Below are 288,358 nucleotides of genomic sequence, written 5' to 3'. Positions count from 1 at the left end.
TTGAAGTGTTTTGTCAAGAGGATTATTTGCTTGTTCTATTTTGGGCCGAAGTAAAACCAAATAAAACAATCTCAACTTGTCCAAGTTGTATTTTTAAGTTATCATGCCATGATTTTACTCGTCCGGGCCCACGTTGGAATTGATTTTCCTCCATGCGGCCCCTGAGCTAAAATTACTTTGACACCCCCTTGACTTAAACAATCTTCTTTCCAAATGAATTTACAATGTTTCAACCAAAAATTAATCAAAAAGTTATTATGGCAACTACGGCCTTTGGCCTCTACGTATGGTAGATCGTACCGGGCTTTTACTGATGTGCTAAAAGTTATTTTTTGTTTAGAATCGACATATAATATTAACTGTTCTTTGTTAATGCGCATTATAAATATTTTATAAAGTGTAATGATAAATGGTCTCTATTTATTTAGCGCTTTACTATACCTGGAATCATAGGCGCCAATCTACATTTCTGCCAGTTGGTGCTCGGTGTGTGTGTATTAGTGTTGTCCCGATACCAATATTTTGATACCGGTACCAAAAGTATTTCGGTACTTTTCTAAATAAAGGGGACCACAAACAATGTCATTATTGGCTTTATTTTAACAAAAAATCTTAGGGTACATTAAACATATGTTTCTTATTGCAGTTTTGTCCTTAAATAAAATAGTGAACATACTAGACAACTTGTCTTTTAGTAGTAAGTAAACAAACAAAGGCTCCCAATTAGTCTGCTGACGTATGCAGTAACATATTGTGTCATTTATCATTCAATTATTTTGTCAAAATTATGAGGGACAAGTGGTATAAAATGAATTATTAATCTACTTGTTCATTTACTGTTAATATCTGCTTAGTTTCAACATGTTCTATCTACACTTCTGTTAAAATGTAATAATCACTTATTCTTCTGTTGTTTGATACTTTACATTAGTTGTTGTTTAGTGTGGTTTATATGGCACATGTTTATGACAGTGTTGGCATTGTTCATACTGCCACCCTTAGTGTGACATGTATGGCTGTTGAGTAAGTATGCCCTTAATTCGTTCGTGGGCAGTGTGTTCAAAGTCAAGATGAATGTGTCATTAGTTTGTTATCGGGCAAAATAAAGCCTTGGTAAGAGTTTGTTAATTATAGACTATTTGATCTGTGACTATTTTATTATGTGAAACGAACCAAATTTGGCCCGCCGTGTAATTTCACTTGGCCCTTGAGGCGATATCAAATTAACACTAAAGCTGGCCCGCCGATCCTCCCGGGAGTCTTCCAAACGCCAGCCAGCCAAACGAGTGCTGGCCCAGTCACATAACATGTGCGGCTTCTGCACGCACACACATTAAAATGCAACGCATACTTCATCAACAGCGATACAGGTTACACTGAGGGTAGCCGAATAAAAAACTTCAACATTGTTAGAAATATACGCCACACTGTGAATCCGCACCAAACCAGAACCCTTTGCAGCACTAACTCTTCCGGGACGCTACAAGGTGTGTGTGTGTGGGGGGGAGGATTGGTGGTAGCGGGGGTGTATATTGTAGCGTCCCGGAAGAGTTAGTGCTGCAAAACATTCTAGGTATTTGTTCTGTTGTGTTTATGTTGTGTTACGGTGCGGATGTTCTCCCGAAATGTGTTTGTCATTCTTGTTTGGTGTGGATTCACAGTGTGGCGTATGTTTCTAACAGTGTTAAAGTTGTTTATACGGCCACCCTCAGTGTAACCTGTATCGCTGTTGATCAAGTATGCGTTGCATTCGCTCGTGTGTGCGTACAGGAGCCGCACATATCTTGTGACTGGGTCTGAACGATGTTAGAATGGATGAAAAGCGGACATGACGATAGCTCGTAGAGTACGTTAAAGGTTAATTTGTTCAACCTTGGCCCGCGGCTTTGTTCAGTTTTAAATTTTGGCCCACTCTGTATTTGAGTTTGACTTTTCAAGTTTGTTGTGAGGTCGTTCCATTCCTTTATCGCTTTATATGAAAAGGCTGATCGGTTTCCTCCCACCTCCAAAGACATGCACCTGAGGATAGGTTGATTGGCAACACTAAATTGGCCCTAGTGTGTGAATGTGAGTGTGAATGTTGTCTGTCTATCTGTGTTGGCCCTGTGATGAAGTAGCGATTTGTCCAGGGTGTACCCCGCATTCTGCCCGAATGCAGCTGAGATAGGCTCCAGCGACCCCCCGCAAACCCGAAAGGGACAAGCGGTAGAAAATGGATGGATGGGGCACGGTGGAAGAGGGGTTAGTGCATCTGCCTCACAATACGAAGGTCCTGAGTAGTTCTGAGTTCAATCCCGGGCTCAGGATCTTTCTGTGTGGAGTTTGCATGATCTCCTCATGACTGCGTGGGTTCCCTCCGGGTACTCCGGCTTCCTCCCACCTCCAAAGACATGCACCTGGGGATAGGTTGATTGGCAACACTAAATTGGCCCTAGTGTGTGAATCTGAGTGTGAAAGTTGTCTGTCTATCTGTGTTGGCCCTGCGATGAGGTGGCGACTTGTCCAGGGTGTACCCCGCCTTCCGCCCGATTGTAGCTGAGATAGGCTCCAGCGACCCCCCGCGACCCAAAAGGGACAAGCGGTAGAAAATGGATGGATGGATGGATTGTGCAAAAGAGGTTTTACACCTGGGTACGCTACACTGCCCCCTGGTGGAGGCTTGTGTGTTTATAGTTGTCACAGCAGATGTAAACTGGACAAAGTGCTTAAGTGGCGCTGGTGCAGTTTTATTTAGGATTCGATGGGCCATTCGTATTGATGCTAATCTTTGAATGTTAGCAAAATTGAACAATCTATATTTTTGGAGAACTAAACAGTGATGGTGGGGTTGTGGTTTTTGTCAAGGATTTGGAGCGATTGTTGCGACTTGTCCAGGGTGTACACCGCCTTCCGCCCGAATGCAGCTGAGATAGGCTCCAGCACCCCCCGTGACCCCAAAAGGGACAAGCGGTAGAAAATGGATTGATGGATGGTTTGTGCAAGGATTCCATTGGCCGAGGTGTCATTTTGCTTGCATGGGACCAACATCCATCCATCCATCCATCCATCCATTTTCTACCGCTTGTCCCTTTTGGGGTCGCGGGGGGTGCTGGAGCCTATCATTATACAATAATAAAAACGAGACATAATCATTGCATTAAAATAAGTTTGAGCTGCCTCCAGTGTTAACAAATTCCTGATACATTTGAAAAATGTTATGTTGTACTTAAGTCTCTGGCCCATCTGTTTGATATGTTTTTTAAAAGCCAAGTGTTGGGTCCAAAATGACACCCAGGTAACGATATTCACTAACATTTTGTATTATTTCCTTATTAACAGTTATATTTGGAAAATATAATTATTTATATTTGTTTACAAAATACATTGTTGCCGTTTTCTTAATGTTTAATGTAAGACTAGAGTCATGTAGCCATCTGGCCATCTTCTCCATGGCTGCTGTAAGTTTTTTGGCAACCATTTCAGCGTCCTTTCCCCCAACTACAAATAACCGTGTCATCGGCATACATCTGGATATTTACATCCTCACGTACAGATGGCAGGTCGTTTATATAAATGGAGAAAAGAAGAGGGCCGATGTTACTCAGTGTATTCTTCCATCCATCCATAGTCTACCAGAGAGAACAAGTCCACACCTTATGTCAAAAATGATTTACGACCTAGCTGTCAAAAATGATTTACGACCTAGGTGTCAAAAGGTCAAATGATTAATGACCTTAGGGTCAAAAGGTCAAATGATTAATGACCTTGGGGTCAAAGGTCAAAGGGGGTGGGGTTATGGAAAGGTCAGAGGGAGGGGGGAGGAGGGGGGAATACACCTTGTGTCAGAAATGATTAATGACCGGGATACACCTTGTGTCAGAAATGATTGATGACCCTAGAAGAGGAGGTGGGGTTATGGAAAGGTCAGAGGGAGGGGGGTATGAGGAGTCCCACGAGTCCCGCAGCCGGCCTTGTGAACCCCGACAAAGACATGGGAGGAGTGGGGGAGAAAAGTTGGAAAAGTGGTCAAAAGTCCTCAAAATGTTCAAAAATCACACGCGTAATAAACACCAGGTGCTCTCATTTTCTCACACATACGCACACACACACAAAGTCTCACCTTGATACACTTTTGTGCGTGAAAATAACAAGATACATGCTGAAAAACATATTTAAAAGCTGGAAAAACTCTGGTAGAGCACACTCTTCAGAGGGTTTTGAGAATGAGGGGTAATTATTTTTTTTTTTTACTGATTGTAATATATCTGTTTAGAGTTTATATAATAACAAGTATTTATTCTAAATAAAAGCAGTTAAACACCGCGTCGAAATTCACGCTCAGCCGAGGGACGTTCTCGGGGAAGCTTCATCCATTTTGCGTAAGTACTGGTTATTTTTTACATTGTTTTATTACCTCTGTTTTACAACGTTATTGGTTTATTTTATTAGACGATGATCTAGTCGACGCAGAAGTAAGAGACAACGAGCTTTGTTTGATTCATCTTACAAAGTTGAAAAACGACTCTAGCGGTGAGTTTAAACTATTGATTTGTTTGATATTATTTGTAATCATTATTTTGTTTTATAGAGGGGATGTGGGAAGATTCTAAAGAGATCTCTTTTTCACAATCACAGTTTGGTGAGTCAAATGATTTTCAATTTACAAGAAAAAACATACATTATACAATATATATATATATATATATATATATATATATATATATATATATATATATATATATATATATATATATATATTTACTTACAGATGTTTCTTTTACGCCTCTGGCACGTTGGTCGGTCTTAACCGAACGTTCGACGGCATCACACCTCCCGCCAAAACGTTCCGAAGAAGTCTACATCGAAGACCAGCTTGCGGAGGAGGAGGAGGAGGAGGAAGTTTTAAGACAAAAGAGTCCTGCCATTGAAGAATTGTTCCCGGACAAAATTGTCGAAAAAGACGTCGAATGTCCCTCCGTTGAAGACTTGCTTACGGAGGATGCGGAGGATTTTTTCCCGGTAAAGAGTCCAGAGGAGGCCGCCGACGAAGTCGTTGAAGGCTCGCTTGCTGTGGATGAGAAGGTTTTTCTCCCGTCAAAGATTCCAGAGGAGGCCGCCGTCGAAGGCTTGCTCAGGGACAACATCATCGAAAAAGACGGCGAAAGTCCTACATGCTCCCGCTGTAAGTTATTTTTGTTTTCTGTATGTTTTTCCTAAATGCGTCGGAGTTTTGAGGAGCTCCTCACACTAGAACGTTGTCAGCCCAAATGAATTTCGCGCTCAGAGAAGTAGGCGGGGTTTGATTCCGGTTGGTGTGGGTTTGTTTCCGGGTGCGATTGTGAGAGTGTTGAGTGAAAACGACAGCGCCACATGCGGTTAAAGTCGATCATGTTTTTTATTTTTTTTATTTTTTTTATTTTTACAGGCGGTAAGAAGAAGCGGAAGAGGAAGAGTCGACAGCCGAGCAGACTGGAGCAAAAAAGACAACGGATCAGACAACACTACAAGATACTGGCTCGTACCTTTGAGATGTTGTCTGACATTGTTTAATACATGTTTGATTGATATAACTGCTTTATAATTTTTTTTTTTTTTTTTTTTTTTTTTAGAGAAATAGAATGGCCGACGAAAAAATTGTAGTTTCGCCCGAATTAGTGGAGGATGACGGAGAAATAGAAAACGAAAACGTTCCTATTCATCATTTAGAATCAAATAAAGGGGTAGAACGTGATTCACAGTTTTTCAATCCTTTACAACAAGCGCTAGGTCATGTAGAATCAAATAACCAAGCAGAATGTGATTCGGACTTTTTTCATTCTTCACACACTGCAATTTATCATTCAAACTGGAAATCAAACTATAACCCGTCTTTGCAAGATACTCATAACGGATTAAATTTAAACACAAACACAGACGCACACACGCAACCGCAGCAACAGGGAGATTTGGAGGGGGAAGGGGTACAGCCATAGGGTGAAATGGCGGGGGTGCAGCAGCAGCGGACAACTCATGACCATCCAAATTTAAATGAGACCCAGAGAGGTGAGGGTTTAAATGTCTTGAGACGCGAAGTGATTAACAATGTTGAGTTAAAAAGTGTTTTATCTTTTCCTCAAAACACCGGTGTAACAGATTACGCCACATTTTACCGTCGAGTCATGGGGAACCTTGAAAACTTGACAAATAGGGTCGTTGAGGAGGCTAGACCCAACGACATCGTTCAATTAGAGTTTATCGGTGACAGGGCGCGAAAACACGCTTCATTTACGTTTCAAAACGATGCCGGGGAAGTAATGAATGCTTTTCAAAACGTGCTAGACCTGCTGGTACAATCAAACGCAGAAATTATGAACGACGACGAAATACAGGTAGTAGTTCAAGTGATACATAATCCTAGAGGCGGTGTTAGAAGAAAAGCCGAAACCCTTTTGGAACATGAACTCAACAAAAAGAAAGCTCACTATCTGTATAAACCAAACAACGCGAATAATCATCTCTGTTTTGCCATCAGCCTAGCCCATCTGATTCATCCCGAATTTACGGATAGTCAGGCTGTGCTGGAGGCTAAACAAATAGAGAAAAGCGGGCTTAGACGATCAAACCCCCGTCACTTTCAGTCATATTCATGCGTTTGAAAAAGTCGTGCGACGTAAAATTGTCATACTGTACAGAGAAGAGGATCAACGCCCCTTCTCGCTGTTTGAGACAGATTCCCCTAAATCAGATAATCCGTTGTATTTGTATTTATCTCAAAATCATTACAACGGTATCATCAACATTAAAGGATTTTTGTCAAAACCGTACGTTTGCCACTACTGCTACAGAGGGTACTTCAAAGCCAACAGACACAAATGCGACGGTCATTGCGTGGTCTGTACAATTCCCGACTGTGTAAAAATAACGACAAAATCAGTCTTTTGCCAGGATTGCAACATGTGGGCACGTACACCTACATGTCTACTCAAACATAGGGAAAAACAGTCGGTAATGGGTAAACTACTCAGCATTTGCGATCGGCGGAAAAAATGCCTTGAATGCTGGCTATATTACGAAGTACCCGTTTCTACAGGTATCGACAATCACAAGTGTCCCAAGTCAAAATGTCGAATATGTAAAGTGGAGTTACCCCGCAGTGACACAGAGGCAGCAGGAACAGGACATCTTTGCTATATACAAAAACTACCAAGCGATGTAAAGCACAATGATAACATCATATTTTACGATTTTGAGACGTTTGTTGGTGCCAACAGTACACACATTCCCTTTCTAGTCTGTACAAAGACGTTGCAAGGAGAAGAGTGGTGTGCTTTTGGTACGGACTGCGTTACAGTTTTCCTCACACTTTTTAGGAAAGCTTGTTATCGTCAATCTACATTTATCGCCCACAATTCGAGAGGATTTGACGGATACTTGATTCTGAGTGGTATGGTACAGTTGGGCATAGCACCCTCTATCATTATGCAGGGGAGTAAAGTTCTCTGTTTTGAAGACCGTGATTTTAGGCTAAAATACATTGACTCGGTTTCCTTTCTTACCATGCCACTCAGTGCCATGCCTAAAGCGTTGGGACTCAATGATTGCTGGTCCAAGGGGTATTTTCCTCACAAATTTAGTTCGGAGGAACATTTAAGCTATGTAGGAAAATACCCCCCAATCAGCAATTACGGAGTAGAAGGCATGACGGCCGACGAGCGGGACAAGTTTGAGACGTGGTATCGTAAAAAGAGCAGAGAGGTCTTTGATTTTCAAAAACAAGCGGTACATTACTGCAAAAACGACGTCGACGTTCTTCGTGCAGGATGCATCAAATTTAGAGCTGAGTTTATGCATGAGACGCATGTTGATCCTTTTAGCCGTATCACCATAGCGTCAGCCTGCATGAAGGTGTTTGTGACTAATTTCCTCGAACCAGACTCTCTAGCCATACCTTCCCCGGATAACTACCAAGGGACGTGTAAAAAATACTCGCACGCCAGCATCCAATGGTTAGAATGGGAGGCGCATCGTCGTGGAATTTTTATACAGCATGCTTTAAACAAAGGAGAAAAACAGATGGGGTCATACTTTGTAGACGGATTTGCTGTAATCGGCGACAAACCGTTTGTCTGGGAATTTCAGGGATGTTTTTATCACGGATGCCCGACGTGTTTTGAACCCAGTGCCGTATGTCCTTTGACAAACACTCGTTATGAAGAGTTGCACAGGGTTGCCGAGGAAAAAATGGAGGCGTTAAAGCGCGACCACAAGGCCAACATCATTATCATCAGAGAGCACGAGTGGAATGAGATGAAAAAATCACAACCCAGGGTGATAAACTTTCTCAAAACTCACAATTTCCCCGAACCTCTCATCCCACGAGATGCTCTTTTTGGGGGTAGGACGAGTGCCTTCAGCTTGAGGCACACGGCAGGTGAGAAGCAGCGTGTATTGTATGAGGATGTCACCTCTCTCTACCCGTACGTCAACAGCGCATTTCCTTACCCATTGGGTCATCCCGTCATCATCCACACGGATTTTGAGGACGTTCAAAACTATTTTGGTCTGGTCAGAGCTATCGTTCACCCTCCTCGAGGTCTCTATTTTCCAGTGCTACCCTACAGAACGGCCAAAGGCAAACTAGTGTTTACACTTTGTCGCACATGCGCCGAAAACAATAACCAACAGGGACCTTGTGAGCATGATGAGGAAGGTAGGGCGCTGACGGGAGTCTGGGTCATGGTTGAATTCAACAAAGCTCTGCAGTTGGGGTACAGAGTCGATAAGATTACGGAGGTATGGCACTTTGAAAAGCAGAGCGGTAGCGTCTTTACGGGTTACGTTCAAACTTTTCTAAAGGGGAAGCAAGAAGCTTCGGGGTATCCTAAAGAAGCCGTCGATGCAGAAAGCAGGGAAAAGTACATTTGCGAATATCGTGAAAATCAGGGAATACTGTTGGATGCTGCAAAAATCGAGGTCAACCCCGCCAAGAGACAGATGTCAAAACTCTTTTTAAACAGTCTTTGGGGAAAGTTTGCGGAGAGGCACAATAGAACTCAGACCACCTTGGTGAAAAAAAGTGAAGAATTTTACAACTTTGTATTTTCAGGAAAATATACGGTTGAATATTTCTCCTTTCTCAGCGATAAGATTGCTATGGTACAGTGGAGATACGGTAAAAACAGCGTGGTGCTTCCCGGTAACACAAACAATGTATTTATCGCCGCTTTTACCACCGCTTACGCACGCTTGAAAATGTATGGTTACCTAGAGAAGCTGCAAGAGAGAGTTCTTTACACAGACACCGATAGTTTAATCTACACGGTAAACGAGGGGGAAGCTTCTCTGGAGACGGGCTCCTATCTAGGGGATTTGACGGATGAGTTGGGGGGCGACAGCATTCAAGAATTTGCCTCTGCCGGTCCAAAGAGTTATGCCTACCAAACCCTACGGGGTAAAAAAAACTGTGCTGCGTGCCAAGGGAATTACTCAAAACAGAGAGTGTTGCGAGAGGGTCAACTTTGACAGCGTCAAAGATTTGGTAGAGGGATATCTACAGGGAGAGAAAACCGGTGAGATATACACGCCTCATCATCAAATTGCTCGTGATAAAAGGGGCTTCCTTTTAAAAAACACTTCATTCGAAAATAAGTTTAGAGTAGTGTATGACAAAAGACGTCTCTTTCCCGACGGGAAAACTTTACCATTTGGGTATGAGAGAGGGGAAAAAAATGGACAAAATGGAACAAGTAGACTTTGATCCTAGATTTTATACACCTTTTTCATGCTTGGTTGTAGGGCCTAGCGGTTGTGGAAAGACTTTTTTTGTAAAATGTATATTGGAAAATTGTGAACACGTCATGAACTCTGTACCCGATAATATTGTGTGGATTTATACTTCTTTTCAACCCATCTATGCAGAACTAAAAAAGATGAATAAAAAAAATAAAATTTGTGAAAGGACTGCCTGATTCTTTTGAAGATGAAAACTTGTTTCCGGACGATCAAACTCATCTGGTCATTTTGGATGATGTTATTTTCCAAGCCTCCAATCATCCAGAAGTGGTTAAAATTTTCACTCAGTATAGACATCATAGAAATATGAGCGTTATGATGCTGACCCAGAATGTTTTTCATCAAGGTAAATTTTCACGCACAATTAGCTTAAACTGTAATTATATGATACTGTTTAAGAACCCGAGGGACAGATTGCAGATTAACGTGTTGGCTCAACAAATGTTCCCCTCGCAAAAAAGTTTTTTCTTGGAAAGTTTTGCGGATGCAACTTTGGACGCTCATGGGTATTTAGTGGTTGACCTGACACATTTTTGTCCAGAACAATACAGACTGAGGTCGGGTTTGCTTCCGCATCAGTGGCCCGTTGTGTACGTGCCGAAAACATAATTTGAAAATGTCAAAGCGTGTAAAAAGGAACGGACCTATGTTAAAAGCTCTGTACCATGCCTCGCCTCAAAAACGTCGAGACATTCTGAGTTATGGCTCTCCAGACTTTATCCAGACGCTGTGTGAAATTGCTTTAAATATTTTGAAGGGTAATGTGCCCTTATCTCAGTCTCAATTTGCTAAACTTAAAAAACAAAAGAAAATCATCAGACTGCTGGCCGATAAAAGGACCGGACTGAAACGCAAACGCCAGACTCTGATGAAACAGTCGGGCGGTTTTCTTTTACCTTTGCTCTCTACAATCGTGCCTTTTATAGGGAGTCTTATCGGAGGATTGACCGGAAAAGGTTGAAGATGAAAAAGGCTCAAAAAATGTTTCTCCTATCCCCCCAACAATTAAATCGTCTGAATCGATCTGAGCAGACCATCAGACACTCGGCGGGGGATGATCTGGACGCTAAAATGAGAGACGTCTTAAACGAACCGGGAATGAATCCTCATGAAAGAATAAAAATATACGACACCCTGATGCAGAGATATCTTAGTTTGGTGAAGCAGGGGCAACGTGAGGAAAAAAAGATGACTGTGACTTTACACAAGGATTCGACAGACGACCCGTGGAATGTCTCTGAAAAGATGGATAAACCAAGGAACACAGCCGGGGAGTCGGAGGATGTCACGATGATCCAAGTTATAAAAAACCTCCCCCAACGCGATCGTAACAACGCCGAGTACATTATGAAAAAATTATCCGAGAATGGCATGGGGTGGACCATCAAAGGAGAGTTTGTTCAAAACGGAATGCCGTTACTAGGAACTCATATGATCGATTTGCTAAAACATCTGATGCAACGGATCAAAAGACCGCAGAACCGCCCGCCCGAGGGATGGAGAAATTTTTTAACAGTGTTGACGGAGCTAAACGTCCCCGCATCATCTATTCATAACCCCGTAGCACGAGATCAATACAGACGTCTAAAAGCGGGGGTAGAGTTTGAACCGGCATGGAATGAAGAGGAGAAACGGGTTGCTGTGAAAAAATAAACATTTCTATCCCCTGAGAGGAAAAGAAGAAGTAAAAAAGTGACATTGTCCCCGCATTGGCTAAACCTTGAATGATGTGACAAAACTTTTGTTTCAATAAAATGTTTTTATTCATCAAACGCATTGTGTACAGCATTTTCATTTCATTTCAACGATTCAAAAACGTTTCTAAACAACAGACAGCTTGTGCGTTGCAACTACTACTATTATTCTTATTCCAACTTGTACAACGTTGCAATTTTTTAACCAAGGTATGTGCTTCTAGATCATTTTTTACTACATCATCGTCTTATAAAGACAAAACTTGTTCAAAAGACAGTCCGCAAAATCGATGGTACAGATAAACACAGTGTTGACCACATACTACGGACAAAGGGTGTTGAAGCTGAAGGTTGTGGTACAATATCCGCTCAGAACGATTTTCCAAAAAGCTCAAAATGCTCCGAGGATAGTAGTCAAAATCGGGAGAAAATCCATAAGAATCAAAAAAAGTGGAGGTCCCATCTTCCTCCAGAGTCAACGATAACCAGTGCTCCCCCGGCCGATGTCCTTCGTGGGTGTTGACGATAAAGTAGGAGGGTGGGGTGAAGGAGCGAGTCAGCGAGACGAGTTGATCAGAGGCCCATACACCACAGAAAACATCCCCCAACATATGTTGCAGAAGCTTCTCCAATTGATGGTTATTCATTTCCGTCATCAATAATAATCCACCAGCACTTGTCGTTTGGAATCAATTTCCAAAATAGAGTCGTAGCACGCATAAACCACAAGAGTGACCGTGTTGGGTAAGGGCACTCTGAATCTCATTTCCAGTCTTAAAGTTCCGTTAGAAACCCTGGACAGTGCGTCGCTGTCCTCCCCCGGATTGAGATTGAACACAAACAACGAATACCCTCGTTCAAAATCTTGTCTGTTGATGCATAGAGGTAAATCCTTCAGATGCCTCCCTGTAGCGGTAAACATGTTGTAAAACTCTCTGACCGAAGCCCCCTGGTTAAATTGAGGTTGGAAAGCTTTGGAGGGAATTTGTTTTCCCGCTTGACAGAGGGACGTATTCTGCATTAAAATGCTGGAAATTAAAGGGGGAGAGATCTCTTCTTCCGGTGAAAGCTTCGTGGTTCACCATGCCCAGAACAATGTATTTAGGCATCGTCCCCAAAAACAAATTTTCTTGGGTGCATACTCTGGAATTTTCGGGGATAGAGTACGTTTTCACGCTGACCCGTGACAAAGGGTAGAGGGCGTTTCCTTTGAGCAGGGCGGAGGCATGACCCAATCGTACGGCCGGAGAAACGGTGACCTTTTTTGTGAAGAGAGAGGCGCCCAGCACTTTCAGACGAAAAGTACCGTCCGCAGCCCCCATGAGACAAAAGGCGTCGCTGGCACGCGTGAGTTTGATTCTCACATCCACCGAGTTGAGATGGAGTCTCTCACTGAAAAGAATGTCGGCGTGAAGCGGACCCAGTAGATGAACCTCTTTAGATTCGGCCGTGAAAGCGCTTCTGATGTTAAGTCCTTTGTTGGGCCCATTCACGCCGACTATAGAGTCTATAGAGTCGGCGGTGTCTTTGTAAAATAACCCGGCTGAAAATTGACTTTTGAGGGTGGCTTCAGAATAGTTTAGTAGTGTTTCAATTATTGCTCTGTAGGGGTGAGTGGCACTGGATTGAGAAATCAGTCTATCCCCTAGCATAATATCGCATTGGCTAAAGATGGTGTTTAGAGGATAATTGATGAGACCCACGTTTGCATCGAGGGGGATATTTGTTCCATCGGCGCGGGTGATTTTAACCCGCAGGTAAAGTAATGTGTCGTTCAGATCCAAGTACTTTTCACCTTCTCCCGGGATGAAAAATTCAATAGGGCCCCCGTCGGTGATGGCGGACAGAGGCAGGACTTCTGTGTAGGTTTTATCGTCGATGGACATTTGAGTCATAGGAGCTGAAAATAAATCCAGCTCGGCCATCGTGCATTCGGACGAATTTTGATGTAAAGGAGCCATCTTTTTTTAAAATATATCGCTCGAGACGTCGTTGGTCCTTCTCTTTGTAAACCTTTTGCCGACTGATTTTTTTTCCCCTAGGCGTCTGCGTTTTTTATCAATCCTGGAGACACGTCGCCCCGGCGGTCTCTTTCTAGGTTGTCTAGCCAGGACCATTATTCCTCCTGATCCGTCTTGTACTCCTCGACCCATTTTTCCAACGGTATGGCTGAACACGTCGGAAGCGATATTTTTCGCCGCTGTTTTAAGATGAGGTTTGGCCAGGGCAAAACCTCTTTTCACAAGAGGGGATACAAAACGAAACAGCCTCGAAAATACGGAGCCTATCCCACGCCCGTACATCACAGGTGAACCTGCGAAACCGGGGAGGGAACCCCCCACTTGGCTTTCATAATATCCCACTAAACGTAGAGGGTTGTGCAGGGATTGACTCATTCTCGATGTTGGTGGTTTTTTACTTTCTGACGGGTCTAAAGTGAAGCTTCACGATAGTCTTGCCAAAGGTGAAGTCGACGTATTTGTTTTGATCGGATTTAACCTCCACCCTGATGTTTTCAATGTGATTTTTGGAGACGGGTAAATAGTAGGCAGGGTTAAAATACTTGGTGACAATGTCCCCGTAAGCTCCTTGTACACTCACGATTCTCAAGAGAGGAGCATAAGCGTCGCCTACTATCTGAGGACGCACCACGTCACTGTAACAGTAAAGGTGGTAGAAACCGGCATTTATATCCAATGGATAGGGGGCCCATCCATGGTCAAACTTGATCCACTTTCCAGGTCGCACTCCCATGATGTAAGCCAGGGGAGGAGGAAAACGAAAATGAGTTTGACCCCCTGATAGATAGGAGATTCGCTTTTTAACGTCATCAAAGGCTATCCACACACCAGGGTCAATTTTTTGTAAAGAATCATTCAGCTCATTTATGAATCGTGTAACATTCTCGTAACATCCTCCTCTCATTTCTTGACGGAAAACTATCCCCTCTTGAGGGTTGCTTACAGGACCCTTGTTAGAACCCTCATCCGCTTCCGTGTTTAAGGTAGAAGAATGAAAAACTTGCGAGTTGTCCTGTGATGAGGTGTCAACTTGTCCAGGGTGTACCCCGGCTTCCGGCCGTTTGAAGGTGAGATAGGTTCCAGCGTTCCCACGTTCCTGAAGGGAATAAGCTTTCTCCTCTTGGGGATTGCTTACAGGACCCTTGTTAGAATCCTTATCCGCTTCCGTGTTTAAGGTAAAAGAATGAAAAACTTGTGAGTTCACCGCAGGCTGGGGGTTCTTTTTCCATTCATAAAATACTCCGTTACAAACATTATACCAGGAGCGAGGGTATGAAATCTCTGTTAAGGCCACCTCCCATGAGCCTGCTAAATCTATATGTTGAGTCAAATCTATCTGGTAATGGGAACTTTTGTTTTTTTTAAACACGTTGAGGCTGGCGTTGGAGGGTAGGGTAAGGTAAAAACACTCGTAGGAATGATCCATAATGCTCGTTGATCTTTTGTCCTCGAGACTGGGAGGCTCGTCACGGCATTAGATTGTTTTATACATTTGTAAGGAGGTCGTCGTCCACCCAACTGTTGAATTTTTCGGGCCAGTTTTTCCAGCGCACTAGAACTTGTTTTTTTCCGCCAACCGTCCGTCGTTTTAAAATTTCCTCCACGTGATAGAGCTTGTTCTCACTCTCTTTTACTTTTTGCAACTCAGCTTCGTAAAAAGAACCTTCTATTATTTCTCCGTCAAAATCTTTCAGTTTGTATGCGGGGGGAGAGCGAGGGAGACGTTGGGTTATTGTAAACACCTCGTTTGTAAAACTCTGTTCATATTTTTTATCAAACACTCCTCTCACTTTGGATATTCTCACCGTATCTCCCGTGGCAAATTTGTATTTGTGTTTGGACGCTGTGGTTGAGCCGTAGAGATTCTCAAACACTTGAGGGGTATTTTTTAAAGTCACATCATCCGGTTTCATTTTAATACTGCTGTGATATCCCTGGTTGTAGCTTTTTAACAAGTCTTGTAAGACGTCTAGGTAGCGCCTAGTATTGTTGGCTGTAAAATATCTCCACATTCGTCCTTTCAAAGTACGATTAAATCTTTCAACCACCGAGGCTTTGAGATCGCTGGCTGTAGAAAAATGTACAATATTGTGTTTCTTCATCAGAGCTTGAAAACTTTTGTTGAAAAATTATTTTCCCGCGTCAGTTTGTAGTTTACGAGGGATCTGCCTTTCCTCCAACACTGATTGAAACGCTTTAACCACGTCATCGGCGGTCTTTCTCTTCAAAACCCTCGCATAGGCCTACTTGGAAAATACATCGATGACCGTTATTAAATAATTAAAACCGTCGTTATATTCAGCCAAGGCTTGCATGTCGCAGAGGTCGGCTTGAAATTGGTCTAAAGGTCGAGGTACAAAGACTCTGTTTCTTGGAAATTTGATGCGAGCCGGTTGATGGAGTGTATAGGCACCCTGCCCCATTAAATATTCTTGAACTTTTTCTCTTTTGACACATTGCCCCGTTTCATCCTGTACAGCTCTACGGAGTCGATCTACCCCTCCAAAACTACCCGGGTGTGCGGGTGTATAGTACGCTTTTTCCATAGCTTTCTTCATTGTGAAAAGACACAGAGAAATGACCTCGGTTTGATTGGTACACATTTCTTTTATTCATTCATGAGAAACAATACAGTGTATCTAAAACAATTTGTTTTTATTCATGAGAAACAATACATAAAAACAACACAGTGTATCTAAAACAATTTGTTTTTATTCATGAAAAACAACACCGTGTATCTAAAACATTTTGTTTTTATTCATGAAAAACAACACGATGTATCTAAAACATTTTTCTATAAACTATAAACTATAATCAAGGTTTGATGAAAAACAGGTATACCGTAGGTAAATTTAATCGCATTGTGTAGTTTTTGTAGTTCAAACAAAACATTGACGGGGATGTCACGTCGCAGACGATACATTGTCATATCAACAAACAGAGCATATAAAACAAACACATGACAAGGTGAGGGTTGAAAAGACTTTTCTTTAGACCATTCAGCCAAAATGATTTCAAAAATGTCAAAGTCCAAAGCATGAGAGACAACGGCTTTCTTGATAGTTTCCCATGCGGGCTGAGAGCGGGCATAGTCAAGAATGATTTGTAGTTTTTGAGGTCTGTCTCGTTTTAGAATAAATGCTTCTATCACATCCGTCAATGGGTAAATAACAGCGTGGTTCTCGACAAAGTATACAAGTTTCCCCCAATAATTACCCATCTTTTTTTTTTTTAATTCTTCCAACACTCTTGTCACCATATCCAAATGTCCCAAAATCGTTTCATCATCCGTCACCATCTCGTTGTACATGTCATCTATGGACCCCCAGATATCTTTCTCAGATTCCAGTTGAGACAGCAGAGAGTCGGCGTAGGCTTCAACCCTTGAATCCTCGACCTTAATACGACGAAGCATCAGCAAGCGTTGAATGGCCTGAATGAATTTAGGCGTACGCAGACTCTTGACGATTTCGGAGTAGTTGTACAGCAGAAAGTTCTGTTCGTAGGGTTCCAGGCATGGATGTTGTCTCTGGCTCGGATGGTTCACCCAGCAGCCGTAGCACTCGTTCTGCCTGAACCTGCAAATGGCCTGGCTGAGGAGATGAAACACGGCCGTTTTCACCGTGCTGGCGAAAAACAACAACAGACCCCCATCGATTTCATCGCCGATGTGCAATGTGGGCTCCAAGAGTGACGGGGATGGTGGCTGGGATGTTGGCGGAGTTATGTTTACGAAACAATTCTCCTTTTCCTCCTCCTCCGCATCATTGTCTGGCAAAGACTGTGTAGCGTCGCTGGTTTTCATCCCCCGTCTGCCGAGGCATCTGCTGAAGCGACACGGCGGGACTGAAGGCGTCTCTTCGTCGTACGCATCCTCCGTCGTCTCAGGAGGGTTAAAAATCTCAGCCATGGCTGCATCCATGGTTGCTTCATCAGTCTGTTATAATTGGTCCTGTGGTATAAAACAGGTCTTTATGCGTCTAATTGTAATCTTGTTTGCCATTTTCTTGTTTGAGAGGTCCTTGCGTTCAGAAAGGGAACCGATGTGGCTTGGTCAAAAATTGCAGGAATGGTTTGTTTTTAAAGGGTACAAAAAAAAGGAACCGATGTGGATTGGTCAAAAAAATTGTTGGGGTGGGTTGTTTTCAAAGGGGGTGGAGTCCGATAAAAAAAAAAGTTTCAACCAATCAGACTATCGGAAGGGTTGTTTTCAAATGGTATTGGTTGAGGTTTCGGCGGGAGTATTCCCTTGAAGGTTATTGGTTGAAACTGAAGCGGTGGAGGTCCTTTCGTACTCCGTCGGGGGTGTGGTCTCAAAGCCCAACCTTCTTCTCGTTGTCACCATACATTTCCAATTCCGACTGCTTCGAAACAAGACATCTATCTTCTCCTTCATTTCCCCCATACACTCTCGCCATGCCGCTATGGGCACGACCACCACCGGTGTAAACACCCCGCATTCGGAGTTGAAAGACTCCAGGGAAAAGACGTCTGGCTCGGTCAACTGGGGCGTATAGGAACCGCTGATTTTAAGAGCACGGAGACTGGCGCGGAAAAACCAACGACCTGAGGCCGAAGATTTCGTCTCCCAAGTAGCGCTAAACAGAATTCTTCTCTCACTCAACTCATCCATCGTCGGGTAAGTAAACAAGCTTCCTTTTACCCGTTTTTCCATCGGAGAAGGATCATGCCAAAGGACATCGGGCATTGTCAGACTTAACACATCCCAAACAACGGTTGATAGCGAAGAAGCAATCGAAAAAGGGCTTTCGTCTCTTCTCTCTTTCAGCTGAAACAAGCAAATATCTCCTGTTTGGTATCTGAAAACATATCCAAAAGATCCAACCATTCCGTAAGCATCCAAGCACCATTTCTCACGCAAAGACTCGGTTGGAGGAATTTGAGTGCGTTTCAAAAAAACTCTACTTTTGCGAGGAGCGGCCAGGTAAGTTTTATTATTTTTATAAATGGAAACTGGAGTTTCACTAATCACTGCTGCTGAAACAAAGGGCTTCTCCATCTTTTCCATTTCCTCTTGGCGCTCGTACTAACAAATACTTTGTTATAACCAAACCCATTCACATATATATGTGTGTGTGTGTGTGTGTGTGTGTGTGTGTGTGTGTGTGTGTGTGTGTGTGTGTGTGTGTGTGTGTGTGTGTGTGTGTGTGTGTGTGTGTGTGTGTGTGTGTGTGTGTGTGTGAAAATGAGAGCACATGCTGTTTATTTCGCGTGTGATTTTTGAACATTTTGAGGACTTTTGACCACTTTTCTCCCCCACTCCTCTCATGACTTTGTCGGGGTTCACAAGGCCGGCTGCGGGACTCGTGGGACTCCTCATACCCCCCCCCCCTCTGACCTTTCCATAACCCCACCTCCTCTTCTAGGGTCATCAATCATTTCTGACACAAGGTGTATCCCGGTCATTAATCATTTCTGACACAAGGTGTATTCCCCCCTCCTCCCCCCTCCCTCTGACCTTTCCATAACCCCACCCTCCCTTTGACCTTTGACCCCAAGGTCATTAATCATTTGACCTTTTGACCCTAAGGTCATTAATCATTTGACCTTTTGACACCTAGGTCGTAAATCATTTTTGACAGCTAGGTCGTAAATCATTTTTGACATAAGGTGTGGACTTGTTCTCTCTTCTACCGCTTGTCCCTCTCAAGGTCGCGGGGGGTGCTGGAGCCTATCACAGCTGCAATCGGGCGGAAGATAGTGTACACCCTGGACAAGTCGCCAGCTCATCACAGCTAGGGCCGACACAGATAGACAGACAACATTCACACACTAGAGCCTTGCCTGGCAAAAAGTGATTCCATATAATATTTTGATACTGACACATAGTTTCTGTGCAAATGTTACTAGATTACCTTTAGTAGAGTAACATAGTCTATATCAATGCTTGTTGAAATACCCTTTAAAAGGCTGAACTTAACCCCAAACGACAACTCGATGCTTAGTGCACTAATTCAACATAATGCATCTACGTCCCCCCTTATATTATGACTTCATTCTTGTTACATGTACAGGAGGAGACGGCACAGACAGGAGGGGCGTCGTTTAAACTATATTTATTTATACATATGCACAAATATATATATATATATATATATATAAATTACAAACAAAGTGTGTGTATTAATCCAAGATGTGTATGGTGTGCGACTATGTGTAGGAATTAAATGAGTGTTACCGGGAGTGTTGAGCGAGAGGTGCGGAAGTCCAAGAGGGGACAAGACAAGCTCGGAGGTCCGTGAGCAGGCGGGAAGTCGGGGGCTATAGCGAGGTGTCAAAGGTCCGTGTCCAGGCGGGAGGTCGAGATCCAAGAGGCAGTCAGGAAAGCAGAGGGAACAAGGGGAGACGAGACACACACCTCGTCACGCGGGAACGGAGGTCTGCTGTTGGAGCGACAAGGAGGACATGAGACAATAAACACGACGGGGGAGAAAACACAGAGAGAGCAGGTTTGCATAGAGTATGATATACGGCTTACTGTACAGGACAAGTAGCTACGTTCTGGCGCGGGATAGCAGATTGTGCAGGCTTATGAAGGCAGATCCTCTGATCAGTGACAGGTGCGCTGATTGCTGGCGATTGATTGCAGCTGCTTGCTGCAGCCGGACTGACACGCGCCCGGCGCGCTCCCGCAAATGTGCCCCGCGCAGCGCATACATGAATGTGCACTGGTGTCCGCTCTGGTCATGACAATTCTAGTAAAATCACAGCTTTCCTCAAAAGAAAAATTATGTTTGCTTTATATATTATGACATTATTCTTCCATGGGAGCACCTCTGTTTCCATACACCCAACTTTCTGTTTTTGATGAAAATTTCCGCCAAACGTTTGACCCAGTTTTTGCGTGCCGCCTGGGTTATTGTCCGTTTGTGCGTGTATCATTCTACAGAAGGGGTGTCAAACTCATTTTAGCTCAGGGGCCGCATGGAGGAAAATCTGTGCACACGCGGGCCGGACTATTAAAATCATGGCATTAAAACTAAAAAATAAAGACAACTTCAGATTATTTTCTTTGCCTTACTTTGGCCAAAAATAGAACAAACACACTCTGAAAATATTACAATAAAAATATAGAAAACAATATGTGCAGCGGTAAAGTTTAGATCCATGAAGGAAAGAAGAAAGTGAATGAATGTTTATGACTGAATACATTTTACATATGCATAAAAATGTGTTTTCTTTTGTATAATTTTTTTTATTATGAATTAATGTTTATGACAACCTTTTTCCAAAACACAATATTAAATGTGAGATATAACAGGATAATTTATAATTTGTTTTCAAAACGCTTACAAAAAAGTGGGACCCTAAATATTTACTGCGAGACTCCATTTTTATGACTTGATGGGGTCTCTTGGAGAATTGACACTCCTGTTCTACAGACTCTGGTTATGGAAGTATTATTGTAGCAAAATGATATACAAAAATGTATTTCAATCAGTGCGAGTGTAATGCACGTGTACTAATTTGTGTGTCTGTATATCAATGTGTTTTAGATCGACGGATCTGAATACACACATTTGGATTGATACACGGACATACAATTTAGTACACACGCACACGAATTGGATTACACGCGCACAGATTGAGATACATGTTTGCAAATAATTTTGCTACAATAATACTTCAATATTCGGTGCTCAGCCAAAGAATCTCACGTGTTGGTGAGTCCAATTTCATTTGTAACCGTTTATGTTATGAAACACTACTGTGATATCATGCGCTCCACTATGTACAGTATTTTTCAACCATTTTATTGTAATTTAAGTATTAAAATACAAACATAAAGCCAATACAGCTGGTATTCCGACACGTGAAGTGAAAACCAGTGGTGGTCAACCAAGCCAAGATGGCTGTTGTACAGGAAGCAGCGCGCAAACTATCTGAGTAAAAAAGAGGCCTAAGTCTTCCTGCAAAAAGCAGATGCAAGTAAAAAAAAATCAAACTATGGAATGGAATAGATCCCTTTACTTTATCAAAAAAGATTTGTCAGGTGATATCAAGGATTTTACGTTGGATGCGTTCCCAGATATGTCAAACTATTGCGCTCCAGATGTCATTCTACACGACAAAACAGATGGAAACTTGGAAAAACATGGAGGTCTACAACTTCTTTGTGTGCTGCTGGGTCAAGGAAATTGTTATCAAGACTCTCCCAGATAAATATGCATCCATGTTTGTTGCTGTTGCACGCGCCGCTTACGAGTAGCGTGTTTTCCCCGTCTTTATCAAACTATAACCACAGCTGTCAACATGGTGTATGTGCTGAAATGTTCATTTATAATTGCTGCCTTTAGTAAACGCTTAACTCTTTTAGGTTTTGCTCGTATTTGATTGATCGCTTTTAGAAAGGCCGAGTTGGTGTTTTTCATGCGTACTGTCACGGCCCGGGCGCATGCCAATGCCCATTCCTCAAGGAGCCCAGCGGAGCACACCTCGGGACACGCCCACGGCCGCTCCTCTCCTGCACGCGTCACGCAGCCGGCAGCTGCATTCAATATGCAATCAGCGCACCTGTCGGTGATGATCTGGCTGGGCTTCTTAAGCCAAGGCAGACCTGCGTTCCTGGCCAGAACGTAACCATCCGTTCCCGTACAGTGAGCAATCTGATGCTTGATGCAATCTTGCTCTCTCTCTCTCTCTCTCTCTCTCTCTCTCTCTCTCTCTCTCTCTCTCTCTCTCTCTCTCTCTCTCTCTCTCTCTCTCGGCCTCTTTAGAAAGGCAGAGTTGGTGTTTTTCATGCGTACTGTCACGGCCCGGGCGCATGCCAATGCCCATTCCTCAAGGAGCCCAGCGGAGCACACCTCGGGACACGCCCACGGCCGCTCCTCTCCTGCACGCGTCACGCAGCCGGCAGCTGCATTCAATATGCAATCAGCGCACCTGTCGGTGATGATCTGGCTGGGCTTCTTAAGCCAATGCAGACCTGCGTTCCTGGCCAGAACGTAACCATCCGTTCCCGTACAGTGAGCAAGCTGATGCTTGATGCAATCTTGCTCTCTCTCTCTCTCTCTCTCTCTCTCTCTCTCTCTCTCTCTCTCTCTCTCTCCCCCTCTCTCTTTCTGTGTGCGTTTCTCCCGTCGTGTCTGATTTGCTCCCGTATCTTCCTTGTCCTTCCAGCTTCTGCCCTTGTTCCTGTGTTGGCGAGCTGTGCGTCTCGTCATTTTCTTGTTCCCTTGCTTCCCGGACTGCCCTTTTGGATTCTCGACCTCCTGCTTGGACATGGACCTTCGACGCCCCGCTTAGCCCCGACTTTCTGCCTGCCCACGACTGCCTTCATTCCTTGTCCCTCCTTTCGTTCAACACTACGTAACACACCACAGCTAATCACACACATAGCCTCACACACACACCTTGGATCTAGTCACACTCCATTTCCCCCTGTTTAATGTATAGTATTGTTCATTTTATATATATATATATATATATATATATATATATATACATACATACATACATATATATTGTCGGAGGCAGATATTTACATATATCCGAATTTAAGTTGTACTTCTTCCATTTCTTTGTCATATTTGAAAACAGCTCGTGTTTTCCACTTCTTCTCTTGATGCTCTGTCAGCAAGCAAACTGTGTGTGTTAACCTTGAGTTCTTTGGAATGTATTATGGCTAGGGAGACGTTGTGCTTGTGTTATGGCTAGGAAGGGGGAAGGAAGAGAGGTTTTTGGCGTTGGGAAGACAGACCATTTTTGGGAGGCGCAATAGAATGTTCGAGGGTTAGACTGGTCTCAATCAAAATGTATATTGGCAAAGCTTTGAGAATATACAACAAAATACCTATTCTGTCTCTGGTGGTTTTTCAACTCAGCTTTAAGTGTCGGAAAGAACTTGGGAGCGAATTGTGACTTGAATTCCCTGGGAGGAACAACTGGTCCAAAACGCAACAATTTGGGGGCCCGTCCGGGCGACACGCTGAGAATTGGACACCTCTTGCACTCTTCTGGACAGACTCAATTGTTGGCCAAACATAAAACAAGGTAAGCAGAGCCTTTTTCTAAAATCTGCTTTAGGAGTCTGTCTTGAAGTATGTAAGTCAAACACTGTTTGTACCCCAGACACAGAGTGGACATTTTGATAAATTGGTTGCATTTTGCCTTGTCCGTCATTGCATATGGTGGCCAACTCATGTCATTGCGTCTTAAATCTTTCACCTGTGACTAGAATGGTTGGAGGTTCAAGTCCTTTCATATGTTATATTCTTGGGTTAGAGTCCGTTTGAACAATACGATAAAGATGGAGGTTCAAGTCCTTTCGTATGTTATATTATTGGGTTAGAGTCCGTTTGAATAATACGATAAAGATGGAGGTTCAAGTCCTTTCGTATGTTATATTCTTGGGTTAGAGTCCGTTTGAATAATACGATAAAGATAGATAACCGTGACGGGCTGCTTCACTGACGAGTAAGCAAATAGTCGGGTGTGGCTCGCCCTGGGGGTTTGGTCTCCCCTAAAAGAGTTCTGGGTTCAAGTCCTTTTGTATGATACAATAAAGAGCACAGGTGAAGATTGAGAAAAAATAGACGAGATGGCCACGGAATGTGATGGCGGTGGGGGGGGGGGGGGGGGGGGAGTGTGATGAATGTACTGTTGTCAACAATGAAATTAGTAGGTAGAGTTTAAAAGGAGAACGTTTCATGAAAGGTTTAGGAGGGAGTTTACAACACTCGAAAAGTTGTGAACTTAAACGTTTGTAAATAAAGAAAAGTAACTGGAAGTTTTATGGTAAAGTGAAACGCAGAGAAAGAGCTTTCGTGCAGCTTTTTCCTTGTGTGTGTGTATGTTGCTGGTTGCGTGGGAGAGTGTGTGTGTGTGTGTGTGTGTGTGTGTGTGTGTGTGTGTGTGTGTGTGTGTGTGTGTGTGTGTGTGTGTGTGTGTGTGTGTGTGTGTACGTGTGCTTGTGTGTGTGCACGCGTGCTTGTGTGTGTGTGTGTGTTGCTATTGGTGACGGTGGAGTCCGCGTGGAGAGACGGAGGGGGGGAACAAGGTGAAATAGATAAGGACATGGCTCGAGCACAGTTTCTCACCATGTGCTCGAGAATTTAAGAGTTTGACGGAAGAGAAAAGAAAGTTAGAGAAGAATAAGATAAAATGGACGGGCTGTCGCAATTGCACGAGACTATTCAAACGACCCGCCCAGACTTTGACTAAGCCAACGCCCCCTACTCAAGTGCCAAGAGAGGGAGGTACTCACACGCCCTCTCTAAGACATCGGCTCAAACTCTTAACCCCTTCCTTTGCACGTCTGACCATTTTCCTCCGGCAGATGGCAACCTCGCGCGTGCATACCAGACATTGTTGACACATAAAGCTGCTATTAGGGGCCACTTTCAGAATAAGCATTTTGCCGTCACAGACATGCAAGCCATTGTTGACCTTGCTTTCCCACCTATACCTCAGGGAACCTTTGGCTAAACACTTTAAACAAAGCTAAGCCTGATATACACGGTGCCAAAAACAACACATGGCAGGGACATCTTATTCATCACATGCAAAATTGGACAGAGCAGGATGGTGGTAGAGTAACAAGGAAACAACTACTTAAATTACAGATCGCTGAAGATGAAAAGTTAAAAGAACCAAAAGGTCAAAGATCAGCTAGCGTATATTCAGCAGTGGGTGACCTTGCTTTTGAGTCCCAGCAGGTGGAGGACACCAGACGTGTGACCAGACGGTTGGACTCGGGTGGTGGACACGGTGCTTTAAGGCCAAGACAGGGTGAAAACTGTTTCATCTGTGACCAGCCGGGTCACTGGCAACGTGAATGTCCTAACTCCTCTGAACGAGACAGGCTCCCAATTGCAGCCAAAACATCATACAGGCATGGCAAAGGACGCCCAAGGCAGAAGCCCCAGCAGGAAATACAGATAGGCCCCCTGCTGGACATAAGTGTCAACGGACAATGTTATCAGTTTGTGATTGACACTGGTGCCACCCACTCATTTCTGAATGCAGAGGTACCAAAGAAACTGTGTGCTTCCTTTTTGAAGGTCGAAGGCTTCGCTGAGGTCACAAGAATGTTACCGGTCACCAAACCTCTTCCGGTTCAGATTGCTGGACTCTCGCTGAAGCACCCCTTCGTGGTTGACCTGCACACACCTTGCCTAATTGGTAATGACCTCCTTTACAGACTGTACCCTGACATTCAATATCGCACAGAAGGAACCTTCCTGGTGTTACCTGACGGCTCAACCACCAAGCTGCGACACCACTACCAAAGCTCCTCCAGGAGCTCCTACCACAGCCTGAAACACCAGAAAGGGCTGACATCTCCAACTGCTCTATCAGTGAAAACCCTGGCTGACTGAGATGCTTCCGTGTGTACCGCCACCCGACTCGCCTCATGTTCATGCCAGGAGGCCTTTGACTCCTTTATATTTATATATGTTGGAACTCAAGGTGTGGCTGCTCATGTTGACATATCTTTGCTACAACTAGCATAGTATAAGATGGACACAATTGCTGTCCCACATTGTTCCCTTGCTCTTTGCCCCGCCTACAAAACCAAAGACTTAGGTCCAATGATAAAACACGGCGTAGCTGCCACTCATTGCACCGACACCCCAAAACCACATTTTCTATTGTTTAAGTTTTCTGTTAAGCACATAGCTATGGGCTGCACTTTGGACACCCCGGCTGTAGGCTACGAGGAGCTAGCAGCTACACAACAGCTGAGCTAAAACGACACATTACATTTAAGCATATCAAAAAATTATAGTTGCTTATTACATACACACAGTCACCATGACAAAAGTCTGACAGAAAGTATTCAGTAACAAACGTGTCCGCATCATTCAACTTCCTACAACATGAGCTTGACTTAATTTGTTATTGTGGCCACCAGGCGTGGTGAAATTTCAAATTACTGTTGCGAAAAGCATCCGCCATAAGGTTAGTGTTTTTCTAGTATTTGTGTCGATATAAATATAGGCATATTTTGAAGCTTTCACCATATTGAATAAGGTACATAAAATTTAGGATTTAGTTGAGTTTGAGTTAAATGATAAATGATAAATGGGTTGTACTTGTATAGCGTTTTTCTACCTTCAAGGTACTCAAAGCGCTTTGACACTACTTCCACATTTACCCATTCACACACACATTCACACACTGATGGAGGGAGCTGCCATGCAAGGCGCTAACCAGCACCCATCAGGAGCAAGGGTGAAGTGTCTTGCTCAGGACACAACGGACATGACGAGGTTGGTACTAGGTGGGGATTGAACCAGGGACCCTCGGGTCGCGCACGGCCACTCTTACACTGCGCCACGCCGTCCCGAGTTATTTCTGATTTCGCTAAGGTGTCCCCTACCCTAATACCACCCTTTTGACTTCATTGATATGATCAATCCGGTGAAAGGGAAAAGATACTTGCTGACTTGTGTTGACAATCACAGTGGTTGGCCGAAAGCAACCCCAACCTCAAAAGAGGATGCAAAATCAGTAATTAAATGGCTTGTGAATGACCTAATTCCCCGACATGGTTTCCCCAAAAAGATTAGGTCAGACAAAAGCACCCATTTTGAAATTACTCACTTAGCCTTGGTCGAAAATGCTCTTGGACTAGAACACAGGTTCGGTTTGGGGGTACCATCTACAGTCCCAAGGTAAGGTTGAAAGGATGAACCAGAACATCAAAAACGAATTGGCTAAAATCTGTGCACAGACCAAATTGAATTGGATTGACATGTTGCAATTAGCGTTAATGATCATTCGAATGTCCGTGAATAAAACTGTTTTACCGCCCTTTGAGTTTTTCACCCTATGAACTGCATACAGGTCAGCCCCTTCCCAGGATCAACACCCCCCTGGAAGAAGGAATCAGCGTAAAACCAAAATGGTATTTTACACAAAACGCAGAATTTGTGTGCCAGTTCTTCTGTACAGATTCGAGGATGACAGCCCGCCACTCCAGATTCCCTTCCGTCCACTGAGAGGGTCAAGATCAAGGTCATCAAACGCAAGTGTACGGAGCCCAGGTGGAATGGTCCCTTCAAGGTCGTGGTACGGACGTCCCACGCCCTTCGACTAGCTCGTACAGGGGACACCTGGTACCACCTCTACCTCTGCACTCCCGCGGAGGAGCCTGCCACGGAAGGGGCCCAAAAGACGACGCTGAGAGACACCTCTCTCCGTTGAGCTGCCGTCTACCGTCGTGTAGATCTTCCAGATTTTCTACCTACAATACTCTGATCAACTTCAATATTGTATACCATTGATTGTGAGACCAGTCCATATGCTAGATGTTTCTTAGTTTTTCTTGCTTGCTTTCAGCATACTATTTGTGTCGTTACATTAAGTGAAAAGTTTGATGTTTATCCCCGTCTCGTTACCTGAATTACTTTTGATTTCTGAAAGGCAGGATGTTATACCCAGTAGGATTCCCTGACGGACTGGTGTTTGGGCTTGCTCTACTGACCTTGTGTCTCAATTCTTCCTTCCCGACGACAGTGACTGACAAGTGTCTTAGAACGTACGGCGGACTTGAAATAGACTTGGTCAAGGGGGACAGCAAGACTTACTTTTCTGACCTGTGTAGTGTGATTAAGTGCGAGGGGAAAATTAGTTCTTGCCATGCTAGTAACCTCCATCTTTGTTACGACTCAAACCTGAACTATTGGTGTCGGATGCGGACAACATACTCTGGTAAGTGGTGCCCCTTATGGAAGCAGGTAACCCACTACACAGGGCCCTTAGACTACCATGACCCTTAATATGCCAACATACCTCCACAATTCAAAGTTATTCTGAGAGGGATGACCTTTCAGAGGAACTTTGATCGGTCCCAGAACCCCCTTTCCCCTACAATTGCCAGAACAGGTGTTATACCTAGTCCCTTTTATGTTGTTTTGGGGGTTGACCAGACAGGTACAGACCCTAAAGGAATTATTAAAATTAATGTCCTTGAGAGGGCGTTAACTACCTCTGCCCCCTTGAAGACCTGGTAGCTTTGACCTTAGGAGCAGGTGCAGGCAACCTGTGGCTTAGGTGGATGACTAGCATGGCTAAGAGCCAAGACCTGGGTGACTGTGTTGCTTGTTCCGCTGGACGTCCCTTTCCCCACACTTACCCCGCCCCTTTTGAGTTGACTGACACTAATGGCTCAAACTGTCTTATCTCCTTGTTTTCTGAACCCACACCGCCAGGTTGTGATTTGTTGGTTAGTGTGCACCCTCCTGTTGACAATTTCACCCGACTTCTTCCCTTTGTGGCAATTTACAGGACCCCCTTCACCCCCCTACAAATTGGGTGACATTACCCCCTCCTGGTGCACCACCCTGATAGATGGCTCACGGATAGGCCCTTGGGCACGAGCTGACTTATTCTGGTATTGTGGGGAGCACAGATTGTACATTAGAATCCCGACGTCAGCCGTTGGGCTTTGTGCTATGGTTAGACTGGTGACCCCAGTCACCCTAGACGGTACCAAATTAACACCCCTTGGAACTCCTGTTTCAGTGGCCTCTCTAACTTCCCGCAGAAAACGCCATGTTTTATCTCGGAGGAGTGTAACGGGCTCCTTTGATTTGATGAGAAACCCTGAGGGTGTTTACTTTGATGCAATTGGACAACCAAGGAGGGTCCCACCACAACATAAATTGTGGTGTGAATCCTGTGCAGGTTTCGAGAACCTTCCTATAATTGGTGCTATTTTCCCTGTGACTGCTACTAAAAATGTAGAACGCATTAACTATGTTTTTTATAATCTGTTGAGACTGACCAACCTGACTCGTGATGCTGTTGAGGGGCTTGCTGAACAACCTGGGTTTGCTATGTCACTGAAGGGGGTCTGGCAAAGTGGTGACTTTCGAGAAATGCTAGTTTCCTTCCCTGAGAGTGACGACATTGACATAGATTCCATCCGTTTATCTCCCATGTAACTATGCTTTTAATTTTTACTAGCTTGCTCAAAGAGGGGCGTATTTTAGAAGTGTTGTACTAGTGATAAAGATCTTTTTAGAAGATCTGAAGGGGGAATTGTCGGAGGCAGATATTTACATATATCCGAATTTAAGTTGTACTTCTTCCATTTCTTTGTCATATTTGAAAACAGCTCGTGTTTTCCACTTCTTCTCTTGATGCTCTGTCAGCAAGCAAACTGTGTGTTAACCTTGAGTTCTTTGGAATGTATTATGGCTAGGGAGACGTTGTGCTTGTGTTATGGCTAGGGAGGGGGAAGGAAAGAGAGGTTTTTGGCATTGGGAAGACAGACCATTTTTGGGAGGCGCAATAGAATGTTCGAGGGTTAGACTGGTCTCAATCAAAATGTATATTGGCAAAGCTTTGAGAATATACAACAAAATACCTATTCTGTCTCTGGTGGTTTTTCAACTTAGCTTTAAGTGTCGGAAAGAACTTGGGAGCGAATTGTGACTTGAATTCCCTGGGAGGAACAACTGGTCCAAAACGCAACAATATTCATATATATATTGTGGTACCTGATTCTCACCAAGACACAGGATTGGGTTTGTAGCTAGCCGAAAAGGGCATTTATTGTACAAGTCTTTTTAGGAAGGGCGGGGTGTGGAAGTAGCAAACTTAAAGTGTCCATTAATAAACATAAATATCTCCCATCTGGGGCTCTCAGTCCTTCACACAGCACACTTCTCTAAAGGTCAAAGGTTATTGCCTATAAAACAAGAGAAACACAATATAAGTAAAACATTTCACCAGTAATGTCTTTAGTGGGGAAATAGTGGATGTCTCACTCACCGCCTGATGCACCTGCCTTGACACAGAGGAGAGCCAGACCTGAATGAGGCAGAGTTAAGTATGGTTTGTAGCTGGGCCCCACCTGGCCGCACAGCTGGTGTCACTTCAGGCTGATTGAGCAGGTACAGGGGAATGTACCGCCCCTCGATGATGCGGCCAAGGCTGGGGTGTTGTCTTCCGTGTTCCACTCTGCCTCCATTCCCTGGCTCCTCCCCTGTGAGGTGCCTACCTGTCAGGCGGTGCTTGAGCGAGACTCCACATATCCCCCCCTAAGCTCGCCGGTCGGTCCGGGAGCTTCTTTGTCCTCTTCATAGAGGCGGGACATGGCGTCTGCATGTGGGATCGCCTTCCCAGGCCGATATTCCACGGTGAAGTGGTAATTTTGGAGTTCCAGGAACCAGCGTGTGACGCGATCGTTTCGGTCCTTATTTGTGGACATCCACTTCAAGGGGGCGTGGTCTGTCACCAAGGTGAAGGTCCTACCCCATAGGTAGTAGAGGAGGTGGTGTATGGCCCACTTGACTGCCAAGCACTCCTTTTCTACTGTGGCATAATTTCGCTCATGGCTCTGGAGCTTCCTACTAATAAATGTCACTGGGTGCTCTTCTCCGTCCACGAGCTGGGCGAGCACGGCTCCAATGCCCGTGCCTGAGGCGTCAGTGTGGAGGATGAATGGCTGACTGAAGTCGGGGGCTTTCAACACCGGTTCTTCACACAGGGCTTTCTTCAACATCTGGAAGGCAGTCTCGGCCTCAGCCGTCCAGGTGACATGCTGGGGCAGTTTGTTCCTTGTCAATTCATACAGTGGCGTTGCAATCGTGGAGAAATTTTTAATAAACTTTTGATAATAGGATACCAGGCCAATAAAGGATTTTACTTGCTTTTTCGTCAAGGGGCGGGGCCATTCCTTGATGCGCTCCACTTTGCGGGCCTGGGGTTTCACGCAGCCTCTTCCTATAGTATAACCGAGATAATCCGTCTCAGTCAGACCCACTCGGCACTTTTTAGCGTTGACAGTCAGTCCTGCACGTCTAAGGGCTCCTAGGACCGCGTCGAGATGCTGGAGATGGAGAGACCAGCTGGTGCTATGAATCACAATGTCGTCCAAGTAGGCGGCTGCGTATTCTTGGTGGGGCCGTAGAATTCTGTCCATCATCCTCTGGAATGTGGCCGGGGCCCCGTGGATCCCGAAAGGCAAGACGGTATATTGGAACAGCCCCTCTGGTGTGGAGAAGGCCGTTTTAGGTTTCGCCCTTTCCGTCAATGGCACCTGCCAGTAGCCCTTGGTCAGGTCCAGGGTGCTGACGAAGCGAGCAGGGCCAAGCCGCTCTATCAGCTCGTCTACTCTGGGCATGGGATAAGCGTCACACAGTGATATCTCATTCAATTTACGAAAGTCATTACAGAATCTTAGGGACCCGTCGGGTTTAGGAACAATGACAATTGGGCTTGACCATGGACTATGGGATTCCTCTATTACTCCAAGGTCCAACATTTTCTTTACCTCCTCTTTTATAGCCGCCCGCCTGGCTTCGGGAATTCGGTAGGGCCTTTGTCGTATCACCTTTCCTGGTTTGGTCTCAATGTCATGGTTGATCATCTTGGTCCTTCCTGGCAGTTCAGAGAGGCGGTCCTGGTTCCGTCCCAGAAGTTCCTTCACATCCTGCTTTTGTGACGGGGAGAGGTCCTCTCCTATAGGTACCGGGGTAGTGGTCTGGGGAGAGGGTGCAGTTAAAAAAGCAGCAGATGGCAGCGGCTCGGCCGCGTGCCATTTTTTCAAAATATTCACATGGTAAACTTGGTGACCTTTCCGCCGGCCTGGCTGGTTTACCTTGTAGTTGACGGGCCCTATTCTCTCAATTATCTCGTATGGCCCCTGCCATCTGGCCAAAAACTTGCATTCGCTGGACGGTACTAATACCAGCACTTTTTCCCCCACCTGGAACTCTCGGAGTGTGGTACCTCGGTTGTACGTTCTTGCCTGTTCTCTTTGGGCTTTTTCCATATGTTCTCTTACCATGGGCCAGATTTTGCGAGCACGGGCTTGCAGTTGGGCGATATGGTCAATCACACTGCGGTGTGGCGAGGGTTGGTTCTCCCAGGTTTCTTTTGCAATGTCCAGCACGCCTCGAGGACGTCGGCCATAAACTAGCTCAAATGGAGAGAAGCCAGTGGACGCCTGGGGCACCTCTCTGATGGCAAAGAGGACATATGGAATAAGATGATCCCAGTCTTTCCCGTCTTCGTCGGCTACTTTTTTTAGCATCTTTTTCAACGTATAGTTGAAACGTTCCACCAGGCCATCTGTCTGAGGATGATAAACAGATGTTCGTATGCGTTTTACTTTTAACCATTTGTAGAGCATGGTTAGCACTTGTGACATGAAACATGTGCCCTGGTTCGTTAAAATCTCATCTGCAATTCCCACTCGGCTAAACATCATAAATAGTTCATGTGCTATAGCTTTGGCTGAGGCTGTGCGTAATGGTACAGCCTCAGGATATCGGGTGGCATAGTCCAGTATTACCAGTATGTAGCGATGTCCTCTGGCTGACTTTGGGAGTGGTCCAACGATGTCCATTGCCAGACGTGAGAACGGGGTGCTGATGATGGGGAGCAGGACCAAGGGGTTTCGATAGGTGGGTCTCGGTGCATTCTTTTGGCATTCGGGACAGCCCTTGCAAAAGTCTTCTATGGCTCGTTTCACACCGGGCCAATAGAAGCGGGTTATTATGCGGTCATACGTCTTTTGTACACCTAGGTGTGCTCCCAGCTGATGAGTGTGGGCAAGATAGAGCACTCGGGAGATATGAGACTTAGGCACCAGCAGTTGCTCAATTATGTCCCCGCTCTTAGTTAGCACCCCTCTATACAACAGGCCATTTTTAATCAGAAAATACGGTGAATTAAGTGCACTCACCCCTTCACATTTCTGTCCGTCAATTTCCACGACTTGCTGTCGGGCCCAGCTGAGGTTCTGATCATTCCACTGGGCAGTGGCAAACTCGCCCGTTTTTGGGTTGACGCTCTCTTCTGGTACGGGGAACTCCACAAAGGGGTCGCCTTCCTCTTCTGCCTTCTCCTCCTTCCTACTCTCTCGTCGCTCCTCTTCAGCCGAACTGTCACTCTGTGGGGCCCCTGACGAGGGCCTAAACGCGGGGCAGGCTGCAAGCGGTCTCATACTTTTGAGTCCATTGTTGCAGCGGCGATGCTGCCGTGGAACGGCACCTGGGATGAATCCCGGGGTCCAGTAACGGCCAAAGAGTACGCAGTCGGACCCGATGAGTAGTGGGACAGGCAGGTTTGATACCACTCCAGCTGGTACCAGTGCATCACCTCGGGGTGTCTGAATGTGTATGTGGCTCACCGGATACTGGCGGACATCTCCATGTACACACGTCACTGGGACGGTGTCTTTGCTGAGGGGTCCGGCAAAGTCAGCGTGTACCAAGGTCACAGCGCTCCCACTGTCCAGCAATGCATGTGCATCGGTCCCTCCGATCTTTACTGGGAGGCTGGCATGTTGTCGTCGTCCACTCCCCGTGTGGAGGCATGGTTTGCCTGCATCTGAGCTGGGGGCTGTGGCCATGGAGACATCACGGTCGCGTTCCGGGCACGCCCAAGACATGTGGTCCGGGTGTCCACACACATAACATTTCCGATGTGGGGGCCGACTGGGTCTCTCGGGGGCAGCGCCCTGATGTCGGGGTGGGGACGGAGCTGGCAGTGACGCTCTTCGGCGGTCGCGCCCTAGCTTCTCTTCCCCGGTGGCTCTGGCCGTTTCCATACGGGTGGCTCTCAGCATTTCCATGCTCACTTGGTGGTTCTCTAATAATGCCACCAACTGCTCCACAGTTAAAGGGCTTACTTGTGCGGCATATTTCCGGGCATCAGGCGGAAAGGCTCGGATACAGCGGTCTATCACCAGTCTATCTACAGACGGGGGATTCCCTTCGCTTGTTAGCCAGCGGTGTGTTAGGCGGAGGTTGTGTGGGCTGGAAGGTCCAGTTGTGATATCGCTGGGCCCTGGCAGGCAGACTGCACCCTTGGCTGTCGAGAATGGCTTTCTTTAGTTTCTTAAAGTCTTGAGCATCCACCAAGGCCAGGTCGCTACACACCCGCTGGGCTTCTTCAGTGAGAAAAGGTGCCAGAATGGATCCCCATTCAGCTATCGGCCACTTCTCCCGGGCCGCAGTGCGCTCGAAAAGCTCTAAGTAGGCTTCCACATCATCCTCACTCGATAACTTAGTTAGGACTGCAGCGGGTGGCCGTGTACTAGCAACATCTTTAGCAATTTTTTTTACTAATTCTTGTACCGCACCTTGAAGTTCAGTTTGGCTTTTTAACAAAGCACTCAGTGCTTCCGTGTGTGACATCATCAGAGGTTGACGTGAATCAGAGTACCTGCATTCTCCACCATATGTGGTACCTGATTCTCACCAAGACACAGGATTGGGTTTGTAGCAAGCCGAAAAGGGCATTTATTGTACAAGTCTTTTTAGGAAGGGCGGGGTGTGGAAGTAGCAAACTTAAAGTGTCCATTAATAAACATAAATATCTCCCATCTGGGGCTCTCAGTCCTTCACACAGCACACTTCTCTAAAGGTCAAAGGTTATTGCCTATAAAACAAGAGAAACACAATATAAGTAAAACATTTCACCAGTAATGTCTTTAGTGGGGAAATAGTGGATGTCTCACTCACCGCCTGATGCACCTGCCTTGACACAGAGGAGAGCCAGACCTGAATGAGGCAGAGTTAAGTATGGTTTGTAGCTGGGCCCCACCTGGCCGCACAGCTGGTGTCACTTCAGGCTGATTGAGCAGGTACAGGGGAATGTACCGCCCCTCGATGATGCGGCCAAGGCTGGGGCGTTGTCTTCCGTGTTCCACTCTGCCTCCATTCCCTGGCTCCTCCCCTGTGAGGTGCCTACCTGTCAGGCGGTGCTTGAGCGAGACTCCACAATATATATATATATATATATATATATATATATATATATATATATATATATATATATATATATATATATATATATATAAAATAAATACATAGAGCAACATCGCCCTTTTGTGGAACTGTGCCGTCACTACTCCTCCTGCATACATAAGAGTACGTTCTGGCCAAATTTATTATAAAGACCTGACGGCACAGTTTTTCCTTAGCCCCGCTCCCAGTGACTTCAGCCCCACCCTTAGTGACTTTTTTTTGCCCCACTCACGATGTCTTTTTCTTTTCACTCCACCCTGGAAAATTGTTCTAGTCCAGATCGTCTATCTTGGAGGGGAATGTTTAACAGTGATATTGGGGAGGAATAATTTACCCGTCGCCTGGACACCCTCCTCCAACCCTTAGTGACTGTTCCTCAGTGTGCAGGAAGCGTCTGGCATCCGCTGTCATAGGGGGGATGGTACTGACGGCTGTGCTGGTGGAGTAGCACAGCTGCGGCCAGCAAGACCGCTACCACCGGTCTTTTGGTTTGCCTGGCCGCACCCACCAACCAAACTACCAGCACACGCTCCAGAACCGGTCCCTGACCCAGCTCCCAGGCTGGCCCCAGTACCACCACCAGCACCAGCTCCCAGGCTGGCCCCCGAGCTAGCATCCGCACCACAGCTGGCTACCGCGTCTGCACCTGCTCCACGGCTGGCCCCCGTGTCTGCACCTGCTCCACGGCTGGCCCCCGCGTCAGCACCTGTACCACGGCTAGCAGCACCACGGCCGGCCCCCGCGTCAGCACCACGGCTAGCAGCACCACGGCCAGCAGCGCGGCTTCAGCACCACGGCCAGCGCCCGCTTTTGCACCTCAGCCAGCATCCTTCACGTCTCCGACGACATCGTCCTCCGCGTCTCCAGCATCGTCGCCCCCGTGACCTCCGGCTGGCCCGCCGCACAGGTTTCCATCAGACGCCCGCACGCACCGCCCTGTGTGGCCAGAGCATGGACGATTTCTGCGCCAACAGCCCTGGACATGGACAGGTATCCAGGTTGCTGTGGTTCTGGCGCCACTTGCGTCCACCTGCCCGACGGCCAAGAAGGTGGCCATTCCTTGGTCGCCCGCCCCGCGTTCTACTCGCCGCCGCCACCAGACTCGTGTGTCCCCGGTGGATTCGGTGACACTTGGGCTGGCGACCCACCTCCAGTTCACCCCTCCGCCCTCCCTTGTCTCTTGATCTCTTTGTTCTCCTCTCAGCCCTAGGACATCTGGAATCTGTCCGTAAAGAGGGGGATACTGTCACGGCCCGGGCGCATGCCAATGCCCATCCCTCAAGGAGCCCCGCGAAGCACACCTCGGCACATGCCCATGACCGCTCCTCTCCTGCACGCGTCACGCAGCCGGCAGCTGCATTCAATATGCAATCTGCGCACCTGTCAGTGATGATCTGGCTGGGCTTCTTAAGTACCAATGATTGTCACACACACACACACGAGGTGTGGCGAAATTATCCTCTGCATTTGACTCATCACCCTTGATCCCGCTTGGACACGGACCTTCTACGCCACGCTTAGCCCCGACTTTCTGCCTGCCCACGACTGCCTTCATTCCTTGTCCCTCCTCTTGTTCAACATTACGGTAACACACTACAGCTAATCACACACAAGCCTCACACATACACCTTGGATCTAGTCACACTCCATTTCCCCCTGTTTAATTTATAGTATTGTTTGCTTTATATATATTTATTAATATATATAATAAATACATAGAGCAACATCGCCCTTCTTGTGGAACTGTGACGTCACTACTCCTCCTGCATACATAAGACTTAGACTTAGACTTCCTTTTTATTGTCATTCAAATGTGAACTTTACAGCACAGATAAGAATGAAATTTCGTTACATAAGCTCATGGTAGTGCAGGATAAAAAAGCAATAATGTGCATATATAAATAAATAAATAAATATAAATAATATATATATAAAATAAATAAATATATATAAATATATATAAATAAATAAATAGATTACTGTACAGATAAATATATTGCACTTTTTCACATGCGTCCACGTTTATGGATGTATGTTGTATTGTCTTTTTTATTCCAGCAAGTTAATCCTTTTTGGGGGGTGTTGAGGGGATAATTTAATTTAATTATGATGCGTTCAAGAGTCTTACGGCCTGAGGGAAGAAGCTGTTACAGAACCTGGAGGTTTTGCTTCGGAGGCTGCGGAACCTCTTTCTAGAGTCCAGCAGTGAAACAGTCCTTGGTGGGGGTGGGAGGAGTCTTTGCAGATTTTCTGAGCCCTTGTCAGGCAGTGGCTTTTTGCGATCTCCTGGATAGGAGGAAGAGGAGTCCTGATGATCTTTTCCACCGTCCTCACCACTCTCTGGAGAGACTTCCAGTCTGAGGCATTGCAGGCTCCAGTCCAGACAGAGATGCTGTTGGTCAGCAGGCTCTCTATAGTGCCTCTGTAGAATGTGGTAACATTACATAACAAATACACGTTGAAAGTATATCAAACATGAACATTTAACAAAGCGATCACTGCAAAATCATGCATCCCTAGACTTTTCCGCCCTTTTTGATAACCTCTAGAGCGGGGGTCAACAACCCGCGGATTTTGAGCCGCATGCGGCTCTTTAGTGCCGCTCTAGTGGCTCCCTGGAGCATTTGAAAAACATATTGAAAATGGAAAAAGATGAGGGAAAAATATTTTTTTTGTTTTGGTATGTTTTTTGTTCGAGAACAAACATCACACAAACATTTTCCAATTGTTAGAAAGCCCACTGTTTAATATGTTTATGTGTATGCTTCACTGATGAGCGTATTTGGTGAACATTGTTTTGTCCTACTACTTTCGGCGGTTCTTGAACTCACCATAGTTTTTGATTGATTGATTGAGACTTTTATTAGTAGGTTGCACAGTGAAGTATGTACATATTCCATACAATTGACCACTAAATGGTAACACCCGAATGAGTTTTTCAACTTGTTTAAGTCTGGATCCACTTAAATTGATTCATGATACAGATATATACTATCATATATACTATCACAGTGACGTGCAGTCACTAGAGGCAGGTGAGGCAGGGCATCATGGAAAGAAAAAAAAATGTAAAAATATTTTTTTATTATTAAATTGTTATATGTATCCAGTGATTATACTATAAAGTTATTTTCCATTTAACTTCACCCGTTTTAGATTATTTTTATTTAAAATCGCTGAATTTTCACATTTGCCGTTCAAATACTGAGAAGAGACGGTGCGGTGAACAGCAGCCAGTTGAGGCACGTCACTCAGTGCCGCAACATGGATTGCGCAATGACTCGGCTAACTGCTGGCCTGCTGTGCAGTGAGACTGTATTGCTATATGAATTATATTATAGATTTCCATAGTTTAGTTAGACGAGGTATATAATGTACAGTGTATTTGGTCAACAACTGTGTGTGTGTAAAGTATTTTTTGTGCTGAGCGATCATAAAACGGCTGCAAAAGACGCACTGGCTGAGGCTCGCCTCCTGCACCCCCGCTGTAGAATGCAAGGCAACCGCTGACGGGAGTGTTATATCAACTTAAGCCCACACTTAAACTTTCCACGTGAAAGATTGAATCTATTTAAAAAAGTTATTTCATAAGAAGCCAAAAAGTGCAAAAACAATAATGTTCGTGTTGGAGGAGTTGTGAATGACTGCACGGCCACAACATTAGGTACACCTGCAGACTGCAGGTGTATCTAATTCACAACTCCTCCAACACGAACATTATTGTTTTTGCACTTTTTGGCTTCTTAATAAATAACTTTTGTAACCTATTTTCATGGGCTTTCCTCTTTGTGATGTTAAGTTCCTGTTATGCGCTGTTATACAGTAGATGCCTCGAGCTCTTATTTTGAAGGCGCTAAGAGCGGAAGTTTTTGAAAGAAGGGAAATAAAGTGGTCCTCGTGTAAACTGGAGCCTCTGTGTTTGTTATTTTGTAGTTTCATACAGTATAGGCGACATTTATAAACCCTCGGTTACACTTTTTTAAATAGATTCAATCTTGCACGTGGAAAGTTTAAGTGAGGGCTTTAGTTGCGGCGCATGGATTTATAAGTAAAGGTAAGACCATAATAATGTTTTTTTTAATTAAATGTGCTTTTTTGTGTGCTACAGTTTGTATGTGTAAAGTTAAAGTTAAGTTAAAGTACCAATGATTGTCACACACACACTAGGTGTAATGAAATTTGTCGTCTGTATTTGACCCATCCCCTTGTTCACCCCCTGGGAGGTGAGGGGAGCAGTGGGCAGCAGCGGCACCGCGCCCGGGAATCATTTTTGGTGATTTAACCCCCAATTCCAACCCTTGATGCTGAGTGCCAAGCAGGGAAGAATGCTGGTATGAGCTTTTAAACATAACCCTTTAACTGCTGCCAATCAAATGGTGAATAAGATACTCCTTAGGGTTCATATGTTTGTAAATCTGACTGTGATGAAGTCAGTGCCTCACCAGCCATCAACCTCACCGCACGTCACTGTACTATCATCATAATACAGTCATCACACAAGATCATCACATTGAATTATTTACATTATTTACAATCTGGGGTGTGGGAGGGGGTTTGGTTGTTATCATCAGTCATCAACAATTGAGAACAGTGTGGACTGTGACGCAACAGTTTGTTTACATGTAAAATCTTCCACTCCTTCTTTGTCTCATTTTGTCCACCAAAAGTTTCATGCTGTGCATGAATGCACAAAGGTGCTCTTTGTTGATGTTATTCACTTGTGTGGAGAGCTAATCAGGCATATTTGGTCACTGCATGACTGCACGCTAATCAATGCTAACATGCTATTTAGGCTAGCTGTATGTACATATTACATCATTATACCTCATTTGTTGGTATATTTGAGCTCATTTAATATCCTTTACTTTTATCCTCTTTGTATATAATTTAGTTTCGCATGTCTCATGGCACATTATCTGTATGTACTATTGGCTGCATTTCAGATAGTTGTTTGTGTGCCATGTTGTTCCAGACCACAGCAAACATTACCGAGCTTGCCAAAGATTGTAATAAATCTATTAAAAGAAGACAGCCTGGCGTTTTCTTTAACTTGGACACACACATGTTTACCTTTTGGCCATTAAAAGCCAGTAATTTCCAGGAGTTATCTCACCCTCTGATTTACTCATTGTTTCTAATGTTGTAAAAATGGGTAGAATAAATCTTAAATTTAAACATTTCTGTCAACGAAACTTGCTTCAGCCTGCGACACATAGTCATTTTGATAGTAGGCTATTATTGCTAATATAGACACTTACGTCATGTGTTACCTTCATTATAAGACTTACATACGGCTTTTCATTTTTTGAGGCTTCAGACAGATTATTTTTTTGTATTTTTGGTCCAATTTGGCTCTTTCAACGATTTGAGTTGCCGACCCCTGCTCTAGAGGAACTCTGAAGAAACGTTTACCCTTTCTGCGATTTGAACGGTTCGTACAGCCGAAAACCACACGAGCTTAGGGAATTTTCTCTTAGAGAAAGGCTAGATGGCGCCTCGTACCAATTGAAAACAGAGTTAGCTTAACAACTGCCAGTATTCATTGGGCGGAACGTGAGCCGGACGTGACGTCATTAACAGCACAGCAATAGATAAGTATAAACCGGAAATGATGGAGTTGGCTTGGCGGTTTGTTATGTGCATCCCATAATTGAGTCCGACAAGCAATAATAATTCAGCACATACCCTACCCGTATTACCGGTGGAACCAGTTGACGTGTGTCGTTGTTCCTGTCTTGGCTGCTACAGCAGATTGTTATTTTGATGTAGATTAGCTTCACAGACGTGTCGTATGTAACAATATTGAGTAGACGTCGAGTATTGGTCGGCTAACGGAACGTTGTCTGCATTGCATACACAAGATAGCCGACGCCAACGTCCAGGCTTCTTTTTTATCGAGCACACCAGGAGGAAAAAAAGAAGAGATGACGATAAAGAAAACAACGAAGTATTTTTATTCGTAGAATTGCCCTTCAGTGTCTTCTGTTACGGTATGTCTTTGTGTTTCTAATTCATTTCCGTGTTCCAAAATAGCAACAGCGTCCGGTTTAAAAGACGTAGCATATCAAGCTAGTTTTATAGCTTTCACTTTTCGGTTTTGATTGATTATTTTGCCTGGTCTAGCTAGGAAGGCTTCCAACTATGTTGTTGCAAAAAAATATAATCACATAGTCCACTCGAGCAATTATTACATGGTCACAGTTTGCAGGGGTCTACAACTGCACTGCATCAAAAACGAGAGCTCCATTATTCTTCCTCTAGTTTGGTTACATTTTCTACGCAAAATACAATTAATAACTCTTACTGTGGTGCAGTCTTTCAAGACATTAGCAGAGTTCCCGGAAGAAAATGTATTTAAAGTATTTTTTTTATAATGTCTTGAACCACTTGGCTGTACAAATAGAATACACGATCATATTGTAAAATGTTTTAATGTATGTCTCTAAAGATGTATAGTCTTCATAGCTAACTTCCTGATAAATGCAATAGTAAAAAGGTAGACCATAATTTGATTACCAATGGCAATCAGATGCTCAAAAGAAGCTTTCTCAAAGATGCTTTATAAGTTAAATACATCAGGATCCGAATCAGAATCAACATTATCCCTCCTTTGTATGGATATGATATTGTTAGATTACAAAATACTCCTGACACAACTTTTTAAAGCTTTGAATATTGGTCTATAACTATAATGATCTGATACGATATCAGCAGGAATCATATATTTTGTAGTGTGAAATGTTAAAGGTTTGATGAAATGAAGTAGTCAAACAGAACAATATGGAAAAACACTTTATTATCAACAATCTGGAATAAACGTATGCTGTCTTTTGGTTGCTTTGGAGTGGCGACAACTTGTGGCCACGATAATTCATTAAGTTCAACTCATGACACAGTAAGTTGAATAATGCGGACACATTTGTTACTGGATGTTTTCTAACACACTTCTGCCTTGGAGGCTTTGAATCTGTAAGTAATATGCAACCATGATTATTTGATACTTGTTTACATTGACAAATGTGCTGTTTTAGGTTGCAATATTGTTCATTTAAGGACACTTACTATGTATATCGTGTGCTATTGTGTGCTAAGTTGTTGTGTAGCTGCTAGCTCCTCGTAGCCTATAGCCTACCATGTTTACCATTTGTAAATTACTTGACTAGAATAGATGAAAATACCAACCTTGTGTATTTATTAGAGGACATTTAGATGTTGAATGTTGCACAAGTAGGACTGCTTGTATCGTAACTTATATTAGAGAATTTAGATGCAAGTTGATATAATCTGATACTTGCTCTTTTTTTGCTGATATCGTATCGATATAAATATCGGCTAGAGACATTCCTACTATCTATAACCAAATACACAACTTTAGAGTGGCTTCTCAGAGGTGAATCATGTTTTATTATTTCTAAAATAATATATTTTTGGAAAGTCTAAATGGTGTATACGAAAAAATGTAAATATATAAATACGAAAAAAATTAAATAAATAAATGACGATTTTCATGCATTGCATCAAGTTCTGGTTCTTTCTAGATCGTTCCTGTCGCGTAAATGAATTTCCTGCGTAATCGTGTGGTGGTTCTGGGTCTGGTGTTGCTGGCCACTGTCCTGCTGTACCTGCTGCTGCCGTCCATACGTCAGGGCATCATGGAGCCGTCCCCTGACGCACAAAGATCTGTCTTCTTGGCCACTTCTCCCCCTGCGCTTCCCAACCTCAATGTGTCAGTTCACACCGGACAGCTTCCTGGAGACCCGCCACTCTTCTTCCGAGAAGCTTTACCCCTGGACTCGGCTGGACGCCAGATACTGCCTAGGTAACTGGAACAACACGTTTGTAAACTTGGACGGATTGATACCTATTCTTGTGTCGCATTATCCTGAAGCGTGATGGCAATGTATCTCATTGCAGGTTACAAGTAGTACTTCTGCATGGGCAGGCTTTCACCTCTAAAACCTGGGAAGATCTTGGCACCATGGCCCTGCTCGCAAGTAATGGATATCATGCTTTAGCCATGGACCTGCCAGGTACAACTCACTAATAGAAGTAGTCAACTGGAACGTAGATTGATTAAAAAAAAGGACTAGAGCATGTGTATATATATATATATATATATATATATATATATATATATATGTATATATGTATATGTATATGTGTGTGTGTATATACTGTATGTGTGTACATGTATAGATATATGTATATGTACAGTGGGCAAAACGTATTTAGTCAGCCACCAATTGTGCAAGTTCTCCCACTTAAAGATATGAGAGGCCTGTAATTTTCATCATAGGTACACTTCAACTATGAGAGACAGAATGGGGGAAAATAATCCAGGAAATCACATTGCAGGATTTTTAAGTAATTAATTGAATTAAGTATTTGGACACTTACGAACAAGCAAGATTTCTGGCTTTCACAGACCTGTAACTTCTTTAAGAGGCTTCTCTGTTCTCCACTCGTTACCTGTAATAATGGCACCTGTTTGGCCTCGTTATCAGTATAAAAGACACTTGTCCACAACCTCAAACAGTCACACTCCAAACTCCACTTTGGCCAAGACCAAAGACCTGTCAAAGTACACCAGAAACAAATTTGTAGACCTGCACCAGGCTGGAAAGACTTAATCTGCAATAGGTAAGCAGCTTGGCGTGAAGAAATCAACTGTGGTAGCAATTATTAGAAAATGGAAGACATAGAAGACCACTGATAATCTCCTTCGATTTGGGGCTCCATGCAAGATCTCACCCCGTGGGGTCAAAATGATCAAAAGAACGGTGAGCAAAAACCCCAGAATCACACGGGGGGACCTAGTGAATGACCAGCAGAGAGCTGGGACCAAAGTAACCAAGGCTACCATCAGTAACACACTACACCGCTAGGGACTCAAATACTGCAGTGCCAGACGTGTCCCCCTGCTTAAGACAATACATGTCCAGTCCCGTCTGAAGTTTGCTAGAGAGCATTTGGATGATCCAGAAGAGTATTGGGATAATGTCATATGGTCAGATGAAACCAAAATGTAACTTTTTGGTAAAAACTCAACTTGTCGTGTTTGGAGGAGAAGGAATGCTGAGTTGCATCCAAAGAACACCATACCGACTGTGAAGCATGGGGGTGGATACGTCAAGTTTTGGGGCTGTTGTTCTGCAAAGGACGACCGATCCATGTAAAGGAAAGAATGAATGGGGCTATGTATCGTGAGATTTTGAGTGAAAACCTCCTTTCGTCAGCAAGGGCATCAAAGATGAAACGTGGCTGGGTCTTTCAGCATGACAATGATCCCAAACTCACCGCCCGGGCAACGAAGGAGTGGCTTTGTAAGAAGCATTTAAAGGTCCTGGAGGGGCCTAGCGAGTCTCCAGATCTCAACCCCATAGAAAATCTTTGGAGGGAGTTGAAAGTATGTGTTTCCCAGCGACATCCCCAAAACATCACTGCTCCAGAGGAGATATTCATGGAGGAATCGGCCAAAATACCAGCAACAGTGTGTGAAAACCTTGTGAAGACTTACAGAAAAAGTTTGACCTCGTCATTGCCAGCAAAGGGTATATAACAAAGTCTTGAGATGAACTTTTGTTATTGATCAAATGACATTTTCCACTATAATTTGCAAATACATTCTTTAAAAATCACACAATGTGATTTTCTGGATTCTTTTTTTCCCATTCTGTCTCTCATAGTTGAGGTATACCTATGATGAAAATTACAAGCCTCTCTCATCTTTCTAAGTGGGAGAACTTGACTGACTAAATACTTTTTTGCCCCACTGTATAAATGTATATATGTATTTGTACATATGTATTGTATATGTACAAAACCCAAAACCAGTGAAGTTGGCACATTGTGTAATTTGTAAATAAAAACAGAATACAATGATTTGTAAACCCTATTCAACTTATATTCAATTGAATAGACTGCAAAGACAATATATTTAATGTTTGAACTGAGAAACATAATTTTTTTTGCAAATAATCATTAACTTAGAATTTAATGGCAGCCACACATTACAAAAAAGTTGGCACAGGGGTATTTTTACCACTGTGTTACATGGCCTTTCCTTTTAACAACACTCAGTAAACGTTTGGGAACTGAGGAGACCAATTTTTGAAGCTTTTCAGGTGAAATTCTTTCCCATTCTTGCTTGATGTACAGCTTAAGTTATTCAACTGTCCGGGGTCTCCGTTGTGGTATTTTAGGCTTCATAATGCGCCACACATTTTCAATGGGAAACACGTCTGGAATACAGGCAAGCCAGTCTCGTACCCGCACTCTTTTCCTATAAAGCCACGCTGTTGTAACACGTGGCTTGGCATTGTCTTCCTGAAATAAGCAGGGGTGTCCATGAAAACATTGCTTGGATGGCAACATATGTTGCTCCAAAACCTGTATGTACCTTTCAGCATTAATGGTGCCTTCACAGATGTGTAAGTTACCCATGCTTTGGGCACTAATACACCCCCATACCATCACAGATGCTGGCTTTTGAACTTTGCGCCTACAACAATCAGTGTGGTTCTTTTCCTCTTTGTTCTATGTCCTCAGTTTCCAAAAATAATTTGAAATGTGGACTAGTCAGACCACAGAACACTTTTACACTTTGCATCAGTCCATCTTAGATGAGCTCGGGCCCACCGAATCGGCGGCATTTCTGGGTGTTGTTGATAAATGGCTTTCGCTTTGCATAGTAGAGTTTTAACTGGCACTTACAGATGTAGCGACAGATTGTAGTTACTGACAGTGGTTTTCTGAAGTGTTCCTGAGCCCATGTGGTGATATCCTTTACACACTGATGTCGGTTTTTGATGCAGTACCGCCTGAGGGATCCAAGGTCACGGCATTTAATGTTACGTGCAGGGATTTCTCCAGATTATGGTGAAATTTTGTTCTTAAACTGTTCGACAATTTGCTCACGCATTTGTTCACAAAGTGGTGACCCTCGCCCCATCCTTGTTTGTGAATGACTAAGCATTTCATGGAAGCTGCTTTTATACCCAATCATGGCACCCACCTGTTCCCAATTAGCCTGTTCACGTGTGGGATGTTCCAAATAAGTGTTTGATGAGCATTCCTCAACTCTCTAAGTCTTTTCTGCCACTTGTGCCAGCTTTTTTGAAACATGTTACAGGCATCAAATTCCAAATGAGCTAATATTTGCAAAAAAATACGTTTTACAGTTCAAACGTTAAGTATCTTGTCTTTGACGTCTATTCAATTGAATATAGGTTGAAAAGGATGTGCAAATCATTGTATTCTGTTTTTATTTAACATTTACACAACGCGCCAACTTCACTGGTTTTGGGGTTTGTATATGTGTATATATGTGATATGTGTGTGTATATGTATATATATACAGTATGTTGATCAAGGAGGTGGTCTGGGAAGTAGCGGAGCAACGTTCATATATTCTCACCTCCTTGATCGACATCTTTTATATTTGAGCAAGTGCCCCTAAAATTTGCAACAAACACGGCGAAACACAAATTCCAAGGGTAAAAGAACATCCACATATTAGATATGATATCACTGTTCTGCAGAACGTTGCTTTAGAACTCTGTGCTGCTCCATAAACAAGCCCGCTCACTCTTCCCTACTCTGTTTGTGCCACGTCTGCATGAAGCAGAGCTTCGTGTGTCACTCAAAAGTGCAGATTCTAGCCATTGGAATCATTTCTATAGTTTGAAACTATCCAGCCGGCCGCATTGAAATGTAAATTATTTTGTATTATGCCCAGGTAGCCCAGTTAACTGCCTTTTTGATGCTGTTTTGCAAGACCCATGTCACGGTACTTAAAACTTGACACCTCATTGTCTCGTTCTGAGACAGGATCGATCGCTTCAGTCTTAATTTACCGGAAGTAAGTCTTACTTTTTGAAGCAGCGAATTTTTCAACACTGAATTTTTATACACAGTTTTTTTTTTTACTGAATGTTTATGCACTGAATTATAAAAGACTGATTTTTTTTTTCAATTAAATTGTCAGCATAATTTGAAAAAATTCAGTTTACAAAATTTAAATGCAAAAAATTAAGTTACACAAATTCAGTGTCAAAAAAGCTTTCGTGACACAAATTAAATTCCATAATACATTTATGCATATTTGTTATTTTTCTAATATCACATTATCTGAAGATGTTGTTTATTGATACAATGTATAAATGTTTATATTATTTTTTCATTAATATTTTTGTACAAAAATGCACTCTTGTTTTTTTACTTTATTATTACTATTATTATTACTATTTTTATTTATTTATTTTTACAAAAAAACAGTTGGTATCTCTTGAAATCTGTAAATATTTGTTGTAATTTATTAGAAATATAAACACTAAAAGAAAATTGTTTTTCCGAGATACTAAAACATTGAGTTTTTTGGAGATATTGAACACTGATACACATAATGTTCACTTAAGTGTAAACTAACAAAACCTTGCGTAATCTAAAAGTACCTGTATTTGCTTAACAAGTGGGCCCTCTAGTGGTGTAATATCAGTTGAAATGATTTAACATGTATTTCTTTCCGTACAAATAAAAAAATCCTTATGTTGCTTGCCTTTAATATCTTGACATAACAGGTTTTGGCAAGTCTCCCGTCTCGGAGGCTATAAAAAATGACCAGAACCGAGTGGACCTGCTCTCCAGGTTCATGGAATCTCTGGGCGTGAGGTCAGCGGTGCTGGTGAGTCCCTCCATGAGCGGACATTACTCCATCCCTTTTCTCATGAAGAACAGCGCACAGCTGCGTGGCTTCGTTCCCATCGCGCCTGTTGGTACGCGCAGTTACACACCACAGGAGTACCAGAATATTCAGGTAAGGAAATTATGACTACGTTTACCTGCCTTTTATGATGATTGACGTTGTCAGAGAAGTGTTACGTAACAAATGTTTATTATTGCAGCTGGTGCTTGTGTGTATAAATGAGGTCATTTAACGTATGAATTTGTTTTTTTTTAATGTCCTCACTCATTAGTCCCGAATGACAAAAAAAACATGTGTAGTGAAAATACGTTAAGTATTCATATTTTTTCCAGCTACTTCAGCCTGGAACATACTCATTAAATAATAATTATATTCAGTTGTTTTGGGGTTTTTTTACATGACCTTTTTTAACCCTACAACCCAGGCCAGTTGTTTTTTTATAATACATTTTTTAAAATATAAACAAAAATAATATTTTCATAAAATACAATGCAAGCAGCCCATATTGATATTCCTTGGACTTATCCTTTATTCTACTTCTATCTTATTCTGCCGCACTTAATGCGAGACGAACCAGCCCATGAACCCCTACATATCTAATATCACCGGAAATGTCTCGGTTGCGTCGGGAGTGGTATTTATAGTTGGGAACATTTTGTGTTATCATGGCAACGCTATTACGGAAACAAATTGCTATGGGCCCATTGAATTGGTACCCCACTTTTTATAATGACGTTTTTTGTCAGCAGAACGTTCAAAACAGCAAGATTACCTTCTCTTGTAGCTCAGCCATACTTTCACATAGCTCGGTGCTTAACGTCTCATTTTGTTCACACACTTGTTTACTTTCACCCTGGATAAAAATATTTTACGGCCAATGCTTAGTTTTGGCTGGATGGCCATCGGAAGAAGCCGAGCGCCATCAGGGTTCCCTCATTAAAACTAATGGCGTACACTTTAGCTTCCGAGAGGGGAGAGTGTGAAAACATGCTTTTTTGCAAACATTCTGTCCTCACGTCCACATCTTTCATCCCAGTGTCATGTGTTTTGGTGAAAACGTAGACACACATGTCCTCTCTCACAAAATGTCACTTATATGGAGGTCATGTGTCCCATTTAGCTTCTGTTGGCCCTTAAAGCCAAAAATGTCAGGAAAATCTCTTATTGACTCCAATGTAAATGTCTGCTCTCAAAAACACAAAAATTCACATTTTCTAACTCGCTCAAACTCAGCCATGTTTCCAGTTATTGGTAATATAACAACACCGGAATGTTCCACAAAGCCTTGAGATGCTCCAGTGTTTCTGAAAAGTCAATATCACAAAGTGTTTGGCCACAATCAGACTTTGTTCGGCATTAACCTTATTCAGAAAAGGGTGTGTCATAGTTAAAATGGTGGCAGGTGCATCTACCCGGTAATTACATGAAGTCCTTTGAAGTCACATTTCAGCCGCTCCCCTCCGTTGTCGGAGTCTGGTATTTGTACAGTGGTGTAACTAAAAGTTCAATGGGAATACAATGTAGACAGACAACAGGGCCACCCCATGTAGAAAAATCATAGTTTTTTCAATATGCGGTAGTGTCGAGCAAACTTGTGAGAACGTTAGCATGCTAACGTATGCTGCGTGTTTAACTAATTTTGTATGTTTAAACCTAATCAGTCATGGATTTTGCCACTTGATGCTTTCGACCAACTGTGCTAAGAGTTAAGGTGCATTAACTGTTAGCGTACTTGTGTGAACATTAGCATGCTAACGTTTTTTTGAGAGTTTCTCTTGGCAGGCTAACGTTTTATGCTCGCTTTTTTTGCTACTTTCTATATTTACACCAACATATACTGCATTTTGTTATTTCTTCTTTCCTAGTCATGAGCTAGCATTATAATGTTTGCATGCTAAAATTAGCATGCCAACTTTTTCACTTAATTTTACACTCTTTCTCTAATTCCACAAGTCATATGACTTGGTGTATGACACATGCTAGCTGTTTGCATGCTAATGTTAGCATGCCACCATGCTAACAATGACATGCTAAATGGTAGAAGCAATCAGAATGTACAACTCAAAGGGACAGCGATTGGACATGTTGACAACTTTTGTTACCTGGGTAGTACTGATGGGGATGGGATGTCTTGATAGCATATGTAACTCTCGAAGTATATCAAGTAATACCTAAGCAAAATGTATAGGAGCAGCATAAGGTCAGTTTTGCTATTCAGTGCAGAAACTTGGAAAATAGATAATGTTTTACGCATGGACAGTAGCAGACACACAAAGACAGTTATGCAATGGACACCGCAAGGACAGAGAAAGAGAGGAATACCAAAGGGTACATGGAGAAGAACAGTAGACCATTAAATGAAACTAATCAACCATAGAGGGAACAGCCTATGGAGCCTTGCCCAGAACAGAGGGAACTGACGTTCAGCTGTGGATGCACTATGCACTGCAAAGTGTGAAGAGGATTAATAAGTAAGTAAATAAGTTAAATCTTGCATAACTAATAAGATAAAAAGTAAAGTACGAATGACATCAATAACATTAATAGATATTCGTTAAAAGCCAAATCAAAAAAGTGGGTCTTAAGCCTGCTCTTAAAAACATTAAAGCTGTTCCATAGACGGGGGCCAAAATAGTGGAAAGACGCCGTCTCGTGACTTTGGGTCCTGACTTTTAGAATAATTAGGAGATGAGAGCCGGAGGGTCTCAGGGTAAAAGCAAATCTGAAAGATAAGAAGGCCCAATACCATAAAAACATTTATAAACCATAAGATGAACCTTGAACTTGATCCTGAAACACAAGGGGAGCCAATGCAGAGATTTAAAAACTGATGTAATGTGGACCCCCTTCTGGTCTTCATGAGGACATGTGCCGCTGAATTTTAGAGTAGTTGTAAAGGTGCAATAACCTTTTTAGGGAGACCAGAAAGCAGGGCGTTACAATCTTTACGACTTGTAATAAAAGCATGCATTAGCGTCTCTGTGTTGCCCTGAGAGAGAATTGGGCAAACTCTGGCTATAGTCTTAAAATGATGAAAAAATATTTTTGTGATATTTTTTGTATGAGGTATAAAATTAAGGTCAGATTAAAAAACGACATCCAGATTTTTCACATTTTAGTGATGGAGTTAAAGTAAATGCTTGTAGTTTCGATATGTGTCTCTCGGGGCCTCAGGACCAATGACTAAAACTTCAGTCTTGTCCTGGTTAAGTTGTAAAAAGTTATCTGTCATCCAGGACTTAATATCTAAAATGCAATTAAAAGGAGTATCAATTGATCTTGTGTCATCAGGAGGCATGGAAATGTACAACTGTGTGTCATCAGCTTAACTGTGGAAATTAATTCCATGTCTCCTGATGCCAGAGCCAAGTGGAATCATGTAAATATTAAAAAGAATAGGACCTAAAATCAATCCTTGAGGCACACCACATGTGAGTTAATGGGTCTTTGAAAGATAGGAAGTGAACCATTTGTGAACAGTAGTTTCAGTTTCAGTGTATTTAAAGAATGAGGTGATCTATTGTACCAAAGGCAGCACTAAGATCCAGTAGAACCAAGACTGACTGTTTTTGAGAGTCAGCACTCAAACTGAAATCCTGCACGATCTTTAAAAGGGCTGTCTCTGTACTGTGGTTAACCCCAATCCAAACTGAAACTTCTCTAAAATATTGCATTTATTGAAAAAATCTAATAGTTTTTCTGAAATGTTACTTACAAATGGTAAGTTTGATACAGGTCTGTAATTACTAAAATTGTCAGCATCTAAATTGCTCTTTTTTTTAGCAGGGGGAAAGACCCCCAACTGAAGCGAGGAATTTAAGATGTCTAAAATCTCCTCTCTCAAAGACCCATAAAATATTCAAAAAAATGCAGTAGGAATTGAATATAAAAGACATGTGGTGATATTCATTGTAGAAAAAACCCTGTCAAGCATCTCAGCATTAACCAGGACAAAACTGTCCAACGTTTTCTCAGGTAAAAAAAAACCACTCCGTTGGATTAAAAGCAGTTTGAGAAGATAAAATGTACCAACCGATGGTGTTTATTTTTTCTCTGAAGTGGTCTGCAAACTGCTCATGAAGTGAGTCTGTAGGTGTGCAAGATATATTATTAAAATCAAGGTTAAACAAATGATTAATCGTTGCAAAAATGACTCTGGGGTTATTCTTAATGTTTGCAGTGTTGTATATTTTTTGCTGTTTAAGTAATATTTCATAGTTAGTCATCAGTTTATTCTTTCTCCATTTCCTCTTTGCTATCATGTAAATTATTTTTAGTTTTTTGATTCCCTCATCATTTCTCCATTTAGGTATTGGTTTTAAAATGAAATTTCTTGATTTTAGAGTACCAACGGCAATGCTGGATTTGAGGTTTGGATTAAAGTTGTCAACAATAAAATCACAGGGTGCAGGTAAAACTATTGGAAGACAGTTATTAAAAACTCCAATAAAATGTGCAACCAGTTCAGAAGTTAGATAGCGCTTCATCACAGCTCGCACTGAGGTCTCTATCTGAATAAAAGCTGTGATATTAAAAACACACAGCAGTGGTCAGACACAGTCAAGTCGACAACAGAGGACACACTTGTGGGCAGACCATAAGTAATGACCAAATCCAGAGTGTGAGTTGGCTGTGTGAAATGTTGGGTAAAATCCATAAAATCTAACATACTTATAAATTCCCTTGAAACAGGGCCTAAAACATTATTGGTGTGTAAGTTAAAAATCTCCAGCTAAAATGATCATAGTATATGTTGAATGAATGAAAAACTCAGAAAAATCATTCATAAAAGCAGGGGGTGGGGTGCTAAAAACAATTGCATGATATTCAAAAGTGGTATATTGATCAAATGAAGTCTGTTTTGATGTTATGTAATGTGTGGCTATTGATGCTGTCCCATCTCCCTTCCTATCACTTCTGACTGAAAAAGCAAAGTTAGAATTGGATTGAGAGGCCTTAGTTAGAACAACTGGTGCATTCGTACCCAGCCATACCTCAGTTAAAAGCAAGCAGTCTAGTTTGTGGTCTAAAATCATCCATCCATCCATCCATTTTCTACCGCTTGTCACTTTCGGGGTCACGGGGGTGCTGGAGCCTATCTCAGCTGCATTCAAGCGGAAGGCAGGGTACACCCTGGACAAGTCGCCACCTCATCGCAGGGCCAACACAGATAGACAGACAACATTCACACTCACATTCACACACTAGGGCCAATTTAATGTTGCCAATCAACCTATCCCCAGGTGCATGTCTTTGGAAGTGGGAGGAAGCCAGAATACCTAGAGGGAACCCACGCAGTCACGGGAGAACATGCAAACTCCACACAATCCAATCCAATCCACTTTATTTACATAGCACATTTAAACAACAACATGTTTCCAAAGTGCTGCACAACAATATTAAAAACAATATTAAAATATTATCCTTAGCTCCACCAATGACTGAATAAAAACAAAAAATAAATACATATAAAACCAATATAAATACAATATAAAATAAATATGATTAAAAACGATTTTAAAGGGTAAAACCAATTAAAACAGTGAATAGAAATCAACATTTTAAAAACACAGAGGACAACAGAGGACCACACAACTCACGTAGTGTTAAAAGCCAGAGAATAAAAGTGGGTCTTAAGACGAGACTTATAACACTCCACTGTGGGAGCAGTTCGAACATGGAGGGGCAGAGTGTTCCAGAACTTAGGGGCGACTACAGAGAAGGCCCCGTCTCCCCTGGTTTTAAGTCTGGTCTTGGGCACTACACAGAAAGATCCCGAGCCCAGGATTGAACTCAGGACCTTCGTATTGTGAGGCACACGCACTAACCTCTGTTTCACTGTGCTGCCCGGTCTGAAATCAAAACATTAATAATAAAAGACATACTGACCAGAGAACATATTTAAAAGTGCCATGTTAATAGTGATCTGTGTATTTGTGACTGTAACTAATAGTGATGTTTTGTGGTTTAAGGTTATTGATATTTACAGTGTTGTGTGAATGTGAACTGTATCATTCTCTGCTAGTGATGATGGTGGGGAATTAATGAATTGTGTGGAAACATGAGGTCCATGTCCAGAATTATGTATATTGCTGTTAAAAAAATAAAACCTTAGGGGCTAGGACCAGGGGGACATAAGGATACAGACTTATCATTTCACTAGCAAGGCATCCTTGCAGAAAGCAGTAAATTGTATAAATTTTTGTCTGGTGGACAAATTACAAATTGAAGGCAAATAGTTAGAATTGCAACGTTAACATAAAGGATTGCGTTATTTATGTAATATGATGAAATAGGACATTTTTTGGCGTTGTTATTTTGTGTAGCTTTGCCATTTTAGGCACATTTAATGAACAAATGTCGGTTTTACAATGTATTAAAACAGAATATTCTCTGGCAAATTTCACCTATATTCTGCCGAAATGCCTTGTAAAAACCTAAATGTCACAATTATCATTTCCCATACCAAAGACTATAAAAATGAGACCCATTACCTCCCTGCTTGGCACTCAGTATCAAGGGTTGGAATTGGGGGTTAAATCACCAAAAAATTATTCCCGGGCCCGGCCACCGCTTCTGCTCACTGCTCCCTGCTCCCCTCACCTCCCAGGGGGTGATCAAGGGTGATGGGTCAAATGCAGAGAATAATTTCGCCACACCTCGTGTGTGTGTGACAATCATTGGTACTTAAAAAATAAAATAATAATAATAATAATTCTGATGTTGCAATATGTTTTTTTTTTTTTTTATTAGACGCCGACACTCATCGTGTTTGGGGCCCTGGACACTAATCTGGGCGCCCAGTCTCACAAGAACCTGGCCCAGCTCCCACATTACTCCGTGCTCAAGCTGGACGAAGCTCGTCACGCGTGCTACATGGATAAACCGCGAGCGTTTCACCAAGGACTCATCGACTTCCTCAGCAAGCTTAAGTGAGACAGAAAGAAAATATGATGGTTTTTTTCTGCCTGGTCGGCTTGTTAGAATGAATACAAAGTACCAGTAGAGTGAAAAAACAAGTTGCCTCTAATTTTAAGCTATAATCATAAATATCTGATTTATGACACTAAAAGACTTACAAAGTTTGCGAGTAAATAGATATGATCAAAAGAGTATCAATCTCATGGAGATTCCCAAGCCATTTTGAGAGTTAGTGAGCTATACCGACTCAGTGGCCTAGTGGTTAGAGTGTCCGCCCTGAGATCGGTAGGTTGTGGGTTCAAACCCCGGCCGAGTCATACCAAAGACTATAAAAATGGGACCCATTACCTCCCTGCTTGTCACTCAGCATCAAGGGTTGGAATTGGGGGTTAAATCACCAAAAATGATTCCCGGGCGCGGCCACCGCTGCTGCCCACTGCTCCCCTCACCTCCCAGGGGGTGATCAAGGGTGATGGGTCAAATGCAGAGAATAATTTCGCCACACCTAGTGTGTGTGTGACAATCATTGGTACTTTAACTTTAACTTTAACTTTAGCCAGTCACGTGATCCGTGACGTAGCGGTGGAAACCACAGATCCCTTCCCCATCAACAACAATACTGATCAAGCAGGCTCTGTGAGAACCAACAACAATTATTTTGGGAGAAATGACGATCCAGAACCTTATACTTTTGAGCCCGAACACAAGAAGGATGAGCAAAAAGGTTTAAAAGCCGAGTGCTAAACTGATGCAGCTTTATTGAAACACTATAGTATCAGCTAGTATTGCTAGGTGCTAAACATAAAAACTAACCATAATAAAACAAACACTTACTGTACAATTTCCACTCTCGCTTGGATGCCGACCGACAGGACGCTCACATAATCTTCTTTTTATGAAGTTTTAACCGCAATTCTTACGAAGGGTTAAAAAAAAAAAGTTGCCGCAACTACGCCTTTTTAGACATCTTGGGGGATATCAAATTAAACCAGTCCCTCGGTCCGTCACCACATTTGTCTACTATCAGGTGAGAGATGCATTGATTATAATCTAGAATTAACTTTCAGCATGTTTGAGACAATGCAAAAGCAGCTGCCGGCTTAGTGTATCAACAATAGCAGCGTAAGCTAGCATTAACTCACTGCTAACAATTCCCCGCTAAAATAGGCCGTCTGTGTTAGCGCTTATAACAATATCACTCATATTTGTTTAATATCCTGGTCATGACATGTAAATGGAATATTGTTGGTGGTTTCTGGATGTTTTTAGAGGGTATAATGGGTGTTGTTGACTCAATTGTTGGCTATTTATTCAAGATTTTGAGTGCAAAAAAAAAAAACCCAACCATATATGTTCTTGTCTTGCATAAGGATTGTGAATGATAAACAGCACATCTATCTCCAATTTGTGTGTGTCTCCAGTATGACTGATCTGATAACATGGTCAGAGTGCAGAAGCGTTACTCCAGTGACGAAGGATCTACAGAAATTGCCAAAGACATTCAGAGCATATATTCAAAATGGCCGTCTGAAATTGGGGCATTTTGTGATGTTTCGACCGTATTTTCACATACTTTGCAGATTGTAAATACAATTGGCTATGGTTTAATGGGTACAAAGAAACACAATTAAGCATATAAAGTCAACTTGTTTTTCCACTCTACTGGTACTTTAAAGATTCCCACCTCATTTGTATTTATTCATATCCATCATATGTGCAATAAGCCTCCACTTGTAAAGTCGGGTAAGGGTTATTTCATGCTTCTTTGCATGCAAAAACAAACAAAAAAAGCATTACATTTTGTGTCAGTGTTGCCTTTTTGTAGGTGGGCGGGGGGGTAAATATGCAAATGTAGCAGCAGCAGTAGATGCATGTGTGTGTTTGGGAAAGCTTCCGGTCATTTCTCATTCCAGCTCAAAAAAAAAAAAGCTCACTCTCTTCAACAAGGGAGGAAAGTATTGTCAACATTTGAAAGCAAAACCTGTTTATTTATATGATAATAAAGTATATACCGTAAGTCTAATATATTTGCATGGGGTCTAGATTTATTTGAAAGTGGGTTACTGCTGGTCATGAAGATGGTGTTTAATAATTTAACAATGTTTGCTTACAGGTGTGGTTTTTTGTTTTATGAGAGACTATGTTGACCTTTGCAGCGGAAATGGCGGCACTCCTTTTTATGCAGGGCCCAAAGGCAGGGTAGTTGTTAAAAGCCTGGCCTGATGAATAATTTACAGGTTATTTTTTTTCTAATTACCCTTGTTATTCTGGTGCTGTCCGAACAAAGATTTTTACAGGAGGAGCGATGAATGCAGTACTGTGTCCAGCCTGGATGTACATATATATAAATATATTGCGTATTTAATGTTAATTGTGAATTGAAACAATAAAAAAAAAATTTTCTTTATGTAGAATAAGGGGTTTCAAACTTGTTTCCATTGAGGGCCGCATCGCAGTTATGGCTGCCCTCAGAGGGTCTTGTAATAGTAAATAATATATGAATATAAATATATATAATACATTTTTAAATCATATAAATTAACTAAATATTTAATAATTATTACCAAACATTTTTTGTGTATTTTTTTTAACATAGACTTTTTTACAGTAAAAAACTGGCAGATCAGTTGCCAAAATATTATCGTACAATTTGTTGGTTTTTATAGCATAAAAGTGGTATCCGGTTTTTTTTACTTGCTTGAAATGTATGATATCATATTTGTTGCATTATTAGATACAGTAATTTTAAATATATACACTTGCATGCAGTACATGCATTTTTTTTCTGTCAAAATGGAAAGGACGATTACATTTAGGAAGAGAAGAAAAAGTACTTGATTGACAAATATAATTTTTTAGCTTTCGTGAGTCGTATAAAGGGATGTGGCCGGCCAGATCTGGCCCCCGGGCCCTTAGGTATCCACTTGTGATGTAAATATTTAGATAAATTGTTATTTTGCCTTTAAAGATCGATACTTCCTTTTTAGCCCATTTCAAAAACATACACACTAAGTTGTTAGTGGGTGAATTTAAGTGATATTAGTTAATACTCGTAATAAGTATTCAAATATTTTTAGTACATTTCTATGGTACAATTTTTATTTATGTAATAGTTCAATACGCAAATACAGCATTAACTGTAAATTAACGTTCAATCGTACAATTTTATTTTGAAGGATTTACAACCGTACATACAACTTTCTCTTCACAACATACCCGACGTTACGGTAAAGTGTGTTGAAACGACTGCGGGGTGATTTGTAAAATAAAAGGACAATTGTAAAAACGTGTACTGTGCTACTATATGTTGACCAATTCCGAATTTTATTTTGAAACCCGCTTGTTTTTACCGTAATGTTGCAATACACTGTGACGACAGCGCTCTCTCGACCAGTGTAGTCACAGATCAACGACCACCCTGAGACAGCTTGACGTCGGCGGTGGTTGACAGGCAGTCAGACTGAGACAACCCGGTGAGTGTTTGTTTTGAAATAAGAATTAAAAAAAAAACTTTTAAAGAACGTAGGGTCGTTAAACTCGGCCCACTTTATCCAGTGGTTACCACAGCTAGCTAGTGGCTTTAGCTTTGTACCTGCGTCTTCCATATTGTGTGCGTTGCCATCAGGTGATTTCAACATGCTACCTGACAAAGAGGACGCAGGTGTCGGAGGTGGTCCAACGTCACCCGACGTTGAGGACCCTTCCGTGGGCTTGTTCAGAGAGTACCTCCGGCTCAGGACGGTTCACCCACAGCCAGACTACGGTGAGGTAAACACACAAGTAAGGAGAAGGGTATGTACAGTATGCATGTCACACGTGTAAGCTATGCATTCAAGGAATGCAATTATGAGTTATGACAGGGTTGTTAAATGATCAATATTGCAATGTATTCTTGGCCCTGCGTCAAAATCAGTGTTCAATCTGTTCGAGGATGCACTTTGAAATTCTTTGCAACACTAAAATTAATCCAACGTAGGTCGCTGCACACCAACAAACAGTTAGACAGGATTGTGGTTTATTTGTGGTGAGTAAATTTGACGTCCTCGTCTAATTTGCATGGATTTTTTTTGCTTTTAGCACAAATCATGAAAAGCAAAAACAAGTATATTCAGATTAGGGATGGGCGATGGGGCCTAAAAATCTATATTCTGATATACACTATATTGCCAAAAGTGATTGGCCACCCATCCAAATGATGAGAATCAGGTGTACTAATCACTTGGCCCGGCCACAGGTATATAAAATCAAGCACTTAGGCATGGAGGCTGTTTCTACAAACATTTGTGAAAGAATGGGCCGCGCTCAGGAGCTCAGTGATTTCAATCCAATCCACTTTATTTATATAGCACATTTAAACAACAAAAATGTTGTTTAAAGTGCTGCACAAAAAAAAATTAAAAACAAGATTCAAATACTAGTGATGGGTTAATGAGGCGTCATGAAGCGTTTCGACACATTGCAAAACTGTATTGAGACTGTGTCACTAAATACTGACATCTGCTGGACATTAAAAATCCCTACAGGCAACCTATGGACCGACTCAACTGACTGATTTTATGACCTAGTACAGGGGTCCATCCATCCATCCATTTTCTACCGCTTATTCCCTTTGGGGTCGCGGGGGGCGCTGGAGCCTATCTCAGCTACAATCGGGCGGAAGGCGGGGTACACCCTGGACAAGTCGCCATCTCATCGCAGGGCCAACACAGATAGACAGACAACATTCACACTCACATTCACACACTAGGGCCAATTTAGTGTTGCCAATCAACTTATCCCCAGGTGCATGTCTTTGGAGGTGGGAGGAAGCCGGAGTACCCGGAGGGAACCCACGCAGTCACGGGGAGAACATGCAAACTCCACACAGAAAGATCCCGAGCCCGGGATTGAACCCAAGACTACTCAGGACCTTCGTATTGTGAGGCAGATGCACTAACCCCTCTGCCACCGTGAAGCCCTAGTACAGGGGTCCTCAAGTACAAATCTTGAAGGTCCACAAATGTTTTTTTGAAACAGGCTGGGTCCGTTTATTATCGGTCAAGCTTATATAGTAGCAGGAGGTAGGTAGTAGTTTAACATTTTCTTAAAATTAACAAAAATAAAATAAATATCCAATAAAATACATGAAAGATTTTCTTTGAAACAAAAATAAATAACTTAAATAAAGCTTTCAGTTTTAACAAAAAATAAATACTTTTAAACACAACCCTCCTATCCCTGGTAAACAAATTACCTCAACAGATCTCATTCATGTGCAAATATAACTATTGTACAGTGCATCCCCATTGTGTAAAACACAGCTGCTCAATGTGAGAATTGGGCTCTTGGGGTTGAAACCAAGACTTTGAACTTTGGCACAAAACATTTGATGATCATTGCCACTGAATAAATCCAGGCCAGTGTCATTAAGTACACTTCTCTGAAATCATGAGAAGTGTACTCATGATTTCAGAGTACACTTCTCCAAGACTTGCACAAAGGACAGACTGGTGGATTATGCAGTGATAAGATATCAGGACAGGGTGGTGTTCTCTCAGACGCGGAACCAGTCCCTTCTCTCTCCCCAACATGGCTGGAGCTCCATCAGTAGCAATGGACACAACTTTCTTCAGATCTATCCCTTTTTCATTCAGCATTTCTGATATTGCTTTATAGATATATTCTCCCCTTGTTTGTCCACTGAGGTTTGCCAGGCTCAAAACATCTTCAATAAACTCCCCCTTTTCCTCATCATAATACCTCACAAACACCAACAACTGAGCATTTTGTCAGTGGTGTCAGTGGACTTATCCACTGCTAGGGATATGCACTCTGCGTTTTTTTTTTTATCATCACAAAGCTGCTTGGACAAATCACCAACCAGTATTTCAGTATGTCTGGCTGTGGCATCAGAGAGTGGGATTTGATTTATTTTAGCTGTCATTTCCTCCTTTTCTTTGCCTTCAAACATGGCACCCATCACTTCAGTCAAGCATTATTTAATTATTTCTGCATCAGAGAATGACTTCTTGTGTTTACCCAAAACCCATGTTGCTATTTGTTGTGTCATAGATTTAACAAAAATCTTGCTTGATGTTTCATATGACTTTTTCAGCCTCGTGATTTCTTTTTTTCTTAGCTCTGAATCATGAGGAAATGTCTCTTCAAATTCGCGGTGCTCTTTCAGATAGTGACGTTTCAGATTTTCACTTTTCACCAGAGCAACAGTACAGTTGCATATTAGACACATTGGTCTGGTACTTGCAGTAGGTAGGATGAAACATATTGCTCTGTCCATTCTTCCTTGAAAAGTCGGTTTTCCCTGTCCACCTTTCTTTTACCAGCCTGAGCCAACTTGGAGCATGCCATTGTGATTTGATTCACATTCAGTGACTGACGAGTGAACAGTTAGCGAAGTAGTGATACGAGACAACTGTGTGCCTGCAGCGAAAGGTTCCATACACTGTGCACATGTGTATGACCCAGGTGGTAACAGCCTATCAGCGCGTCGTTGTGATAGAGATGACAACCCATACCCCGGAATCAGCCAATCAGAGTGGCGTTCTCTCGCTCTTACTCCGTCTCTCTCTCTTTCTCTCTATGAGAGAGAGAGGGAGAGAGAGAGACGGAGTGAGTGAGACACGGAGAAGTGTAAAAGAAACGTGGAGATATTTGACTAAAAACAACAAAGAACGTTGACTTGCGCTAGCGATAACTCAAAGATAAATACAATTATATTTTTTTATAATAATTATAATTATAATAATTAAAAAAAAAATATATATATATATATATATATTTTTTTTTTTACTATAATTCGTGCTAGGTCCGGACGGACACGTCGCTGGGTCCGGACATGGACCGCGGTCCGCCTGTTGAGGATCACTGACCTAGTGTATACAATAATATAAACCAAGTCATTGTATTTCATTTAGGATTATTTCATATCTTCATTTAAATAAAAATATCTTTTTTATCTTTTTTAGAAACAGTCAATAAATAATGTGAACATGTATCATAACATGGAAATCTAAGAGAATGTGTTGTGAATGAGGATGCTTGTGGACTGGGAATTAAAAAAAAATTTTTTTACACATTTTTATTAAAAAAACCCAGTTTTTCCAACGTATTAAATTTTAGACGATTTCTCTTCTTAGTTATTATTTCTCCGGCTGTAGAAAAGACCCGCTCGCAGGGCACAGAGGAAGCGTCAGTGCCACACAGTTCGCATATCGGTCACCGAAAGCTTTTGATCGGTCACGTGACTTTCTAAAAGCGGTACGCGCACCGACATGGGGTTTTGCTCTATGAGCTCGACGCATGCGCCGATGCATCAGTGTTGCCGGACCCATCACTATCAAATACTATCCTTAGCTCCACCAATGACTGAATAAAAACAAAATAAATAAATATAAAACCAATATAAAAATAATGATTATAAACTATTTTAAAGGGTGAAACCAATTAAAACAAGAAATAGAAATAAAACATTTAAAAACACAGAGGACCACACAACTTACGTAGTGTTAAAAGCCGGAGAATAAAAGTGGATGTTAAGACGAGACTTAAAACACTCCACTGTGGGAGCAGTTCGAACATGGAGGGGCAGAGTGTTACAGAGCTTAGGGCCGACCACAGAGAAGGCCCTGTCTCCACTAGTTTTAAGTCTCGTCTTGGACATCACGAGCTGGAGCTGGCTCTCGGACCTCAGAGCGCGCGCAGGAGTGTAAATTTGGATGAGGTCCGAGATATAATCAGGTGCCAGTCCATGTAAAGCTTTAAAAGCAAACAGCAAGGTTTTAAAATCAAGTCTAAAATGAACAGGGAGCCAGTGCAAAGTCTCAAGAATTGGGGTTATATGCTCGCGTTTCCTGGCCCCTGATAAAAGTCGTGCTGCCGCGTTCTGGACTAACTGCAACCGGGAGAGAGCTTTTTGGCTAATGCCAGCATAAAGTGCATTGCAGTAGTCCAGGCAACTTGAAATAAAAGCTTGCTTAAAAGTTGGTTAAAAGATAAAAATGGTTTTACTTTTGCTAAAAGACGAAGATGATAAAAACACGATTTTAAAACGGCATTGACTTGTTTGTCAAGTTTAAAATCACTGAGCCCCATTCAGCAACCGTTCTTAAAAACAAATTTTATTCTTAGGCCCACTTACGAAGTTTTTAAGGAGATTTTTGTATTCACCAATGTTTTCTTAGCTGGGATTTGTTCGTAGGTAAGAACAAAATCTATGAGTGCTCCAGAGCACTCTTAGGGTGGCCTATGTGTTCTTAAGTGTGTCAAGTTCCCTTACTTCTATTGTCTAATGTTAAATTAATATCATATGTATCTATGTATGTATGTATGTATGTGAGTGAGTGAGTGGGAGATCAGACAGACATATAGCAAAATGAGCAATATATAGACATTTCAAAATACCGTGTGCGTGCACACACACACAATCATCAATTACCGGGGCGTTGATTTAGTGATTGGTGACTCTTTAAAAGACTCAACTCGCACAATGGCAATCCTTTTGCTGCTACTGCAAGATGCCGCAGATCGTTCCCTGGGAGGGAGCGCATATTTAACGACCATGTAGACTTATTTTGCGAGAAGTGACGAATATTTATTTGAACGCATTAGGCAACCGAGAGCTGTTCCTCCTTTCTTAAACTTACGTTTTGACATTATGTATTTCCCCCGCGGGATAATACGAATTTCTCTTCTGTAATCTGTTTGTGTTTTCTCCGTGTGTTTGATGTTCGGCTTTACAAAAAGAGGGCACACTGCCAGAAATCAAGCTGCTGTTGATGATGTCCCTTACAGAAAAGTCAATAGAGTCCTAGACCTCTTGAAAAAAGCGAGGGGGGCACTGGATCTGTGGGACAGGACGAGGGTTTTAGTTTGTCAACTATTCCTGTAAGCTCAGGCATTGACACAGGCTCAAACTGACAAAACACAGCTGAGCACTGAGTGCCCACATTGAAACTCAATGGAGGAGGAGATAGATTTGCCCGAATAAAAGCAACCTTGTCATTAAAAAAGGAGAGACATTTTTCACAAGTTTCACTTGTCATCTCCAGTGAAGTGGCTGGATTCGAATTAAAAACAGAACTAATCGTTTTAAAAAGAACACGTAGCTTGCTGACATATTTGAAATGAAGTCTGACATATATTTCATTTTTTCAGCTTTAACCACACTTTGATAATTCCGACAGCTTTCTTTTAGAATTTGGTAAGAGACCTCCAAGTGATCCCCTTTCCATCTACCCTCCGCCCTTCGCCACTCACGCCGAGCTGTGCACGTGGTGTCATTGAGCCAAGGCTCCTGTTTTGGCTTTGGACGTATAGCTCTAAGGGGCGCTATACTGTCCAGAATCTCAGAACATGTAGAAAAAAAAGAGCACATCAATTGTTCAGCGTCTGCAGAGTGATATAGAGTGAGGTCCACAAGTATTTGCACACCCTACAATTTTGCAAGTTCTTACACTTAGAAATTAGGGAGAGGTCTGAAATGTTCATCATAGATGTATTTCCACTGTTAGAGACATAATCTAAAAAGAAAAATCCGGAAATCACATTGTATGATTTTTTAAAAATGATTTATTTGTATGTTACAGGGGTTCATACAGTAAGTATTTGCACACATGAGAATCAGCAAGAATTATGAATCTCAAAGAGCTGTCAGTCTACCTTTTTAAAAATAAATAAATAAAAAAGAACACCTTGACCCCACAACTAATCACCCACCCACCACCCCTTTGAGCTAATTAAAGTCACTTGTGCAGCCCACAGTCAGTCAAGGTCCAACTTGTACCATGGGCAAGACCAAAGAGCTGTCAACAGGCCAGAGACAAAATTGTAGAGCTCCACAAAGCTGGAAAAGGCAATGGGACAATTGGGAAGGAGCTTGGTGAGAATAGATCAACTGTTGTAGCAATTGTTAGAAAATGGAAGAGGCTAAACATGACTACTAATTTATCTCGGACTGGGGCTCCATGTAAGATCTCTCCTTGTGGGGCATCACTCATGATAAGAAAAGTGAGGAAACAGCCCAGAACTACACGGCAGGAGCTGGTGAATGACCTGAAGAGAGCTGGGACCACTGTTTCCAAGGCTACTATCAGTAGAACACTACGGCATATTGCTTTAAAATCATGCATCGCACAGAAAGTTCCCCTGCTTAAGTCAGCCCATGTCCAGGCCCATCTGAAGTTTGCCAATGGCCATCTGAATGATCCAGAGGAGTCATGAGAGAAAGTCATGTGGTCAGATGAGACCAAAATAGAACCTTTTGGTATAAACTCCACTCGTCGGGTTTGGTGGAAAAATAAGGATGAGTGTCATCCCAAGAACACCATTCCTACAGTGAAGCATGGGGGTGGAAACATCATGCTTTGGGGGTGCTTTTCAGCAAAGGGGACAAGATGACTGCACTGTATTAAGGAAAGGATGAACGGGGCCATGTATTAGAGATTTTGGCCAACAACCTCCTTCCCTCAATCAGAGCATTGAAGATGGGTCGTGGCTGGGTCTTCCAACATGAAGTACACAGCCAGGATAACCAAGGAGTGGCTCCATACCAAGCATATCAAGGTTCTGGAGTGGCTTAGCCAGTCTCCAGATCTAAATCCAATAGAAAATCTTTGGAGAGAGCTAAAACTTTGTGTAGTTCGGCGACAGCCCCGAAACCTGACAGATCTAGAGAAGATTTGTGTGGAGGAGTGGGCCAAAATCCCTGTTGCCGTGTGTGCAAACCTGGTGAAGAACTATAGGAAATGTTTGACCTCTGTAATTGCATCTGCACTAAATATTAACACTGATGTTCTCATGTGTGCAAATACTTATGAACCCCAGTAACATACAAATAAATCATTAAAAAATCATACAATGTGATTTCCGGATTTTTCTTTTTAGATTATGTCTCCAACAGTGGAAATACATCTATGATGAACATTTCAGACCTTTCCCTGATTTCTAAGTTGGAGAACTTGCAAAATTGTAGGGTGTGCAAATACTTGTGGACCTCACTGTATACTCTGCATGGACAGAGTGAACAAAGGAGAAAAGTGTCAGTGCAGTGTCAGACCTAATAACACGCCCGTGATGCACGGCAGGCGGTTTTACATCAGGGTCCAAACTTAAATTGAACATGACAGGACTGTGATCAGAAAAAACATCACCAACAACGACATTGTCAACATTAAAACCATAAGACAGTACAAGGTCTAGAGTGTGTCCATGCACATGTGTTGGGCCAGTAACATGCTGCGCCAAATTAAAAGCTTCAACCAAGTCCAAAAACTCTCCGTCCATGGGTTTAGAAGGACAACAAACGTGTACATTAAAATCTCTGACGATTAAAATCTTGTCGTAGAGCACCAGACAAAAAGCAATGAACTCCTTGAAAAGTCATATGAAAAATTTTGCCTGTCGTTCATGAGAGATGGATGTTATTTTTATAAAGGCCTTAAAAACATCCAAAACCCCTCCATTGAGGATTTATATACATGATGTAAGCATATATGTAATGTAGTAACGGGCACATTTATAATAACATTTAATATGCACGTATTGTGATAATTTTAAGCATACGCGGTGCATTAATTTAAAAAAACGCATCACAACGTTTGCGTTTTTTATTTCTTCATAACTGATTATTGCTCACTGCAGACTTCATGAGAGCCAACAAACATATTAAAACATCACTTACTGTGCAAGGTCTGCTGTCATCAGGATGCAGACGGCTGGGATGTTCATATATTGCCATTTCGGTGAAAAATGACTCATAATTCTCACGAAGAAAAGGTGTGGGAGTCAAAGATATTAACCAAGTATCACTAATACTTGGTTAATACTGTATATAAATCACAAAATGTAAATGAATATTGATGGGGGTTTTTGGATGGTTATTTATTTGATTTTATGGGCGAAATAGAGGAGCTCCCATTGACTCCGCTGTAAGCAGACTTTTATTTACTTTTATTAACAAGTTAGAATGCATTTAAAAATATATATACGTCGTCATGTATTTCATAATGATTGTGAATGATGGGCAAAATTACAAAAAAAAGAATGCAGTTCCCCTTTAAGGCCTGATCTTAGAAAAATATGTAAATGATTTTAAAATCATATTTTCAGTATCAGTGAAATAACAACTGGTAGATTGCAATACTTATATTTTTTAGCTGCTTGTTTGATGAATCCATCATTGATCACTAATGTCTTCAAATTAAAACAATAGCTCCTCTGCTTTTGTTTGCTAAGGCTTGTGGTTCAGACTAAAAGATGAGCTTAGTTTAGCTCATAGGACCACAATTTACCTGTAAGTATGGCAGAAAGTAAGGACAATATGGACTGCTTTTATGGCTTATTATTACATAAGTTTTTTGTCGTCGGTGGACTTTGAGTTTTTTGTAGTTATCAATAAACCCCAAGGCGACAGGGTTTGTTGATCCTTTTTTACCGTTTAAACCTGTTAAACCACTAGTATTGTTTAACAACTTAGACAAACATGCAAAAAAAAAAAAAGGTTGACTTTTTTCCAATGTTCCACCTTCATTTCCTTAAAGGCGACCGTACTGCACTTTCTTTGGAATTTCACAATCATTATGAGAGACAAGAACGCACGTATGTCTTTTTTTTTTTAGGATTTTAAATGATGAAAACGTTTGAAAGATGCGGCTAATGGGAGTCGTTGTAGCCTTTAAAGCCCTCTAAAACAACTTATACACACTACAAGTATGTATATAATGTAGTAACAGATACGTTCATAACAATTTGTCATATGTTCAATATTTAGCGTATTTTGATCATTTTAATCCACACCCGGACTGATTTCTTCAGTGCATTGATTTCTGTTTCCATAGCAGTGCTTGTCCGACTTCTGCCAACAAATGTGTGTTCCTACTTCCGGAAACAAACGGGTGTGTGTTCTAATCATGGCAGACTTGGTAATAGACAATGAAGACTATTTTTGGACAAATGAGGATTCACTACCTTATATTTTTGAAGCTAAATAATATACAGTGGATGAGCTACAGCTTATAAAAACAAGCATGAAGGAAGGATGAGATGATGGCGCAGACAGAAACCAAGAGAGTGAGGTGAAAGTGTCTTTAACACTATAAATGTGGAACCGGGAGCCAAGCTATTTCGACATAAATGGATTGCTTACCCAAAATCAATAGGAAAAAAACGTCCCCCGGCCAGCTGGACCAAACAACATCGAGTAAGTCACTGTATATATCGATCATGATGAATGCTGGACATGTGTATTGTTAAAACTACAGTGCATACGCTGTCTGGCTAGTGTACAAACAAAACATGAAATGTGGGGTAATACTTTACAGATGCTGTAATATGATTGTTCATGTTTTATCAATGATAGGCAAACTTCCCCCCAAAAAGTGCAGTTCCCCTTTAAACACAATGGCTTTTAAAATGATGCTTTCACATTTAACGTCCCACAAATGTTAGCTTTATTTTGATACCACAATGATTTACACAGTTTGTAATAGATTGATTGATACAGTGGTACCTTGTTTTCCAACTTTTTTACCTCCAATACGATACTGATGTTGGAGCTTTGAGTATTGGCCTATTCCAATATTGATCACATACAATATCAGCATGAATCAAATATACTTCTTTTGTTTTGTCCAGTACAATGTCAGAAAAGTTTTGACCAAGTGGAATTACTCAAAAAGAGAACAATGGTAGGAATAAAAACAACACTAACCTACCAGTATTTATTATTAACCATCTTAAATGGACTTATGCTGTATTTAAGTTGAAGTGTAGAGTCAGGGAATAAGCGGTAGAAAATGGATGGATGGACGGATGTAGTGTTAATTGTTATTGTGGTGACACCTAGTGGCCACAATAAATCATGACATTAAGCTCATGGCACAATAAATCTGTGAGTGCGTGTGGCGCGCGAGTGTGTGTGTATATATAGGCACTCTTGTTCGTAGAATTATAAACAGGCAAACGGACGAGGTTGTTGCTTAGAATGTTTGGCAAAATATATATATATATAACTGTGGCAAAATTTTGTGTAGAACCGAATCATAAAAAAAAGCAGAGTTACCACTATTGTAATGTCCTTTTTTGAGCAGGGACCTCAGAAAGACCCCTGAGAAAAGGGAAAAAGAAAGGACACCGCTCTCATGTTGTGATGTGGGTCTAACACCTCATTGCCACATAGCACACATAGATAACACACATAGTACACGTGCGATAAAGCAGTTTACATGTATTTAGGTAAAAGCTAGAACACATTGACAGTATAAATAATCCACATTATACATCATGAGAAAGTTCATGTTTAGTAAGTAACTAGACTGGTAAGTCACGTTTTGACAAATAATGTATTTAAATTAAAGCTTCCTGTAATGATTCCTTTACAGTTGCTGCTCTCAGATTCCTTGACAGAATGGCAGCGGAGCTCGGCCTACCTATGAAAAAGATTGAGGTGTGTTTTTGAAATTGTCACATGATTACATAAAACAAAAGTATTTGCAGGTGTCGTTGCTTTTGAGTAGCGTCATTCAAATTGCAACCTGCTGGCCAAATCTGGCCAGGAAAAGACAATTTCGAACAGATTTCTACAAAACAAAAAAACCCTCTCTTGGTGTTTAGAGGAACTTTGACCAGTGTTGCAGTAGGCCCTAAACAGCAGAACGTCTTTTTTTCCGTAAAGATTTTTGACCTATATTTTTAGTAGTAAGTCCTTAAAAACAGCAACACTCACTCCTCCAGTCATATAGAATATCTTTGACTAGTGCCTATTAGGTGTATCGCGAGCTACCAGTCAATTGCGAGGCCTTAAAAAAAAAAAAAGGGAAAAAAAAGACCTAAAAATTACTGATCATCAAGTTTCACAATGACGTCACTTTCATCACTTGATTGACATTCAGCACCCGAGGATCTCGTGAGATGACACTGGCTGCTGTGAGCTTATTATGAAGAAGAAAATAAACTATGAGAGAGAGGCACATTTTATCTCAACAGACTCTCTCTGTAGCGGCCGTCAAAAGTGACAAACAAAAAAAATTCAGTCTAAGCCTGGGCCCCTAGAGAGGGGGTCCAGACTGAGGCCAAGGAAAAAAACTGCATAGCCATAGCACACACAAACGTGTGTAAGAGGGAAACATCAAAGAACAACAAATGACAATAAAGACATTAAAAGAGCAGAGCTAATGCAACCAGCCACTTCTACACACAGCCACACAAGTAAAACAACAACAACAACAAAACATATACACTGTGGTGGCCTCGGCGGTATTCCACGCCATCATCTGCTGGGGTGGGCGGAGCATGGCCAGACACGGGAGCAGAGTCAACAAAGCAACCATGAAAGCCGACTCCACCCTCGGCCGGCCACCAACTCTCGGCCAGTGTCCAGTCTGCATGGATGAGCGAGAATATGTCCAAGGAGACGAAGGTGTCCGATACCTGCTCATTCAGCCAAGACACCGTGAAGCTTGTCCGTCCAGGCGCTCTGCGCCAGCTCCGCAACCCTGTCTCTTCATCCACATCTCCTCCAGTCTCTCCAAACGAACTGTGGTGTGGCAGAGACCCAGCAGCTGGTCTCCATCGCCAAAAGGCTCCCGGGAGGCAGATCCAGAAGTTCACAAAAAAGCACCGCAGAAGTCACGAAAGTGCCACCCCTTGTCACACAGTCCCAAAGGGTCCCAAACCAAAAAGGCAAAAAGATAATCTTTGACTAGTATTTTTGCAATAGGTCCTTTTCATAACAGCCACACTTAGCAGCAACCAGCAGAGGGCAGCACAGTTAATTCAGTGTTTTGACTGGTTCTGATTGAGCTCAGTCGAGGCCTGCCCTAAACCACCCCAACCCGACTGCTGCTGCTTTCATTCGTCACATGCAGGACAACTGCCACAGGAGACTTTAAGATTCAAAAAACCCTAAAATCCAAGGGTCCGCTTGGTTTTGTGGCGCCGATCACACTCGCCAGTCACAGAGTGAGTGGTAATGGTCTCTTCTGCGTCTTTGATTGGTATCAGGTTGGCGTGCCCTGATCCTATGCACAACCTCCACAGTCTGATTTGATGTAGTTTAGTGTCAGGACACTACCGTCATTTCATAACTTTACATGTTATATGAAGATTTATTTTGTAATGTAGCTTGGTTTTATTTTATTTTGGTTAATTTCAGGGTCTGGTCCCTTCTTATTGCCTGTTTTGCTCGGTTTTTCTGTTTAAACTGAGAAGTTCATGTTCATTGAAATGTTGAAATGAATATTTTATGACGGGCATATTTTCTGCTGTTGAGAATTAATATAAAAGCTAACAATGGATATGTTGTCTTTTTTTCTCTCTTATATTTAATTATGAAAAACATGTCTTCAAATGACTATTTTTATTAAGTGTTGCTCTTGCTCTCTTCAGGTGTGTCTGGGCAGTGTCGTGTCCATCATGACCTGGCAAGGGACAAACCCCAATTTGAAATCTGTTTTGCTCAACTCCCACACAGACGTTGTTCCCGTTTACCAGGTACATGTCCTATACATGTCCTGTTTCAGCACGAGCCATTTGTAAATTATGTTTTCCGATCTCCCCTTCAGGAACACTGGAAATACGATGCCTTCAGCGCTTTCAAAGACGAAGAGGGCAACATTTATGGCCGCGGATCACAGGACATGAAATGTGTGACAATACAGTGGGTATAACGTGCCTTGATGACTCTTCTCGCTACAGGAAACTCATACGGTTGTAAACTGTAGCCTTTGTTACACAGAAATAAATACAATAAACGCACTGGAGCAGGTAAAATAATTGACCACAGATAATTGCATGACTCTAATGGCAAGAATTTGACTTTTGCGACCTATTCATCCATCCTGCAGACTTCCTGTTAAGAATTCAGTCCCATGACACTCTCTCTTTCCATAGGTACATCCAGGCTGTAAGACGGCTGAAGGCTGAGGGGAGGAAAATGCTGCGCACGGTGCACTTAATGTTTGTTCCTGGTAAGTTTGTTTCAATGCGTCTTTCATTCCTTTCATCAGTCACTTATAAAGTGGTGCCGTGACCTATGAGTTTAATTTTTTCAATTCCAGAGCTTGCAACTCAAAATACTTGTATCTCAAATCAATCTTTCCCATTGCAATTAATTAAAATGTTATTATTTTGCTATAGAACAAACGCACACAGGTGCTGAAACTGATGCAAGGAGTGAACCCTCTTGTAGCCTGTTCGGAAGCGACAGACGAACAAAGCAAAGCGTTGATTCTGAAAAAATTAGATTGTTCAAAGCAGGCCAGGTCGCCTGAATACTGCAGATAGGAATATTGGAATATGGCTGGTTCTATTTTATTGGTTTTGCTCTCCATGAACTGGAGCTATGATTAAGAGGGACTGCCAGAGGCATTCACATTGTGCCGCTAGAGAGTAAATTCTTGGACCAGCGCAAGACGTACAAGAGCGAAAGCATTTGCCAAGAATGTATTCATTAATCAATCATGACCGTTTTGTTCATCATTTCATTAGAGATGTATTTATTCAGGACAATGCACACTGACAAACAGTATGATTTACAGACTCTAAATCAGACAGATTATACACAGTTGCTAATTTAAATCTGTAGTCCCAAAACATAAGAACATGAACACAGAAGGACAATATAACAAAAATACCTGTAAAAATAGTTAATTACCACCGCCAGGAGGTTATGTAGTTGCTGGGGTTGTTTTTTTAGTTTTCAACATAGCTCAGAAACATTCAGGAAATGTGATGAGGAACAAGTGATTAGATTTGGATCACTGTCTGAATTCATTTTTTCTTTACTCTTAAGAAATAGGGCTTGGCGGCAGTCTATAATGATAATATAAGTAATATAATAATGCACAGCATTTACCTTGGAGAAGGGACTTTTACAGTATCTTCTTCCAGCTGTGTCTCCATATTTTCCTTTGTGAATAAACCACTGTATAATAGGGCTTTATTCGACTAAGGATTTTTATTGTTAAATTTGATTTGTTAGATTTTGCCCATCTGTGGTGTCGTTTTTTAAGAGCGCAGCTTATTTCGGGTTTGCGACTTTCCATCTCAAAGAAAATACTCAAATAAACAAATAAACACGCTTAAGTCTAGTGAGGTTTAGTTTAGTGGCTCTGGTAGAGCACTGAGAAGACGATCAAATTTGACATTCTAGAGCAGCGGTCTTCAACGTTTTACAGGCCGAGGACCTCCAAATTTAACGCCCCAAGATGGCAGTGTGTGCATTTGAAGTATCATGAGTGGTCAGCATCCAGGAGCTTTATCTGGCTCCGCATCACACCGTGTGGTCAGGGGAGGCAGGATAAGCAGAGCCTCACCTGTCATGAACAGTTAAAAAAAAAACTGGAGATAGCATGAAATATTTGTCAATTCAAAAAAATGTATTTTCTGTATCATTCCAATCGTTTTTGTAATGTTTCACTAAATAACAATTGCTACATTTGAATATTTCTGGACAGAAATCTGAGATAAGGCTGCGTGAGCCGAGCCTACCTTCTAACAGCTCAATCCTTCATAAACTGGGTTTTGATGCCGTTTTTCAGTTTCTGTTTATCGCCAATATGTTTGCAGAAATATTATTTATACTCCAAGACTTTCTGCAGCTCATGTAATGTCTTTAGTGTAGGCGTGGCATCATTATTCTTGCTAATCAAACTATAAACTGCAAAGAAATGTCATCGGGTGAGATGCACAGTACTTAAGCTAACAGGTGCTTGCAAAAAAACGTGTTCATAAATAACCATGTGGTCAAAGAGAGCAATGGTTTTTTTTGCACTTTTTAATACACTCCAAGTTAACACCTGTGCTGTAACTACTGTATGTTTTAAAATGTCTGTTTTGATAGATGAAGAGGTTGGAGGTCATAAAGGTATGGAGACGTTTGTGGCGCATCCAGAGTTCCAGAAATTAAACATTGGCTTTGCCTTGGATGAAGGTAAATAAATAACGTGTCATGTCAACAACACAAAGTTATAAACTCATAGATAAACTGCTCAGGTACTTATGTGGGAAAAAAAAGTAGGTCAGTGTTTGATTATGATTAAAATAGGCAACACTTTATGCCTCAATTTTTATTTTACAACAGCTGCTAGTTAATATAGTTGATGGAATCACTATATGAATTGTGGGAAACCATTACAGCAATTATTTTTGCCATGAGCTCTATAAGCCATTTCAGCAGTCTCTCATAAAGCAAAAGTAAGAAGATTTAAATATATAATATGTGATGTAATAATCATTAAACCCTCATCTATTTTACTCTTTGCCCTCAAGTCTTTGCCAATATTTTGGATTTTTTTTATTTCTGACATGCAATATTCACAGAGGGCACAGGATTCAATAGACATGAAATGGGGAACATATATTTGATCCCCTGCTAATTTTGTAGGTTAACCCACTGAAAAAGGTACAAACACTCCAGGATTTCTATCAGTGACGTGCGGTGAGGTTGATGGCTGGTGAGGCACTGACTTCATCACAGTCAGATTTACAAACATATGAACCCTAAAGAGTATCTTATTCACCATTTGATTGGCAGCAGTTAACGGGTTATGTTTAAAAGCTCATACCAGCATTCTTCCCTGCTTGGCACTCAGCATCAAGGGTTGGAATTGGGGGTTAAATCACCAAAAATGATTCCCAGGCGCGGCGCCGCTGCTGCCCACTGCTCCCCACTGCTCCCCTCACCTCCCAGGGGGTGATCAAGGGGATGGGTCAAATGCAGAGAACAAATTTCATTACACCTAGTGTGTGTGTGACAATCATTGGTACTTTAACTTAACTTTAACTTTACACATACAAACTGTAGCACACAAAAAAGCACATTTAATTAAAAAAACGTTATTATGGTCTTACCTTTACTTAGAAATTAAGTCCATGCACTAAACTAAACTAAACTAAACTAAACTAAACTAAAGCCCTCACTTAAACTTTCCACGTGCAAGATTGAATCTATTTAAAAAAGTGTAACCGAGGGTTTATAAATGTCGCCTATAATGTATGAAACTACAAAATAACAAACACGGAGGCTCCAGTTTACACGAGGACCACTTTATTTACCTTCTTTCAAAAACCTCCGCAACGTGACATCACTTCTGCTCTTAGCGCCTTCAAAATAAGAGCTCAAGGCATATACTGTATAACAGCGCATAACAGGAACTTAACATCACAAAGAGGAAAGCCCATGAAAATAGGTTACAAAAGTTATTTAATAAGAAGCCAAAAAGTGCAAAAACAATAATGTTCGTGTTGGAGGAGTTGTGAATTAGGTACACCTGCAGTCTGCAGGTGTATCTAATGTTGTGTCCCTGCAGTCATTCACAACTCCTCCAACACCAACATTATTGTTTTTGCACTTTTTGGCTTCTTATGAAATAATTTTTTTAAATAGATTCAATCTTGCACGTGGAAAGTTTAAGTGTGGGCTTTATGTTATGATCCGCTGCCCGGATCATATTTTTGTTTACGTTTTCGAGGTACTTGTGTTTTTTGTTAGTTTTGGACTCCTTGAGTGCCTGTTTTGGTGAGGCAGGTGAGGCCCTGCCTCACCTGCCTCTAGTGACTGCACGTCACTGATTTCTATGGTAGGTTTATTGTAAGGGAGCGTGACAGAATGCGAAAAAAGGGGAAATATTACGGTTGTACAGTAAATAAATTTGTATTTGACAGAGTGGAAAAAAAAGGATGCACAATATATTTTTTTCAAGCTACCAATAACTTCATACTTCTCAAGACAGTACCCACTAACTTTTTTATACCTATTATTTTCCAAACTTAGATTTTACTATATTTTGTGCTCACTTTTCTCTGGAGAAGCTTCTTGAGCAGCACAGGCATCTTTGTAGGCTTTCAAAACAATTGTTACGAAGCTGGCATTTCAGGTGGCAAATAAGGTTTGATGTGTTTAAATGTGATTTTTTTTTTTCTTAAGCGTGATGTTGCGTACTATTTGGTGCACATAGTATGCAAAATGTCCCACACGATTGACATCGTGTTTGTTTGCCGTGAGCTCAGGGGAAGTTTACGACAGGCTGAGGAAAGGAGCACTTGATTTGCTCATCCTAACCCACCTACACCACAGTATGGGTAATCTTGCCTTAATGTTATCAAATGTATCAGTATGACATCATAATTCCTCATAATTTTCATTTTCTATGGGATTCAGGTCCGGAGACTGACAAGGCTTCTCTGGATGTTATTGTGCTCCTTTGTGTGCTTCTACTTAGTTGCTTCAGTCGTATGTTTTGAAAACCCATCCTTAATGTTCAGGCAAAGGCCAGGAAGTTCTTGTCCAAGATTTCTTCGGTACATATAAGTATTCCCAATGTGCTTTGTCCAGGTGACCTACTGTATGTATGTACTGTATTCCTTTTTATGGATCATTCTCCTTTTCTGCTGTGTAGGTCTGGCCAACCCCAAGAATGCCTTCACTGTCTTTTATGGAGAAAGAAATCCCTGGTGTGAGTACTTATAATCAACTCTGATCTTAATACAAAAAAGAATACTAAGACACAGATGTTGAATCCACTGTTGTCTCCTAGGGATAACTATCCACTGTCCAGGCAGTCCCGGCCATGGCTCTAGGTTTGTGGAGAACACAGCTGCCGAGAAGTTGGTTAGTTTCTCTTGCGTTTCTGTGTTGACGTTTAAGTGAACAGACAAGCGCAACGTGGGTCCTTTTGTCTCTTTTACAGCGCCAGGTGATCAACTCTTTTCTGGATTTCAGAGAGATGGAAAAACACAGGTAAAGCTGAAAAAATGTCTGCTCATATGCTGCTTTGTTTCAAACCACAGCTGCTTTTTATATTTGAACAACATAAATTGTTCAATAATATTGCTTAACATGGCTTTTGTGTTTTATTTTAATGCTTAAAGCAGCTTGAGGCTGGGATATACTCTCGTGTCACGTAACTTGCGTCCCCTCTGACGCCATCTTGGTTGGTTTATATTTCTTTCGTTGGAGCTGACTTGTGACTTGCAATTCTCTTTCAAAACTTGAAGGGCAGTGTCCCCAGAAAGTATTGTTTTTCCAATACTTTAGATAACTATGTTTAGTTATAACTCGCCACACCATCTTGTTTGCTGTTTATTTGCAAACCCCGTTTCCATATGAGTTGGGAAAATGTGTTAGATGTAAATATAAACAGAATACAATGATTTGCAAATCCTTTTCAACCCATATTCAATTGAATGCACTACAAAGACAAGATATTTGATGTTCAAACTCATAAACTTTATTTTTTTTTTGTAAATAATAATTAACTTAGAATTGCATGGCTGCAACACGTGCCAAAGTAGTTGGGAAAGGGCATGTTCACCACTGTGTTACATGGCCTTTTCTTTTAACAACACTCAGTAAACGTTTGGGAACTGAGGAGACACATTTTTTAAGATTCTCAGGTGGAATTCTTTCCCATTCTTGCTTGATGTACAGCTTAAGTTGTTCAACAGTCCGGAGGTCTCCGTTGTGGTATTTTAGGCTTCATAATGCACCGCACATTTTCAATGGTAGACAGGTCTGGACTCCAGGCAGGCCAGTCTAGTACCCGCACTCTTTTACTATGAAGCCACGTTGATGTAACACGTGGCTTGGCATTGTCTTGCTGAAATAAGCAGGGGCATCCATGGTAACGTTGCTTGGATGGCAACATATGTTGCTCCAAAACCTGTATGTACCTTTCAGCATTAATGGCGCCTTCACAGATGTGTAAGTTACCCATGTCTTGGGCACTAATACACCACCATACCATCACAGATACTGGCTTTTCAACTTTGCGCCTATAACAATCCGGACGGTTCTTTTCCTCTTTGGTCCGGAGGACACGACGTCCACAGTTTCCAAAAACAATTTGAAATGTGGACTCGTCAGACCACAGAACACTTTTCCACTTTGTATTAGTCCATCTTAGATAAGCTCAGGCCCAGCGAAGCTGACGGCGTTTCTGGGTGTTGTTGATAAACGGTTTTCGCCTTGCATCGGAGAGTTTTAACTTGCACTTACAGATGTAGCGACCAACTGGAGTTACTGACAGTGGGTTTCTGAAGTGTTCCTGAGCCCTTGTGGTGATATCCTTTACACACTGATGTCGCTTGTAGATGCAGTACAGCCTGAGGGATCGAAGATCACGGGCTTAGCTGCTTACGTGCAGTGATTTCTCCAGATTCTCTGAAACCTTTGATGATATTACGGACCGTAGATGGTGAAATTCCTAAATTCCTTGCAATAGCTGGTGGAGAAAGGTTTTTCTTAAACTGTTCAACAATTTGCTCACGCATTTGTTGACAAAGTGGTGACCCTCGCCCCATCCTTGTTTGTGAATGACTGAGCATTTCATGGAATCTACTTTTATAGCCAATCATGGCACCCACCTGTTCCCAATTTGCCTGTTCACCTGTGGGATGTTCCAAACAAGTGTTTGATGAGCATTCCTCAACTTTATCAGTATTTATTGCCACCTTTCCCAACTTCTTTGTCATGTGTTGCTGGCATCAAATTCTAAAGTTAATGATTATTTGCAAAAAAATAAATGTTTATCAGTTTGAACATCAAATATGTTGTCTTTGTAGCATATTCAACTGAATATGGGTTGAAAATGATTTGCAAATCATTGTATTCCGTTTATATTTACATCTAACACAATTTCCCAACTCATATGGAAACGGGGTTTGTAATTTTAAAGTTTAATAAGTGACCGTTTTGAACCATTTAAGAATGTTTTATCCACATCCATACCATGCTGAAAGAAGGCAGACCTGTTTACCACAATATCCCCTCTTTAATAATATGCAGTTGAATTTTCATCAACATTTAATATTTTATCCTCCTATCTCCTCATGCGTCGTTGTCAGAGCAATGCACAGAGCAGCTGCTGCTTTGAGGGACACACTGAGGTAGCTGCTGTCAAACATCTTAATTTTTCTGCTCTTAGCAGTTTGTCACTAAAGCTTTTCTTTTTTCATCTAATTTTTCTGCACCACCTTTTAGTTTTTATTTGAATTCTCCTATTTATGTTTTTCCTATGTTGTTTCTCTCTGCCGCGCTAAAAGACTGATCACCATTAAAGATTAATGGACGAGGAAGGGTTAAAACATGCGTGGGCGGGACTTCTGGGCCTCTGTCACCTGTAATTGGGCCATTTTGCCAAAGAGCCTTGATGGACAATACATGGACTGAGCCAATTTATCGCCATCTTTCTGTAGAGCTATGGTGTCGGGAGTTGGAGCGAGCTGCGAATGGCCAAGGATTGTTTATTGACAAACGATGCTCTACCGCACGGTTATTTACAGTGCACACAATGTTTTACACAATGTATATTTGCAGTCAGTCATATAGTCTTCTTTTTGTCACTTAAAAATACAGAGGACATGATCTCTGTGTCCTGAATGGTAGTTATATGAGTTTTGGGACATATCGCCCAGCCCTAGTGTTGTGTGCGTGTGTCTGTGTGAGAGAGAAAAAGACGTGTGCGCACGGGAAAGAATGTGTGTCGGAACTGAACCTATTGTTGGCACAAATAAATACATTAGATAAATAAAAGTTAAAAAGACTACCATTTGTGTGATTTCTTTTGGATGAAACAACACAATAAGCTGAAAAACGACACATTAAGTAATCATTTTTTATAGCGCACCTACACAAGAACAGTTTGAATGCAAATGTTTAATCTTTATAAAATAATTAGTACATTTCAAGCACAAAGTCTGCTCTCCTGCGGTCACCAACCTCTCTTCAAAACCTGACCAATCACAGCTCTGCGGACCGTGTCGCTGCCGACGCGGACCTAGGATTTTTGGAAGGTGTACGCAAGGCTTGCGGGAAGGTTCGCAGGGGGCTGGGGCAAGACGGCGTCGCTTACACAAGTTAAATGGGGATAGAGTATGCACCAGGCTTTATGGTACGGTAAATGCTGCAATTAACACCTCATTTATATTCATCTAAAAGTCTCCTTTAGTCTTCAACAGGGGTTCATAACCTTTTTTACTTCGGGGCCCAACTTATCCACGACAGAGGGTCCCCGGGGTCCACTGAAACATTTACTCAGATTTAGTCATTTTAGTCTTGATTTTATTCATATTCAATTGTTACATCTAACCTACTTACAGTTTAACAGGTTAACAACCTTGTCAAATGATATGAAAGCATGTGTTTATCACATAGATTATTTTCAAGGCTCAGGTCAGGTTGATTAAAAAAAAAATACTAATCAAATACGGGACTCATAAAAACTGATGAAAATGAAATGTTCAAACAAATACACAGTGCTAAAATACATAAGTTCTAACTATGTAAAAATTATTGTGTAAATGAAAACACAGGTTCACCACTTTAGTCATAATTTATGCGTTTAAGAAACTTTTTAATGACTTTTGTTCTGTTTGTTTGATATTGTGATTACTGCCACTAGTGGTTGAAAAACATATTACAGCTAAGTACCGCACGGCCCATATGGATCACAGCTGAAAAACTGATATTATTTAGCAGCCCTCTAGGGGGCACTCGTGGCCCAACAATGGGCCACAGCCCTATGGTTAAAAAACACTGCTAACTGCCAGGGTCTCTCAGTGGTGCCGGGTCAAAAAAAACCTAGCCTTTAACAGCTGTGGCTGTAACCAACCCCCGCAGATTTAGTTTTGATAAAGATTTATGTCAATTCCAGGCTAAATACCAGCCAGTGTTTCACGCTGGGTGATGTCACCACAGTAAACATGACCATGGTCAAAGGGGGTGTCGCCTACAATGTCATCCCGGCGGAAATGGACGTTAGCTTTGACTTGAGGATCCCACCAACAGTAAATCTACAGGTATGTTTTTGGGAGAGTGTGCGTCTGCAGGTGTTAACAAGTTAACGAACACTCGCGTTGACCTTACCCCGTCAGGAGTTCGAGAAGGTGATCCAGCGTTGGTGTAAAGAAGCAGGCGATGATGTCACTTATGATTTTGCTCAGGTTAGTCCTCAGGCTAGCTCAGCTGCTTTTCGAAGACCTGAGTGAGCTTTTTGTGCAGAAACACATGAACCAGAACATGACGTCCACAAAGGAGAGTGACCCCTGGTGGAGTGCCTTCAGTCAAGCCTGCAGAGAATTGTGAGTTTTCTTGAACTCACAACATATCTGGCAGACACACAAATACACAAGCAGCAGGCACGCTATTCTAATATAACTCTTGGCTATGACTCATGTTCATGTCAGGCCGCATCAGCATTTTTAAAAGTTCACCTCAGTTATTTTAATGACTTTACAGAGACATTAGTTCTGAGACCTTTTACTTCATCATTCATCTTAGAATTTTTTTTATCATGATTTGTGTGAATTAGCTGATTTTTACATAATGTGTACTGTATGAAGTTTTTTATAGCATATTGTATGTTAGTTAATACCCCTACTGAAAGGTGTCAGAAATGTATGCACCGCCCTTTTCCACTAGACTAGACGGCACCAACACTTCTCTACTCAACCTCGGTTACTTTGCAAAGGTATCGCCTCACGTAAAACATCTACCGCATCAGTCGGAACACTAACAAACAACAATGGAGGAGAACAATTCTCTCTTGTATTTATTTCTGTTGGCAAAAGGTAAGGAGACACATGTTATTTGAGGAGACTGAGGGCAATACAAAAACAGCAAAGTGGAGACTGGAGTATATTCCTGCAGCACAGCAACAGTGTAAACTGACAGCTAGCATGTAGCTTTTTTTGTAATTTAGAGTTGCCTATCCTTAAATGTACAGTGGAACCTCAATTGGGTTTGTAAACAGAAAGGTTTGTATTAGTGTCGTCCTGATACTAATATTTTGGTACCGGTACCAAAATACGTTTCGATACTTTTTTAGATAAAGGGGACCACAAAAAAACCCATTATTGGCTTAATTTTAATAAAACATTCTGTGATGCATTAAACATAAATTTCTTATTGCAATCAAAAAAATGTTTTTTGCATTAAATAACATAGTGAAAATACTAGAAAATCCATCCATCCATTTTCTACTGCTTGTCCCGTTCGGGGTCGCGGGGGTGCTGGAGCCTATCTCAGCTGCATTCAGGCGGAAGGCGGAGTACACCCTGGACAAGTTGCCACCTCAGCGCAGGGCCAACACAGATAGACAGAAAATGTCTCTTTTATTAAGTAAATGTAGTTTTTTAATATTTGAGGTTTTTATGTGCATCACATTGCAGATACGTTTAGCTTTTTAACATGTATACATTTTCTACAGTATATTGCAGTTCAACGTTGTGTTTATTATATGTAAGGTTTTTCTATGTATCTTTTTTTTTTTTTTTTTACATATTTACGTTCGCATCACAATGTTTTTCATTAAGTAAGCAAACAGGTTACAAAGGCTCCTAATTTGGCTGCTGATGTATGCAGTAACAGATTGTCATTTCCCATTGTATTATTTTGGCAAAATTATGAGGGACAAGCGGTAGAAAATGGATGGATTATTAATCTGTTTGTTCATTTACTGTTAATATCTGGTTATTTTCTGTTTTAACATGTTCTATCTACACTTCTGGTAAAATGTAATAATGACTTATTATTCTGTTTGGATACTTTACGTGAGATTTGGGTTATACCACAAATTTGGGTACGGATCCGATACCGATTGGTTACGGGGTCATACTTCCGTCATATTTAAAGTTTCCATGTGTCGAGGGGCGTATTTCCTGAGTTATAAACCTTATAAAAATGTAAAAAGATTTTGTGATGATAGAAAATGTTGATATAATCATTGTTGTATTGACTTGATACGGCTCTTGTACATGATATCGTTACAGCCGATATTTGAGTAGATCCACCCTTTTGTTTACATTCGAAAGCGCTAGCTTGCTGTTTGCAGTTAGCTATTGTATCCTACAGTGTGTAGTGAAACATGTTTAGCTAGTCCTTGTCCTGCAGGGATGATACTTGTAAGAAACAGTTTATTTGTCACCATGGAGGCGAGTGATTTAGGAGTAGCCACAGTAAAACACTACAGAGCAGTGACGTGCGGTGAGGTTCATGGCTGGTGAGGCACTGACTTCATCACAGTCAGATTTACAAACATATGAACCCCAAAGAGTATCTTATTCACCATTTGATTGGCAGCAGTTAACGGGTTATGTTTAAAAGCTCATACCAGCATTCTTCCCTGCTTGGCACTCAGCATCAAGGGCTGGAATTGGGGGTTAAATCACCAAAAATGATTCCCGGGCGCGGCGCCGCTGCTGCCCACTGCTCCCCTCTCCTCACCTCCCAGGGGGTGATCAAGGGGATGGGTCAAATGCAGAGGACAAATTTCACCACACCTAGTGTGTGTGACAATCATTGGTACTTTAACTTAACTTTACACATACAAACTGTAGCATACAAAAAAGCACATTTAATTAAAAAAAACGTTATTATGGTCTTACCTTTACTTATAAATGAAGTCCATGTGCAGCTCCTTTTGAACAAAAGCATCGATAACTTGTTTATAGTAGTCTTCCTTATCTTTCTTCAGTTTTAAAAGTCTCTCTGTCTCGATGGAGATCTTCCTTTAATTATTACCTCCTGCTTCGATTGAAAGTCCAGTTTAGAAAACTGTTTTATTTTATATATGTAATCCTCCATGTTAAAAGTCCAGGCGAGAGGAAAAAATAAACGATCGCTGCTAACTGTTGCTGCTTGTTGTCACTTCTTCTGCAGCCGAGTAGTCGCAAGAATGATCCCTGGGATCACTAGCGCCTTCTACCACCAGGAGGCGGGATTACTGCGAGCCTCAGCCAGTGCGCAGCCGTTTTATGATTGCTCGGCACAAGAAATACGTTACACACATACAGTTGTTGACAAAATACACTGTAAATTATATACCTCAGCTAACTAAACTATGGAAATGTATAATATAATTCATATAGCAATACGGTCTCACTGCACAGCAGGCCAGCAGTTAGCCGAGTCATTGCGCAATCCATGGTGAGGCTCAACTGGCTGCTGATCACCGCAAGTCTCTTCTTAGTATTTGAACGGCAAATGTGAAAATTCAGCGATTTTGAATAAAAATAATGTAAAACTGGTGAAGTTTAATGGAAAATAACTTTATAGTATAGTCACTGGATACATATAACAATTTTTCTTTTTTTTTTTTTTCTTTTTTTCTTTTCAGGATGGCACGTGAGGCCCCGCCTTACCTGCCTCCCCTGACTGCACGTCACTGATACAGAGACACTTGAGCCGCTAGCTACCTATTAGTTAGCTGTTTTAAAGCACCACTTGCAGAGCGGTGCTTCAGTGTTTATAACTTCAACTTTAGCATTAGTTTTAAATCCAAAATACATCCATTCTCCTGTTTCTGCTTGCAAATGCTGTGTGCGTGTGCTGACAAATATGCACCGCAGCTTATATGCCAGCATTGTCACCACTGTGTGCATTACGTCGATGAAAAAAAAAAGTACCGGTATTTTTCAAAGGCAATATAGTACCTTTTTTTATTAATTCGTACCGCCGTACCTTTATTAGTACCGGTATACCGTACAACCCCAGTTTCTATAATGAAGCAAATTTCTCCAGCCTCGACAAAAGTACATATTTTGGTAAAAGTTTGTACACTTTGAACACAGTATAAAGCGCCATACAGTACTGTACGTACATCAAATATAACAAGGAGATGATGATTTACATTTTTTATTAAATAATAAAGTCAAAACAACAACTTGCTGAACTTCCTTTCTTATGCAGCCGCTCTGCCAACACACACACACACACACACACACACACACACTGTCACTCGCCCTGTGGTGCACTCACAGTTTGAAATCACAAAATTCCTTAACTATAACATCCAGGTAGTTACAATGATTAGAAACAAAATCCACTTTACCTTGTTGGTTAAGTTTCTTGGCATAAAGCAAAAGGATGCATTATTATCCAACTGTGGCCACAAATGGGAGTTCTCCTGCTGGTGGGTTTTCTCGTTTCTGCCGACATTTTTAAAATAAGATCTTCAGTTTGTACATGTTGCGTAGAAGAACTAACGTAGAAATAACTAAGTAAGCCATCTAAAGAACATCTGTCCAAGTAAGGAGTTGGTTTAGTTTAGATCCATGGAAAAGGGAAAGGCCATACTTTTAAAAAGACAACGTTTGGTGTTATATACTGGCATATGTTTATTTTGAAGGCCGCAATGCGGCTGAATGATGTGGCTACAAGAAACCGGATGTGTTACATGTTAAACAAAGACTTGCCGTCTCTATGAACCCACATACCGTATTTTTCGGACTATAAGTCGCTCCGGAGTATACGTCGCACCGGCCGAAAATGCATAATAAAGAAGGAAAAAAACATATATACGTCGCACTGGAGTATAAATCGCATTTTTCGGGGAAATGTATTTGATAAAACCCAACACCAAGAATAGACATTTGAAAGGCAATTTAAAATAAATAAAGAATAGTGAACAACAGGCTGAATAAGTGTACGTTATATGACGCATAAATAACCAACTAAGAATGTGCCTGGTATGTTAACGTAACATATTATGGTAAGAGTCATTCAAATAACTATAGCATATAGAACATGCTATACGTTTACCAAACAATCTCACTCCTGATCGCTAAATCCCATGAAATCTTCTTCCTCTGTGTCGCCTCTGGTATGCGCCCCGCGAGCGTCCTTTCTTTCTGCTGCTCGATTGCTGTTCTCTGCAGCATATTTCACTATGTCCAGCTTGTAATCTGCAGTATATGATTTCCTTTTCGGTGCCATTTTAGTTCAGTCCTTAGTTTTTATAAATTACCGCCAGTGTTGATGTGATCCATTTTAATAGCTACGGCAGTAGCGTATAGCATATAGCAGTTAACATCCACAATGACCCACAATGCACTTCTGCCATGACCCGCCCCCGCCGAATTCTTATTGGTTGGCGTGTGAGTGACGATTGCTGACATTTTCTTCGTCGCTCACGCGAATGAGATAAATAATATTATTTGATATTTTACGGTAATGTGTTAATAATTTCACACATAATTCGCTCCGGAGTATACGTCGCACCCACGGCCAAACTATGAAAAAAATGTCGACTTATAGTCCGAAAAATACGGTACATACAAAAATATTACAAAAGAAAAAATAAACAATAGCCTGCCTACTAACAGAATCTCTCATTCAATAATTTCTCCGGACAACGACGTAAAAGTGCCAGTATGGAAGGAGAATTGATATCATATCCGGTAAGCCTTGCAAAACTGTTCTCGATTGGTCGATGAAACGCTATCCAGAAACTCTTGTCATGACTGAAACGCCCAGGCCGCAGCTGGACCCTTGAGTAGGCAGTGTCGACAACGCTGTGGATACTTCCTGAATGTTTTTTTAACCACACATTGCTTGTCCTTTGCTTTATTTGGACTCCTATTGAACTAGCAAAACTAGAAAATTGCTGTAAAAAGGCTTTAAAAAATCTACTAAAAAGTAGCACTGAGCAGTAACTGTACTCCTGTGCTGACTGGAGAGCGATCAGCTCGCCCACTATGGATGTGCTTCCTGGCACAAAATTGTGGCGCTGCGTTGCACACAATGGGTGGATGGAACATTTGTACACTGAGACAAGGTGCCTACACCAAAACGATTATGACTAAAATGTCTTCTGCAGGGAGATAACGTTAGAGAAGGAGATATTTCCAGCTGCAACGGACAGTCGTTTCATCCGAGCTGTGAGTCTTTAATCACTTTCTGTATTTTGACTCCTGTACATTTTTACTTTACTTTTGAGCCTTTTCTTTTGTCCGCCTCTCCTTTTATAGGTGGGCATCCCAGCCATTGGCTTCTCCCCGATGAACCAGACGCCAATCCTGCTGCACGACCACAACGAGTATTTGAACGAGCGCGTCTTCCTGAAAGGCATCGACGTGTACACAAAACTCATTCCAGCTCTGGCCAACGTAGCCGCCACTCCAGATGAGGCCTAAGTGTTCATTGATCATGATTACCAAAGAACGTATGTATGAAGCCTTTGGCAAAGTTGATTGTGTTCTTAAGTCTCAGGTTGTATGTGCAGTGAGTCCAATCATCTCGCTTTGAAAACTGTCAATGACGTACGTATGTGTACATAGTCTTAAAAGGCTCTATTCTAATGATGAGCTTGTTGGATTGTAGCTAAAACTCATTTCAATCTGATGTGAAAATTGACTCTTTTTAAATTAGCTTTTCACAATGTTGAAAATATCGATTCAATAAATATATTTGTTTACTAGCTTGGTCACATTGGATCTATGTTTGAGACGACACATCTTTTGTCCCGCGGCGTCCACGTCTAACCTCCAGCAACCATCTGCTTCAAGTACAAGCAAGTCATCCAAAGGGTCATTTCAAATATCTTAACGTGCATGCAGAATCTTGAACCTACAAAGCAGCGACAGTAAATGCTGTCATTACTTGGGTTGTCCCAATACAACTTTTTAACTTCCGATACGATACAGATATTGGAGCCTCAAATTTATGTTCATACGATCTGAAATCAGCATAAATCATAGCGTGTAGTTGTATTATTTTGTACTAATCTTAGAAAAGGTTTGATCAAATGATAATACTCAAACAGATAACGATATAGTATGAAAAACACTAAACTATTTATTACTAACTGTCTGGAATCTTTAATTAAATTGAAGTTGAGTGGTAATTTGTTTTTGGCAATACCAATAATTCATTACTTTTAGTGCATGACTCTTATGACGCAGTAAGTTGAGTGATGCGGACACGTTTGTTACTGAATACTTTCTAATACGCTTCCGCCTTGGGGACTTTGTATCTGTAAGTAATATGTAAATATGATTATTTGATACTTGTTTATATTGACATGTGCTGTTTTAGACTGCAATATTGTTCATTTGAAGCAGTGCTTCTCAATAATTTGGAAGAAGAAAACATTTTGCGCCCTCCACCCCCACTCTCTACCGTGACTATAAATAGTACCATTTGTCGATAACATTTTTATAAATACACCTCTGCATAACATTGTATCCTTATTAAAATAAATAAATAAAATGTATCCATATTTAAACTATAATTTTTTTTTTACAACTTGAGCTATTTGATCCATCCATCCATTTTGTACCGCTTGTCCCTTTTGGGGTCGCGGGGGTGGCTGGAGCCTGTACCAGCTGCATTCGGGCGGAAGCAGGGTACACTCTGGACAAGTCGCCACCTCATCGCAGGGCCAACACAGATAGACAGACAACATTCACACTCACATTCACACACTGGGGCCAATTTAGTGTTGCCAATCAACCTATCCCCAGGTGCATGTCTTTGGAGGTGGGAGGAAGCCGGAGTACCCGGAGGGAACCCACGCAGTCACGGGAAGAACATGCAAAATCCACACAGAAAGACCCCGAGCCCAGGGATCAAGCCCAGGACCTTCTTAATGTGTAACAGCATGATACTAATAAAGCAAGTCTCCCGGGGTCACAAGCGCTCGCCCCACTTTTTGAGAAGTACTGATTTAAGGACACTTACCGGTATTACATATTTCTAGTTTATGTGCTATCGTGTGCTTAGTTGCTGTGTAGCTGCTGGCTCCCAGTAGCCTGCCATGTATACATTTTGTAAATGACTTTACTAAAATACATTTAGATGTTAACTGGCTGTCCAGCTTTGCATGACTTAACACGCATTAGAGATTTTAGATGCAAGCCAATATCATCCAATACTTTTTTTTTTTTTTTCAATATCGGCTGCGGACACAGCTTTCATTTACCCAAACAACGATCTAGACTCACACTAAGAGAAAAGGTGAATATCTTCTCACAAAGGAGCCAGTTGAGGTGACTCGGGCACCTCCTGGACGCCTCCCCGGTGAGATGTATGGACCAGAGAGAGGCCCTTGCGTAGACCTATAGGAAACGCTGAAGGGATTATGTCTCTCAACTGGTTTGGGAACACTGGCCGTAGACCTGGAAGTCCGGACGTGGGCTAGCGGAAGAAAATAGATGAAAAACACGTTATACAACAACTTCGGTAGTTCAATTGAAAAAGATAAACTAATATTAGTGATGGGTAAATGACGCTTCAGTAAGTGTGTAGCACACTCACTTTCTGTATTGACACTGCATTAATATCTAGTGGGTGTTTGATAATGGCGCCATCTGCTGGATTTAAAATGTCTACATTTGACCTTCAAATACAATTAATTACATTTCTTATTTAATCAAACAAGATTAAAATGATCCCGCGCTTTAGAATTGACCCATTTTCTCAGTTCCTGTTAGGTCAATGTTTGCGATAAATACTGATGTCAGTTGCGGCACGCCACTCCTCCGATTTTGATTTTGGGCTGTCCCTTATGAGCCAAAACAAGCGCTTTCTAACACGTGTGGCTCTTCACAGTCAAAGCGTATCTGTCACATAGTTGTTTTTTTTTCAAAGTGACACACATTAAGGGACACGGTATCGCTCCTTGCGTTTCATAATGTATCAATGTGTCACTGTCATTTTACCTACCGCTACTACACAACACATACAGAATTAATGTATTTCATAATTTCTTCATCATTTTGATGATTATCGCTTATAGTTATTAAAAAAACTAAGAAAATGGGAAAAAGTTTAATATTGTGAACTCCTGGTTTTCACTCTTAACTGCTAAAACTTCATGAGCCTTTAATTGGTCTTGGCCTGAAATTAAATAACTTTTGAACCATTAATTGAGGTGCACCTGTATATTGTCCAACACATCAGCAACAGAACCAATGTTGTAATAGCGGTCAGGAGGAAACTGTCATTTAACCTTAACAAGAATTATTTGGAAAAAAAAAAAAAAAAAGATTTGTATGACAGATTTCAACCAACCGACCTTTTAAAGCGCATGCAGAGCTAGATAAAGCTGTTGGATGCTGACCAGCTACTGCCATCTTGTGGGGGGAATACAAGGTACATCAGGGGAGAGCAAAGTCTACGGATACTGTATTTATAAACAAAGTAAGCTAATGGCAGATAAATCCTTTATACAGGTACTGTTTTATGTTGCTGTTACTTATTTCTAGGTCAGGCTGCACACCCACCAGACGGTTCTTTATGCTCTCTGCGGAGCGGCAAATGAGGTGCAGTAAGTCAACGAGAAATCTTCCACTTGACGTTTTGTCGCAATGCTGTTTACATGACGTACAAGGTGGTCACATTCACAGTTCAGTTCCCTTTTGAGATGTCGTCCAATTAGCGCTGTTTGCCTCTCCAAAGGGTGCTGGCACGAAGGCTGTAATTAGTCTTCCTTCTCCCCAGGACATGACAGCTGTATTATATTAGCACATGGGGGGACCGCTTATCAAGCCCAGCACACAGTGCAGGTGCAGTTATTGACCTTTGTTTTTTTATAATCGAGCACAACTAATATGTACATTTCTATCATATGTTTGTGTCATGTAACCTTTTGCTTTTTTACTAAAGAGCCCCCACCCCACAGCTGGTGGCGTTTTTTTATATGTGCAAGTGCCCATGGCGGTATTCTCTAGGAGTGCCACAAAGGTGAGGAGTGAAAAAATATTCATATTTAATTTTGCTCAACACTCGGGTTATGAGTTTCAAATGGAAGTATTATTGTAGCAAAATTATTTGCAAACGTGTGTCTCGATCTGTGCGCGTGTACTAATTTTAATTTGTGTGTCTGTATATCAATCAGAGTGCGTGTATTCAGATCCGCATACGTGTTTTTTCAGATTCACGTACGTGTGTTTTAAGTTGTCTGTCTGTCCCTAATCAGAAAGAACCCTCGAGAGGCTGTGCAACACTTCTGGCGTGTAAGATTTGAGTGAGTGCATCCAGATTCGTGAGCATGAAGTACAACGTGTGCTTGCGCATTCAGAAGTGCGTACATGTAATACAATCTGCGTGTGCGTATCGGAGTGTGCCGACATTTAACCAACCACGGAAGACATCACGCAATTTAAACCAGTCAGAAACAATGTCCAGCTGAGGTGTGTGAAAGAGAGATGCCAAGACCCGCCATACGTTGTTTCTGATTGTTTAAATAGCGTAGTGCCTTCTGTGGTTGGTTAAATGTTGTCACAATGGTTTGATGGCTTGGTCTGGGATTGGTTATTTTGATCTGTCTGTACAGCGATTTGAACGTCTAAAAAATGTTGTCTGTCTGTAACTCCGCTTTGCCTTTCCTTATACTCACCACTAGTTGGCGCCTTGCAGCCACTGATCAGGTCACGATGGACCACACTCGAACACTTGCTCACAGCTGCTAAGCTTCACGCTCTTAGCGTGACAGTCACGCAATTTGACCCTTTCTCACGCTATACGCCACACTTAACATTTCTCACGGTTAAATTCCCCATTCACTACTCTATATTTTTTTCATAATAATAAACTTTGGTTTTCACAGCTTGCCGTATTTTGAGTAGTTCTGATTGATTGATCGAAATAACCAATACCAGACCAAACCATCAATCCACTGTGACAACATTTAACCAACCACGGAAGACATGCAATTTAAACCCATCAGAAACAACATAAGGCGGGTCTTGGCGTCTCTTTCACGCACCTCAGCTGTGCGTTATTTCTGATTGTTTTCAATTGTGTGGCGTCTTCCGTGGTTGGTTAAATGTAGGCACACCTCAGATACGCACACGCAGATTGTATTACACGCACGCATTTCTGAATGCGTGTCCTGTGTCTTCCCTATGGTCTCCTACCGGTCGGACGTGCCCTAATCACCGCCCCAGGGAGGCGTTCAGGGGGCATTCTGACCAGATGACCGAACCAACTCAACTGGCTCCTCTCGATGGGGAGGAGCGACGGCATTACTCTGAGGTCCTCCCGAATGACAAAGCTTTTCTAAGGGAGAGCCCCGCCACCCAACACAGGAAACTCATTTTGGCCTCTTGTACTTGTGATCTTGTCCTTTCGATTATAACCCAAAGCTCATGACCATAGGTGAAGATAGGGATTTAGATCGACTGGTAAATTGAAAGCTTTGTCTTCCAGCTGAGCTCCTTCTTCACCACGACGGACCAATACAGGGTTTGCATAACTGCAGACGCTGCATCGATGCGCCTGTCGATCTCAGGATCCACTCTTCTCTCACTCATGAACAAGACCTTGAGGTACTTGAACTCCTCCACTTGGGGCAGGATCTCCACCCCAACCCGGACATGGCACTCCACGATTTTCCAGGCGGGACCCATGGATTCGGACTTGAAAGTGCTGATTTTTCCTCCCAGTCGCTTCATACTCCGCTGCGAATCGATACAGTGAGAGCTGAAGATCCAGACCAGATGAAGCCGGTAGGAGCACATCATCCGCAAAAAGCAGAAACCTAACCCTGCAGCCACCAAACCGGATCCCCTTAACACCCTGACTGCACTTAGAAATTCTGTCCATAAAAGTTGTAAACAGAATCAGTGACAAAGGGCAGCCATGGCTGAATTCAACCCTCACTGGAAACGGGTCTGACTTACTGCCGGCAATGCGGCCCAAACTCTGACACTGATCATACAGGGAGCAGACTGCCACAATCAGGCGGTCCGATACCCCATAATCTCTGAGCACTCCCCACAAGACACGGTCAAATGCCTTCTTCAAGTCCAAAAAACACATGTAGACTGGGTGGGCAAACTCCCATGCATCCTGCCAAGAGTATAGAGTTGGTATTCAGTTCCACAACCAGGACAAAAACCACACTGCTCCTCCTGAATGAGAAGTTCGATTATCCGAAATAGTCTCCTCTCCAGTACACCTGAATAGACCTTACCGGGAAGGCTGAGGAGTGTGAGCCCACGATTTTTGGAACACACCCTCTGGTTCCCATTTTTAAATAGAGGAACCACCACCCCAGTCTGCCAATCCAGTGGCACCGCCCCCATGTCAACACAATGCTGAAGAGTCTTGTCAACCACAACAGCCCCACAGCATTCAGAGCCTTAAGGAACTCCGGGCGGATCTCATCCACTTCCGGGGCCCTGCCACCGAGGAAATTCTTAACTACCTCAGCAACAACAGCCCCAGAAATAGGAGAGCCCACCGCGGAGTCCCCAGGCACTGTTTCCTCACTGAAAGACGTGTAGGTGGGATTGAGGAGGTCTTCGAAGTATTCCTACTACCGATCCACAACATCCCCAGTCGACGTCAGCAGCATACCGTCCTCACTATACACAGTGTTGGCAGTGCACTGCTTCCCCCTCTTGAGCTGGCGGATGGTGGTCCAGAATCGCTTCGAAGCCATCCTGAAGTCGTTCTCTATGGCTTCTCCGAACTACTCCCATGTCCTAATTCTTGCCTGTGCAACCGCCAAAGCCGCACAACGCTTGGCCTGTCGGTACCTGTCCGCTGCCTCCGGAGTCCCATGAGCTAAAACGACCCGACAGAACTCTTTCTTCAGCTTGACGGCATTCCTCACCATTGGTGTCCACCAGCGGGTTCTGGGATACCGCCATGGCAGGCACTGACCACATTGCGGCCACAACTGCAATCAGCTGCCTCAACAATAGAGGCATGGGACATGGTCCACTCAGACTCAATGTCTAGCTCCTCCCTCATAACAAGTTCGAAGTTCTCCCGGATGTGAGAATTGACAGGAGACTCTGACAGACGTTCCCAGCAGACCCTCACTATGCGTTTTGGCCTGCCAGGTCTGTCCAGCATCCTTCCCCACCATCGGAGCCGACTCACCGCCAGCTGGTGATCAGTTGAAAGCTCTGCCCCTCTCTTCACCCGAGTGTCCAAAACATGAGACCGCAAATCCGATGATACAACCACAAAGTCGATCATTGAACCGTGGCCTAGGGTGTCCTGGTGCCATGTGCACATATGGACACTCTTATGTTGAACATGGTGTTTGTTATGGACAATCTGTGATGAACACAAAAGTCTAAGGCTGCAGCTAACGATTATTTTTCTATCGATTAATCTATAGATTTGGGGGTTTTTTTTCCGATTAATCTATAGATTTTTTTTTTTTTCGATTAATCTATAGATTATTTTTCCTTTTACCGATTATTTTTTTTTATTTAAAATGAAGATGAAAAAATAAATGTAGGCCAGTTTTTTCAAAAGGCATGGCTTTTATTTACAAAAAAAAAAAGTATGGCCACTCAGTCAACATTGACAACAATATGACAAAACATTCTGTAACAATGTAAACATTTGTGCCAATCTAAATATTCTGGAGCACTGTAAACATTAAGTATTGCTTTTAAAATGTGCAAAATAAACATCCAGTCCAACACAGTACACAATAACCAATTCTACTCATTCCAGTGAGTGACTAACAGTTGTAATGAAGAAAGGTTAGCATGTCTACATGCTCTGGGGTGAGGCTGGTTCTTTTCTTGTTTACAATATTCCCAGCAGCTGAAAATAGGCGCTCAGAAGGGGTCGATGTGGCTGGAACTGAGAGGTAAGACCGAGCCAGCATTGCCAGATTTGGAAACCTTGCCTGATGTTCTTTCCACCATTTTAATGGGTTTTCATCCTTGGAAATGGGGGATTCTCCAAAATAAGACACTAACTCGTTTCTGACCATTTCAGCATCATTACTGTCATTGTTGTCTTCCTCATTGTTGCTGAGTTCATCTGAATCTGAGCCAAGAAGTGTGTCTTGTAAAGATACAGGCCGCCTGTCAGCATCTGGTCTTTCCACTTGCATTGCTGTGCCCTGTTGAGCGTTTGTCTCCTTTTCCCTTCTTTTCTCCTCCAGAACTATTGCATGCAGCTTGTATTGAACTTTTAAACACTCATCTGCAGTCAGGAATTTCAGCTTCCTGAAATTCCTGACTGCAGATCCTCCCGATCTGACAGAGTTGCTGTTGTTGGCCACCTCTGCTCAAGCAGGCGACTAATCATGTAAAAGGAACTGTTCCATCTCACAGACACATCTTGTATGAGGCTGTGGTCTGGAGAACCCATTTGTTTTTGCTTAACCTTTAGTTTTGTACTGGCCAGCTCACTTTTTCTGAAGTGCTCGACCAAACTTCTTGCTGCTCCTAAAGCTCTGCTGATGTGGTTGTCCTTTAGAGCATGGTTAACTACAAGCTGTAGAGTATGGCCAGCACATCTGAGGGATGAAACACCATGTCTTTCCTCAAGAACTCTTAAAGCTGCAACAACATTTGCAGCATTGTCATGTACAATGTCTTGTACTTGTTTTATGTTTATTTCAAACTTATTGACAACATCCTCAATCCAAGAGGCAATGTTTTCTGCAGTGTGCTTTTCCTTGAGGGGCATTGTTGTCAAGTTAATTGAGGTAAGCTCCCACTCATCATTAACAAAGTGAATGGTGACACCAAGGTAAGCTTCAGTGGCCATACTTGTCCATGCATCAGTTGTGTCAGTTTTCCTTTCACATTTTTCAGGATTGCTTTGACTTCATTCATTTGCTTTGTGTATTTTTGCTCCATAAGCTTAGTGAAGTGGGTTCTTGATGGTAATGTGTAGCCAGAGTGAAACCGTTTGATCATTTTTTGAAACCCTTCCCCTTCTACCATATTTAATGGCCTCATGTCTATGACCATCATTTCCAGGACACCATCAGTCAGCTCAGCGGCCACTTGGGGTGTGCATTCAGTCCCATGCTTCTTTGGGATAAAATCCTGGACACTGCTTTGTCGTTTGCTGCAACATAAGAGACAACGTTTAATTTTCATTTTAAATATACCCAAATACAGCTTACTTTAATACAAAAGGCTAATTAAACTACACACACTATCTTGTTAAATTGGTTTAATATGATAGTATGATTAAAGTGAAAGTTAATTGTTCGTTTGTACATAGTATATGTAACTGTTAATGTTGTAAAATGTATTTGCACAACTAATTAACGTTAGCGTTAAAGAGGAGCGCGTCTTTGTAAACACTGAACAGGCACGCCAAACGCGCCTCTCAGAAACGGTGCTTTAGTTTATGAATTTACAACGCAGATACAAATGACACATTCATGTTTTTGTGTAATGATGACAACGTATACTCACGCGGACGATTGACTAGTTCAGGGGTCGGCAACCTTTACCAGGGGGGGTTGATGTGTGAGGGAGCAGGGTTGGGGTGGGGGTGGGGTTTGGTGGTAGCAGGGGTGTATAATGTAACCCGGAAGAGTTAGGGCTGCATGGGATTCTGGGTATTTGTTCTGTTGTGTTTATGTTGTGTTAAGGTGCAGATGTTCTCCCGAAATGTGTTTGTCATTCTTGTTTGGTTTTGGTTCAAAGTGTGGCGCATTATTAGTAAGACTGTTAAAGTTTTTTTATATGGCCACCGTCAGTGTAACCTGTGTGGCTGTTGACCAAGTATGCCTTGCTGTCACTTACGTGTGCAAGCAGAAGATGCATATAAGAAGTGGCTGGGCTGGCACGCTGTTCATACAGATTGTAGAGGGTGCTAAATGCTGCACCATCATGGCATGCCCTTATTATTACTGTAAAGGTGAAAATCGGAGAATAGTAATCCCGGGAGTTTTCTGCGAGAGGCACTGAAATCCGGAAGTCTCCCGGGAAAATCGGGAGCTGAGCCGCATCAGAGTGATCAAAGAGCCGCATGCGGCTCTGGAGCCGCGGGTTGCCGACCCCTGGACTAGTTGATGGTGATGGCAAGAACGCTGTCGGGTGTTTTCTTTTCAAATGTTCGTTCATAGCCGTTGTGCTGCTATGATAGGCCATTTCCGCTCGACACAGTGTGCATACAACAACATTATTAGGCCGTCTATTGAAATACTCCCACACTTTTGACGACTTTTGGCGTACTTTTTTCCCCTCGCTCGCACCGCTCGCATCGTCTGCTTTGCGCTGCGCCATGACGGTAGTGTGACGTAAATATGCGACGCGTCGACCCACAAAAATGGCGTTGACGTATTTACGTAACCGATGACGTCGACTACGTCGACGCGTCGTTTCAGCCTTACAAAAGTCCAATAACAAAACATCACTCTGGTTCAGATCAGGGTGGATGGTTCTCCCAAATACGCCTCTCCAGGTCTCACTGTTGTGGCCAACGAGAGCGTTGAAGTCCCCCAGTAGAACAAGGGAATCACCAGAGGGAGCACTCTCTAGTACTCCCTCTAGGGACTCCAAAAAGGGAGGGTACTCTGGGCTGCTGTTTGGTGCGTAAGCAATAACAACAGTCATTACCCGTCCCCCTACCCGGAGGCGGAGGGAAGCTACCCTTTCGTCCACTGGGTTAAACTCTAACGTGCAGGCTCTGAGCTGCGGGGCAACAAATATTGCCGCCCCCACCCGTCGCATCTCATTACTTGCAACGCCAGAGTGGAAGAGAGTCCAGCCCCTCTCGAGAGGACTGGTTCCAGAGCCCTTGCCATGTGTCGAAGTGAGACCGACTCGATCCAGCCGGAACTTCTACACCTCACACACCAGCTCGGGCTCCTTACCCCCCAGCGAGGTGACGTTCCCAACCCAAGAGCTAGCTTCTGTAGCCGAGGATCGGGCCGCCAACAGCCCTGCCTTCGACTGCTGCCCAGCTCACAGAGAACCCGACTTCTATGCCCCCTCCTATGGGGGGTGAGCCCATTGAGGGGGGACCCACGATGCCTCTTTGGGCTGTGGCTGGCAATGGGGACAGGCACCTTAATCGTCAGCTGGCAGCTTGAGCCACTCATCGCGAACTGGCAATGAGAGTGCTCATCAATTGAAACCTTGCGCACCGCCACCCCTCTCCAAAATGTATCTTTTGAAAATGTGCAATGTTGTGTATTTTGAAGACGAACACCACCACTGTTTTTTTTCCAGACACAATCTAAAATAAACATCATAAACAATATATATCTTCACCGGTCTGCATAAAAAAGATACTTTTAGCAGTACGACACTACATTGTGAGCATCTTACAATGAAATGAAAACACAGTAATACTTTATCCTACCTTTTCTTGTGGTCCCTCAAACTTATAAAAATGTCGCAATGCTTCCATCTTTTCTGTCTGAGTTTAGCAGCCAACAGCAGCTACTAGTAATGCCGAAACAAGTACATCCACCTCACTGTGATGTCACAATGTAGTTATTCACTGTTTTTAAAACGAGCAAATGCATGAACCATATGATTTAATACTTTGGCATCGCTTAATATGATTATCCAACATTGTAGCAATATTTACAAGTCAGAAAAGTGTAAAATCTTCATACGTACCCTTTAAATAAAAATCAAATCAACCCCAATTTCAACTCAATGTTTACTTATATAGCCCTAAATCACGAGTGTCTCAAAGGGCTGCACAAGCCACAACAACATCCTCGGCTCAGATCCCACAACAACTACCCTCCCCCCTTGTTGAAGACCTCTGCCGTAAATGATCACATCCACTAACTTAAAATACATCAAAGTAAACCTTAAAAAATTACTATCCTGTCTCATTAGTTACTTTATGTATTGTGTTGCAAGAGGGTATTTGGTATTGTTCAGTACATTATTAGTATTTAGTGTGTGAAGGCCAGGAGACGCACCAACTGAGCTGCGATATTTATTTCTATTGCCAGCCGCCCCCCGCAGCCCTCCCCTGCCCCCGACTGTGCAGCGTCACATGCAACATGCTCTTATGAAATGTCACATGCTCACTTTTTATTGTCCATGCTTCTGTTTCAGACACGCCTCTCAGCACAAATCAACACATAAACATAGACAGTAAAATTGCAACAATAACGTCTTTTCCACCTGAACTTTCGGTTCCTGTAGAAGTGTGTGGTTTGTGTTTCCGCTGCATTTCACAGGTCAGGGTAGTTTATACAAATCAGGCTGACGATGTACGGAGGAGTGTTTTGGTATATTTATACACTGATGTCATGCAAATAAAGAGACAGTATTAGGTCAGAGTTCCATCCGTTTTCTAGATAGACAGACAACATTCACACTCACATTCACACACTAGGGCCAATTTAGTGTTGTCAATCAACCTATCCCCAGGGGCATGTCTTTGGAGGTGGGAGGAAGCTGGAGTACCCGGAGGGAACCCGTCAGGGTACCCACAGAAACTCCACACAGAAACTGTGCTTCTGTGTGCAAACTCCACACAAAAAGACCCAGAGTCAAGGGATTGAACCCAGGACCTTAACCCCTGTTTCACTGTGCTGCCCATATATTATATATATAGTACAGGCCAAAAGTTTGGACACACCTTCTCATTCAATGCGTTTTCTTTATTTTCATGACTATTTACATTGTAGATTGTCACTGAAGGCAGTACATATTACATATTGTTATGAACGTGTCTGTTACTACATTTATATATAGACTTGCAGTGTGCATATAAAACGTTGATGGAGGGTTTTGAAGTAATTTTAGAGGGCTTTGAAGGCTAAAACTGTGACTCCCATTAGCTATATCTTCTCAGCGTTTTTTAACATCTTCAAAATCCTAATAGAAACAAACACGTGTGTTCTTGTCTCTCATAATGATTGTGAACAGTAGGCAAAATTCCCCCCCAAAAAGTGCAGTTCCCCTTTAAGAGCTTGGTAACGATAAATGCCATCTTTCCAAAAACTGCTGTAAAAATACCTGTATTTTATCAGTAATGTTATTATTAACCCCTGAGATGGGTTGACAGAAACACTGACTTTCATGCATTATTTTTTATACAGTGTAAAAAACCTCACACTTGAGGTGCTACTGTAGTAACAAAAATATAATCTTGCAAAAACTGCTATAAAAATATTATCATTATTATTAAATCCTGAAATTGATAGAAATTGACAAACATTGATTATAATTTATAATATATTTTTACAGTATAAAAAAAAAAAAACACTTTCCCTATCCTGTATTGAATATCGGTCCGGTATGAGCAAAAAAACAAGTGTCTAATTCATACTTGCCAACCCTCCCGGATTTTCCGGGAGACTCCCGAAATTCAGCGCCTCTCCCAAAAACCTCCCGGGACAAATTTTCTCCTGAAAATCTCCCGAAATTCAGGCGGAGCTGGAGGGGGCGTGGCCTCCAGCTCCATGCGGACCTGAGTCCGCTTTCCCACAATATAAAGAAGGTCTTCAGTAAAGCAGTCCGTCTGCCGTAAACAGCAATGTTGTGACACTCTTAAACAGGACAATACTGCCATCTAGTGCATTTGATGAAAGCACTTTTGTGTGTGCCACACAGCAATGCATAATCAGAGAGGGTGTTCAGCATGGTTAGAAAGATAGTGACAGAGAATAGAACAAGGATGGACAATTCAACCCTTAACTCAACAATGAGTAGATGAGTGTTATGTTTGTGTATATGTGTAAATAAATGAACACTGAAATTCAAGTATTTCTTTTATTTATATATATATATATATATATATATATATATATATATATATATATATATATATATATATATATATATATATATATATATATATATGTGTATTTATATATGTGTATTTATATATATATATCCATCCATCCATTTTCTACCGCTTATTCCCTTCGGGGTCGCAGGGATATATATACAGGTAAAAGCCAGTAAATTAGAATATTTTGAAAAACTTGATTTATTTCAGTAATTGCATTCAAAAGGTGTAACTTGTACATTATATTTATTCATTGCACACAGACTGATGCATTCAAATGTTTATTTCATTTAATTTTGATGATTTGAAGTGGCAACAAATGAAAATCCAAAATTCCGTGTGTCACAAAATTAGAATATTACTTAAGGCTAATACAAAAAAGGGATTTTTAGAAATGTTGGCCAACTGAAAAGTATGAAAATGAAAAATATGAGCATGTACAATACTCAATACTTGGTTGGAGCTCCTTTTGCCTCAATTACTGCGTTAATGCGGCGTGGCATGGAGTCGATGAGTTTCTGGCACTGCTCAGGTGTTATGAGAGCCCAGGTTGCTCTGATAGTGGCCTTCAACTCTTCTGCGTTTTTGGGTCTGGCATTCTGCATCTTCCTTTTCACAATACCCCACAGATTTTCTATGGGGCTAAGGTCAGGGGAGTTGGCGGGCCAATTTAGAACAGAAATACCATGGTCCGTAAACCAGGCACGGGTAGATTTTGCGCTGTGTGCAGGCGCCAAGTCCTGTTGGAACTTGAAATCTCCATCTCCATAGAGCAAGTCAGCAGCAGGAAGCATGAAGTGCTCTAAAACTTGCCGGTAGACGGCTGCGTTGACCCTGGATCTCAGGAAACAGAGTGGACCGACACCAGCAGATGACATGGCACCCCAACCATGCAAATTTTGCATTTCCTTTGGAAATCGAGGTCCCAGAGTCTGGAGGAAGACAGGAGAGGCACAGGATCCACGTTGCCTGAAGTCTAGTGTAAAGTTTCCACCATCAGTGATGGTTTGGGGTGCCATGTCATCTGCTGGTGTCGGTCCACTCTGTTTCCTGAGATCCAGGGTCAACGCAGCCGTCTACCAGCAAGTTTTAGAGCACTTCATGCTTCCTGCTGCTGACTTGCTCTATGGAGATGGAGATTTCAAGTTCCAACAGGACTTGGCGCCTGCACACAGCGCAAAATCTACCCGTGCCTGGTTTACGGACCATGGTATTTCTGTTCTAAATTGGCCCGCCAACTCCCCTGACCTTAGCCCCATAGAAAATCTGTGGGGTATTGTGAAAAGGAAGATGCAGAATGCCAGACCCAAAAACGCAGAAGAGTTGAAGGCCACTATCAGAGCAACCTGGGCTCTCATAACACCTGAGCAGTGCCAGAAACTCATCGACTCCATGCCACGCCGCATTAACGCAGTAATTGAGGCAAAAGGAGCTCCAACCAAGTATTGAGTATTGTACATGCTCATATTTTTCATTTTCATACTTTTCAGTTGGCCAACATTTCTAAAAATCCCTTTTTTGTATAAGCCTTAAGTAATATTCTGTCATGACTTGGACTGTGGAGTTTTTGTTTTCCCAAGATGCAAAAGGATTTGGATCGGACATGGGTTGAAGGTAGATACATTTTTAATAATAACACTCAAAAGAACAAAAGGCGCGCTCAAGGCGGATGTACAACTTGACTAATGAAAACAAAAGACTTGCACGGGGGCAAAAAACTAGGAACAACAAAAAAACACTAACTGTGGCAATAATAAACAAACTTACTTGGCATGGGCATGAAGTGCGCAGAGGTGGACAGAGTGTGACAGGGGGCATAAATGCGGGGATAGCAGGGTGAGAAAGGCTATGACTCCAGGACGAACAACAGAAAATGAAAAGCTTAAATAACACAGACATGATTAACAACAGGTGCGTGACTCAAAACAGGTGCGTGACATGACAGGTGAAACTAATGGGTAACTATGGTGACAAGACAAGGGAGTGAAAAAGCCAGAAACTAAACAAAACATGACTAAGACAAAACATGATTACACAGACATGACAGAACTCCCCCCTTACGGACAGATCCCAGATGTCCAAGAAAAAACTTAACAAGAGTCATGGGAGGGCGGGAGGGGGACATGGCGGTGGGTCGCCAGCCCAAGTGGCCCCGAATCCATCGAGGCATAGTCATGTGGCGGCGGCGAGTGGAACGCCGCTGCAGCAGGCGAGGTGGGCGACCCGGGACAGGCCACATCCGTGGCCGACTGGGAGGTGGGCGCACTTGGCGTGGCGGGCGACCAGGTAGCGGCCATATCCGTGGCCGACGAGGAGACAGGCGCGTCGTCATCTTTGCAGGCGTGGAAGCTCGGCGTGGCACGTCAGGCGGCGAAGCTCGGCGTGGCACGTCAGGCGGCGAAGCTCGGCGTGGCACGTCAGGCGGCGAAGCTCGGCGTGGCACGTCAGGGTCTTGGTCTAGGTCTTGGCATGGCGGGTCTTGGTCTTGGCATGGCGGGTCTTGGTCTTGGTCTTGGCGCGGGTCTTGGTCTTGGTGCGGGTCTTTGTCTTGGTGTGGGTCTTTGTCTTGGTCTTGGTGTGGGTCTTTGTCTTGGTCTTGGTGTGGGTCTTTCTCTTGGTCTTGGTGTGGGTCTTTCTCTTGGTCTTGGTGTGGGTCTTTCTCTTGGTCTTGGTGTGGGTCTTGGTCTTGGTCTTGGTGTGGGTCTTGGTCTTGGTCTTGGTCTTGGCATGGAGGGTCTTGGTCTTGGCATGGAGGGTCTTGGTCTTGAACTTGGCGTGGAGGGTCTTGGTCTTGGACTTGGCGTGGAGGGTCTTGGTCTTGGACTTGGCGTGGAGAGTCTTGGTCTTGGACTTGGCGTGGAGGGTCTTGGTCTTGGCGTGGAGGGTCTTGGTCTTGGCTTGGCAGTGCTTGGCGGCGTGGAGCTGGTACCGGAGCTTGGCATGATGCGGCTAGGCGTGGTGCGGGTACTGGAGTCTGCCGTGGAACTTGGCGTGGTGGAGCTGGTGCTAGCCTTGGTGCGGCGACAGGTGCTAGCCGAGGTGCAGCGACAGGTGCTAGCCGTGGAGCAGCGGCAGGTGCTAGCCTTGGAGCAGCGGCAGGTGCTAGCCTTGGAGCAGCGGCAGGTGCTAGCCTTGTAGCAGCTAGCCGTGGTGCTAGCCTTGGAGCAACTAGCCGTGGTGCTAGCCTTGGAGCAGCTAGCCGTGGTGCTAGCCGTGGAGCAGGTGGAGGTGGCCTAGCTGGGGGTTGCGGCTTGGCAGGTCGGAAGACTGGTGAGGGCGGTCGTGCTGGAGGCTGTGGCTTGACGGGTCGGAAGACTGGTGGTGGCGGCCGTGCTGGAGGCTGTGGCTTGGCATGGTGATGCCGAGCCACCCCACCAACACAGCCCCCGACCCCAGCCCCCCCCTCAAGGGGCGGATACCAGACGCGCTCCCTGCGGTCTGGAACTCTCTGTAGGGGTGGGCGGAGGAGGGCAGAAACTTCCCCATTAAATTGTCCAAATTGTCTAATTTGTACCTGTGTTTTTGTGGGTGAAAAAAAAAATGTTTGTGACTTGGGCGTGACTTGAGTCCTGGGGGGCGGGGCATGAAATTTGGGTGGCTTGTCTTGACAGGATCTAATGTTCAAAATCATATTTTGGTAGTGTTGAATCATGGTCATGGGATTGGAGTCTTTTGCTGGAGGTGAGTGATCAAAAGAAAAAGAGTTGAAAAAAAAATCCTGGTCTGTGACGTCATTTTGGAGCTGCGGAGCTGGCAGCAGCCTGCTTCCGCCCGGAGTGGGAGGAGTCTGCGGGAGCGCTGCGTGCGGTCTGCTCGCCTTCCCTGACGTCCTCGGTCTGGAGCGGCGCTTCCGGGATTGCGGTGACGCAGCCTCGTCCTCGGACCAAATGGAGCTAATAGGAATAAGCTTCCCATTTGGCCCCCACGTCAGGTCTCGCTCCTAACGACTCCCAACTTCCTTCTTCAACCAAATTCTTTGCGGGAAAGCGATTAGCTGGAGTCATAATGTCATGACTTGGACTGTGGAGTTTTTGTTTTCCCAAGATGCAAAAGGATTTGGATCGGACATGGCTTGAAGGTAGATACATTTTTAATAATAACACTCAAAAGAACAAAAGGCGTGCTCAAGGCGGATGTACAACTTGACTAATGAAAACAAAAGACTTGCACGGGGGCAAAAAACTAGGAACAACAAAAAAAACACTAACTGTGGCAATAATAAACAAACTTACTTGGCATGGGCATGAAGTACGCAGAGGTGGACAGAGTGTGACAGGGGGTATAAATGCGGGGATAGCAGGGTGAGAAAGGCTATGACTCCAGGACGAACAACAGAAAATGAAAAGCTTAAATAACACAGACATGATTAACAACAGGTGCGTGACTCAAAACAGGTGCGTGCGTGACATGACAGGTGAAACTAATGGGTAACTATGGTGACAAGACAAGGGAGTGAAAAAGCCAGAAACTAAACAAAACATGACTAAGACAAAACATGATTACACAGACATGACATATTCTAATTTTGTGACACACGGAATTTTGGATTTTCATTTGTTGCCACTTCAAATCATCAAAATTAAATGAAATAAACATTTGAATGCATCAGTCTGTGTGCAATGAATAAATATAATGTACAAGTTACACCTTTTGAATGCAATTACTGAAATAAATCAAGTTTTTCAAAATATTCTAATTTACTGGCTTTTACCTGTGTGTGTGTGTGTGTGTGTGTGTGTGTGTGTGTGTGTGTGTGTGTATATATATATATATATATATATATGAAATACTTGACTTGGTGAATTCTAGCTGTAAATATACTCCTCCCCTCTTAACCACGCCCCCAACCACGCCCCCGCCCCCGCCCCAACCACGCCCCCGCCCCCACCTCCCGAAATTGGAGGTCTCAAGGTTGGCAAGTATGGTCTAATTATATACGCTTGCATCTAAAATCTCCAATACAAGCTCCGATACAAGTACCGTATTTTCCGCACTATAAGGCGCACCGGATTATTAGCCGCACCTTCTATGAATTACATATTTCATAATTTTGTCCACCAATAAGCCGCCCCGGACTAAAAGCCGCGCCTACGCTGCGCTAAAGTGAATGTCAAAAAAACGCTGCGCTAAAGTGAATGTCAAAAAAACAGTCAGATAGTTCAGTCAAACTTTAATAATATATTGAAAACCAGCGTTCTAACAACTCTGTCCCAAAATGTACAAATGTGCAATCACAAACATAGTAAAATTCAAAATGGTGTAGAGCAATAGCAACATACCGGTAATGTTGCTCGAACGTTAATGTCACAACACACAACACACAAAATAAACATAGCGCTCACTTTCTGAAGTTATTCTTCATTCGTACCGGTAAATCCTTCGAATTCTTCGTCTTCGGTGTCCGAATTGAAAAGTTGCGCTAGCGTGGCTTCCAAAATGGCGGGCTCCGTCTCTTCGAAATCATCGGATTCAGTGTCGCTGTTGTTGTGCAGCAGTTCTGTGAATCCTGCCTTCCGGAAAGCTCGGACCACAGTTGTGACAGAAATATCTGCCCAGGCATTTACAATCCACTGGCAGATGTTGGCGTATGTTGTCCGGCGTTGTCTGCCCGTCTTAGTGAAGGTGTGTTCGCCTTCGGTCATCCATTTTTCCCACGCAGTTCGCAGTCGTGATTTGAATGCCCTGTTGACACCAATATCCAGCGGTTGGAGTTCTTTGGTTAATCCACCCGGAATGACGGCGAGTGTTGTATTTGTGTGCTTCACTTGTTTTTTGACACCATCTGTGATGTGGGCGCGCATAGAGTCATATATCAACATGGACGGAGCAGCGTGAAAAAAGCCACCCGGCCGCTTCGCGTAAACTTCCCTTAACCACTCGCTCATCTTTTCTTCATCCATCCATCCCTTCGAGTTAGCTTTTATGATGACGCCGGCTGGAAAGGTCTCTTTTGGCAAGGTCTTCCTTTTGAATATCACCATGAGTGGAAGTTAGCATGGCAAGCTAGAACCACAGTGAAGGATGACTTCTCATTCCCTGTGGAGCGAATATTCACCGTACGTGCTCCCGTTCCACAGTGCGGTTCAGTTGCTGTGAAATACGGTAGTAATCCGTGTGCGGATGGAGAGATTGCGTCTTTTTATGACCCGGATCGTTTAGTAGGAGCCATTTTGTGGTCTTTACAGATGTAAACAGGAAATGAAACGTACGGTGATATCCGCGCGTTTTTTCTTCTTCTTCCGGGGGCGGGTGAAGCGCTTCCTGTTCTATGGGGGCGGGTGAAGCGCTTCCTGTTCTATGGGGGCGGGTGCTTTCCTTGGCGGTTGCTTGCGTAGAAGAAGAAGCGCTTCCTGTTCTACCGGGAAAAAAGATGGCGGCTGTTTACCGAAGTTGCGAGACCGAAACTTTATGAAAATGAATCGTAATAAAGCGCACCGGGTTATTAGGCGCACTGTCAGCTTTTGAGAAAAATTGTGGTTTTTAGGTGCGCCTTATAGTGCGGAAAATACGGTAGTCCTGCAGAGTGTTTACTTGTGCAAAGTTGGACCGCCAGTTAACATTTACTGTAAGTGTCCTCCGATAAGCACACAAGGTTGGTCTTTTTTTATACTTTAGTCAAGTCATTTACAAAAGGTAAAAATGGTAGGCTATAGGCTACTAGGAGCTAGCAGCTACACAACAGCTAAGCACACGAGCTAGACATAAGTAATAAGGGTCCTTCATTGAACAATATTGCTGTTTAAAACACATTTGTCAATATAAACAAGTATCAAAAGGTCTCAGAGGCAGAAGTGTACTAGAAAGTATGCAGTAACAAACGTGTACGCATCACCCAACTAACTGCATCATGAGCTGTACTAGATGTCGCCCAAAAACTAATTACCACTCCACTTCAAATAACAGGCAGCATAAGTCCATTCCAGATGTTGAATAATAAATAGGTTAGTGTTTTCATACCTACTATTGTTCTCTCTTTGAATAAGTTCATATGATAAAACCTTCTATAACAGTCCACACTACAAAATAATACAAGTATGTACGCTTACTGTGGGTATCAGATCAATATCGGTGTAAGCCAATACTCAAGACTTCAATATCGGTATTCATGAAAGTGAAATCACAAAAATGGTAAATTCTCAGAAAAACAAGAAGTCAACAGACTGCTGTGACTTGGACTTTTCTCTGATCAAAGAAATTGTTGATTTTATAGCTGTTCCCTTCACTTATATATGCAATATTTCTTTTATAAAAGGTGTCTTCCCAAAGAAAATGAAAACGGAAAAAGTTATTCCCATCTTCAAAAGTGGAGATAAGCATCAGTTCACCAACTACTACTTCGATACAGTACTCCTGGTACCTGGGAATCGATACCGGTACTCAACAGTACCAATTGTTGGTACTTTTGTGTGTGTTCATGTGGTAAACATATTTTATTTGTGTAACAATGAAATCTTAAAATGTTTAAATGTAACATATTTATATCTCTTTATCGATCGATCATCAAATATATCGAAACAATAACCAATTATTTGTAGAGTAACATGTTTGCAATGGTTTTGCAAATGTTTTCAACATAAAAACACTAAACTGCAACAATGCAGTGTTACTTTCTTAGTATTGCACAAAATAAAACATGTCACCATGTATTCCTTTCTATTTTCTATCTGTAATATAGGCACGGCCCGAGGGTCAAAAAGGACACGTGCGATCGGCCGTTAAAAAAATGAGTGCCAATTTTGAAATGTATAGTTAACGTGTTATCGCGTTAACTTTGACAGCCCTAGTAGGAAGGCTTTCTTGCAGAAAACAGTGAGAACTTTTGCTGCATGCTTTGAATTGGAAATAATAGTGCCACCTGTTGGACAAATATAACAATTACAAAGTGAACATTTCAATGAGACACTGAATGGCACAAAATGTCCCCATGCAGCAAGGGTTAATTCTTTGTTCATATACCTATAGTCCTCTAGAAAATACAAACCTCCTCTATTTTCACCCTGTTTTGCATTTGATGATTTATTTCCCACTCATAGGGAAACAAAAACATGTCAAAGCAGCCTGGAAGAATACTCTAAAATGTTACATCACACGGCCAGCTCTTGTTTCCACGCTGCGTTTGTGCTGATGGCGCACGTCTGGAGAGAGATCCCAGCTTCTGCCGTGTGCACCGCCATATTTTACTCATACTCTAATAACCGAGGCTCCGTCAGTCATTACAAGAATCTCATCTATATTCATGAACTCTCTCCCAATAGCTGCATTTGTGAATATGAACAATGTCTCTGAACATGATGTAGTCTGCTTCAATTATTCACTAAACAATATACTGTAAGTAAGCAAATAATTATGGCTAGTATATACCCTGACTTTTAATTATTCTATACATTTTAGCCATGTATTAAACGCTGAGGAAATATTTTCAAAGTCAGCGTGACAAGACTAAAGATCTTTAAAAATATGACCCCTACACTCTAAAGTCAAAGTTGCAATCCGTTTTCATCGTCAACGCTTACATATTTATTTGAACTTTTATCCAATCATTGTAAATTAACTGCAACTTCAGATTTGTGTCAATTAAACCTTTTGAATAGCAGTTTAGTAAGTAGAATTTTTTATAAATTGTTCATTGTTTTCCATTGTTCATTTGTTCTTCCCAAAAAATATTACAAAACAATACAACCAACCCCCCCACCCCCCGCCCCTGACACACACACACAAACATGTATTATTTTCCATATAATAAATAGTCTTTGGCGGTATTTAACATTTTCGGAATAGCCTTAAAAATGTACATAAAATGTTATTAAGTCATCATACACTATATTGCCAAAAGTATTTGACCACCCATCCAAATGATCAGAATCAGGTGTCCTAATCACCTGATTAGGTGTATAAAATCAAGCACTTAGTCACGGAGACTGTTTCTACAAACATTTGTGAAAGAATGGGCCGCTCTCAGTGATTTCCAGCGTGGAACTGTCATGCCTGCGATGAGTTGGCGACTTGTCCAGGGTGTACCCTGCCTTCCGCCCGAATGCAGCGGAGATAGGGTCCAGCAACACCCGCAACCCCAAAAGGGACAAGCGGTGAAAAATGAATGGATGGATGGAACTGTCATAGGATGCCACCTGTGCAACATATCCAGTCGTGAAATATTCCAAAGTCAACTGTCGGCTTTATTATAAGAAAATGGAAGTTTGGGAACAACAGGAACTCAGCCACCAAGTGGTAGGCCACGTAAACTGACAGAGAGGGGTCAGCGGATGCTGAAGCGCATAGTGCAAAGAGGTCGCCGACTTTCTGCACAGTCAGTTGCTACAGAGCTCCAAACTTCGTGTGACATTCCAATTAGCCTACATACAGTACGCAGAGAGCTTCATGGAATGGGTTTCCATGGCCGAGCAGCTGCATCTAAGCCATACATCACCAAGTCCAATGCAATGCGTGGGATGTTGTGGTGTAAAGCACGTCGCCACTGGACTCGAGAGCAGTGGCGATGCCTTCTCTGGAGTGATGAATCACGCTTTTTCATCTGGCAATCTGATGGACGAGTCTGGGTTTGGAGTTTGCCAGTACCTTCGGACTGCATTGTGCCAAGTGTGAACATTGGTGGATGAGGAATTATCGTGTGGGGTTGTTTTTCAGGAGTTGGGCTTGGCCCATTAGTTCCAGTGAAAGGAACTTTGAATGCTCCAGGATACCAAAACATTTTGGACGATTCCATGCTCCCAACCTTGTGGGAACAATTTTGAGCGGGCCCCTTGCTCTTCCAACATGATTGTGCACCAGTGCACAAAGCAAGGTCAATAAAAACATGGATGACAGAGTCTGGTGTGGATGAACTTGACTAGCCTGCACAGAGTCCTGACCTGAACCCGATAAATCACCTTTGGGATCAATTAGAACAGAGACTAAGACCCAGGCCCTCTCGAACAACATCAGTGTGTGACCTCACCAAAGCGCTTTTGGAAGAATGGTCGAAAATCCTTATAAACACACCCCACTACCCTGTGGACAGCCTTCCCAGAAGAGTTGAAGCTGTAATAGCTGCAAAAGGTGGCCCGACATCATATTGAACCCCATGGGTTAGCAATGGGATGGCACCTCAAGTTCATATGTGAGTCAAGGCAGGTGGCCAAATACTTTTGGAAATAAGTGTATATACGTTTGTGGAGGAGGGCGTGGTCGGCGCGCCTCCTGCAGGAATGGGGTGTGTATGGCCAGGCCTCGAAGCCAGCGGCAGGTGAGTAGATTGCCCATTATCTATTATCTAATCAGCTGTCGCCCTTATTAGCAGCAGCCGGTCCGAGACATGTGGTTGGAGTTTGAATTGGAGCCAAGAGAGAGACACGCCGGACTGAAAAGTCTTAAATATATATTGCTGGAAAGCAAACTATACTTGTGTATGACAAATAAAAGACTTGCTCCAACCTGTATACCGGGCTCGAGAAGATCTGTCGGCACCAGGAGAACCCTCACAGCAGAGAGACTTCCACAACGTTGTTTTCTGTAAATCATTTAAACAACTTCACACATGTTCAAAACTACCGAACAATCGGTTATTTTCTGGATTTCAACCCTTTAAATTCCAGTTTAGTTTAGTCAATTGAATGATTAATTCTTGATTACAAAGGCAAACAATGTACAGTATTATCGTCCATATGATACATATTAGCAGGTGATTAGATTATTATGTATGTCAAGAAAACGGGCTTCATTGCGTTCACATGTTTAATGTTTTAACACCTTGGTGATAAAATATGCAACATGAACCTATACATGCTGTTTAACATAATGATCAATAATAAACAAATTATATCATCACAAGCATCCTTATATTTTTCAAGTTTATATTTGCCAATGTTGCGTTCACTGACTTCTGTCATCCAGCAGCTTGTTGCAGATATCCTTTAAAAAGAAAACTAAACTAAATTTATGCAAACCCCAAATGGCCATGTAGATATAAATAAAATCTCAACTTGATGCATCGCTGTTGCCTGGTGAACGTGAACGCGCCTCCATCTATCCACTGGGGGGGGGGTGTTATGTAGGAGCTGGCCAGTGAGGAATCGAGCTGGGCGATACTGCAAATTTGATATCAATCTGATAACTACAAGGACAGTATTGTCAATTTACTTTTTTTTTTTTTTCAGGGTGTGTGAATGATTTAGTCTTTTGGACCTGGAATTTGGAGCTTATGATGAACATAAGTCGTTCCACGCAGAATTGGCATTGGGAATTACATTTGTAAATGGACGATAAAAACAGTGGTGTGCCGTCAGGGCCAGCAAGGCCTTCTCTGCGGGCCTAACAACCAGAAATCATGATCCGGTTAAAGATAAAATTACTTTCTAATTTACTTTCCTTAAATATCTAAAATTATTCATATTCTCTTCATGTCGTATTAAGCTCCTTCCAGTGCTGTTGTTTTTAGTTTTAGTTTGTATCCAATCAGAATTCAGCTAGCTTATGTGAAGTGAAGTGAAGTGAAGTGAATTATATTTATATAGCGCTTTTCTAAAGTGACTCAAAGCGCTTTACATTGTGAAACCCAATATCTAATTTACATTTTTAAACCAGTGTGGGTGGCACTGAGAGCAGGTGGGTAAAGTGTCTTGCCCAAGGACACAACGGCAGTGACTAGGATGGCGGAAGCGGGGATCGAACCTGCAACCCTCAAGTTGCTGGCACGGCCGCTCTACCAACCGAGCTATACCGCCCCATGTTGCCATGTTGTACCAAATCTGCCCGGGGCCTTCAGAATCAACAATGAGGGTATCCGTGCACTTTAAGTGAACGGGGACATATAGTTGATAGACAGTTGCGATAGCCAATCAGATCACGAGTTGTTGTCAGTAAGGCCTTCTAGATGGTTTCATGTTGAACGTGACATTTACGCGTCCTGTGATTGGATACTCACCGGGACCGTTAGCGGATTAATTTGAAAACACATACAGTTGATAGACAGTTGCGATAGCCAATCAGATCACAAGTTGTTGACAGTAGCCTATCTAGGTAGCCTGATGTTAACGAGACTGTGATTGGATACTCACTTGTCATTCCAAAGTGAGTATCCAATCAGAAGTTGCTACTTAGCAGGAATCAGGAAGTGTTGACCCACAAAGAAGGAGAACAAAACGTTGATTAGGTGGCAGATATATATTGTGATGTTATGAGCTAGGTAACATAAGAACTCCATTACCCAGCATGCCACAGTAGTGAAGAGCATGAGCAGTAGTCCCATTTAGGTCGTTGAATGTAGCCATGCCGGCAGCTGGATGTTATTGAGGAGCACGCTGTGGAACTCGGCTTTATTTTTTCACGTTTAATATGTTTTTTGCAATTTTAATTTTGACATTACCCCATAAGGTATGTTTTAATTGCTGATGCGGGTTTATGGATTTTTAAATGCCCCAGAAAATAACCCGTTTTGTACACTGTTAATGTGGTTCAATGCCCAGTCATGCGTAAATGTGTTTCTGTATAGTATTTCTCCAGCAATGGTCATGTGGGGACATAAATTATGGTATTTTGAGAGGTAATCATTGAAGTCGGACATCACTGAAGGCCTAGGTGGGAAACGCACGGCCCACCACTGGATAAAACTAACTGTAAAACAAACAGTACAAAAACGTCAAAGTGTCATGCAGACTGATATGATTGCATATTTAATGATTAGAATTTAAACTACACTGAACACAGGAAAAATAGTATTTGTACCCGCTTCCTAAAAGTACTTTTTTATCATGAAATATAATCATTTAAATCCTTCATAATATATAAATATTATACTGTTTACATATTTATGTTACTCATTATCCCAACTATAATTTATTTTATTCTAAAAACAACAATCTAGATAAAAATCACATATTAGTGGTGTGTCTGGGTTGTCACTGTTACCATAACACAGTGCTTCTCCATTATTTTCTGTTAGGCCCCACTAAAAAGAAGAAAACATTTCACGCCCCCTACTCTCTGCCACGAATACAAATACCCGGTAGTCTCATGTGTTTGTAAAATTGTTATAAGTACACCTCTGCATGACATTGTATCCTTATTAACATTAAAGACAACAAAAATAAAGTAATATAAATAAATTTACAACAAAGAATAACTTTATTAACATTGTTTTGTACTTTGGAACTACTAAATTATTAGTTTGTAAACCCTTAATAAGAAATTCTAGTTGGCAAAAAGGAACTAAAATAAATAGAAAAATATATAATTTTTATTTAATAAAGAAATCTTTTAGGGCTGCCCCATATAACACATGTGGAAAATGGGAGGACTTTTTTGACTGCCCGTTGCCGTGGGATGCCATATTCAAATTAATCTACAAAACTACTATCGATGTGCAAAATCGTTATTTTCAAATTAAAATTATTTATAACTTCCTACCCACGGGAAAAATGTTAAAACTATGGAATATGACAGAGTCAGATGATTGCCGATTTTGTTGTCAGGAGTCTGAATCCACCCTACATTTGTTTTGGTATTGTCATATTGTGTCTTCGTTTTGGGTGGAAGTTGAAAAAACGTGTTTAAGGATTGGTTTGTTTATGAAGCTTGATGTGGTTTCTGTTATTTTAGGAGAGTTCATTGACAGTCATGATTTAGTCAATTTAATTATATTACTCGGTAAAAGGTTTATTTTTAAGGCCAAAAACAGATATTCACTTAGTATTTCTTTCTTTAAAACATTTATTCAGTATTTTTTAACTTTAGAAAATGATATGGTTGAAAACGATAATGATGCCAAAAAACATAAAAAAAAGATGGGAAGTCCTCAAAGGCTTATTTTGAAAATGTAATTTTGTTTATAAATGATATGCAATCTGTTGTTGTGTTCCCTATTTTAAGTGTACATAAATGAAGGTATGTGTTGCTGAGTCCGACTTGGATGTGATCTGGACTGTACAGGGGTGCTTAATTTGAAAATGTACTTTTGTTTGTGGATTGTATGCAACCTGTTGTGTTCCCTGGTTTTCAGTGTACATGGGTGAAGGTGTGTTGCTGAGCCCGATCTGGACGTAATCTGAACTGGACCTGGTTTTAAGAACCCTTTTGAACAATCAGATTTCATTGACAACCCGGTCTGGTGAAGATAAGGTCCTTTGTTTGTTTTTTTAATTTTATTTTTAATTTTTTTATTTTTTTTTAAGTAGAATAAAATAAGATAAATAATAAAAATAAATAAATAAGAAAAAACTTTTTCTTGGATAGAAAAGAAAGTAAAACAATATAAAAACAATTACATAAAAAAATAGTAATTAATGAAAATGTTAGTGGACCAGCAGCACACACAATCATGTGTGCTTTAAAGACTGTATTCCTTGCAGACTGTATTATTCTGATATTGTAGGAACCAGAAGTTTTTAATAACAGAAAGAGACAGCTCCTTTTGTGTAAATGAGTGTGGCTGAGTGTGGATGGGGGAGGGAGGGTTTTCTTGGGTTGATGCACTAATGGTAAGTGTATCTTGTGTTTTTTATGTTGTTGAAAATAAAAAAACAAACAAACAAACAAACAAAAAAAAACATTGTTTTGTAGTCTGTAACAGAAAAGATTTAAAGTGCATGAATTTGCCTGAAATAATACAAATGTGAAACTTATTTAAACTATAAACATTTTTAATGACAAATAAGGTATGTTTGAAGTGTAATTGTATGCATCAGTGTATGTTTGTACATATGCATGTACCGGTATGTATAATTTGTACCGTGAATGTGCGCTCTGGGTGTATGTACTGTGTGTATGTATGTACTGTATATATGTTTATATGAATGTACATATGTATGAATGTACTGTTTATATGTACATTTGTATGTATGTATGTATGTGCATATGTATACTGTATGTGCGTATGTATGTATGAATATATTGTATGTATGTATGTGTACGTATGTACAAACAGTATATTTTTCTCCCAGTATGTGTGGGAGCTAAAGCACGACCCCTAATTTCATGAATTAATTAAAAAGACACCGTGACTGTGGAACCTCTTTTTTCTGTTTCTTTGTTGAGCAAGCTTTCTAACGATACCAACCTTTAAAATGTGGTAAAAATTAAGAAAGTTATGACATTATTAACAAAACGGTCACAGCTAAAATTTTGAGCCCCATTGACTTTGCATTAAAGAAGTTAACCAGAAATTAGTGCATTTTCACTGGTTTTAAAAATCTGTAACTCTCTTAAAATATATCACAGGAAAATGATACTTATATCACTGACATTGTCTTTAAAAGACCTGTCTGATAATACTGGTTTGATATACAAAACCCAAAACCAATGAAGTTGGCACGTTGTGTAAATGTAAATAAAAACAAAATACAATGATTTGCAAATACTTTTCAACTTATATTTAATTGAATGGACTGCAGAGACAAGATATTTAATGTTCGAACTGAGAAACTTCTGGGTGTTGTTGATAAATGGCTTTCGCTTTGCATAGTAGAGTTTTAACTTGCACTTACAGATGCAGCGACAAATTGTAGTTACTGACAGTGGTTTTCTGAAGTGTTCCTGAGCCCATGTGGTGATATCCTTTACACACTGATGTCGCTTTTTGATGCGGTACTGCCTGAGGGATCCAAGGTCACGGGCATTCAAAGTTGGTTTTCAGCCTTGCTGCTTACATGCAGTTATTTCTCCAGATTCTCTGAACCTTTTGATGATATTACAGACCTTAGATGGTGAAATAGCTAAATTCCTTGCAATTGCTCGTTGAGAAATGTTGTTCTTAAACTGTTCGGATGCTCGCGCATTTGTTCACAAAGTGGTGACCCTCGCCCCATCCATTGTGAATGTTTGTGAATATCTGAGCATTTCATGGAAGCTGCATTTATACCCAATCATGGCACCCAGCTGTTCCCAATTACCTGTTCACCTGTGGGATGTTCCAAATAAGTGTTTGATGAGCATTCCTCAACTTTCTCCATCTTTTTTGCCACTTATGCCAGCTTTTTTTGAAACATGTTGCGGGCCTCAAATTCCAAATGAGCTAATATTTGCAAAAAATAACGTTTTCCAATTCGAACGCACAATCATGGCACCCACCTGTTCCCAACAGCCTGTTCACCTGTGGGATGTTCCAAATAAGTGTTTGATGAGCATTCCTCAACTTTCTCAAGCTTTTTTGCCACTTATGCCAGCTTTTTTTGAAACATGTTGCGGGCCTCAAATTCCAAATGAGCAAATATTTGCAAAAAATTAAGTTTTCCAGTTCGAACATTAAATATATTGTCTTTGCAGTATATTCAATTGAACATAGGTTGAAAAGGATTAGCAAATTATTGTATTCTGTTTTTATTGACCATTTACACATCGTGCCAACTTCACTGGTTTTGGGTTTTGTATATCAATTATTTTTTTAATTTATTTTACAAACATACCTTTTTTGAGTAGTTAAACATTTGTTTTCAGGTTTACAGTTGAAAAAAGTTTATTTTTTAGAGTTTTGACAAACAGTTAGCATTGATTCTGTGGCATGTCCATATTGTAATGTATACCAGTGTTTTTCAACCACTGTGCCGCCCCCGAAAGGGACAAGCGGTAGAAAATGGATGGATGGATGACACTAGTATGCCGTGAGATTACAGTCTGGTTTGCCGTGGGAGATTATGCAATTTCACCTATTTGGGTTAAAAAATTTTTTTGCAAACCAGTAATTATAGTCTGCAAATAATGTGCCTTTTTTGAGTGTCGGTGCTGTGTAGAGCTCGGCAGAGTAACCGTGTAATACTCTTCCATATCAGTAGGTGGCAGCCGGTAGCTAATTGCTTTGTAGATGACGGGAACACGTCGTGTGAGACGACGAGGGTTTGTCGTTGTATCTAATGCTTAAACCAAAGATAAACAAAAGGAGAGTGACCCTAAGAAAAGGAAGGCTATGCAGAACAACACTAAAACCTAACTGGCTACAAAGTAAACAAAAACATAATGCTGGATGACAGCAAAGACTTACTGTGGACCAAAGACGGCGTCCACAAAGTACATCCGTTCATGACATGACAATCAAATATGTCCTCACAAAGAAGGATAGCAACAAATCAAATGTTCTTGATAGCTAAAACAAAGCAGAAGCGGGTAATAGCGCTCAAAGGAAGACATGAAACTTCTACAGGAAAACACCAACAAAACAGGAAAAGCTACCAAAATAGGAGCGCCAGGAAAACAGCAAAAAACTCAGAATAAGTCACGACGTGATGTGACAGGTCGTGAGACAAGAGCTATAGTGATGATTTGTTATGGTTTAAATCGGCTTTTTATTGTCAATATCGGCTACGGAGTTTCATTTTTTTCACACACACACACACACACACACACACACACACACACACACACACACACACACACACACACACGCGCACACACACACACACAATTTGTGTGAGAGTAAACTGAGAAATATCGAGTGTGACCGGATGCTGTTAGTTACCCTTGGTATCGACGCTATCGACCTTTGTATCGCCCTGCCTCGGCGAGGAAAAGGAGGCGGTGGTGTAAGTGGGAGTAGTATCAGCAGAGATTCTGCAGTGTCTTCTGCATTCGAGCATCTCCGTGATGCGTTCACGGCCAAAGCCTTCCTCCTCCTTCCCGTGCGTCCTCTCAGGCGCGGCGGAGATGAACTCTCCCGCCAACTGAACCGGACGCCGGTCCTCTTTCTCCTCCCGCCTCCACTTCCTTCTTTCTCCCTTCTCCCGTCCGTCCGTTCGAATGGAAGATGGTGGCGATAGGCGGGAGGTGTTTCAGCGACGTCCGCCTGCTGTCTCTGCAGGTCATCGTGATGCTCGGCGGCGCGGCGTGGCCTTCTTCGGAGGGACTCACCTTCCCTCAGCAGTACACGTAAGTCCACTACAGAGTTCCCTTTTGACAACTTCGCCGCTATCATAACGCACTAATAATAATAATAATAATAATAAACGCAAGGATGTTACGTAACGTGCTCATTAGAACGACGTGCACGCACGTTTACCAGCCTCCTTCAAAACTGCGTTTTAACTACTGATTATTTGTATTGTACACAATAATGTTCTATTTGACATTTTATTCACTACTTTAAGATGTTTGTGTGTGCTTGATTTGCTGATTAAAAAGCATCTATTTCATTAATGGTCTATATTTTAGACCATGGGTGTCCAAAGTCCGGCCCGGTGTCCATTATTAGTCCGTAGCTTCCATCCATCCATTTTCTACCGCTTGTCCCTCTCGGCGTTGCGGCTTGTTTTTTTAATTTTATACAAGAGGTCCTCGGTCTGAATAGTAAACACCTAAGTCAGGGGTCGGCAACCTTTACCACTCAAAGAGCCATTTTGACCCGTTTCACAAATTAAAGAAAACAATGGAAGCCACAAAACGCTTTTGAAATTTAAAATGAAATAACACTGCATACAAAGGTTTTTTTTTTGCTTTGTACTATGCATAAACCATGGGTCTCAGACACGCGGCCCGCACCTTAATGAGAACGTTTAATGTTAGTGCGACCCGCGAGTTTTATATGAATGGCGCTTGACAGCGTCATACTTGCCAACCCGCCCGATTTTCCCGGGAGATTCTCGTACTTCAGGGCAACTATTCTCTCGAATGTCTGCTAACTTTCACCCAAACAACACTAATAAAGGCGTGCCGTGATGGCACTGCCTTTAGCGCCCTCTACAGCCTGTACTAACAGTGTGCCAGCCCAGTTACATGTTGGAAGAGGCTTCTGTACATACACAAAAGTGACTGTAAGGCATACTTGTTCAACAGCCATACAGGTTTCACTGACGGTGGCGATATGCCTTGCAGTCGCTTACATGTGTGAGCAGGAACCTCATACGACATGTGACTGGGCCGGCACGCAGATAGTATGGTGAAGAAGCTGACGCGACGACATCTTGTCAAGGATGCTAAAGTCAGTGCCATCACGGCACGCCCTCAATATTGTTGTCCGGGTGAAAGTCGTAGAATATTTGCCCCGGGAGATTTTCGGGAGAGGCACTGAAATTCGGAAGTCTCCCGGAAAAATCGGGAGAGTCGGCAAGTATGCAGCTGAGCCGCATCAGAGTGATCAAAGAGCCGCATGCGGCTCCGGAGCCGCGGGTTGCCGACCCCTGACCTAAGTCAATATGCAGAATACATGAAGTACATCAAGTTACAGTAAAATAGTATACTGGAAGGGAATGAAACATCCATCCATCCATTTTCTACCGCTTGTCTCTCTCGGGGTCACAGGGGTGCTGGAGCCTATCCCAGTTGCACTCTGGACAAGTCGCCGCCTCATCGCAGGGGAATGAAACAGTAATTATAAAAAGAGAATAAATCCTTACTTTTATTCCTGTGGTTCGCCCAAGAGACAGGGAGGATCAATAATAATAATAACAATAATAATCACTGTCCGTTTCATAGGAGCAGATCCTCCTTCCATCCATCCATCCATCTTCTTCCGTTTATCAGAGGTCGGGTCACGGGGGCAGCAGCCTAAGCAGCGAAGCCCAGACTTCCCTCTCCCCAGCCACTTCGTCCAGCTCCTCCCGGGGGATCCCGAGGCGTTCCCAGGCCAGCCGGGAGACATAGTCTTCCCAACGTGTCCTGGGTCTTCCCCGTGGCCTCCTACCGGTCGGACGTGCCCGAAACACCTCCCTAGGGAGGCGTTCGGGTGGCATCCTGACCAGATGCCCGAACCACCTCATCTGGCTCTCGATGTGGAGGAGCAGCGGCTTTACTTTGAGCTCCTCCCGGATGACAGAGCTTCTCACCCAATCTCTAAGGGAGAGCCCCGCCACCCGGCAGAGGAAACTCATTTCGGCCGCTTGTACCCGTGATCTTGTCCTTTTGGTCATGACCCAAAGCTCATGACCATAGGTGAGGATGGGAACGTAGATCGACCAATAAATTGAGAGCTATGCCTTCCGGCTCAGCTCCTTCTTCACCACAACGGATCGATACAGCGTCCGCATTACTGAAGACGCCGCACCGATCTGCCTGTCGATCTCACGATCCACTCTTCCCTCACTCGTGAACAAGACTCCGAGGTACTTGAACTCCTCCACTTGGGGCAAGATCTCCTCCCCAACCCGGAGATGGCACTCCACCCTTTTCCGGGCAAGAACCATGGACTCGGACTTGGAGGTGCTGATTCCCATCCCAGTCGCTTCACATTCGGCTGCGAACCGATCCAGTGAGAGCTGAAGATCTTGGCCAGATGAAGCCATCAGGACCACATCATCTGCAAATATCAGAGACCTAATCCTGCAGCCACCAAACTAGATACCCTCAACGCCCTGACTGCGCCTAGAAATTCTGTCCATAAAGGTTATGAACAGAATCGGTGACAAAGGGCAGCCTTGGCGGAGTCCAACCCTCACTGGAAATGGGTCCGACTTACTGCCGGCAATGCGGACCAAGCTCTGACACTGATTATACAGGGAGCGGACCGCCACAATAAGACAGTCCGTTCCCCATACTCTCTGAGCACTCCCCACAGGACTTCCCGGGGTACACGGTCGAATGCCTAGTCCAAGTCCACAAAGCACATGTAGACTGGTTGGGCAAACTCCCATGCAACCTCAAGTACCCTGCCGAGAGTATAGAGCTGGTCCACAGTTCCACGACCAGGACGAAAACTTCACTATTCCTCCTGAATCCGAGGTTCAACTATCCGGCGTAGCCTCCTCTCCAGTACACCTGAATAGACCTTACCGGGAAGGCTGAGGAGTGTGATCCCACGATAGTTGGAACACACCCTCCGGTTCCCCTCCTTAAAGAGAGGAACCACCACCCCGGTCTGCCAATCCAAAAGTTACCGCCCCCGATGTCCACGCGATGTTGCAGAGTCTTGTCAACCAAGACAGCCCCACAAAATCCAGAGCCTTAAGGAACTCCGGGCGGATCTCATCCACCCTCGGGGCCTTGCCACCGAGGAGCTTTTTAACTACCTCCGCAACATCAGCCCCAGAAATAGGAGAGCTCACCACAGATTCCCCAGGCCCTGCTTCCTCATAGGAAGACGTGCTGGTAGAATTGAGGAGGTCTTTGAAGTATTCCCTCCACCGATCCACAACATCGCAGTCGAGGTCAGCAGTGTGACATGAACAAACAAAACTTACGTGGCATGGCATGAAGCATAACTATAAACAGGCATGAGTATCAGAAGTAGCAGAGTTACAGAAGTAAACAGAGTTAATGTCGCCAGGCCGACCAACTGAAAATGACAGGCTTAAATAGTAGTGACATGATTAACAACCGGTGCGTGAGTCCAAAACGTGAACAGGTGAAACTAATAAGTTGTCATGGAAACAAAACAAGCAAGAGTGCACAACCAGGAACTAAAAAGAATCCAAAAACCAAACATAACTAAACAAAACAAAACATGATCCAAAAGACATGACACATATAATCACAGCAGTATGATAATTCTGTGTGTCTACATTAAAACATTCTTGTTCATACTGCATTAATATATGTTCATTTTAAACTTTCATGCAGAGAGGGAAATCACAACTACAAACCCTGTTTCCATATGAGTTGGGAAATTGTGTTAGATGTAAATATAAACTGAATACAATGATTTGCAAATCCTTTTCAACCCATATTCAATTGAATGCACTACAAAGACAAGATATTTGATGTTCAAACTCATAACTTAACTTAGAATTTCATGGCTGCAACACCTGCCAAAGTAGTTGAGAAAGGGCATGTTCACCACTGTGTTACATCACCTTTTCTTTTAACAACACTCAATAAACGATTGGGAACTGAGGAAACTAATTGTTGAAGCTTTGATAGTGGAATTCTTTCCCATTCTTGTTTTATGTAGAGCTTCAGTCGTTCAACAGTCCGCGGTCTCCGCTGTCGTATTTTACGCTTCATAATGCGCCACACATTTTTGATGGGAGACAGGTCTGGACTGCAGGCGGGCCAGGAAAGTACCCGCACTCTTTTTTTATAAAGCCACGCTTGTAACACGTGCTGAAAGTGGCTTGGCATTGTGCCTACTGAAATAAGCAGGGGCGTTTATGAAAAAGACGGCGCTTAGATGGCAGCATATGTTGTTCTAAAACCTGTATGTACCTTTCAGCATTAATGGTGCCTTCACAGATGTGTAAGTTACCCATGCCTTGGGCACTAATGCACCCCCATACCATCACAGATGCTGGCTTTTGAACTTTGCGTCGATAACAGTCTGGATGGTTCGCTTCCTTCCCCTTTGGTCCGGATGACACGATGTCGAATATTTCCAAAAACAATTTGAAATGTGGACTCGTCAGACTACAGAACACTTTTCCACTTTGCATCAGTCCATCTTAGATGATCTCGGGCCCAGAGAAGCCGGCGGCGTATCTGGATGTTGTTGATAAATGGCTTTCGCTTTGCATAGTAGAGCTTTTACTTGCACTTACAGATGTAGCGACGAACTGTATTTAGTGACAGTGGTTTTCTGAAGTGTTCCTGAGCCTATGTGGTGATATCCATTAGAGATTGATGTTGGTTTTTGATACAGTGCTGTCTGAGGGATCGAAGGTCACGGTCATTCAATGTTGGTTTCCGGCCATGCCGCTTACGTGGAGTGATTTCTCCAGATTCTCTGAACCTTTTGATGATATTATGGACCGTAGATGTTGAAATCCCTAAATTTCTTGCAATTGCACTTTGAGAAACGTTGTTCTTAAACTGTTTGTCTATTTGCTCATGCAGTTGTGGACAAAGGGGTGTACATCGCCCCATCCTTTCTTGTGAAAGACTGAGCATTTTTTGGGAAGCGGTTTTTATACCCAATCATGGCACCCACCTGTTCCCAATTAGCCTGCACACCTGTGGGATGTTCCAAATAAGTGTTTGATGAGCATTCCTCAACTTTATCAGTATTTATTGCCACCTTTCCCAACTTCTTTGTCACGTGTTGCTGGCATCAAATTCTAAAGTTAATGATTATTTGCAAAAAAAAAAAGTTTATCAGTTTGAACATCAAATACGTTGTCTTTGTAGCATATTCAACTGAATATGGGTTGAAAATGATTTGCAAATCATTGTATTCCGTTTATATTACCGTATTTTCCGCACTATAAGGCGCACCGGATTATTAGCCGCACCTTCAATGAATTACATATTTCATAACTTTGTCCACCAATAAGCCGCCCCGGATTATAAGCCGCGCCTACGCTGCGCTAAAGGGAATGTCAAAAAAACAGTCAGATAGTTCAGTCAAACTTTAATAATATATTGAAAACCAGCGTTCTAACAACTCTGTCCCAAAATGTACGCAAATGTGCAATCACAAACATAGTAAAATTCAAAATGGTGTAGAGCAATAGCAACATAATGTTGCTCGAACGTTAATGTCACAACACACAAAATAAACATAGCGCTCACCTTCTGAAGTTATTCTTCATTCGTAAATCCTTCGAATTCTTCGTCTTCGGTGTCCGAATTGAAAAGTTGCGCAAGCGTGGTATCCAAAATGGCCGGTTCCGTCTCGTCGAAGTCATCGGAGTCAGTGTCGCTGTTGTTCTGTGAATCCTGCCTTCCGGAAAGCTCGGACCACAGTTGTGACCGAAATATCTGCCCAGGCATTTACGATCCACTGGCAAATGTTGGCGTATGTCGTCCGGCGCTGTCTGCCCGTCTTAGTGAAGGTGTGTTCGCCTTCGGAGCTGTGTGAAAAAAGCCACCCGGCCTCTTCGCGTAAACTTCCCTTAACCACTCGCTCATCTTTTCTTCATCCATCCATCCCTTCGAGTTAGCTTTTATGATGACGCCGGCTGGAAAGGTCTCTTTTGGCAAGGTCTTCCTTTTGAATATCACCATGGGTGGAAGTTAGCATGGCAAGCTAGAACCACAGTGAAGGATGACTTCTCATTCCCTGTGGTGCGAATATTCACCGTACGTGCTCCCGTTCCACAGTGCGGTTCACAGGAATATCAGTTGCTGTGAAATACGGTAGTAATCCGTGTGCGGATGGAGAGATTGCGTCTTTTTATGAACCGGATCCTTGTCGCTTAGTAGGAGCCATTTTGTGGTCTTTACAGATGTAAACAGGAAATGAAACGTACGGTGATATCCGCGCGTTTTTTCTTCTTCTTCCGGGGGCGGGTGGTGGCTTACAGTAGAAGAAGAAGCGCTTCCTGTTCTATGGGGGCGGGTGCTTTCCTTGGCGGTTGCTTGCGTAGAAGAAGAAGCGCTTCCTGTTCTACCGGGAAAAAAGATGGCGGCTGTTTACCGAAGTTGCGAGATCGAAACTTTATGAAAATGAATCGTAATAAAGCGCACCGGGTTATAAGGCGCACTGTCAGCTTTTGAGAAAATGTGTGGTTTTTAGGTGCGCCTTATAGTGCGGAAAATACGGTAACATCTAACACAATTTCCCAACTTATATGGAAACGGGGTTTGTAAGTCAATTTAGCAAAACTGTATTTATTAAACAGTTATTAAGCAGTGGCACAAACATTCATGTCATTTCCAAAACAGAAAGTGCAAGATTGTCAGATACATTTTAAAACAAGCTATAAGTGCACTTTTGTGAATGATGTCACTAAGATGACATATCAAAACAACACTAAATTAAAGTGTACTTTTGGTACAGAACGCCACTAAAATAGTTTAAAACAAATAAAGCGCACTTTTGTGCATGATGACACACAAGATATTTCAATAAGTGTCACATAAAAATGAGCTGCATATCAAATAGTATATGTCCTACGGTGTTGTTGTGGTAATAGTTGCTTCGGCATTTAGTTGGTGTGGCACCGAACAGAGATGTTGACATGTAAAGACATATTCTCGCTTGAAGCCAAATCACCGTCAGACGATGGACCCATGCTGTTTTTTTTGGGAATTAATTATTCCTCCATTTGTTACCAGATTCGCACCTTCTTTCTCTCGTATTACCACTCAAACCACACCGTTAGCTGTTAGCATCACAGCTAATGTTACCATGTCGCTACCTGTCTGCTCTGCGGGAGCGTGTGACGTTGCTCACGTGACAGTATGTGACGTATGTAAGAAGGTGCGCTTGTTTTAACTCTCTGTGAGAAGGAGAGACAGGAAAGAGTGAGAAACGCATGCAGTTTAATGCTTCGTAGCTAAAAGCAACTGCGTGAGAACGTATACTCGAATATCACGATATAGTCATTTTCTATATTGCACAGAGACAAACCCGCGATATATCGAGTATATCGATATATCGCCCAGCCCTGGGTTCAATACAAATACACGTACCATTACACCCTTAATATATACAGTACACATATGTGTGTATATACAGTATATATATATATATATATATATATATATATATATATATATATATATATATATATGTGTATGTGTATATCTATGTGTGTGTACATCAGTGACGTGCGGTGAACTAAACACCAGGTGAGGCATAGATACTTTTGGAGTTTTTTACTTTTAAATTCATATGTGCAGCTCTAATCATTGTTGATTTAGGACATTAGAGTAACAGGAAAAATAAGGGACTTATACGCTTTCATAAAAACGTTATCATAATGATATTATATGATAAATGGGTCCAAAAAGTATTTGATGAAGTTGTTATTAAACACTTTTTGTCCTATTTGCTTTTCACAAAATAAATCAAGTATTGTGAGTAGAGATGCGTTAAAATGTAATATCGGAAATTATCGGTATCGTTTTTTTTATTATCGGTATCGTTTTTTTTATTTTTAAATTTTAAATTTTAATTTTTTAATGAAATCAACATAAAAAACACAAGATACACTTACAATTAGTGCACCAACCCAAAAAACCTCCCTCCCCCATTCACACTCATTCACACAAAAGGGTTGTTTCTTTCTGTTATTAATATTCTGGTTCCATATTATATATCAATATAGATCAATACAGTCTGCAAGGGATATGAGAGTAGCGTATGTGTGTGTGTGTGGCCCTTTAAAATATGACAGCAGGTGAGGTGAGTGACGTCAGTGAGTGAGTGGGCGAGAGAAGTGAGGGAGCGGTAACAGTGAGTGCATGCAGGTGCTAGTAGCTTGGTGGATGGCTGTGTGCAAGACATCAATAAAGTCACAAAGTTGCAACAAATCGCCGGCATCGTCATTCACCCTCGAGTCCGGAGCTGTAAAGACCCACTGCCGGGGAAAGTGGAGGGTGTTACTTACCCCCGAAGTACATCGGCCCTGGAGGGACGTCTCCCCTGCTCCTCCGTCTGGAAGCCGGAAGCAGGAAAGGTGTAACACAATCATTTAATTCAATTTCATTCCTATCAATAAAATAATATTTTTGCATCTGACAAACAATACCCACAAACGCTGGCTTACTCTAATAAAAATGCCATGTTTGTTATAAATACAGTTAAAAAAAAAAAGTCTGGCTTCTGCTGGAGATACATGTGTCTTCGAGCTTGAGTGCCCCCACTTCTCTCTAAGTGTTGTGAATCAGAGTACTGATGAGGCATTGAACTGCAAGTTGACAATATATCGCCCCCTGCTGTGAGGCGGAGGTACTTGCTGCCTCATTGCCTGCCTTTTCCCCGCGGCAACAAGCACGTGCCCCCTCGCACATACACGCTCAATACACTTTGTGTGTAGCCGTGGAGGCACCACCTGTGTCTGCCTCACTTCTCGTCTGCCAATACTCATTTTCATCAGGAAACACGGAATTTCTGCGATTCTGACCACGAAAATGATCAAAATATACAGGCACCACACCAAAATCACATAGAAAAACCATTGACCAAAAGATAAATATTCAAACTTATTTTATTTTATTACTTAGTTTTTGAACATCTCATGGTTAAGCCACCTTGTGGCAAGGTAAGGCACTGCCTCACTTGCCTCCCCTGACAGCACGTCACTGGTGTACATATATATTATATGTAATTATGTGTATAAAATGTATCTGTACAAACTGATAAGTGATTTTAACTTTAGAGATATGAATACATCGTTTGGCGAGCCTTTGGATCGATCTATGTATAGTATGGTTCGATCGGTCGATGTCCAGATGGAAAGTCATGAATCGGTTGCTTGTAGATCTACAAGGAAATATGGCCGCTCTAATTTTGCTAAATTTCTGTAATGACGTAATACAAGAGTACCGTTCTTGTTTGCGACTGACAACATGGCAGAGAGCCCTGAATATTAGATCTAAAGTGTGGTTAACGTTTGGATTAAAAAAAAGAAAAATAATTGTCAGTTGGATAAAAGTTTAGCCATTTGTAATACCGGTATTTGGAAAGCAGCGATAAAGTAGCGGCACCACGACTAATCTGAGCACTCACCTGTTGTGACGGCATGGAGACACTCAAGTCGGCGATGAGGGAGCTAAGGATGCTAATGCTAGCAGAGCTATCAACTGGCAAGACTGTATTGAAAGACTTCCAGCCCCCACTTAGCCACAACTCTGCAAGGTAATTACACCAACTACTAGTACCGGTTTCTAATGAGGTCAGTCCTCCTGGATTCAAATGATATGCAACCGGTATATTTTTTATCCAGCTGATCGTTGCACTTATGACACGCTATCACATTAGCTTCAGGTGCCGCTGCATACACATAGCAAATCGGCTTGTAATAATTATAAAAATGGAAGCAACACCACACAAAAGTTTTTTAACACCACAGTTTATCCTTAAAAGTCACTCACACTAACAAGAGTAAAGTTTCAAGTGAAGGCCACTTTTTGGAATGTTGCCTATTGTTCACAATCATTATGAGAGACCTGATGATGGATGTATTTTTTTAATGCATTCAAAATAGTAAATAATTAAAGTATTTGAGCTTCTACACTGAAGCTGTTGTTTAGCTTACGTGGTGACACTTAATTGTATCTTGTGTTACTGTGGTGTTATAACACTTCTACTTGATGCACTGCTCTCTTTCTCTGTATTGAATTGTTGCTAACTGAGCAAACAACAGTAAATACCTGGTAGCTTTTCCAAAATTGTTTTGTTTACATCTTATTTTCTAAGTTTATGGATTACAATGCCTTGAAGTTGATACTTCTACTATTTGCTCGTAATTAATGCAGGCGACACCTGTTTTTTATGTGTCTATTTAAAAAATAAACACAGCATTGTTCTGACATGATACATAATACATTTAATTTTCTTTTCACCATGCAAGGCTTCCATCTGCATCGAATTGAATCGAATTGTATCGTATTGAATCAAATCGTAATGTTTTAAAAAGTATTGGTAGTGAATCGTATCGTAACCCATGTATCGAGATTATTATCGGATCGCCATTTAAGGTAGAGATGCCCCTAATACTGTAGACGTATATGTATATATGTACAGTACAGGCCAAAAGTTTGGACACACCTTCTCATTTCAGTGCGTTTTCTTTATTTTCATGACTATTTACAGTGTATACTGTCACTGAAGGCATCAAAACTATGACACCTGTGAAGTGAAAACCCTTTCAGGTGACTACCTTTTGAAGCTCATCGAGAGAATGCCAAGAGTGTGCAAAGCAGTAATCAGAGCAAAGGGTGGCTATTTAAAGAAGCTAGAATATAAAACATCCATCCATCCATCCATTTTCTACCGCTTGTCCCTTTTGGTGTCGCGGGGGGGGTGCAAACATGTGTTCAGTTATTTCACCTTTTTTTGTTAAGTACATAACACCACATGTGTTCATTCATAGCTTTGATAGTCATGAAAATAAAGAAAACGCATTGAATGAGAAGGTGTGTCCAAACTTTTGGCCTGTAATGTATATACTAAACTAAAAAAAAATCATATAAGCATCATACCGTATATCGTAACATTTTTCATTTCTGTCTGTGCCTTATAATGAAGTATTTTAGTACATAAAACCTCGGAAGACAAACTAAATTGTCTTTGTGGCGGTCAACCCCTCCAGATCCAACCACAGGATTTAGAGAAGGAGGGGTGAGCAGAGCCTACAAAGGAGCCTCCTCATTGGCTGAAGCAATATGTAGTGAAGCGTGTGCACAGTGCGAACTTGTTTGCAGTAAAGCATGGTTGCCGAACACTCACCTGGAAAGATCGCAATACTTGTGCTTGCCTTTACAGCATATACTGCTAAAACCGCCAAAAAAGGATATCAGAGGAAGAAAAGAAAGACGCTGTAGATCTTTAAAACCAAAGAAGAGCCAAAACTCGAATAAATATTGGTCCTCTGTATTCAAGATGGAGAGCCAGGCGGGGACTAACTTTGGACACGCAAGTGGCAGTTTTCTAATGGTAACCTAAGGTAATCTAATGTTACAGTTTCCTATATTTTGTGTGTATCCTTTTGCGTGGCAACGTGTGTTACCGATAGTCTGCCACAAAATACGAACTAGGGGATCCTTCAATGCAACTTTAGACTGTCAACAACCTATGCCCAGGCATTTACACAAATAAAAAATAATCTATTTATTATTATTCCGCCGCAAAAGTTTGGCGCGCTCCAAAGCACACAGTTTTCATCCGATCGTGATTGCAGTCCTGTGAGAATTATTTACACTTATGCAGTATATTTATTTCAGATATTTGCACTGCTTGGTCTTCCTCGCATCAAGATGAATTTTGTGCTGAGTGCTTGGAAATTGCTTACTCAGCCCTCCGCCCTTCCTGCTCTCTCCTCCTTGAACGTTGAATGACTCAAAGTTGCCACGCTAAAGAACATGTTCTTGTATTTCCAATTACAAATTTATACTGCAGCACTAGTACTTATTTTTAAATTCACATATAAACGTCTTATCTTGAAGTCTAAACATGCAGTTGTTAGATTTTATACCTGGAAGTTATATTTGATTTGTAGTCTATACTAACTTAGCTAAGTTTATCTTATCTCCTAACTTAATATATTTTAGCATGTATTATATATGTATTTATTTTTTCAAGTACCGTATTTTTCGGAGTATAAATCGCTCCGGAGTATAAGTCGCACTGACCGAAAATGCATAATAAAGAAGGAAAAAAACATGCATAAGTCGCACTGGAGTATAAGTCGCATTTTTTGGGGACATTTATTTGATAAAACCCAAAACCAAGAATAGACATTTGAAAGGCAATTTAAAATAAATAAAGAATAGTGAACAACAGGCTGAATAAGTGTACGTTATATGACGCACAAATACCCAACTGAGAACGTGCCAGATATGTTAACGTTACATATTACGGTAAGAGTCATTCAAATAACTATAACATATAGAACATGATGTACGTTTACCAAACAATCTGTCACTCCTCATCGCTAAATCCGATGAAATCTTATACGTCTAGTCTCTTACGTGAATGAGCTAAATAATATTATTTGATATTTTACGGTAATGTGTTATTAATTTCACACATAAGTCGCTCCTGAGTATAAGTCGCACCCCCGGCCAAACTATGAAAAAAACTGCGAAAAATACAGTAGTTTTTTTAGTTCAGGTTGCTTAGCATATCTTACCTATTAACTTTCTTTTCGTACCTTAGTTTATAGTCATCCCTCGCAGTTTGCGACTAAAAATATACAAAACACAAAACCAGTGAAGTTGGCACGTTGTGTAAACCGTAAATAAAAACAAAATACAATGATTTTCAAATCATTTTGAACTTTTATTCAATTGAATAGAATGCAAAGACAAGATATTTAATGTTTAAAATATTAGCTCAGTTGGAATTTCATGCCTGCAACATGTTTCAAAAAAGCTGGTACAAGTGGCAAAAAGACTAAGAAAGTTGAGAAATGCTCATCAAACACTTATTTGGAGCATCCCACAGGTAACCAGGCTAATTGGGAACAGGTGGATGCCATGATTGGGTATAAAAGCAGCTTCTATGAAATGCTCAGTCATTTACAAACAAGGATGAGACGAGGGTCACCACTTTGTGAACAAATGCGTGAGCAAATTGTCGAACAGTTTAAGAACAACATTTCTCAACGAGCTACTGCAAGGAATTTAGGGATTTCACCATCCACGTTACGTAATATCATCCAAAGGTTCAGAGAATCTGGAGAAATCACTGCACGTAAGCGATGATATTAGATAGATAGTTCTTTATTGTCATTGCACAAGTACAACAAAACTTTGTTTTCAGCACAAACTCGTTCAAGATTAGACAAACAAACAGTGTACAGGGTTACAGAAGAGGAACGCTGATGGGTCGCCACAAGGTGCCACCGTAATAGATGGGGAAAAGGTAAAACGCTGGGGAAGGATGATTAAAAAAATACAATCTAGACTGGGCTCCTAAGGGGCCCAGTCTGGAGTGGGAAAAAAACCTCCATAGCAAAGCACATATACATATTACAACATACATCTCGAGATATCTAGCAACAGAGGGAAGGGGCGGAGTAATGGTGGTAGACCGCAGCTCTCGGCGCTGAACATCCTTCCATCACCCCTATGGGATTTGCGTCAAGGGCGTTGGGTTGGGGGGTTGTGGGGGTGTATGTGTGGCGTATATTTTTGTGGATGCATGTTGTTTGTATGTAAGTCTACAGTGTATCTCTGTTCCGCGGCCTTGATTCTTGTGCAGCCGATAAGTCCAAAGTCAACAACAACAGGTGTGTGTCCATGAGAGACAAGAAGGGAGTTTGTTGTGTCTTCGCTGCACTGTCCTTCGGGAGAGTCTCGAAGCCAGGGAAACAATCCAAATTAGGATGTTTTGTATGCGAGTGAAAATGAAAATTTGATTTTCACTCTAAATTGTCTATGACTGGTCCTCAAAAATTCTGCGAGGCAGACAGTCCGATGTTATCCAAATCACAAGAGTGTCCACAGTTGTTCTCGCATCCTCCAATCATTCGTGGCAGCTTTGGGGTACTTTAAAGACTGCCAGCAACTTCCAATTTGTGGACAAACCAGAGCAACGCTTACTCTAATCAGCAGATGTCCTGTTGTCATAATTCCGAATAGGTAGATATCTTCACGTCCTCGACAGAAAAGGGTCGCCAGGCACGCGGCACTCCTTCTTCTCCCAAGAGTCCGTCGCGTGTCCAGCAACAACCGCTTCGTCACGACAGCAGGTTCCCCCAAAACCAAGATCTTGTCAATTTCGTTGAGGCCAGTTAAATAGTTCCAATGTTTAGATTTGGAGAGCAGTGCAAAAAGAGGCAACAAGAAAGTTAAGACAAGACAAAGAAGCAAGCAGGAGAGATATTACGGACCTTTGATCCCTCAGGCGGTACTGCATCAAAAAGCGACATCAGTGTGTAAAGGATATCACCACATGGGCTCAGGAACACTTCAGAAAACCACTGTCAGTAATTACAGTTGGTCGCTACATCTGTAAGTGCAAGTTGAAACTCTACTATGCAAAGCGAAAGCCATTTATCAACACCCAGAAACGCCGCCGGCTTCGTTGGGCCCGAGCTCATCTAAGATGGACTGATGTAAAGTGGAAAAGTGTTCTGTGGTCTGACAAGTCCACATTTCAACTTGTTTTTGGAAACTGTGGATGTCGTGTCCTCCGGACCAAAGAGGAACAGAACCATCCGGATTGTTATTGGCGCAAAGTTCAAAAGTCAGCATCTGTGATGGTATGGGGGTGTATTAGTGCCCAAGGCATGGGTAACTGGCAGACCTGTGAAGGCACCATTAATGCTGAAAGGTACACACATGTTTTGGAGCAACATATGTTGCTATCCAAGCATCGTTATCATGGACGACCCTGCTTATTTCAGCAAGGCAATACCAAGCCACATGTTACAGCAGCGTGGCTTCATAGTAAAAGAGTGCGGGTACTAGACGGGCCTGCCTGTTGTCCAGACCTGTCTCCCATTGAAAATGTGTGCCATAATATGAAGCCTAAAATACGATAACGGAGACTCCGGACTGTTGATCAATTTAAGATGTACATCAAGCAATAATGGGAAATAATTCCCCCTGAAAAGCTTCAAAAATTGGTCCTTCAATTCCCAAACGTTTACTGAGTGTTGTTAAAAGGAAATAAAAGGCCATGTAACACAGTGGTAAAAATGCCGCTGTGCCAACTTTTTTGCAATGTGTTGCTGACATTAAATTCTAATTGTTATTTTTAAAAAAAATTTAGTTTCTCAGTTCAAATATTAAATATCTTGTCTTTGCAGTCTATTCAATGTACCGTAATATAAATTGAAAATGATTTGCAAATCATTGTATTCTGTTTTTATTTACAAATTACACAACATGCCAACTTCACTGGTTTTGGGTTTTGTAAATACTACAGTACTATTGGCCACTAAAGACCAAACCAATCAGAGCATGCTGTTTAGTATCGTGGTCACTGATTGGCTCGCCTCAGACAGCATTACTATATTCGAGTGTAAACGTGACTATGTGTGGGTTTTTTTTTATGTCTAGATGGCTCTCATAATGTTAAAAACATATATTCAGGAAGAGTATAAAAGACTTGTTATTTTGATCTCGGGTTTATGTTATGATCCGCTGCCCGGATCATATATTTTGTTTACGTTTTCAAAATACTTGTGTTTTTGGTTAGTTTTGGACTCCTTGAGTGCCTGTTTTGTACACCTGAGTTTGTTGCCATGGCTGCTTATTATTTTCACCTGCCGCGTTTGTTCCCGACACGCACCTGTTTGTCATCACTGACATTATTATTTAAGCCTGTCCTCCCTGTCATTCGTTCTGGCTTCGTAGTTTGTTTTCATGCAACAGTTGACGACTTTTTGTTCTGGCTCTGTACCTGTTAGCTTCCACGCTAAACTCCTTTTTTTACCTTCTAGCTCCCATGCTAGCTCTTTTAGTTTTTGCCTTATGTGCTATGAGCACCCTTTTCTTTATTCCAGTATAAGTTAATTATTAAATAAATACTTTCTTACCTGCACGCTGTGTCTGACGCCCGTCTGCATTCCTGAGAGAACGAACCCCGCATCACAATGCGCCCCGATCGTCACAGTACGAAGCCAGCAAAAAGTTATTTCGCTACGGGCTTGACGGAGGTAGATGAAGGTGCGTGGATGGTCCTCCGAGCGATGGAAGCAGAGACGCTCCGCTGTTCTCCAGATGAGGAGATGATATGGGGACCTGGAGGTGTTCTGGTCCCGATCGACTCCATCTGGCCCGGGGAGGTCCGCTCTCAGCCCGCTCGCACGCGTCAGCGAAGGCGGAAGTCGCACAAGACGGCTTCAGCTCGCGACAGAGACGCGCCACCCCCGCAATTCTTCCCTCCGGAACACAGCCAACCAGCCCAGGATTCCCCTCCGCCGATGTTTGGTAATCCCATCACTCACTTTGCCAAACAGTTCACTGATTGGGCTGTCAGTCAGCTGGAGACCCGCGCGGATGACGTCATCCCGTCCACTGGTGATGACGTCATAGACGAAGACATTTTTTTAAATTCAGTCAATTCTTTCTGTCAGCCGCCTCCAAATGACTTTAATTCAACAATTAAATACTATCAGGACATTTTTGTTAATTATAAGTCTAGTCAGTACCAGTCACATTCTGGTTTTCAAGCTCCGCCCCCAATTACTTTGGCCCCACCCCCTAGGGCTCAAACTCCGCCCACTCCTCTGTTTTCTCCCTCCTGGTCATCCCGACAGTCCCATACTGGGGAGATGAATAGACAATTTGGACATTTAAAAGGGGAGGAGCCTGCCCCCCTCCTCACCTCCTCCTTCCCACCCCTAAAGACTGTTCCAGACTGCACAAGACGCGTCTGGGATCCGCTTCTTGAGGGGGGGGCTAGTACTGGGTGCTTTGCTAGTGGGCGGGCACAGCAGCACCCAGCCAAGCCCAAACCTCCATGCCGACCTCCGCCACCAGATCTTCGGCGTGCTAAGCCACAACCTCCTGCTCCAAGGCTGGTTCCCACACCAGCGCCGACTCAAAGGCTGGTTCCCACACCAGCGCCGGCTCCAAGGCTGGTTCCCACACCAGCGCCGGCTCCAAGGCTGGTTCCCACACCAGCGCCGGCTCCAAGGCTGGTTCCCACACCAGCGCCGGCTCCAAGGCTGGTTCCCACACCAGCGCCGGCTCCAAGGCTGGTTCCCACACCAGCGCCGGCTCCAAGGCTGGTTCCCACACCAGCGCCGGCTCCAAGGCTGGTTCCCGCACCAGGGCCGGCTCCAAGGCTGGTTCCCGCACCAGCGCCGACTCCAAGGCTGGTTTCCGCACCAGCACCGACTCCAAGTCTGGTTTCCGCACCAGCACCGACTCCAAGTCTGGTTTCCGTACCAGCACCTGTTTCCACGACAACGACAGCCCGGACGCCCGCCACTCTGACGCCACCATCAACCCTGGTGGTCCTGCAAACACCATCCTCTCCACCTCCTGCTCCATCGCTGCAAAGCACACGAAACCCCGCAGTGACCGACCAAGTAAAAAGGGCATTGCACCAACAGGCCAAACAACTTGGACAACAGGAGGAACAGTTTGGCGTTCTTGGGGCTTGCGTCAATGCCATGGCGGAACGCCAAGACGCCCGCCTTGATGTTTTGGAGAGACAGCTGGGCAGTATACTCTCCGCGCTGCAGGTGATGATTCCACCTACGGCCAACGCAGCAGTCCAGCTGAGACATTCACCACCCGCAGATACTCCGTTGCCTGCTCCGCCCACGCCGACAGACGAGCCGCCTGCTCCGCCTCTGGCTCCGCCCACGCCGACAGACGAGCCGCCTGCTCCGCCTCTGGCTCCGCCCACGCCGACAGACGAGCCGCCTGCTCCGCCTCTGGCTCCGCCCACGCCGACAGACGAGCCGCCTGCTCCGCCTCTGGCTCCACCCACGCCGACGGCGCCTCCTACTTCCATGGCGACGGCGCCTCCTGCTTCCACGGCGACGGCGCCTCCTGCTTCCACGGCGACGGCGCCTCCTGCTTCCACGGCGACGGCGCCTCCTGCTTCCACGGCGACGGCGCCTCCTGCTTCCACGGCGACGGCGCCTCCTGCTTCCACGGCGACGGCGCCTCCTGCTTCCACGGCGACGGCGCCTCCTGTTTCCACGGCGACGACGACGCCTCCTGTTTCCACGGCGACGACGACGCCTCCTGTTTCCACGGCGACGACGACGCCTCCTGTTTCCACGGCGACGACGACGCTTCCTCCTGCTTCCACGGCGACGACGACGCTTCCTCCTGCTTCCACGACGACGCTTCCTCCTGCTTCCACGGCGACGTCTGCTCTCTCCTCGTCGTCTCAGCGACCTCGGGTGGTCTGGCGGCGCAAGCGGCGCTCTCGGAGGTTAGAGTATGGACGCCAGTGGCGCAAACAGCAGCGACACCCGAGACGTAGTCGCAGAACTCTCCGGCTGCTGAACTTCTGGCGCCACTCACGTCCACCTTCTCGGCAGCCACAAATGTGGTCTTTCCGTGGTCGCCCGCCTCGCCTCCGGCAGCGGCGTTCCATTCGCCGCCGCCACCTGACTCGTCCCCGGTGGATTCGGGGACATGTGACCTGGCGACCCTCCGCCAAATCCTCCCTCCACCCTCCCTTGACTCTTGAACTTTGTTATAGTTGGGGGGGTTTTAGTTTTTCTAGGGGACATCTGGAATCTGTCCCTTAAGGGGGGGGTACTGTTATGATCCGCTGCCCGGATCATATATTTTGTTTACGTTTTCAAAATACTTGTGTTTTTGGTTAGTTTTGGACTCCTTGAGTGCCTGTTTTGTACACCTGAGTTTGTTGCCATGGCTGCTTATTATTTTCACCTGCCGCGTTTGTTCCCGACACGCACCTGTTTGTCATCACTGACATTATTATTTAAGCCTGTCCTCCCTGTCATTCGTTCTGGCTTCGTAGTTTGTTTTCATGCAACAGTTGACGACTTTTTGTTCTGGCTCTGTACCTGTTAGCTTCCACGCTAAACTCCTTTTTTTACCTCCTAGCTCCCATGCTAGCTCTTTTAGTTTTTGCCTTATGTGCTATGAGCACCCTTTTCTTTATTCCAGTATAAGTTAATTATTAAATAAATACTTTCTTACCTGCACGCTGTGTCTGACGCCCGTCTGCATTCCTGAGAGAACGAACCCCGCATCACAATGCGCCCCGATCGTCACAGTTTATTTTTTAAAGTTTATTTGGGCACCTTATATTAACTGAGCTTGTCTCTTAGTTAACTTGGCTTATATTGGGGGCGGTGTCATAATATAAGGCGAGTAACGCTACATTGGTTCCATAATACTTTTGACTGCAGTGTGAGCAACAACGATGATGTTAATCCGCAATGACGCAGGACATAAACAGCAGTTTGTTAAAATAACTGTTCTGCTTTTGCAGCCATGTCTTTTGACTCAACAGCAATAACACAACCATGGGAAACGCACAAGCGCCTTCATTAGAGTGCGATAATTAACACTGTGGGGCACATTAGTGAAAAGTTCAGTACCTCCAGGGACAAGAATTGACCTTTCTTACTGTGCAGAGCGGAGGACTGTGTAGTATATAACAGCAAGTTACATGAGAGCAGAGCTTTACTTAATGAATCCTTAAGTAAAGATTATTTCCTCAATGTCTGCCAATACACTGCTGACTTTGCGAGTTCTTGCTCGTTAATGCTGAAGCAGCTTCACCTAACAGGAACTACGCTCTTTTTTTTCATGAAGACATCAACATGAAGAAAACATTAAAAAAAAAAAGTTTTTCGATAAAAAAAAAACTTAGACTTTGCTGTATGTTGCAAGTTTGATTTTGAAATATTTCATTATTTACTGCAAAAACATGTTTGGCCACAAAGAAGTGCGTATTTGGTATTACATAAAAAATGCTAATGCAACCATATCAATAATTTAGTTCAGTTTAGTTTATTATTTATTCAGTCAGTGGTCAACAAAATAAACAAACAGTTTTACATTCATAAATTGACAATTTTACAGACCGAAAGGGTTTAGGCTGAAGTTGGGCACTTATTTCGCCTAACCCTACAAACAATCTCAAATACAAGATGTAGTAAAACCAGGAGACATTGGGCTCTGATCTTGAGCTTCATAGAAATGTGACATTTTCTTTAAACAACATATTATAAATACACCTTGTACACAACATAAACAGTATACACAGTAAAGTATACACAGTAGAGACATAGACAAACAGTTGTCAAATATCCCTACACTCCTGTTGGTTAAACCTTTGTACCAATAATATACTATATAAAAACACTTACACTTACATTATTATTTATATCACACATTTAGTTTTGTAATTAACATTGATCATAGTATTAACTACTGGTGTTGATTCAAGAGCGATATATTTTTCCAAGACATTGGTCTTAAAGTTTTTTTTAAATGTGTGAATGGAACTGGAAAATTTTAAGGCATCATCCAAGCTGTTCCACAGAGGAAACCCCCTAACAAAAACACATCTACTTTTTAAGCTAGTTCTCATGCTTGCTTTCTGAAAGACAGCTGAACCTCTTTGGTCATATGGACTCTCCCTGGGTTTGAACCTCTCCTGTAGACACCGAGGCATTAATCTTTGACATACCTGAGACTCTGATCGCCACCCCACTTATATTAAAAGTAAAAAGTAAAGATCGGTTTGTTGTTTCCATTAAGCTTACAATGTTATGCAGCGGTATAGTTAACTTTAATTTTGCAGACAAATGATACTATTTATAGTCACGGTAGAGAGTGGGGGGAGTGGGCGCGGAACATTTTCTTCTCCCTAGGGGCGCGTAACAGAAAATATTTGAGAAGCACGACACCTACAAAGACATGCACCTGGGGATAAGTTATAAATGATAAATGATAAATGGGTTGTACTTGTATAGCGCTTTTCTACCTTCAAGGTACTCAAAGCGCTTTGACACTACTTCCACATTTACCCATTCACACACACATTCACACACTGATGGAGGGAGCTGCCATGCAAGGCGCTAACCAGCACCCATCAGGAGCAAGGGTGAAGTGTCTTGCTCAGGACACAACGGACATGACGAGGTTGGTACTAGGTGGGGATTGAACCAGGGACCCTCGGGCCGCGCACGGCCATTCTCCCACTGCGCCACGCCGTCCCTGATTGATTGGCAACAGTAAATTGATCCTAGTGTGTGAATGTGAGTATGATTATTGTCTGTCTATCTGTGTTAGCCCTGCGACTTGTCCAGGGTGTACACCGCCTTCCGCCCGAATGCAGCAGGGATAGGCTCCGGCGCCCCCCGCGACTCCGATTGGGACAAGCGTTAGAGAATGGATGGATGGATGGATGCACTAGTGGTACACGTACCACAGTTTGAGTTTCACTAGGGATTGCATGCTAACTGTTAGCATTTTGGATATTTGACCCATAGATATAATTATATATGTCAAGCCCCTTTTAGCTGTGTGCCTATGGCGAGCCAAAGCTCGTAGGGGCAAAGTGTCAGCAGGGTATTCCATTGTTGGAGACAGCACGGAAATAAAGACAACAGGAATGCTGGCACATTGTAAATCATAGGGTTGCAAAATACGCCATACAGTTAAAACAAGGGCACTGGGAATAATCTTTCAAACGTATTATTTTAATTTTATGTTAATTGTCACTAAAGTAAACCGCATTACAATAGACTGAGAAATAAAGAAGTTATGATTTATGTTTAATATACAACACGTTGTACTGAATTACCTTAGTTGGGAAAGTGGCCCCCGCTAAGATGGCCATCACGTTGGCTGCTACAGCGCACTGACTATCTAGTTATACCTATAATTTTACTCAATGGCGAAATGCAATTATTGACACGGCATGCTGTAGAAACACTAGAAGTGCCTCGGCACTTGCTAGGTGTTAGCATTTATAGTGAACACTTTAACAACCATCTGTTGACGCAAGAAATGTTATCACAATATATCCACATCGGTTGCTGGCATGCTAGCTAGGAATGGTTCATTAAAAAAATGGAGACGTTTTTTGTTCGTTTTACTAATCAGTTTGGATTGTGTAAGGCCATATGATTTCTCCGTTAACAGAATGGCAGAAGGAATTACAAAATTGACCAATAAAATATAATCTACTTTTGAACGAGGAAAGACACGAAAATTTACAAAATGTGACTGAAATGTTGTCATTGTGAGAACACTCGAGATTTATTTCTTATTCCACATAACTTCCACGTGTAATGTGAAATGCTTTTTTACCAGTTTTATGACTACTTGTTGACCAAAAGCCGAATGAAAGCACAGAAAAACATTATGCTAATGCTAATGCTAGGTATATAACCCGCAACTACCAATGCCAAGGATTGTAGCATATTTAACATTTTCATTGCTAAGATAATTATACCTTAACAGCTTTTAATACTTTGAAAATACTACCTGATCCATCCTTGTGTGTGCTTTCTTTTTCTTTCTGGGAAGAATTAAACACCTTGCTAGAATGGCGCAGAAGGCCAAAACATTCCATTGTGTGAAATGCCAATGGCAAATGATTAATTGAATTAAAACAATCAGAACCAAATAACCTCACTATCATTAATATTATTATCATTATAGTCCTTCATCATCTTCATTGACTGTATTTGCTTTAATAAGTTATTAAACAACAATCATGTACACAGAATAAACCACGTAATGGACCGTATTACATCCGCTTTAGTTTATTATACAAAACAATTGTGTCCCCTGCGTCTTCGCTCGCTTACATGCCTGCAAATGTGCTGTGAAATTCCATTAGAACTGACTTTATGCATATTTTATTTTCTTTGCCTGGAGCAAATCTCACATGAGGGAATTGTGTAAATATATTTTATACTTGCATACATGTGAAAGAGAAGGTCTTTGCTACGTCCTCACGTCTCACTTTGTTCGGATTCTGTTGTCACAAGTTGTCTTAGTTGCTATGGACGTCTTTGAGATGGGACAAGAAGTGGAAATCCTAATAATAGTAATGGGACAAATGATTAGAAATAAGCCTTTAATGTTTCCACTTTTTATCTCTTTCTCCTTTCTAAAAATAATCAAACAAGCAGTGGAGGAACATTAACTGACCTCTTTTGTTCTGCTGAATGAAACATTTTTATGACTGAAGTCTTTTACTTATTTATGCAACATTGCTTGGTTTTAGCCCTGTGATGAGGTGGCGACTTGTCCAGGGTGTACCCCGCCTTCCGCCCGAATGCGGTACAAAATGGATGGGTGGATGCTTGGTTTTAATTCATTGACTCTTTCTGGCTCATCAGTGTTGGCATTTAAAAAGCAAAAAGATATTTTGGATAGAGTGTCTAATTTTAGAGCCGCTCATTTGTTAAATAATGCATTATATAAACGTTTTATTTTGAAAGAACGCTTGTACTGACAGTGGTCCATCTTCACATACTGTATCTCACTGAACACTAGTGTGGTCCCGAAACCGATATTTTGATACCGGTACTAAAAGGTATTCAGACACTTTTCGATACTTTTCAAATTAAAGGGGACCACAACATTTTTTTATTGTTTGCTTTATTGTAACAGAAAATTTTATGATAAATTAAACACACGTTTCTTCCCAGCGGGCACAAGACATTAAAACAACGTTGAGAACTTGTTGAATTAGGTCCTGACGTTGCGCAACTCAAACCTAACGTTGGAACATAGTCAATGTTGGGTACTGACGTTGATTTGACCATTGAATTTTGGTTATTTTCCAACCAATATTCTACAACACAAATACAATGGGATGGCGTGGCTCGGTTGGTAGAGAATCCGTATGGGTAAATGTGGAAATAGTACCTTGAAGGTAGAAAAACGCTATACAAGTATAACCCATTTACCATTAATTTAATGTTGAAACAACATGCTTTTTGATAACGTTTATTCAATGTCAGATTGTGACATTGATTTGACCATTGAAATTTGGTAATTTCCCAACTAATAAATTAATCCAATGTTAGACATCAACGTTGTCTCAATTTACAAATACAACTATTTTGTAACATTGTTTTAAGGTCAGGCAGCACAGTGGTACAGGATCACAATACAAAGGTCCTGGGTTCGATCCCCGTGTTCAGGGTCTTTCTGTGTGTAGTTTTCATTTTCTCCCCGTGACTGTGTGGGTTCCCTCTGGGTACTCCGGCTTCCTCCCACCTCCAAAGATATGCACCCAGTGGATAAGTTGATTGGCAACACTAAATTGGCCCTAGTGTGTGAATATGAGTGTGAATGTTGTCTGTCTGTGTTGGCCCTGTGTGGCGACTTGTCCAGGGTGTACCCCCCATAAATGCAGCTGGGATAGGCTCCAGCCACCCCGCGACTTCGAGAGGGACAAGCGGTAGAAAATGGATGGATGGATGTTTCAAAGTCAGTTTTAAAGGACATGTATGTATAATAAAAGTTGTATCAATGTCTTGTGCCTAGTGGGTTATTGCACTCTAATAACAATTTTAGGACACTGAAATAAAATGGCATTAAATAACACAGTGAACATACTTGACAACTTCTTCTTTAGTAGTATAGTAAGTCAGCGAACAGGTTACTAAGGTTCCTAATTTGGCCCATGACTTATGCAGTCACATATTGTGTCATTTCCGATTGTCTTGTGGATGGGTGGATTATTAATGTACCTATAAAATGTACCATATTTTCCGGACTCTAGAGCGCACCAGTATTTAAGCCGCACATAAGTGCGTATATTAGTGCTACAGTACAAACCAATATTAAAACAAATAAAAGTTTAGCAATTAAAACAATAAAATACTAAGACTAAAACTATCGGTGAAACACAAAACATGCAAAATAGTGGGTTTTCTAACAGTGTGTTTATTTATTTTAGTTATTTAAAAAATAACTTGGTCAAAACCGCCTTCCGCCGGAATGCAGCTGATATAGGCTCCAGCACCCCCAGCAACCCTGAAATTGACAGGCGGTTGAAAATGGATGGCTGGAAAAGATTTTGGTGTGTTTTTAAAGTAATTTTTGTGCACATTAAGCAATACCGCAATAACCGTGATTTGAAATTGTCATATTGTTACATTCCTAATGTATCCAGACATTTTCTACCATATAATGTTTTTTATTCATTCTAATTGTGTAAAGATGATGCAAACAATGTGAATTAAAACCGCCAGTACACTAACAGTTTAACAATTATGATGTAACAAAGGAAATACATGAGAATAGTATGAGCTACTGTGTAGTACAGTAAATAACAACCAGCATGTATACAGTACAGTGAAACTGCTTGAAATGAGTTTCTGCTTGAATATTGTATTGACCGGCACCTAAAATCATGAGAAATAATCTGTTTCAGGGTCAAACAGTCCCCAATTAAAACCATCTCAATTTTTACAAGTATCTTTTGAACATTCCTACTTTCACATAACTGTAAAAAAGAAGTGAATACATTGGGAGGATTCATGCTGTGCCTGGGAGGTGAGTCTCTTCACATTCAGGCGAAACACAGGGTACGCGCCTCTTATCGTTTTTTGATTATTGTTAACTTGGTCGTATTGTACACAACAGCCAGGATAGAGATGTGTGCTTTTTTTTTTACGTCACAGTTAGTTCCATTTTCTATAGTCATCATCCCATTTTTTCCACCTTCCAAGTGTGGAAAACAGATGCAGATCAACAGCATGCTAATCAGTCATCATATATTTAAATATTGTATATTGTAATTCTAGTTTACAAGTTGGTGCGTGATGATGCTGTCACACACGCACATGTACACACAGTCGAGGCATCGCAGTAAGGTTGTGACGTTTGTCTTCAGGATAATGCACTGGGCGAGGCGCATCGAGCAGGAGATTGACAGAGTCTTTCAGCACATCAGTGGAGCTCAGCAGCTAAAAGGGGTAAGTGTCCTTCTTTCTCTCTTTTCTTGTTAAGTATTCAGCTCTTACTACTTTTAACGTGCACCAAGCAGTGTAAAAAGAACAGGTGCATAATAATAACAAAAACTTTTTTGTCTTTTTTTTCTCTTTGGATATTCTTAGCACATAGATCAGGGGTGTCCATATTTTTTTCACTGGGGGCTGCACACTGAAAAATTAAAGAATATGGGGTCCATTTTGAATTTTTTTATTTTCAGAATCAAAACCAATACAATATAGAATGTAACACTTAGGACTCCCATCACTTTTGGTGAATGTTAAAAGTCCCAGGGACCAAAAGGGTCTCAGTCAATAAAAGTGAGATATTAATATTTTTTTTACTTTCAACACTTAAATATCTATAGATCAAGGGTGTAGTAGAGATCATAAATAGTGCAATCACCCCGTCCTTGGCCAAGTGGTTTCTTCTGAAACCCGATCCGTTTTGAGTCCTCTGCACATGCAAGATGCTTTCAGATTAGGTGATGTATGCACTGATCTCTGCCGCACTACTCAGGTGTGTTTCAAGGGCGCAGGGGCCAGCTCCCCCTGTTGCCGACAACCCCATGCTAGGAAATGAATAAGAAAGCCTCGAAACAGACAGACCACCCAACGCCGACCTACGTACAGACCTCGATTACGACTTAGCGAAAATAAACTGGAAATCCTTCTAGTGAACATCCGAGGATTAAGAACCGATATTGGGGACCTCTCCAACCTTTGCTCAGAGAAGAAGCCATCGATTATCATCTTGGTAGAGACATTCTTGCACCCCACCATTCCAGACGGGGCAGATGAGCTACAGATTCCTGGCTACTCACTCAGCTGTTGCAGAGATCGCACTGGGGCGGCCGGAGGCGGTATAGCAGTCTACTGTCTAGAAGGTGTATCCATCTACCGCAATCCATCCAAAGACCCTGAAGACTTTGAGTTAATGTGGTTCACTGTTGCTTTTAAGACCAGGATGCTGATGATAGGTGCAATGTACACCACAAAGAGTGGCTGGGGAGCAAAGTCACAGATACTGCTGTAAGACAAACCCTGAAACTTGCCAACTGCCTGGACTGGAGCAGATTGTCACTGAACCAACTAGACACAACAATATCGTAATTTGGTTCTATCAGACACTCCAGCAACTACAAAGACCCTGGCAAATGTTGGCTCCTTGAACCATAACCCTGTACATATACAGCTAAAACTACCAGTCTTCAGGAATAAGCCATACAAGTGCGCAGTCTGGAGATAGGACAAAGCTCAGTTCTGGGAAGTGAGAGGGTACCTAACTTCTATGAACTGGTCCAGTGTCTTCAAGGAAGAAGATCCTGAAACAATCTGCACCACTCTCACTAACGTATTGCAAGACGCCATGTCTGCATTCATACCAAGCAAGATCATAACCATAAAAGCCTGGGGATAAAGCTTGGTTTGACGAACCAAGTAAAGAGCATCCAAGAAAAAGCAACGGCTCTACCTCAAGATGCGTACATCCAGCGACCTGGCATCAAAGCAAAAGTTTATGGAAGCAAGGCCAGTGTTCAATCAAACTGAGAAATGAGCAAAGAGACAATACAACAGCAAGCTGAAAAACGGACAAAGCACTCAGCTCGAAGAAATGGTGGGGCATTGTGAATTCACTCTCCGGGAGAAGTGGCTCTACGGACATACCCGTCATCGAACATAAGGGTATCCCCCAAATCTCAGCAAGTGAAAAGGCATACATCTTCTGCCAAACTTTTGCAAACAAGTGCACATTGCCTGGGGCATCAGCACAACCCCAGCTTCGGAGCGCCCACCACCATCCTCTTACCTTGGCGATGTCCGCTTCAAACTCAAAGAGGTGAGGAACATCCCACGCAACCTCGACCCAGGTAAGGCCTCAGGGCCGGATGAAATCCCTATGAGGGTCCTCATAGAGTGCGACGCAGAACTGGCCAGTCCCCTAAACCGTCTCTTTCAACTCCTCTTCTCTCGTGGCTTGTTTCCTGACCAATGGAAAACTGCAAGAGTGATCCCAATTCACAAAAGGGACTCTAAAACAGATCCATTCAAGTACCGTCCCATATCCCTGCTCAGCGTCATCAGTAAAGTGATGGAATCCTCTGTCCACAAACAGCTACAGAAATATCTCCTCCGCCATGACCTTATCGCCAATAAACAATATGGTTTCAGACCAAACCAAAGCACAGCAGACCTCCTTACAGTTTTGTCACAGCTATGGAACAATATCCTCGACAAAGGTGGCGAAGTGTACGCTGTTGCACTGTAGATTAAGGGTGTCTTTGTGCTAAGCTTACCTCAAAGGCCATAACTGGAAGACAACATGTCTGGCTACAGAACTACCTTCAAGGAAAAACCATCATGGTTGTGCTCTTTGGTCAATCTTCATTTCCACTTCCCATCGACGCATCTGTACCCCAGGGTTCAATTCTCGGCCCATTACTATTCTACATCTTCATAGATGATGTAGTGGAACAGTGTATGCGGACGACTCCACAATGTTCACACCTACAACAACATTAAAGGGACTGGAGGTAGCTGCATCGCTCAACAAAGACCTGGAGAACATTCGAAAGTGGGCGGACACCTGGAAGGTCTCTTTTGAGCCCAACAAGTGCAAGGCTATAATCCTGTCCAGGAAGAGGGATTCATCCCGCCCAGATCTCTTCTTTCGGGGCCACTAAATCCAGGCTCTGTGAGCAGATAGAGGTTCTGGGTATTTGTATTGACTCCAAACTAACGTGGACCAGCCACCTGTCCAACATCTGAAAACGTGCTGGTCAACATTTCGGAGCGCTACATAAGCTGACCAACAAGCTTGACGCTAAAGGCAGAGCCAACATCTACAAGAGCCAGGTCAGGAGCATTATGGAGTACTCCTGCCTAGCCTGGATTTATGTCGCTCAAACCACTCTTGGGCAGCTCGACATCATCCAAAAAAAGGCTCTTAAAATGGCGTGGATGAGGACTTTGCCCTACAGCAGTTCGCCATCAGCAAGCTGTGTCATCGATGAGCAGTTGCAGCAACAACTGCCCTTTATAAAATGCACAGCCCCAGGTGTTCTGCGGATCTTAAAGCATTGCTACCCACAGCCCACATCTCAGGTCGTATCACCCGGAGGGTACTACCAAGCCATGCCCTGGAAATCCCAAAGTCAAACACCAAATGCCTCAACAGCATACTTGCCAACCTTGAGACCTCCGAATTCGGGAGATGGGGGGGTATATATTTTCAAGTATTTCTTATATACTGTATATATATATATATATATATACTGTATGTATATATATATATATATATATATATATATATATATATATATATATATATATAAATCATCCGTTCATGAATGAGTATATCCGTTCGGCCAACGTGTTCAGTCATTCCCAGCTGAATATCAGGTCCCACCCGCCTCTCACTGCATCTTCCCTATCTGAATCGCTCCCACTGCCCTCTAGTCCTTCACTCTCACTTTCCTCATCCACGAATCTTTCATCCTCGCTCAAATTAATGGGGAAATCGTCGCTTTCTCGGTCCGAATAGCTCTAGCTGCTGGTGGCCATGATTGTAAACAATGTGCGGATGTGAGGAGCTCCACAACCTGTGACGTCACGCTACTCGTCTGCTACTTCTGGTACAGGCAAGGCTTTTTTATCAGATACCAAAAGTTGCGAACTTTATCGTCGATGTTCTCTACTAAATCCTTTCAGCAAAAATATGGCAATATCGCAAAATGATCAAGTATGACACATAGAATGGACCTGCTATCCCTGTTTAAATAAGAAAATCGCATTTCAGTAGGCCTTTAAGGCACGCCCCCAATATTGTTGTCCGGGTGTAAATCGGGAGAAATTCGGGAGAATAGTTGCCCCGGGAGATTTTCGGGAGGGGCACTGAAATATGGGAGTCTCCCGGTAAAATCGGGAGGGTTGGCAAGTATGCTCGACAGGAGCTTTCTCCACTCTGCTATTACAATATGGAACATCCTTCCCCCTGCGGTTGTTGGAGACATTACATCAAGCAGTGTTCATGCCTTTATGAAGAGGCTGAACAAACCTCCTCAGTTTGTGACTGTAATCCCTCAAAGCTCAAGGACTTTTAATCATCAAACATATAGTTCATACATACCTCTGAGTAGATGCAGATCAGTGATAAGTTCTTTGAATGTATTTTCTTAAACCTGTATCTGCAAAAGCGTGATTAAAAAAAATCAAAACTTCAAAACTATCCGTTGCCATAAAGCTTTTATTTTGTTTTTTTAATAGAAAATCTTGTTTTTAGGGCAAAAACACAGAATTTGCAAAATTTCCCCAAAACATATTTCAAAATGGAATATTTTATGTAAAGTAATTTGTGCCTTGAATAAAGAAATAATTCATAACAACATTGATTTTGATTCATTATTGTTTTTTAACAATGACTGTTTAAAAAAAAAAATCAGACTAAGGTCCTGAGGATTCAAAAGACCTCCACTCATAAAAGTGTTCAAAATTAAGTCATATATCAATAGGCGCGCTGTTCCGTTTCGGCCCTCGTTTGCCTCTTTGTCGGCCACGAATGTGGCCACTTCGTAGACGGCTGCAGCGGTGTTCCACTCGGTGCCACCGCCTGACATGTCTCCGGTGGCTTTGAGGACACTTGGCCTGGCGAGCCACTGCCAACTCCTCTCTCCAACCCTCCTGTGACTTTGGACTTGTTTTATTTTTGGGACATCTGGAATCTGTCCCTTAAGGGAGCGTGAGGGTCTCATGACCCGGGTCATGTCTTGTTTTGTGTTTTAGTCATTATTTTCAGTTACCGGTACTGTTCTGTTTTGTCCACAGCTTACTTTTATTGTTGCTAGGTGCTTTGATTAGACACTCCTGTTTCTGTTTAGTGATTAGTGTTAGTTAATCACTCCCCTTTATATTATTTATATTCAGATGCTGGCTTTTCAACTTTGCGCCTATAACAATCCGGATGGTTCTTTTCCTTTTTGGTCCGGAGGACACGACGTCCACAGTTTCCAAAAACAATTTGAAATGTGAACTCGTCAGACCACAGAACACTATTCCACTTTGTATCAGTCCATCTTAGATGAGTTTAGGCCCAGCGAAGCCGACGGCGTTTCTGGGTGTTGTTGATAAATGGTTTTCGCCTTGCATAGGAGAGTTTTAACTTGCACTTACATAGCGACCAACTGTAGTTACTGACAGTGGGTTTCTGAAGTGTTCCGGAGCCCATGTGGTGATATCCTTTACACACTGATGTCGCTTGTTGATGCAGTACAGCCTGAGGGATCGAAGGTCACGGGCTTAGCTGCTTACATGCAGTGATTTCTCCAGATTCTCTGAACCCTTTGATGATATTACGGACCGTAGATGGTGAAATCCCTAAATTCCTTGCAATAGCTGGTTGAGAAAGGTTTTTCTTAAACTGTTCAACAATTTGCTCATGCATTTGTTGACAAAGTGGTGACCCTCGCCCCATCCTTGTTTGTGAATGACTGAGCATTTCATGGAATCTACTTTTATACCTAATCATAGCACCCACCTGTTCCCAATTTGCCTGTTCACCTGTGGGATGTTCCAAATAAGTGTTTGATGAGCATTCCTCAACTTTATCAGTATTTATTGCCACCTTTCCCAACTTCTTTGTCACGTGTTGCTGGCATCAAATTCTAAAGTTAATGATTATTTGCAAAAAAAAAAAAGGTTTATCAGTTTGAACATCAAATATGTTGTCTTTGTAGCATATTCAACTGAATATGGGTTGAAAATGATTTGCAAATCATTGTATTCCGTTTATATTTACATCTAACACAATTTCCCAACTCATATGGAAACGGGGTTTGGATATATACATACAGTATATATATGTATTAGAACACATCTTTAGTCTATTGCTAAAAGAAGGCCATTTTAATGAATTGTATTTTATGTGCACACAGCTATATTTGTAATGAAGTTTAAATGTTTTAATTTACAATTACGTTTTACACAAAACCACAATAGATGAGTAATGTTTTGGACTGTAATAAAGGAAATAGTTTGAGTTTGAGTTTATTTTGAACATGCATGCATACAACATGATACATCACAATTTCCAGTTTCTCTATACAACATGTTCGAAAAGTAGTAGGAAGAAGCACAGCTTATTTAATCCTACCCCTTTTCCTTTTACATAGCAGTTGCTAAAACTTTTGTTCACTTCCTGTTCTCAATGAATTCACAATATACTCCATAAGTAATAACAACAAAAATAAATAAATAATAATTAGTGAAGTAAGTTATATTTCATGTGGTGAGATGAGTAAGATTATCTTGAAAATGAATGGATGGATGAAATAAATTTCGAATGTTTATCATGGTTTTTGTTCTTTGTACTTTGTAAACACTTTAAGTTTGAAGAGTTTCTTGAAGTGGATCATATTAGTACATTGTTTGATTTATTTGCTTAATCCAATCCATAATTTAATTCCACATACTGTTATCCTGAAGGTCTTAAGTGTTGTACGTGCGTACAAATGTTTTAAATTACATTTTTCCCTAATATTATATTTGTCCTCTTTTGTTGAGAACAATTGTTGTATATTCTTGGATAGCAGATTATAGTTTGCTTTGTGTATGATTTTAGCTGTTTGCAAATTCACGATGTCGTGGAATTTCAGTATTTTTGATTCAATTTTAAAGGGTTTGTATGTTCTCTATATCCAACATTATGTATTATTCTAACTGATCTTTTTTGTAACACCGTTAATGAATGAAGTGTACTTTTGTAGTTATTTCCACATATTTCTACACAATAACTCAGATATGGTAACACAAGCGAGCAATAGATAAAATGGAGTGATTATTGGTTTAGAACATGTTTTGCTTTATTCATTATTGACGTGTTTCTTGTTGTATATTTTTTACATGAGATTTCCAGTTCAATTTACCATCAATCATTACACCTAAAAATGTGGTTTCATTTATTCTTTTAATTTCTATTCCGTCTATTTGTATTAGTGATTGACTTTCTCTTCTACTGTTACCAAATAGCGTTATTTTAGTTTTACTGAGATTCAAAGATACTCTGTTTTTGTCAAACCATCTTTTTAATTTGTTCGTTTCTTCTGTTATTATTTGTATTAGCTTCTGTGTGTTCTTTCCTGAACAAAATGCTGTTGTATCATCCGCAAATAATACTAACTTGAAATCTTTTGTAACTTTATAAATGTAATTTATATAGAGATTGAACAATTTTGGTCCTAGTATTGATCCCTGAGGTACACTACAGGATATATTTAGCGTTGTAGATGTGTGTTTGCCAAGCTTCACGTATTGTTTCCTGTTCGTTAAATAACTTCTAATCCAGTTTAAGACCAACCCTCTGATGCTTCTAGTTTTTTCATTAAAATATTGTGATTAATTGTGTCAAATGCTTTAGTTAGATCCATAAACACTGCTCCCGCACATTTTTTACTATCTATTTCAGTGGTAATTTATTTTGTAATTTCAATTAAAGCCAACAAAGTTGAAACATTAGCTCTGTATCCATATTTTTGTTTGTGAAACTCTCTAATCTGTTATTGAACAGCTTTTCAATGATTTTAGAAAATTGTGGAAGTAAAGAAACAGGTCTATAATTTATAAATTGGTGTTTGTCTCCAGTCTTATAAATTGGTGCAACTTTAGCTATTTCATTTTGTTTGGGAATTTACCTGTTTGAAATGATTGGTTGCTAATATACGTTAATGGTCCTGAGATCTCTTCGATAACCTTTTTTATCTTTTCCATATCAATTCCATTACAATCAGTTGAAGTCTTAGATTTGCATTTTTTCACGATTTTAACTATTTCCTCCTGTGTCACATTATTGAGGAATATTGAGTTGGGATTTCTATCTATGGTATCATTATAGTCATGAATTGAAACTGGGTCGGAAATCCTTTCCTCCAATTTTGGTCCAATATTTACAAAGTAATTATTGAAGCTTTCAACTACTTCCTTTCTGTTGTCATTATTTTTGTTTCCGTCTGAGAAGTATTGGGGATAATCCCTCTTAGTGCCATTTTTAATAATGCTATTGAGGATGCCCCATGTTGCTCTCATATTGTTTTTGTTCCTGTCTAATAATTGACTGTAATATTCTTTTAGTGAAAGTAATCACGGCCTTAGTCAAAATCTAAAATATTTCAATGACATACAATGCAGTTGTATGATTAATGGAATTAAAAGCACAAACTATGTCACTTTTTAAGTTGATCTTCAATAAAACCCATCGGAAAAAGTAATCTTGAAGAGGAGTGCAGAATCCCTAATCCTGAATTGGTCCCATCGAGGCTGAAAGAGGCAAAGTAGAGCAGAGATCACGTGAGCGGGGGCGAGTGAGGGAGGCGTGCTCGGTGTGGAGGATGTGTGGTAGCGTGGGCACATGTCCTCTCTGTTTGTGTCACAGCTGAGCAGATGGTCAGCCTGCAGCTTGCACTAATAATGCCTGCTCGTTCATTCAATGCACATCAACTCCTCCATGCTGAAACACCGTGAATGATGGGATTAAGCAATGACTCACTCAATATGATATTGCTGTTCAATTTACAAATACATGTTATTATTTTCAACCATGAGCGTAATTTTGGGGAGGAGAGCAGGTGGGACATGTCCCCTGAACTTTTTCCAAAAGACAGTTTTTGTCCCGTGCAGTTTTTACCGTCCAAAAATAAAGTTACACTATTGAATGCAGACAAGTCAAATACTTGTGCCAGGTGGAACACTGCCACTCAGACTGAAGCTTGTCCCTTTGCACTGTCCACAAGATCATTGATTGGCTTCCTGGCACTGCCTTTTTGTCAACATGACAATGATTAACAGCATGCGGCAGCTGACCGATCAGCAGTCAGATATTCGAGCAAGTGGCAATCCTTCAAAGTAGAGAGATATTTGTGACAGAAATGATTTAAAAATGTTTGCTGTATATTGGACGAGGAAGAAAGCAGGTTACAGGAGTGGACTGGCCATCGGGAGTTGTTTTTTTTACCCCCCCGACACGTGAGAGAAAATGTAAATTAATAAATGTCAGGGTGCTTTATATGAAATTTAATGACAAACCCAATTGCCTTATCAGATATATTACAGATGTATTTGTTGTGGCAATGCATGGTAGTCATCCTGACCGTCTTGGTCTAGCAGTTAGAGTACTCGATCACAATCTTGAGAGTGGAATAAAACAAATTCAAATCTTGCTCGACGAAATTTAGTAGCGGATAGCCCAAAGCCATTTCCTTTGTTGTTAATTTGGTTATTTTGCACCAAAAATAAATAATAATTTATCATGTATTCTTAATAATCCAAAACATGCATCTAATTCCTCAAACACTCTATCAAGCCACGTCCCCTTTACTCAAGCCATTTGTGTGCCCCACACTTCTGAAATCTAAATTCCGTCCTTGTTTTAAAATATTTTATTTCAGGTGCCACAATATCTTGTCAGGCCTTGACGCTAGAATTGAGACAGAAGTGATTTTGGTAAGCCTTATGCCGTTTTGTGTGTGTGTAGCTTTAATGCTAATGAGCTGCGTAATTTGCGCATTTCCGTACTTCATCACAGTATGTACACTATGTAGTGTTGTTGCGTATGTAACCCTGCCAGTCCAGCCTCGCATACCGTAGGCTCAACCCATCCATCCATCCATCCATTTTCTACCGCTTATTCCCTTTGGGGTCGCGGGGGGCGCTGGAACCCGACCACCACAAATCTCCCCTGATTGTAAGTCAAGTGGAGCAGTGCTTGCCAATGAGCTAAAAGCCACACACTGTCAACTCATTGTCCAGCACAGCTCTTACACCTTCAGGCGCCGGGGAAGGGAAATTTTCACAATGTACTATCGCACAGTCACACTAGCTGGCATCTACAATCGTATTACACATATTTATTGGTAATGACAATTTCAATACTTACTTCCTCTTCTCCTGCATCCATCCTTTTATTTGTGAAATGCAACAACTTGAGTTAGCCCTTCCTTTATTGCTACCTACATTAGCAGCGTGTTGCTGAGTACTGACCGTGCACTTTTACATAAAACTTAATAGATGCTATACACACACACACACACACACACAACTATGTAACATTAAAGACACAAGGAAATTAATGTTAGCAACACTAGCATTGCTATGTAAGCTACAGACTAACATACGCTCACATTTTAACATCATGCTAGGTCAGCCTATACAAACAAAATCATCAAACGTACTGCTTTTTTGTCTGGAGCTGACCAACTGATAGTTGGCAAAGCTTTATTCTAAAGATGTGTAGCAAAGCCCACTTTTTACAAAATGGGCGAATACTAGGAGTGTCTTAGACTCGTCGACAATTCGATTCAGAGGAGTCTGTGTCGAGTGTCCACCTCACAGTCGAAGTCTCAGAGAGAGGCCAGCAAGCAAACAGGAGGTGTGTTGGGAGGATGTTCCAAGATGGAGGACGTGGGGCCTGTTAGGTCGCACCGCATCCAGACAGGAGCTCCCTTGCTCTAATGTTAATCTTATCTTCAACTACGTTTACAGATCAGGGGTGTCCAAAGTGCACTTTCAATTTTTTTACGTCCCAAGGGCCACCGCACATTCTAAAAATACAATTATAAAAAACATGAACAATTGAATAATACAGGTAATACTGTAGGTGTAAAGTAACAGGAAAAAGTTGAAATGTTGACGCATAAAATTAGGGATGCATGATGCAAGATATATTTTTTAAGATGATACCGATACAGACAACTTACTGCTTCTCAAGACAATACCGATAACATATTTATATCTGTTATTTTTAAAATACAGATTTTATGTGTCGTATCATATTGTAAGTGAAATAAACTCAACTCAACTCAAAAGTAGTTTGTGCACACTGTAGGCTTTCAAAAAAACACCATTGTAGCAATGCTAGTGTTTCAGTTTGTTGAAATGGTTTGAAGTGTAATGTTTTTTTTCCCCATTGCCAAATGTTTGCAGAACATTTGGTGTCTTTCTCTGAAACATTGAAGAAGTTCCACACGATCCATGCCATGTTTGTTTACAATAAGCTCAGGGGAAGTTTACAACAGGCAAGCAGGAGAAAAGTAGCACTTGATTTGCTCACTTTAAAGTTATCGGATTTATTGGCTTAACGTCATAAGTTATCATTAGGGATGCTACGATATGAAAATTGCATATCACGGTTATTGTCACCAAAGTTGTCGCAGTTAATGTTATCACGGTATTGTTGAATGTGCTCAAAAAGTACTCATACACACTTATAACTGACAAAGTTTAAAAAAAAATTAAATACAATAAATAAATAACAACACAATATTCTTTTTTGGCAGAAGATATCTGTTGTATAATAATAATATGGTTCTGGCTACTTAAGAGTCATGATATTTCTATTTGAGTGTTTAAATATGTTTATCTTCTTCAGTTTGAATTTGTAAAAGTTTTAGTGGTTTTATTGAGAAAGAAAACAACTGTGGTTTATCATTATAACCTTTAACGTCACATCCCTATTCTTCATATCAGCCTAATTGTATGTCTCATATTTATCGTGCACCTGTGTTACAAACACAAAGGCTGTTTTTTTTCTGTTAAAAAATCTATATATTGAGTTGGATTTGTAAATGAATTATATCAACATGGATTCCGTATCCTTTGATTTTTCAGTGTTGTGGCACTGTATGGAAAAGGTTCAGACACCCTTGCTCTTGATCAGGAGTGTCAAACGCATGGCCTGATCCGGCCCGCGAACAAGTTTTATCCGGCCCGCGGGATGAATTTGCTAAGTATAAAAATGAGCCGAAATTTTTGAATGAAAGAAACTGTTGTTCTAAATGTGTCCACTAGATGTCGCAATAGCAATTATTTGTAGATTGTGCTACATACAATATGTAAAAAATATAAACCACATGATGTTAGTGCACGACGTGAGGAAAATGAACAAACTACATAAATAACATCTTGTAATTTGATTTTGATATTATTTTTTTATCTTGATAGATTGAAAATTAACACCAATGAGTTGACTGATGAACATTATCACATAATTTATTCAGAAAGTATAAATAAATTATAAATGATAAATGGGTTATACTTGTATAGCGCTTTTCTACCTTCAAGGTACTCAAAGCGCTTTGACAGTATTACCACATTCACCCAACGACACATAAAAGGTAGAATACTATTAACCACATGTAAGTGTAAAAAACAACAACAACATTATGATTCGTACATTTTCAGAATGTGCTTGTTCTATTTTTAAACAAAGAAAACAATCTGAAGTTGTCTTTATTTTTAAGTTATCGTGCCGTGATTTTATCAGTTCGGCCCACTTGGGAGTAGATTTTTCTCCATGTGGCCCCTGATCTAGAATTAGTTTGACACCCCTGCTCTAGATGGTCAAGTCGTTTCACCGTTCCCCAAGAGCCGAATAAACTATCCAATCTCTACCGTGTTTATTTGTTTAACTGAGTGTTTTAAACTGGAAAAGTCGCAAATATCAGTTTATCTGTGTGGATCCCCATTAGCTGTGGTCTTGCTAGCATTCATGTAGCATTCATGCTAGCATACATAAAACAATGATTGTCGACTATGGGCAAAGTCTAACAAGCCAGATTGGACTTTAAAAATCCCTGTTCGAAGACAGCCTTAGCATATACGCAGTGAGGGATCAAGCGAGGAGAATAATGTCCATGAGGAAGGAGTTTTTTCCTTCATGATATCTATCTGTGTTGGCCCTGCGATGAGCGAGCGACTTGTCCAGGGTGTACCCTGCCTTCCGCTTGAGTGCGGCTGAAATAGGCTGCAGAACACCCCCCCCCTCCCCCCACCACACCCCCTCCCTTTGCGACCCCGAGGGTGTTACAATGGATGGATGTCATAAAAGCACAAAACTTCAAAAGAGTTTATTGCACTCTCCTCTCGAGAGTGGCAAAATTCCCCAGTGAAAACTACTTCAATGAGTTTGTTTGAAGAGATGACATGAAAAGCAGCGACTGAATCCTGTGGTTTTGAAAATAAGAAGCCTTTGTGCTGCTACTTTATAATTGAAGATGGTAAATACAATATGTCAGTACAAATCTTATGGGGCGGCATAGCTCGGTTGGTAGAGTGGCCGTGCCAGCAACTTGAGGGTTCCAGGTTCGATTCCCGCTTCCGCCATCCTTGGGCAAGACACTTTACCCACCTGCTCCCAGTGCCATCCACACTGGTTTAAATGTAACTTAGATAAATAATGATAAATGGGTTATACTTGTATAGCGCTTTTCTACCTTCAAGGTACTCAAAGCGCTTTGACAGTATTTCCACATTCACCCATTCACACACACATTCACACACTGATGTCGGGAGCTGCCATGCAAGGCGCTAACCAGCATCCATCAGGAGCAAGGGTGAAGTTTCTTGCCCAATTGGGTTTTCACTATGTAAAGCGCTTTGAGTCACTAGAGAAAAGCGCTATATAAATATAATTCACTTCACTTCACAAATACTCTGCATTGAAAACTGTTTTCCAGATATACAACGAAGAAAGAAGACGTTTTAGTCTGGTGAAGAATCAGCCTCGAAAGATTGTGGAGAAGGTGGCCTCAGACATCGAGAAACTTCTGGCTAAGAAGCGCAAAGCTCTCGAAGTAAGTCGACACTGACGTTTTGTGTTTGTACTGTACCAGGGCTGTCAAATTTAACGCGATAACGCGTTAGCCATAAGTTCCTTGAGGACGCACATTTTTTTTAATGCACATGCATCCTGACTCCTTTTTGACCCTCGTTCCATTCTGTAGTGTGTACAAAATGTAATGGCGTTCCGTTACTGTTGAGCCACAAGCACGGAAATACCTCGCAGAAATGCATAAAGACAGGGGGACATTAGGGAAATCTCAGATCCAAAGCCATGGCAAGTCGTTCTACCAACAAGACGAGACCATTTTTATCTTCGATCGCCTAAGATGACATCATTGGAGTGAATGCCTGCTTGCGTGCTTTGTAGAGAGGAGGAGCTTCACGTCCGTGTTTAAATTACAGTTGAGTGCATTGATGACATAAAATGTATATCAGTGGTTCTCAAACGTTTTTCAGCAAGTACCACCTCAGAAATCACTTGGCTCCTTCAAGTAGCACCATAAAGACTGACATAAAATACAGTAGCGTAGAACACCCAAGTATTCATAAAAACAATGCAGAGGTTTTATTTAACAAGTACATTTGTTATTTTTGGCCACTGCAACATTGCACACCGTTTGAACAGTAACACTGTGTTTGAATATAGGAAAATAAAACACTAATCACTTAATTTAGTGATTCTTTGGCGTACCACTAGATGGAATACCGTACCACAATTTGAGAATCACTGATGTAGATTGTTACATTAACAGCTTTAGTAAGATGAACTAAAGCTCATCAGAAAAAAAGACAATAGACAGTCTCACTCACCTCTGGCTTCACAATAATAGCGCTATGCGTCACAGCCGGTCTAACTACCATAACAAAATCAAAAATCGTCTTCCATTCTGGTCATGCTTTGTCAAAGATGTTTTGTAACGTAATCTGTGATACTTCTACCTAAATAAATGTTTTCTGTCAGATTGAAGTAAGTGTATTTTCTTTTATAACCTGCTCTGATTTTTATATAAAATACTGTCTGTTCTTTTCATTTTTTTAATTTTTGTTTGTTTGATATTCATTGTAAAGTTCATCTGTTTTTTCAGTGGGGCCCTGGCTCCACTGCAAGCATGAATTAATAAAGTCAAGTCAAGTCAAGTCAAGTCATAGTCCGCAATTACAGAATGTTTAACAGGCTGAATATTACATTTTATTAGTAAATAGAGAAGGTCAAACCATTGTCATGCAGAGATATAAATACCATTAGCTTGTACAAGATGTAATGTAAAGAATATCAAAAGCATTCATTTAGGTAGAAATATCACATTTTTCATTACCTAACATCTTTGACAATCAAAGCATGATCGTAACAATACATATTTTGTGTTATTAATGTGTGAAACCGGTATCTAAATATGGTGTAGCTCCTCTCCTATGAATGTAAGTGCTCCTACAGCAGGAATACAAACTCTGTATTCCTACAGAATACAACATCTGGCAAGTCCCCAACACAGTGCAGGTACCGGTAATTGTTTTTTATTGTCATTAAAACGTGTTTATGTCCTTTTTGTGTTGAGCTGTTAAAAAAACATACCGTAATGTTTAAAAAACATTTCATTAAAAGCAAATTAATTGTCCAGTCATGGTGTTAAAACTTGATCTGGTCTGGGGTACACTTATAAATGATGAAAAACTGTATTTATCTGCGATTAATCGTTATTAATTTGAGTTAACTATACAAAACTGCGATTAAATGTCCTAATTGTTTGACAGCTGTAGTTTGTACCTTATGTCAAGAACAAGCAGACTTATTCCTTAAAGTTAGTGACATGTCTGAGGTAATGTCTTTTTTTTTTTAGAGGTTAGCCAGAGAGGCAGAGCAGCTCCAGCGAGAGCATTCCTGGCAGGATGGCATCAAGGTAACTTCTGGAACACTTTATAGAATGCTGTTTTTTCTATATTTAACCCTTTGTGTTAAGGCTAATTTTTTACATACTTATGTGTTTATTTTCATATTTAAATTTGTATTTTTTATTTTATTTTGATATAGTGTATTTATGTATTTTATGTGTAAACATGTCCAACATATGTAAAGAAGCTTTCATATGACTTAGAAAGAAAATTAAAATGTGTAATTATATAACTCATGTACTCATTTAGCAAGATACATTTAGTTAAATACCTACCCTCAAAGCCAGTCGATATAATTTACTAACTAACTAACTTTTTGCTTGACCTTTTGTTTTTGTGTGTATAGTGGTACCTTTTAAGTTTTTAATGTTATATGCTTACTTGTGTTTCATTGCATCCATTAAACAATTACAATCCGCAAAATACAGTCTAAAATGTCACAAAAATTCAATCAACCATTTTAAATATTCCGCTACAAACACCTTTGGTAATTTTCGTACAGTCTACAACACTGGAGTAACGCTTCTGCACTCTGACAATTTTATCAGATCAGTCATACTGGAAATACACGCAAATTTGAAAGAGATGTGGTGTTTATCATTCACAATGCTTATTTTAGACAAGAACACATATGCTTGGTTTTTTTTATGCATTTGTAAATAAATAGCTAACAATTGAGTCAACAGATTGAAGGTCCTCTGTTGCGCCAATTATATCCTCTCTAAAAACATCCAGAAACCGGCAACAATATTCCATTTACATGTCGTGACCTGAAGATTAACATGAGTGATATTGTTATTATAAGCGCTAACGCAGACGGACTATTTTAGCGGTGCATTAACAGCAGTGAGTTAATGCTAGTTTACGCTGCTATTGTTGACACACTGAGCCGCCGGCTGCTCTTGCTTTGTCTCAAACCTGTTAAAAGTAAATTCTAGATTATAATTCATGCATCTCTCACCTGATAGTAGACAAATGTGGCCATTGACCGAGAGGCTGGTCGACTTTCACATCCCTGACCGGGATGGTGAAAAAGAAACAAATAGATGCTTCCTGCAACATTCTTTTTTCAACCCTTTGTGAGGATTGTGATTGAATCTTCATCCAAACGGAATTATGTGAGCGTCCCGTCGGTCAACATCCCAGCAATAGTAGAAATATTGCAGTAAGTGTTGTTTTATTATGGTTTAACATGGTTAATGTGTCTGTTTAAGACCGAGCAATGCTGTGGATGCTAGTGTCACAATAAAGCTGCATCCGGGCAGCATTCGGGGCTTTCTAAATCTTATTGCTCATCCTCCTCGTGTTCCGGCTCTAACATATAAGGTCCTGGATCGTAGTTTTTTTCCCAAAGTAATCATTGTTGGTTCTAACAAAGTTTGCTTTATTAGCATTTTTGGTGATGGGGAAGGGATCTTTGGTTCCTAGCGCAGCGTCACACGATCACGTGACTGGCTTTCTCATTATCTCTCAAAATGGCTCGGTAATCTCAGTCAGATTGATACTATTTTGATCATGTCTATTTATTCGCAAACTTTGGAAGTCTTTTGGTGTCATAAATCAGATATATATGATAATAGCTTCAATATAGAGGCAACTTCTTTTTTCACTCTACTGGTACTTTAAAGACTACAGATTCCATTGGTCCAGTCATGTCATATGGAGTACTGCCACCAGAGGCAATAGTGAGGCCACATCTACTTTGAGCTCCTTCCAACAATTGCTGTGTCTCAATAGTCACACTTCCATGTTCACACTTAGTCATCAGTGCAGAAGTGTGCTCACACTGACAAGTACGGCACTCAACTGAAGCTGCACTCAAAATGAGGCAAGCCAAAGGTTGTTCCGTCAAGTGGTTGCAATTCACCTTTGAAAGAGGAGAAGAAGAAGCGTGATTTTGCATAGCACTAAACTCTAATACACAGTGTTCATATTGTACTGATGGAAGTGTTCAACGTGAGGCGGAGCCAATAGTGCTCATGAACTGAGGAGGAGAATAGAGGACCATCCCCACTTTGGGTTAGTATGCTGCCCCGTGTAGGTTTGGATTGGCGAGTGTCACAACGCCTCACATCCTCGATGATCTACAAGCAAGAATGAACTCTTGAGTGTAAATAATTTTTGGTAGAATCAGCACATCTATCTTTTATGTGTGACTGACAATCTGTGCTGCTGCTGAAAGGCTCAGAAGTTTAAAAAAAATCATTCTAGATCAAACAGAGTCCAAAAATAGAAAGATATCAGCCTTTGAGAAGATGCCAGGCTTAGTCTAAAGTATGTTAGGGCTCAGAGAACGACACAAACAGATGGTGATGCGCTGCCTGATTAAATTGCAATACTTACTGATTGAAAACACTTGTTTTGTTCTTACTTTGAATGTTACAATTACACTTTCAGATGTGTGTTTGCATTTGTGGTTTAGAAGATAAGTGTATGTTTGTATGTGTGCTCAGGAGCTGGACATGGCGTACTATGACTCCAAGGCGGAGCTGGATTATGTGAGTTACTGACTGTTCAACCATCAAACACTTTCAAATGTCCAGTACGAGAACTGTATCAAACATTTGTTCAAAAACATGTTATTAAACAATGATTGTCGCTTTTCAATCCAGCTCTGTGCATTGGACGGCAGACCTCATATTCACCTTGTCTGCTAGAATATAAACATGTAGCAGGAGGGATCAGGGTTGCCAACGTAGTGACTTTCTTTAGTTTTATTGGACACTTCTAGAGACTCTAAAATTAAAGCGCGTATCACACTTACAATGTTCATGAAAGTTACTTGCAGACGTGACTTGGCCAATTGTGCACACTAGGTGGCAACATAATTGTAACTCCTCCCACCGCTCACCTGCAGACCAACTGCAAAAGATAGATTTTAGTCCTGTTGGAAATACTGACGCGCCAGGTTTTTTTTTAACATTCAATCAATCAATCAGTCAAAGTTTACTTATATAGCCCTCAATCACAAGTGTCTCAAAGGGCTGCACAAGCCACAACAACATCCTCGGCTCAGATCCCATATCAGGGCAAGAAAAAACTCAACGCAATGGGAACAACGAGAAACCTTGGAAGGGACCCCTGGGTGACCGGTGCAATGGATGCAGAGTGGATACAGTTAATAATGTGTCCATAGTGGGGCCAGCAGGTGGCCTCCCAATGGACTGGACTTGCACATGAAGTCACTCCTTATGCATCAGTCGGTGACGTCACTGCGCCGCGACGTGTCTACATCATACTTGCCAACCCTGAGACCTCCGAATTCGGGAGGTGGGGGGGGGGGGTTGAGGTGGCCGTGGTTGGGGGGGCGGGGTGTGGTGGTAGCGGAGGGTGTACATTGTAGCGTCCCGGAAGAGTTAGTGCTGCAAGGAGTTCTGGGTATTTGTTCTGTTGTGTTTATGTTGTGTTACGGAGCGGATGTTCTATCGAAATGTGTTTGTCATTCTTGTTTGGTGTGGGTTCACAGTGTAGCGCATATTTGTAACAGTGTTAAAGTTGTTTATACGGCCACCCTCAGTGTGACCTCTATGGCTATTGATCAATTATGCTTGTGTGTGTGTAAAAGCCGCATATATTATGTGACTGGGCCGGCACGCTGTTTGTATGGAGGAAAAGCGAACGTGACGACAGGTTGTTGAAGACGTTAAAGGCATTGCATTTAAGGCACGCCCCCAATATTATCGTCTGGGTGGAAATCGGGAGACATTCGGGAGAATGATTGCCCCGGGAGATTTTCGGGAGGGACACTGAAATTGGGGAGTCTCCCGGGAAAATCGGGAGGGTTGGCAAGTATGGTCTACATGCAAGAGGTTCCCTTGCTGGCCCCACTATGGACTTGTCACGATGGGGGGGTCGCAGCTTGCTGCGGGGTCGTTCTCCCAGGAATGCAGACAAACCACTCCGGACATGGCGTGTAGGTAAAAACATGATTTAATTCTCAAACTACCAAAGTAGTACCAACAAAATGGAACACAAGGCGAAGGCACAACGTGTTGATAGCACTTGGAGCTAATGCTACTTCTTAGCATGGACTAGGGACAAACAATACTCAGGTAACTGTGGCATGAAACAAACAAGACTTACATAGCATGGCATGAATCAAACACTTAGCATAAACTAGATACAAGGCAAAACTCACGTAGACAGGTTGCATGTAGCAAACAATGACGCCAGGCCGACTGATTGTCAAAGGCAAACTTAAATAATGCCTCTGGTTAGTGCTCGGGTAGCAGGTGAGCGGCCGAACACTAATCAGAGACAGGTGAACATAATTAGCAACAGGTGCATGAGTCCAAGACGTAAAACAGGTGACACTAATGGTTGTCAAAGTAACAAACAAACAAGGAAATGCAACCAGGAACTATGGAGTCTTTAAACAGAAAATAACATAAAACATGATCCAAACCACAGATCATGACAGAATCCCCTCCTCAAGGACAGATTCCAGATGTCCAAAAAAAGACAAAAACCAAGCAGGGTCAAAAGTCACGGGAGGGCGGAGGGAGGACTTGGCGGTGGGTCGCCAGGCCAAGTGTCCCTGCAACCAGCGAGGGAGAGTCAGGTGGCGGCGACGTGTTGAACGCCGCTGCACTTAGCGAGGCGGGCGACCAGGGAGCGGCCACATCCGTGGTCGACAAGGAGGTGAGCGTGTCGGCGTCGTCGTCATGGCAGGCTTGGAAGCAAGGGACGAGTCAGGCGTGGACGCAGCAGACGATGACGAGTCAGGCGTGAACGCAGCAGACGGCGAAGCTTGGCGCCGTGCAGGTACATGCGGCGAAGCTTGGCGTGGTGCAGGTACAGGCGGCGAAGCTTGGCGTGGCGCAGGTACAGGCGGCGAAGCTTGGCGTGGCGCAGGTACAGTTTGCGAAGCTTGGCGTGGCGCAGGTACAGGTTGCGAAGCTTGGCGTGTCAGCCGAGGTGCAGGAACAGGTATCAACCAAGGTGCAGGAACTGGAGCAGGTGTTAGCCGAGGAGCAGGAGCAGGTGTTAGCCGAGGAGCAGGAGCAGGTGCTAGCCGAGGAGCAGGAGCAGGTGCTAATCGAGGAGCAGGAACAGGTGCTAGCCGAGGAGCAGTAACAGGTGCTAGCCGAGGAGCAGGAACAGGAGCTAGCCGAGGAGCAGGAACTGGAGCTAGCCGAGGAGCAGGAACTGGAGCTGGTGGCGTCTGCAAGCCCACCGGAGATGATGGTGGCGTCTGCAAGCCCACCGGAGATGATGGTGGCGTCTGCAAGCCCACCGGAGATGATAGTGGCGTCTGCAAGCCCACCGGAGATGATGGTGGCGTCTGCAGGCCCACCCGGGCTGAGGTTAGCCATGAGCATGGCGGAGGCGGTCTAGCTGGGGGTTGCGGCTTGACATGCCGACGGACTGGTGGTGGAGGACGGGCTGGAGGTTGCGGCTTGGCAGGCCGAAAAACTGGCGGTGGCGGCCGGGATGGAGGTTGCTGCCTGGCTGGGCGCAGCTGAGCCACCCCACCCCCCCCCCTCAAGGGGCGGATACCAGACGCGCTCCGGAACAGTCTTTAAGGGAGGGTGGCGGGAGGTCAGGAGGGGGGTAGACTCCTCCCCTCTCGATTGTCCAACAAGTCTATTCACCCCCCCCCACTTTAGACTGGGTGGGAGCAATAGTCACTGGGGGCGGAGCTTGAAAAACAGAAGACTGGGACTGAAAAAATCTAAATCTTGAAAAAATCTTATCATAAAGGTTATTTATAGAAACAAAGTCCTTAGTGGGTGGCTGACAGAGAGAGTTAGAGGATTGAAAAAAAAAAAGTTCTGGTCTCTGACGTCATCGGAAGTGGGCGGAGTGACGTCATCAAAAGTGGATGGGTACTGGGCTGCCTGCAGCTTTGTTCGGTCCGGGGGAGGAGCTTTCGGGAGTGACGCGTCCTGGCAGCGAAGTGAAGCCCTTTTGGTCGGCTTCCGTCTTCGCTGACGCGTCCGGTACTGCGGAGGTGTGGCAATGTCCTCGGGCCATTCGGAGTTGAGTGGGATCAACTTTCCATTAGGACCCCACATCAGGTCCTGGCGCTCTAAGGGGGAATAGCGGAGAGTCTCCGCCTCCATTGCCTCCAAATCTAACCACGTACCTAAGTCCAGCTCCTCAAAGTCCGTTGCGGAAGAACTATAAGCTGGCGTCATTCTGTCACGATGGGGGGGGTCGCAGCTTGCTGCGGGGTCGTTCTCCCAGGAATGCAGACGAACCACTCCGGACATGGCGTGTAGGTAAAAACATGATTTAATTCTCAAACTACCAAAGTAGTACCAACAAAATGGAACACAAGGCGAAGGCACAACGTGTTGATCGCACTTGGAGCTAATGCTACTTCTTAGCATGGACTAGGGACAAACAATACTCAGGTAACTGTGGCATGAAACAAACAATACTTACATAGCATGGCATGAATCAAACACTTAGCATAAACTAGATACAAGGCAAAACTCACGTAGACAGGTTGCATGTAGCAAACAATGACGCCAGGCCGACTGATTGTCAAAGGCAAACTTAAATAATGCTATCTGATTAGTGCTCGGGTAGCAGGTGAGCGGCCGAACACTAATCAAAGACAGGTGAACATAATTAGCAACAGGTGCATGAGTCCAAGACGTTAAACAGGTGACACTAATGGTTGTCAAGGTAACAAACAAACAAGGAAGTGCAACCAGGAACTATGAAGTCTTTAAACAGAAAATAACATAAAACATGATCCAAACCACAGATCATGACAGGTCTGGACTCTCACATTATTAACAGTATCCACTCGACATCCATTGCACCGGTCATCCAGGGGCGGGGGTCCCCACATCTGTGGTCCCCTCCAAGGTTTCCCACTGCGCCCAATGGGTTGAGTTTTTTCTTGCGCTGATGTGGGATCTGAGCCGAGGATGTAATTGTGGTTTGTGCAGCCCTTTGAGACACTTGTGATTAAGGGCTATATAAATAAACTTTGATTGATCAATGATTGATGGTCCTAATATTACAAACAGCTCCTTGATAAGTTTCCCAGGAAGTGGGTCAAGTAAACATGTTGTTTGTTTTGTCCCATTTACAAGTCGCAGGAGTTCCTCTAATGTTATTTCTTCAAAAAGAGAAAGATTTTTTTGGAGGGCAATATCCGTCGTACATACATCCGTATCTGCGTTAATAGAACCCAGTTGGATCTGGGATGCGTTATCTTTCATCTCCTTTCTAATGAGTTCAATTTTCTTATTAAAGAAATTCATAAAGTCATCAGCCGAGTGGGTGGAGCTACTGGGAGGAGTCCCTTGTTGGGTTAGCAATGCAACTGTACCGAACAAATATTTAGGATTGTTTTTATTGAGGCGGATGAGATTGGAGTAGTAATTAGTTTTAGCTAAGGTGAGTTAAACTATCACTCCATGCTTGATGGAAAATCTCAAGTTTAGTCGCACGCCATTTGCGTTCCAGCTTTCTACATGATAGTTTAAGAGCTCTAGTTTCTCCTGTAAACCAGGGGGTACGCCTTTAAGAGGCCTTTTTTAGATTTAGCGGGGCTATACTATCAATGGCATTGCGCAGGGCATCGTTAAAGTTGTTAGTGAGGTTATCGATAGAGCCCACATACTTTGGGAATGGTGCCATTACCGAAGGCAGTAGGCCAGCAAGAGTTGGAGTTGTGACAGCATTAATGTGGCTGCTAAAGCAGTGGTTATTAGTAGCTTGTTGACAATGTGTCAGAACTTCAAATTTTATAAGGTAATGATCGGACATTACTTTAGTGTACGGGAGTACCATAACTTTGGAGGTGGTGACACCCTGGACAAGAACTAGGTCTGTCGTATTACCATTGCGATGCGTGGGTTGATTTATTTTTTGTGTAAGACCACAGCTATCAATTATAGTTTGGAGCGCCATGCATGGAGGGTCTGACGGGGTATTCATATGGATATTAAAATTCCACATTATAATTATATTATCTGCAGGCGTCACTAGATCAGCGACAAACTCTGCAAATTCACTGATAAAGTCTGAATAGGGTCCAGGGGGGTTGATAGATAACAGCCAGATAGAGAGGTAGCGGTGTGACAGACCTCATTGTAAGCACCTCAAATGATTTATATTTATTACTTAGGTTAGGGGTAAGGTTAAGGTTTTCATTGGATATTAGTGTGACCCCTCCACCCCTTTTAAGGGCCCGGGCAATATGTGCACCCGTATAGTTAGTAGGAGATGCCTCGTTAAGCAGGAAACATTAATCTGGTTTTAGCCAGGTTTCTCTGAGACCAAGGTTGTTGTCTCTAATGACCTCATTAACTAATACCGTTTTATGGGACAATGATTTGATGTTTAAAAAGCCCATGTTATATAGGTAGTGGGCTGTTTTGAGGAATTTTTGTTAATGGTATCCGTAGTACTGATATTAATAATGTTACGTTTATTTTGTGTAATGTGCCTTAAATAATTTCGATCACAAATAGGAATTGATAAGATGGGGATCTTGAGATGATTGGCTTGGTGCTGCCATAGATTCAACGCGTCATAATTTGCCACCTCAGGAGGATGCATGTTCACCTCTGGCACAGTCACTACAGAAAAAAACATTATGTGAGTTGTGTATTATTCTACGAGAAATGCTATGTGTGCAGGAATTTTTCAGCCTGGCGCTGGTTAATTCTCGTTTAACTGACTAACTAACAGACACTCTAATAGCCTGTTTCCGAGCTTGCTCTAGTGTAGTTAGTCAAGTTTGACTCAAATAGTGGTCTATATTTCTGGAGAGAGTGATGGCGCCTTCCCGGTTAGGGTGAAGGCTGTCTCTCCTCAGCTAGCCCGGTTTGCCCTAGAACAGGGGTCGGCAACCCGCTGCTCCGGAGCCGCATGTGGCTCTTTGATCACTCTGATGCGACTCAGCTGTATACTTGCCGAACCGAAACAACGTGAGGCTGGACCGGCACGCTGGTTGTAGTGGGCACTAAATGCTGTACCATCACGGCACGTTCGAGAGAACAGTTGCCTTGAAATTCGTAGTCTGCCAGAAAAATCGGGAGGGTTGACGAGTATGACGCTGTCAAGCGCCATTCATATAAAACCCGCGGGCCGCACTAACATTCAATTTTCATATTAAAGTGTGGGCTGCGTGTCTAAGACCCTTGGTTTATACGTAGCACAAAGCAAAAAAAAAACTTTGTATGCAGTGTTATTTCATTTTAAATTTCAAAAGATTTTTGTGGCTTCCATTGTTTTCTTTAATTTGTGAAACTGGTCAAAATGGCTCTTTGACTGGTAAAGGTTGCCGACCCCTGCCCTAGAAAGAGGGCCAACCTTTCTATACCTATCAATAAACGTTATAAACGTTAGTCCCTGTTTTTCTACAAAAACTAGCGAGCCACTTGTTAAGCAAGACTAATCTGTTATTCTGTGTGTTTATAACATTCATTTCAGCAAAGGTCCGAAATGGTCTAAGAGGCTTGCATTTTGACACATTTAAGATATTTTATAGTGAAGTATTGATGGACAAATTCAAAGACTTAGCAACATAAAATTATTGATAATAATTATTATCACTACAAATAATACCACCATTATAATTATTATGTTAATAGTAGGCCAGCTGTGTGAATGTGAGTGTGAATGTTGTCTGTCTATCTGTGTTGGCCCTGCGATGAGTTGGCGACTTGTCCAGGGTGTAACCCGCCTTCCGCCCGAATGCAGCTGAGATAGGCTCCAGCACCCCCCGCGACCCCAAAAGGGACAAGCGGTAGAAAATGAAAGGATGGATGGATGGAATAGGGGTGCCTTAGTCCGATATTGATATTAGTCTGATATCAGCAAAATGCTATATCTGCTTCCATCTAAAATGTCCAATAAAAGCAGTCCTGCAGCACATTTACCTGTGCAAAGCTGGGACATCTAAATCCAATAAGCACACAAAGTTAGTCTTTTATTTTATTTTAGTCAAGTCATTTACAAAATGTAAACATGGTAGGTTATAGGCAGCGAGGAGCTAGCAGCTACACAACAGCTAAGCACACAGTAGCACACAAGCTAAACATGCGTAATAAGTTATTATTATTATTGCAGTCTAAAATAGTCCATTTGTCAATTTGACAAGTATCAAATAATTATAGTTGCATATTACGTACAGTGCACATACAAAGTCCCTAAGGCAGAAGCGTATTAAAAAGTATCCAGTAACAAACGTGTCTGCCTCATTCAATTTACTGCGCCACAAGTAAAACTTAAGGAATTATTAAGTCCATTCCAGACAGTCAATAATACATAGGTTTGTGTTTTTCATATCTACCATTGTTTACTGTTCGACTAATTTCACTTGAACCAGCCTTTTATAACATTTCACACTACAAAATAATAAAAGCATGGATAATTTGTGCTGATAGTGTATCGGTTCAATATATGTATTGGCCAATACTCAAGGCTCCAAAAAGTTGTATCTGGACACCCCTATCATTAGCCACTGGCGTATTAGAATGCATTCGAAAAACAAACAAGAGGGATACATTGTGGTGGTCCACTGTACAGCATTTATTGTGCCGATATTGTGGTAAGTGATTGTAAATGACTTGTTTGTGTCTCTGTTCCATGGCCTCAGTATTCCATGGATGGAGAAAGCGAAGTGGAGAATCCCTCCCACATCAAGCTGGAGTTTGTGTATGACCCCAATTTCAAAAACAACGTCAACTATTCCTACACAGCGGTTCAGATTCCCACAGACATTTACAAAGGAGGCAAGTCGCACTCTCTTGTTGGATGTTGTTTAGTTGGGATGTATAGTGGCTAACTTGGTACAAGCGCGCAGTAACATCCAAACAAAGAAATAATCTAAAACCAAAAACACCATAAAAAATATATAGAGTGGAACCTCAATTAACAAACTGAATTGGTTCTTAAACAGAGTCCGTACATTGAAAGGTTCGTACAGTAAAGCAAATCTATCCACAATCATCAATATAAATATAAATAATGGGTTCTAGCCTCGATACTTGTCCATATTTCAGTGAAGGGTTGTACACTTTAAACACAATATAAAGTGCTAACCTTTTTTGCACCACGGACCGGTTTAATGTAGGCATTATTTTCAGGCACCGGCTTTCCACTTGTGCCAAATAAATACAGCAAAAATAAGTGCATGAAAAATACAACTCACAATAACACTGAGTTTGTGTTAGCCCTGGGCTTGTTTCTTTGTAATGAGATCCCCAGCAAGTTACCATCAACCTGCTGGGGACTGCAGATGGAAATCAGCCTTTGGCTACAATCCGTCAAATGTATATTTCATATGTTCATTAATTTGCATTGTCTCATGTCACAAAGTTATAACAAATGGCAACTTCCTATGAAGAGTTTTATTGTACATCTGTAAACAAGCTTATTGGTGTGTCTAGTGGGACAGATGAAAGTTAGGTAGGAGAAAATGCATCCATCCATCCATTTTCTACCGCTTGCCCCTTTTGGGGTCGTGGGGGGGTGCTGGAGCCTATCTCAGCTTCATTCGGGCGGAAGGCGGTGTACACCCTGGACAAGTCGCCACCTCATCACAGGGCCAACACAGATAGACAGAAAACATTCACACTCACATTCACACCCTAGGGACCATTTAGTGTTGCCAATCAACCTATCCTCAGGTGCATGTAGTCGTTTATAAATTATTTAATGTTTCTCTGCGGCCCCGTAGCAAATACGTCACGGACCGTTACCGGTCTCGGGACTGGTGATTTGGCACCACTGCTATACAGTATTGTATACTAAACAAACATAATAAGGAGATGATCGATAAATTTTCTCTTTATTACAAGCCAAAACAACACGCTGCTGTCCTCTCAATGCGCTGCTCTGCCAACACTCGCACACACACAGAAATCCTTTTGGTGCCCTCAGAAACGATCAGAAATCACAAAACAATCCTTAACTTTAACAACCATATTGCTACAACAATAAACATTTCAAAACGTAAAATCTACTTACATTGACATCAGCAAAGGAAGAGCTGTCGAAAAAAGGAGCAGACAGACAGAGAGAAAGAAGGGAGGGATCAAGGGCGAGGGGCCGCATGTGTATGTGTATGCTTTGGAAGAGGCGCCGCTGAACAAGTGGTAGACTTCTCCATCCATCCATTTTCTACCGCTTGTCCCTTTGGGGGTAGCGGGGGGTGCTGGAGCCTATCTCAGATACATTCGGGCGGAAGGCGGGGTACACCCTGGACAAGTCGCCACCTCATCGCAGGGCCAACACAGATAGACAGACAACATTCACACTCACATTCACACACTAGGGCCAATTTTAGTGTTGCCAATCAACCTATCCCCAGGTGCATGTCTTTGGAGGTGGGAGGAAGCCGGAGTACCCGGAGGGAACCCACGTAGTCACGGGGAGAACATGCAAACTCCACACAGAAAGATCCCGAGCCCGGGATTTAACTCAGGACCTTCGTATTGTGAGGCACCTGCACTTGCTGTGAAATAAGTCTGCTTTGGCATGTTTTTCCAGAACATCAAAACTTGCTGTGGCACAAAGCCTGCTTCGGGAATTCTTCCATACTTGTGAGCACCATTAATGTACTCCTTGCTCGTCTTTTTTTTTTTTTTTAACCCCACAGCGATTCCCTCCTTCTTTCCACGCTGGTCTGTTGTCTTTTTGGGACTCATATTGAGTCAGCAAAATGGACAAAACTTGTCAAAAGGTGGAAAAAATAAGGCACACACGCTGAAAAGTGTCGTGACGTTGCGGGCCCTGCCCTCTCCAAAAATGCTGCGCCCTGCTTTGTGCCTGCAGGGGACACCAAAAAATGAATGAATGACACACAGAGGCATAATTGGCTCAATATAAATATTTCTAAATTGAAAAAGTTCCCAAATACAGGGGTTCGTGAAATTGAGGTTACACTGCACTGCAATCACGTAAATGCAGCAGGATCAAAAACAAGTACAGTTTTTGTGTGTTGATTTGTTTTGGATCTTGCAGCGTTAGTGATTGCAGTATTTCATTTCATGGTGTTTTTGGTTTTGGATCATTTCTGTGTTCATTGCTGCACGTCAGCCACCATAGTTTCTTTCTTAAAGTATGCCTCTATTATAGCTCCGGTCATTCTTAACGAGCTGAACTGGACTCAGGCTCTGGACAAAGTCTTCATGGAGAACAGTCGGGAGGATCCGTCACTACTGTGGCAAGCGTTCGGGAGCGCCACTGGCGTGACCCGCTACTACCCTGGTGGGTTTGAACTCCCAGCCGGGCCGTATGCTATCGGAATGTCACTCATTCGAGCTTTGTGTTTTTATCTGAAGCCAGTCCGTGGAAAGCCCCTGATAAAATTGACCTATACGACGTCAGGAGGAGACCCTGGTACGCCTTTCACGTTTACCACATTTGTTGGTAATAGCATCTCGAAAGAGCTTACACTGTCTTTTTTTCCACCACAGGTACATCCAGGGTGCTTCTTCCCCCAAAGACATGGTCATTCTTGTCGATGTGTACGTTATACATTTCACAAAGTATACATATTGTATTGACCCACATACTGTATATAGTTTGATGACTTTCATTTTAAAGTTCAAATATTCAAATATGGATATCAGAATTGTTTGATGACTGTAAAATTAGCATCATAACACCTCCTCTGTTATATGCTAATAACCTTTGACTCTCTTTTTCCAGCGGGTATCTGGTTTGCCCAGCCACTAGTTTGTGTAAGTGACAGGAAAAAAAGCTCATGTATTTTACCTTTCTTTCCCGGCACCATCGCGTTTTAATAGCTTCCCGTATTTCGAGTTCAACATCGGCAGAACACATCCTGTACCCCACAGGTCTTCAACAGGGAGTTCATGACCCCCAAGGGATTGGTAGAATTTTTGGTTGATTAGACTATATTTTTAGTACTTCTTTTACATTGCCCACGCAATTTTTCCACAAATTTGAATATTAGAAATAACAGTGGTATGGACACCATTCTCACTGTACCTTCCATGTTTAAAATAAAATCATGAATATTTTTAGATTATTATGGCCATGGATCGGTTCGCAGCTGAGTGTGAAGCGACTGGGATGAGAATCAGCACCTCCAAGTCCGAGTCTATGGTTCTCGCCCGGAAAAGGGTGGAGTGCCATCTCCGGGTTGGGGAGGAGATCTTGCCCCAAGTGGAGGAGTTCAAGTACCTCGGAGTCTTGTTCACGAGTGGGGGAAGAGTGGATCGTGAGATTGACAGGCGGATCGGTGCGGCGTCTTCAGTAATGCGGACGCTGTATCGATCCGTTGTGGTGAAGAAGGAGCTGAGCCGGAAGGCAAAGCTCTCAATTTACCGGTCGATCTACGTTCCCATCCTCACCTATGGTCATGAGCTTTGGGTTATGACCGAAAGGACAAGATCACGGGTACAAGCGGCCGAAATGAGTTTCCTCCGCCGGGTGGCGGGGCTCTCCCTTAGAGATAGGGTGAGAAGCTCTGCCATCCGGGAGGAGCTCAAAGTAAAGCCGCTGCTCCTCCACATCGAGAGGAGCCAGATGAGGTGGTTCGGGCATCTGGTCAGGATGCCACCCGACCGCCTCCCTAGGGAGGTGTTTAGGGCACGTCCGACCGGTAGGAGGACGCGGGGAAGACCCAGGACACGTTGGGAAGACTATCTCTCCCGGCTGGCCTGGGAACGCCTCGGGGTCCCACAGGAAGAGCTGGACGAAGTGGCTGGGGAGAGGGAAGTCTGGGCTTCCCTGCTTAGGCTGCTGCCCCCGCGACCCGACCTCGGATAAGCGGAAGAAGATGGATGGATGGATAGATGGATGGCCATGTTAGCATGTGAGATAGCTTGCGATTAGCGCTCTAGTTGCCAGCTGGCAATTAGCACACCACTTGTCATCTCCCGATTAGCACACCAATTTTCAGCCAGCGGTTAACGCCCCCCCGGTTGTCATCAAGGGATGAGCACACCAGTTATCAGCAAGTGATTAGGGCACAAGTTGAAAGCTTGCGATTAATGCACAAGTTGTCAGCTAGTGATTAGCGCACCAGTTTTTAGCTAGCAATTAATGCATTAGTTGCCAGCTTGTGAGTAGTGCATTAGTTGTCAGCTAGTGATTAGTGCACAGTTGTCAGCTAGTGATTAGAGCACTAGTTGTCAGCTAGCAATTAATGCATTAGTTGTCAGCTAGTGATTAGTGCACTAGTTGTCAGCTAGCAATTAATGCATTAGTTGTCAGCTAGTGATTAGCGCACCAGTTTTCAGCTATCCATTAACACAGCAGTGGTCAACTAGTGATTAGCGCACCAGTTGTCAGCTAGCAATTAATGCATTAGTTGTCAGCTAGCGATTAGTGCACTAGTTGTCAGCAAGCGATTGGTGCACGGCAGTTGCGAGCGTGCACAATAACAAGGTATTTTAGGACCGGTTTGATTATAAAAAATGAGTTTATACAGGATATATACGTTGGGGGTCCTTTTTTCAATCTCTACCTCAGTTTGAAGGTCCATGACCTGGGAAACGTTGAAATACCTCGTTGTAGCCTGTATAATTTGGCTTTCAAAATAAATGCACTCTTGCATCACAGCACTGCTGGTAGCCTGCTCCTTCCACCAGTGCTGTGGGAGGTAGGGTGTGGTTTTTTCTGGCAAGGAGGGGATTATTATGTTACAGGAATCTGCTAATATTTGACGGCATAGGTTGTTTGTAAGAAGATAACACATAAAAATAACATGAAACTATGTACACGTTTAAGAAATATCAAAAGGTTGCATTGAAAGATGAAAAGAGACTAATCTTAAGGTGTTGGGGAAAAAACAAAGGGGCAAAAGAGCAATATATGTTAGATTCCTTGTGAAAACAGGAGATTGACAGGAATACTTCTCCATTAATAAGTCAGAGCTTTTTTTCCCGCCACTCACACACACACACACACCCGTGACCCGACGACACAAAAAAAGTGTCTTTATGGTTATTAGCAACCTTTATTTTTAGTGAAATCTTCCTTATTTTCAAGCACAAATGGTAACTGATACAGGAAGTTGTTGGTTTGCATGTACACGTCTCAATATAAGACCAGCTGTCTTTTTCAGACTTTTTTTTTTAGAAAATATACAATTTTTAACTCAGGGCAATACAATAATAAGAAGTGATATATTTTTAATATAACACCAACAAAAATGCAATGGCTGTGTGGAAAGTGCTATGCTATAAACAAAGTATTGTGCTTATAGTGCATACAGAGCTAGACAGTTTGGTTGCCATTTAGCTGCACTTAGATTTACGAGTTGCGCATGTGATAAACATTGTGCGTTTTCTCCTGCAGGAGCGGCAGTGTCAGCGGGCTCACATTGAAGCTAATAAAGGCGTCAGTGATGGAGATGCTGGACACTTTGTCTGATGACGACTATGTCAACGTAGCTCGGGTCTGTGTCTGCTCATCATCATCATTACACAGCCTTTATGCTTTTGTTGTTGTTGTTGTTGTTCATGTCACTTTCTGCTGTGTTTCAGTTCAACGAGAAGGCGGAGGCGGTGGTTCCATGCTTTAAACATCTGGTGCAGGCAAACGTGCGCAACAAGAAGATTTTCAAGGAAGCGGTGCAGCAAATGCAGGCCAAAGGCACCACCGACTACAAGTCTGGATTTCATTTCGCCTTCAATCAGCTGTTAAATGTAAATGTCGCACACATCTTTGCATGCATTGACTCAGGAACCAGAGTGTTATTGATACTGGCCAAATTTGCTGGATTGTATTGCGTCGGCCGATAAAAAATGTGGCGTCATCTTTGCAGGTTCATGTTAGGGACATAACGATTGCCGGTATTAATGATAAACCGCTGTAAAAGTATAACCGTTTCAAAATAAAATGATCGGAAAACCGTGATTGATGAATGCAGTTCGGTAAACTCACGGAATGGTAATGCTCATATTCTGGAGAAGAAAGGTAGGAGCTAGCGCCGCATATTGCTTAATAGCGACTAGCGAAGTGAGCAGCGAGCGCCTTTAATTGCTATTTGGCAACTAGCGAGCTAATTGCTAACTTCCAGCTAATATCGCTTTATCGTTAAGTTAGCCGCTCGCGTCGTTAATTGCTAGTTAGCTAATTGCAAGCAGGCAACTAGCATGCTAATCGCTAGCTAGCTTAACATGAATACAAGACACATTACAAATGTCACACTTCAATCTATATTCGTATAAACACATTGATGTCTACATTTACCTTACAGGCTTTGCTCTCTTAAGACAGAGTGGTAAATATGAATAGTACCGTATTTTTCGGACCATAAGTCGACGTTTTTTTCATAGTTTGGCCGTGGGTGCAACGTATACTCAGGAGCGACTTACCGTATGTGTGAAATTATTAACACATTACCGTAAAATATCAAATAATATTATTTATCTCATTCGCGTAAGAGCCGAAGAAAATGTCCGCAATCGTCACACACACATCACCAATCGTCACTCACACGTCAACCGATAAGAATTCGGCGGGGGAGGGTCATGGCAGAAGTGCATTGTGGGTCATGGAATGCTAACTGCTATATGCTATACGCTACTGCCGGAGCTATTAAAATGGATCACATCAACATTGGCGGTAACTTATAAAACTGAGAAGGGCTGAACAAAAATGGCACCGAAAAGGAAATCATATACTGCAGATTACAAGCTGGATGTAGTGAAATATGCTGCAGAAAACGGCGATCGGGCAGCAGAAAGAAAGGACGCTAGCGGCGCATAACAGGAGCGACAACGAAGAAGAAGATTTCATCGGATTTAGTGATCGGGAGTGACAGATTGTTTGGTAAACGTATAGCATGTTCTATATGTTATAGTTATTTGAATGACTCTTGCCATGATGTGTTGCGTTAACAAATCAGGCACGTTCTCAGTTGGTTATTTATGCGTCATATAACGTACACTTATTCAGCCTGTTGTTTACTATTCATTTTAAATTGCCTTTCAAATGTCTATTCTTGGTGTTGGATTTTATCAAATAAATTTCCCCCAAAAATGCGACTTATACTCCAGTGCGACGTATATATGTTTTTTTCCTTCTTTATTGTGCATTTTCGGCCGGTGCGACGTATACTCCGGAGCGATTTATAGTCCGAAAAATAGGGTATTTATCACTCTGTTTTACCGTTTCGAAATAAAATGATCAAAAAATTGTGATTGATTAACGCAACCGCGATTAACTCACGGATTGGTAATGTTCATTTCCTGGAGAAGAAAGTACCCCAAGGACCAAGCGCCGCCTATCATTTTCTACCAAGTAGCCTAGTTTTCAAGCCCTGCATAAATGTTCCTGCCAAAATGTAAAAAAAAAAAAAAGGGTGTTGTTGTACTGTGCAGGTTTGAAATAAATAATTCAATCAATCAATCAAAGTTAATTGCTAGCGAGCAGCCTGCGCTGCTAATCGTTAGTTAGTAGCTCGCGCAATCAATTGCTCGCTGACCACTAGCGCACTAATTGCTAGCTGCCATCTAGCGCGCTCATCTTAACATGAATAATCTAATCAAATCACTACTCGATGGCAATCAGCTGGAGGCGCAAATCGCTAGTTAGCAGCTAGCACCATTAATCGCTAGCTGCAAGCTTATGCTGCTAATTAATAGTTAGCATTTTCACACTTGTTAGCCGTTTGTGCTGCTAATTGCTAGCTGGCGACTAGCGCACCACTCACTAGCTAGCTATCTTAACAATGAATACAAGACAAACGTCACACTTCAATCTATTCATCCATCCATTTTCCACCGCTTGTCTCGTTCGGGGTCTATATTTGTATAACAACATTAATAGCTACATTGAATTTACAGGCCATGCTCTCTTAAGACAGAGTGGTAAATAGGAAGATATATATTTTGTACGTATTTTTTAAAATTTATTTCTGAATAACGCAAGATTGAAAGATTGCAATGTGTGTATAAGTCGCATACTTTTTGATAAGACCAGGATTATAATAATGATAAACATGATTATTTTGGTCACAGTAACTGTGGTATGGGATTTTCCTATAGTTACATCCTTAGTTTTTGGGAACAAGAATAGTTTTTTTGAATAGGGAAATTAGCACCTCGGTTTTTAATCAGTTGTTGTCAGCGTGACTGTTGTTATGGTTGCAATTGTTCCTGCAGAAAACAAACGTGCCGCGCGCTAACTGCAATAAGATCATCATGCTCTTCACGGACGGCGGCGAAGACCGAGCCCAGGACGTCTTCATGCAGTACAACTGGCCCAACAAAACGGTGGGTGTCTCTCAGTCGCACTGCGGCTGGTAAAAAGCGTTACATCTGAATGAAAACACGTACGTTTGCTCACATAAAGGTTCGGGTTTTCACCTTTTCTGTGGGCCAGCACAACTATGACGTCACGCCCCTGCAGTGGATCGCCTGTACAAATAAAGGTACGCAACATCCATTTAAAAGTGGAGAAGCCTCACGCTATATTCTTCTCTCTCACTCTCATTAGGTTACTATTTTGAGATCCGTTCCATCTGCGCCATAAGGATTAACACCCAGGTGGGTCCCTCTCTTGCCCCTCAACACAGCTGAGACCTGCACCTCCTCATCATTATGGCGCTCATACGTGCAGAGTGTTTTAAGGCTGCAGTCATGTTCACGTTTCTTGTGTTCCGTTAGGAATACCTGGACGTGCTAGGGCGCCCAATGGTGCTGGCGGGCAGCGAGGCCAAGCAGGTCCAGTGGACTAATGTGTATCAGGATGCTTTGGGTCTTGGTATGGTGGTGACCGGGACTTTGCCTGTGTTTAATCTTACCATGGACGGAAACCTACAGGTAAGTGTGTTATAATTACGGACATATTTGGTGTTTTTACGTTCTCACAAACAGTAGTATATTTTGGAGGCTCTCTATTCATTTATTCACGGACGTTCGCCAGGCTTATAAAGGCTTAATATTTTAGAATAGAATTGAACGATTATTGTATATTTATTGTCACTATACGCATGTACAATGAGATTAAAAGCAGCTCCTTCTCAGGTGCAGACATGAAATAGAAAACAGGCTTAGGTTTTTCCCATAAAAATATTAGGATACAAAAATAAAATAGTGAAATTAGATAAAGACCAGGAATAACATTCAGTAATAAATATTGCAGTGATTAAATGGTTTCACAGTATTGATGAGTTGATATTGCACAATTAGAGTTTTGATGCAGATTGCCAACACACATGTGGCGGTAGGGGTGTGGCCAGGGGTGTGATCATATAATTTGCATAATCAATGTTGATGCATATGTTTTCTTTAAAAAGACTAAAAAAATGTATACCGTATTTCCTTAAATTGCAGCCGGGTATATAGTATGCGTCTGCCTAGAATTACCGCCGGGTCAAACTCGTTTCGCAAAATAATTAGCGCATGCTTAGCATTACCGCCGGGTCAGGATTACCGCGGGGTCAAACTCGTTTCGCAAAATATTATTTTTATTAGCGCATGTCTACAATTTCCGCCGGGTCAAACTCATCACGTCACGAGTGACACTTCACCTGTCATTATTTTCAAAATGGAGGAGGCTGATTTCAATAATTTGAAATCGCATAAAGGGAAGAAGATTAAGAGCTATTCGGTAGGATTTAAGGTCCAAGCTATTGAATATGCTAAAAAAAACAGTAAGCAGCTATGTTTTATTAATATACCGTAGCTGCGTGTGTCAAATATGAGTCATTAAATGACTCCCGCCTCCTGGTGGTAGAGGGCGCTAGTGATCCTTCTTGCGACTACTCGGCTGCAGAAGAAGTGACAACAAGCAGCAACAGTGAGCAGCGATCGTTTATTTTTTACTCTTGTTTGCACTTTTAACATGGAGGATTACATATCTAAAATAAAACAGTTTTCTAAACTGGACTTTCAATCGAAGCAGGAGGTAATAACTAAAGGAATATCTCCATCGAGACAGAGAGACTTTTAAAACTGAAGAAAGATAAGGAAGACTTCTATAAACAAGTTATCGATGCTTTTGTTCAGAAGGAGCTGCGCATGGACTTCATTTATAAGTAATGGTAAGACCATAATAACGTTTTTTTTTTATTAAATGTGCTTTTCATGATGGTATCCTTACATCACACTCAAATTTATAAGTGCAGGCCTAAATTTACCGCATGCCTTTGGCAAGCGCCGGAGTGAGAAGAGGTTTTAAAATAATTAGCGCATGCTTACATTTACCGCATGCCTTTGGTAAGCGCCGGAGTGAGAAGAGGTTTTAAATTAATTACCGCCCCGGCGGCAATTCAAGGAAATATGGTACATACATTTAAAAACAAATATGTGTTATTATTTATTAGTATAAACGTTATTTTATATGTATTATAATGTATGTAATAATGTTAAATACAGTATATATACAATATATATATTATATTATATCGTTTTGCTAAATGTTTCAATTGTTGCTGCTTATTGTACAATGTACTTTGTTTCAACTTACTAGAGTCCTCTCGAACACTTCTAATGACTTTTTCTTTCTTAAAAACGACCAGCAACAAAACAAGCATCTTTTTCTGGTGTTATTTGAGACTGTTCGTGCTTAGAGAATCTTTATTTCTGTCACTCGATGTCCACGACCAACAGCAAGACCTGCAGCGAGCCTGACGTCACACTTGCTTTGTGCTGCTGCCCGAACTACACTTTCTCTCCTTATAGGGGAACTGCACTTTTTATTTTTATTTTGCCTATCATTCACAATCACTATGTAAGACAAGAACACACATGCTATTTTAATGCATTCTATTTGTAATATATGGCAAGTATGAGGTGGATAACAATTACTAATTAAGTGCACTATTCAGCCCAAAAAAGCCCTCTAAAAATCATCCAAACACCACCAAAAATACTCCAATTACATCTTGTGACCTGAATATTAACCAATATTAGCAATTATGTTATTATAAGCGTTTACGCAGACAAACTATTTGCAGCTGTGCTGTGATCACAAAGAGCTAACTAGCTTGTGCCGCTTCAATAACAAACTGAGCCAGTGAGCTGTTGCATCGCCTCTGGGTTGGTAAAAGTTAATCCAAGATTATAAATCATGCCACTCACCTGGATAGTAGAAGGATGTGGACATAAACTGAGAAGTTGGTCAACCTTTGTGTGGATTTTGATTATTTCTTCATCTAAACGGGAAGATATAAACATCCCATCAGTCGGCATCCCAGTGTGAGCAGACATTATACAGTAAGTGATTGTTTTATTATGTTGGAAGTTTTTATATCTTGTTCAGCACTTAGCAATACTGCTGCATAATGCTTGATGCGTGTTGCTAGCGATTTATTTACAAAACCCAAAACTGGTGAAGTTGGCACGTTGACTTGCAAATCCTTTTCAACCTATATTCAATTGAATAAACTGCAAAGACAAGATACTTAACGTTCAATCTGGTAAATTTAGTTGTTTTTTTGCAAATATTAGCTAATTTGGAATTTGATGCCTGCAACATGTTTCAAAAAAGCTGGCACAAGTGGCAAAAAAGACTGAGAAAGTTGAGGAATGCTCATCAAACACGTATTTGGTATATGCCACAGGTGAACAGGCTAATTGGGAACAGGTGGGTGCCATGATTGGGTATAAAAGCAGCCTCAATGAAATGCTCAGTCGATCACAAACAAGGATGGGGCGAGTGTCACCACTTTATGAACAAATGCGTGAGCAAATTGTCGAACAATTTAAGGAGGTACTGCATCAAAAACCGACATCAGTGTGTAAAGGATATCACCACATGGGCTCAGGAACACTTCAGAAAACCACTGTCAGTAACTACAGTTGATCGCTACATCTGTAAGTGCAAGTTAAAACTCTACTATGCAAAGGGAAAGCCATTTATCAACAACACCCAAAAACACCGCCGGCTTCGCTGGGCCCGAGCTCATCTAAGATGAACTGATGCAAAGTGGAAAAGTGTTCTGTGGTCTGACAAGTCCACATTTCAAATTGTTTTTGGAAACTGTGGACGTTGTGTCCACCGTACAAAAGAGGAAAAGAACCATCCGGACTGTTATAAGTGTAAAGTTCAAAAGCCAGCATCTGTGATGGTATGGGGGTGTATTAGTGCCCAAAACATGGGTAACTTACACATCTGTGAAGGCACCATTAATGCTGAAAAGTACATACATGTTTTGGAGCAACTTATGTTGCCATCCAAGCATGGACGCCCCTGCTTATTTCAGCAAGACAATGCCAAGCCACATTCTGCACGTGTTACAACAGCGTGGCTTCGTAGTTAAATAGTGCGGATACTAGACTGGCCTGCCTGTAGTCCAGACCTGTCTCCCATTGAAAATGTGTGGCACATTATGAAGCCTAAAATACCACAACGGAGACCTTGGACTGTTGAACAACTTAAGCTGTAAATCAAGCAAGAATGGGAAAGAATTCCACCTGAAAAGCTTAAATAATTGGTCTCCTCAGTTTCCAAAGGTTTACTGAGTATTGTTAAAAGGAAAGGCCATGTAACAGTGGTAAAATTGCCCCTGTGCCAACTTTTTTGTAATGTGTTGCTGCCTATAAATTCTAAGTTAATGATTATATACAAAAAAAAATTACGTTTCTCAGTTCGAACATTAAATAACTGTCTTTACAGTCTATTCAATTGAATATAAGTTCAAAAGGATTTGCAAATCATTGTATTCTGTTTTTATTTACGATTTACACAACGTGCCAACTTCATTGGTTTTGGGTTTTTTATTTAATTTGAGTTAGAATAAATTAAAAAAGAAAAACATGTGTTCTTGTCTTGTGTAAAGATTGTGAATGATAGACAAAATTCCCAAAAAGTGCAGTTCCCCTTTAAAAGCTGCCACTGTCCTATTAATATTTGCACTTTGCACATTTTGTAGATGGCTGTCTGCGGTTATATCTCTGAAATATTAAAGTACGTCTGCTGCATGCTGCCTCCGCTCCAGACAATCCCGTGTATATTGCCTACGTCATCACAGCATTCGGTTTTGGTTGTGCTGCTTCGGTGATCAAAGTCATTTTTTCAATGACCTACATTTCAATGCATCAGTATTTAATAGGCTAATAGCCACTAATAATTAGATATATCCATTCATACATTATATTGCTTTAATTTGTTTCACCTCAAAAAAAACACATTTTTAAGGTGTGGCGGCTTGTATTTCAATGTGACGAGCCGCCACGATCAAATACATGTTGGGGAAACCCTGAGATATCGCCCAGTAATCTAAGTAATAAGTATTAGGTATTGCACAGTTGCTGGATAAGGAAGTCTGGAGTTCAAGGGGTTGGACTCTAAATCAGTGCATGTGAGAGTTTCGAGTGACTACGGCTTTCGAGAATTTACAGAATTATAGAGCCAGGGATTGTTACAGGTGTTTGTTCTTGAAGTGTTTGTCAAAAAAATAAAGAAAAAAGTACCTTTTTACTACGCCAACCTTCTTCAGGGCATCACGCTCATGTCTTTAAGACCAATGTCCCCCAGCTAATTCTGGTTTTCCGTAAACATTCTTTTGGGGTTTGTAGAATTTTTCTTTTGCATTTGTTTTCATCCTGCAGTGTTTATGTTTTACAGTATTTTCCCTTTGCATGTGTTTTGTGGCGCTGGTCTTTGGGTTTTGGGTCACATTCCTTTACATTTGTTGCTGTGTGTCACTACCGTATTTTTCGGATTATAAATCGCAGTTTTTTCATAGTTTGGCCGTGGGTGCGACATATACTCCGGAGCGATTTATGTGTGAAATTATTAACACATTACCGTAAAATATCAAATAATATTATTTATCTAATTCACGGAAGAGACGAATCAAATGTCAGCAATCGTCACACACGTCAACCAATAAGAATTCGGCGGGGGAGGGTCATGGCAGAAGTGCATTGTGGGTCATGGGATGCTAACTGCTATATGCTACTGCCGTTGCTATTAAAATGGATCATTTCAACATTGGCGGTAACTTATAAAACTGAGAAGGGCTGAACAAAAATGGCACCGAAAAGGAAATCATATACTGCAGATTACAAGCTGGACGTAGTGAAATATGCAGCAGAAAACGGCGATCGAGCAGCAGAAAGAAAGGACGCTAGCGGCGCATAACAGGAGCGACAATGAAGAAGAAGATTTCATCGGATTTAGCGATCTGGAGTGACAGATTGTTTGGTAAACGTATAGCATGTTCTATATGTTATAGTTATTTGAATGACTCTTACCATAATATGTTACGTTAACATACCAGGCACGTTCTCAGTTGGTTATTTATGCGTCATATAACGTACACTTATTCAGCCTGTTGTTCACTATTCTTTATTTATTTTAAATTGCCTTTCAAATGTCTATTCTTGGTGTTGGATTTTATCAAATACATTTCCCCCTAAAATGCGACTTATACTCGAGTGCGACGTATATATCCATCCATTTTCTACCGCTTGTCCCGTTCGGGGTAGCGGGGGGTGCTGGAACCTATCTCAGCTGCATTCGGGCGGAAGGCCGGGTGCACCCTGGACAAGTCGCCACCTCATCGCAGTGTATATATTATATAATAATATGATCTAATATTATGTATCAGTATATCTTATATACTGTATATATAATATGTAAATATTACATATATGTTATATTTTATATTGCTACTATGGTACAGTTTTAGTCTACTGTATACCTTTTGTTTTCGCCCTCTTTATGGGCCCTTGTGTGCATTATCCTTTCCATCCTTATCCTTTCCATCCTTTGTAACTGAGCTACTGTGTGGAACAATGTCTCTAAGTCTAAAGTTATAGAGAGGTTTCTTTCATCCATCCATTTTCTACCGCTCATCCCTCGGGGTAAGCGCAAAAATTGTGACAAAAGTGGTGAAGCTGTATTTTCATTTTCATATTTTCATTTCATTTCACTTTAATTTTATGGACAGTTTAGTTTAGAAACATATTAATTATTAATTTAGTGTATTTATTTTAGCACAACATAATTGTATGTAGATTTATTTTTCGTCAGTTATTTTTGAGTACCTTCTTATGCAGTATATTTCGTTAGTACTTATTTTTCTAATCAGCTTAACTGAAGCCTAAGGTTCATGTGTTAAATAAATTATAATCTTTGTGATTATCTCATGGTTTCATATCATTTGACAAGGTTGTAAATTGTAAGTAGGTTAGGTAAAATTACTGAATACGATTAAAATCAAGAGTTCGACGACTAATTCAGTGTTATTATTTGAGTGGCACCGGGACCTTCTGTAATGAAAACGTTTGGCCTTGAGTTCAAAAAGGTTAAGAAGCCCTGCTTTAGTGTGAGTTCATATGTTATTAATGGTTAATTTGTATAATAATAAAGTAAAACTTTGCGCATTTAACAGTGAGCTGATGTTGTTATATCTTTTTGCAAGTATACATTCATTTCAGTTTGTTGTCAGTGTGTTGCTGTAGTCAGGAAGTAGTCTTTGCCATTAAGTTGAACGTGCCAGTGAGCGGCAGTGGTTCAGAGCGCTACCGACGTAAGTCTCAAATGAAAGGCAAATATACAACATAAATTCACAGAAAATGTAAAAAAGGAAAACCTTCAAGAATCGTTTGCACTGTGGCCCAAGAAAGGAAAGTTGTGGCTGAGGTATTGACGTGCTTTTTGAAGCGGGAATTCGAGACACGATGAAAAAAGAACACGACTATGCTTCAAAGATGGCGACACCAAACAAATGAGATAGGGGAAGCAAAGTTGCGCCTTCAACTCCGAGCAATTCAGCAGGAAAAAAAACTAAAACTGCAGCGAACCGTGAGCAAGCAGATGTTTCCTCCAGCACTATTTTGGAGGCTATTTTAGCCCTCGAAAGGAGAGTTGATGAGAAATTTGCCGTCCTCGGAGAGCAGATCAAACAAAATATTCATGATTGCTGCCTAGCTAAGGCAGTGGAGTTCAACTCCGAAGAGATTAAAGACAGTTGAAGACGCTGGAAGAACAAAACGCCCGCTTATACAAAGAATAATGATTTGAAGGAAATGTTGAAGAATGAAGTGGTGCCTTAAACTTAAAGGTTTGGAAGAACACAAGGATGAAGATACAAAAGCTCAAGTCATCCAAGTCTTGACTCACATCGTTCCAGAATTATCAAGCCAAATCAAAGATGGAGTTGATGTGGCTTACAGGGTTGGAAGAAGAATGGAGAATAAAAGACAACAGATTTTTGTCATCTTTGCCAAAAAATGTGTGAAAGAAAAGATCTGGAGGAGGAGTAAGGGTTCTACAATGTGCAAAGAGCAGAACGTCCGACTTGCTGAGGCGCTTCCACAAGAAGATTTAGAAGAGAGGAATAGACTCTGGCACTGATCGAACAAGCGCGAACATATGGGAAGCTGGCCTTCTTTCGTGGGCTACACGCCTACATCAATGGGCAGAGAACTGGAGGTAAAGAAGATTAAAATATGACTACTGTGAACATTTGGAATGAGACCGGGAAGTTCCCCTGAGCTTACATGGTAAAAGGTTACCAAGCTTATTTCCAATTATTAGCGTTTTTGGGTGTTTTTTGTTGTTATGTTACAAACTAAAATATGTTTTGGATCATTGAGTGTTTAAAAATATTGTTAAAAGGAAAGCACTTTTTTTCTACTGCAAAGGGAAAAAATGTCATTATATTTTCCTACAAGAGACTCACTTTTCAGATGTGGACTCTTCTTTTTGGATGACCCAATGGGTAGACAAAATCCTGTTCAGCCATGGTTATCATTGCTCTGGCGGGGTTGCTATTTGTTTTTACAAATTCCCAGGAGAGATTGTGACTCACAGAGCTGATGAAAATGGTCACTGGTTGATCGTATTACCGGTAGTTAAAATTGAAAGTCAACTTATTGTATTGACAAACATTTATGGCTTTAACAATGAGCAACAGAACAAAACTTTACTGGAACATATTACTCTTGTGTTAACAGAAATCAAACGTACATATTGGAATGATCATATTATTGTAGGAGACTGGAATATGACACCTGACGAATGGGAGAATAGTTAAAGGCAAGTGAAAAATAGAAACAATAATACTATAAGCGCATTTATGTTGGACAACAATTTATTAGGCAAATGGAGAATGTTAAATCCCAATGTCAAAAGTTACACATGGATTAAACCGAATGGGGGAAACAAGTTGAGACTAGACTACTGGTTAGTCAGTGATAATATACACAAGTCCACCTTTAATACTTTGATATCAAAAGCACCCTTAACCATCCACTGCTTTATTAGTTTGACAATAGGGCCTACCGTTAAAGACATGAAAAATAAAAGCTACTGGAAATTTAACGCCAGTTTGTTACAAAATGAGGATTATTTCTATAAAATTAAAAGTGTAATAAATTATATTGACGACGATAACTCAATCTCAGATTATATCAATAAATGGGAATTCATTCAATTGAAAATCAGGGAATTTAGTGTTAAACTCAGCAAAGATTTGGGGAAAAAGAAAAGGAGTTAAGAATGTAATTTTCTCCAGTTAGTAAGCAAATTGTGCATTGATGTTGGTGATAATACTTTAGAAAGTGACAAATTCATAGAATTACAATCTAAGATAGATCATTTTTATCTGGAAAAAGCAGAAGGGGCCTTCATAAGGTCACGTACTAAATGGATTGAGGAAGGGGAAAAAAGTATTCCTACTTCAATAGTCTGGAGAGGAGTAGACAACAGAGAAATTCTGTAAAAAGTTTATTAATAAATGGAAAAGAATACAAAGACGCTAAAAGCATCCAAAAATCGATTTTCTCCTTCTATTCCAAGTTGTACTCTTCACGTGCTCCTTAAACTAGACTTATTTTCAGAAAATGCAAACATTTATACCACAAATAGTCGACTCTTTCAAAGTCTTATGTGAGGCAGAACTTAAAATGGAGGAATTAGATCTGGTTGTCATGAAAATGTCCACAAATAAATCACCCGGCACTGACGGACTTACTGATAATTTTCACCAATTATTTTAGAAGGACTTAAGGCACATTGCATTATCAATGTGTATGCCGAATCAAGAATCAAGTACAAACAGGAAGCAAGGTCTAACTACCTTAATCCCTAAAGCTGGCAAGGATAAGAGAATTCTTAATAATTTAAGACCAAGAGACTCAAGACTCAATATAGATTATAAAATTATTTCAGGCGCTATTTCTTCGAGATTAAAAAAATGAATTTCAAGTGTTATTGAGGAAACACAGTCCAGTTTCCTAAAAGGACGTTCTATACACAATTACATCATGGTAGTTTTAGACTGCTCAGTGGCCTAGTGGTTAGAGTGTCCGCCCTGATATCGGTAGGTCGTGAGTTCAAACCCTGGCCGAGTCATACCAAAGACTATAAAAATGGGACCCATTACCTCCCTGCTTTGCACTCAGCATCAAGGGTTGGAATTGGGGGTTAAATCACCAAAAATGATTCCCGGGCGTGGTCACCGCTGCTGCTCACTGCTCCCCTCACCTCCCAGGGGGTAATCAAGGGTGATGGGTCAAATGCAGAGAATAGTTTCGCCACACCTCGTGTGTATGTGACAATCATTGGTACTTTAACTTTAAATACCTATTGATTGGTTCTGGACTCTACTCAAACACGGACGAGTCTGAAATCCTCACCTTGCATGATTGTCCAAGCTCAACATTGCACAATATCAAAGTGAAAGATGAGGTGACATCTTTAAGCATTCTTATATGTAAAATTAAGATCAGAGCAGATAAGGTCAACTTTGTAAACTGTATTGAACACAGTAAATCAATCCTAAACAGGTGGCTTCAGCGGGACTTATTTGGAAGAATCTTGCTGACTAAAATGGATAGTATATCCAGACTTATCTACCCGGCTTGTTCCCTGCCTAAAATGTATGAAAAGTATCAATGTTGTTAAAAAAATCTGTTTCAAAAGATCACCAAATAAATACCTCTGTCCTTAAAATCTATGGTGACTCAAGATGTTTTATATTCAAACACGACTCCTTGTCTGAGAAACCTTAATATTGAAAATGCTCATTTCTGTGATGAAAAATGTTCCAACAAATATATGAGCGCAGTTTTAGTGAAAGAATATGTAAATTAGCATCAAACTAGCGCATTTTGAAAAGTGGAGCCTTACTTTTGAGCGCTTTCTATCAAACAGGCTTGCTTAGTTGGCATGGAAAATTGCAACATTACTTAGAGGCAGTCCGCTGCACAGACGCCTGTTTGCTCGTACAGTGCCTGTGAGTCTGCAACCGGATGTGGTATCAAAAATATGGTATCATTTGATTTGACATGAATTAGTACCATGTAGTGCAGACGAAATTTGGTCGTTACCTATAAAAGTACCAAATTTGGTATTCATCACAAATGTTACTTAATTCCTTCCAGAACCAACTGATTTTAGGTGTCATGGGAGTGGACGTGCATCTGGATGAGATAAAACGCCTGACACCACGTTACACTGTATGACTATTTTATTTTATATATATATTTATTAGTTGTTTTTGTTTGTTTAATTTATTATTTCTTCTCTGTCCTCCTCAGCTTGGGGCCAATGGTTACATATTTGCAATGGACCCAAATGGATATCTTCTGCTTCATCCCAATCTCCAGCCCAAGGTGACGTAGAACGCTGACTGTGCTTTTATATAAGTGCATTATCTGTGAGGCTACACTTAATCAACATGCAGCTCTTCCTTTCACTCAGCTGGTGAACCTTCCAGAACCTGTGACGCTCGACTTCCTGGATGCAGAAGTGCAGGACAGCAATAAAGAGGAGGTGAGCACTCAGTGCACCAAAAAGCATGTTGCAATTCTTGCCGTTGTTTTTAGACTAGCGAGCAGCACAGTTTTTCGCAGAATGACCGTCTGTGCACTTTATAACGGAACAAGCTAACAACTTCTTTGTTGTGTTTATATGCTGTAGATCCGTCGGCAGATGATTGATGGGCGTCCAGGTGACATGCAGGTCAAAACTCTCATCAAATCTGTTGATGAGGTAAGTAAAATATGAGTTTATTATAATCACACATGACTGAATATAACGTACACCTGCATAGTCGAATATCATGAAACCTTTTTTTTGTCACAGCAATACATTGATGAGGTATACAGAAGTTACACCTGGACACCAATAAATGGTACAGATTACAGGTGAGCACCTTCATCATGTACATCAATGCGGTGTTTCCTATACTTTCCTTGAATAGATTTGATTTACCGTATTTTTCGGAGTATAAGTCGCTCCTGAGTATAAGTCGCACCGGCCGAAAATGCATAACAAAGAAGCAAAAAAACATATATAAGTCGCACTGGAGTATAAGTCACATTTTTTGGGGAAATTTATTTGATAAAACCCAACACCAAGAATAGACATTTGAAAGGCAATTTAAAATAAATAAAGAATAGTGAACAACAGGCTGAATAAGTGTACGTTATATGACGCATAAATAACCAACTGAGAACGTGCCTGTTATGTTAACGTAACATATTATGGTAAGAGTCATTCAAATAACTATAACATATAGAACATGCTATACGTTTACCAAACAATCTGTCACTCCTAATCGCTAAATCCCATGAAATCTTTATACGTCTAGTCTCTTACGTGAATGAGCTAAATAATATTATTTGATATTTTACGGTAATGTGTTAATAATTTCACACATAAGTCGCTCCTGAGTATAAGTCGCACCCCCGGCCAAACTATGAAAAAAACTGCGACTTATAGTCCGAAAAATACGGTAATGCACCTGGTCTGCCACAGAATAAGAAGACGTAGCAGCAGGGAACGTTTTGGCTACTTAACAACTTTGTTGTCCTATTTAGCCAGTATTCAGACCCCTCTTGTTATGTAACAGTAAAATTATTCGTGACTACTAGAGATGTGATGTTCGGGAACAAATCGAGTCTTGGGGAGCGTTTCCACAGAGTGTTTTCAGAGTGGCCAGCCTGAAATGCGGGTGTCAGTGACAGACGCGGAAGGAGATTTTTACAACAAAGTTCTATAGCTTACATTGTCAATATTCAGTGTTTTATCGTTCATAGTTTATATTGTAAAGCCCACATTCTTTATGTACATTCTGGGTGTTTCATTCAGTAAAAAAAAAATCCATTCCAGTCATGTCTGTCATAACGCTTTTAGCATTCAATCAGACATTATTGTGAGGTTTTGTATTACTGTTCCTAAAAATAGATATTTTAGCCCACAGACACATCTTTTTCTCTAAATTTGGCCTCCCGAGGCAAAATAATTGCCCAGGCCTGCACTAGAAAGATGGAGCCTGAAATATATTCATGCAACATCTTTGGGAGCCTTTTTATTATTACATGCGTCATGACCAAATATACAAATTAGATGATATCATTACCCCCACCCCCTGACACCAAACCCACTGCCAATGGATTGCAGTCCGGTAGGAGGGGACACCGGAAAGTCATAACGTGTCTCTGTCTGTGTGTCTTCCGCTCCATTTTGCCACTTGGAGTCTGGGGCTGGTACTGCCGCCATACAATGAGTACTACATCCAGGCGGACCTCAGTGACGTAATGCTCCAACTGCAGTGTGAGTACCTGAAGGCAACATGTTGTAATGCAATAAAGATAAGAAGTAACAGGGTTTGTGTGGCGCAGACATGCAGTCGTTGCTGCCCAGCTCCTTTGAATCTTCAGGCCATGTCTTTCTGGCTCCAAGGTAAACATTTCCCTTTTTGTTGCTGTGTTCCCACGTAATAAATGCTAACATATTATGTCCTGCATGAAGGGAATACTGCAAGCGTCTGCAGCTTTCAGACAACAACACCCAGTTCTTGCAGAACTTCCTCTCCCTCATGTTGGAAATTTCTCCTGAATCGGACGAGTGTACGTGGCAACTTTCAACAGGAACCTCCATCATGTTATAAAGACGCTGACCTTAAATCCTGCACATTTCTTTTGATTCCAGGTGACCAAGCGCTCATTCACAATCTGATATTGGACTCCAGGATCATTGGGCAGCTGGCCTCACGAGTGTGGAAGAACAAGGATCTTAATTCGTGAGTTGTTGCGTGACAATATGCAATGTACTGTACAGTGTGCTTAAGTCATGCGCTGTTGTTTTAAGGTACGGCTTCCTGGCTGTGTTTGCGTCCACCGATGGCGGCATCACGCGGGTCTTCCCCAACTTGTGAGTAAAAGCAAACGTAAGCTCACGGTACTATAGAAAAATACTTTCCACATACATGAAATTCTTTGTTTTGTACAAAGAGCTGCAGAGTTATGGGAAGAGGATCCTGAACCTTTCAATTCAAACTACTACCGACGCAGCCTGGACAACAAAGGTTACATGTTCAGAGCGCCGCCAAGATCATGTAAGAACCTTTGCGATTTAACAAGGACATTTATGACAGCAACAATAATAACACATCGTTCTATAAACTCGGATCTTTAGTTTGATTGTGTCCTCAAACTAAATAGGTTCTATATACTGTCCCTCATACCGCCTTTGAAAAGTACCGGCCCCAGTCGGCAGTGTTTTAGCTACTTCTAAATCACTAATCCTCGCCTCCATGGTGACAAATAAAGTACGTTTCTTACAAGTATCATCCCTGCAGGACGAGGAATAGCTAAACATGTTTCACTACAGACCGTAGCTCAAAATGTAAACAAACGCCATTGGTGGATCTACACCTGACATCCACTGTAATGATACCAAGTACAGTAGCGTATCTAGTCGATACTGCTATGATTACGTTGATATTTTTTGGCATCACAACATCTTCTTTCGTTTTTTTTTAATTTATGTTTTATTTGCAGTTTATGTTTATAAACTCAGGAAAATTTCCGTGGACACATGAGGACTTTGAATATGACCAATGTATGATCCTGTGACTACTTGGTATCGGATAGATACCTAAATGTGTGGTATCATCCAAAACTAATGTAACCAAACAACAGAAGAATAAATGATTATTACATTTTAACAGAAATGTAGATAGAACATGTTAAAAGAGAAAGTAAGCAGATATTGACAGTAAATGAAGTAGATTAATAATTCATTTTCTACCACTTGTCCTTAATAATGTTGACAAAATAATAGAATGGAAAATGACACAATATGTTACTGCATATGTCAGCAACTAAATTAGGAGCCTTTGTTTGCTTACTTACTAATAAAAGACAAGTTTCTTGTACGTTCACTATTTTATTTAAGGACAAACTTGCAATAAGAAATATATGTTCAATGTACCATAAGATTTTTTGTTCAAATAAAGCCAATAATGCAATTTTTTTTGGTCCCCTTTATTTAGAAAAGTACCGAAAACTATCGAAATAATTTTGGTACCGTACCAAAATATTGGTGCCTTTAGCTCTATTTTTCTATTTTTCATGCTTTTTTTTCGGTACCATAAAAAAACAGCCACGTTTTATGGGTGGCCCACATTTGTTGGTAGTGTGAAACATATATAATAAATGACAAAATATGTTATAATATATTAAAATATTATAATATATATGTAGTGTAATGATTTAACTCATGTGAAAGAGTCCTTCAATGCACAATTTAATCTGTACATTCCCTGGATTCATACGCATGGGCATATGCAGGGGTGCATGAATTCCAATGGGGAGCATGTCTTGCTAGAACACCGGTAAAAAATGCTGGCACTTGATGGAAAAGTGTCTCCAGACTCTAATTAGCACAATAGTTAGCTGTTAGGCCTGTTAGTGCGACTCCAGAGCAGCGTGTTGTGCAAATGTCCAAGGGCGTCGAGGGAGTTTGACATCGGGGATAAATGTCTAAATCCAGGAAGTTGTTATTGAAAAACAATTTTAAAAAACATCTTCTTTTTTAGCCGCAGTCTTTGTAGGCTTTCAAAACACCGTCGTAGCGATGCTGGTGTTTCTGGTGGCTGATAAGGTTTGATGTTTTTTTCCCCTCCCTGCGGAATGTTTGCAGAGCGTCTAGTGCAAATAGCACACAAAATGTCTTCCTCTGAAACACTGAAGAAGTCCCACACTATCAACACCGTTTGTTTACAATACGACAGAATGGTGCGTACTGGAGAAGAAAAGGAGCGCTTGATTTGCTCACCCAAACCCACCCATAGCGCAGTACGGGTAATCTTTTTGCAGCTATTTTTGAATGTTATCGGATTTATCGGTACGCCGTCAGATTCAATTATTGTCTGTCTGATATCTATCCTGCATACCCATTTTTTATCTAACATTTTGGTTGTCGACAGCTTTGGATGACCTATTAGGACCAGAAAACAGCACAGTTGGAATCCTGGTTAGTTCAGCTGTAGAGGTTAATCTAGGAGGCAAACTTCTCAAACCTGCTGGTAAGGAAATTGTAGTTAAATTGTTCTTTAAAATCTTGCTTGATTGCACGTACGTGTGACTTATGTGTTGTTAGTGGTGGGAGTGAAGCTGGACCTGGAAGCGTGGGTGGACAAATTCAAGATCCTGGCTAGCAATGTGTCAGACAGTCGACAAGGCTCACACAAGGTACAAGTTGAACAATATTGACTTTTTAAAGATAATACTGTATGATTGTCATATCTAGAGTTTTGTTGACAGTGTGGACCATCCAGGAGTTGTGAGATGGACTGCGAGGTCAACACTGACGTGAGGCTCTGTTCCCGCAATGAAATTGTCATGAATGGACCAAGTCTTGAAGATGTCTTTGTTGTCTGTAGGACCTCCTCTGCTACCTTGTCGACGACGGTGGCTTCCTGGTTATGTCCAATCAAAGAGATCACTGGAAAAAGGTCAGTAACAAAACAAAGCCAATCAGACATAATGTGCGCTGCAGTATGTGCACATTATGTATGGAAGTATGTCAAGTGTGTACTACAATGTGAATATAAGAGCAAAATGTTTGTGTTGTTGGTATTTGCAGCATGTTTTCATTGCATATGTTTTATGGAGTTGTGTGGTTTTGGATCATTTAGGTAGGAACTTGTATGCTCAACCACCATGTGGCACTGTTTCCCCTTCCTCACAGATAGGCCTATTTTTTGGAGAGGTGGACCCTTACTTGATGCACGCCCTCTACAACAACTCCATCTTCAACCGACACCAGACTTTCCACTTTCAGTCAGCGTGTGAGCCGGTCAGCAGCAGCCACACAGGGGCAGCACCGAGACGCTTCTTTGTGGTCAGCGTTGTGCTTCTTTATAGCTCAGATACCACGATTCAAAGCTGAATTACAGCATTTAGAGTCATAGACATACATACAATAGGGCTGGGCAATAAAACAACATCAATATATATCACGATAGACACGTAACCGATATCAATAAAATAATGTGTTCGATAAAACGTTAGATTTTTTTTTTCTTAGTGGGAAGAGACCCGAAGTTGGAAAGCAAGGTTGGTTGCATGAATAAAGGTACTCGCTCTCTGTTAACCAAGCAACGCAGGAAGTGATCACTGATCAGTAGGAATGTCAGGCTAACAGGCAATCAGGTAACCGGCTCATTTATCAGGTTTGGTTGCGCCATCTTGTTTTCTTGCGATTGATTCTTTGCATGGAGTGAGAAGAGAAACTAAAAATGAGTGCTACAGAGAGCAAATAACTGTTGATAAAACAAGAAAACTCACCTAATCAGTATGATAGTTTTTTGGATTTTTCAAACGGACCGTAGTTAGACCGAATGTGGTCTGTAAATTATGCAAGGCACTTGTCCCACCAAGACCAGTAATACCACACCACCTTAGCCGCGCTCACCCTTTAGAGCACAGCTGTAACTTCCTGGGACTAAACCTGCAGAAAATTGCTCTTCCCAGGTTTCTCTGTGTTTACATTTTCACACTATGCATTATTTATTTACACTTTATTAAGCATTTCTTACATATTCTTAAGTTTTACACCTTCATTTTAAGAGGTTATTAAGTGTTCAATGTGATTTAAAAATGTTGTTTACATTGATTGTTTTCTATGGTTGTGGTGAATTTTGTTTACATTGAGTGTTTTCCATGGTTGTGGTGAATTTTGCTTACAGTGAGTGTTTCCCATGGTGGTGTTGACATTTCCTTTCCTTTCTGCCTTGATAGCTGAGGGAATTATAATCAAAAGAAGGTTACATTTGAAAAATAAATGTTTACATTTAAAGGTATTTTTCGCCAGTTTTTTTTTAATCGATATCGACCGAAATAAAACAGTTATATCGCCCAGCTCTAACATAGAGTATGTGCTCCTGCCAGGCCTCCCCGCCCTTTTTCTGCTTTGTTGGGCGGAGTCCTTCCCGCTTTTTAAGCCGTTTCCCTCTTTTGTACTCAGTGATCACCATTTACTCTAACTTTCATCTGATGTTTGTGTAACTCCAACCGTTGCTTTCTGCTTGATGCTCCCTGCAGCCGTCCATCGCCGACATGCTCAACTTGGCCTGGTGGACATCCACACTGGCCTGGTGAGATATTAAAAAAGTAAAATGTTAATATACTTTATTTCACATCAGCTGAGAGCATAGCATGCAGCTTACTCTTTAAAGCTATCACAACTGTGTCAAGACTCTGAGCTCAATTATCTCAGCTTGAAGTTGTTTATTGAGGACAATTTACTTAATTTTGTATTATATGACTTCATGTGATCTATAGATAAGATTTATGTCTCTCTGAAAAGAGTCGGATCTTGAAAAGTCTGGCTCGTTTTTATTATTTTTTATAATGTCTCCCGATTTATTTACGATTTATTTTTTAGATTTTTTTCTCCAGAAGTGACTTGTTTTTATTAGGAGGCAATCACTGTCTGTAGTTATAAGATAAGATCTTAATAAATCAGTTTTTTACCAAAAGGTTATTATTATAATGTTATCGATGTTGTGTTTTCATGGTAAAGGTTCCATAAGGTGGTACCTTCTCCTAATGCTTTGACAATGAGATCACTAATTAGAATTTTCTCTCACCTAAGAAGCTTTGTGGCGTCGTAAAAACTAGACGGACTACAGACAACCTTAATGCAAATCAACTTTACAGAAACAATTCAGGAAAAACAGCCTACAAATAATACATCTAGAATACTCTGTGTATAAAAAAATAACTAGAAATTGGCACACATATAAATGAAGTGAATGCAGAAGTACATTCCCCTACACCTAAACTAGGCTACCTAACAAAACAACCAACCAGAAAAGTGCATTCAAATGTAGCTACAGTACGTTTCCTTTGACTCATGGCTCATTTTGTGAAGTTTTCAAACAGTGAGACTGCGGTCCAGTTAGGTGGTGCACATATGAAGGCGATTTGCATTTAAAAACGTCTTGCAACTGCGAATCGGTTCATGTCGTTCACCTGAAAGAGACGTTCAAAAGACTCGACTCATTTGTGAGAGTCACATCACTAAAAGTGACCTCTTCTTCAGGTCTTTGATGCAGCAGCTGCTTTACGGACTAGCGCACCACAGCTGGCTGCAGCAAGGTAAGTGTGTCTCTTTAAAAGATGTCAAAGTGGATATAACTCAAGTATGCTATTTTCCTAGAAGACATCTAAATGTATTCATTAATATTTACATCTATAAATTATACAAAACAGCAAACCCTGAATTTTTAAAAGTACATATGTATATGCAATATGTACCCCTGTATAGGAGCTAGGGCTGGAAACACATGTTCTTGCTCCTTGTGCACGTACTGTTAAGGTGTGCCTTGTTTCCAGGTAAGATCCTAGCAGAAGGCTTTGAAATGAAAACCAGCAGCTGTGTGACCATCCAGAGCCAGTTCTTCTTCACAAACACCACCAACTCGTACAACGTACTGCAGGACTGTGGCAACTGCTCACGGTGTGTGTGCAATGTTCTCTTGCCTACATATTAGTACATACTGCACGTATATATACTAGTGCGGGGTGGCCAACCGGTCGGAGACCAAGAGACACATTTTTTACTGTGTTACTGCAAAGAGCCACATCATATACATGGACACACGTGATATAATTCTGATTGGCGAACTTGCTGTCACTCAAATGCCGGTGACAGCGGGTGGGGGAAAAAAAACTAAGCCTCTTGCGGTTATTTATCGCACTAATTAAAACCTTGATGTTGATTTGTAAGAGCCGCATGAAACAGGGCAAAGACACGCTTGCCCTAAACTAAACAACGTTGAGACGGTCACTTGAAACAGCGACTAGGAGCTAAAGCTAGCAAGAACAATCCATAGACCCACAACACATCTCGTCCGCTTGTGTTGTTGTGAACGACCTCATTGATGTAAGATTAATGTGCAAACAGAACAGTGGTCACATCTTGAAAGGTGCTCTCTTTTTTTGTAACAGCCTGAAGTGAGTTGCCTTTTTACTCGTGGGAACAACAACACACCACACTTCCCCCCTTCACAATATAAGTGCAGTGTGCCACATCCGGTCTGACTGCGCTAACAAAATAAAGGTTTCAATAAATTACCTTACACAAGCATATGTACTTACAGCATTTATTGATACATTCACCAAAGTATTATGCTTTGACCTAAAATACTGGTCAAAATTGTCAGAAGATGTATTGCACCAAACAATGTAACAATTTTTGCATTTAATCAATTTTATTAAATGTTATTTGACACAAAAAGCACACACTCTATGGTGGTAAAATAGGTGTAAAGGGTAAAAAACGGAATAAAAAAAACACAAAAACTTAATTTTATTGTTTTTTTATATTGCTATTGTTATTTTAATTTATTGTTACTGCTATTATTATTATTTAACTTGTGGTTTATTCTTTACTAAATTATATTCTGGGTTTTTTAAACTATATTTAAATTAGAATTTTGGTGGTACATTAAATAGTCACGTTTTCAAATGAATGAATAATCATGTGTCATGTTTTGTGATCATGTCTTGTTTAGTTATGTTCTGTTTGGTTAAAACTCCAACAGTTCCTGTTTTTACGCATCCTTGTTTGTTTTGTCACCATGACGACCCATTAGTATCACCTGCCTCATTCATGTGACTCACGCACCTGTTTCAATCATGTAATTATTATTTAAGCCTGGTTTTTCAGTTGGTCGTCCTGGCGTCATCAGTCTGTTTCATGATTAGTTCACGCTGCTTGTTTCATGCAATTTCATAGTCCATGCTGCTCTGCTCACGTCACCGCAAGTACGTTTTTGTTTATTAATGCCACAGTTAGTGTGTTTTGTTTCATGTCCATAGTTTACGTCTTAGTGTTAGTTTTTTCCCCTTAGCCAAGTTTGTGTCTCCGCCTTGTGCGCGCCTTTTGTTTACACTTTTTATAGTAAGAATTAAACCATGTATTTACCTTCACGCCATGTCCGGTCCAGTTCTTTTGCATCTCGGGAAAACAATCCACGCAGTAAACTGCACCAAAGTCCAAGTCTTGACATAATGTAAATAAAAAATAATCGTGATCGTTATTTTTGCCGTAATCGTCCAGCCCTATGTTACATGTTAAAATGTTCTGATTAAATTGATGTCAAATCATTTGAATGGGCGGCACTGTTTCGTAGAGTTTCTCGTGGTACGAGCTGCGTCACGTAACCAATTAAACTTGTACCCCGACGGTCCACTGACTGCACATGCATGTATAAATACATAAAGTGCACATACTGCAGTAACATTATTTCTGTCTGTCTCCTTCATCAGGCTATTCCATGCCAAGCGAATAGAAAACACCAACCTCCTCTTTGTGGTCGCTGAGACGCTTCCATGCAGCTCCTGTGAGATAGAGAGACTGAGCCAAGTCAGGACCGTGTGTATCCTTTCTGTCACACATTGACACACGCACACACACTGTATCCATCTTGTAAAGCACTAAGTTACTGTTCATCCCCTCAACTGACAACACTCAGTCCAGGAGGAGAATCCTTGTGAGGTACTGAGCAATGCACGATATCGGAGAGGCCCGACAATCTGCCTGGACTACAGTGCCTTAGTGAGTACGCACACACATGCACGCACACACACACACACCACACACACACACACACGCCTACTAAGATTAGGTACACTTTCACAATCTAAACTGTCAGGAGTCCACAACATCTTCTCTCTGTGGTCGTAGTAGCATGATGACGCAGGTAGGGATGAGTATCGTTTACATTTTAACCGATACTAGTGCTTGAACGGTGCCCAAGCCAACACTGCTGTAAGCCAACACTTCCATGTGGCACACTCACTAACTTTATTGACACCGCACTGACACTGTTAATGTTTCATAGTGGTGCCATATATATATATATATATATATATATATATATATATATATATATATATATATATATATATATATATATATATATATATATATATATATATATATATATATATATATATACATATATATATATATATATATATATATATACATATATATATATATATATATATATATATATATATATATATATATATATATATATATATATATATATGTATATATATATATATACATACCTTATTTTTCGAACTATAAGGCGCACTTAAAATCATTTAATTTTCTCAAAACTCGACAGTGTGCCTTATAATCTGGTGCGCCTAATGTACGGAATAATTCTGGCTGTGCTTACCGACCTTGAAGCACTTTTAATTGGTACATGGTGCAATGATAACTGTGACCAGCAGTCACACATAAGAGATACGTGTAGACTGCAATAAGATGCCAGTAAAAACACCAAAACTTTAAATGTTCCATTGAAAATAAAGAACATTACACACGGCACTCAAAAGTCTGTCTAAATGTTTTAGTATGACTTTGAAGCCGGATCGCTTGATTGTCGGCCCATTACGGCTATCGTAGTCAGAGATACAAGTATTACTATGGTGTGTGTATAAGGACCGCAAAATGGCACCCATTAGCAGACATATCATCTGGCGTTTTGTTTCACAATATTATGCAAAACCAACTTTTGGTGCCTGCAGATGTGTATTTGAGATCTGCATAAGTCCTGAAAATGTGCGCACGTCCGCCACTGTAGTCTGTGCCGATACCGTAGTCGATGAGCTTCTTCTTTTTCACTATCTTCTTGTTATGGGGCATTCAGCCTCTGCTGTTGCCATTTCTAATATAAAGTAGCGTAAAGTTCTAACTTATTACATAATTTATCCACGGAACTTTAGTTATTAGAGAGTTCCGGTCGGACGGTTTTTCATGGGACACATTTCCTGCGTTGTTGCACTAGTGAGCCACGGATGAGGAGATGCTGCTACGTTGTTGATTTAAGTAAAGTCTGAATGTCATTAAAACAGTTAGCTCCATTTTTTGACACTTCTTCCACTCCCGTCCTTGCACGCTACACCGCTACAACAAAAATGACGCGGAAAAGACGCTGTCGAAGGTGAGCCACGTAAATAAGACCGCCCACAAAACGGCGCATCCTGAAGTGACTGTCAGAAAGCGGCTTGAAGATGGTCTGTAAAACATAATCGATGCAACATTTTGACTAAGGAACCACCATTCCATGTTATGTAGACCGCAAGGAAGTTTTTTCAATGTAGAAAAAAAATCATAATATGACCCCTTTAATGCGCCTTATAATCCGGTGCGCCTTTTGTATTAAAAAAGACCTGAATAGACCCACTCCTCGGCAGTGCGCCCTATAATCCAGTGTGCCCTGTGGCCCAGAAAATACGGTCATCGTTTGTGTTGGCGCCAAAGGAATTTTTGGGTGTTCGCGTGCTGACAGAGAAGCGCATACAGAGGACAGTTCAGCTTGTCGCTTTTGTTGTTTTAGCTTGTTAGTAAATACAAACTTCATCCATCATCCCCTTGTTCTGTTTGTTTGATATACAGTACTGTATAGCACATTTTATTGTGTTCAAACTGTACAAACCTTAACTAAAATATTGACCATGTCAAGGCTGGAATTCATTATTCATATTTAGATTGTCGGATACAGAGAAATTTGCTTTGCGATAAGAACATGTACGAACCCTGTTCAAGAACCAATTAATTTTGTAAATCGAGGTTCCACTGTAATGGCTATGTAATTTTTTTTTTTTTATTTTTTTTTTACCATTTGAAAATGGCTTTCAAGTTGTCTTGTTGTCTGTCATTGCAGGAGAATACTTCCCAGTGTGGAGGGGCTCATTTATTGCAGCCCTCCATGGTGGTCCTGCTTGTCCTTCAAATCATTCTTCCTTGCATTCACCTTTGACACGTGCTGCCAACCAGGTACACAAAGCGAGAGCATCTCTTCTTCCTCTCATTCCAACCACAAAGCAACGCCACGGTGGAAGACAAAAAAGAACAACAAATATCGGGGGTTTAGCCCATTGGCTTGTTTTGCAAAAACTTTAGGGCCAAATGGGGTAATTTGGAATTCCTTATAACTTTTTGGAAATAATGTTGGCTTTTTCACATATTTGATGGCGTCACGATGGGAAAAATAAACCGATGTTGATTATTCAGCGACACAAAACAACCTGAAGTGGTCCAAGTCTGAGGTGATCTTGATGTGCCCCCACTCGAAAAGAACATGAAATATAGAAAAGTGGCGTAAATAAGTATCAAATATAAAGGTAAAAAAAGATGTAATAATACAATCCTGAGTGCGTACAGGTGGTCCTCGTTTTGCTATGTTTTGTGGCTACAAACGCAATCCCTTAAGACTCGCTGGAGAACTAGTTACAGTGCACATGGCGGAAGAACACATGACGCGCAACTACACTGAGGAAGAATAACATCGCTTATTCTTCTTGTATGGAGAATGGGATTTTTCAGTGGCCTTTTGCGTTTATTATCAGAGTTTTGAGAATCTCCTCTGTAGTTTCCCTGTTAATTTCCCGTCATATAAGAAATATTTCATTTCACAGTATTTTATGTATTTATTAGCTGACATTTTACAAGTTACGAGTGACAATTCATTGCACTAAACTGATAATAAACCAGACAAGAGTGATGCTTGAAGTATAATTAATATTTATTTGTCCAGTAGATGGTGCACACGTACTGACCAATGAACACAGTGGCAATGTCAGAGCTTTTTCAAAACGCCCGAATGCAGCTGGGATAGGCTCCAGCATCCCCCGCGACCCCAAAAGGGACAAGCGGTAGAAAATGGATGGATGGATGGTGCCTGCACAACATAGAGAATTTATGAAGGAGCCTATGTTATATTATTTTGCAACATATTAAAATAAGCGCCACTATAGTGGTCAAAAACTAGCTTTGATGCTGGAATTTAGACAATTTAAAAGTGTAATTTAGCAAGACCTCCTGGAAACACGTTTAGTGTCTCTCGCTTTAATGCTAATGAGCTGTGTTTGTCTCCAAGAAACACTATTATGTACTTTATCCACTTATCACACATACACTGTAACTGTGCACTTGCCCAACGTACAGTAATAGATGCCATAACCTCAGAGTACAAGCGTCCTCTGCACCAGACATTTTCTGATAAGCACATTTGCATAACACAGATATATTTTTTTTCCACAAATATGTAACTTTGACAAAATAATTCGATTAAAAACAAATATTTACTGCAGTGGACGCTGGGTATCAGGAGGATATGTCGCATACAACAACAACAAAATATGAAGGAGCGGGACAGTTAGCAACACGAGCATAGCTATGTGCGTTACAGTGCTAATATTACGCGCGCATTTTTAACAGCCGCATCATGCTAGTTTAACTTATTCACTGGATGGAACAATTGATCGGTTCTCCCACCGACACATAGTTTGCCGCTTTATTTTAAGACGTTTAGCAAAGCATACTTTTTTTTGCTAAGGGTGTCCCAATACAACTTTTTTACTTCTGGTCTGAGTATTGGCCAATACTGATAATGATCAGATGTGATATCAGCACAAATCATACATACTTTAATTATTTTGTAGTGTGGAATGTTAGAAAAGGGGCAGCATGGTGCAACAGGGGTTGTGCAAGTGCCTCACAATACGAAGGTCCTGGGTTTGATCCCTGTGCTCAGTGTCTTTATGCGTGGAGTTTGCATGTTCTCCCCGTGACTGCGTGGGTTCCCTCCGGGTACTACGGCTTCCTTTCACCTCCAAAGACATGCACCTGGGGATAGGTTGATTGGCAACACTAAATTGGCCCTAGTGTGTGAATGTGAGTGAATGTTGTCTGTCTATCTGTGTTGGCCCTGCGATGAGGTGGCGACTTGTCCAGGGTGTACCCCACCTTCTGCCTGAATGCAGCTGAGATAGGCTCCAGCACCTCCCGTGACCCGAAAGGGACAAGCGGTAGAAAATGGATGGATGGATGGAATGTTACAAAAGGTTTGATCAAGTGAAATTAGTCAAACAGAGACCAATAGTATGTATGAAAATCACCAACCTTAGGACGGACTTATGCTGTCCTTAAGTTGAAGTGAGTGGTAAATCGTTTTTTTGGTGAAACGTAGTGGTCACAATAATTCATAAAGTTAAGCTCATGAGGAAGTACAGTAAGTTAAATGATGCAGACACGTCTGTGAAAGGATACTTTTACTATGCTTCTGCCTTGGAGACTTTCATCATCGTTTGCCATCTCCACCTTTGGCAGATTACGCATCAACATGTGTTGTCAGTCTCCATAAATTTCTGTCTTTCAGTGACATCAGATTTTGTCCGGTCCAATTGCAGATGTTGTTTCCCTCTGCTTCTTCTTCCTTCTATCATTCCTTCTAGACAGGTTTTTGCTTACACTTTGGGTATAATTATGTGATACTTGTTAATATTGACAAAAGTGCTGTTTTAGACTACAATATTGTTCAATTAAGGACACTTATTATGTATTTGTAGCTTGTGTGCTATTGTGTGCATTGCTGTTGTGTAGCTGCTAGCCCCTGCAGTCTACAGCGTACCGTGTTTGCTTTTCATTCATGACTTGACTAAAATAGAAGAAAAGACCAACCTTGTGTGATGGCTGTCCAGCTTTGCAAGCTTGTATTGGACATGATATCACTCATTTTACATGCAAGCAAATCCCATACTTTTTTTTATGATATCGGACCTACAGTATATCAATTTCCGACTGGGACACCCCTTACTTGAGACTGCTTGCATCAGGGATTTTAGACGCAAGCGGATATAATCCCATACTTGTTTTTTTTTTGCTGATATTAGACCGATATCAGATCAGGACACTCATTTTTTAAACAAGTTAAGGAGATGATAGATTTTTCTGCTCAGTGTGGAGGCCTACTTTGAAATACATGACTACTTTTCAGAGTGTTTTGAAAATGTTGCTAATTTCTCGCCACTTATCAAGCACACACACCATACTATATTTTGGGGTAATACTCGACAGGTCAGTCAGTTTACTGCAAAAAAGGACCTGATTGTTAAGTTCTCACAAGTAAAATGGAGCTTAAACTGTTAAATACTACAATTGTATCCCCACATTGACCCTCTTTTTGTGTTCCCATGTGATCTGGTTCCAGCATTACTTGCTGATCATAAGCTTTTTTTTTTTTTTTAAATGACTTCTGTTCTAGTTTGCAGTACAATGCTGTTGTGTTCCAGCCTGCAATGCCTTGTTGCACTCACTTTGGATGTTACTTCCACATCATCCTGCATCGTCATCATTTTTTTTTTAAACACAGGAATAAGCGCGGAAGGAAAGGACTCTGCTTTATGCCTTCTTCAAACTGTGGTTCAGTCATGAATCAAAGCACAGATTTTTCGTACATTTCTACCACGTCATGCACGCACGCGCACACACATACACACACACCTGATTCTGAAAGGCTGTGTCACCTGTTTTTTTTTTCTGAGGTGAATGACTTAAACAAGTGAATGTGTAGGATGTTTATGTACATGTCAGCCTGCTGTTGTGCATCTCTGCTGTACCCCAGCATGTAGGGAAAGGTTTGACAAAACTTAGCATTAAAAATATACTGAAAAAAAACAAACATAGCTTTTACCCTGCAGCATTGAATTTAAACAACACTGCTCTTAAAAGTGTTGATAGCCTGCAAAGTATTGAGATCAGTGTTGTATTTTTTTTTTTTTTGCTTTGTTTTTTAATGTGCAGTATTTATTTGCATGGTCATCGGAACACTTTCAACTTTTGTGTATTAATGTATGAAACATTCCTCCTGGTGTACAAATGGTTGAGGATCAACATTTGACTTCAGTGAAGTTTATCTGATGAATTGATGCTGCCAGTTTAAGCACAAATAGGTGTAAAGAAACATACTGCCTGACGTACAGTGTCTTTAAAGGTGCCAGATGTAGTAATGTGGCCAGAAATGGTACTGCAATCACGGCCCAAATTCTGTAGTCCCCTCACACTCTCCATGACTGAGGTTGCCAGATACGCAGCCGAATCCGAATCCTACTCCAAGGAACTTCAAATGGCAATCAACGAGTCCTACGTTGTAGGCTTCTCTTGTTTATGCTTCTTGCAAGATGGTTTACTCAGTAATTATGCCACATTTTACTGATGTCAAATAGCCAAATGTATTTGTAAAGTTACGCTGCAATATTAGTATCAGGAGTCGGGACAGATTGTTGGCATTGCCCTGCTAAAATGTCTAGATTGACCGCACGGACCACCATTGAAATAATTATATATAAAAATATATTATATATCGCCTACTTTGATGGCAAGCCAAGGCCAACAGTAAAATTACCGCCACATTTCGTTCAGCATAACTCCATGTTGCATCCAACCTGACGCACTACATTCTCTTCCATGTACGCACATCACCATCTTTCAGTGCAGAGTGCAATTCTATGAGCCAACCCACGTTACGCAAAAAACACGTTATGCATAAATCATATAGCCTACTACCATGTCAATACACAAAGTAGAAAATCATTACATGTAATGCGTTATATTGTGCCAAGCAAATACCACCCCATATGTGCTAGAAACCGCAATTAGCCGTGCTAATGTTGGAACCCATTTCCCCCGGGTATCAGCATATTGAGAACGAAATAGGCACGGACACTACCCATATCCACATAGGTTTTATTTGTCGATAATATATTTTGCCCTGTCATTTGGATGACACATTGACATATAGGCTAACGGGCATATATTTCCCCAGTTAGCATATATGTTGATGTGTCATTGACCGGGCTAGTATGCTAACTAAGCATTACACTAGGAGCTGAGCATCACACTATAAGCAATCGTTGCACGAACATACTAGCTTTGTTAGACAAGGTCGTAGACTGTATTGGACAAAATAGAATACAGATGAAATGGGTATTTTCATTTATTACAAGTAATAACAAAATGTAAATACCTTACTTACCTATCAAGGAGGAAATAAGCAAGTTTGGCGTCAGATGAAAAACTATTCTCCACCTTCAATCGTCTCCATCTTTCAAAGGCATCCCCGATACAAATCCTCGTTTTGTTCCTGGCTTTGTCATGAATAAGTTGAGAATCATAACGGCGCCTTTTATATTTACTAAGGTCTGACATGTTTAGTAACTTTACCAGTGGCAGTAGCTCGACGAAGATGGCGGTGTGTACCTGGCAACCTGGATGTGACACACTCACTGACTTTTTAATTGGTCAAACGGTAGAGGGCGGGGCTTCAAAATGAAAACAATAACAATATTTCGGGACTGTAAATCTAAGTTTGAAATGAGCATATCCCGGCTAAACTATCAGTTTATCATCAGTATTATTATCAGTATTATCAGTTATCGAGGTATTCGAAAAGAACATGATTTATTAATGCCTTTTGACATATCAGGGCCATTTAATGATGACTTGACATTAAATTATTACATATGGCACCTTTAAGTAATTATAACCATGGACAAAATAAGGAAAGTTTTCCTTATGAATTTGATGTATTTGTTGCTTAATCAATTTATACATATATAATGTGAATTTTTGTTGATTTATGTATTTATTTGGTTCTTGTGTATAATATTTGAATAGCACACAAATGTATAAAATGTGTATGAAGCTTGTGTCACCACAATTTACAGGAAAAAAAAATCAAACAATATAAAAAAACGCTTATGTCTACGTCCTATCCAAAGAATGTTGTTTCGCTTACGTTGTCGTATTCGGGACAGATTCCCGCTCCACGTGCCAGCCTCCCATCATGCCACTCCCAGTTTTGTATGCAAAACAGTCAGCAGAATACAAAAAGCTAACTTTGTAAACATTTTGTCAGTCACATTACAGATGGATATTTAAATGTTTATATCTTTGGTCATTAAATGCTATTGATATTTTTCACTTCATGTGTTGTTTCTTTATTGCTGTCAGCGATTGAGCAGTCGTGTTGGTCTACTGTAAACCAGTGGTGTGCCGTCAGGGTCAGCAAGGCCTTCTCTGTTGGCCTAACATAACCAGATATCATGATCATAATTAAAGATAAAAGTATTTTTTTATTTACTTTCCCAAAATATCTAAAAGTATTCATATTCTCTTCATGTCATATTATGCTCCTTCCAGCACTGTTGTTTTTAGTTTAGAGTTTTTATCTCATCAGAATTCAGCTAGCTTATGTTGCCATGGTGTACGAAATCTGCCCGGAGCCTTCAGAATCAACAATGCAGTGTCTATGCACTTTTAAGTGAACGGGGACATACAGGTGATAGACAGTTGCGATAGCCAATCAGATCACGAGTTGTTGTCAGTAAGGCCTTCTAGATAGCCTAAGGTTGAACGTGACATTTACGCGTCCTGTGATTGGATACTCACCGGGACCGTTAGCGGATGAATCTGAGAACACAAAGAGTTGATTGACAGTTGCGATAGCCAATCAGATCACAAGTTGTTGACAGTAGCCTATCTAGGCAGCCTGTTGTTAACGAGACTGTGATCTCACTTGTCATTCCTGCTAAATTGCAACTTAGCAGGAAACATAAAGTGTTGACCCACAAAGAAGAAGAACAAAACGTTGATTAGATGGCAGATTTATATTTGCAAGGCCATTTTCAAGAAGGATATTTAAAGAGAAACTACATCTTGTGAGACAATATCTGCGATGAAATCGGGGAATCAACGAGGGATACCACTGGCTTATACGGCGTCCAATGGGTGCTACAAATTGTGAGTTCAAATATTTTATTTCTTTATTTTTTCACATTTAATATGTTTTTTGCTATTTTAATTATGACAGTACCACATAAGATATGTTTTAATTGCTGATGCGGGTTTATTGATTTTTAAATGTGCCAGAAAATAACCCGTTTTGTACAATACCCAGTAGGCCGTAAATGTGTTTCTGTATAGTATTTCTCCAGCAATGGTCATGTGGTGACATCAATTATGGTATTTTGAGAGGTAATCATTGAAGTCGGACATCACTGAAGGCCTAGGTGGGAAACGCACGGCCCGCTACTGCTGTAAACTAATGCACAAACACCGCAAATAAATACAAATTTACAGAGGTGTGGACTCGAGTCACATGACTTGGACTCGAGTCAGACTCGAGTCATGAATTTGATGACTTTAGACTCGACTTGACAAAATGTAAAAAGACTTGCAACTCGACTTAGACTTTAACATCAATGACTTGTGACTTCATTTGGACTTGAGCCTTTTGAATTGACATGACTTGACATGACTTGCTACTTTCCCCAAAACCCAAAGATGAAAAAGTTATTCGGGAGCGCTCCGTATTTTTCATTGTGTACTTGTCTATCAGCGTTGCGTGTGTCAGCTGGTGTGGTCACAGCCAATCAAATTACATCTACTTTGTTTTCATCACACAGCATTCATCCAATCAAATTGCAGGACAACCAACGAAGAAGACATGTCCAAACCACACGCCAGTGAACAAAAAATGATACCTAAAATAATTTCGTTTGGGTATAAAAATTACGAGGTGGTCAACACAAAACGGTTTGCAGTATGCAACACATGCGGTTCGAAAATTACTGATGGAGAGGCAACAACTTCCAACTTCGTCCGGCATTTGAAGTTGCACAAAGAACGGTAAGTTTTGAATGTAAGATAACGTTTATTGGCTATGTAACGTGACTTTTATTTGCTGTGTAGTTAAATCAGTGAGGCTGTAAACTCACTGCTAACGTTATAACGTTATTGCAAACACGGGAATCTGTTGCAATTCACTACATTATTCATACTTTTTGTTCAGTGATTTTTTTTAAGCAGGGTTACGTTAGTCAATATATCACACGTAACGTTAGACGGCGGTCAGCAGCACCGCGTATTTTAGCCACCTAAAAAAAGACAAAAATAGTAAAATAAAGGTCAGTTAAAATGTATACTATATTATGAATATGTGTACCGTTTTAGCTAGCTTTCTGACATACTGTTGGTTGTTTACCTCAGTGGTCCCCAACCACCGGGCCGCGGCCCGGTACTGGTCCGTGGATCGATTGGTATCGGGCCGCACAAGAAATAATTTTTTTTTTTTTTTTATTTTTTTTTTTTTAATTAAATCAACATAAAAAACACAAGATACACTTACAAGTAGTGCACCAACCCAAAACAACTCTCTCCCCCCTTTTGTTCTGGGCATTGAACATGAAGACTCTTCCTTCACTGTTCCGAGTGGCCATGAGAGTCTTGGCAGTGCCTGCCTCCAGTGCTCCAGTGGAGCGAGTTTTCAGCCATGGTGGCATCATACTACGCCCCCATCGTGCACAAATGACTGACAGACTCTTGGCTAATTTGGTCTTTTGCAAATGCAATGCAGCATAGGGCCCTGACATATAAAAAGTACAACTTTTTTGTTATGTTCACGTATATGTCATGTTTTTTCAATGTTAACACTTTTGTACAAATAAGTACATTTGCACTTTATTTTTCAATGTGTTTGTTCTGTAAATGAATGAGTTAATGTTTAAAATGACTGGTTAATAGTGCTATTATAAAGTGCAATGTCAGCACAATTTTCTTTCCTGCAATTTAAAATGCACTTGTTTTAATAAATAAATACAGCGTTTGAAAAGCATACACAATCTGTGTTAATATATTAGTCTGTGGTTAAAAGGACTTGAAAGGACTCGAAACTCAAAATGCAGGACTTAGGACTTGACTTGAGACTTTCCAGTCTTGACTTTGGACTTGACTCGGGGCTTGCCTGTCTTGACTCGGGACTTGACTCGGACTTGAGGGCAAAGACTTGAGACTTACTTGTGACTTGCAAAACAATGACTTGGTCCCACCTCTGCAAATTTATAATGGCGGTTGACTACATTTTGAGTGCAATCGCATCTAACATAAATCAGTTTTTTTTTTCAAATTGTACAAACTTTCAATATACATATTGTTTAGAAATAGTTGCTAGTGTATGTAATGAGCTATGTTGATAGTTTTTTGTTTTATTGCGAAGTACTCCCAAGTTTAGAAACTACATCTGTTTATTTATTACCGTTAGTTTACTTCAAACCGGTAGGGGGCAGCATTCTATTGTCTCAATTAGGTTGTCATCCTCAACTGTATGAACGAAGAAGATAACATTTGACGAAAAAAAACAACATTCTACACAGTATTGGGTAGATTATTGATACTTTACCCCAAATGACCAATAAATCCAACCTAAGAATCTACAGTACCTTCAACACAGGTACAGTAAGACAACTTATCACGTCATATAAGGTAATAACACTTGTGAATATGTTGTAATAGAACAGTTTGTATATATGTTCGACTTAATCTAACGCGAACAGGCGCTATTAAAGTTGTATTCATATCCACCACGAGTAGCCTTTTTTATTTTTATAGTGAACAATTAAATACACAAACTATATATATATACATATATAGTTTATATATATATATATATATATATATGTCAAATGTTTTCAGTCGACAACAAAAATAAAATAAATGGCCTCACTGTTCCAATACTTTTGGAGGGCACTATATATATATATATATATATATATATATATATATATATATATATATATCAGAATCAGAATTGTTTTATTGCCATTGTTTGAGAACGGGTTCACAAATTATATATATATATATATATATATATATATATATATATATTCGTTTTATTGCCATTGTTTGAGAACGGGTTCACAAATTATATATATATATATATATATAATTTGTGAACCCGTTCTCAAACAATGGCAATAAAACGATTCTGATTCTGATATATACATATATATAGTGCCCTCCAAAAGTATTGGAACAGTGAGGCCATTTCTTTTATTTTTGTTGTCGACTGAAAACATTTGGGTTTGACATCAAAAGATGAATATGAGACAAGAGATCAACATTTCAGCTTTTATTTCCAGGTATTTACAACTGGATCTGATACACAACTTAGAAGATAACATTATTTGTAATGGAACACAACACTTTTAGGTGAGCAAAAGTATTGGAACATATAAACTTAAAATACATTAAAGTGAATGAGACTTAATATTTACTTGCAAATCCTTTGCTTTCATAAAGTGCATCAAGCCTGTGAGCCATTGACATCACCAAACTTTTGCAATCTTCTTTTGTGATGCTTTTGCAGGCTTTCACCGCAGCCTCTTTCAGTTGTTTGTTTTGGGGGGTTACTCCCTTCAGTCTCCTCTTCAGCAGGTAAAATGCATGCTCTATCGGGTTTAAGTCTAGAGACTGACTTGGCCAGTCTAAAACCTTCCACTTCTTGCCCTTGGCAATGTGTTATGGGTCGTTATCTTGCTGCATGATGAAGGATCTCCCAATCAGTTTGGTTGCATCTTTCTTTAAATTAGCAGACAAAATGTTTCTGTAGACTTCTGAGTTCACTTTGCTGCTGCCATCATGTGTTACATCATCAATGAAGATGACGTCCCAGAATTGTCATGTCTGTATTATCATGTTTTGTTTTAAGTCATGTTTTGTTTAGTTTCTGTCTTTTTCACTCCCTTGTCTGGTCACCATAGCAACCATTAGTTTTCACCTGTCACATCACGTACCTGTTTCACGTTTTGACTCACACACACCTGTCACCAATCATGTCACTGTTATTTAAGCATACCTTGTTCATCACTCGTCCTGCCTGCATTGTCGTTATGTCACTCCGGTTCAGGTCTCGTTTTGACAAAGTAAGTTCCCATGTCCATGTCCTAGTTTTTGTTTAAGATTAGCCTCACTTGCGTTTTAGGCACGCTTGCCTCTTTTTGTTGTTGTTGTTGTTGTATTGTTTATGTTCGCGGTAGTGCGTGATTTATGTTAAATAAATCCTAGCCTACCTTCACGCTGTTGTCCGGAGCCGTCTATCTTGCGTTGGAAGAACAACCCCGCAGCAAGCTGCGACCCCACGTGACAGAATGCAGGCAGCAGACGTTCTTCCGCAGACCGGCCACGAGGAGGTGATGGAGACGCGCTGGCAAAGCTGGAAGCCAACCAGAAAGGCTTTTTCTCGCCAGCATGACGCGTCGTTCCCCCAAAACCCTCCCACGGACAACAAGATTCCTCAACCAGCCCATTCTTCCTTCCCGCCGCAGGAGACCCGTGCTGATGACGTCATCCCGCCCACTGGTGATGACGTCAGAAACCAAGATTTTTTTTTCGAGTCTATTTACACCCTCTGTCAGCCGCCCACTATGGACTTTGTTTCAAAGAAAAATCCTTTTGAGAAAATTGTCTCTAAATTTAGATTTTTTTCAGACCCAGTCTAAAGTGGGGGTAGGGAATAGACAATTTGGACAATTTAATGGGGAAGTTTCTGCCCTCCTCCGCCCACCCCTACAGAGAGTTCCAGACCGCAGGGAGCGCGTCTGGTATCCGCCCCTTGAGGGGGGGGCTGGGGTCGGGAGCTGTGTTGGTGGGGTGACTCAGCTTAACCATGTCAAGCCACAGCCTCCCTCACGGCCGCCACCACCAGTCTTTTACCATGCCAAGCCGCAACCCCCAGCTTGACCACCTCCACCTGCACCAGTAGCTCCACGACGCCAAGCTCCGGTACCAGCTCCACGACGCCAAGCTCCGGTACCAGCTCCACGACGCCAAGCTCCGGTACCAGCTCCACGACGCCAAGCTCCGGTACCAGCTCAACGACGCCAAGCTCCGGTACCAGCTCCACGACGCCAAGCTCCGGTACCAGCTCCACGACGCCAAGCTCCGGTACCAGCTCAACAAGTCCAAGACCAAGACCCTCCACGCCAAGACCAAGACCCGCCATGCCAAGACCAAGACCAAGACCCGCCATGCCAAGACCAAGACCAAGACCAAGACCCGCCATGCCAAGACCAAGACCCGCCATGCCAAGACCAAGACCCACCATGCCAAGACCAAGACCCGCCATGCCAAAACCTAGACCAAGACCAAGACCCGCCATGCCAAGACCTAGACCAAGACCAAGACCCGCCATGCCAAGACCAAGACCCGCCATGCCAAGACCAAGACCCGCCATGCCAAGACCAAGACCCGCCATTCCAAGACCAAGACCCACGCCAAGACCAAGACCTATACCAAGACCCACACCAAGACCAAGACCCGCCATGCCAAGACCAAGACCAAGACCCGCCATGCCAAGACCAAGACCAAGACCCGCCATGCCAAGACCTAGACCAAGACCAAGACCCGCCATGCCAAGACCAAGACCCGCCATGCCAAGACCAAGACCTGCCATGCCAAGACCAAGACCCACGCCAAGACCAAGACCTATACCAAGACCCACGCCGAGCTTCGCCGCCTGACGCGCCACGCCGAGCTTCGCCGCCTGACGCGCCACGCCGAGCTTCGCCGCCTGACTCACCACGCCAAGCCACGCCTGCCACGATGACGACGCGCCTGCCTCCTCGTCGGCCACGGATATGGCCGCTACCTGGTCGCCCGCCACGCCAAGTGCGCCCACCTCCCAGTCGGCCACGAATGTGGCCAATCCCTGGGCACCCGCCTCGCCTGCTGCAGCGGTGTTCCACTCGCCGCCGCCACTTGACTTTGCCTCAGTGGATTCGGGGCCACTAGGGCTGGCGACCCACCGCCATGTCCCCCTCCCGCCCTCCCATGACTTTTGTTAAGTTCTTTTCTTGGACATCTGGTATCTGTCCTTAAGGGAGGGGCTCTGTCATGTCTGTATTATCATGTTTTGTTTTAAGTCATGTTTTGTTTAGTTTCTGTCTTTTTCACTCCCTTGTCTGGTCACCATAGCAACCATTAGTTTTCACCTGTCACGTCACGCACCTGTTTCACGTTTTGACTCACACACACCTGTCACCAATCATGTCACTGTTATTTAAGCATACCTTGTTCATCACTCGTCCTGCCTGCATTGTCGTTATGTCACTCCGGTTCAGGTCTCGTTTTGACAAAGTAAGTTCCCATGTCCATGTCCTAGTTTTTGTTTAAGATTAGCCTCACTTGCGTTTTAGGCACACTTGCCTCTTTTTTGTTGTTGTTGTTGTATTGTTTATGTTCGCGGTAGTGCGTGATTTATGTTAAATAAATCCTAGCCTACCTTCACGCTGTTGTCCGGAGCCGTCTATCTTGCGTTGGAAGAACAACCCCGCAGTAAGCTGCGACCCCCACGTGACAAGAATAAGCCATGCAAGCCCAAGCCATGTTCCACAGGTGAGCTTATATGTTTGGGATCATGAGCAGATCCTTTCTTTCTCCAATATTTTGCCTTTCCATCACTTTGGAAGAAGTTCATCTTTGTCTCATCAGTACATAAAACTTTTTCCCAGAATTGTTTAGGCTCATCTCTGTACCTTTTGGCAAATTCCAGCTTGGCCTTCCTATTCTTCTTGCTAATGAATGATTTGCATCTTCTGGTGTAGCCTCTGTACTTCTGTTCATGGGGACGGCGTGGCGAAGTTGGGAGAGTGGCCGTGCCAGAAATCTGAGGGTTACTGGTTCAATCCCCACCTTCTACCATCCGAGTCACGTCCGTTGTGTCCTTGAGCAAGACACTCCTGATGGGTCCTGGTTAGCGCCTTGCATGGCAGCTCCTGCCATCAGTGTGTGAATGTGTGTGTGAATGGGTGAATGTGGAAATAGTGTCAAAGTGCTTTGAGTTCCTTAAAAAAGGTAGAAAAGCGCTCTACAAGTACAACCCATTTACCATTTACCATTTACCATGAAGTCTTCTGCGAACAGTAGATTGTGATACCTTCACTTCTGCCCTCTGGAGGTTGTTGCTGATGTCACTAACAATTGTTCTTTATAGCTTTCACAATGTTTCTGTCATCAACATTGTTTTCATGTTGGTTCCACCTCAAAATGCAGTCTGCACAGGCAAAACCTATCCTACCCAATCTGAAACTGAGCTCAGACATTCAGTGCTATTTATTGTTTGAATAATCAATGTCATTGGGAGACACCTGGGCAACAAAACACACCTGTCAGTCCTATGTTCCAATACATTTGCTCTAATGAAAAATGGGTAGGTTCAAACAAAATGTGCTATCTTCTAAGTTGGGTATCAGATCCAGTTGTAAATACCTGGAAATAAAAGCTGAAACGTTGATCTCTTGTCCCATATTCATCTTTTGATGTCAAACCCAAATGTTTTCAGTCTACAACAAAAATAAACGAATTAGACTCACTGTTCCAATACTTTTGGAGGGCACTGTATAGTGTGTGGATGTGAGTGTGAATGTTGTCTGTCTATCTGTGTTGGCCCTGCGATGAGGTGGCGACTTGTCCAGGGTGTACCCCGCCTTCCGCCCGATTGTAGCTGAGATAGGCTCCAGCGCCCCCCGCGACCCCAAAGGGAATAAGCGGTAGAAAATGGATGGATGGATATATATATATATATATATATATATATATATATATATATATATATAATTTTACAAACAAATGAATGCACTTCCAATACAATTCACCATTTTTAACAACAGGTTTAGCAATTTCCATGGCAACACAAAGTAAAGCAAGACCTCAAAAACAAAAAAGAAAGTAAAAATAAGAGACAATTAATACACAAAAAAAAAGTTTTTTTTTTTTTTTGTGCAAGTAACTCCGTGTGATCGTGTGTGTTTGTGGATGCCACACATTCACAAGTGAACAGGTGCTCTAAGTAGACTGAAGGGCAGTCAGCTGTCATTTGTCACTATGTCAATAAAACAAGCTCCTCAAAGAGGAAGCGCATAGTGGTGACTGCTCAAGATGGCCTTCAGTCCTGTGCTGTCAATCTGAGCTGTAATAAGAGCAAGAAATATGCGCTCATCACTCATTTTTCTTTCCTCTTGTGGAGGTGTTTTGGCCCTTGAGCTGCAGCTAGCATCTTCAGAAACATAGTCAAGTATAATTGTGCCCTTTATCTTCAAGGCCATGCATGTGCTTACATTTTAAAAATGCTTGCCATTACATTTTTCCCATTTAAAATGAATTGGCCAATTTTCAAATGCCCACATTCCCCACATTTCTTAACTGATGCAAACTATTCCACCGTCAACAAATTCCACTCATGCTTGACATTCAAACTACCAATTCCAACAATTACTAACAAAATATGAACATTTTCAGTGCATAGAGGCTATCTAATTTGATGTCCCATTTCCCAATTTTCCTTAAGTCATATTCTCTATTAAATGTGTCACTACTTCCACATTTCTCAATCGATTCAAACCGTTCCAAAGACAACGTGCTACTTGCTAATGTTAGTCAATTGTCAGCATGCTAGTTTTTCGTCAGCTAATTTAGCAGGTATACACCTTAGTGTTATATATTTTGGTACTTGACTCATGTTAACTTTTGTCAAAATGCTCCTTGCTAATATTAATCAATAAATGGTTAGCTGCTTTTGTAGCTAATGTTCGTCACACATGTTAACTGTTCGCAAATCTTGCAGGTAGACACCTCAGATGTTTTGGGTTTTGGCACACTGTTAGCATGTTAACATGCCAGGTTTTTTTTTTAGCTCTTTTTGCAGGGGTACAGCTCAGAATCATATATTTTGTTACTTGATGTATATATGCTATATGCTGTATTAGGCTTCACCTGGTCTGGTTATGCTTTCTTTTTTTTAAATTATTATTATTTTGCTTAATTATTATTATTTTTTTATATATATATTTTTTGTTCTTTCAACATTCTGCCTAATCAGTTTCTGCCATTCTTAATGGGAAGTCCTGTTAGGTGTTCAGCTCATAATCATATATTTTGGTACTTGACGTACTGTATATATGCTAATTGTTATCATTTTAACCTTTTAAGCTAATATTACCTTTGAGACGTATCTTTTGATACTTGACACGTGCTTACTGTTAGTATTTCAGTTCAGCTTTGGCTTGTCAGCGTTCACACGCAATTTTGACTGAGATAGCATTTTTAGTTTATTATATTGTGTGTATATATATATATATATATATATATACATATTAGAGATGCGCGGTTTGCGGACACAACCGCGGAGTCCGCGGATTATCCGCGGATCGGGCGGATGAAATTTAAAAAAATAAGATTTTATCCGCTCGCGGGTCGGGTCGGGCGGATTAATTAGATTTTTTTATTTATTTTTTATTTTTTATTTTATTGCGGGTGGCAGTTAAACCAATTGGGAAATATATATACATAGTTAAATGTTGTTACCCACATACGAAAAACGAGCAGGCACCTGCTGCATATGCCACAACAGAAGAAAAAAAAAGAAAAGAGATGGACACTTTTACGGAGCGGAGAAGGGACGCCTCGCCGGGGTCCGGGACCGAGGCCCCTTCCCCCGAGAGGGCCCCACCGGGAGCCGTAGCTGAGGCGATCCGCGAGAAGGGCCCGACGCACGTCCAGGGTCACTACCGCGCCCACCGCACCGACACCCCGCCTCGTCCGCTTTCGCCGCGGCCGGCGTCACGCGCAGCAGGTAAGCAGCTTACCTGCCCGCCACCCCCGTGGCCGGGGGCTCGTAACATGGGTCACTCCGCGCGCTCCGCCCGCGCAGCTTACCTGCTTGCCACCCCTGTTGCCGGGGGCGCGTAACAGGGGTCACTCCGCGCAGTGCGCTCACGAAAGGGGTGGGGCTCACCCTGGTTGATATAGAGAGCAGGACGGTGGCCATGGAATTTCTTTTAAGGTTTGTGATAAACCATCAAACTCATTCGTTAAAAGGACTCTATAGTAATATAAAGCGAAATTTTCTGGACATTATCATGCAAGAAAAGTTTATTTTTGGGATCGCGATCACCGCGTAATGATTTTTAAAGGTTGCATTACATTATTAACTGTCCCATGTGATCAGCCAGTGCGATTGGAAGTCCATGCTCAATTATTGCCTCCGTAAATAAAACTTCGGCATTTATCACATCCAAAGAATCTGTTTGGGCGACGAAAAACGTTGAAAGTTTTCCACTTGTATCGCTAGCAACGGCATTAGACTTGTGTTTTTTTGTCCCAACGTGGTCTTTTACATCGCTAATTCCTCCGTGTCCGATCGAAAAATTTTGTCTGCACAAGGTGCAATTCGCGTAGTTTTCACCCTTTTTTTTTTTTTTAAATTAATATTAGATATATAACAACGGGCGGATGGCGGGCGGATGCAGTTCTGATCAAACGTTACATCGGGTGGATGGCGGATGGATGACGACTTTCTGACGCGGTTGCGGATGAGATAAATTGCCTATCCGCGCATCTCTAATACATATATATATATATATATATATATATATTATATTATATTATATTATATATACATATATATATATATATATATATTAGGGGTGTAACGGTACACAAACATTTCTGTTCGGTACGTACCTCGGTTTAGAGGTCACCGTTCGGTTCATTTTCCGTACAGTAAGAAAACAACAAAATATATATTTTTTGGTTATTTATTTACCAAATTTGCAAAATCTTCCACCAAAAATATTTTTCTTAGTGGAATATTTGATGTGAAGAAATGAGAACCTTGGATAGGTCAATCATTCATAATAACATTGATTTTGATTCAATATAATGTTTTGAGAAATGACAGTTTGAAAGAAAAAAAAAAACAGCTTTGTTTTATTAGTCAACATTGCAACTTTTTCTAAATTACATTTAACCTTTAAGCTTTTTTATTTCACTTTTGTTATGTTTTTGTTTATTTTAATAGTATTTTTAGAATGTGCCGTGGGCCTTTAAAACATTAGCTGTGGGCCGCAAATGGCCTCCGGGGCACACTTTTGACACCCCTGCTATAGATAATAAAAAAATTAATCTGATAAATGTATGGATAAAAAGCGTTTATCATAACTCTCTCACTCGCGCTCTCTCTGTCTCTCCCCCTCCTTCACGAATGCTCCTGCGCGCACAATTTGTAACCTTCTTAACTCTGAACGTGCATTGTTAATACACGCAACCATAACTCGAGTTGCCGGACATTTGAGGCGTTTGGGTGGCGCCGCCCGGGGAGCCCCGCGGGGGAGGGCGTGTCCGGTGGGGTGAGGACGTGTGGTCAGGACTTGGCCCGGTCGCTGCTTGCAGCTAGCAGCGATCGGTTTCACCGGACATGTCCTCTTTTGCTGGCATGCTGGCAGCTAACGGGCTGGGATAGACTGGCCGTGCGTCCTCTTTTCACCGGGCGTGTCCTCTTTTGCGGAGCTGTCGGGGCGGAGTTTCTTGGATGCCTCAGATGTCCGGCATTTTGAGTATTGTTTACACAACTTGCAGTACGCTACTTAATATGTCCGTGTGGAAACTCGTTCGGTACACCTCCGAACCCAACCGGAACCCCCGTACCGAAACGGTTCGATAAAATACCCGTACCGGTACACCCCTAGTATATATATATATATATATATATATATATATATATATATATATATATATATATTATATATATATATATATATATATGTGTGTGAGTGTGTGTATATATATATATATATATATATATATATATATATATATATATATATATATATGTTAGGCGTCTTCTTGTCTGGTTATGCTTCCTTTTATTTATTTATTTATTATTATTTTCTTTGATTATTATTAAAGATTATTAGAGATGTCCGATAATGGCTTTTTTGCCGATATTCGATATTCCGATATTGTCCAACTTTTAATTACTGATACCGATTTCAACCGATACCGATATATACAGTCGTGGAATTAACACATTATTATGCCTAATTTTGTTGTGATGCCCCGCTGGATGCATTAAACAATGTAACAAGGTTTTCCAAAATAAATCAACTCAAGTTATTGAAAAAAATTCCAACATGGCACTGCCATATTTATTATTGAAGTCACAAACTGCATTTTTTTTAAAAACATGCCTCAAAACAGCAGCTTGGAATTTAGAGCATCAGGAGGTTGGTAGAGGGGGTTGAGGTGTGTGTGTTGGTGTGTGTGTGTGTGTGGGGGGGGGGAGTTGCGAAGGGTGTATATTGTAGCGTCCCGGAAGGGTTAGTGCTGCAAGGGGTTCTGGGTATATGTTATGTTGTGTTACGGTGCGGATGTTCTCCCGAAATGTGTTTGTCGTTCTTGTTTGGTGTGGGTTCACAGTGTGGCGCATATTTGTAACAGTGATAAAGTTGTTTATACGGCCACCCTCAGTGTGACCTGTATGGCTGTTGATCAAGTATGCTTGCATTCACTTGTGTGTGTGAAAAGCCGTAGATATTATGTGACTGGGCCGGCACGCAAAGACAGTGCCTTTAAGGTTTATTGGCGCTCTGTACTTCTCCCTACGTCCGTGTACACAGCGGCGTTTTAAAAAGTCTTAAATTTTACTTTTTGAAACCGATACTGATAATTTTGAAACCGATACCGATAATTTCCGATATTAAATTTTAAAGCATTCATCGGCTGATAATATCGGCAGTCCGATATTGTCGGACATCTCTAATTATTATAATTTTTTAATACATTTTTGTTGTTCTTTCTTAATGGGAAGTCCCGTTAGGACAGTTGCGGTGTTGGGCAGTAGCTCACTACAAGTAGGCCGCTACGTAGCTTTACTACATTTCCCAGTAGACATCACAGCCATAAGCTACAAAGAAGGACAATGGCCTGCAAATCCAGGGAGGACAAAAACATATGGAGATAATCTATGATGGTTGGTTGGTGTACATATGAAAAAATCCATGGTTGGTTTACAAATGATGAGTCACAATTGGCTCAGGTTAGGGCGAGACATTACGGACTGGCCAATCATAGGCAAGATAGGGCGGGTCATCGAAACCAGGAGGCAAAATCATTACAGACACACACACACACATGCCGCATGACAACAAGGGAGTCAGAGTCAGAGAATAGCTTCAAGCTGACAACGTTTAAAAAAGAAAAAAGAAACATACCTGAGAATGGCAGCAGGATTCTCTGTGCAGATTTTTCCTTTAGTGATGAAGGAGATGCTCAGGAAACCCACAATGAAGTGTTTCCTTGGCCATATTTAGACACATTTATGCGTTCAAAGAAAAAAAACATCCCACACCTTCGTTTTTACTAGTTTATTTGGTAAACTAACAAACAACACACATTTAAGAAGACATATAAGGTGAGTTGAGTTCATGAAAAGTTTTACTGCGCATAACCATTATCAACTGTTCCCAAACAACACACAAGTCATTGTTTTTTTGTCAATATTTTAAAAGCTGCTGTTTTGTTTACCATGGGCAAAGAAAATGAATAACATTATAGGGTGGCCCAAAGAAAAGGCAAACTAAAATAAATACATACAGTGGGGTTTGGGAACCCAGGAAGGGAGTTGTAGGGTGTCCCCAGCTAAATGACAGATAGTTAATAGTAACGGACCCTTCTTGGGACCATTTGGTTCCATTTGTACACTCTTTGTACATGTGGGCCCATGGATAGAATATCCATTAAATAGGGGGCTGTAGCTTAATGCATTTCAAACTTGGGGTCCTTGTAATTTAAATGGATGATGATAATCACTGCTAGAGCCGTAATACCGGTAAATCTTCTCTTATGGGGGTCCCAGGCATGTCTTTTTAAATGGGGGTCCACAAAGCTCATGAGTGTTAATTTAAGATGTAGTGTTGATGTAGCACACTACTTTTGCCGTGTAGCTTGTAATGTAGCTTGTTACAATTGTCTGGGGATATCTTCTCTTGTAGCTTTGCTACATTTAATCCAGAGTCATTTGTAGTTTAACTAACTATATTTTCAGTTGACACAGGAGAGTTGACACAAAAAATGACTTGCTCACTTGAATGTTCATTCATGCATGCAATAAACACAAGGACAAATAAACTTAAATTCATTAAAAAGTAATACATTTGTAAGTCTTAGACTTAGACTTAGACAAACTTTAATGATCCAAAATGGAAATTGTTATACACAGAAGTTCTGCTATAAAGGATGGAAAGGATAATGCAGATATTAAATAGACTAAAAATGTACCGTAGTAGCAATATAAAATATAACATATATGTAATATTTACATTTATATATATGTAGAAGATCAGTAATTACAGGGAGGGTAGCACTTACTGGGGGTGCAATGGTACACGGTAAAATACCAGTCCCTCCTGCACAGGACAATCTGCCCCTTTTGGTTTTGTAATTAATTTTTCTGTGCGTAAATGTGTGCGTGAGTGTGTGTCTCTCTCTGTGTGTGTGTGTGTGTGTGTGTGTGTGTGTGTGTGTGTGTGTGTGTGTGTGTGTGTGTGTGTGCAAAAAGCCCTCGCTGCAATGTCATGTTGTGCCACTACCATTACTATTACATTCTGGAACTCTATCCTACACACAGACACACACACACACACACACACACACACACACACACACTCACTCACTCACTCACACACACACACACTCACACTCACACACACACACACCTACACACACACACACACACATACACACACACACACACACACACACACACACACACACACACACTTAATCACTAAGATTTCCATGTTTGTTTTTTGTGTGAAAGGAAAACAACTCCTCGAGCTTGTGAGAGTCCAAATATATTTATTTAATGTACATCTACACGGTATTGTGAGAGCGTTCCAATAAAAAATCATATTTTATGATTTTCTTTGGGTCTCTGTGAAGTTGCAGCTCATTCTTCGGCATCTTTTGTCTGGAAAGGATTCACACAAAGCATGGCACCTGTCATTTTAGTGTCAAACTGAACAGATTGACTTGTTTGTTTTCATCCTCTTTGATACTTACTTTTCCGATTTCCCGACTTTTGGCCCTCAGCTTGTTGACCTGGGATTCTGCAATGTCAGCTCGCTCCTGAGCTTCTTCTAGCTCATGTTGGACCTTCCTGAGCCTGGACATGTGAGTGTTGGCCTGCTCCTCCTAGGGATAAGGGTGGGGTATTCAACACCTGATTAACATCCATGACAACAAAAAATATAACTTTTCTGTTTTTTATTCAGACTGCTATACAACAAAGTAGAAATACACTCGCTGGACACAACATTATCAAAATTATATTTATAAAGGTACAATATTTTTTAGAGATCCTGGTGAGTAAAGTCTTCACTTCTGCACAGCACTTAATTTAAGACTATAGAGTGTTAAAAAAGGAGTAGATATGACACTCACAGCCTCCTCAGATTGCCTCTTGTAGGCTTTAACCTTCAGCTGCAGCTTGTCTACAAGATCCTGGAGTCTGCTGCCGTTTTTCTTGTCCTCCTCAGTCTGTTAGGGTGTTACAGGAGGTCAGACAACTATTACTGTAATTGGGAAGTTAAAAAGCACCTACCTGATAAGAGAGCTCCTTTACTCTTCTCTCATATTTACGAATGCCTTTGATGGCATCTGATCCTCTCCTCTGCTCAGCTTCCACCTCGGCCTCAAGCTCCCGCACCTAGAACAAGATGCAGGTCTCAATGTTGGTTGTTCTTCGTTTGACATCACGTAGGCTGACATCTTTACCCGAGCCTCCAGTTTCTGAAGCTGTTTCTTGCCTCCCTTCATGGCCAAATTCTCAGCCTCATCTAGGCGGTGCTGCAGATCTTTGACAGTTATCTCCAGGTTCTTTTTCATCCTCTCCAAATGAGCGCTGGTGTCCTGTTCCTTCTTCAGCTCCTCTGCCATCATGGCAGCCTGCAATACAACAACCATGACTGTGACATTAGCCTTTGAGACAAATGACAGTATGAGGTAGGACTCACATCAGTGATGGCCTTCTTGGCCTTTTCCTCAGCATTTCTTGATTCCTGGACAGAATCCTCCACTTCACCCTGGATCTGGACAAGATCAGTCTCCAGCTTCTTCTTGGTGTTGATAAGGCTGGTATTCTATTTGAAATGAAGCCAATGCTTAATTTCAAGTTACTGCATGAAAGACAATTATTTGCTGTCTTGTATGTCAGACGTTAAGAGTACCTGCGAGTGAAGCAGACCAACACGCTCACTGGCATCAACCAACTCCTGTTCAGCCACTTTGCGGCCTCTCTCCGTCTGCTCCAGAGCAGCTCTCAGCTCTTCGATCTCAGCCAGCATCAGGTTGTTCCTGCGCTCCACCATGGCAACCTGCTCCTTCATGTCCTCTTGACCTCTGAGAGCTTCATCGAGATGAAGCTGGGCATCCTGTATTGCAAAACATTGACACAGAAATCAGCACCTAATTCCTTAAGCCAGTTCTTCCTAATATCAGTACCTTTAGTTGTCCCTGAACATTTCTCAGTTGTTTCTGTGCTTCAGCTGCCTGCCGGTTGGCATGGCTCAGCTGAATCTCCATCTCATTCAGGTCTCCCTCCATCTTCTTTTTAATTCTCAGGGCATCGTTCCTGCTCCTGACCTCAGCATCTAAAGTGCTCTGCATGGACTCAATCACACGCTGACTGTTCCTCTTTATCTGCTCTATCTCCTCATCTTTCTCTGCAAGCTTTCTGTCGATCTCACTCTTGACTTGAGTTAGTTCAAGTTGAACACGAAGAATCTTGGACTCCTCGTGCTCCAGAGTAGCCTGTGAACAGAGAAGACGTTTATTAGCTAAGGCAAAGAAAAGCCCCTTCATTATGATTACATCATTATTTGTGTCCGTGATGTGATAATGGATTGTTACCTCTGCTTCTTCCAGAGCTGTCTGAATTTCAGACTTCTCGCTTTCCACCGTCTTCTTTCCCTTCTCCAGCTCATGGATCGTCTTTCCAGTCTCTCCAAGTTGCTCGCTTAGATCAGAAATCTCCTCTGTGAGAGCATCACCATTATATAGAAGTATCATTTGTAGGATATTTTTTAAGTTGCAGTCATGATGAACGATATACGTACTAGGACGCAAGGTCATGTAAAAATATGGAGTTGATCCCCGTTTTACAACTATAATAGCGTCCACTCTTCTGAGAAGACTTTCTACAAGATGTTAATCTTGTCCGTGGGAATTTTTGTCCATTTGTTTTTTGTTTTTGTCCAAAGCCCCCATTGATGAGCTACAGTAATTGACCAAGCCATATGTGTCAAGGGTTGGTATAGTGTTGTTGACTTGTAAACCATCTTGCCATTGTAAATGTTAATCTTTTGGGTAAATCAGGTGTATAAATAAAAAAAAATAGAAAAGCTTACGTTGCAGGTTCTTGTTCTCCCTCTTGAGGGTCTCCAGGTGATCCAGAGCTTCCTCATAGGAATTCTTCAGTTTGAACATTTCCGTGCTGAGTGAGCGGGCCTCCTTCAGCGCTCCTTCCAACTCTGCCTGGCTTTCCTCATATTTCTGCTTCCACTCGGCAAGAACCTGAACACATCCCAAATGAGCATCTTCAGTCACCTCATGTTAAACATTGAAGTTAAATTACATTTCGACAACAAAATAAAAGCTGACCTTGTCAAAGTTCCTCTGCTTTTTGTCGAGGTTGGCAGCCAGAGCGTTGGCTCTCTCCACGTCGATCATCAGATCTTCCACTTCACCCTGCAGCCTCTGTTTGGTCTTTTCCAGAGAGGCACACTTCGAGTTCACTGCCTCAATGGACTCCTCTGCATCCTGGAGACGCTGGGCAAGCTTTTTCCTTCAAACACATTTATTTGTTTAATGATTGTGCTTTTTCCTCTTAGGGATATTCGATTTAACAATAAGTGACGTTATACTGCGCGTGTCATGGCTTACTTTGCCTCCTCAAGCTCCTCAGTGCGCTGAATGGCATCAGTCTCGTATTTAGTTCTCCACTGAGCAACCTCACTGTTGGCCTTGGACATGGATCGCTGCAGCTCAGCCTTGGCCTCCTGTTCCTCTTCATACTGCTCTCTGAGCAGGTCACAGTCATGACGAGCAGACTGGACAGCGTGGGCCAGGGCGTTCTTTGCCTGCCACCCAGAAGAATACTCGTGTGAATAGTTGTTTTGATTGCTAGATCTCGTTTTGCTTTGTGAGTCAGATTTCATTGACTGTTACCTTAACTTCCTCCTCAATGTGTCTCTTGAGCTCTTCAATCTGCTGGGTGTAACCCTGCTTGCCTCTTGTGAGCTGAGACACCAGGGCTTCTTTTTCCTCCAGCTGACGTGTAAATTCACCTAATCAAAGATGATGAATTCAAGAAATCCAAATGAAATGATAACCCAAAACAAATTACGATGCCGGCGCTTTTATCAACAATAAGTAGTATAGATGCTATGTGAACTGATTAAACAATGTGATGCCAGTGTGGTTCTTATTGTGTCTGAAAGAGGTGGTGCCTACCATTCTCAGTCTGAAATCTTGCTTTTTGTATGCTAATGTCATTTAGTTGACGGACATTTTCATCATTCTTGGACTTTAGCTCACTCAGTTGATCCTCCAATGTCCTGCACATCTTTTCAAGGTTGATCTGGTTAAAGAATATTTCATTAGCATGATACCATTACTCTTTTTTTTTAGTGCTTGAGTTGGGAAATGCTCTCACCTTTGATTTAACAATGGACTCCATGTTGCTGCTGAGGTCGTCAATCTCCATCTTGTATTCACTCTTCTCCTTCTCCAGCTTCTGCTTGACACGCTGAAGGTTGTCAATCTGCTCGCCAAGTTCTGCCACGCTGTCAGCCTGCTTCTTGCGAAGAGCAGCAGCGGTGGCCTCGTGCTGCAGGGTGGACTCTTCCAGGTCACGACGCAGCTTCTGGAACTCAGCCTCACGCTTCTTGTTCATCTCGATCTGAGCAGAAGTGGCCCCACCGGCCTCTTCAAGTCGCTCGCTGATCTCCTCAAGTTCCCTGGAGAGATCAGACCTCTGCTTCTCAACCTTGGCCCGAGCAGCACGCTCAGCTTCAATCTCCTCCTCCAACTCCTCAATGCGAGCCTGAAATATATTTATTTTAGTTTCTTTCTTTTTTTAATGTCTTTTTACAATGACATTTGTTAGTAAATACCTGAAGTTCTTTTATCTTTTTCTGTAGTTGAATTCCTAGAGTTTGCTCATCCTCTATCCTACTCAGTATTTGGCTGATCTCAAAGTCCTTTCTAGAAATGGATAGTGGTACAAGTAATACAGTGTATTAAAGCGGTGTGTCATTTATGAATACAGTATATGGAATACATACTTCTTTATTTTCTCATCAGACTGCTGCTTGTCATTTTCCAGATCCATTAGAGATTCCTGAGCCAGCTTCAGATCTCCTTCCAGCTTCCTTTTAGCTCGTTCAAGATCCATACGGAGCTTCTTTTCTTGTTCCAGGGATCCTTCAAGCTATTAGGAATATATATGTTTATACAGTGCATGATGTGACTCTTCACATTTTCTACATAATGTTGCTCACTCACATCATCGACTTGCTGTTCCAGCTTTGTCTTGGCCTTGGTCAGAGTGTTGACTTTGTCTTCCTCTGCTTGAAGATCATCCAGGGTCTGCTGATGGGCCTCTTGGAGGGCTTTCTTTTCTTTAGTCAACTTGGCGATGGTCTCATCTTGAGAGGCCATCTCCTCTGTCAGGTTTTTTACCTGCGCAAACATTCATACATTCGAGTGAGGGCACTGTTTAGATTTATGTTGAGGTGGCAAAAGACAAAAAAATCATCTTAAAACCTTGTTCTCAGTGGCATGTTTCTCTTTCTCTACTTTAGCCAGAGTAAGCTCCAAGTCATCAATGTCTTTCTTCAGCTCAGAGCACTCATCCTCCAGCTTCCTCTTTTTGGCTGTCAACTCAGCGTTGATTTCCTCCTCATCCTCTAGCCTCTCTGTTGTCTCTTTCAGTTTGGCCTCCAGCTGGATTTTGGCTTTGATTAGCCCCTCACACCTTTCTTCAGCATCAGCAAGGTTCTCACCATCCTAAAAAGCAAAGCAAGCAAGTCCATGTCACTGCTCGAAGGAGGGTATGTATTTGCAAGAGCAAGACGTTTTGGGCTTACAGATTGCACTTGCAATGTGAGGTCATTCTTCTCCTGCAGGAGAGAAACCATCTTTTCCTCCAGCTCCTTCTTCTTAGCCAAAGCCTTTACAAGGTCCTCCTTGGTTTTTTCAAAGTCTTCTTTCATTTGTGCCATCTCCTTTTCAGTCTCTGCACTCTTTAGCAGAGGCTTAATCTTGAAGTACAGCTTCATCCATGGCCATGTTTTAACATTCATGAATGAGCGGATGTTGTACTGGATGGAGTAAATGGCTTCTCTGAAAATACCAGAAGCAATACTCAGTCAAAGGTGTTATTTATTTTTTGTTGATGCGAAACTGCTGTATGTGTTGGCAGACACTGTACCTCCTTTCCATCATCTTGACAAACTCTCGTCTCATAAGGTAGCCTCTGCACAGAGCCTGAGTCATTGTGACCAACTCAGCCAGTTTCTCATCTCTCATCTCTTCTAGTGTACCCAGTAGGCCGGCTTTGAAGAATACCTGAAAGTTATGACAGTTACTTTCTACTTCTTTTAGTCTACTGATAATTGCAATCTTTTAACACGATTTTTTTACACCACCTTGGTATGGCCAAACTTGTACTGTGTGTGATCCACATTGATGGATCCCAGTAGTTTCTCTGAGGCCTTTTTATTATCAATAAACTGACCCTCAGGGATGACGCTAGCATTCAATACTTTGTATCTGAAAGTAAAGATTTTATTTAGGTAGGATGCCTTACTTAGACTATATAAGAAACACTGCTAATACTAGATCTATGCTACAGGTACCTCTGCTTAAAGTCACCATAGAGGATTCTGCTGGGGAAACCTTTCCTGCAGATTCTGATGCCTTCCAGCACACCATTACAACGCAGCTGGTGGATGACCAAGAAGTTCTCCATAAGACCTAAAAAAGCAGAAAATAGTAATAGTGAGAATAAATTAGATTATAATGCTTTGTTAGTAATCATTAGTGGACAATTACATATTGTATATCTATATAATAATATAATAATTCAATCAGTTTATTTGGCTATATTAAAAATTGATAGGCACGATCAACAATCATTTTATAATGGTAGTAATGAAACCTTTGTAAAAGCCATGAATGCTACAAAAATTTAGTGTTGTACTACTTTTGGAAATTGGTCCTTGAGCGTGAGGTGTCTTACCTGGCGTTTTGGATTCGTTGGGAATCAGGCAGCGCACAAAGTGAGGATGTGTGCACCTTAAGTTTGTCATCAGTTTGCCTAGATTCTCCTGATGGATTAAGATGACATTGCATTTACATAAATGGAACTATGTGCGTGTGTGTGGGTGTTTGTATGTATGTGTGTACAGTATTTTACTTACTCTGAACAATGCAGACACCGTTTGGAAGGAGCCCCCCTTCTTCTTGCCACCTTTCTTTGCGCCTGCACTCTCAGCTGTCGGTGCAATTACAATGTTATTAGTAAAACGTTTTCCTTCTAAAAAATAGTACATCCTACCTTCTGCTAAGGCGTGGGATGCATACAGGTAGACCAGGAGCTTGATGGAGGACTTCTGGTAGAGCTGAACAACTGAGTCGTTCAAGGGGTCTTTGTTCTTGTCCAGCCAGCCGGTAATGTTGTAGTCCACAGTGCCAGCATAGTGCACCAAGGAGAAGTGGGCCTCAGCCTTGCCTTTGGTTGGCTTCGGCTTCTCGAAGGACTTGTTCTTACCAAGATGCTGGTCATACAGTTTGTTCTTGAAGGTTGTGTCTGAAGCCTTGGGGAACATGCACTCCTCTTCAAGGATGGAGAAAATGCCCATTGGCTGTAATGACATGTCAGCATTATATTATTCATTTTATTATGTACTATTTGACAAGGTTTTCTTTTATACCTTCTCTATAAGCTCTATGCAGGCAGCCAAGTCCATGCCAAAATCAATGAACTCCCATTCGATTCCTTCTTTCTTGTACTCTTCTTGCTCCAGGACAAACATGTGGTGGTTGAAGAACTGTTGCAGTTTCTCATTGGTGAAGTTGATGCAGAGCTGCTCCAAGCTGTTGTACTACAGAGGTAAGGGAGAAACAAAATCATTTTCTTTTCATTTGACAAATAACAAAAAAACATTTGTATCAGTGTACTTACATCAAAAATCTCAAATCCAGCAATATCCAGGACACCGATGAAGTAGCTTCTGGGCTGCCTGGTGTCCAGCATCTCATTGATTCTGATCACCATCCACAAGAACATTTTCTCATAGACAGATTTGCAGAGGGCACTGACAGAGTTGTTTACCTGTTGATAGAAACTGACATTCATTGGGATTTTTTTTGATAGAGCCAAGGTGTTAATGAAGCACTACTCTGTACCTGAGGCACAGTCTGACTCTTAGTCACAAACTCGTTTCCAACTTTGACCCTCGGGTAGCACAGAGCTTTCAGAAGGTCAGCAGAGTTCAGGCCCATGAGGTAGGAGATTTTATCAGCCACTAAAAACAGGATTTAGACAATCTCATTAACAAATGTTCAACAAAAAAATGTTATCCATGCTTGATGACCAACAGATCTGTGACATACTCTCAGTGCCGTCTGGCTCAGCTTGCTCTTCACGCTGCTTCTGCTTGAACTTCATGTTACCATGTTGCATCACAGCTCCAGTCAGCTTGTACATGCTGACTTTCTCCTCAGCAGTAAAGCCCAGGATGTCAATGGCGGTCTGTAGAAATGTTAACATGCAGCCATTGTAAGTTAACTTTGTAACGAAAAGACAGGGATTCACTACATTTGGCGTGGATTTGATTATTGTCTTACATCAGTAGCAATAAACTCCTCAATGTCATTGATGCTCTTTACAAGAATTTCTCCCTGACTGATCATGGGATAGTCGTAAGGGTTGGTGGTGATGAGAAGAGCCTCTGCATGAACATAACTTGATGTTAATTCTTGTTACCTGGCACAATAAAAGTAGCAAGTCTGAGGTCAAATCATTGTTGTACCAAGTAGCTCTGGTTTGTGGCCGGTCATGAGCTGATAGAAGATGTGGTAGCTCCTCTCAGCCGACAGCTGGAAGGTGACACGGGACTTCTCCAGCAGATCTGTGAATCGCACAGTACAATGTTAGAAAGAATGCACAAAAGCAAAGTGTGGTATCATCATATCTTGTCTTACAAGTTTCAATATCTGCTGAAGCCAGCTTTCCCGTCGTGCCAAAGTGAATTCTGATGAATTTACCCTATTCAAAAGTGTACGTTTAAAAATATATATATTTCACAATCATTTTCGAAGAAGATAGATAGAAGGACACTTACAAAGCGGGAGGAGTTGTCATTCCTCACAGTTTTGGCATTACCATAAGCCTCCAGCAAGGGATTAGCGGCAATGATTTGATCTTCCAGTGATCCCTTCATAAAGACCACTTTTGTGATATAGTTTGTCAAATCAAATGTATGACTTTTGCTATATTTTATCTCACCTGCATTTTGCTGGCAGATTGTTCTGCTTTCTTTCCTCCAGCCACTGCGATTGTCGCAAAGTACTGGATGACACGTTTGGTGTTCACAGTCTTTCCTGCACCCGATTCTCCACTTAAAGTGAAAACATTATTAGTGGTTTATTCCTTTCATTCTACATTGTACTTTTCTTTGAACAATATATGAGAGGCCAACATACGTGATGAGGACTGACTGATTTTCCCGGTCTGTAAAAAAATTATTTGAACATATTTATATTTGCTATATGCTGCAGTGTCATCTCCAGTGTGTTAAGAGTACACAAAAGCTTGTTTCTTGTATACCTTGGAGCATGAACTGATAGGCATTATCAGAGATGGAGAAGATGTGGGGTGGAGCCTCAATCCTCTTTTTGCCTCTGTATCCCGCTACGACCTTTGAGTCGTACACTGGGAGCCACTTGTAAGGGTTCACAGTGACGCAGAACAACCCGGAGTAGGTCTGGAAAATGTTGTGATATGTTAGCCATCCACTTTTAAAACACTAATATCTAATTTAGGCCGGACTCACATAGATCATCCATGCTGCATAGCGCTCTTTGAGGTTATACAGCACAGAAGGCTCGCTGAGGTGGGTCATCATGGCCATGTCCTCAATCTTGTCATACTTTGGTGGATTCATGGGGAAGATTTCGTCCTCCTTGACTGTCAGAGTCTGATATAGAAATACAACATTAACACAACTGTATTAGTGGGCTTTTACAGTGCTGTACGCTTACCTTTTTAACAAGTAGCACGGTGCTTCTAAATGAAAAAAATTAGTAACACAGAATTTTTTGTGTAGCACAGAACATTTTTTGTAGCAATAAGAAATCCTAAATATCCCAATTTCATTATTAACACTCAAACAAGGTACACATGTGCACTCATACATATAAACACAATGCCATCATAATTGACCTTTAAGAGTGGTGTTTTTATAGGTAAACATTATTATAGGACATACACACAAATATTTTAGCCAGGAACCTGCCAACTGCTTCATGATGCTGTTTGACATGTTGTCTTCTGAAAATTACGTTACTTGTTACTTTACCAAAAAGTAATTGAATGACTAATTACTAAATTACTCTTTAATAAATGTAATTAATTACGAGGTAAAGTAATTAATTCGTAAAAATTCTAATATCTGACATAATGCAGTTAAGATAGGTTTCAGTATGTGCGTGTGCCTTTTAAAAGGCGGTGTCGGTCGCCTAGTGACATGTGTTTCAAAAATGCATATTTGAGGTTAAAATGATCTCCATCCACACAAGTGTAGTTTCAAAACTGTCTATGTTTACACATAAACACATACACCTGCTGTCATGCACATTTTGTCCAATCAGAGGCCTGAAAAAAGCAACAACAGCTGACTTGGTGGCATTAAACTTCTATTGTGTTTATTTTGATGTACTAGACGTACAATGACATGTACATTATCTTTAGAACCAGCCTGCACTTACACTTAGCCCTGGGAACATTATTAATCTTTTTTTTCAGTGTTTAAAGCGCACATGCACGTATGTGCTGCTGAAACCCAACACTCATAGAATTATAACATGTTTACCAACATGGGAATGCCATGTTCACCAACATGGTGATGTATTACATCTGCAGTGACGTGTACATTATTTCTAAAATCAGCACGCACTAACAAGCCAAGGAAACCCTTTTGCATGTTTGAGTGCTTATATAAACCACACGGACGTGCGTGTGCCACTGCAAAACTCTCATGGAATTATAAAGCATCGATAAAGTGATATAGTACATGTGCAATGAAGTGTATATTGTCTTTAACATCAGTACACACTGCAAGGAGGATACTACATTATGTTTTTTTTTAGTTGCTTTGTCGCTTTTTACGCGGGTCCCCGGTTGCGCCTGGCTCCATCTACACCAGTGGTTCTTAACCTGGGTTCGATCGAACCCTAGGGGTTCGGTGAGTCGGCCTCAGGGGTTCGGTGGAGCCTCCGCCGTGGAGGTCAAGACACACCCGACTTATCGTGTAAATAAAAACTTTTCCCTATCGTCGTATTATAGATACGGCAACAGCAGAAGTCACACTGGTTTTCAGGTGTGTCATTTTTTGTGAGTTTATGCACTGTGTTGGTTTTGTTCTTTGAACAAGGTGATGTTCATGCATGGTTCATTTTGAACACCAGTAAAAAAACATAACTTTGTCTTGAATTTGAAAAAAACCCAACATTTTATTTTTCACTAAAGAAGGGTTTGGTGAATGCGCATATGAAACCGGTGGGGTTCAGTACCTCCAACAAGGTTAAGAACCACTGATCTACACAAATGGGAGCAACACACATAAGTTAACTTCATGATTTGTCAATAAATAAGAACTAAACACATAAGATAATGTTGCACCTTTCTCATGACACAGAGCAAAAAGTCTTGCTTGTCAAAGTTGTTCCATCAGGTGGAGGTCCGACAGTGATCTTATCTAAAACAGCTGTATGTCATTGTTGCTGGCGGGAGTGTGGCAAAGTTCATTTGGATGTGTCTTTTTTATTAATGTTGAGTGAAAATAGCAGCATGTTCAATCATACAGTAATTGCTCTTATAGTGTGTTTAAAGCCAGCAAGGCAGAAGCTTTGTAAATGACAGCGCACAACAGTGACGTCATCACAAGTCTCTGTTTGTGCTGTGTAAATGCATACGCTGAGCAGAGAGTTTTGGAACTCTACACTTTGGCCAGCGTTTGCAAAAGTCTGCGTTTTTAAAGATAAAAGTGTGCGTTTGCATGTGGACTAGAGGCCTAAATGCAGAGATAAACGCAGAGATAAGTATGCGTTTATTAAGTATCAGTGTTCTTGTGGACATGGCATAGTTTGAGCTGTTATGTTAGCTTTAGCAGGCTAGCAGCAGCAGTTTGTTGCAGCTCTTGTGAATCTTTCACTGGTTTGTGTTACCTCTGCCTAATAATTAGATTGAATGTTGCTTCCATGGCTGTATGTTCTTATCAACAAACGCAGTATTATTTGGACGCCAAGTTTGTCACTTAAATCATTGATGTGTTCAATATTACCCCCGACCCTCGTAGTAACCAGCACGCAGTGCAGTTTGTGTCTAGTTCAAAGGTGGTGAAAAAAACCTTGGCTTTTTCTGACCAGTTCCTTGCAATATGACCTTGTTTTTTGGTGTGTTGCAAGACTTGGAGCTCACACAGTCTACAGCTACCAGATGGAATGATCCAACACATTTCCCAAGACAAAATGCTGCTCTTCTTACATAAAGCTCCTTTAGAAATAAGACTTCTTTTAACCAAAATGATCTGCTCATTTCATATATTTCAGTACTAGCAGGTTTAATAAAGACTTACCAAACAAAATCCTTTACAAATAACTTATTTGATCAGTTTAGCTTTTGCACTCTGTATAATTAATACTGTACTGCAAGGACCTGCCAATTCTGTGTAGTGCTGGGAGTGACCGACTCTTTTTTTGACCATTAAAGCATAAAGTCAGTGTGTGTGCATGTGTGAGATAGTGTGTCTGCGTTTGTGTGTGTGTGTTGGCATAAGTAAGAGAGTAAGGTTGAATTTGAAGAAAAAATGTATAGTTTTTGTTGTTGTTGCTACTTTGGCATAGTTACAGTACAGTAGCATTTTGCAATAAAGCGATTGTTGATTGGCCACGTTAATAACACGGGAGACATCACAGTCGGTCCTTTTAAAACGGTCTGGGTGGCTTTTTTCGTTGCGGTCAATCTTTGGGTGGTGCTCTGATGTTTAAGTGATTTTACGAACGTGGAAAAATAATACATTTTTGAATATTTGCTAATCGATATTAAATGTCACGTGTCACATCGCGATATATCAAAAAATCGATACACACCCCTAGTTTTACATGGGTGTGTAAAGATAAATCCTGCATTGCATTACAGGAAGTATTACCTATACTAAGCAGTGTTACCTTCCCACAGATCGTTTCCACGGTGGCTTTACCACCCTCTCTTTTCAGCAGTTTGCCTTTGAGGTACATTTCGCGGGGTTCCGTCACAAAGAACGATGTCTTGGCATCAAAGGGAGTAGTCTGGGCTTCAATTCTCTCTTTTTCGGGCTTACGGAGGTATATGGCTGCCGGGCCGAAACACTCCATTTCTGCGTCCCCACTCATGATGATGCTTTACTGCAAGGATGTTAAAAAAGAAACAAGATAGTGGGTGTGTATTAGGATCACAATATTGTATGTTTGCTCTAAATTTGATAACAGGCTAGGCAAATTAACATGCACTAAAATACAAATGGAAAGAAAATCATAAAATATGGTCATTAGGCGAGATTTGCTTAAGATATAACATGTTTTTTTTTAAATAAGACATAAGTCTATTTTCCGGGGTAGAAATTGAATTAATTATTACATTAAAAAGAAATTCATATTACCTAAGTGTTTTTATTAATTATATTTACTGTTTCATCACTGAGGTTTACTGTCTGCTTGTTGCATTAAATGCAAAAATGTTTTACTATTTAATCCTTTCGTGTTAATCGTTTTTGTAGTTTGAAAATAATTTGGATTTAATGCACACGTGTGCGATGCACGGTTAAAACAATGCCACACATTCACAGACTATTAATTAGATAAGTGTTCGACAAGCAGAAATAAGCGAAACTACTTACGTTGTTCACCAACCTCTGCAGAAATGTGAATGATGGTCTGGTGAGGATTCTGAAACACAACACAAATAGTTGAGATGTACTGTACTACAAATAAAACCCTAATAAAGAAAGGAGCTTGCTGTTTTCCCTGGCCAAGACTTTGCTAGTGGCCATGCCCTGCATTGTTCTCTAAGCTGCTGGCTGGACTCAGCCTAATATAAGACATGAGGACACTCACCTTGACTCGTCGCCTGTCAGTCCTTGAGGGCGTCCTGCCATCCTTCTTATATAGCCATCGCTGGTCAGCAGTCACTTGCTTTTTTTGGTCATGCACTTTTACGCTGATTGCTGGGGTATTTTTTGCCTCTCGTTTCCCCATCCCTGATCAATAGCTGCTAATGCTGCTCACACAAAAGACATGGGAAATACACTGTTGTTTGAATGGGAGCAATGATAATAGTTAATTTGGGTGCACGAAGGGAACTCCATTGCTGTCAGCAGCAGATTAAATGGGCTTTAGGAACATGAAGTGCGATGATGCTTTTGCTCAAACATTCAAATCATTTAACTTGAACGATAAAACTACACGCCCCAAAAAGTGATGAATACATGTACGCAATGTGTACAATTTAATGTGAGGAATGGCAGCATAGAGGATTCGCTATTCATAGATCAAGACGCATTTTTTTCTGAACCTTGTGTCAATAATCTTGTGGTATCTGTTACCAAAGTTCAGACATTGTTTGGGTCTTTACAATAATCTTTCTAATGCACCTTGGCACTGAAGAGTGTCCAACTTTAGCCGCGGAGAAGCGCTCATATGACAGTGACATTCTGCTACAGAAGCCTGGCAAGTCTTTCCTGTGACAAAGCAGCAAAATGCGGCCTCTCCTAAGAACCTGTGAAAACCAATGAAGCGTCTCACTTTGATCAAATCCCAAAGTTAATTGGATTTGTTGCTTGGACAAAAGAGCGTGTAACAATGCTCGTATTAATAGCACCGCATCCGGTCACAGATGACACAGGATTATTTGAAAAGGACATTCTTCCAACGCTTGACATAATAACACAGCTTCCAGAGATTCATTATCTCTCATAAATCATGCCAGGCAAAAGGAGGACATCTGGGATTGACTTAATGGAATATAGCTGTGTTTTAACTTGCCTAAAAAGTTGAAACTAGAAAAGTAGTGCTATGCCAAAAGCCATGCAGTTATTGGTTGAGGGAATGATTGTACATTTCATTTTAGTTTTACAACTTTACCCAACAGTCCTATGATTATATTATGTACTGCATTGTGTTATAAGTTATATATATATATATACTGTATACCACTTTACACTTTTTTATATTCCATTATTCTATTATTGTTTCTATTACTGGTAGTGTTTATTTAGTCTGACCTCTAATGTGACTCTTGATGGCTACTTAGGAGCAGTTTGGACTGGAAAAAGGATTGTGTTGCCATCTGTCGCCCCACTTGATTGAATGACTTTTGGCCAATAAAAAGCTATTTGTACATGTATGCACGAACATGCTGACCCTTGCTGTGTTTTTATCTGTTAAACCAGCATCTTAGAGTCATGAGTAGGGCTGTCTTCGCCTAAGATATTCATAGTCGAATTTAGTTTGTTAGATTTTTCCCATCGTCGATGATCAGTTGAATCTGCAAAAAGAACCGATGATGATATATAGTAGTGTATAGCCTATTAACTGGTCAATAGGTGTCAGTAATGTCACACTGATGTGCTTATAATGTCCGGCGATTTGACTGCAAGGTTGATCTTTAGATCAGATTCGTCCGAATCGAATGATCGAATCTAAGGCTATTTGAAGACTGCCCTAATTAATGGGCGGTGTGGCTTGGTTGGTAGAGCGGCTTTGCCAGCAACGTTAGGGTTCCGGGTTTGATCCCCGCTTCCGCCCTCCTAGTCACTGCCATTGTGTCCTTGGGCAAGACACTTTAACCACCTGCTCCCAGTGCCACCCACACGGGTTTATAATGTAACTTAGATAATGGTTTTCACTATGTAAAGCGCTTTGAGTCACGAGAGAAAAACGCTATATTAATATAATTCACTTAAATTCACATGACACTTAAAAAGACAATCAACTTTGCGTAACCATACGCTTCACCCCAAGGCTTCAATTACAAATTGGGTTGGGCCAGATTTTTAAAACATGCCATTTCCGGCCGTCAGCAATCAAAATGTAATGACAATACACAAAAGCAAAGAAATGTAATAATAAAGCCAACATTTATTCATTGATTTCCCTTTAAAGTAACTTAAATTTGACACAGGGATATCAAAATATGCATATTAACACAGCAAAAAAATTGTAATTCAACAGCAACGAAAAAGTGAGTTGAAGTCGTAATCTTTCCGTACTAAAACACATTCAGTACAAAATAAACACATTGATTTGACGTTTAGAGTCTGCAGTAAAATAAAACAAGTGTTTGTCAATTTCACGCCAGATTAAAACTATGATTTTCTTCGTCTATTTTGCGTTTTTACGGGCCGAGAAAGACATAGTTTTGAGTTTGTCTCACAATCTGGTGCTGCTCACTTTCACAACAAAGTGATGCAATGTGGGTTGTCTGTTGCTTGGCTACACAGAGTGTTGCATTCACGTCTTTGCCCTCAAATGTAGTGACAAAAACTGTAGCAGATTCAAAAGAACCAGCCTACTGTCAATGTCAACGGCAGTTGTTGAAGTGGAATTTCTCCTTGTTAGCATTGAGGTATTGTGTGGCAGAACGATCGCTGTGGATCGACCACTATTAGCCAAAAATAGTCTAAATCAACCACTTTAAATTCCTTTCAGTTCTAAACAAAAAACTCAGCTGTCTACCTGCACCACAAGGAGTAACAGCACTCCTTTGAAGACAAAAATGTACAGAATTTTGTCTTCAAAGGTACGAAAGAAGAGTGAGGGAAGCCATCTATGTCAAGGTTGAAAAACCATCCCGGAACAGAGGAGGTGGTCTGCGACACCACCTGTTTCCCAAATGCAATACTGTCCTTTCAACCATTCCTAAAAAAAACTCTGCAAATTAGCCTCCAACAAATAACAGGAGTTAGAAACATTCTGGGCACAGATGCTCCTTTGTGCCATTTGTTGACAACTGAAAGGAATGTGAAATGAAATGTTTTTTCTAATTCCATTTAACCTGTTTTCCACAGTGACTATTACACTTCTTAAAAATGGTATATTATTAGAATATGCCGCGGGCCGTTAAAAAGTTAGCGGCGGGCCAAACTGAGATACTGGTATGCAAAACCGTGATTATTTTTCCAATGGAACAATAAAGAACATTTCCTCCTATTCTTGTTAAAAACATGAATACCTTTCTCATTTTGCAAAGCAGACCTCAGCATTCAAAGCGAGGCATAATGTCGGGCATCTGAAGGGAGGACACGGTCTCAGCCTCGGTAAGAGTGTTAGCTTATGCTTTGCTAGCTAGCTAACAAGTGTGAGACGAAGTTGTGTGAAAAATAAATTTAGCTATCATTTTAGCCAAAGTCAGCCAGCTAAACTTTGTCTCCATCAATTCAAGTTAAAGCTTTGCCAATTTGCAATGTTGTAAAAAAGGGCACAATAACAAATGCGAACCACGCGCGCACAGACATACTCACAGAGCCAGACAGGCACCAATGCGGAGGTATCACAAGATTAAAAGTACAATATATGAAATAGTCAACATTTTAGGAATTAATCAAAGATAGAATTCTACACATTGAGTCTATTAGTGTGCTAAAACTGCATACCTGCCAACTACTCCGGTTTTCCCGTAATTAGTACGGTTTTCATCAACCTATTCCGGGTTACGGTTGCAGTGATAAAAAATACGGTTTTTCATTAATTAAAAAAACAATTTTTTTTAAAGTTTTATTCACGAAATCGCGTAACAACAATGACAATCGACACTGCTTCCCGTAACTTCCTATCGAGCCATTCCGAATGCCATGCGCGAGGCTATTTATAGCACCGCTGCCAAGCACAAGGCCATTGTTTCCAAACGAGTGAACGATCATGGAATCAGCCGGAGAAAAATCGCATACGAGTCTTAAACCGAAAAGAAAACTGCAGTCATTCCGTGAAGAATATTCAAAAGCCTATCCGGGAATAATTATCCGTTCCAAAAAGGGTGGAAACTACGCGAATTACACCTTGTGCAGACAAGATTTTTCGATCGGACACGGAGGAATTAGCGATGTAAAAGACCACGTTGGGACAAAAAAACACAAGTCTAATGCCGTTGCTATACAAGTGGAAAACTTTCAACGTTTTTCGTCGCCCAAACAGATTCTTTGGATGTGATAAATGCCGAAGTTTTATTTACGGAGGCAATAATTGAGCAAACAAAAAGGTAATGACACCAATGTTATCTATTGGAATTGTTTAGTACTGTTATACTGTTAAAAGTGTTTATACTATTTATGCTTTCAAGTCCAAGTTGAAGAAATCTTGTTAAATGTTGACAGCATAACTACCAAAATACAGAAGTATGTCCTTAATATTTTTGCAGTGCTATTTCTGTTGAAAAGTTAAAATGATTACATTAGAGATGTGATGTGCCACTTTTCAAGTGTCTGATGGCTTAAATTAATTTTCATTAATTTTTCATATTTTGAATTCTTTTGAAAGGCTTACAAAAAAACTACATTTGAATTGTAATTCCATGCTATTGACAGGACTATTAATTTTAATGAAGTTAGCTTACCATGTTTACAGTATGATAATTGTGATAGAAATGTGAATTTTAGGCACAGAATATTTACAATTGAACAAGGCAGTAGATTATACAAGCTTGGACAGAAAGTTAATAATGACACCAATTTTTTTTTTAATGGAATTGTTTAGTACTGTTTTACTATTTGTTTACTGTAAAAAGTGTTTATACTGTTTATACTTTCAATTAACAAATTGAAGTCTTGTGAAAGGTTGACAGGATAACTGGCATTAACTGTCAAAATAATTTCAAACTATTGAAGTTAGCTTACAGAATAAACATGTCAATCAACCCATATGATTTTTGCTGTAATATTTTTGTTTTGAAAAGTCACTGTGACTGATAGAAAAGTGATGGTTTTAGTAACATTTTAACCTGTCTGAATGCTAATGATCATTTTGCGTCGGGGGGCGAAGGAACCCCCCACCAGGACTTTGTCCTGGACCTACCGGGGCCTGCGGCCCCTGGACCCTGGCTACTAGGTTTTTCTGATTTCAAAAGTTGGCAGGTATGAAACTGCCAAGAGTTAATCAATAGTCAATATACCAGTGTGGAGCTTTTTGAACATCATCACAAAATGCTTCTTTTCTTTTTGAGGATGTTAGATTTTGTGTTTTGTTGTTTGTTTTAATTTCTGCTATTTTAACTGGGTTTTTGTTAACAAAAAAAACTAGGTTACATTTTTTTTTAGCAATTTGCCTTTCCTTTCTTTTAAACGGACAACATTTTAATGGTCATTTTAATGTTTGTAACAGCAAAATGAGCAGCACAGTAAATATTTATGAATGGATTAGTCGTCTTTGTTGTTACACATGCCTAAAATAGCTTAAGCTGCATTTAGAAGTCGATGGAAAATTTAGAGCCATTAGTTATGTGTACGCTTTATTATCCGTGTAATCGTCAAGATAATCGCTGACTAATCGACTATCAAAATAATCGCCCTAATTTACACCACACTTTTTTATGATTTGGATTATCTGCAGTACATAAAATAGCTTCACAGACCCTAACTATAGTTTTTTTTATTTGTTCTGTGATTCCCTAGCAGTGCCTTTTGTACTTTTCCTAATTGTGCAGTCAACAGGTGCTGAGTTTCACATCTCCCGGATTCTCACAAAAGGCACTTGCGTTGTCTCGAGGGTGCGCACTTATTTTTAAACTCATTCTCTACTGTAGATGGCCTTGTTGTGTGTCCTGACAGACTTGACAGCGAAGACGAGCCCAGGCTGGCGGCTTGACCTTCTCCACAAAAGTTGCGCGTTTGTTAGGGCGACAGGGGAGGGGTGTCTTCTTATATGACTTGGGGTAGTTTGCATTCTTTCCTTGTTGAAAGATGACACTGGAGTGACAAAGATACGAGGCAAGGGTCGAGGGGCTTTGGGGACTTCACACCCCACAAAGTAGTCCAATATATTAAATAAAAATGTGACACTGGATCCCTTTTGCGGCGCGAAAGGGAGTGCTTATATGGAGGAAATACAAATATAGACGTCTCCTCAGCAATGCTGGCAGCCTTGAGCTCTCATCAGCGTGAGCTCAGACATTTGTTTAGGGCCTTGGCTCTTATTGTGGAACAGCATTCGCTACGAGACGGCTCTTGTTTCATAAAAGGGATTATATGCTAAGCCAGGAGGCCTGCTTCAGACATAATACATCTCCAAAATGAAGCATTTATATTTATTTATTTCACCTGCGCAGGCTAATTAATGGAACTAATTGAATCAAAATACTTTTTGATACAGTTCTTCTCTTTTCAATGAGAATAAAGAGTAAGGATGCTCCAAAAAATGGATGACCTTCCAAATAATGATTTTTATTTATTCCTTTTGTAATTCCATTCATAATTTTCAAGAATCGATTAAAAAATACATATTTATTATATTATATATTATTATATATTTATAAGTAATACATTTTTAGATTCAAAACATTAAACCGTAATTATTTATATTATTATTATTATTATTGTTATCACTATTGATACTGTTGCGTTATTAATTTGTTTTGTTTTTTAGTATTTGAGTATTGTTTTCTGAATTGATTTGTAATCTATTGAATAACATTTTGTGATTGTTGTATATAAAATTGTAAAAATCCATTTTTAAAAAGACGTTGTTGTGCATATAAGTCATACGTCAGCAGACAAGAAGACCTTTTGTAACCTGTCACCTGTTTTGAAAATGTTTTATTATAATTGCATACCAAGTAATATTTTACATGAATCGAGAATAGATTCTGAATCAAATCATCATCCCAAGAATCAGACTGGAATCGTGAGCTGATCAAAAAGTAATCAAGAGTAACATCAAGTTAACAAGTGCAGCCATGCACTAATAGGTCTATTTTCATCGCTGCAGGACCTTGACACGCAGCATGTGTTTGGTCACTCAGTAACATTAGCGCCAAGATTTGCAGTTATCTTAACCTGCACGGCGTGATCACGTGATAACAGGCAACAACTTGACCGCGCCATTTTATTTCCAGCAGCTGACACTTTGACACTAAATAAATCACCTTATATCTGTAAGGGTGATAATATTGCTCTTTTGTCACAGGTAGTTCAATGTATAGAGCTAGAAGAGCTCTGTACAATGTATGTGGGGTTTTGATTTAAATAGTAAACACGTTATATTCACAATAAAAAAAAACATAATTGAAAGGGACAAGCGGTAGAAAATGGATGAATGGATGGAATTACTATTATTGGCCAGAATACAAGACAACCAAACAACGATTTTTTTAAACTTGTTATTTAGAAAAAATATTGGTCAGAAAAAATTTATTTAAAAAAAATATATATTTTCTATATCAGATAAAATAACAACTGGTGGATTACAATAACAAGGGTATACTATTCTTAGCTGCTGGTTTAATGACATGACTTTATTGATTATTAGTGATGGGTAAATGCAGCCTCAGTGAGTGTGTGCCACACTGACTTGCTGTAAACTGTACTGACACGGTTGCTGTTTCATAATGGCGCCTTATGCTGAATTTTAAAAAGTCACAAAATTTGACCTGCAAATGAAATTGATAGTTAACAAATACGATTATTTTCGTTTTTCGAGCAAATAGCTGTGCAGAAATAAATATAAAACATGCAACTGAGGTCACTGAGCCAAATAGTAAACAGGAAAAGAACATAAACTTTCCCACATTTCAAAATGTTTCCCTTTCCTCAGTTCTATATAGCTCAATGGTGGTAATGAATGTCCATGTCAAACGCGGCATGTCGCTTCACCAACATCTTTCAGTACAAGCTATCATTCAAGAGCCTGAAGGAGCGTTTTCTGGTAAACAACGTTTAGTGCTTAACTGTCAAACGACGCAGCAGCTGTTTCAGTAACTTGGGATGTGAACTCACGATTCAATTTGATTGCAATTCTTGGGGTAATGATTTGATTCAGAATAGATTCTCAAATAAACACAAGTCTTGGTTTAAACTTATTTTTTAATGGATAACTTAATTATCATTTACTTTATATAATTGAAGTATATCAATTGCTTGTCTGTTCAACTTGAATGTCGCAGAATTCCATGGAAAAAAACAGCATTAGTGTTTTTTACAAAAATGTGCATGTTTTCTATTTTTTTTAATACCGCTGTTTTAGAAATAGTATCAGTTCAAATGCAATACCCAGTCCTAGCGTGATAGCCTGAAAAACGTATTTAAAAAAATAATAATTATGCAGAATCGTAAGGAATAAGAATTGCAATTTGATTTTTTTCTGACAATTCCGTCAGTCACGTTTATTTTAAGTGACACACACATCGGAGGACACAGTATCACCCTTTGTATTTCATAACGCATCGATTCCTTAGTATTGTTTGACCCATCACTATTGATTACCATTATTTTAATATTCGCATCACAACTCTTTCTCTGTTGTTTGCCTCTGTGTCACATGGCTGCAAGTCATTTGGCGCCATCTGCAGGTTTGCATCAATGACACTAAACTTGGAATATAAGACAATGGGAAAAAATAGAAACTTATGTTCTTGTCAAAGCCATTTGATATATACTAGATGTGTTGTTTGAATTGAGGCTAATACATCATATTTGGGGTAATTACAATGAACACCGAAAGTGTGTCTCCAATTAACAAACGAGCAAAACAAAGGTCATCCAATGGCTGGGCAATTTATTTTGATTGACACTTACAAACAAAAAAGATCATATTCTATGATTTCTTGCATGAGTGTCTTATTGTGGCTGCTGTTCATTCTTCGGCATCCTTTCCCTTTGAAGCAACACAGAAGAGATGATAAGATTTCAAAGGTCAAAGTCACCATGCAGACATTCGTTTAAATAAAAAAACATACCCTGCCAATGTCACGGCTCTTGGCTCTCAGCTTGTTGACCTGAGACTCAGCAATGTCAGCTCTCTCCTGAGCTTCCTCCATCTCATGTTGAACCTTCCTGTACCTGGACAGGTGGCTATTGGCCTGCTCTTCCTGCCATGTGCACAAGTACGTACAAGTTCAAGTACAGCAGATGCATTACTCACAATACGTTAGGGGGAGATTTCAGGATGAAGCTAAAATGTACCATAACCTTAAGGGTAACTTCTTCACACTTGGAAGTTGTCCAAAAAGTAGTGAAACATTGAACAGTTTAGGTTTTTGAGGTTGTATAACAATTTTAGCTTCATCCTGAAACTTAACTGAGTTTGCCAACTATCCTTAACATTTCATGAGTATTGTATGTGGGACAACAATACTCACAGATTCCTCTGATTGCCTCTTGTAGGCTTTCACTTTTAGCTGCAGCTTGTCCACAAGGTCCTGGAGTCTCACAATATTCTTCTTGTCCTCCTCCGTCTGTATGTGGTAGACAGTGTAGTCTATGTAAGGCTACATTTAAACTGCGGTTTCTCTATGGATTTGACGCCAATAGTGAATTATGCACTTGCAGAGGCCGACCCTGCAATACTGGAGGTCAGCAAAGAGTATTCAGTGTGGTTAATATTGTGTACATGCTACACATGTCGCATCCATGTGTTTTTATCATTAGGACGAAGCTGCCCTCTAGAGGGGAAAATTATTATCTACAAAGAGCACTTTAGGAGTAGATGAGTAGATATTTTTCATATTTTTACCTGATAAGTGAGCTCCTTCACTCGACGTTCATACTTGCGGACTCCCTTGATGGCTTCGGCGCCTCTTCTCTGCTCAGCCTCCACCTCTGACTCAAGCTCTCGAACCTTCATGACAACAAGTCTACATTTCAGCAAAATATATTTCTATAGTTCAAGTGGAACATTTTGTTTGTGGTAGAATCAAGTCTCATATTAAAATATGGATAATTTTGATACATTCGTGCGAGAGAGAAGCAGTTAGAAGAATTGATCACTTTGTATTTAGAAATACTGAAACATTTTTACTTTTTCTTACGCCTTTCATTATAAGTTTATAGTGACCCTGAGAGGGACAAGCGGTAGGAAATGGATGGATGGATGGAGTAATGTAGTAATCGGTATGTCGGTTTTGTCAACATCACAACAGAACCAAAAGATAAGTATAGTAAATCAGAAGGAGTGAAAATATACAGTAGTTATAGATATAGATATTTACTTGATGGCTAGGTGTTATGTACCTGCATTACTGATTAGTAAAACATATAAATATAAGCAACTATGGTGCATGATTTGTTGTGTGTTAAGCTTTTGCTTTTCAAAAGTATCAACAGAAGTTTTACTTGGTATTGTTTGTAGCAATATAAGACAATATAGATGCTTAGGTCAAAGAATCGATTGCTGCAGTGTGCCGGTTGTCTTAGAAGACGTTATGCATGTCATTCGAGCAGGGTTCATCAGTTCATGCTTTCAGACCAAAATAGGACAGCTCTATTTAATACAGTACATCAATTACAGTAGATCTTTTTGCAACCTACCCGAGCCTCCAGTTTCTGAAGCTGCTTCTTGCCCCCCTTCAAAGCCAGAGTCTCAGCCTCATCCAGTCGGTTCTGCAGGTCTTTGACTGTCACTTCTAGGTTTTTCTTCATCCTCTCCAAGTGAGCGCTGGTGTCCTGCTCCTTCTTTAGCTCCTCTGCCATCATGGCAGCCTAGACATGGACAAATAACATGCACGTTTTGAATTGATGTTTAGGTATTGTACTGGACCACTGTGCTGAGCCAATGATATTCACATTCATGTAGTGCTGGGCATTTAATTAATTTTACTGAATATTTTTTTTCCAGATTACTGTGGACTTTATTTCTGGCAGATATTGTATCTAATGTACAGCTAAGCCCCAAAAAATGATTACTTACACATTTATTTTGAGTGGGTAACTTCTGGGCGGAAATGACACAAGGAAGTGACAAAAGACTGGAAGAAGTTAGTGATTAATTTTAACATATAAAAATGATTCATTTCCCTGATCTTATAGGATCCTAGTAACATGGTAGCAGAATCTAGAACATTCCAATCAACTATACATTTACAGTGTAGGAGATATACATTATAATAAATATAATGCCTTGCACTCTTTTACCACTGTATTCTGTCATTTCCAGCAAAGAGAGTCGCACTCATTAAATTTTCTTATTATTATTAGGGATGTTCCGATCACGGTTTGAAGCTGCCAATTCCGATACTGATCAACTATTAGTGAGATCGGCCGATACCGATCACATGTATTAACAGTACATTTTTAACTACTAATTTAAAGCCCCCGTAAAGTCCTCCTGTGTCCAGGCGATTATTCTTGCTTCAACACATCATCAGTAGGGTAAAACTAACCTGTCCCACAACGGTCCTGTGTCCTGAGTTGTTAAACATGAACAAAAACAACTAAAACATGACTTATCACTCTAGTATCGATCATACACTGATACTACCCTTGGTATAGACCAGACCTGGGCAAAATACAGCTTGTTAAGATTAAAAAAATAATAATAATAATCTAACCAAATAATCTTTTTAGACCTTTAACATCAAAACTATAGTCGGCATTGTAACGCACAGTGCTGTTTTAAAATGACTGTAAGTCTTAAACTATAGAAAGTACCATACTTTACGAACTGTAAGACGCACTTCAAATCCATTCCTTATTTTCAAAAATCGACAATGCGCCTAATAACTATGGAAGTTAATTTGTGTCTTTATTACGAAAGCTTTTTTAACACTGAATTTATATAACTACATTTTTTGGGTTTGAATTTTGTGAACTTAATTTTTTTATATTAAATTATACTGACAATTTCATTGAAAGAAAATTGTGATCAAAATGCGTGTGTTTCAAAATTCAGTGTTTTAAAAATGTATAAAAGTGTATCAAAATATGTAAAAATTTGTGTGTCAATGTGGAAAGTGTCAAAGCGCTTTGAGTACCTTGAAGGTAGAAAAGCGCTACACAAGTACAACCCGTTTACCGTTCACCACTTTACACTGAATTCAGTGTAGAAAAATTCTGTGTAGAAAAATTGGCTGCTTGAAAACGCAAGACCCACTTCCGGTAAATTACTGTCTCAGTGAAGTGTCAAGTTTGAAGTTACTTGACACAGGTCTTAAAAAGAGGCAGCACTACACACCACAGGCCATTTAATCTGCTGTATGTGCTTGGATCCCTTTTTACAAACACTTTAAACAGTGGAGGTTGCTGTGCATTAGTGAAAAACGATGGTATAATAAATGATACTAAAACATTGTAACAAACCACCTCAAAAACAAAATTAAATTTTAGTTTTTTTACTGACGAAGAAACTCAGAATGTACAGTACATGAAAATACAGAATGTGGGACTTACAAAATTAACTATGAGACTGATAATTGAGAATATATGAGCGTTGCTCCTCTACTTCCCAGACGCCCTGCTTGATCGACATCATTTATAATCGAGCAAGAGCAACAAAGATGCAAAAAACATGGCGAAACATAAATGTAAAGCGTAAATAAACCCTCTACATATTCTATATAGTATCACTTTTCTGCAGAACTTTGTTGTAGAAATCTGCCTCCATCTGACACTTGCGTATCCGGCTTGTTCCTCTGTAAACAAGCCACGCCCACTCCGCCTCACTCTGTTAGTGTCTGGTCTGCATTAAGCAGAGGTTCCTATAGTTACCATAGTAACCCGTTTGTCACTCAAAAGTGCAGATTACCCATTTGAATTATTTCTATAATTTGAAAACATCCAACGGGCCGCAATTAAATATTAATTATTTTGTATGCACCTGGGGATAGGTTGATTGGCAACACTAAAATTGGCCCTAGTGTGTGAATGTGAGTGTGAATGTTGTCTGTCTATCTGTGTTGGCCCTGCGATGAGGTGGCGAACTGTCCAGGGTGTACCAGCACCTCTGCGACCCCGAGAGGGACAAGCAGTAGAAAACGGATGGATAGATGGATGCCCATGTAGCCCAGTTAACTGCCTTTTGTATGCCTTTTTACAAGACTTGTGTCACGTGACCTCAAACTTGACACCACATTGGTTCGTTCTAAGACAGGATCGATTGCTTCAGTCTTAATTTACTGGAAGTGAGTCTTGCTTTTTGAAGCAGTCCATTTTTCTGCTCTGAATTTTTAGCACTGTATTTCAGTGGTTCTCAACCTTTTTTCAGTGATGTACCCCCTGTGAATTTTTTTTAAATTCAAGTACCCCCTAATCAGAGCAAGGCATTTTTGGTTGAAAAAAAGAGATAAAGAAGTTAATTACAGCACTATGTCACCAGTTTCTGATTTATTAAATTGTATAAAAGTTCAAAATATTGCTCATTTGTAGTGGTCTTTCTTGAACTATTTGGAAAAAAAGATAGGTTTTTATTTATATTTATAAAGGATTTTTGGATTGTTGCTATTTTTAGAATATTTGAAAAAAATCTCACGTACCCCTTGGCATGCCTTCAAGTACCCCCAAGGGTACGTGTACCCCCATTTGAGAACCACTGCTGTATTTAATGCACTTAACACTGACATTTTATACACAGAATTTTTTTTACTCTGAATTTTTAAACTCAGAATTTTTTTACACTGACTTTTTATACACAAAATTTTGAAACGCTGATTTTTTTTTACCCTGAATATTTATACATTACACTTTTAAACACTGAATTTTAAAACACTGAATTTTTCAACACTGAATTTTTCAACAATGAATTTTTATACACTGCATTTTAAAACACAGTTTTAAAAAAGCAATTTAATTGCCATCATAATTTGTTGAAAAGTAACCTCCATAATAACTGGGTGCGCCTTGTGTATAAATTATTTCTGGTTGTGCTGACCTCGAAGATATTTGATTTGGTGTAATGATAAGTGTGACCAGTAGATGGCAGTCACACATAAGAGATACCGTGGACTGCAGGTTGAAGCTTGTTCAATAAATGACTCTAGCAAGCACAGGTAAGACCAAAACGTTGATGTTTAATTGAGAATATAGAACATTACACACGGTGCTCAAAAATCTGTCAAACATTTTAGTAAAACTTTGATAAGCTATAAACCACACCGCTTGATAGATTGTCTTAGCATTATGACTACCATAGTCAGCTGTGCTTCAACATACGTGTATTATTATGGTGTGTATACGTATAGGGACCCCAAAATGGCACCTGTTAGAAGACATATTATCTAGAGTTTTGTTTCGACCTATTATGCAAAACCAACTTATCGTCCACACTGGTTCACGCTGTTGTGTATTTGGAATCTGCAAAAGTCCTGAAAAATTTGCACACATCCGCCATTGTAGTCCGCACCGTAGTAAATAAGCTCTTTTTTTTTCTCTATCCATATGTTGTTGGCCATTCATCCTCCGCTGTTGCCATTTCTAATACAAAGTAGCAAACAGTTCTAACTTATATCTATGGAAGCGTTAACAACTACAACGAAAAATGACAGGGAGAAGACACTGTCGAAGTGGAGCCATGTAAATAAGACCCGCCCACCAAACGGCGCATCCTAAGGAGATGGTCAGAAAACGGCTTGACATCACATCATCGTCTGTAAAACATAATCTATGCAAAATGCTGACCAAAGAACCACCATTACATGTTATGTAGACCACAATAAAGTGTTTTAAATGTAGGGGAAAAAAATCATAATATAACCCCTTTAAAGCCCCGCTTAAGAGTTTTCAGTTTTGGTTGATTTTAGCTGCGCCAGTAGACCAAAGCGGTAGTTTTTTACCTGCCTGTGTATGGAAATAGACCTAATGAGACCTGTTCTTCGACAGTGCGCCATGTTTGTTGCATTTTTGTTGCGTGACAATATATATATAAGACAATATATCAATCGAGCAGCTGGTCTAAAAAGTAAAAGAGGAGCGACCTTAATTTGTCATTATTATTCAGTGATTTATCGTTCATAGTTAATATTGTAAATCCCACATTCTTTATTTTCATGTACATTCTGGGTGTCTCATTCAGTAAAAAAATAATAATTGTTTTCAATTTTTTATATACATATGTATATGTATGTATGTACATATATAAACAGACACTTTTTATTTCTCTCAATGTGGCCCCCGAGTCAAAATAATTGCCCAGGTTTGCCCTAGATAGATAATTCTCAAGTTTTTAACAATGGACAATTTGTTTAATGAGATGTTTTTAAAATGTATGGTTTTTTTAAACAGCAAACACGCTTTTAATGATAATAGTGCATTGGTTTCTTGCAGAGTTTGTCTTTTGTAGGAATACAGAATTTGTATTCCTGCTGTAGGAGCACTTGCATTCAGATGAGCTACACCATGTTAAGATACCAGTTTCACACATTAACAAAACAAAATGTGGATTGTCGAACATACAAGCATGATTGTAATGCAAGACATTTTCAATTTGTTACTGTAGTTAGACAGGATGTGACGTGTAGTGTTATTATTGTGCAGCCGGAAGTGTGTGTGATTGGTTTGAGTAGGTGTTTTGACGATGTGACAAGAATAAAGTATATAAACTCTTCCTGCCTACTGACGCCCTCTTGCCTCTTTCTTTCTTTTCTGCTGAGCTTTTACCCCATCTTACTAAACCAGTTACAGAAACAATGGTTATTTTATTTTATCAATGCAGTAAACTTGATCTAAACACAAAAGTGAAGCTCGTTTTTTTCTGCTAGTGGCAAAGCGTACCACCACGCATTTGTTCCAGTGATGTTGATCAAAGATAAAATAGTCTTGTTTTGTCTGGAGAACGACTTGCCATGGCTTTGGACATGGGATTTCCATAATGTACCATTTTATTTGTCCATTTCTGCTCGCTATTTTCCCGCTTGAGGCTCAACAGTACCAGAATGCCATTACATTTTTCCACACTAAGACTAGGACGTGTTCGCGTTAATCACGAGTCAAAAAAATTAGCACCGTTAAATGATCTATTAGTTATTATCACGTTAACCTTAACAGCTCTAATTATAATATTTTATTGTGTTATCTTCAAATTGTGCCAGGGCATGAATCATTGTGGTACTCACATCAGTAATTGCTTTCTTGGCCTTTTCTTCAGCATTCCGTGCTTCCTGAACAGCATCCTCCACTTCACCCTGGATCTGGACAAGGTCTCCCTCCAGCTTCCTCTTTGTGTTTATAAGATTTGTATTCTAGAAAAGAAAAGAAAAAATAAGTTTTCAACATTTTTAACATTTGAACAAGTATGTAGCAGGTAACACATTATTGAGTACCTGCGAGTGCAGCAGACCAACACGCTCACTGGCATCAACCAGCTCCTGTTCAGCCACTTTGCGGCTCCTGTCCGTCTGTTCTAGAGCAACTCTCAGCTCCTCGATCTCAGCCAGCATCAGGTTGTTCCTGCGCTCCACCATGGCAACTTGCTCTTTCATGTCTGCATAAGCCCTCAGAGACTCATCAAGGTGCAGTTGAGCATCCTAAAGGAGCAGTAATTTAAGTCAAGGTGCATGCAGTCAGGATACACAATATTAAGCCCATCTACAATAATTCAAAAATGATATAAGTACTTTTAGTTGTCCTTGAACATTTCTCAGTTGTTTCTGGGCTTCAGCTGCCTGTCGGTTGGCATGGCTGAGCTGAATCTCCATCTCATTCAGGTCTCCCTCCATCTTCTTCTTGACTCTCAGGGCATCGTTCCTACTCCTGATCTCAGCATCCAGGGTGCTCTGCATGGACTCGATCACACGCAGACTGTTCCTCTTGATCTGCTCCATCTCCTCATCTTTCTCTGCAAGCTTTCTGTCGATCTCACTCTTGACTTGTGTCAGTTCAAGCTGAATGCGAATGATCTTTGATTCTTCGTGTTCCAAGGTGGCCTATGGTGTTTGAGGAGTTTAGGTTTGTGACAGTCAAGATTATGCTAAAGCTTACATATCATTTTGAGTACCTCTGCTTCCTCAAGAGCTGTTTGGATTTCGTATTTCTCGCTCTCAGCAATCTTTTTGGCCTTTTCCAACTCATGGATTGTCTTTGCTGACTCACCAATGTGCTCAGTCAAATCTGTGATTTCCTCTGTTAAGAAAAGTAACATGCATTGCATGTATCGTCAAATGCAGCAGTGCTTATAAATTAATAAACACATTGATCATCTTACGTTGCAGGTTCTTGTTCTCCCTCTTCAGGTTCTCCAGGTGGTCTAGAGCTTCTTCATAGGAGTTCTTCAGTTTGAACATTTCCGTGCTGAGTGAGCGGGACTCTTTCAGCGCACCTTCCAACTCTGCTTGGCTCTCCTCATATTTCTGCTTCCACTCAGCTAGAATCTGAACACATCACAAATGAGCATCTTCAGTCACCTCCTATTAATGTATGCATTTCTACAACAAAATAAAAGCTGACCTTGTCAAAGTTTCTCTGCTTCTTGTCAAGGTTAGCAGCCAGAGCGTTGGCTCTCTCCACATCAATCATCAGATCTTCCACTTCAGCCTGAAGCCTCTGTTTGGTCTTTTCCAGAGAAGCACACTTTGCGTTCACAGCCTCAATGCTCTCCTCTGCATCCTGGAGACGTTGGGCAAGCTTTTTCCTGCAAATACAAATATAATCTTTTAATGATAGGAAAGCTTTTTTATATTAAGAATATTTGATTTAACAAAATGAAGTTGTCATTTGTGTGTCATGGCTTACTTTGCCTCCTCAAGCTCTTCAGTACGCTGGATGGCATCAGTTTCGTATTTAGTTCTCCACTGAGCAACCTCACTGTTGGCCTTGGACATGGATCGCTGCAGTTCAGCCTTGGCCTCCTGTTCCTCTTCATACTGCTCTCTGAGCAGGTCACAGTCATGACGAGAAGACTGAACAGCGTGGGCCAGGGCGTTCTTGGACTTATAATAACAAACATGGAAAATCATTTGTAATAGATGTAGACATTATGTGACAAGACCACAGCACAACAATGTACCTTTGTTTCTTCTTCAAGACTTCTTTTAAGTTCTTCTATCTGATGAATAAATGCCTGTTTGCCCCTTGTAAGCTGGGAAACCAGAGATTCCTTTTCTTCCAACTGACGACCAAATTCCCCTGAAAGGAAAGATAATTCCACAAATCTGTAGGATCATTTTAAAGTAGTGATTTAATGGTAAATGGGTTATACATGTATGGTGCTTTTCTACCTTCAAAGCACTCAAAGCGCTTTGACACTATTTCCACATTCACCCATTCAAACACATTCACACACTGATGGCGGGAGCTGCCATGCAAGGCGCTAACCACGATCTATCGGGAGCAAGGGTGAAGCGTCTTGCTCAAGGACACAACGGATGTGACTAGGATGGTAGAAGCTGGGGATCGAATCAGGAACCCTCAGGTTGCTGGCACATGCCTCTTGCCCAACCGAGCCACGCCGTCCACAATTTTTTTTTGCTTATATGGGTGTTAACTCACCATTTTCAGTTGTCAGTCTTGCTCTTTGAATGTTGATATCATTTAACTGACGCGTTTGCTCTTCATTCTTGGACTTGAATTCACTTAGTTGATCTTCCAGTGAACGACACATTTTCTCCAAGTTTCCCTACAAAAAGAATTGGGGACATAATGTATAAGCAAGGATCTTTTAAATACTGATAATGCACACTAATGAGCTTATTGTGAACTTTACTTTGGATTTGGCAATGGCTTCCATGTTGCTGCTGAGGTCATCAATCTCCATCTTGTATTCACTCTTCTCCTTCTCCAGCTTCTGCTTGACACGCTGAAGGTTGTCTATCTGCTCCCCAAGTTCTGCCACGCTGTCAGCCTGCTTCTTGCGGAGAGCTGCAGAAGTGGCCTCATGTTGCAAGGTGGACTCTTCCAGGTCACGACGCATCTTCTGGAATTCAGCTTCGCGCTTTTTGTTCATCTCGATCTGAACGGATGTGGCCCCGCCAGCCTCTTCGAGACGCTCACTGATCTCCTCTAGTTCCCTGGCAAGGTCAGACCTCTGCTTCTCCACCTTGGCTCGAGCAGCACGCTCAGCTTCAATCTCTTCCTCCAACTCCTCAATACGAGCCTGTTATTGTATTTCACACATAGTTCTGAATAAATAATTCACTATTAAGGTGTCATATAGTTTCAAATGAATGAGGGTAACATTACTTGCAATTCTTTTATTTTCTTATGAAGTTGAATCCCAACTATTTGTTCATCTTCGATTCTGCCAAGAAGCTGGCTTATCTCAAAGTCCCTCCTTGTAAAAAAAAACATAAAGAATATGAATGCGATACCCTGAAGGAAACATGAATGTAGTAGATTAAGCAGTAACTTTACATACTTCTTGATTTTCTCATCAGATTGTTGTTTGTCATTTTCTAGATCCATTATGGATTCATGGGCCAGCTTCAAATCTCCTTCCAGCTTCCTTTTTGATCGCTCAAGATCCATGCGTAGCTTCTTTTCTTGCTCCAGGGATCCTTCAAGCTGATTTTAACAAAGAACGTGTTGGTCTTTTTTTTATTTACACAAGGAGGATAATGCCGATCTGTTATGACATACATCATCCACTTGCTGTTCCAACTTGATCTTGGCCTTGGTCAGAGTGTTGACTTTGTCTTCCTCTGCTTGAAGATCATCCAATGTCTGCTGGTGAGCCTCTTGGAGGGATTTCTTCTCTTTAGACAACTTGGCAATGGTCTCATCTTGAGAGGCCATCTCCTCAACCAGGTTTTTAACCTATGCAAGGCCCAGAAGTATTTTAAAGGGTTTTAGTTATTTAGAAGATTATGTCGTCTAAGCTCTTTTGTATTTTACACCAACCTTGTTCTCAGTGGCATGTTTCTCCTTCTCTACTTTAGCCAGGGTAAGCTCCATGTCATCGATGTCTTTCTTCAACTCAGAGCACTCATCCTCCAGCTTCCTCTTCTTGGCTGTCAACTCACCGTTCACCTCCTCCTCATCCTCCAGCCTCTCAGACACCTCCTTGACTTTAGCCTCCAACTGGATTTTGGCTTTGATGAGCCCCTCACACCTTTCCTCAGCATCAGCAAGGGTTTCACCCTCCTGGAGTAACAATGATGTATAGTTTTAACAAACAAATCATTGTCATGTTAAATAATATGTATTTCTGTTTAACTTACAGACTGAATCTGCAGCTGCAAGTCATTCTTCTCCTGCAGAAGAGAAACCATCTTCTCCTCTAGTTCCTTCTTCTTGGCTAAAGCCTTGCTGAGATCCTCCTTGGTTTTTTCAAAGTCTACTTTCATTTGGGCCATCTCCTTTTCGGTCTCTGCACTCTTTAGCAGAGGCTTGATCTTGAAGTACAGTTTCATCCATGGCCATGTTTTGACATTCATGAATGAGCGTATGTTGTATTGGATGGAGTAAATGGCCTCCCTAGCATTTAAAACAGAAGGGTTAGAAAAGTTTGGGCCATATGCAAATCCCTTTCAAGCTTTGTGGCGGTTATGTACCTCCTCTCCATCATTTTGACAAACTCCTTCCTCATGACGTAACCTCTGCAGAGAGCCTGAGTCATAGTCACCAATTCAACCAGTTTCTCATCTCTCATCTCCTCCAGTGTACCAAGAAGTCCAGCTTTGAAGAACACCTGATGAATGAATGCCAAAGTGATCCAAACAGTCGCAAAGTACAGTAGTCGATTAATATTATTTCAACACAAGCAAGCACAGCTGACCTTGGTATGTACAAATCTGTGCTGTAACTTTTCCCACATCTATTAACTCCAGGCAAACAAATTACCTTTGTGTGTCCAAACTTGTACTGACTCTGGTCAACATCAATTGAGCTCAAGAGTTTCTCTGAAGCCTTTTTATTGTCAATGAAGTGCCCCTCTGGAATGACGCTAGCGTTCAATACTTTGTATCTGAAAGAATATAAAGGACATTTTCACTCAGTGGCGTGTCAAGGGGCTGGCCTGGGGTGGCACATGCCACCACGAGAATCCGATAGGCCACCCCACTCAGAGGTTGAGCAATTTGAAGCATACGAAAGTAGTAGGACAGTGATGCGCTTATATTCTGTGGGTGGTGGTAGTGTTCTTAATCTTGTGATGTGGAGAAATGTGCTGAGCCTTCTTGGTGTGTGTCGAGTAATGAAGGGGGCATTTCCGCAAAGCTTCATGTAGGGTAGGAGCCGGAAATTATGACGTGAAAAGCCTTGTTACCCAGCCGTACCACCAAACCGCTTCGGGGCGCAGTTCAGATTTTGCAAGGAGATTTGACAATTTATGAACTCCGAAACTCCATTAAAAATGTGGGCTTTTGAGTGTTGCAGTCTGTTTGGAATCTGGATAGAGTATAACAATATATTTGTTAAATTGCCAACAGAACAAAATAATAACAGAGCATGATATTAAATTTGACAGCAAACTTAATCCAAGCCGTTTACTGCTCTGCGAGCAGCATGAATAACACAAAATTGGAACAAAAAATATATATAGTAATTTAATTAACTTTATAATAATTCTCTGGTGATGTAATAAGCCACACAATTGCCTTTTATGCCCCATGACGTGGGTTCAGTACTCGGCAGCATCTTTATTATTTAAGGTCAGCAATTGTCTTACAAAAAAATTATATCCATACTTGGTGGTGGTAGGTTCCTATAATATATAGATAGCTGCTCCTGGAGTACACTGACGGTTTTGTGGGTGCCACCCCTGCAGAACTAGGTGCCCCCCTGTGCCACCTCTAAAAAAGAAAAATCTGGACACGCCACTGTTGTCACTCACTGCAACATCAGTTACCTCTGCACAATATAATGAGCAATTAGCATAATTGTTTATTGTGGTAGGAGAACAAACTACCTTTGCTTGAAGTCAGCATAGAGGATTCTGCTGGGGAAACCTTTCCTGCAGATCCTGATGCCTTCCAGCACACCGTTACAACGCAGTTGGTGGATGACCAGGTGGTTCTCCATCAGACCTACACCAGTAAACGTGATCAATGTGAAGCTCCTTGAACAAGTAGCTATTACAAAGCTGTGTTTTGACTCAAGTGTAATGGCAGAAGTGTCAACCGACCTGGCGTTTTTGTCTCATTTGGAATCAAACAGCGCACAAAATGTGGGTGGGTGCTCCTAAGGTTGGTCATCAGCTTTCCCAGGTTTTCCTGAAATTGTAAGGCATGAATGTTGTAATATTTGAATGCTATTGTGATCAAATGTCACAGTGTAAGGTTGTTTTTTTCTATTACCCTAAAGAGAGCTGACACAGTCTGGAATGAACCACCCTTCTTTTTGCCACCTTTCTTTGCTTTTGGATCTGTAACAGATTAAGGATATATTTTTTATTTTATTTCATTGACTTTTTTCCATCTGATCACGTTTTGATTATTTAGATGTCATTGAACATTTACACTATAATCTCTTCTGAAAATGTCTTGCATATCTAAAAATGTTGAATGTGACTAGATTGACAGTACAAACAACTACCATGTGACTCTTGTATCACGAGTAATCCGTACCATCTCCAGATGAATGAGATACAAACAGCAAGGCCAGCAGCTTGACTGAGGACTTCTGGTAGAGCTGCACAACTGAGTCATTCAGGGGGTCCTTGTTCTTGTCCAGCCAGCCATTGACATTGTAGTCAACGGTTCCAGCGTAGTGTACAAGGGCAAAGTGAGCCTCAGCTTTGCCTTTGGCTGGCTTTGGCTTCTGGAAGGGGGCACTTTTGCCAATATGTTGGTCATACAGTTTGTTCTTGAAGGTTATGTCCGTCGCTTTGGGGAACATACACTCCTCTTCAAGGATGGAGAAGATGCCCATTGGCTGTAATGACATGTCAGCATTATATTATTTATTGTGTTATCTAAATTTGACAAGGTTTTCTTGTATACCTTCTCAATAAGCTCAATGCAGGCAGCCAAGTCCATGCCGAAGTCAATGAACTCCCATTCAATTCCTTCTTTCTTGTACTCTTCTTGCTCCAGGACAAACATGTGGTGGTTGAAAAACTGTTGCAGTTTCTCATTGGTGAAGTTGATGCAGAGCTGCTCCAAGCTGTTGAACTGTAGCGGCAAGAGAGATGCAAGATGAATGTATCCCGCTCACTTTACAGTAACATTCACTACGTGGCTTTAACTCACATCAAAAATCTCAAATCCAGCAATATCCAGCACACCAATAAAGTGGTTTCTAGGCTGTTTGGTGTCCAACATCTCATTAATTCGGACGACCATCCAGAAGAACATTTTTTCATAGACGGATTTGGTGAGGGCCATGACAGCGTTGTGAACCTACAGGATAACACATAGAATTTTACAAGCCAAACATAGATTCATATATTGTGCTCATGACTCTGTGTATATTACCTGGGAAACAGTTTGACCTTTAACCACCATTTCATTGCCCACCTTGACTCTTGGATAACACATAGCCTTAAGCATATCGGCTGAGTTGAGGCCCATGAGGTAGGCAATTTTATCAGCCACTGATGAAAGCATATACCACAGAAGATTACCATGACATGCGCCTCAGGTTCCCCTACATACTGCTGGTAATATTTGTATGGATGCCATACATTACAGCTGGGCAGACTATGCCCATCTGCTGTGAATCACATAGCCTTGTAATACCATCAACATGCACTATTTCACAATGCAACTGAACATAAGAATATTAACAGATGTATACAGTGAGATAAAGCACACTGTTCACAAAGAAGTAATACCCTCAGTGCCATCAGGCTCAGCTTGTTCTTCTCTTTGTTTCTGCTTGAACTTCATGTTGCCATGATGCATCACGGCTCCAGTTAACTTGTAAATGCCCAGCTTTTCTTCTGCAGTAAAGCCCAATATGTCAATGGCACTCTACAGCAGAGACAAAAACTCATGTCATGTAGGATCCCTTCAAGAGGATAAGGCAGTACTGTAGTTGACTTTTTGGAAGATTAGAGAGTATCAAAAAGTTTTTGAAAACCTTGTAGATGTCTGAAATGTGGTATACTAATGCTTACATCAGTGGCGATGAACTCCTCAACATCATTGATGCTCTTGACAACAATTTCTCCCTGACTAATCATGGGATAGTCATAAGGATTGGTGGTGATGAGTAGAGCCTCTGGAAATTGTAATAATTCGATGTAAACCCAACGAAAACATATATGCAACAAACAGTTTATGAGAAAAACAGCCACAAACCTAACAACTCAGGCTTGTGGCCTGTCGCAAGCTGATAAAAGATGTGGTAGCTCCTCTCAGCAGAGAGCTGGAAGGTCACACGTGACTTCTCCAGCAGATCTGTGGATCAAACCGAAAAAATTTAGAAAAAAACACAAAACCAAAGTGTGGGTTCATCATATCTTGTCTTACAAGTTTCAATATCTGCTGAAGCCAGCTTTCCCGTCGTGCCAAAATGGATTCTGATGAATTTACCCTATTCAAAAGGCAAGGGAGTTGTTTTAAAAGCTCTCACAATCCTTGTTTAAGAACATAGATAGAAGGACACTTACAAAGCGGGAGGAGTTGTCATTCCTCACGGTCTTGGCATTACCATAAGACTCCAATAGGGGATTGGCTGCAATGATTTGATCCTCCAGCGATCCCTTCAAAAAGACAACAATTTGACTTTTGTGACACAACTTTGTATAGTATTAAGTAATATTTTTTTTAACTCAAACATATGACTTTTGCTATATTTGATCTCACCTTCATTTTGCTGGCAGATTGTTCTGCTTTCTTTCCTCCAGCCACTGCGATTGTCGCAAAGTACTGGATGACACGTTTGGTGTTCACAGTCTTTCCTGCTCCGGATTCTCCGCTTTGGCAAATATGATTTTCAAATGTCATGTATGTTCAATATGGACAAATATATATAATTGAATAATCAATATGTTTATTAGTCTTGTACACAGTAGAGAGACAGTAATAATGCTGAGTAATGACATTTTTACTTTGCTAGTTTTCTTTCCTTAAATAAAGACAGATTAAGAAGATTGTAAAACATACAGGAAAAAAAACATTGTACATAATTAGAAATACAGTGTATTTGAGTTCCTGCAGTCCTGCATTGACCTGGGATGTCTGGTTGAACAAACAAGCATTTTTCACTCCAGAAGCTGTCCTAATACTTTTGTCTGTATACTGTAAACGAATAAATTAATTGATGAAAGTCACTTACGTAATCAGGATGGACTGGTTCTCACGATCTGTGGGGAAATATAATATGGTTTGCTTGATTGTCCAGTGTTTGCCAGGGAAAAAGTGACATACTATATATTGTAGTTGAAAAGATACTTAATGATGATACCTTGGAGCATGAACTGATAGGCGTTGTCAGAGATGGAGAATATGTGGGGTGGTGCCTCAATCCTCTTTTTGCCTCTATATCCCGATACAACCTTTGCGTCGTACACTGGGAGCCACTTGTAAGGGTTCACAGTGACGCAAAACAACCCAGAGTAGGTCTGGAAAAGCACGCAATGCGATGTTTGACTTATAGTTTGTGAACACTACTGTCTTGTTAGAACAGGACTCACGTAGATCATCCATGCTGCGTAGCGCTCTTTGAGGTTATACAGCACAGCGGGCTCGCTGAGGTGGGTCATCATGGCCATGTCTTCAATCTTGTCAAACTTTGGTGGATTCATGGGGAATATTTCATCATCTTTGACAGTCAGAGTCTGTATCAAAACAAAAAAGATTAGCCGGCATGACTAGAATCAATTTAACACAAGAATATCAGTGGCGGCTGCTAATCTTTCAAGTAGGGTAAAGTCATTTTCAGCTATTCTCTAAACACAAATACAGTCTCCAATACCAAATAAAAGATATAAAGATGCTAGATTTTACAAAGAAAAGTTCCCTTAGAGGATTGTAAAATTATCCATATCAATTAGGAACAATGGAATGAAACTTGAAAAATGCTCTGGCAGTGGTTTTTATTTCAAGATCACTGATTCGCTCATTTAGCTGTCAATCAAAAATTCAGCCACAGGCAGATCATCCAATAATCATGCAGAAGTTGAGCATCCAGACCAGCCGTGGCCAAGGCCACTTTCCATTCACTTCCAGAAACTCTCGGCATCAGATGGGCGAGACAAAGCCGAGAATTTACCCAACGACAGCAGTGGAACAACCCACTCTATGACGCTCAACTTCAACATTTTTTAATGGACTGTGAATCTACCACAATCAATGAGAAGAAAATCAAGAAAGTGGCTAACTATGAACAAAAGCATTTTAGCGCTTGTTTAGTCAAACACAAACTCACAAGTAATTTTTTGACCCCTTTTTTTTTTTTTTTTACATTTTAGTAGAAGCTGAGCTACTCTAGCAGTTTTAAAGCAATTACTTTATTTGAATCAATCTCGTTTTACCTTGCCACCCTTGACTTCAACAGAGGCTTTTCCGCCCTCCTTCTTCGCTAGTTTTCCTTTTACATACATCTCTGTGGCCTCAGACACAAAGTACGCGGTCTTGGCGTCGAAAGGAGTGTTTTGAGCCTCAAGTCTCTCTCTTTCTGGCTTTCGGAGGAAAACCGCCGCCGGACCAAAACACTCCATTTCCGGGTCCCCAGACATGGCGTCGCTTTGAGAAGCAAATGAAAATGTGTGTATAGCTCATGTTAATACAGTTTTATTTTGTATTCAAACGTACCTTTTTCTTGCACAGTGATACAGCTGCTGTGTGGTGTAGATACTAAAAAAAGCAGATGAAATTACACAAAAGTGTAAGACTTACAATGGTCACATAGATGTATGTTGATGAGAAATAAACCAGTCAAAATGAATTGTAAAAGAAGAATAGGAAGACTCACCTTGGTTGGCAGCCTATCAGTCCAAAGCTTTGGAGAAGGCTGCGAGTTGGACTTTTATACCGTTATCTCCGGCCACCAAGGAGGAGCAGCTCTCCTGTTTAGGTCAATGAGCTTGTCTTGGAAGAATGGTATCAAATAGCTTCCCCTGCTCATCATCACAACTGCTGCCGCGATGAGGTGGGGAAACAAAAACAAATCTAAACATTCCTGTCCGCAAATCATCCGCCATGCAGGAGTTGACTTAGAACTGTGTATTCTAAAATTGTCCTTACTTAAGAATGCTTTTGGTTAACAAGTTGAATATTTTGAAATAAACCTTGACATTTTCGATACAATGGCAAAGTATAAAAACTAAGCACATGTTAAGTTATTCCTTGAAATCTGTTTGGAAGCACACACAAGAGCTTTTGTTTTTTAATGTTTGTATTGTTCATTTGGTAAGACAAATGAAAGTGTGCGATGTCATCACACAGACATTTGGCAGTGACATTGTTTCAGACATCTGCACAGAGCAGCCAAGTTGAAGCTAATTTAAGATCCCATTATGGTCCATTATGCTGTTGTGCTTTCTCTACCACAGAAAGATGACACCGAAAAGGCAGTAAGAATATTCCCATGTGTTGCGATTAGGTTGCAATAAATGTTGATATTCTATATGTCTGGGTCTTGCCCTACGGTCTTATTAGGACTTAACGCAAATAGTGTTCAGAGTATACCAATGCCCAAGTGTACTCTTTCAATTGTTTACAAATTCATCGAGGGCTTCTGTTAATCATGCTTCAGTTGTATTTCAGCACTCGCTGTTGAAGACCCCTTGGGAAAAATAGCCAGTCTGAAGCTTCCTATTCTTGGACCAGGTTATCTACGTTGTGTCTTCCTCGGTCTGTACTTCATGAGACCCAACATGTTACTCATCAGCTTTTCCATGGGATGCTACAAAACAAGGTGAATGCTGTTACGTTAGCCAGAGACCGTTATAATGCTAAATTTTTATCATATTCATTCAACAAAAAGCTGCTGTTTTTGATTGTAGTTTGCTCTATCATCCATCCATCCATCCATTTCTACCGCTTGTGATAGTACAGGTGTACTATATGTTGCACTGGATGAGAGTGTATATTGTATCAATAATCAAGAATCAGCTATTATTCCCTTGCAATGAATGTAATGAATGCATATCTTTGTAGATTTTACTGTTTGTCTACAATAAATGTTTTCATTTATTAGGAGAAAGTACAACAAAAAGGGGACATGAAACAGGCGATGGTGTTGAAGATTTTCAGAAAATATGAACGTTTATCTTCACAACATTAATCCAAGGTAACGTATTCCTACTAGCTACGTACTTGTCATGCAACTGTCGGTAATTAATATACTGTAACAGTGCTTTGGATATTACATAGTTTGCTTTAATATTGACCAAATCCCATTTCCTTCCCAAAGTCATGCACCAAATGATGCTTGAACCGGTTTTGTTGTTTCTAAACTATGCCCCATTCCTTCCGCAGTCATAGAAATAACTCCCTCACACACGCACACACGTACTGTAGTGGAGGGCTATTCAACTGGCGGCAAGCTCAGTTAAAAAAACTTGGAAGAGACTAAAAACAGCAGAGTGCTCTTGTTGTATTGAGAGAGCTATGTTCCCCCTAAGGTGGCGACTTGTCCAGGGTGTACCCCGCCTACCGCCCAAATGCAGCTGAGATAGGCTCCAGCACCCCCCGCGACCCCGAAAGGGACAAGCGGTAGAAAATTGATTTTGTAATTCTGACAAATTAAATAAACAAAAATCAAATGTCCACTGCATTTGCCCAATTAAGAATTATAGTGAAGAGGGGGAGTCCAGCTGCCCGGTCGTTAACTTTCTGCAATTTGATCCCAATAAAATTTAGTTGAGAATCCCTGCTGTAGCGGAACTTTGGCACTCCCCGTATTTGTATAAAATTACAAAAAAACTGATTTAATAATATGCAAAAGTAAAACTGTACTTGATGAATGTTGACTCATTCAATGTTACTGTAATTATTTTCAGTTCACTAAGTAAATTATAAAATGGAAGAGCACTCTCTGCCAGGGCCTACCTCCCATTTGTAAAAAAGCCTTGAATCCAGATGGTGATCTGTATCACCCTCCTCACTCATTTTTGTACTGACGTATGCATTGATCTGAACACTGACCGCATAGAGCAGATCTGGGCAAATTAAGTCCCGGGGGCTGCATGCGGCCCGGTAAACTTTTCAATCTGGCCTGCCGGACATTCCCAAACAATTTTTTTAGATCTTTAAGATGGAAACTGTAGCTGCCATTATGATGTGCAGTGATGTTTTCAAGGTATCGTAAGTCTTGAACTATACAAAGTATTTCAATGGTTGGAATCTGCGCTTTTGCATGATATACTAGTTACTATGGTCATCTAAGTCACAGCAGCTCAGACGAGGCACCAAGCAGTGTGGGAGTGGAGCGTTTCCGCAGAGTGTTTCCAGAGCAGGCCTGAAAATGCGGGTGTCGGGGACAGACACGGAAGGAAATTTTTTTCAACAAAGTTCTAAAGCTTAGTGATGTATCAGATTGTAGGTGGGATTTTTTTTACCCTTCGCATTCATATTTCGCTGTGTTTGTTGCATTTTTGTTGCGTTTTCGCTTGATTGTAAAATATGTCGATCGAGAGGGGGTGTGACGGTCATATGTTGTCAATATTCAGTGTTTTATCGTTCATAGTTAATATTGTATATCCCACATTCTTTATTTTCATGTACATTCTGGGTGTCTCATTCAGTAAAAAAAGGTAAAATTAAATTAAATTTTTTAAGAAGGTCTGTCATAACATTTTTCAGCATTCAATCAGACATTATTGTGAGGTTTTGTATTAGTGTTCCTAAAAATAGATATACCGGCCCCCAGACACATTTTTTTCCCTAAATTTGGCCATCCGAGTCAAAATAATTGCCCAGGCCTGGCATAGAGGTTAAGGTAAAAGAGCTGGTACAGTCAGAATCAATTGCATGATTAATCTAAGTGTGTTCATCATTAATGCAATCATTTTTTGTGATTAATCACATGAGTTAACTTACTAACGTTCATTTTTACAGCCCTAATATATATATACATATATACATAAATACATACATATATACACACATATATATATACATGCATGTGTATATATATATATATATACATATATATATATATACATCCATCCATCCATCCATTTTCTACCGCTTATTCCCTTTTGGGGTCGCAGGGAGCGCTGGAGCCTATCTCAGCTACAATCGGGCGGAAGGCGGGGTACACCCTGGACAAGTCGCCACCTCATCGCAGGGCCAACACAGATAGACAGACAACATTCACACTCACATTCACACACTAGGGCCAATTTAGTGTTGCCAATCAACCTATCCCCAGGTGCATGTCTTTGGAAGTGGGAGGAAGCCGGAGTACCCGGAGGGAACCCACGCAGTCACGGGGAGAACATGCAAACTCCACACAGAAAGATCCCGAGCCCGGGATTGAACCCAAGACTACTCAGGACCTTCGTATTGTGAGGCAGATGCACTAAGCCCTCTGCCACCGTGACACCCATATATATACATATATCTGCACGTCACTGATACATACATATATACACATGTATATATATATATATATATATATATATATATATATATATATATATATATATATATATATATACATATATATATAATCACAATGTATATTTAATTTTTTTTCTTTCTTTTTACATTTTTTTTCTTTCCATGATGGCAGGTGAGGCCCCGCCTCACCTGCCTCTAGTGACTGCATGTCACTGATACATACATATATATATATATATATATATATATATATATATATATATATATATATATATATATATATATATATATATATACATATATATATATACATGTATGTGTGGGAAAAAAAATCACAAGACTATTTCATCTCTACAGGCCTGTTTCATGAGGAGGGGTACCCTCAATCGTCAGGAGATTGAGGGTAAATCTCCTGACGATTGAGGGTACCCCTCCTCATGAAACAGGCCTGTAGAGATGAAATAGTCTTGTGATTTTTTTTCCCACACATACATATATTACGCTCTACTACGGTATCGAGCACTATTTTTTGGATAACCTTATTAAGACATATATATATATACATATATATATGTATATATATATATACATATATATATATATATATATATATATATATATATATATATATATATATATATACATATATATATATATATATATATATATATATATATATACATATGTATATATGTATGTATCAGTGACGTGCAGTCACTAGAGGCAGGTGAGGCAGGGCCTCACCTGCCATCATGGAAAGAAAAAAAATGTAAAAAGAAAGAAAAAAAATTAAATTGTTATATGTATCCAGTGATTATACTATAAAGTTATTTTCCATTTAACTTCACCAGTTTTAGATTATTTTTATTCAAAATCGCTGCATTTTCACATTTGCCGTTCAAATACTGAGAAGAGACGGTGCGGTGAACAGCAGCCAGTTGAGGCACGTCACTCAGTGCCGCAACATGGATTACGCAATGACTCGGCTAACTGCTGGCCTGCTGGGCAGTGAGACTGTATTGCTATATGAACTATATTATACATTTCCATAGTTTAGTTAGCTGAGGTATATAATGTACAGTGTATTTTGTCAACAACTGTATGTGTGTAAAGTATTTCTTGTGCTGAGCGATCATAAAACGGCTGCAAAAGACGCACTGGCTGAAGCTCGCTTCCTGCACCCCCGCCGTAGAATTGTTATATCAACTAAAGCCCACACTTAAACTTTCCACGTGCAAGATTGAATCTATTTTAAAAAATTATTTCATAAGAAGCCAAAAAGTGCAAAAACAATAATGTTGGTGTTGGAGGAGTTGTGAATGACTGCAGGGACAAAAAAAAAATAATTAAATTGTTATATGTATCCAGTGATTATACTATAAAGTTATTTTCCATTTAACTTCACCAGTTTTAGATTATTTTTATTCAAAATCGCTGAATTTTCACATTTGCCGTTCAAATACTGAGAAGAGACGGTGCGGTGAACAGCAGCCAGTTGAGGCACGTCACTCAGTGCCGCAACATGGATTGCGCAATGACTCGGCTAACTGCTGGCCTGCTGTGCAGATACACCTGCAGACTGCAGGTGTACCTAATTCACAACTCCTCCAACACGAACATTATTGTTTTTGCACTTTTTGGCTTCTTATTAAATAACTTTTGTAACCTATTTTCATGGGCTTTCCTCTTTGTGATGTTAAGTTCCTGTTATACGCTGTTATACAGTATATGCCTTGAGCTCTTATTTTGAAGGCGCTAAGAGCGGATGTGATGTCACGTTGCGGAGGTTTTTGAAAGAAGGTAAATAAAGTGGTCCTCGTGTAAACTGGAGACTCCGTGTTTGTTATTTTGTAGTTTCATACAGCATAGCGACATTTATAAACCCTCGGTTACACTTTTTTAAATAGATTCAGTCTTGCACGTGGAAAGTTTAAGTGAGGGCTTTAGTTGCGGTGCATGGACTTAATTTCTAAGTAAAGGTAAGACCATAATAATGTTTTTTTTTATTAAATGTGCTTTTTTGTGTGTTACAGTTTGCATGTGTAAAGTTAAAGTTAAGTTAAAGTACCAATGATTGTCACACACACACTAGGTGTAATGAAATTTGTCCTCTGCATTTGACCCATCCCCTTGATCACCCCCTGGGAGGTGAGGGGAGCAGTGGGCAGCAGCGGCGCCGCGCCTGGGAATCATTTTTGGTGATTTAACCCCCAATTCCAACCCTTGATGCTGAGTGCCAAGCAGGGAAGAATGCTGGTATGAGCTTTTAAACATAACCCGTTAACTGCTGCCAATCAAATGGTGAATAAGATACTCTTTAGGGTTCATATGTTTGTAAATCTGACTGTGATGAAGTCAGTGCCTCACCAGCCATCAACCTCACCGCACGTCACTGGTATGTATATATGTATGTATATATCTATATATATATATATATATATATATATATATATATATATATATATATATATATATGTATGTGTGGGGAAAAAATCACAAGACTATTTCATCTCTACAGGCCTGTTTCATGAGGGGGGGTACCCTCAATCATCAGGAGATTTATAAAATCTCCTGATGAATCTCCTGATGAATCATCAGGAGATTTTATAAATCTCCTGATGATTGAGGGTACCCCCCCTCATGAAACAGGCCTGTAGAGATGAAATAGTCTTGTGATTTTTTTCCCACACATACATATATTGCGCTCTACTACGGTATCGAGCACTATTTTTTGGATAACCTTATTAAGACATATATATATATATATATATATATATATATATATATATATATATATATATAAATATATATATATATATATATATATATATTCTGTATGTGTCCTTCGATGTCGGCTCTTCCTATCATTGTGAAGCAGAATTCACCATCAAATCAGATTTTGTGTGCAGTGTTAACATGACCTTTTGTCTTTGCGGGGTGCTAGCATATACACAATCAGGACCATGAACTTAAGGTAGTGTACTAGAAATAATATGGATCAGTCCCAAAATGAGTTGCTCCTTATCTCATTTCTGACATTCACTGAAAGTTTCATGAAACTCACGTTTTGAGTTGTGTTGCTCCCTAGCCAACTAACTAATGACAGCAATTACATAACATCCTTGCAATGTAATGCAGGGGCATATTTTTAAATTTTTAAATAGTGGCCTCTGCTCTAATTGACACCACTTCCTGAGCAGGCATGGCATATGTAAAGCTGATGTTTAAGGTGGAATGTTAAGATAAAGTGCTGCTGTGTACGGCACAGAGCATTCAGAGGAAATACATTTCAACATTTAGGTCTTGGGGGAAAAAAGAATGATCAAATGTCTGCTGACAATATGAAAATAGAGTCAAGACTCAAAATGTAAAAATATTTGTTATGTTTAATTATTGACAAATTCAGCATGTAGTAAGAAAATCATATACATCAAAGTGTCATAAAAGTAGTGATGCTCAAGCTCACTGTCTTCAGACCAAAAGGTTCTTCAGGATGGACTCCAGCAGCCCTTCATGGCTTCACTAGGATGAAAATAGACAAGAGAAATGTACATGATCCATTAATCTTAGAATATAATAGGTTTTAAGTGGTAATAAATGAATGTGTGTGACTGCTACTGTAAGTACACAGTCACTCTTGAGTGTTAAGGTGCTATGTTGTGGCACCACAGCATTTTGATAACAGAAGCTGGTAACATTAGAACCATGTTTGCACTTGACGCCCCGCTGGTGTTTATAAAGATGCCACTGACCCTCAACCAAAAGTCGCCCACACACACTCACAGATCCTTTTGACAGAGTTATAGTTAGTGACGGACAGCAAACCAAAGAACCTGTGAGTGTGTTTCATTCTTTCGAATGAGTAAAACTATTTGTATTGCCAGACTGTACATACAGGATAATGTGTGTGATTTTAAACAAGCTGGTCACACTATGAGGCCAGTTGTCATCTAAATCAAGCCAGCAGCTTCCAAAGTATCCAGCAAGACCACACCTCCTCACCCCTTAAGCTCCCGTCTTTTCACACACTAATCCCAAGGGTTTCACCGCAAGACGGGCATCCTCTAGCCAGGGTCAACATCTAACAATAAACTCCTTTAAAATATGATATATTCTTAAACAGGGCTGCCCCTCCCTATGTATAAATCACACGCTGTCCAAAACGGGACCCCAATTTGCATGAATGAGCTCATGTGACATGTCAATTAATGAATGTCAGGGCGCTTCATATAACATTTTACTATAAACGTATTCCTAGACCGTTCCTGCTCCGTCACTGGTAAGAGTATAATGGCAAATTTCCCCAAGTATTTCCATTGTTCCCTATGACGCGCAGCGTTAGTGTCAGGCTAGTTCGAATACCAGTCAAAGGTTTATGTTTCAATTGTTAAATTTTTGTTATTTTGCAGAAAATTATTGATTATTGAATAATTTATTTCCAAAACATGCCTTAAATTTAATTTAAGTTTTTTTTTTTTTTTTAAAGTATGAAAATCATACACAAATAAAAAAAATTGTGATGGGGTGGCCTCAAAATAAAATTCTGCTTAGGGCCCCAATTTAGCCAAAGGCAGCCCCATTCTTAAACATAGACACATTCATTGTGATTTTTTAGTGACGTATGGTAGTTTTGATGGCAAAAATAATCAACATTTGTTAAGAACAGTATACAAATGCAACAAGACGGTCTGGTATGTTTGTTATTTTTTATGTATCTTTTTATAAAATTTGCACTCAAAACTATCCAAATGACTGCACATTAATGCTACAAACATGCTCTAGGATTAACTTTGCATAAACTTCCTTTTGGATGACCACGCAAACTGAGAACATTGCCAAGACAACATTACACGTTTGACTTTAACATTAGAAAATGCCAAATACTGTGCTCTCCAAACAATTCGGGTTCTTTGTCACCACTCACCTTGGTTAGCTCTCCTTAATGCAGTTGTTGCTCCTTGTAAATGAAGAAACTGTCAGAGGAAGATCAAAAGGACATAAAAACACAATAAGCCTTCTGGGCATGAGGCTCTGGCTTGGACATCAACACCGGCCTGCTGCTATATTTGAGTTTTGCCCTAATAAGACGCAAGATTTCAGAGTGGCTATCGTGTGACACATTTATTGGAGACAGAAGCTCAGTATATCTTCTGGGTAACCCCTTTAGAATTTCTTCTTCTTTTTCACTGCTGTAAGTTGATCTGCTTTCCAATGGCATCGGTCCCTAGTGTGTGTAGGCACTTCTCAATTGTGCTGGCCGTGTGCCACATTCTTGGCAAAAACCCTTGGCTTACTTGTGCCACCTGTGTCGGCCTTGCCTCTCTAATCACACGTGTGTCATGCAGACAGAAACGCACAAAACTCCCCTCTCTTCAAGAAAGTGCAGCTGTACGGCATCACTCAGTGAGACACATTTAGGGATCGTCTATCAGAAGAAGAAGAAACAAGAATAGCTGCTGGCACTGTTGTGAGAAATAATCCCTTGGCAATCTCCCCCTTTCCTCCAAGCTCAACGGTCCTGACTTCATTTTTTTAAAATTATTTCTGACTTGTATGGATTCTGAAACAGTATAGCAGTGACACTTAGAAGCTCCTCCGATGCATACCGAGGGACCACTTTAGTATTATACAGAGCCATCGCTCATGCCTTTGGCCTGTCTGCAACTGCTAACTTAGCCTTAAGTAAAAGCTAAACACACTTCATACATAGCCTTCCGAGAGCCATTGCCCTCTACATTTGTGTTTTGTAAAACGGCTTTTATTTTCTCCAAAATGTGTAACTCTGACAAAAGGAACACACCAAAAACACACTGCAGACCACGGTGGTTCTCAGTAGCATATATTCATGTAGTTAAGTTGCAGACACAACACCTTCCCCCAACAATGCTAATTTTACATCTTGTACAGCAGGGATTCTCAAACTGTGGTACGTGTTCCACATGGGGTATGCGGGCTCCATTGAAGTACAGTGTTTTATTTTCCTATATTCAAACACAGTGTTACTCTTCAAGTAGTGTGTAATGTTACAGTGGCCAAAAATACTAAATATACTTCTGCCATGTTTTTAATGAATACTACTGTATTTTAATATTGGTCATTATGGTGGTCTTTGGAGAGCCAGGTTTTTTCTAGATGGTATTTGGTGAAAAAAAGCTTGAGCACCACTTTTGTACACCATTTGCATCTATTTTCAATTAACAAGTGCTATGTGTTACATTGTCGGCTCATCTGAACAAGACAAAAAAAAACAACACCACAGTACTGTTTCTGCAAACAGTTGCATCTCTTGAGATAAATCCAAACCCTCTTAGGGAGCCAACAAGAAAGATATATATCTAGTATTTCATATGCAAGCAAGATTCAAGAACTACTCCTCAAGTAGCAAGGCAAGCAACATGCCCAAATAGAGCAAGATACATGCAATGGGATCAGATCACACTGTATAAAAAGGCAGAGCAAGAACCCATCTGGGACAGACACCCATCAAAGGTAGGTTGCTCAGAAGCTAAGCTCCATCATTATGTTTGAAGAGGCTGTGTAAAAATGTGTCATTTGTGCCAAAACCCTAATTCAGTTAAGGGGAGAAGGATTAAATATTTATTAAAGATCCAATACTTTAAATAGTGGGCAGTTGCACTTTCATCCACTTAAGTATCATGAAGAAAGGCTATGTGAGCCTTACTGTGTACTTTTGTTGTATTTATTTTTAGTCTACGGCCTGCCCTGAGCTGTCCTGTATTCCTGCATAGCTGTTGTCCTCAAAGGTAACGTCATTATCGAATTACTAATTATATGCTTTGAAATATTTCCTCTTTAATTAAGCCAAGGCTTATCTAGGTGTCCTACAATATTAGAAGATGCAATCCATCTTGATACAAACAAATTGCTATGAAGAGTTTTTTTCTGTTTTTTGCTTGTAGTAAAGAGTCATCATGGGTGATCCAGAAATGGAGTGTTTTGGCCCGGCGTCCGTTTACCTCCGGAAGCCAGAGCGAGAGAGAATCGAGGCTCAAAACACTCCTTTTGACGCAAAGACCGCGTACTTTGTGACTGAGCCCGCCGAGATGTACCTCAAGGGCAAACTGGTGAAGAAGGAAGGTGGTAAAGCCACCGTGGAAACGCTCATTGGAGCAAAGGTAAGAGTCTTATCGTATGATTTCGAGGAATAGTAGTAAAGAGGCTACTCAATTATGTGATCTCAAATCTACAGTCCAACATCTGACTCAAATACAAATAAAACAAAGATGCTTCATTATTGTAAAATCACTTTATATTGGGTAACACTTTGCTTAAAAGTAGTGCTGTCAAATGATATTTTTAGAAAAATCCGATTAATCACATGGTCAGATACTCACTCATCCACGCAGAGAGCTAGTGGGCAACCTAAGATGGTGTCGGCTCACCTGGTTGCGTTATTGGGTCTCGTCCTAACTTTCACCATGTTAAGACGGTGTTTTTGTTTTATTATTTGTCTATGCATGGACCAATTATGTATGCACAATATATATTATTTATTACTCATTTTTAGTTTTTTTTAAATTATATTTTACTTTTGTAGCTTTATGTAAAGCTAGCTGAAGTGGCAGCTAGCTGGTTGCAGTGAGCTCTGTGCTCTTTATGTCCTCATTTGTGTTCTTTAATGCTTCCCTCTCATTTTCAGGTGTTTTTGCCTTTTGGTTTAAACCCTTTCTGGACTGAGCAACGAGGGGGAGCACCTTTGTGACCTTTGCGCTACTTTTAATAGTTTTTTGTGGACTTTTAGATTCTATACTGCAACAACATAATTTCCATATTGTGGGATAAACAAAAGTATATCCTATCCTATCTTATCCTAATCACCACACGGTATAGGAGCATTCAGTAAAGGGGCACACAAAATAAATTGCGTCATTAATCTGCGTTTATACATGATTAATGCAATACTTCTATGATTAATCGCACATGATAATGCGTTAACTGTGACAGATTTACTTAAAAGTTGTCTCTGCTAAAATTAAAAATGTACCTGCCCTATTGTCAGTCTGTCAGTCTATTACAGTCAAAGAGGATTACATTTTTTTTTTCATTTAGTAGCACCGGTGCTACTAGTGAAAAAGCTAAGCGTACAGCACTGTAAAAGCCCACTAATACAGCTGTGTTAATGTTGTATTTCTATGTCAGAGTTTAACAGTCAAGGAGGATGAAATCTTCCCCATGAATCCACCAAAGTATGACAAGATTGAGGACATGGCCATGATGACCCACCTCAGCGAGCCTTCTGTGCTGTATAACCTCAAAGAGCGCTACGCAGCATGGATGATCTACGTGAGTCCCGCTCAAAGAAGACTCAAGTGTTTAACTACTGTCATCTAACATATCCCGTGATTTTCCAGACCTACTCTGGGTTGTTCTGCGTCACTGTGAACCCTTACAAGTGGCTCCCAGTGTACGACGCAAAGGTCGTATCGGGATACAGAGGCAAAAAGAGGATTGAGGCTCCCCCCCACATCTTCTCCATCTCTGACAACGCCTATCAGTTCATGCTCCAAGGTATCAATCCATGTTACAATGATGAATTGTTCTTTTGGGGTCCATGAACATAGCAGCTGTATAAACTGTTGTATACCTTTTTGATATTTACAGATAAAGAAAACCAGTCCATCCTGATTACGTAAGTGCATACAGTTGTACATGTTTGTCTAGATTGCAACCACTGTAACAATCCTAAGTTCCTTATGGCTACATTTTATAAACCAGTGGAGAATCCGGTGCAGGAAAGACTGTGAACACCAAACGTGTCATCCAGTACTTTGCGACAATCGCAGTGGCTGGAGGAAAGAAAACGGAGCAAGCTGCCGGCAAAATGCAGGTAAAGAGTGACTGAATAAAAGTTACTATGACAAATGCGATCAGACGGAAATACGAATTTTGTGTGACTTCTTCTCCAGGGTTCACTGGAGGATCAAATCATTGCAGCTAATCCATTGCTGGAAGCTTATGGTAACGCCAAGACTGTGAGGAATGACAATTCTTCACGATTTGTAAGTTGTTTTATTTTTTTTACTGATATCTTTGCTGATTGTCATGGGTACCAATTATTAACCAGATCGAAAGAAAAAAAAACTTAGATTAATGCTGGCTCAGCTATGTGCAATGATGGAATGTTATATTGTGCAAGTAATGTAGTGGGGGAGTGCCAATACAACCTTTTCACTTCCGGTACAATATTGATATAGGAGCTTTGCGTATTAGCCGATACCAATATTTCTCATATACAATATCAGCATGAATCATAAATACTTGTATTATTTTATATTTTGGAATGTTAGAAAAGGCTTGATCAAGTAGCATACTCATGGAAAAATACTAACTTATTTATTATTAACCGTTTGGAATGGACGTATGTTGTCTCTAAGTTGAATTGGAGTGGTAATTGGTTTCATGGCGACACCTAGTGGCCTCAATAATTCATCATTTCATTTATGAACTTAGTTGATGATACAGTAAGTTGAATCATGCGGACATGTTTGTTACTGGATACTTTCTAATACCTTTCTTCCCTGGAGACTTTGTATCAGTTAGTAATATGCAATTATACAGTAATTATCTGATACTTGTTTGTATTGACAAAGGTCAAATATTGTTAAAATAAAGACATTTATTACATATATCCAGCTTGTGTGCTTAACTGTTGTGTAGCTGTTGGCTCCTGGAGGCCTAAAGCATGGGCTATAGGCTTTACCTTTTGTAAATGACTTGAATAAAATAGAAGAAAATACCAACCATGTAAGCTTATTGGAGGACATTTTGATGTAGCGGTAGAAAATGGATGGATGGATGGCTGTCCAGCTTTTCACATGTAAACTTGAGGCAGGACTGCTTTTATCTACGATTTTAGAGGCTAGCCGGTATAATTCGACAATTGCTTTTTGCTGATATCAGACTAATATCAATATAAGAGGCACATGTGCGTCTGATACTTTTTTTTAAACGTTATTGCCAACCGTAACAGGCCAAAATCACTTTTCTGTTTGAACACTGCACACACATTTCACAATAGCACTCTGCACACCAGCAACACATCACTTCCTCATTATCCGCCCATTACCGTTATGGCAAGTAATGTGCATTGACAAATCTCAGAATTCTGAACAGCGATATTACAACACAAGCACATTCTCTGTGTCCTGTAATACTGCTGGTTTTGCTGTGATATACATTTTTCACATAATTATTCTGTTCAACAAAATTCTGTTAAATCAAACAAACATTGTTTTTTTAATCAAAATGTGTATGTTTTCCATTTTGTAAATACCGGTTCAGGCACTGTTTTAAAAGTACTGATTCAGCACTGGTATAGGTTAAAATGTAAACAATACCCATTCCTAATGATAAAACAATTCTAAATGACTAACCATATAAAATTAATGTGCTTCTGCATAGGGTAAATTCATCAGAATTCACTTTGGAACCACTGGAAAGCTGGCTTCAGCTGATATCGAAACATGTAAGCTTCCTTTTGTGGTATCAAGTTGATTTATGTGCTTCAGAGAATGATTCTCTTCTTCTACATAATCTATACAGATCTGCTGGAGAAGTCCCGTGTCACTTTCCAGCTGTCTGCTGAGAGGAGCTACCACATCTTCTACCAGCTCATGACAGGCCACAAACCTGACCTAATTGGTGGGGAATAGTCCATAATTCTGATATTATAAGTAAAAGTGTTGAGCCTATTCCTGCATACATGTTATATGCTAACATACACAACTCTTTCAGAGGCACTCCTGATCACCAAAAATCCATATGACTTCCCAATGATCAGTCAAGGTGAAATCACTGTGAAGAGTATCGATGACATTGAAGAATTCATCGCAACTGATGTGAGTATTACAGTTCAGTTTATTCCTACATCACATATGTGTTTTTTAAAGTTTATCTTTAACAATCCTGTGCATTAGCTCTGTGGGAAAGTTATATTTATATTTAGGGCAATAAAATAAAAAATGAATAGTAACATAAAATAAATAAATAATATTTCTTAATTGAACTGTGTTATAAATTTATTTTCTGTATGATCCCAATCTTTTTTTTTAACATTTCCTTAAGTACAAATGGCTGAATTCGCACAATCCTTCAATCAAAAACCTGAGATGATGAAATTAATCTCTATTTAAGTGTGCAGGCAAGCTTACCCTCTTAGTATATCGTGCCTAGTGCACTTGACTGAATACAGGGTAAAAACCTATGATGAGGCTGCCAGGAAGATTTCTTCTCTGATTAGTGTGCAATTGAGCAAGGGGTTGTTTCTGTCAACACGTCACCTACATAATGTTTAGTTTGCAGAAACATTTAGATCATGATTTAGTGTAATGTATTTATTATAAGTGTTACATCAACATTATTGCTAATTGTGCAATAAAATACAGTGTCATCAAACAGAGAGGGGCGCAGTTTCGCTCCTTCACCATAAAGAGCATACATGAGCTAGTAGGTGCTCGTTGCTATTATCTTTATGCAGTGAAGCACAGCTCCGGTGGGTGGGAACTTGGTGCAAAACAATAGCTCACATAGCGGCTGACAGACTTTTAAAACTAAAATAAAAATAACAGCTGCTTCGTGGAGAAGATTAAGCGGATGCACTACTTTTATAAATAAAGGAAAGACCACAAATGCTCTGTAGTTTTATTTGTTCTATTAAATGGTATTAAGAAGCATTTTAAAACTACATTTATTGAAGGAACCTCTATTAACATTGATTAGAGCACAAGAATTACAATTGTGAAAAAATGTCTGATTATTCTCATATGAAATTATTAGTAGACCACAATCACTGTTGAATAATCTCCACTCCACATTTATCGGAAAGTGAGGCAAAACTACTCTGAAATGTATTACAGCTTGTGTCTGAAGTTTAAATACTACATGTTGTGCATTGCAGAGTGCCATTGACATTCTGGGATTCACCGGGGAAGAAAAGCATGGCATTTATAAGCTAACTGGAGCTGTGATGCATCATGGCAACATGAAGTTCAAGCAGAAGCAAAGAGAGGAGCAGGCTGAGCCTGATGGCACCGAGGGTATGAAGTTCAAGTCTTTTAAAAGAACTACAATCTCTACACGGTCTTTTGTTGAACATGATTTGAAAATATTACCGCCTTTCACTCTTAGTGGCTGATAAAATCGCTTACCTCATGGGTCTGAACTCTGCCGACTTGCTCAAAGCCCTGTGCTATCCCAGAGTGAAAGTTGGGAATGAATTTGTGACAAAAGGCCAGACTGTGCCACAGGTATGCGATGTTGACCAAAATCTTTAAAAATACAGTTGAAATAACACATTCAATAAAAATTATCACATTTGTTCATGTCTGCACTCCTTATCATTTAAGGTTCACAATTCTGTCATGGCTCTCAGCAAATCAGTCTATGAGAAAATGTTCTTGTGGATGGTGGTCAGAATCAATGAGATGCTGGACACCAAGCAGTCCCGAAGCTTCTTCATTGGTGTGCTGGATATTGCTGGATTTGAGATTTTTGACGTAAGCACACTTCACTTGTTGTACACATTAGAAAAGAATGGTACAATAGTTTGAAATAAAGGTATAGACAAGTGTATATCCAACATTAGGGGATCATTGACATTTTCTTTATTTGGCAGTACAACAGCTTGGAGCAGCTCTGCATTAACTTCACCAATGAGAAACTGCAACAGTTTTTCAACCACCACATGTTTGTCCTGGAGCAAGAAGAGTACAAGAAAGAAGGAATCGAATGGGAGTTCATTGACTTTGGCATGGACTTGGCTGCCTGCATTGAGCTTATTGAGAAGGTATATAAGACAACTTGTATTATTGTAGATAAGAAAATAAACGACATAATGCTGACATGTCATTACAGCCAATGGGCATCTTCTCCATCCTTGAAGAGGAGTGCATGTTCCCCAAGGCTTCAGACACAACCTTCAAGAACAAACTGTATGACCAACATCTTGGCAAAAGTGCCCCCTTCCAGAAGCCAAAGCCAGCCAAAGGCAAAGCTGAGGCTCACTTTGCCCTTGTTCACTACGCTGGTACTGTTGACTACAATGTCACTGGCTGGCTGGACAAGAACAAGGACCCCCTGAACGACTCAGTTCTGCAGCTCTACCAGAAATCCTCAGTCAAGCTGTTATCCCACCTCTACCTCGCACATGCCGGATCCGAAGGTGAGGTCATATTTAAATGGATTCTCACTCCTTTTTACAGTGCACTAGTTGACTTGTATGGAACTGGTGTCAGAGATGAAGCCTGAAATTAAAACATACCATCTTGAAAAACATTACAGCAGAGAGTGGCAAAAAGGCTGGCAAGAAGAAGGGTGGCTCATTTCAGACTGTGTCTGCTCTTTTCAGGGTAAGCATCACTACAATTACTTAATGTCGTTTGATTGAAACTACATTTTCTTTTCCATATTTCAGGAGAATTTAGGCAAGCTGATGACCAACTTAAGAAGCACCCATCCTCATTTTGTGCGTTGTTTGATTCCAAACGAATCTAAGACCCCAGGTACTAACTCTTAACACTATGTACTCTAATATTGTGATTAGAATCAAAAGTTAAAGTGAAGTTAAGTTAAAGTACCATGATTGTCACACACACACGAGGTGTGGCGAAATTATTCTCTGCATTTGAGGACTACAATTAATCCTATACTCATTTGAGTACCTCTCGATATGATATACGATATAAGGACCATGGTAACAATAATATATATCGCAATACAGCTTTACATTTCCAATTGAATGTAATTTCTTTTCAGGTCTGATGGAGAACTTCTTGGTCATTCACCAGCTGAGATGTAATGGTGTGCTGGAGGGCATCAGGATTTGCAGGAAGGGATTTCCCAGCAGAATCCTCTATGGTGACTTCAAGCAGAGGTAATGACTTTTGCAACACAATTCTTACACATTCAGGTCAGCAATTACAAATCAACATCCCTTCTGTTAGATACAAAGTATTGAATGCCAGCGTCATTCCTGAGGGACAATTCATTGACAACAAGAAGGCTTCAGAGAAACTCTTGGGCTCCATTGATGTTGACCAGAGCCAGTACAAGTTTGGACACACAAAGGTAATTTGTTTGGCTGGAATTGCTGCGTGTATGAAAGCTCAACCTTATTTCCTGCACAATGACTGTGCTTCAGGTGTTCTTCAAAGCCGGCCTGCTGGGTACTCTGGAGGAAATGCGAGATGAAAAACTGGCTATCCTCGTGACCATGACTCAGGCTCTCTGCAGAGGTTACGTCATGAGGAAGGAGTTTGTCAAAATGATGGAGAGGAGGTACAAGATATTAAGACTGATAATAGCCTGGATACATTAAAAATACATTTCCATTTATTGTCTGGTGTTTTCAGGGAGGCCATTTACTCCATCCAGTACAACATCCGCTCATTCACGAATGTCAAATCATGGCCATGGATGAAGCTGTACTTCAAGATCAAGCCTCTGCTGAAGAGTGCAGAGACTGAAAAGGAGATGGCTAACATGAAAGAAGACTTTGAGAAAACCAAGGAAGATCTCACCAAGGCTTTAGCCAAGAAGAAGGAACTAGAGGAGAAGATGGTTTCTCTTCTGCAGGAGAAGAATGACTTGCAGCTGCAGATTCAGTCTGTAAGTAAAACATGTTTTAAATAAAACATTACTCTGTATTTGTTTGTATTGATTGTATAACATTGTTCTGTAACTACAGGATGGTGAAACCCTTAATGATGCTGAGGAAAGGTGTGAGGGGCTCATCAAAGCCAAAATCCAGCTGGAGGCAAAAGTCAAGGAGGCTTGTGAGAGGCTGGAGGATGAGGAGGAGGTGAATGGTGAGCTGACGGCGAAGAAGAGGAAGCTGGAGGATGAGTGCTCTGAGCTGAAGAAAGACATTGATGACATGGAGCTTACTCTGGCTAAAGTAGAGAAGGAGAAACATGCCACTGAGAACAAGGTGAAAAGTTTTGCAACTATTTGATACCTCACCATGGATTCAAAACACTGTGTTCACTTTAATGATCTTCCTTGCACGCAGGTCAAAAATCTGACAGAGGAGATGGCCACTCTTGATGAGGGCATCGCCAAGTTGTCCAAAGAGAAGAAAGCCCTCCAAGAGGCCCATCAACAGACCCTGGATGATCTTCAAGCAGAGGAAGACAAAGTCAACACTCTGACCAAGGCCAAGATCAAGCTGGAGCAGCAAGTGGATGATGTACGTTGTGACAGACCGTACATGTACTTACCAAGAATACTATAATAAAAGTAATAATGCTCATCATTGTTGAAAACAGCTTGAAGGATCCCTGGAGCAAGAAAAGAAACTTCGCATGGATCTTGAACGATCAAAGAGGAAGCTGGAGGGCGATCTGAAGTTGGCTCATGAAACCATCATGGATCTCGAGAACGACAAGCAGCAGTCTGATGAGAAAATCAAGAAGTATGTGAATCTATGGTTAAATAGAAAGAATAAATAGTGAAAGCAAATTATTATGACCATTTAGCCTTTTTTATATCTAGTTCAACATGAATGATATAGTTGTATCTTTACACAGGAAGGACTTTGAGTCGAGTCAGCTCCTCAGCAGGATTGAGGATGAACAGTCATTGAGTGCTCAGCATCAGAAGAAGATCAAAGAACTTCAGGTTGGTTCACAGACAGTCACCTAAGTATTCTGACATCAATCCACGTTTTGTTCATTCTCTGCTACTCACAAATAACAGGCCCGTATTGAGGAGCTGGAGGAGGAGATTGAAGCTGAGCGTGCCGCTCGCGCCAAGGTTGAGAAGCAGAGGTCTGATCTCTCCAGGGAACTTGAGGAGATCAGCGAGCGTCTCGAGGAGGCCGGTGGGGCCACCGCTGTTCAGATCGAGATGAACAAGAAGCGTGAGGCCGAGTTCCAGAAGATGCGTCGTGACCTGGAAGAGTCCACCCTGCAGCACGAATCCACCGCTGCAGCTCTGCGCAAGAAGCAGGCTGACAGCGTGGCAGAACTTGGCGAGCAGATTGACAACCTTCAGCGTGTCAAGCAGAAGCTGGAGAAGGAGAAGAGTGAATACAAGATGGAGATTGACGACCTCAGCAGCAACATGGAGAACATCTCCAAGTCAAAGGTGAATCCAAACTGTTGATGGGCAACTTAGTCAAGTACTTATGTTGTACTAATATTTGATGGGTAATGATGCCTCAAATTGACATTTTGCCTGTTAAATGTTCTCAGACTAATCTGGAGAAAATGTGCCGCACACTTGAGGATCAACTGAGTGAATTTAAGTCCAAAAATGAAGAACATGTGCGACAGCTCAATGATGTCGGTCTCCATAGAGCACGATTGCAAACAGAACATGGTGAGAAGCAACTCTCCTAGTATCCTTACTCATGTTTTCTACAAGGGTATGAATCAAACTATTTTTCTTCTCAGGTGAAATCAGTCGCCAGCTGGAGGAAAAAGAGGCCCTGATCTCTCAACTGACCAGGAGCAAGCAGGCTAACATCCAACAGATTGATGAGTTTAAGAGGCACCTTGAGGAGGAAGTTAAAGTATGTCAACATTTTTAAAGCAAAGTTTATCGCTGAACTTCAGTAAAGTGACAACCAAATGGTCTTCTTTCAAAGTCCAAGAACGCCCTGGCCCACGCCGTCCAGTCCTCCCGTCATGACTGTGACCTGCTCAGAGAGCAGTATGAGGAGGAACAGGAGGCCAAGGCTGAGCTGCAACGAGCACTGTCCAAGGCCAACAGCGAGGTTGCTCAGTGGAGAACCAAATATGAGACTGACGCCATTCAGCGCACTGAAGAGCTTGAGGAGGCAAAGTAAGCCTTGACGGCTTCATCTGTGTTCTTACAACACATACTAAACTAAGCTCTTCACAGGAAAAAGCTTGCCCAGCGTCTCCAGGATGCAGAGGAAAGCATTGAGGCAGTGAACGCCAAGTGTGCTTCACTGGAAAAGACCAAGCAGAGACTCCACTGCGAAGTGGAAGATCTGATGATCGACGTGGAGAGAGCCAACGCTCTGGCTGCCGCCCTTGACAAGAAGCAGAGGAACTTTGACAAGGTCAGCTTCAACCATGAGCGTATATTTCACACAGCCAAATGAAGTTTTGACTAAACATGTCTTTCTGATGTGTTCAGGTTCTTGCCGAGTGGAAGCAGAAGTATGAGGAGAGCCAGGCAGAGTTGGAAGGCGCTCTGAAGGAGGCCCGCTCACTCAGCACTGAGATGTTTAAGATGAAGAACTCCTATGAAGAGGCTCTGGACCACCTGGAGACCCTGAAGAGGGAGAACAAGAACCTGCAACGTAGGCAGAAACATTTCTTACCAGTCAATAAATGTGCCATCACATTATATATTATTAGGTTCTAGTTCTACATGGGACACTTGATAAGGTTAGGAGTGTGAGCCCCCTTGTGGACTCTTTACAAAGTCACAGTCATTTGAAGGAGCAATCTTTAGCATCATTTGTAATATTATTTGAAGTCCAGCAGAATGTTTAACAGCCACAGAGCGGAATGCACATTTCAACCCCTGAAATGTTTTATTACAGAGGAGGTCTCAGACTTAACTGAGCAAATCAGTCAGACTGGAAAGACCATCCATGAACTGGAGAAAAGCAAAAAGATTGTGGAAATTGAGAAGTCTGAACTTCAGACTTCCCTTGAGGAGGCAGAGGTTTGTTTCCACATGAGTATCAAGCATGATAGCAAAGATTTCAGGAGACACACGACAAAAAAGTCCTTACTCGCCTGTGTTTCTCAAGGCCGCCCTGGAGCACGAGGAGTCTAAGATTCTTCGCGTTCAGCTTGAACTGACCCAAGTCAAGAGTGAGGTGGACAGAAAGCTCGCGGAGAAGGATGAGGAGATGGAGCAAATCAAGAGGAACAGTCAGCGCGTGATCGAGTCCATGCAGAGCACTTTGGATGCTGAGATCAGGAGCAGGAACGATGCCCTGAGAATTAAGAAGAAGATGGAGGGAGACCTGAATGAGATGGAGATTCAACTCAGCCATGCCAACCGACAGGCAGCTGAAGCCCAGAAACAACTGAGGAACGTTCAGGGACAACTCAAGGTACTGACATCCTTTTTCTTTTCAAAAGTAGACAGACATAATTCTTCTTGTTTATCTATGGACTCATTTAGGATGCTCAACTGCACCTTGACGACGCACTAAGAGGTCAGGATGAAATGAGAGAGCAGGTTGCCATGGTGGAGCGCAGGAACACCCTGATGCTCGCTGAGATTGAGGAGCTGAGATCTGCTCTGGAGCAGACAGAAAGAAGCCGCAAAGTGGCTGAAGCTGAGCTGATTGATGCCAGTGAGCGTGTGACACTGCTGCACTCTCAGGTACGACAGCCAACGTGCAAACAAGGAAAGGCTCTGTAAACTGACTGTTTTGCAATTACATCGTATTTAGAACACCAGCCTTATCAACACCAAGAAGAAGCTGGAGGCTGACCTCGTCCAGATCCAGGGTGAAGTGGAGGACTCTGTGCAGGAAGCAAGAAATGCTGAAGACAAGGCCAAGAAGGCCATCACTGATGTGAGTCCTACCTCATACTGTCATTAATCCCAAAGGCTACTGTCACACTCATGGTTGTTGTGTTGCAGGCTGCCATGATGGCAGAGGAGCTGAAGAAGGAGCAGGACACCAGCGCTCATTTGGAGAGGATGAAGAAGAACCTCGAGGTGACAGTCAAAGATCTGCAGCACCGCCTGGATGAGGCTGAGACTCTGGCTTTGAAGGGAGGAAAGAAGCAGATCCAGAAACTGGAGGCTAGGGTAGGTTTTCATGATGAATAAAACAATTCCGGCCTTGAGGTTTTTGCTTTAACGAGATTAAAAACGTTTTGGCTCACGCAAAGATTCGTGAATTGGAGAATGAGGTCGATGCCGAGCAGAGGCGTGGCGCTGAGGCCATCAAGGGAGTGCGCAAATATGAGAGAAGAGTTAAGGAGCTCACCTACCAGGTAACATAAACATCACCAAAAAAATGCAAATATTATTCAGGGAGTGTGGGGAGAAAAAAAGAATAGTTTTATATTAGATGTGTTTTCCACCAGGCTGAGGAGGACAGGAAAAATGTTAACAGACTGCAGGATCTGGTGGACAAGCTCCAGCTGAAGGTTAAAGCCTACAAGAGGCAGTCTGAGGAGTCTGTAAGTATTAGAGAGGATTTCAATGAAATTTGCAAACCATGCAAGTCAGTAGATGACTGACTGCACTGTGGCTTCCAATACAGGAGGAGCAAGCCAACACTCACCTGACCAGGTACAGGAAGGTGCAGCATGAGATGGAGGAGGCTCAGGAGCGGGCTGACATCGCAGAGTCCCAGGTCAACAAGCTGAGGGCCAGAAGCCGGGAATTTGTGAAGGTATGACAGTGAGGATGGTGTTTTGTCAAAATAAAAATGTCATAATCTGACCTATGTATTTTTCTTCCCCGTTGTTGCAGACCAAGGAAGCAGAAGAATAAGCAGATGTTTGGTCAGCGTGGTGCATCAACAGAAACATATAATATGATTATCTTGTTTGTTCACTTCCAGAATCAATAAAAGGTAGTTTGCCCAAGCCACTTTGTCACACTCCCATTGTTGCGCCTCACGAGTTACAGCCATGATGGCTTAAATCACAACAAAGAATTTTGAGATAATCTCTGAAACAATAGCTCTGCCAAATATTTTGTTCCACTTATTCAGAGTCTGAAAAAAACACATCTTTCTATTTGAGGATTACAAAGACCATGGTCTCAAAAGGTCCTGCTAAAACTTTGTTGAAAACAGTTTGATCTTTAACAAAAATCTCAGAGATGAGTGTCATGTTTTCCACTAAGAAATGATCTTTCAACATAATCCTTTATTATTATTCGTTTCCAACAGCAGAATATTCAACTGTCATTATTATTTAGCACTGGACTAAGAGTAGTTGTAAATTGTACCAGTGACCATAGAGTTTATTAAAAGTTAAAGTTAAAGTACCACTGATAGTCACACTTTCTGCTTTTGACCCATCCCCTTGTTCCATCCCCTCGGAAGTGAGGGGAGCAGTGAGCAGCAGGGGTGGCCGCGCTCGGGAATCATTTTGGTGATTTAACCAACCAATTCCAACCCTTGATGCTGAGTGCCAAGCAGGGATGCAACGGGTCCCATTTTTATAGTCTTTGGTATTCACTTAAATATATAACATTAGTTTGTAAATAGTTCTACACAGATTTGTATGTTGCTTAAAATCAAGAAGCAAACAGGAGTGTCTTTTTACTACACTTTTGCGTTTAGCTAGCAATACGCATGCGCAGTAAAAGTCAACCAATCAACGCAGCATATGCTACTTCCTGTTTACAGTCGTAAAACTCCAGACGTGTTCAGCATGTAAAGCTCGCAACGTGTAAATCTAATATTTCTCTCCTTGCTTATCATTAATTCAGTAACCAGAAAGTCTACTTCGTTTATTGCGCTTCCTGGTTGCACGATCAAGTGCGCATGCGCAGTAAATCTCAACAAATCTGCGATAGCGTTTTTTGATTGATTGATTTAAACTTTTATTAGTAGATTGCACAGTTCAGTACATATTCCGTACAATTGACCACTAAATGGTAACACCCCAATACGTTTTTCAACTTGTTTAAGTCGGGGTCCACGTTAATCAATTCATGGTAAGTCACCGCCGTATGGCACTTCCTGTTTACACCAGGACCCAAATCATATATATATATATATATATATATATATATATATATATATATATATATATATATATATATATATATATATATATATATATATATATATATTTTTTTTTTTAACTTTATTTATAATATGCAACATATAATGAAGAAATAATAAAAATCAAAACAGGTACAGAAATAGTACAAAAACAGTACAAAACAGCGCCAGGGGGTTGTAAACTCAATAAAGTAACTACAATAGAATGCAATATATATATATATGTATATATTTATATGTATATATACCGTATATATATATGTGTATATATATACATATGTATATA

General features: G+C 41.2%; 6 protein-coding genes across 8 annotated transcripts in view; 5 read left to right on the top strand and 1 right to left on the bottom strand.

Moving 5' to 3' along the window:
- The window catches only part of hyal2b (hyaluronidase 2b), a 54,767-nt gene extending 26,958 nt beyond the window's left edge, over positions 1–27,809 (top strand). The window contains exon 4 of one of the 2 annotated variants that reach the window (XM_061932699.2): positions 27,373–27,809. In XM_061932699.2, the coding sequence (XP_061788683.2) occupies positions 27,373–27,432 (60 nt within the window). In that variant the 3' untranslated portion in view covers positions 27,433–27,809. Of the gene's footprint in view, positions 1–5,404; positions 5,913–27,372 lie in introns of those variants that run through there. The other variant, XM_061932698.2, reaches the window with a different exon arrangement.
- Positions 27,810–40,870: 13,061 nt separating this feature from the next.
- abhd14a (abhydrolase domain containing 14A) lies at positions 40,871–57,260 on the top strand. The gene is made up of 5 exons (XM_061932713.2): positions 40,871–41,189; positions 42,738–43,018; positions 43,114–43,229; positions 47,778–48,013; positions 54,656–57,260. Exons 2-5 carry the CDS (start codon positions 42,756–42,758, stop codon positions 54,836–54,838), a joined length of 798 nt encoding a protein of 265 aa, XP_061788697.1. The 5' UTR covers positions 40,871–41,189; positions 42,738–42,755; the 3' UTR covers positions 54,839–57,260.
- Positions 57,261–58,066: 806 nt separating this feature from the next.
- On the top strand, positions 58,067–87,012 carry LOC133578350 (aminoacylase-1-like). The gene is made up of 15 exons (XM_061932712.2): positions 58,067–58,296; positions 58,449–58,586; positions 69,199–69,263; positions 71,204–71,308; positions 71,380–71,474; positions 71,708–71,784; positions 73,659–73,748; positions 76,216–76,272; positions 76,354–76,427; positions 76,507–76,556; positions 80,470–80,614; positions 80,690–80,758; positions 80,817–80,896; positions 86,413–86,473; positions 86,564–87,012. The coding sequence occupies exons 2-15, from the start codon at positions 58,460–58,462 to the stop codon at positions 86,726–86,728; spliced, it is 1,260 nt and encodes a 419-aa protein (XP_061788696.1). The 5' UTR covers positions 58,067–58,296; positions 58,449–58,459; the 3' UTR covers positions 86,729–87,012.
- A 30,461-nt stretch (positions 87,013–117,473) lies between these two features.
- Positions 117,474–208,062, top strand: LOC133578310 (voltage-dependent calcium channel subunit alpha-2/delta-2-like). The gene is made up of 37 exons (XM_061932640.2): positions 117,474–117,872; positions 143,524–143,605; positions 157,120–157,236; positions 159,064–159,123; positions 161,569–161,613; positions 169,686–169,821; positions 172,169–172,300; positions 172,375–172,432; positions 172,510–172,560; positions 175,364–175,463; positions 175,552–175,713; positions 178,177–178,287; positions 178,367–178,445; positions 178,511–178,560; positions 178,681–178,836; positions 189,358–189,432; positions 189,514–189,588; positions 189,677–189,748; positions 189,896–189,967; positions 190,061–190,122; positions 191,457–191,533; positions 191,602–191,662; positions 191,732–191,829; positions 191,912–192,002; positions 192,071–192,133; positions 192,214–192,317; positions 194,193–194,291; positions 194,366–194,457; positions 194,530–194,577; positions 194,649–194,720; positions 194,957–195,109; positions 196,312–196,364; positions 197,315–197,370; positions 197,608–197,731; positions 199,546–199,655; positions 199,752–199,834; positions 201,960–208,062. The coding sequence occupies exons 1-37, from the start codon at positions 117,751–117,753 to the stop codon at positions 202,053–202,055; spliced, it is 3,297 nt and encodes a 1,098-aa protein (XP_061788624.2). The 5' UTR covers positions 117,474–117,750; the 3' UTR covers positions 202,056–208,062.
- A 15,529-nt stretch (positions 208,063–223,591) lies between these two features.
- Positions 223,592–263,840, bottom strand: LOC133578208 (uncharacterized). The gene is made up of 80 exons (XM_061932440.2): positions 263,770–263,840; positions 263,610–263,651; positions 263,330–263,540; positions 262,490–262,633; positions 262,261–262,417; positions 262,132–262,159; positions 261,660–261,771; positions 261,464–261,556; positions 261,324–261,387; positions 261,153–261,251; positions 260,969–261,072; positions 260,684–260,822; positions 260,325–260,443; positions 260,100–260,249; positions 259,851–260,021; positions 259,476–259,782; positions 259,206–259,273; positions 259,034–259,121; positions 258,818–258,935; positions 257,752–257,875; positions 257,463–257,599; positions 257,130–257,385; positions 256,810–257,052; positions 256,549–256,725; positions 256,328–256,473; positions 256,153–256,243; positions 255,677–256,066; positions 255,463–255,589; positions 254,981–255,099; positions 254,707–254,903; positions 254,422–254,605; positions 254,180–254,345; positions 253,973–254,097; positions 253,593–253,901; positions 253,299–253,502; positions 253,092–253,217; positions 247,579–247,749; positions 246,785–246,889; positions 246,411–246,506; positions 246,009–246,140; positions 245,907–245,926; positions 236,261–236,471; positions 232,867–233,010; positions 232,641–232,797; positions 232,517–232,544; positions 232,320–232,431; positions 232,156–232,248; positions 232,016–232,079; positions 231,844–231,942; positions 231,659–231,762; positions 231,425–231,563; positions 231,218–231,336; positions 230,994–231,143; positions 230,743–230,913; positions 230,367–230,673; positions 230,230–230,303; positions 230,049–230,136; positions 229,666–229,783; positions 229,456–229,579; positions 229,239–229,375; positions 228,895–229,150; positions 228,572–228,814; positions 228,311–228,487; positions 228,091–228,236; positions 227,920–228,010; positions 227,460–227,849; positions 227,258–227,384; positions 226,973–227,091; positions 226,688–226,884; positions 226,406–226,589; positions 226,153–226,318; positions 225,656–225,780; positions 225,248–225,556; positions 224,974–225,177; positions 224,761–224,886; positions 224,522–224,692; positions 224,349–224,453; positions 224,189–224,284; positions 223,808–223,939; positions 223,592–223,715 (listed from the first exon to the last, which is right to left on the bottom strand). The coding sequence occupies exons 3-80, from the start codon at positions 263,531–263,533 to the stop codon at positions 223,695–223,697; spliced, it is 11,634 nt and encodes a 3,877-aa protein (XP_061788424.2). The 5' UTR covers positions 263,534–263,540; positions 263,610–263,651; positions 263,770–263,840; the 3' UTR covers positions 223,592–223,694.
- Positions 263,841–274,056: 10,216 nt separating this feature from the next.
- On the top strand, positions 274,057–286,923 carry LOC133578415 (myosin heavy chain, fast skeletal muscle-like). Of its 2 annotated transcripts, none has more exons than XM_061932840.2 (40): positions 274,057–274,129; positions 274,286–274,501; positions 275,526–275,669; positions 275,738–275,894; positions 275,988–276,015; positions 276,102–276,213; positions 276,293–276,385; positions 277,788–277,851; positions 277,929–278,027; positions 278,121–278,224; positions 279,283–279,421; positions 279,513–279,631; positions 279,731–279,880; positions 280,000–280,170; positions 280,239–280,545; positions 280,668–280,732; positions 280,798–280,885; positions 281,139–281,256; positions 281,327–281,450; positions 281,524–281,660; positions 281,735–281,990; positions 282,070–282,312; positions 282,394–282,570; positions 282,650–282,795; positions 282,911–283,001; positions 283,080–283,469; positions 283,577–283,703; positions 283,778–283,896; positions 283,972–284,168; positions 284,229–284,412; positions 284,490–284,655; positions 284,902–285,026; positions 285,115–285,423; positions 285,495–285,698; positions 285,769–285,894; positions 285,963–286,133; positions 286,217–286,321; positions 286,415–286,510; positions 286,594–286,725; positions 286,806–286,923. In XM_061932840.2, the coding sequence occupies exons 2-40, from the start codon at positions 274,298–274,300 to the stop codon at positions 286,824–286,826; spliced, it is 5,808 nt and encodes a 1,935-aa protein (XP_061788824.1). In that variant the 5' UTR covers positions 274,057–274,129; positions 274,286–274,297; the 3' UTR covers positions 286,827–286,923. The 2 variants fall into 2 exon arrangements, with proteins under 2 accessions (XP_061788824.1, XP_061788823.1); XM_061932839.2 differs by having other exon boundaries at positions 280,665–280,732.
- Positions 286,924–288,358: the final 1,435 nt, after the last annotated feature.

The sequence above is a fragment of the Nerophis lumbriciformis genome, linkage group LG38 (assembly GCF_033978685.3).
Source record: "Nerophis lumbriciformis linkage group LG38, RoL_Nlum_v2.1, whole genome shotgun sequence".
Taxonomy (NCBI): domain Eukaryota; kingdom Metazoa; phylum Chordata; class Actinopteri; order Syngnathiformes; family Syngnathidae; genus Nerophis; species Nerophis lumbriciformis.
Note: the sequence above shows the minus strand (reverse complement) of the source record. Positions and strands in the feature narration are given on the sequence as shown.

Coding starts and splice junctions, on each gene's coding strand:
- abhd14a (XM_061932713.2), top strand. CDS start 42,756: ATGAATTTCCTGCGTAATCGTGTGGTGGTTCTGGGTCTGGTGTTGCTG. Junction 43,230..47,777: donor TTTAGCCATGGACCTGCCAG/GTACAACTCACT, acceptor TTGACATAACAG/GTTTTGGCAAGTCTCCCGTC. Junction 48,014..54,655: donor AGGAGTACCAGAATATTCAG/GTAAGGAAATTA, acceptor TTTTTTTATTAG/ACGCCGACACTCATCGTGTT.
- LOC133578350 (XM_061932712.2), top strand. CDS start 58,460: ATGCTACCTGACAAAGAGGACGCAGGTGTCGGAGGTGGTCCAACGTCA. Junction 76,428..76,506: donor ACACAGCTGCCGAGAAGTTG/GTTAGTTTCTCT, acceptor TCTCTTTTACAG/CGCCAGGTGATCAACTCTTT. Junction 80,615..80,689: donor CACCAACAGTAAATCTACAG/GTATGTTTTTGG, acceptor TTACCCCGTCAG/GAGTTCGAGAAGGTGATCCA.
- LOC133578310 (XM_061932640.2), top strand. CDS start 117,751: ATGGTGGCGATAGGCGGGAGGTGTTTCAGCGACGTCCGCCTGCTGTCT. Junction 192,318..194,192: donor CAGAGCGCCGCCAAGATCAT/GTAAGAACCTTT, acceptor GGTTGTCGACAG/CTTTGGATGACCTATTAGGA. Junction 194,292..194,365: donor CAAACTTCTCAAACCTGCTG/GTAAGGAAATTG, acceptor ATGTGTTGTTAG/TGGTGGGAGTGAAGCTGGAC.
- LOC133578208 (XM_061932440.2), bottom strand. CDS start 263,533: ATGTCTGGGGACCCGGAAATGGAGTGTTTTGGTCCGGCGGCGGTTTTC. Junction 229,151..229,238: donor GTCAAGATGATGGAAAGGAG/GTACAGTGTCTG, acceptor TGGTATTTTCAG/AGAAGCCATTTACTCCATCC. Junction 225,178..225,247: donor ATGTTCAGGGACAACTAAAG/GTACTGATATTA, acceptor TTTGCAATACAG/GATGCCCAGCTTCATCTCGA.
- LOC133578415 (XM_061932839.2), top strand. CDS start 274,298: ATGGGTGATCCAGAAATGGAGTGTTTTGGCCCGGCGTCCGTTTACCTC. Junction 275,670..275,737: donor ACGCAGCATGGATGATCTAC/GTGAGTCCCGCT, acceptor GTGATTTTCCAG/ACCTACTCTGGGTTGTTCTG. Junction 286,726..286,805: donor GAAGCCGGGAATTTGTGAAG/GTATGACAGTGA, acceptor CCGTTGTTGCAG/ACCAAGGAAGCAGAAGAATA.